Below are 265,305 nucleotides of genomic sequence, written 5' to 3'. Positions count from 1 at the left end.
ACACGGGCACTCTCCAGCTTGTGCACTTCATCCAGTACAATCAACGGCCCTGGTGCTACCGGCCATGTGCCACAAGGGGGAGCTCTGAGAAAAAGTATGAATGTGTTCTTCACAGCCAAGTGGGATCCTTATCAGTACAACCTGAAGACTGGAGTCCCTGTGGACTATCACAGTGACTACAGCTCCCAGTCACAGCTCTTGCTGCTACTGTTATGTAGCAGACACACTGGGACACTCGACTCTCATTTTTCCCCCAAGTTGTAGGACTTAAATTTTAAAAGAACATTATGGTGGCAGCTATATATTTATGACTCAAAAGAGTGATTGGCCTTAACTAACCCGATGGTATAAAAACTCAATTAAAATATCTTTCAAGTGAATTAAAATTCTTTTTATTTTGGTAGATTTGATGAAGCTGTGGTTGATTAGCCTCCCAATAAACGTAGAATCACACATAACAATTTGACAAATGTCATTGCAACTGTGGTTTTGCTGAAAGAGCCGAGATGTCTTGTCAGGGCTCTGTTTTGAGATCCAGTATTGAGCCTTACCTGCAGCCCGTCCCCATGAACAGATTGTGCACTTGTTCCCATTGCTGAAATTTCAGAAATAAATATTTTTCATACAGTATATCTTTATCATATTCTTTCTCCTCCCAGGTCTCCCCCTTCAACAACAATACAACTAAAATAAACTAACAAAATAATAAGACAAAAAACTAAACACATAAAAAAACCCTTGGCATCCATTTTGTGTTGGCCAGCAGGTTGAAATACCCAGTATCACTCCATTGGAGAAAAATGACTTCCCTTCTCCCAAGAAGTATCAACTGCAAATAGCTTCTTGGTTAGGATTGGAATGCACATCTATTTTTAATCAGAATTTAATGTATTTATTTATTTACTGTGCATTGGTGTTTTGCCTGCATGTATGTCTCTGATAAAGGTGCCAGATCCCCTGGAACTGGAGTTAGAGGCAGCTGTGAGCTGTCATGTGGGTGCTGGGACTTGAACCCAGGTCCTCTTGAAAAGCCCCCCAAAAACTTAACTTCAGAGCTACAGCATAAAAATTCTTAAAGGTAGTAGGATTAAAAATTCATTCATGATTAATATTCACCCCTTTAAAATATATTATTTTGCTGAAGGGTCTTTGACCCTGAGGTGATCGAAAATTTACTGGACTTTGAGACCGCTAAAAATTAAAATATGTATATATGTAAGTTTTTTTTTCCCTGTGACTGACCTGAGTATCTTTAGAAACTCCCCAGGTTTGGAAAGTCTTGAATTCTTCTATTCTAACAGCTTTCATTCAGGTTAAATCTGCGATTGTTATCCTTGAAAGCTCCACACCTGAATGGTCTCTTTAGATGAATGTTTAGTCTTGAATCTTCCTTCACCTCTTTAAAATGGCCAAATTAATATATGGTTAATGTCTGAATATCCATATATTCACACAACCAAAGGGATGACATATATAATTACCTTTATATTGTGGCTAAATCCATTTAAAGTGATTTTTATAGTGATTAACAGTTGATACTAGAGTGGATCCGAAGAGGCAAAGTGAATCTGGATGGCTAGTCATGTCTAGCATTCAAATATTAACTCACATGAACAATTTCAGTTTAACACCTGTATCATGCTGTGCGGTGTATGACCAACATAATTAACATGTACTATGGCATTCATAATTTGAGGCATAAAAATAAGAGCACACCTGACAAATACAGAGATGGTGCTCGCAGCCAACCATTGGACTGAGCGCAGAGTCCCGATGGAGGAGCTGGGGAAGGGACTGAAGGAGCTGAGGGGGTTTGCAGCCCCATGGAGGGAGCAACAGTGTTAACCGGCCAGACCCCCAGAGCTCCCAGGGACTGGACCACCAACCAAAGAGTACACATAGCTCTGGCCACATATGTGGCAGAGGATGGCCTTATTGGACATCAGTGGGAGGAGAGGCCCTTGGGCCTGAGGGTGTTTGATGCCCCACTGTAGGGGAATGCCGGGGTGGGAAAACAGGAGTGGGTGGGTGGGTGGGTGGGGAAGCACCCTCATAGAGGCAGGGAAAGGGGATGGGATGGGAGTTTCTGAAGGGGAAACCTGGAAAGGGGAAATTATTTGAAATGTAAATATAGAAAACATCCAATAAAAAAATAACAGTACATATTCTAAGAAACTAAGAGTAACTGAAAATTAGAACCTTTAAAAGTTCTATGTAGGGCTGGAGAAATGGCTCAGCGGTTAAGAGCACTGACTGCTCTTTCAAAGGTCCTGAGTTCAAATCCCAGGAACCACGTGGTAGCTCGCAACCATCTGGAATGGGATCCAATGGCCTCTTCTGGTGTGTCTGAAGACAGCTACAGTGTACTTATATATAATAATAAATAAATCTTTAGGCTGGAGCGAGCAGGGCAGACTGGAGAGAACAGGACTGACTAGAGTGAGCAGAGCAACCACATGATGCTCACAAGCATCAGAACAGCCTTGGTGTGCTTATACACATAAAATAAATAAATAAATAAATAAATAAATAATAAATAAATAAATAAATATTTTTTTAAAGTTCTCTGTTTTTAGAACTATGGACTTCGCTGCTGACAGCTCTCTTAACCCCAGTGGAATTCCGAGAACCCTGGAGGGTGATTTATGAGACTGTCTAGCATTTACAATTTCATGTCTGGCCTTACAGTTTAACATAAGACAACTAAAATTCAGTCTCGTCAATTCTCTATGTTGTGAAGCACTGCCAAGCCATTGGTATGTGGTTTTACAGATTCAGCTCAAAAGATTCAGGCTCAAAGAAAATGCCAATATAGTAGGCACAGTTGTAATATATTTATGCAGACTGTGTGTTTCATTTCATAGGTCCATCTCGTTATTGTTATTATGTCTTCAGTGGTTTTGGGGTGTTTTGTTTTGTTTTGTTTTGTTGAGACAGGGTTTCTCTGTGTAGCCCTGGCTGTCCTGGGACTCACTCTGTAAACTATGATGACCTTGAACTCAGAAATCTGCCTCTGCCCCTCTGCCCCTCTGCCCCTCTGCCCCTCTGCCCCTCTGCCCCTCTGCCCCTCTGCCCCTCTGCCCCTGCCTCTGCCTCCCAAGTGCTGGGATTAAAGGCGTGCACCACCACTGCTGTCTTCAGAGGTTTTAAAAGAAGAGCCAACCAAACGTGAAGTGCTGGGTAAAGAAGTGAAATTCTACACGTCTCCAATTCCTGATAAGGATTCTAATTGCAGAAGAGAATATCTCACTAAAGCCAGAAACTGAGCCCCATGTACGCCAGTGACCTTCTCTACTCAAAGTTAATTAACACGAGCGCTTGCTTCTTGTGGGGCACTTTGCTGTAATTTAGAGCAAATTAAGGGAAAAATCACTCAAGTGCTGTTTTTCTTCCCACCACGAAGTGAGCGTGATGGACCAGATTTAATGCATCTAAAATAATATCATCCGTTTCCTGAATTGATGAAAAGCAATGAATACCAATATGGCTTTTTAAAAAGAATCCCAATCTATGTTACTTCTGTTTCCTATTAATGAACGCTGAGTTTCAAAATAAATGTCTTTTCCACTGCTCCCATTAAGTCTCTTATTTACATTTGATTCATGGTATGTGTTCCCGGATATTTTCAAATAGATGAATCTTGAATTTAATATGACAAGCAGTTAAAGAATCACGTTTCCTCTTGCCTCTTCCCCACCCCTGAAATTGCACCTTTATTACGGTTTCCACAGGGTGGTTTGCCCCGTGCTTGGGACGCCTCTCTTTGAATCCAACCTCATGAGGTCATGTCCCCGGTGGCTGTCTGAACTTTAACTTCTTAGTGGGTAGGGCTTCCTGGGAGCTGAAAATCTACATCATAGGTATGATTAGCTCTCTTAATTAATCAATTAGTTAATGCTTAATTAATGATTAGCCCTCCTTCCCAGTAGACACCGGAACCTGCTAGGGGATATGTGGAACAGAAGAAAAAACAAGGGAAGGCTCACAGAAATGGAGTCTGCAGGAAGTGAGCTTTGGAAGTGGATGCCGTACTTCCCCTGAGGCTGAGGAGAAACTGGTTGGCCGGAGGAGCAAGCCTTGATTGGTAGTGTTTACTCTAGCCACGCCCACAGGGAGTGCTTCAGCAAGATACCTCTGATCTGGCTCTCACTGCATTCTGGATGACACCTAAAAGGAACAACAAAATTCCTAGTCTTCCTCACACTGACCAGGAGTTTATGGGATGGAGAAGCTACTGCCTCCGACCTTAGGGAGGGATCTAAGAGCTTTGCGGAAACGGGACCAACAGTAGAAGCTGCCTGGCACTGATAATGGATCTTATACTAAACTTCCCAAAAGCAGGACCAGGGCACATAGAGAAAGAAGATAGACGGCAGCAGCGTGCCAATGGCAAATGAACATCACAGACTAGTTAGAGCTTGTTTCTGCTCCCACGTGTGGGCAGCCACTGAACTTTTCACACGTGTTATTACTCACGTGGCATATGATGCCGTGATATCTGACTCAGTTGGGACCTCAAAGAACTTTCTTTTAAATCAGTTGTAAGAAGGAGGGTCGTGAACATTGGTAGATACACTCTTAGCTTAGACATGTATTTTCTATTAGAACACACCCAGATGCGTTCACTCCTCTTTTGGTAAGGACATCAGTCATTATATTATTCTTTGTAGTTGGTCTAATCAGGTTTGGTTCATAATCATCTGCTTCCCTGTTGCTAGCAGGTAAAAATGTACTGGTGCCCCTGGACCTGTTTGAGCACACCCTATAAACTTCTGCAGTTTTCTCCCATATCTGAGAGTCTCTTGCTCAATAACAGAATGTTTAGGTATTCATATTTTTAAAGCTTCACAAAGTTCTTGGTTTAGTTTCTATAAAAGAATCCATTTTACATTTCAGAATAAGTCATATGTAATTTGAAGAACCTGGGACATCTGGCATAGGTGGTTGGTGAAGAAACAAAGCAACCGGTGTTCAAGAATCAGTGGGCGCAGCAGCTGGGCCACACCTCATTGCACCGAAGCCTTGGCTGGGAGAATGGGGTAGTTAAGTCCTCAGCTTCTGGGCTTCCATAGTGCCTGAGGTTTTCCTCTAGATACAGGGATGAGATTTGGCCTCAGAGCTTAACTCCGAAATCCTCACCAGTGGGCTCTGAATATAAACAAGCCAGAAGAAGGAGATAGCTCCAAGCTACCTGTTCAGATGATAACTTGATGAACCATCTCTAGGGACAGAGAATATGCTGACGAGGCAGCAGGCCCAGACAGGGCAGCCACGGCAGCCTGGGGCGTGGGACCAGTGCTTCTGAAGGCCAGGCTCTCTGTGACATTTCGAATTCCAATTTTATAAGGCTATCTTCTGGTGAGATGGATGATTTATTAGGCTCTTCTTCTGCCACAACCATAACGACTCCATTTGTTCTTTTCTTTTTGCTCGCTAGGCTCACTAGTTAGAACTCCATCCTGAGGATGGGTTTGCCTACTGCGGAGAAAACATGTGATCTCCCAGACTTTCATTCTTAGCATCCTAGAAAATTGATTATCTTTGTTGTCGCAAGCCAGCAACAAAAGCCCGCAAAGGATTATGGTTGCAATTAAGTTTTGACTGGCTTACATGGAGGTATTGATTATGTAAATATTCTAGTCTTAAATGTCTTTGTGTATGTATACGTGCATGTATGTGGGAGGGGAGGTGCGTGTGCACACGTGCTTGTGGAAGCCAGGGCTCAAGTTTTCTTTTCTCTTCCAACAGGGTTTCTCAGTGGTCTAGGCGGCCAGGCCAGAAAGCATCAGAGATCTGCCTGTATGCATCTCCCCAGCTCTGGGATTATAAGGGTATACCATCACACGGTCCTCCTGTTTGATTCTCATCTTTGCACAGGGTCTGGGAATTGAACTCAAGTCTTCATGTTTGTAAGACTTTACCAACTGAGCCATCTGCCCAGCCCTCATCTTAGAGACCTAGTTATCCGTCGGTTCAGTTGACATCACAGCGTCTTCCGCGGTCTTGAGTATAGCCGGCTCTGTTGGGGCCGTGGGAGTGCTGCTACAGTGCTTTAGAGGAGAAGTACAGGTATACTCCCTTGTCCCAGAAAACCGTCTGTTTCTGTGACAATCAGGAAGCAATCCCTGAGACCAATGGCAATCTTCAGGGTCAAGCCCACCCCTATCCTGTCTTCTTTCCTGAAAAGCCATCGAGGCTTCCTAATGCATGACCTGTTCTCATCCTAACCACTTCATGATAGTGTTGAAAATCTCACAAACCTGCTGCAAACATCATCTTATAGATAAAAAAGACAGAAACATTCTGTGTCGTAGGTGATACGCAGCTGACACATAGCAGGGTTAAAATCCAATACGACTCACGATTCCCATCCTGAGTGCTCCTCAGTAGCACATGTCTGCAGCATGACTGACATCCAGGGCACAGGGCCGAAGGGTGAGGTTAGAAGGAGTCACGTGAGACCCAGGGACCGACAAAAAGAACTTGTTGTTTGACCAGGAAATCAGAGAAGGGCAAACAGTCTCCTTACCTACCCCAAACACGCAGGGAGGTAAGACTGTTGCAATTAAGCTTTGGAATCCCAGCTGGCATTGTGAACAGGAGGGCGTGCCCAGGGAAGCTCTGAAATCAGGGTGCTTGCTAAACAGGAGGAGCCGGGAGGTGGGATGTGAAACCCAGAGGAGCCCCCCAGCACAACCACAAACAAGAAGCTAAGTTACCCAGTCATTTTTCCCTAGTGAATCTTGTACATGATAAAACGTTCTCTGAGTTTAGCTCGCCCAGTTGTGAGATATGCCCATTTCTGTTTCCGTCTGCGCTCCTAGAAACTGATACATTCCAAGAAAGGCAGGTGAGGCTGCATTCCAGCTTAACTACAGTGCAAGACAATCAGCTCTGAAAGGTTAAGCAACCTCAGGTAACAGAGAACTTTAAAGGAGTCCTTTTTACTTGTAGTGAGAGGAAAGTGGTATATAGCAGCTAGAAATTAAGTTTGATCCTAATTGGACACATTTATAACAAATATGAATGAGGGTTTGTTTTTAAGCATCAGGGTTGTTAAATTTGTCCTTCCTAGCCATGTGTGAGTTTGCCTTTTTCCTCCCAGTCTACACACCACGCTTCCACACGGTGCTTTTGTTTTGGGGTACCTAACTAGAAAGACTCCATTCCACCTGAATTAGCCAAATGGAGTCTTCATGAACAGGTAGTGGGACTGTCCCCGAGCAGATTAGCAGGAAGCAGCCTTGACCTCCAGTTGCTTTGAGTTTTTAAGGTCAAAATGCAATAGCGACACATACAGAAAGGCAGCTCTGGATATCTACAACAAGCAGGCATTGTTGACAGAGAGATCGAGATAAAAGTTACATGGTTTTGCAGTTAACCTTTAGCTCAGGGTCACATTGTATAGGAAGGAGGGGGCAGGTCCAGAGACCAGTTTACCTTAGGAACTGATGGCTGATCTAAATGACCAGAGACCAAGACACCCAGGAGAGTTTTAGCACTTAAAGTATTCTTAGGAGTACTTTCCTGAGAGGGCATAACACTACTTCAGAGGCCTATACTACTACACTATGAGCCACAGTCACATCCCTTAGATGTCCTTGTCCTGTGGCTTCAGTTAAGGTCCCGCCCAATGGCGGCTAGGAAGTAAGAATCAATGATGGAGTCAGGGAAGCAGTGTTGGGGCTGTGGATTCCGGACTCCCTTCTCACCTTCTGCAGCCCTGCAGAGGCCACATTTTGTGTCTAGGCCTTTTGCCTGTCACTTGTTTGCGCCAGGCAGGAGTCCCAGGTCCAAGTTCACACTGACTCCACAAGCTCCTCCAGGCCTGGGATGGGGAAAGTTCCCCAGAGCCTGGAGACGGAGCTGAACTTTGACCTCACATCTTTACTAAGCTGTTTCAAACACTCCTCTCAGTGAGCAAGTTCTGGGGAGCCTCGAGGACAAGCATGGGCCCCACTTTGCATGTTGGAATGGTTACTGTTTAGGAGACTGGACTCTCTGGGAGGGTGTATCTTTCTTTTTTTTCCCATATGAAGCTTTTCCAACACAACATAAAATTCCAATTAAACACATGTTCAGCCCTACTGGACTCTAAATGCAAGCACGGCAAATCATCCCCCAGTAAACCATATTTGAACTGAAATAAGAGTGGACACCGTCAAGGGAGGAAAAGGTTATTATCAACTCAAACTGCTAAATTATACTTTCATGACCAAACACAACTGTAATCCATATTATTATTTTAGATTACACTATAAAACACAGTCATTTATCGCCTTTCCAAAACTGAGTGGTAATATATTACCAAATCATCAAGGGTCCCTTAATAAAGCTCTTGAATTTGATTTATACTGCATGATGTAGCTTATCCTTGAAAATGAGCCACTAAAAGGTATCCTTAGTCTTAAACCTAGTGACATAAAATCACCCTCTAATCAGCTGCCAAAAACCTTCCGCTTCGGTGCTTTGTTGACACTGGTGTCAGCAGGACATTAAAGCCTCAAGCTTTTTATGTTTGATCAAATACCAACATTACACTGAAGCAGAAGAATGAATTCAGAGCGAGGCATCCAAAAAACCCCTATAGGCCTCCCTCTTCCTTCCTCCCTCCTCTGCCTCCCCCCCCCACCTCCCCCCAAAAAGGTCACTTGAATCAGAGTTTGGTGACAAAAGATTCCGTGAGTGTTGGAGATAAACAGAGACTCTAGAGAACCAAAGGAGAGACAAGCACTGAGCTGGAATATTCTAAAAATGTCAGCCATGTCTAAGACGGTGGATGAAACCGTGCTGGGGAAGGGAGGGCAACCTGGCATTTACTTCAGAAGGGGGACACTAGACAGGCCAAGAGTTTACCCCAAGCTTTCAGCTAGTGCTTGGGGCTGCTGGAATTGCTGTCAATCACACACTGTAGGCCTTTCCTCAAGGAAATCCCTCAACAACAAAAAATAAGAAGCATCCAATGTTAGACGGAGAAAAATTTATTTTCTCACCTAACTTTAGTGTTTTTCCTCCACTGCGCTCTAAAGCTCTCTGAGGCTTCTAAAAGAAACTTTTTATTATGCTGCCAGATTCACAAAAGCACTCAAAGGAACAGATTGACTTTTCAGGGTCTCAGAAATCAACAGAAAAATGTCAACAATAAAAACAATGCTCTCGGGAGATTATTTACACACAAGAACTCAAACTACTTAGACTGCCGTCTATGCTATGGGCATAAATGCAGGCTTTGATCATCTTTTTTACCTGGTTCTCTCTCATCCTCAAATACACACAAGTCCAGCTAAATGCAGCCTTACTTCCCCACAGTAAGGACACTGCTCAACCTTGGAGATGCTTACCGCCGCCACTGCGTCACTGATGAGAGCTGTCAGCTAACAATCACTTGAGGGGTATTTTTCTGACAAAATGATCAAAAAACAAATATCACCTGATACTCAAGGTGAGCAAAGCTGGGGGGAAATCGCTAACATGCGGAAGCCCAGAGTGACTGGGGAAGGGCAGGCATAGGAGGGGCCTGCTCTGGTTTGTTTGAAGGATTACATACTAGAGCACTGAAGAAATAGGGTTTCTTGATGATGTTTTAAGCCACCAACTTTGTGGCGTTTTTTTTTTTTTTTCACACTGATAATTAACACCAACCCAAAGAAGTCAGCCCAGCACAGAGCCCAGTCTGCAAAGGCGGAGGAGGAGGGCACACAGACTTTCACAGGACTACAGTGTTCCTTCTAGTCGTGGTGAGTTAGTTCCCTGATATATGTTTACAAATTCCTTCTCTGTTGGAACTAGAAAGGGCTCTTTTTGTGCAACTCGGAGCTCTGGCCATACAATTCTGTTAGCGTTGTCTCAGACACGTTGGGTCATCCGCACAGGCAGCAGATCCCAGGTTCAGTATTCTTTCTCCTGTAAATTCATGCATGGAACATGTGGTTGAGCTGGGATGTATGAGTCACCATGGAACAGAGTTTAAAGGGGGATATTAGAAGCATATTCACTTAAATTAAAATAAATTCATATTCACTCTTTTTATTCATCAGAGTCAATCCCTGTTGGTGAAGAGACAAAATGAGTATTTTAAAAATTATAGCATATTATATGTGGATAACATAAAGATCCTGGCAATGGTGGTTCACATCTACATTACCAGCACTCAGGAAACAGAGGCAGGAAGATTGCTGCAAATTTGAGGTCCTGTGCATATAGCAAGTTCTAGGCCAGCTGGGGCTCCATGGGCAATGCTGTTGCATTTGGGGGGGGGGTAGGGATAAAGGGCTCTTTTTCCCTGTGCTTTAGAGTAAGATTGTGTTTCTTTTTAGGGCAGTGGTTCTCAACCTTCCTAATGCTATGGCTTTAATACAGTTCCTCATATTGCTATTTCATAACTAATTTTGCTACTTTTATGAATCATAATCTAAGTATCTGACATGCAGGATATCATATATGTGACCCCTGTGGAAGGCTCATCGAACCACCAAAGGGATCGAGACCCTCAGGGTGAGAACCACTGCTCTTAATCCAAGTGTGCTCCAGGAAACCTGCCCTGTCATTGGAGACCTTGTGAGGAAGACTCTCAGACCATCCCTGGGAATGACTGAGCCACATCTGCATGTCATCAGGGTGGCCATGTGGTCCTTGTGTACACTGAAGGCTGAGCAGCCCTTTCCAAGGGGATAAGGAGGGCCTTCCAGAGGAAATGGCACCAAGTTGTTACCTGGGTTTAACTAGCGAGAAAGACACCTCAGATAATGAAAATATCCGGAGCAGAGGTATGAAGATGGGGAAACACGGGACACCACAAGAGATCACGCAGTGGTTTTTGGCTCTACACATAGGATAAGGGAGAACATTAGGACTGGACTGCAAGTGGTCACAAGGGAGAGTTCCCACATTAACCCAGGGCTACTGGAGCTACAGGAAAGGGCAGGTGAGATGTCATGTGCTCTAATCAAGTTCACTCAGCAAACAGCTAGGGACAGGAGACATATGGCCGCTCTTCAGACAAGAACAAAGTGCTAACAGTATGAGGAAAAGGAAGTGTTAAGAGTTACAGGACAGGAAAAATAAACAGAACATAGAACTATTTATTTGGCCAGGGATGTAAGGGATAGAGGAGGTTGAAATTTTACATGAAGAGTGTTCCGGCAGGAAGAGAGAAAGAATGGTTATCAGGATGACCGTTAAGTATCTGGGTTGATATGGCTAATTTTGATATCAGGATCTCATCCTGGGGATGTAAACTTGATAATGGTAAAGCAGCCCAGAGGAGAAAAGGAGAACGGTAGAAAAAGGCCAGAGAAATGGTCACAAGGGGATGGATGACTCATACCGGGGAAATAAGTAAATTTTCCAAAGGTGAGAGTAGAGGTGGAGGCAGGCAGGCAAGAGAAGGATGTCCAGAAAACCTCACTCAGGAGCGAGAAAGAAGAGAAAGTGTGCTGGGCACAGATCTTAGGAGCAAACCACAGTCCCCACCCCGGCTCCCTCACCCTAGGCAGATTTGACAGGATAGGAGTGAACCGTAGAGAACAGAGATTAGAAAATGAGAGGGGGGAGGATGATGATGATTACGATGATGATGATGATGAAGGCAGCTGTGATCTCGGACAAACTCGAGGAGGCCACGTGAATGGTTGGCTGAGACCATCATGTCTGTGATGGCTGTAGGGGGCGGGGCACATCAGGGCTGACATTACACTGCCTGCCTGAGTTCTTATTTCATCTTCCTCCAGAAACTATTTCGGATTGTCCCAGGCAACAGTCCTGGTGGGTGGGACACCAGTGGAGTCTGGTACTTTAGCAAGAAGAGGAGGGGAGAAGAAGAAAATAGAGGAGAGGGGAGGAGAGGGGAGGGAACAGGAGAGGGCAGAGAGACGGGGAGACGGAAGAGAGAGGAGGAGAGAGACGTCACAGCGTCCATCCATAACCCGTGGATCCTGCCAACCTTCTCACCACTTCCTCAGAGACAGGTCAGGAAGTTGACAAATATCCACTAAGGCAAGGAGGAAGAAAGGCAGCGAAGAAATTGGTTCTGCAGTCTCGCAGGAGAGGAGAAAGGTGTGGTCACATGATTACTATATCGAACACTTTTGATGCCCAGGAGGACGTAGCAAGGGGCGGTTCGCTATTAGCAGTTGACATCATGGGCTACCCATCAGTCCAAGGGCGAGAAAGTACAAGCCGGAGTTTAAGAAAACAGTAGAGAGGCTGAGTGAGGCGATGTCATAGTCTGTACTTCAACTACCCCTTTTTAAATGTTGCTTGGGGTGGTTGTTCAGGAAATCTCCTGAAGGTCCCCAAGAGATACGAGCTACTGCCAGTGTTCTTGTTTTCCCGCTAGCATTGGAGGGTAAGACCTTACTGCTGAAGACACCTCACATTGTGGTCACTGAAAAAAGACAAGTGAAGCTGTAACTGAGCTTCGAGCTTCCTCCCTTCAGGGTGACCCTCGTAGTGCTGGAAGCTGCAATACAGGCTGCAGGGGATGCTTTGATTAACGGTCATGCTCAGCTGTGGACTTTGTGTACCATAACATTGACTAACCAAGCAACAGGGGCACACTGGTGCTGTAGCAGCATGACTGCTCTAGGAGTGCAGTCACTTTTTGACTGGATTGAGGCCCACTCCACAGGAAGGAACTCATTTCTGCCCCTGTAAACCTAGTCCAAAGCCAATGGCTAGGGGGAGTCATACAACCTAGTATGGAATCCACTGCTATTCTACTAACTGGGAGTTATGTGCTTCTCAATTTTGCCTTCTAAATATTGTTTTGTGCATTAGATTAGTACTGCTGTCTTCTGTGGTGAGAGAGGCTTGTTTTCTAAGTGGGCAGCAGTCATCGGGTGACTCGTGGTCATCAGGTGGCTAAGAATTAAGATGACTGTTAATAGAACCCTAAATGGGGCATCTACATCAATGCCCAAAAGACTCAGGGAACATCCTAGAAGAGGGGGCATGAAGGCTACAGGAACTGGATGAGGCCGTGGAGCATTGCAGATAGGATCTTCCTGGCACGACATGGTTGTGTGCTCTTGAACCCCCAGCATCTGTGAGTGTACAGGACACGCATGCGATTGAGCCTGTGGATACTCGGTCAGGGAAGGAACGTGGACCATGAGGCTAGGCCTCCCAGAGGATGAAAATGGAATTAGTGTTGCTGAGAGGAAAATAAATTTCCCACTTTGCCTGTGTCAAAACTACTGCCTGTTGGGGTTCCTTCTCAGCCTGATTCTCTGGCCTTCCGGCAGGTCTACAAGCCTATGTATGCCCAGAGGCCTTCCTCCTAGATAACAAGCTGACAATACTACCTTCACAAAGAACTGATTGGAAAGGGGGAGGTGCAGTGGGAATGGGGGCAGGGAAGAGACAATGGTTATGGGGAAGACGAAGGATGACAACAGGTTTACCTGAAATGTCATATTGAAACCCATTATTATGTTCAATTGAACAGAAATACACATCGCTTTAGAGCGTGGAGATAGATACAAGGAAAGACTCACATGTGAGGTTGCTTATGACAAATGGACATTTGGCTGTATCTCGGACCAGTGTGTGGGAGTCTACAAAGGCAACTGAAAGTTGTAGGTGAAAGAGTGAAATCTGATCCTAGCCAATCCACGAGTGTCTAATTTAAAAAGAGGGAGGGGTAGAGGGAGGCAGGAGGGGAGAAGGGCATGGGGACAAGAAAATCCTGGAGGGGTTCCTTGATTCAGTTTAGCTGATGTGAGATATTATCACAGGCAGATATTCTGCTGGAAGCTGTGGCGTGCACAGACAGGAATAGGAAAGGTCTCATGATTCCTTCGAGTTGATGAGCCAGGATCCATTAGATTAGATGTCGGCTGATGTTCATTCAGCCTTAAGTGTGTTAGCGCTTTAATATTTTAAGCTGCAAATATCGATACAAACAAGTGAGAATTTAATAAGGCCAAACAAGATGCGCATTGTTATGGGAGTTTGGGGCGGGGAACAAATGTCTGCAGCTTCAGGGCTTCAAGGACAAGGGTGAGTCCTGAAGGACAAGGAGACAAGAAGACAATGAAACCTCTCTCTCTCTCTCTCTCTCTCACACACACACACACACACACACACACACTGGTGTTGTGGATTGCTCTGGTGCTGTTTGCATTTTGATGCTAATTCTGCTTCCCCAAGAGGGGCTCCCTGGCTCAAGAAGTAAATCACTTACTCAAGTGACTTCATGTGAACCTTCTCCCCATTTTAACTTGTAAAATAAAGGCTGGAGCCAGTGATTGGGCAGTGGAAGAGAGGTGGAGCTAAAATGTTTTGGGGAGAGAAGGAGGGGGGAGAACAAGGAGAGGAAGGAGAGGAAGACTGAAGCAGAAGCACACGGCCTGGAGAAACCGCAAGTTATGCAGAACCTCATGGCTGGCGATCTCATGGCTGTGGACTATAGGAGTGTCATGGCAGATCTGCCCAATCTAGGCACACAGCTTGTATTCACATTAATTGAGGTTCCTTGCACGGGCTTAAGAGATTTACTGCAACACACTGGGTGTTAGAACAGACATTTAAATGACTTGGAGATGTAGCTCTTTGGTAGACAACATGTGTAGCATTCGCAACACCCTGTGTTTAAACACCTGTGTTTAAAGGGTGTTTAAATCCTTGACATCAGAAACAGAAAGAAATGAAATGGGTGTTTTGATTCATCCCCTTTTTTTGAGTTTTCCCCATCTATAAGACACAACTGTCACTCTGCGATCTGAGTCTCAGAGTAGAGTTCTATATTTATACTCCCTGCCACTTCAAGTATAGACACAGGGATGTGGATTAGGGTTGTCAGCTAAGCCCACTTCCCGGGGTTCAGCAGGGCTGACACTACACCAGTTCTGTGGTGTGATTTTGGCCTGTATCATATCTACTACCTGCAGAGGTGCATTCTCAGAGCCTGAATGTCTACCCTTCCAGCAATCCTGCAAGCCCTCTGAACCTCTTTAGGTAAATTGCTTTGCATTTTAAGTAAGTTAGCTTTTCTTATGCTTGCATGCAAACACCCTGACTCATAATAGTGTGGCCACAGGAAGCCCACATCCCAGCTTCCAGGAAGAACCAGGCAAGTATTAGCCATGGTCATGTGAGTAAAACAGAACACGCCCCCTGCCCCCCCAAAACATGCTAGGAAAAAGGGGTTCAGTAGAGGAGGTATAGGTGGTGTACCCATTTGAACCATCCCTGGAAAGCACAGAGGGACAAAGGTCAGGGGAGCCCCTGACAGAATTTAAGGAACGAAACATGTGTGGACACCATTAGAAACTTGTCATCGCTTTGGATCCAGGAGGAAATCCTAAGTGGGCTCTGCCAAGCTCGTTCTTACAATGTTGTAGCTCCGCCACTGGCAGCGTGGGAGTGTCTGAGTCAGATCAGCTCTCTCCCCACCTCCTCATCTCACTCTTCCTAGGCCATGGCCTGACTCCTACTCCACAGAGAAAATAAGTAACAGAAATGCAGAGGTTTCCTGTCTTCCCTCCTCCTGGGTCAGAACCACACATTCATCTGCAGCTGCCTTTTGACTTCGTGCTTTTCTCTCTGCGGTGGAGAGGGCCGTCTCTTCCTGCTTGTGGCTTAACTGCCAGGTATGTTCCCAATCCTGTGATTTCCTTAAAGCTCTTGTATCACCTCTCTTGCCTAATTACTTCAAAGCATTTCCCTTTCTGCCCTCTCCATTCTCTGAGCGAGAATATTCAATTCTTACACATTACAGAAATATTTTTTAACGGTGATAACGGCAGCACTGGTAGGGAGGGTTCTTCGTTCACCCTATCACGCCCTCTCTGATCTTTCTTAGTGAAGGATTACACATATCTGTGGATATAAGGGCAAATATTTAGAATGTAGTTAGGGATTATGCTAGTTTAGCAGAGCGGTGGTTGTAGGTTCTCTTTCAAGATCCATGACTTCACTAGTCCTGGACAGCTGGCTAGGTTCCAATACCAGACATGTTTTCTCTCTTGTTGAGCAGGTCTTAAGTCCAGCTAGAGAGCTCTTGGTTACCACATGGTATGTGTGCCACTGTTGCATGCTTAGAGTTATTGTGCCATTCTGGTGTTGTTATGGTTCATAGATATCATACCTGGGTAGGACTTTTAATGATTTTCCTCCCTTGAAAGCTTGTATAGTGTTTTCTGATAGTATGAAAGCTAGTTCTGAAGGGGAAAGAATTTAGGTCAGTTCCAGCTCAGAAACCTCTGGACTAAAACACATGGTATCTTCAGTAATAGGGGCAACCTCTTTTGCAGGATTTTCCATGTCTTATATTAGGGCAGTGGAAGGCCTGTGATTGGACAGGAAAGGGGAGGTAGAGCTAGGAGTTGGGGAAGGACAGAGGTCACAGGAGGAAAGGGAACTGAGATGGATTCAGACATGGACCTGTGTGACATCTACTAGCCAAAATAGCTAAGTTTTTATAAGGTTAGAAATATTGGGATAAAGCTTTTATCGTTATCAATTAGCTCTTAAAGTATTGCATTGGCATCTTGTAAATTGTGACATTACTGATACATAAATCTGATCAATTAATTAAACTTTAAGAGTTTTGATTTACATGGTTACTGAAGTAGGGGTCCACCAAAGGCAGAGAGGGAACACAGCTGAGATGCTATGGGAGCTAGCTGGGAGAGAATAGCTCAGTGAGGCTGGCACTGAGTGGGAGACCGTTGGGACATTGTGCTGACCTGGCAGGGCAGGAGAGATAGCGGGTTCACTTTTTAAATATTTCCCGAAACACAACCTCCAGGAGGCAACCAAGTGATATTTTTTATCTATATGATGGGTACCTTAAATTCATCTGTTCTGAAAAAGAACTGATCTGCCTTTGCATTTCGCTCCCCCTCCTGAATGCTTTGTCACAGTGAATGGCTACAGCATTTGCCAGTTTGTCACTTAGAAGCCTGGAATCATCTTTCAGCTCCACGTGCTATGATACTTTTCCTACAGCTCTAGAATATCACCTACTCTCTCTCCCTTTTCACGGTTACCATTCTAACTTGGGCTGCCTGAAACAGACCATATGTAATGTTAAAATCCAACCGCTGAATCTACAACGTAAAATCTAAATGAAAAAATAATTTGCATCATTAGTTTATCATGCTAGAGTTACCAAGATAATCAAAATGGCCCCAAACAAAGACATCTGCTGCTAGGAAGAGTGTGCCAGAACTCAACACAATATTGTTCTAAGCCTATAATTACCTGGGATGCTGGATTGATTTTTTTTTTTAATCTTATAATTTGGTGTCTAGTGACTTAAGTATCTGACTGTTAGAGAAAATCCCATTACTGTTTGGCAAACGATTCCAGACTGGATTGATTAGCCATGAAATGAATGCAAGTACTCCGTGCAGTTTAAAGATGCACTTAATAGTTTAAGTATGAGATGACAAAGATGGCTTCGCAAATAGTGCTGAAATTCTAACGAGCAATTCACCGGCATCTGTCAAGTGCAAGCCTTACATGGCAACATTTCACAGCCATTCTCCCATTCCGTTTGTACCTTAGCTGTATTTTAATTCTTCATTGTGACACCTCTTGGGGACAATAGACTATCACAAATATTAGTTAAAACTACAATGACTATCAAAGGATCACTGACTACTCTCCTCTTCCAGTGCTTGCCATTTGAATGGAGACAATTCCTTTAGTCAGAGGCAAGAGCAAACTGGGGCAACAGATATGACAAGTGGAGGAACCAAAAGTGTTGTCTGTATCCTGTGTGGAAACAACAACGTGTCATTTGCAACCTCGAAATGGTATTTTAAATAGGAAAGATATACACATTGGAAACAGACCCATGAGCTTAGCTTCAATAGAGAAAATACAGATATGCATACCAATAATGCATGTGTGCTTGCATACCCTGCCCTAAAACATATAAAGCCTCCAGAAATTCACCCATCTTGCTGAAAGCAATAGGAAATTGAACCACACCTTAACAAGACCCCCACAGTTTCCATTAACTCACAGGGGAGGTCTGACCCCCCCAAGGAGCAGGAACCTATTAGAGCTGTTTTACAAGGTGACAAAGAGACACCTTTATTTATTGTTGTATTCTGTTTTAATTTTTTGAATTGTTAAGTACATACCTTTCATTCTGCAAATTGCACAAAGTAACCTGTTAAGTGATTTATAGGTTTTTTTTTCCGTAAGAATAACAAAACACTTCAAATGTAATAGCTACATAACTCATAGAGAGGTATCACAACACCAGCACTATAAAACAGCCAAACAACAAACGAAATCACAAAACTTACAGGTATCTTAGAAAAAATCAAGGTCAGAAATGCTGTCCTGGGTTTCTCTCTGTTGCTGTGATAAATGTCATGACCAAAAGCAGCTTGGGGAAGAAAGTGTTTTATTTCAGCTCTCAGGACACAGTCATAACCCAGGGAAGTCAGGGCAGGAACCTGGAGGTTGGAACTGAACTGGAAACCATGGAAGAATTCTGCTTACTGACTGACTCACTCCCCTTCTTATATAGTCCAGGGACACATGCCCATGGATAGATATCACTACTCACAGTGGGTGGGGCCTTCATGTATCACCCATCAATCAAGACAATACCCTACAGACATTCCCAAAGACTGATGGAACACAATTCTTCAGAGAAGGACCTGTCAAATTAACAACAAAACTAGCAAAGACAGATACCCATAAAAACTCTATGTCCCATGTGGTGATGTCATAGAGTACAGTGGTCCAAGCTAACACCCAGAAGGAATAGGTGAAGGCTTTTATTTTTACTCTTAGTCTCCATCGTTAACGGACTGTGCACCTTCCCTACACAAAGAGTATCCGTGAGTTGGTACAATGATTCGATGACTCGGCTGGTGAAGGTGCTTGAAACAAGACTCAAGTTCAATCCCTGGGTCCTACAGAGTGAAAGGAGAGAAGTGACTCCCTCCAGATGTCCTCTGACCTCTACACACCTGGCTTCCACATACCCTCCTACCACACACAAAATAAGTAAATATGATGGGAAATTGGTGATTATGCCAGACAGTAGAGTATAAAAATGTAAGTCTTTGTGACATCTACCACAGGAATTCATGTACAAAAGAAACCCTATAAGGCAGCTAGAATTCTAGCTGATGGGATAAAGGTTGGATTCATTTGCACTTAAAAGTAAAATCAGATGTCCCAAAGGCAAGGCCAGGAATGAGATGTTCTTATTCCAGTGAGAACCATTTTTTACTGAGCACAGGACAAGGCAAATCCTCCAAACCTTAGCATCTTTCCTCCTTCACCCAACTGTCTTACAAGAGAAGCAGAAACCTTGATGGTGTCTTTTTCTTACAAAAGAGAGTAATTAATTTCTGGAATGTCTCTCCAAGCTATCATATCTTCATTAGCACCGCTACCACTAATGTTCAGACTTCCACTATTTCCCTAGACCTTTATAAGATTCCTGATTGATCTCTCCATCATCCTCCAATCAAATTGATACCACTCTCAAACTAATATTATCTCTATAAGGCTCTCATTAAGCTACTCTCTCCACTCAAAAATCTCTAATGAGACTCAAGCAATTACCAAATCAGGCACATATCCCCCAGCTAAGCATTCAGACCAATGAAAAAGGTGGCCAGAGTTTTGTTTTGTTTTTTTCTTAAAGGCAATACCATGTTCACAAATTCATGAAGGGAAGATCAGTCTGCCCCAAATGCAATTTCCCTCCAAATTAGTCCTTAAATTAAACACAGTTTCAATGAAGGCAAACTGGTTTTTGATTAGACTTTGACACACAAATTCCAAGTTCATAAACAGGACCAAGAGGACAAGAATATTGAAGATAATTATGGAAGGGCAAAATAAATCAGGTGTAGTAGCAGCTCATCTTACCAGAAATTGAGATGATTTATTCTAAAGAAGAGAGAGAGAGAGAGAGAGGGAGGGAGAGAGAGAGAGAGAGAGAGAGAGGAAGGAAGGAAGGAAGGAAGGAAGGAAGGAAGGAAGGAAGGAAGGAAGGAAGGAAGGAAGGAAGGAAGGAAGAATGAATGAATGAATGTGGGCCTGGGTAGATGCCCCTGTACGCACAAGGGTGTTTGCTTAGACGCACATCACACACACAATAAAGCCAGGCACGGCTGCTCAGTGCTAACTCCAGCACTAGGGAGGGGCAGAGACAGATCTCTGGAGTTTGCTGACTGCCTCAGTTTGAAGTTCAGTGAAAGACCCTGACTCAAAATAATAAGACAGATAGTGATGAAGAAAGATGCTGAGCATCCTTCCCTGGTCTCTGTGTGTAGACAAGTATGAGTGAATGCCTGCACATGCATACACAGCACACACACACACACACACACACACACAAAGCTTTAAAAGAAGTTGAAAGTCATGCTTATACAGTGAGCTCAAAGGCATCCTGGGACCCCATGAGACCCTTTGTAAAAAGAAAATCAATTTGAAAAATAAAGATATAATGTACAAAAATGTTTTGTTACCATTGGTACAAAGATGGTAAATTTTTAAATGAACCTATATATATAGAGAGAGTCCATCTACTGTCCCATAAATTTATGGGTGAGCTAATACAGTCTGGGCAGTACTACAAGACAATATGGAAAGAATTAATTTGGTATACTTAACTAAAATAAAAATATTATTTCTATTTCTCATATATTATACTATTTCACATAGTCAAATATTCAGTAGGCCCTGCAGTCTAGGCAAATGAAAATCTAAATGTATAAAGGGACGAGCAGAATAATGACTCCCAGCTCGCAAAGGTGGAAATGTAGGCAGTCAACAGGGATGGCCAACCAATTGCTGGCCTCCCCAGTGATGACAGAAACTGGGAGCTTGGCATGATCTTGGGAATGAGTGGCAGCTCTCCATGTTTGTCATGAAAATACCCAAGCATCTAGTTATTTCTCACCTACTTGTATATCACAGAAAAAACAAAATTTATACGTGCTCCCAAAGAGCCACATGGCCACCAGTGTCCTCATAGATTATTCAAATAACCACTTCCCTCCACTGTCTTACATGATGTGGGCTTCCTCTCCTCCTCATCCTTTTGGAGTGAAGACAATGAGGTGTCAACTTGACTATATCTGTAATGAACTCTGACCTGGATCTTGACTTGGAGATCTTGAGGCATAGTGGCTATGAATCACAAAAGATTAAGACAGGGAGATCTCTGAGTGCAAGATCTTCTGGGACAAAGCAAGTCCCAGATTCAGGCGTGGTGGCACACACCTTTAATCTGGGCCACACCTTCTGCTGGAGACCTACACAAGGACATTGGAAGAAGGAAGATTCACTCTCTCTGCCTGCTTGCCTTGTGGGACTAGATCCTTGGACTTCCATTCACAGATGCTGCTGACCATTGTTGGGAGTTGGACTACAGACTGCATCAACAAATTCCTTTACTATGTAGAGACTACTCATGAGTTCTGTGACTCTAGAGAACCCTGACTAATACACCGAATTAAATATCCTGCCTACCAGTGTATCAAGCAAGTTGTAGAGTGGGCTCAAATTCACATTCATCTAACTTCAAAACCTATAATAGAAATAAGAAACAACTCAGTAAGGATGAATACTCCCAATGCCTCCTTGTGGTCTCTAAGTAACATATTCTGCTAAACAGAGAAATGGCTGATCTCAAGTCTGGGATAGGAAATGCACAAACAGTGGCTGAAATGCTGTCATCCAGGTCACAAAGAAGCCATCAGAGACTCCCACGGCAATGTCTCCCCTGAGTAAGCATGGGACAGGGGCAGCAAGAGTGAGGGAACTGAAGCACATCAAGTGTGTTCAAGTAATGAATAAAGTATTAAAATTCCATTATTCATCTTTCGGGGATGCTGTGAGACCACATCCTTACTTTCAAATAAAGGGAAATAACTAAATAATTTGATCTGTAACCTTGTAGATAAAAGTTTCCCAAAGAGAGAAAGTTTCTCCTTAAAGAAGCATCCAGGTGATGCTTCTTTACTCTTTCAGTAATGGAATATCTATACTTTCCCATTAGGTCATTTATCAGGGCTGATAATATCACCAAATAAATGAGGAGGAATGATGTTTACCTCCTGATAGGATGGCACAAAACGTATGAAATGATATTGCTAAAAATAAATTGAATTTAAACCTCATAAGCCCAACACTAATTTATAAGAAATAGGAATGTTACTGCAACACGCTAAACACTACAACAGCAGGTGACTGAGATTCAAACTGCGAAAGCTTTCAAGAGCTGGCTTCTTTTCCACACTGAGAAGGACAATAATGAAATTGTATAATGTTTAAAAACAAGGTCCTTAAAGATTAAAAGATACTCAGATGTAGCAACTAGTTTTAACTTGTAGAAATTTTATTTAAATTCCGGTTCAAACAAATTGTGAAAACTAAACAAGGCCTTTCTAAGATAATTGGAGATGTGCAGACATTGAACAGATATTTAACAGAATCAATGTTTTATTTATGAAGGATGAGTACGTGACAATGTGTGTGAGTGTGTGTATGTGTGTAAGTGTATGAGTATGCATGTGAATGCATGTGTGTATGTGTGCGAGTGTGTGTGTGTGCGTGAATGTGTGAGTGTGTATATGTGTGTGGAGAGTATGTGTGTGAATGTGTGTGAGAGTTTCTGTGTGTGTATAACTGTGTTATGAGTGTGTATGAGTATGCTTGTATGTGTGTGTGTATGTGTGTGTAAGTATGTATGTACATGTGTGAGTGTGTATGTGTGTGTAAGTATGTGTGTATGTGTGTGAGTGTGTGGTGTGCTGGAGACAGAACTTGTGACTTGCTTTGTAAGTACTCTACCTCTGAACTGCACTCAGGGCCAGGACCCTTATCTTCTGTCAATGCATTCTGACATATTTACAGACAAAACACTTTGCCTCTAAGATTGGCTTCAAGCTGATCTGTCAGGAACAGTGCATCAGATAGTAGAGATGAAACAAAGCCAGCCTACATTGATAACTGTTGAAGGAAGGTTCTGGGAGCAGTGAATTCATAACACCATTCTTTTCTTGCTTAACCATAGTTCTTAAAATTATACAGTCAAAGGCTAAAAATAAAAAGAATTTTAAAACTTGCTTGACCTGTGGCTAGAGAGGTCATGTCCCTAGAGCAGAATTACTGATGTTCTGCTAAGTGACATGCTGTCAAACTGTCTTCTACATATTTGTTTATGCTCATAGATTTGTGCTGCCCTTAGCCCTAGCCAGAAGATGCTTTTTGCAGTGGGTGGTGGTGAAGGCAGAAACTCATGTCAGGTCAAAGTGCTGAGAAGTAACTGTTGGATGCTGGTCCCAAGTGGGAACCAAGGCTTAGTGAATATCTCAGAAGAAGGATGGAGAGAAAGTAGGATCCAGAGGACACTGAGGAGTGCCATGAAATGCTGTCTCTGAAAGTCACATAGCCATTGTCCCTGGGAACTCACACAGCAGTGGTGTCCTGCACAAGATTGGGGCTTCTCCACAACCCATCAGGATGGGCTCATGAGGTCCCATCAGTACCTAGGAAGCTAAAGGCAATTAACTGCTGCTATGGGTAGGAGCCGTGTATGTGTGTGTGTGTGTGTGTGTGTGTGTGTGTGTGTGTGTGATACTCATGAGGGTAGTAACAAGTAGACAAGAACCAACGGTGACCATGATAAGTACAGTGATGTCATAATATATTTCTCGGTGCTCAAATTTCTAAGTAGAATCCTTACATAAAAATGTCTCAAAAACAAAAATCAAGAACTCAGCACTATGAACACTATGAAACTTCTTCTGACCTAAGAGGTTAAATGGTCTTAACCTTGTCTCTGGGTCTCTCCCCTCCCCTCCCCTTCTCCCCCCTTCTTCCTCCTCCTCCTCCTCCTCCTTCTTTTCTCTCTCTCTCTCTCTCTCTCTCTCTCTCTCTCTCTCTCTTGTGATAAGGTTGGAAAAATATTTTTAAGCATGATAATTTTCCCTAAAGAATCCAGACTCCTGGGATTTGATTATTTATCCTCTTAACTGTTGTTTTCTTGAGACAGATTTTGACGATGAGTTTAGTCAGTTAGGAGGAAAGTGCTTCCAATTACATACGTAAAAATCAAACCCACTTTCTAGCTCCATGCCAAAACAGAGAACATGTGTCTGTCAAAATCAAAATTCAATGCTTTGCCACTTTCCTCCTATCTAGGAAATTATCTGTACCTCTGAAATTGTATTTTATTATTATCATCCAGGTGTGCAAAACTTGGTTCTTAGAGAATGCTCACCACTTGTGAAATATTGTTCTATCTAGAACACATTACTAATACTTGAAACTCAGCCTCATGAGCACCAGTGCCCTCTTGATCTGTCTACACCCTGTTGCTCTGTTAGGTGTTTGGCTTGAAGGCTCTCTAGCCAGCATTTTTGGGATCTCCCTAACTCCAGGAGCACGGATCTAACCTCTGAAGCTGCTTGTATTCACACGGGTTACTGAATTCTCTAGGCCTCTGTTTCTTTGTCTAGAAAGTAAAAGGGCAACAGACCCAAGGTCTATTTATCTCTGTAATTGTACAATCTTTAGTGTCTCTGCATGTTAAGCTAAGGAAGGTGTGGGTCTGTGTTCTTAACAAAGAGATTCTTTGTTGGAGAATCCTGCAGTTTAAAGCTTAATGACAGAAGTGCTATTTATTATTTTTGCAGGCGTGTATGTTTGAATTACACCCTTATACGGGACCTTTCTGTTCTGCCTCCATCTTGATTATAATCCTCAAGAGTTTAGTTATGACCCAGGATAAAGGCAGATCTTCATTATGGTGGTGCCCTGGGGATTGTTCAAAATGTATTTTTAAACCAAGCTCTTATCCAAATCCCCTGGGTCCTGCTTACCGCACCTGAGACCCTCTGTGGGCAGTTCACATGCCATCCACACTGGCTCTTTTATTACACAAGGACTTGTGCAGTTGAATGTGCTCCGTGTATAGTTCTCCTAATCTTTCTATTCTTCTTCCTCTTCCTCCTCCCCTCTTCCTCCTCCCCTTCCTCCCCATCCTCTTCCTCCTCTTCCTCCTCCTCTTCCGTCTTCCTCCTCACATCTCCATTTTAGATGTTGTCTCAAGGAACTACTCTTTCCTGCACTGAATCAGTATAACGAAGGTCCAATAGAGCTTTTAAAAATCCATACTAAGAGCTTGAGCAGAAGAAATGTAACACAAGGAAGCAACTTGTTAGAGATGTTTTCAAAACATGTTAAATAAGCCCCCTAAGACGCATCAATTAGCAGAAGCAACTGTGATCTATGGGGAAAGAGGGCTAGGACTCATGACTGCCCTGTGGGAGCTAGAGCTTTGGATCTAGGGCCAAGCAAAAGGAGCTGGACATCTCTGGCAGTCGCTTGATGAATCACAGAGTGCAGATCCCAGGTTGAGCTGGAGCCACAAAGGAATTCCAGCCCCTGTGAGATAGATGTCTTCCCACAGAGAAAGGGAATAGAAAAATACCTTGCTTCTTCTGCTCAGCCCTCACTTCTTCTGAGGAATCCCCATTGGCTGAACATGACCAGTAGGCAATGGGTAAGAAAGTCTGAAAACTTCAGGACAGTCCCTTGGGATCCAAACGCAGAAGGGCAGGGAATGGCTCAGGGAAGACAGGTAAGCAACCTGCACAAAAATAGAGGGGGTAAAATCCAAGTAACTTCTAAGCATAAGAAATTATGTTCAATCTTATCGGTAATTAAGGAAACACAATATTGACACAGGAAAGTTTAAGTGTTGATGACTGTGCTTAGCAATGGGAATGCTTATTCACAATAGTAAGAGAACAAGTTGAAGAATACACTGGCAACGTCTGTTGGCGGTGATGTTGAGCGCGTCCTCGACTCTAGAAATACACTCCCAGGAAACTGCAGCAGCATACACCAAGAGCCAGCTATGTTAGTCCCGTGGACAGAAAACCCAGATGGGAACTGCTCGGCTGTCTACCAACAGGAGAGTGGATCGCATGGATTTTATTCTTATAACAGAACACCAGGATGAATGGACTACAGAGAGACACCATGAAGGTCACAGGCATAATTCTGAGCAAGAGAGAGAGAGAGAGAGAGAGAGAGAGAGAGAGAGAGAGAGAGAGAGGTGCATTAAAAGAACCTACCTCAAAATGATATTTACAGAATTTTTTAAATTTGCAAAATTATATGTACTTTTTACAGACTGAGTTATACATCCATGGCGAGAATAATAAGGAAAAAAAAACACTGGAGAAGGTAAGATGGCTCAGGGGATAGAGATACTTGCTGTTAAGCCTGATAATCTGAATTTAATTCCTGAAAACCACAGGGTAGAGAAGAGAACTGACTCCATGATTGCTACACTTAACATACACATACCCGTACGAACATACACACATGTGCATACACACATGCATACACACGCACTCACACACTCACACACACTCAGGCATACACACGCATGCACACACACACACACTTGCACACACATGCTCACACACAAACACACACACGCTCACACGCACATACATATGCGCTTACAAATTCAAATAAAAGTTATGAAAGAAAAACCAACTATCAGGAAAGGAATAACCAACCAACTGGGGTCTAAGGTTGGTGGTTGAACATATTCTGAGCATATATCAGGCCTTGAGTTCAATTCCCAACACTGAGAAGAGATTGACAAAAGATGGATAGAAAATTCAGAGGCGTGGTTACCTCTGTGCAGGAGGAAAGGTAGACATGATCAGAAGAAACCCACGGCACACAGTCTTTTCGTTTCTAGGTACAGAATATTTTATCATGAAAAGCAAGACTTTAGAAGGCCCAAGGGTTCATTTCCCCTCCTCCCTAATTGCTACTGGAAACTTGTTTTATTGTACTTAATTAAATGTTATCTCTCACACTCACGCAAGGTTTTTACTGAGATTGCCACTGGTATCTTCGCTCGAGGTGATTAACCTTGGCCCAGTTATCAATCCTTCCTGTTACATTCCTTTCCACATCTACAAAGAGGGCAGCAGGACCGCCTACTTCATAGGGCGATTACCAAATTGGACTGACTATGAGAAGTGCTTAGCCGGCTGTGCGGGTAGCCAGGGGTCTGCAGATGCCACACCAGCCATTCTCTCTGTCCCTCTCACCATTGCCTTCGCCTGAAGTGTCCTTTCTCCCCACCGCCTTTACCACTTGCCACAGCCACCTGAGGACATCCGGTCCCGTGTCTGAAGACCCTTCATCTTGCCCAAACTCATTTCTCCTTCTACCAAATATATAAACTCCTGTTGCCTGTGCCGTTTTATGAGACATCTACTATCATTCATTCATTCATTCATTCATCCAGGAAACCATGCCAGGTATTCCTAACTTAGAAGTCAGTGATGGTCCCAGTTCCCCACAGCGCTTGGGTTCTAGAGGGCAGAGGAGGAGGAGGGAGAGAGAAGTGGAGTGGAAAGGAAAAGAGTGAGAAAGGGAGAGGGAGGGAGGATGGAAGGGAGGGAGAGGAGAAGGGAAGGGAGGGGAGGAAAGGAGGGGGAGGGAGGGTGGGAGGGAAGAGAGGGGGGAGGGAGGGAGGGAAGTAGGGAGACAGACCATAGTCCAGGTGTGCCAGGGTCTGTCAGGAAAGGGTATGAGATGTTTAGGAACCCTGCTGTAATGGAAGGTCATCTAGCCCAATCAGTCCAGAAAAAGAGAATTTCTTAGTGAAAATGACAGTGACAGAGTGGCCTTAAAGACATAATTCCTTCTAATGTCACCACTGACACTGTTTGCTGATGTTTTGTGACCTCAGCAATGTCCCTTGCACATGGACCCAACGGGATAAATAGCATCAGGGGGGCACCGAGTGTTAACTGCTGAGGGAACTGAATGTATGCTATTATGTAAAATTTTGAAGGGCGTAATACAAGGGTCTTTAATAGGTAGGTTTAAATACAATGTGAATTCTGATCAGAGTTAAGAATGGAAATAAGGCATGGAGTGTGGGGTATCCCAGCCCTGCTGTGGAGCCACACGCTTACTCTAGCACTCAGGCGTCTAAGGGAGAAGGTTTGAGAGTTCAAGGCCAGGCTGAACTACATAGCATGGTTTTGTATTTTTGAAAAGAAAGAAGAACTGGGCAGTGGTGGTGCACACCTTTAATCCCAGCACTTGGGAGGCAAAAGCAGGCTGATTTCTGAGTTCGGAGCCAGCCTGGTCTACAGAGTGAGTTCCAGGACAGCCAGGGCTACACAGAGAAACCCTGTCTCAAAAAACAAAAAAACAAAAACAAACAAAAAAAGGAAAAAAGAAAAGAAAGAAGCACTTTCTTTTTCTTTTACTATAAAAAAATTCATATGATGTATTCTGATCCTATTTTTCTCTTGCCCAGTTCCTCTCAGCTCCTCCTCACACCCCTAATCCCCCATTTTATGTCTTTTCTTTCTCTCTCTCCCTCTTACAAACAAAACAAAACAAGAAACAAAAGAACAACAATAAAAAACAGAAACAAAAAAGCATGAAGCAAACAAAAAACTAAAAATCAAAATCAGCAAAAGCGCAATAAAAAAATGCACGCACGCATGCACACGAGTGAACACACACACACACACACACACACACACACACACAGCCAAAACAAAGCAAAATGAAACAAAAAGTCCACAGAAGTGCCACTGAGTTCATGCTGTGCTGACCAAGTACTCCTGGGCGTGGCGCCTGCCCTAGAGCCTAGGGTACTAACAATAAAGCTTGTGACACTCAGGTGGAAAAGGCTAGTTTCTGCTTTGCAGCAAGCAGTGCTTTGAATGTGATTTTTGGAGAGACTGGACAAGACAAGACCAGTTCAGACAGGCTGATGAAAATAGGAGAAAGGCAGGACTGGCGTTAAAGAGCAAGGGTCACAGTGCAGAGGGGTTTGCTTTATCTTAGATGGAGCTTTCTTTGGGGGTCATTGCCTCCTTTGAAACTCTCCTGAAAGCCTCAAACCCATCTCCTAAAGTTAAAAAGTATCTTTGTAAAGATAGCCACAGCCTTCAAGGAGCTTCGGGTCAGGTGGGCTCCAAAGGAAGGGCTTGCAGCTGCAGAAGCAGCAAGTGCTGGTACTAAGGCTTTCTGCAGTCTGAATCTCAAGATCACAAAACTGTTCTGCCCTGTCTCTATCTCTCCTTCTGTCTCTCTGTCTCTCTGTCTCTGTCCCTTGCCGTCTCTCTTTCCTACTATCAGTTACCCTGGACTTCCAAGCTCATTTTGCATTCTTTGTCTCTATTTCTGTCACGTTTTCCTCCCCTGGCCAGAACCCCATCTCTCTTTTAAGTCCCAGTTGACCAGTTACCTTTCTGGATGCTCTGTCTGATCCTTCCGTGCACTTTGCCCAAAGTTACTGTGGAGGTTTCATCTCTTCCATAAAGGCCAGCAGGCAAAGATGCTGCTCTAGCATCGTAGCCCGAGGTCTGCCTCTGCCTCCTTACTGTGCTAAGTGCTCTCTGCGGCCACTAAATGCAAAGGCCAAAGCATGGGAGGAGAATGGAACCAGCATAGGTTTGGAGTCACCTGGGCAGTTGGAACTTGGAAAGTAGATCTAGACACATCCGAGGGTAATAGCGACTTTCGAGGTACAGGGATGAGAGCAATCTCAAGTATATATCCTATACTCAAATATTTTAAAACATGAGACGTTCACCTCTAGGCAAGTTAATTCGTTTGGAACTTGTCCTATTTGTGGTAGCGTTGTCCAAGCAACAGAATAAATGGGCTTGAATTTCAGATTCTAGGCACAGACTTCCACATTTCAGATGGATTATTATTACTGCTAGATTATTAAAGAAAAATAAAAACTCTGCAACGGTCCAATAGTTAAAACTCCTTAAAAGTAGTACAATTGCTAGAATAACTGTCACTTTTAATATGGTTTGACAATTTCAGGTTAACATCCAACGTTCCTTTGTTCCACCTTTGTTCATACTTCCAAAATGACTGTTGTTAAGCACAACTGAGGTCACCACAGATCCAAGTGTGCACTTTCCCTCGTCCCTAGTGACCATGGTTGTGTGCGCATTTCCAACCAGCCAAGGTCCGACGCCCTAGCTCACTGCCCTGTCTCTCTCTACAAGGAAGGACAAGTGCTATAGACTGACAGAGCGGCACTTCCCCAAATTTGCTTAAGAAGAGGGGAGCGGACCCCCATCCGCTGTGGCTTTCCTGCGAACTCCTCCCGCCTTCTGGAGGTCCCGAGCCTTCGCAGATGTCTGCTGTGGGTGGGGGGACTCCTGCACACTCCCCCTGGGCCCGGGACCCGAAGCGGAGCTCTGATTGGCCGAGAGCGGCGGGGGCGGGGTCTGCGCGCCCCAGAAGTTGCCCCAGAGGCATCGTGAAGCCTGCGGGGCTCACCCCAGGAGCCGGTGAGGGCAGCAGAGGCTTGGGACCGGAGATGCAGACGCGCTGGGTGACCGTGGACCGGGCGGCCAGGCTGCTCGTGCTGTTGCTGCGGTCCTTCGGGCTTGTGGAGCCTTCCGAGCGCTCAGGTAACCGGGCGGCCTCGACGCTGCTGCTCTGAGCTTTTGCCTCCTTCTGGTCCGGTCGCGATCGCCTTGCTCTCTGCGTCTCTCTGGAGCAGACAAGCGGGGAGGTCTGGCCTAGGAGGGCAGCGGGCAGGGCCAGGTGGTGCGAAGGGACCCTCTGCCTAGAAGAGGTCCATAGCCCTTTCCCAGAGACTTTGATGCCCCTTATTCCTCCGCTGTCCCCCTTTAAATCAAGCTTTCCTGGGGTTCCCCACTTTCCCTTACATCCCTGTCACCCTTTGGTCATCTTGGAACCTCGGGACAACGATGAGGCTTCACCCACACCGCAAGGACTCGCAGCCATCACAGACTTCACTGTGCCCACTGAACTCAAGGGGAAGGAAATCAGGTTCAAATCAATCAGCCAAGAAGGAGTATTAGCATGCCCGTCCCTGTCACCTAGAACAGAGGCTCTTCTAATCTGGTTATTATTTCCAAATTGCTCCCCAACTCAGGCAGTTGACCCCAAACAGAAGTGCAGGTCACTTCCTGTCAGTGGGGAAAGGATGCCGTCTATAAGGCTCACTGGCGGTGCCAGTTAGATTTTTGCTTTTACTTTCTCTTTTTGCTTCAGCAAAAGGTGTGCCAAGGACCTGGTCACCTAGTTGGACTATATAAATGGCAACCTATAGGCTGTGAACCCTCACCGCCTTCTTCTGCGATCTCACCCGTGAGAAGAGGGAAAAGGTGGTAAAGATGTGCTTTAGGAAGTTCTGGGTGTGCCTCTTGCTTTCTTTGGAGTTAAGCTTAGTTACTCTCTGAGGTAGACTGTGTCCAGATTTATGGGAAGAGTATCCTGAAAGAGTGGGTATCATCAGAAGAGTTCTGTCTTGACCTTCTGCACTGGAACCACCAACGGAAATAGTAATAGTAAAATCTTTTATTGATATGAGAGCTCAATTCTGTCTGTTGCATAATCCAAGGAGAAGAATCTACCTGCAGCAATTTGCAGCAGCAAACATGCTAACTTGCAATCTCTTCTCTCTTGGCTTTCACCTCTACCTGGGAGTCCTGTTTGGCTTCCCTCACAAATTTTAAAATTTCCTTAATTTCCAAATGTCCCAGTTGATTTTTTTTTTGTTTGTCACCCATCTGACACAAGCTACTGTCATCTGATACGAAGAACCTTGAGTGAGAAAATGCGTCCAGCAGACTGTGGGTGAGGCCTCCCCAGGACAGGTGGTCCTGGATGGTATAAGAAAGCAGGCTGGACAAACCGTGGGAAGCAAGCCAGTAAGCAGCAATATTCTGTGGCCTCTGATTCAGCTCCTGCCTTGAGTTCCTGCCCTAACTTCTTTTGATGACAGAGGATGCTGTGGAAATGTAAACTGAAACAAACCCTCTCCTCCTCAAGCTGCTTTTGGTTGTAGAGTTTCTCACAGCAATGGGAACTCTTACTAGAACACCACAGGCTCCACAGTCCCCATCCTGTCTCAGGGGCCCAAAGCAGGGAATGTTAGGCTTAAGTTTGTTCCCATACAAAGTCCATGGACATTTGTGTTCCTTCTGCATTTCTTTTTTTTTTTAAATTTTATTTATTATTATTATATCTAAGTACACTGTAGCTGTCTTTAGACACACCAGAAGAGGGTGTCAGACCCCATTACAGATGGTTGTGAGCCACCATGTGGTTGCTGGGATTTGAACTCAGAACCCTTGGGAGAGCAGTCAGTGCTCTTACCCGCTGAGCCATCTCACCAGCCCTCCTTCTGCATTTCTAATGGCTGTCCTAGGTGGCTTTCTCTCATCCTTGGGCAGGGCTTGTAGCCTCATATTAGGGTGAAAACATAGAGAGGTTTGAGGGTTTTATTCTCTCTCTCTCCCTCCCTCCCTCCCTCCCTCTCTCCCTCCCTCCCTCCCTCTCTCCCTCCCTCCCTCCCTCCCTCTGTCCGCGTGTGTGTGTGTGTGTGTGTGTGTGTGTGTGTGTGTGTGTGTGTAAGCCATACTCTTCAGACAGGGTCTGTCATTGAATCCCAAATTCACTATTTTGTCTAGGCTGACTGTTCTGGAGCTCCTGGGATCTATCTACCTGTCTCGGCCTCACACGTGTGGGGTTGCAGGAATTCAGAGTCATGCCCCCACCACACCCCTCTCTCTTTTTTTAATTTAACGTAGGTGCTGGGTTTCAAACTCAAGTCTTCATGCTTGACTGACAAGCACTGAGTCATCTCTCTAGCCCAGAACTGGAATTTGAGCTTCTGTCTGTTCTATTAGCGTGTGTAGCTATGGGTCAGATCCAGGGTGCTAGATTCACAGCATGCACTGTGTCACGTGTGTGCAGGGAGCTTGGACAAGCTGGTCCTAGCCGCCCAAATGCTGAAAAGGTGTCTCTCTGTTCTTGGGGAGAGGCCAAGCTTACTTTTTTTGCTTCCTTGGAGAGGTAACAGCGTGGAGTAATATGATCCTTAAGGCTAGCATTTTTCAACTTGGGACTTGGGGGGGGGGTCAAACGACCCTTTCACAGGCCATTGGAAAACACAGATATTTATATTATGATTATAAAAATAGCAAAATTACATTTATGAAGTAGCAACAAAAATAACTTTAAAGTTGGGGTCATTGCACCATGAGGAACTGTATTAAAGGGTGCAGCAATAGGAAGGTTGAAAACCACTACTTTAGGGATTTCTGAGCATCTCACCCATACGGCCCAATCTGGAATTATTTGCTCTCTGGTACCCAGTTTACCACCATGAACTCGATGATTGTCTCTTTAAGACTTGTTTTGAACAGCAAACCCACAGTGCTGTGTCTTTCCTACATCTGTATGCTCTTTACCCTGGACAGAGACTACACGACACTTAACAAAGTAAGCTGTGGCGATTCCCTGGGAGTGATTGGGGCCAGCATCCGTGTCCTCTCCACTTCCCCACGCCTTTTCCCTTCCTGTGGGTCTGCGGTTATAACTGATAGATGCTCGTATCCAGTTTCTCTCCCAAGATAGGCAGAGTTCTTTGTGCAGTCCTAAAATTTGGTCCTAGAGATTAGACAACAAGAAAATGTTAAAAGAGATGATTTTCTTTGATATAAATAAGAATGATTTAAAAAAATAATTTCCAAGCCAGGAAGTAGTAGCACATGCCTTTAGTCCCAGCACTTGGGAGGCAGATGTAGACGAATCTCTGTGAGTTTGAGGCCTGGTCTACAGAGGCAGGTTCCAGGACAGCCAAGATTACACAGAGAAACTCTGTCTCAACAAACAAATAAAATGTAATTATGACAGTGCTCTTTGGCTATTCCCCTAAACCTCACTAAAGTCTTTATATAACATGAAGCATATAAAAGGGACTCCAAGTTATGTTTGGCTTCTTATCATCAACCTCTGCCCTTTAGATTTGTCCTAAACAGAAATTTGGAGGTGAATGTGAAAACTCCATTGAAGATCAGTGCAAAGATGGAAAGTGGACAAGATGTGATATAAAGCCAGGAACAGAATCCGGTTTAGGTCTTGGAAAAATCTCAGTGCAAGAACACTTGCCTAGCATGCCCAAGGTTGGATTTGCTGCACAGCACCACAGAAATAGTCACTAACATTTGTAGTTGCTTTTCCAAAATGCAATACATTTCTCAGATGGTTTTATAGACCCTTATAAAATAATTTTTCTAAATAAGAAGTTATTTGTAGTCTATCAGTTTTCCTTCCCATACTTCAATCTACAGTCCCATAATGCTACAAAACAGGTAGACTGAATAGCTATTGCTTGGGGCTAAGAATGATATAGAAAACTGTTATGAAATGATAAAACTCTCCTGCAGCAAATATATTATTTATTAATGCTTACACATCCATTATATATGAAAGCTAATGACAAGTTCCTTAGATTGTTAATTATGAATGGCTGTCCTAAGAAATCTCAAAGTACCAACACTGTACACATTTCACTGTAGTCTGGTTCCTACCAAGATGCTAAGTCTACAAGCGTCGTGGAAAAATCGTAAGCATAGAAATGAAAAGCAAAACTTTCTTCTGATGAATGTTGATAAATGTTGACTTCTTGACTAACTTGACATGCTTGTTATAAATGAAATTAGAATGACTTCAGATGCCACTGGCAGTACAGTGGTATGAGCTAACAGTGTGGGTGTCTGCGAGAACATGTGATGGGGAGCTAGGACACTGTTACCGGGTGAAATCGTGGGATGTTAGCTCTGGAATGTGATCTGATATCAGGGATTTGAGGGGCACACATCATCACTATGGAGGTCAGCGGACGACTCTGGGTGCTGGTCCCAATTTCCACCTCATTTGAGATAGGGTTTCTTGGTGGGAGAGGAAGTAGCTTCTCTGAGTCTTCCATCAAACTTGTAATGCACATAGGGCTTCAGTCTAGGAATGCCAATACTTTGCTTCCATACTGTTCTTCTCACCACATGAGGACTTGGATCTAACCTACTGAGTTTTATTGAGAATCCTGAAACATGTAGAACTTCAAAAGAAAGCAAAGCTTCTTCGTGCCCAGGTAACCAGTTCAGGGTCAAGGGTCATGGAGCAGAGTGTCCAGGAATGACCACTGAGACTACAGGGTCAGTGAGAGGAAATTTTCAAGAAAGCCAAGAACCACATGCAGCAGACTCCCCTTATCTTGTGATACTTGGGAGATGTGGAAGATAGTAGTGAGGGGGAAGAGGAGATGAGGTATTTGAGGGACACGTGAATATGCTGGAGGAGCACGATAGGGAAGTGTTCCTTTTGGCTCATTGTCCTTGCAACCTGTGACCATCAAAGAAAGAGTGGCAAAGGGTCTCAAAGAGAAAAGAGGGACAGCTGCTACTCTACCAGCCCGCCCAGCAGCAGCTCCATGCAATGTTTTTCTTTGCATGTATGTGGACATATATGCACACTGCACACTACACACTAACACACACCATCACTATGGAGGTCAGAGAACAACTTCGGGTGTCAGTCCCAACTTTCCATCTCATTTGAGGCAGGCTTTCTTTGTTGTTTTCTTTGAGTGTGGGGTTTGTTGTTTGTTTGGTTTTTACCATTTATGCCAGGCTAGCTGACCCACGGGCTTCCGCGGCCTCCTGTCTCTGCCTCCATTTCCTGTGGGAATGTTAGGATTATGTGTGCTCGGGCCTCACATCCACCTTTTAGTGGGTTCTGGAGAGTCGAAATGAGTTCCTCACGCATGCACAGCAAGTGCCTTCCACCAACAACCCAACGCTCAGTAATCCTTTTAAATTGAAATTTGAAAACAGAAATAAAGAACTACCACATTAAGGTTTTCTTTGTAGTTCCCTATTGTTTTGTCTTGCTGCTGCTACTTGAAACAAAAACAAAAACAAACAAACAAAAAAAAACAAGGGGGGGGGAAACCAAGTCGGGCAGTGGTGGTGCAAGCCTTTAATCCCAGCACTTGGGAGGCAGAGGCAGGCGGATTTCTGAGTTCGAGGCCAGCCTGGTCTACAGAGTGAGTTCCAGGACAGCCAGGGCTACACAGAGAAACCCTGTCTCGAAAAACCAAAAAAAAAAAAAAAAAAAAAAACCAAACAAATTTCCATCCAAAGTTCACATGATCAGATAGAACTTTGTAGCTATGACTTACACAGTGAAACTTTCGTCTAGCCAACAGTGCCTGGCATGACAGTCTTTAACTCTTTAACCCATGACTTGAGAAAATTTCCCCTGTTTGTAAACCCAGTGACTATGAAGCTGAACTCAAAACGAAAACACCTTTTGGGAACCAAAATCTTGCATGCTGTTCTGCTGAACTCTGGTTCATCAACAGTGACTGTTTAGGCTTGTCTAAAATAGTCCAGCTTTCTGTCATCAGCATGACCATTTAGGCCATTTTTTTTCCTTTGTAAAAGAGTTGCCCAAAGTGTTTCATTGTGATTTGCTGTGATATATGTAAATCCTGGTCCTCAGACTCAGGTGTACAAGAAACATCGAAACGCTTTGGTTTCAGAAACTCAATTAAATTTGATTCCGACTTCCCATCCCATTAAGGTGACAGTGCTTTTATATCTCCACCTCTGTCCAGGTCTTCCCCAGCTCCTGCAGAGTGCTGTGAGATCAGTTGAAGAGACCTCGTCTCTAGTCTTTAGCTTCCATGGGTTAATTCTCATTTTCTCTTGGTCACACATGCAAGGCATTAGACCTGGTGGTTAGTACAGGTTATTACTGGAACCCAGGGTTTGGCCTCCTTTGGGTGATTTCCTTGGTGAATTCCCAGCCTCCGTCTTTCCTGGAGGTGCTACAGTGGGGCTGGCCACAGGTTCCCTGACCTTAGAACCCAGATCCTCTATTTTCTCCCATTACATATCCCAGTTTCTCTATCCCTCCCTGCCTCCTCGGAAGTTTTTTTTGGCATTTATGTACAGCTTCCACGGAAGGTTCAGGAGAAGTGGTTTGTATGTAGATCCCCCTCTGCATGGCCACAGTAACCTGTGCTAAGCCAAGGAACACAGAGCCCCGCCCTCACAACTGGTGAGGGCAGAAGGAGCTGACGTGAGAGCAGGTTCTGATGGCCTGACCACTGTGCTGTGGAAACCAAAATGGCAAGACAGAGGTGGTGTGTGTGTGTGACTCAGGATACTTTTCTCACTGGCCACAGACCATTTGTGGAACAAAAAGACCGGCAAAATCACATACACACTCTACTCTCCACTGATGGGGGTCTGTGCGTGTCAACATCCTCACATCCACAGTGTGAAGTATGTCCAGGGCACAAGTTAAATAATTTGCACTGATCTCATAGGTAGCACAGCAGAGGCAAAGTCCTAACCCAAGCAGACTGGCTTTAGAGCACACTGCGACCCTCAATCCTTGTGGGATTTGTGAGTTTACCCAGCCCAAGGGGAAGTGCAGTCCGGTGTTAATCAGACTGTCCTCAGCAAACAAGCAGGAGCAAGGTGAGTTTGTCATGTGACTCAGAGTCCTAAAATGTCTTCCCTTACTATCTCGGACCCAGGTAACTATCCGTTCACCATCGTCAATGAAAACACTGACAAGTGCATCCAGCCACTGTCTGACTGGATAGTGGCCCAGGACTGTAGTGAAACTAACAACAACATGTTATGGAAATGGGTGTCCCAGCACCGCCTCTTTCACCTGGAATCCCAAAAGTGCCTTGGCCTGGATATTACCAAAGCCACAGATAACCTGCGAATGTTCAGCTGCGACTCCAACGCCATGCTGTGGTGGAAGTGTGAGCACCATTCTCTCTACACCGCTGCCCAGTACAGGCTGGCTATGAAAAACGGATTTGCCACAGCCAGTACCAATACATCTGATGTCTGGAAGAAGGGAGGCTCCGAGGCAAATCTTTGTGATCAGCCTTACCTCGGTGAGTTACCAGAGAGGAACTCTGATCCTTTTGATGTAATGTTTGTTTCATTTAAATATACTCAGCACAGCTTTGTCCTGGAAACCTAAGTGGGGTGAAGGGAGCTGTGTGCAGTCTGATGGAGTGGCACCAAGTACTGCAGTGTCCCAGAACCTCAGTGCATTTATCTGGTATAGTGCAGGGGGAGCGGTTAGCTAGTCCTGGTGGCAGGCCTCTGTGGGCTAGCAATGTCAGGCTGTAAACATCCAGGAGAAGGCAGCTGCCGCTTTCGCACACACTGGTCACTGGTTGGTAATCACTTCTGAGCCTGATCCATATGGGGAAGACTTTGCCAGCTTCCTGTGGTTCTGAGGCATTGATCCTAGACATGGCTGTGCCCATGTCAACAATAGACATTCATTCACTCGGCGCTACTTCCTCAGCTCCCCACAACTGAACATGCACAACTCAGTTTAAATAAACTCACAAAGAGCAGTCACTGCGAGCTACAGCCTTACTCACCTAAGGCTACCCCACCCTTTCCCTTTGTAGATTGGGCTAGGAAAGCTTAGGTCTGTTATCTGAGGTTGGACGGGTAAACATAGGACTTGAATTCCTATGCCTTGTTTATTTACCTCCTGTGATGCCTTTAGGAAATGCTAGGCTGACAGGAAATATTTCATATAGGCCAAAGGCACATAATCTAATAATATTGACTGAACCCTAAATAAAAAAAAATAAGAAAGGAAAAGAGGTGGTTTATGTTTCATGGCTGGGAATTTTAATACAATAGAAATATTTTGAACCTCTCACGAGTTTTTGAAATACTTTCATCTTTGGCAAAGGCATCCCATGTCGCTCTTTGTTTTTCTGATTTGACATTCTACCTGTCAAGCTTTCTTTGGCCATTTCCAAAAACAAGTATATGAATGTTGTCATGATCTTTTCTCTAGATTGTTTTTTTTTTAAACAAAACAAAACAAAATACTTTGAGAATTTAGCACAATATATTTTGATCATGTTTACTCCCAACTCCTTCTCCTAATTCCTGCCAGGCCCACTCACCCCATCTTCTGAGCTTCCAATTTTATTTTATTTTGTTTATTTATTCTAATAACTCACCGACTCTACTTTGTGTTGCTCGTGTAGACCTCACTGTGGGACCTTCCCTGGAATGTGGTCAACCTATGAACACAACCTTAAAGAAAACCAGCTCTGTCCTCCATTGATGTCATAGCTCCTCAGTTAGGGATGGATGGGGGCTCCAGGACCCCTTCCCGGTCCAAGCTAGAATGTTGGCTGGCTTGATCTTGCACACATCTTATGCAGACTCCCACAGCTGCTGGGAGATCATGAGGGGTGGTCCTGCCATGCCCAAAAAAACATAGTTCACTCCCTCCTCCCAGACCTCTGGCTCTTTTACAACCTTTCCATTCCCTCTCCAGAGATGATGCCTAGGTCTTAGGAAGGGAGTGTGCTCTGCGTGTGCTCTGGGTGTGTTGTGGGTATGCTGTGGGTGTGCTATGTGTGTGTGCTGTGGATGTGTTGTGGCTGTACTCTGGTTGTGCTGTGGGTGTGCTATGGGTGTGTTGTGGGTTGCTATGGGTGTGCTCTGGGTGTGCTGTGTGTGTGTGTGTGTGTGTGTGTGTGTGCTGTGTATGTGTTGTGGGTGTGCTATGGGTGTACTATGGGTGTGCTCTGGGTGTGTTGTTGGTGTGCTGTGGGTGTGCTATGGGTATGTTGTGGGTGTGCTGGTGTGCTCTGGGTGTGCTGTGGGTGTGCTATGGGTGTGTTGTGGATATGCTGTGGATGTGCTCTGGGTGTGCTCTGGGTGTGCTGTAGGTGTGCTATGGGTGTGCTCTGGGTGTGCTATGGGTGTTCTTCTGTTTGCGGCTGGACACTCTATTTGTTCTCTGTACTTGGCCAGTTGTGATTTTTTTATCATGACCATTTTGCAGATAATAGCAGTGGGTTCACCCTAGAGCCTGTGAGATGCAAACATAGGATCTTGACCATATTGACACACCAGGCATGTGTTTCCTCCTGTGGAGTGGGCCTTCAATGCAGTTTGGAATCAGCTGGTCACCCCCATCACATTCGTGCCACCGTCCCACCCTTGGGCATTTCTTGCCACACTGCTCATCACCGTTGCTCACAGCATTCAGAGCTGGGTCCCGCTGCCGCCGACTCCTCCCAGTCCCAGCACACTGCATAGCATCTTCCACGCTCCGGAAGCTACCCAGCATGGAGAAAACCTTCTGGTCAATACCACTTGAGTTCTCCATGTCCTGTGACCAGTACATGTAGTATCTTCAGTAATAGGCTCTCACCATCAAGTTCTGGTGGGTAACCAAGATACCCTGATTGTTTGGGGATCTTTGGGACACCTCTGACTAACTAGTTGAGGGGAAGTATACCACATTCTAGCTTGGTGAAGGTTACTTTTATTTGGCAACCTGTGACTCCTGAGGAGGGTAACTGGCTCCCTGTGTAGGGTAACTCTAAGTAAGTTCTTGAATATAAAATTATATATTCATTTGCATGAAACATTTAAAAAGTAGGTTTTCATATATTTTTTTAAATTTCCTGTTAGTCTTCTCCTAACTCTCTCCTCTGCCATCCCCTCTCACTCCTCCCCCACTTAAACCTCTTCCCCACCACTCCTCCATACCGCCCGTGTTCTGCTAGCCTCCCTCCCTTAAGATCTTTCTGTCCTCTTCCTGAGTCTATGGCCATATTCAACTTACAGAGTTTGAAAGGAAGATAAAGGACTTCCTCCTAAATCTGGCTGTAGACTCAGAAAGACAACCTGAGTCCCATTCTAATGATTATCTGTTCCGTTTTTGTTGTTGTTGTTTTCTGCTTAAAGAATCTCATTTTATTTCCTATGAAGATCAAAAAAATAAAATAAAATCCAGGAGTGTCTGGTTCTGCTCTTAACGAAGAAATATTGGAAACTTGGAGATGGGGTTTTCCTTTCCTTCAGTAGTTGACCATCAAATCATTAAAGTGTGTCTATTGGCCAGCTTGTTTTGAACTTCGGAATTGTCACCTGAGGGTCATGGAGCTGGCTTCTCGGGGAGATTGCTTGCTGTGCATGAGGACTCTAGTTTGAATCCTTAGCACCCAGGGGTGGGTGTGGCAGCCTGTCTATATGCCCTGAAGATAGAGACAAGATGCCTGGCCTGCTAGACTAGTCCAATCAGCAAACTAAGGATTCAAGTGTGTGTTGGAGAGCAATCCAGGAAGAAAACCAGTGTCAACACCTGGACTCATACACATGTACACAAGAGTACATACACATACAGATATACATACACCACAGAAAAAGAAGGGGTGGCAGAGGAAGAGAGAGGAAAAAGAGACAGACAGGAACAGACAGAGACAGACAGAGAGCACAGAGGAAAGACAGCTGTCGCTGGAACCTAAAGTGATTGCCATCTGGAGTCCCCTTGCAGACAACCTTAAATACTGGGTAACATGAGTCTCTAACGTGGCAACTAAAAGAAAAATCTGAACCCAAAAGAGTGGCTTCAGATTGCATTTGTGTGTGTGTGTGTGTGTGTGTGTGTGTGTGTGTAATCAGGGATCTGGGGCGATCCTTTGCTGAGTTTTGCTTTTCTGCCCTCGTTCTTTCTGAGGGAATAGTTGTAATCTTTAACTCCCTCAGTCCTTAAAGTGTCATTATTTCAGCAAAACTTGTCTTCTTTCGTATTTTATGTGTTTTATTTATACGTCAATCATGTAATAAATGTGTTATTATGTAAGGCATCAGCAGTACAAAAATGGCAAGAGAGACTAGGAACCTTGCACGGCAGTGCCCAGGAGAACAACTGAGCCCAGAGCCCAGCCAACAAGGCTGAATTTAGTACTCAAAATGCTAAAACCTTTTCAGACACATAGAGTTCTGCCTAATTAAGATTTACATCGGAGGTCGAGGTCGGGGACCCCTATGGAAGAGTTAAGGGAAGGACTGAAAGAGCTGAAGGGGATGGTACCCCCATAGGAAGAACAACAATATCAACTAACCTGGATCCCTGGGAGCTCCCAGAGACTAAGCCACCAACCAAAGAGCACACGCAGACTGGTGCGAGGCCCCCGGCACAGGGGACTGTCTTGTCTGGCCTCAGTTGGAGAGGATGTGCCTAATCCTGTATAGACTTAGTGCCCCAGGGAAGGGGTATGCCTCGGGATGGGGGAGCACCCTCTCAGGGGCAAAGGGGAGGGAGAATGGGATGAAGACCTGTAGGAACTGGGAAGGGTGGCAACATCTGGAGTGTAAATAAATAAAATAATTAATTTTTTTTAAAAAGAGAGAAAAACTTTACATCCGGTTTTAATTTGCACAGAGGCCAAAAGCAGCCATTGCTGCCGTCTTTCTCTGCGGTTCTCTGGGTAACTGACACCACTCGCTCTCAGCCAATCGGAGAGCTACAGGTCCCCCTTGAATTGTCCTCCTTTCTCATCCCACCATTCAGCTTTAACCAAATATTGATCCTATCAAATTCGCAGTGCCCCTCCCTATTCTAAAGCAAGGAACCTTCTCCAGGCCTTCTCTCTAGCTCCTGATACTGGTCCGTGCCCAACCCCGCAGTCTATCTTTACAAAGATAAAGAAAGCAGGTTAGTCAAGCCCTGACCAAGTAAAGTCAAAAGTTATTGGAAAAAAGCTAGGGATCAAAATGAAGATCCATTCCCCACCCCCATGACAGTATCTATTTCTCCCTTAGCTTTTGCTGCCTAATTATTTTCTTTTTTACTATAACAATATTAGCATTTATTTACCATTATATTTTGGGGTCCCTCAAACTTCATCATAAGAATCATCTTTATACAGAAATGCTTTAACTGTCAAAAAGTTATGAATAAATTGATTTTAACTAGCTCTTGCATATACAGTTATATCCTGAGATATCTTGGCTCAGCTGACATCCTGAAATCACGGCTGTGTATTGGCTTGTGTAGAGAATGGACAGAATCTATGTGTGCTTGGTGACTCTTTAGAGCCTGCCAAATCCTGATTACTAATTCGATTCATTTTCCATGTAAGCACCTGATCTCACAAGCTTGTGACAATGACACCTTCAGTTGTTGGTCTGAAGCCTAAATCCACACAGTGAGAGAGGATGCTTGTCAGGAGAGCCTGTGGTAATAAGGACAGCCGTGGGGTCCAGGTAGTCCGACAACAGCAAAGGACAGTTGAGAACAAAACGCTTCTATCAACAGAGAGCATAGCTATCTGCCTTCATCCAGCATAGCTGTGCTTCGCTTGTTGGCTCACAGTGCAGAACTGTGACAGCCATCTTTGAGCCCTGCGTACCTTGAAACCCGCAGAAGCAGTTACCAGAGTGTAAGGTTTTAGTGTGTGTCAGTGACTACTCAAAGAGGCTGTCCTTAATCCCTGTACTTCACGGTGAGCCACCTGATGTATCCTTAACTACTTCTCAAAAGTGGGGATTCCACAGACAGCTCTGATCTCACATGCTTGTGGTGAGGAACAAGAACAGAAATGTGTCTGAAAGCACTTTGCACGCAGAAATAAAAGGTTTGAGAAAACCCTGAAGGTCCCAGCAGCAGCAGCGGCAGTAGCAGCATTGCATCATGCTCCGGGATTGTCCTCTCGGTACTGCCATAAGGAAGGGAAATGGGTCATGTGCCTTGGGGACTTTTGTGATATGGTCAGATTTGAAACACGTGAGGTAAGCAGGCTCCTTATAAAACGAAAGGTCACCACACTCTTCAGCAGAATCTTTCCACTGAATGCCGTTTGTGTGACATAAGGAAACAAGACCAGTGGCCCACAAAGATTTTTAATTCTGCAGGGAAGCATCCAGATGGTTCTTACTTCTTTTGTACTGCTGTGTAATACCTTCCAAACTGAAGTCTCTCACTTGGGCATAGGAACACTGGAGGATGATAAAGGACACAGAATCGTATACTATCTCAAGCACACTTTGGGGCAGACCCTCCAGTCTTTCTGAGGGACTCTAAAAACCCAGCGAAGGTTTTTAGATCCGATGACTATGCACTCACTAATGGCTATTCCTTCATTGGATAATAACCAGTTTTGAAGAAATAAAAGCGATAGAAAAACGGTGACAGAAATAGATACATGGTTAGCTGCTCTATAAAACATGTTTTCAAGATGACGGCTATTGACACAGTATTGAGCACTTCCTCTGGGGTTCCCAGACATGGCATATCTGCTTCGTGACATTTTGCCAGTGCCTCTCTAGGGACCAGAGAATATTACTAAAATAAACACTACCCCACTGGTAACCAGCTTCTCCCAGGACTGCCCTGTTAAGGCCAGTTCTTTTTTCCTAACCTGGCCCATGTCCTGACTGTCTCCATGCATCTATTCAGGATGTAGCAGCTCTCTTCCTTCACTTCCTCAGAGCCACAGCCTCAGTTCTGTCAGGCAACAACAGCCTTTGTCCATCTTTCTAATTGCATAAGTGGTTCCAAAGCTGACACAGAGGTCAGCGATGCCAGCCTCACGCTCGCTAAAGAAATGGAGGTGATTCTAGCTGGCCTGCCTTGTCTGGCCTCTGGAAGAGGATGTGCCTAGCCTCACGGAGACTTGATGTGCCAGAGTGGAGGGATACCCAGGGGGATTCCCACCTGCTCAGAGGAGAAGGGGTTAGGAAAGGGAGGAAGGATTGTGGGTGACAGGAAGGGAGCAATGAGCAGAGTGTGAAGTCAATAGAAATGAAAGAAAGAAATGGAGGTGAATTGAATCTCTGTTAAGATTACCCATTTTGAGGAAGTACCTGTGTCCCCCATGCCCCCATGCTGGAGTCAGTCTCTTCTTACTTGATCAAGCAATATTCTTTCATTGCTTCCTTACATCACAGAAAAGAAACCTTACATTCTTACTAAATATACATTGGTCAACCCTGGAGTTAAGCACTGATAGTCCCAGTTCGAAATGCAGAAACTACGCACGCAGGAGACTCCAGCATTCAAAGCACAGACCAGAGCAAGTTCATCTCTGTGCTCTTTCCACAGTATAGAGCCCGCGCAGATATTGTAGGCTCATAAGTGAAACCAACACTCTTTAAACGTCTTAGAAATTAGCTACCCTGAGATGGTTGTTCAGCTCTGAACTCTCCTCTTCTTCCTCCCCATCCCACAGAGATATACACCAGAGATGGGAATTCCTATGGGAGGCCTTGTGAGTTCCCATTCTTGATTGGTAAGACATGGTACCATGACTGCATTCGTGATGAAGACCATAGCGGGCCATGGTGTGCCACTACCCTAAGTTATGAATATGATCAAAAGTGGGGCATCTGCCTGCAACCAGGTATGTATGGGCTTTAATATCAGGAAGAGGGTAGCACAGGGGGAAAGGGGGAGTTTAAGATGACTTGATATGTCTGCAGCAGATATCATCCTCGGTAAGGAATGTGTGTTGGCAGGAAGGAGAAGAAGTTGGGGACAGCTTTGAAATTTGCCTTCAGAAGCTGGTCGAGAAGAGAGGCGGGGCCATTCGTAGGAGATGGGATTGGGGGAGGGCACTGGGGAAGCTCAGATACATCAGGGAGAAGTGGAAAGGGCACGGCGGGTGGGAAGATGCTGCTTCTGGAGAAAGCGGGCATGAGACAGTGGAGCTTGACTAGAAGGAAATCACCTCTGTGTGTTTCCTGAAGCAAACAAGAACACCACGCGCAGAGAGGCTGAGAAGCCATATTTAGGATTGTGACTACTTAAAGTACATCTGTGCCCTGAAGCCAAGGCTGGAAGAGAAAGAGACGCATATCTTTGGCCCTCTCCAAATTAGTGAAAGTGTTTGCCACGCCCACGTGTTGATCAGAGTATACTTTCGAGTTGCTTCTCATTAGAAGAAAACTCTCCGGGATACTAAAGCATCCATTCCTCTTTATAGAAATGGGCAGATTACTGTCTGGTGTATAACAGAGACAGTTTCTTAGCAAATGGGCGAGAGTTACAGTAAATCACAGTAACTGGTGTGTGGTCCATGCTTAAGAAATACTAAATGCCAAGTGTGAGGGCTAACTCTCGGAACCTCAGCACTCACGAGACTGACAACCCTGGAGAACAGTGAGTTTCAGGTCAGCCTGAGCTGCATAGGTGTGAGAACACTGTCACAAAGAGAATTAACCACAATAGTTTGAAAGAGTCTATAAAAAAGGAGAAAAAAACCTTCAGATGTAAATAATAATAATGAATAATTAAATGACCTCTTGCCTTAGTTTGGGTTTCTATTGCTGTGACAAAACACCATGACCGAAAAGCAAGTTAAGGAAGAAAGGGTTCATTTGGCTTACGTTTCTGTATCACTGTTCATCGTTGAAGAAAACCAGGAAAGGAAATCAAACAGGGCAGGAACCTGGAGCAGGAGCTGATGCAGAGGTCATAGAGTGGTCTACTTACTGACTTACTCCCTATGTCCTGCTCAGTCTGCTTTCTTATAGAACCCAGAACCACCAGCCAAACATAGCACCTCCCACATACACTGGGCCCTCCCCCATCAACCACTAAGTAAGAAAATGCCTTACAGTTCCATCCTATGGCAGATCTTACAGCAACATTTCTGTTGAGGTTCCCTCCCTTCAGATAAATCTATCTTGTGTCAAGTTGACATAAGACTATCAGTACCCCTTCCCAGTGTCAGGCACTGCTCTAAGCCTTCAACATCTTTTGTAGCCATTTAGTCCCCATAGCAACTACAGAAAACCACAGTGAGGCACAGGTCGACCACGTAGTTGCATATGGTCTTGAAGGTCCAAGAAACTGGCTGTGAAGCCTTTGCCCCAAATGGCCCTGTTCTCCTGCCCAGAGAAAAGGCAGCCTGGCAGTATTGTATGCTGATCTGTCCTTAAGAGAACCTAAGCTTCTGACTAACTTGGAGAAGTTAGACAGGGCCAGCAATTCCATACATCAGGGATGCACCGATATCATTTGGAGTGTTTGTTAGAGCAGAGAGCCACCTGCAAAGGTTCTGATTCAGTGGATTTGAGGCGGAGGCTGAGCATCTAGTTTCATAAGTTCCCAGGTCATTCTGATGATGCTTCTTATAGGTCTGAGTTGGCTTCTTATAATTTAGAACAAGCAGACTGTGGCTAAGTGTTTCACTTAACTCCCACTCTAGCTTGGGTCACAAACTTCAGGTGACAATTTTCTCAGGCGAGAGCAAGTGGGCCCAGTTGACAGAAGGACCTCCTAGGGTCAGACCACATTTATGTGAAGCCTGGTGGATTGGCCAGTGTTCCTGATGCTCATTCTCCAGCATACTTACCTGCTCTGCCTTGTGGCCTTGACTGACATATGCCCATGTGCCTAGGTGCCTTCTTAGGCAGGGAGGAGTTAATACATTCGTGTACCTACCAGAGTTGCTTTTTATGAAAGAAAGCTGAGTTCTCAAACCTGAGGTTTGCTAAGCCATGGAGGTAGTGTGGAATAGCAAACATACTGCCACCCCACTAGAAGCTTCTAGCTTTACAAAGAAGAAGCCCCCTATGGTAATATGATCGTGCCTACAATCTACCCTATTTTTCCTCTACCAAGTGGCAAGATCTCTAGCTGTGTGTGCCACAGAAGACTGGGTAAGATGCAAACGTGCCATCCAGAAGCCACAGAAGTGGCAGGAATTCTGGTTATACCATGGCCACAGACAGCTGTGGGCCTTTGCTGTGCTCTGAGCATTTGGCCGTGGATCTCGGAGAGCCTCTCCAGTGGGTAGAACCACGAGTGTACTATTTGGTGTGCAACTGGTAGTGGAAAGTCCCTTTGAAACGCCCTGGATGGAGCGTTAAGTCATGTGATCCAGCCTGAATTGATTTTCTCTCTCTCTGGGATCACATAGGAAACTGAGTATATTTTGAACCAATTATCTTGAGATCTATATAATCAATGGTACAACTTGAAGATTCTTTATTTAAAACACACATTTCTGTATCTGTAAATATATATACTGCATAGCTTGAGGGGGAGGGTATTTAAGTGGAAAAGAGTGCTTCTATGCAAACAGGAGAACTTGAATTCAAATCCCTGGCACCCAAACTTAAAAAGAGAAAGTTAATAGTTAAGGACACCGGTCAGTAACCCTAGTGCTATGGAGGTTGAAGAAAAGAGGACTTCTGGGGTTTGCTGACTGACTGCCAACCTAGCATCAGGATAACCGATAGATCCTGTCTCAGGGGATCTCAGGGGACAAATACAGCAAAATACCTGGTGTCTCCCTCCTGTCTCTGCTTGCGCACACACACACACACACACACATTAGGCACCTGCCAGTTCAAACATTGGTATACATACCACACACCCACGGAGAACATACTATGGGCTTTCTGTATTGTACACTCATGTTTCTATGCCTAAATGTGCATATGTAATGTGAGTTCTACATCGTTAATTCTATTCATGTAGTCAGTCATCTATTCAAATATTAAGGAGAGATTTGGGCTGAATTTCCAAAATAAAGAAGTCACTATGCTCTGTATCTTAGCCATTTTAACAGCATCTCTATGCATACGGTGCTTTATGCATATAAATCTTTTGCAGGCTGGAGACAACCCATCTTTGCCAAGTTCAAGTGAGCTTGTTTTCCATTGGCCCAGTGCTCCACACCTGCATATATTGGTACTACCTTCTTCAGGCCAAGGGCATGAAGGAACACTGGTACACACATGGCGTTGTAGTTGACAGGGCATAGAGGGAAAGTGGAAGAGCTAGCCCACTTAGTCATCAGTATGCTCTGACTTCCATTTCAGTGAATAATCAAAGGACCACAGTATGTTCCACACAGTGATGGCCTCCGTTTTGGCACGTCCTAAGCGAATGTAAATTGAATTGCAATCTTGTAAGCACTCCAAGTAACAGAAGACATTATCTCCTTATTTCATGATCACTAATTTATCTCTTTATCAACAGAAAATGGCTGTGGGGGTAACTGGGAAAAGAATGAGCAGACTGGAAGTTGCTACCAATTTAATAATCAGGAAGTTCTATCTTGGAAAGAAGCTTATGTTTCCTGTCAGAACCAAGGAGCTGACTTACTGAGTATCCACAGTGCTGCAGAATTAGCCTATATTACAGGTAGGTTTAACTTGCATGTAGGAGAGCAGACAGCTGGAACTGTAAAGATGCTTTCTTCTACACTGTATACCCAGGCATGCTCTTTGGATAATATCCTTTCTGGCCTCTCTTAAAATCTAAACCTTAGCATTGAAGCCTACAAGGAGAAAAAGGGGTAAGGGTATTGAACATAAGCATATCCCATGTGTTGAAATGCATCTCATAATGGAAACTAGAGGGGAAACTGCTATTTAGAAAGCAAGTTGGAGTACAAGATGCCGTTAGTGCCCTAATCCTAAATGGATGGAATGGAGAGGAGAGAGTGAACTCTAAACCCCTGGACACCACAAAACAGAGAATTCAAGGAAGACAGAGCTGGTGGTGAATCATGCTAGCTGAGCTCAGTGAAAAGTCTTCATACGAGAGTGGGAGGCAAGGAGAGCTTTAGGAGTTTCTGTTAATGTTTTTAAAATATTGTGTGCATGCACACATGTGCATGCCTGTGTATATGTGTGTGTTCATGTGTGTGATTGCCAGTACATTTGGAAGCCGAAAAAGGGCATCAGATTGTTTGGAGCTAGAGTTACAGACTGCTGTGAGTGCTAGAAACTGAATGCAGGTCATCTGCAAGAGTAACGTGCACCGTTAACCGCAGAGCGGAGCCTCCGCCCCCAGAAGGAGTGTTATAGGCATGCTTTAAATGGACAGGGGAAAGCACACACAGCCTCAACTCTACACGAAGAATTAGAAGCAACTGAAGAATCTTGGAAGTAGGAGGAGCAGTCCTCCCCTAGGAAGAGCACACTGATTGGTTTTTCAGTACCAAATGGTCCCTCCTGAGAGCATCCATACGCATAACACTATACAGACAGAGCAGGGTGTGGTTTTGTATTTAGGTGGATATACATAGATGCCTGTAGCGACAATCAATGAAAAAGAGGCTGTGGTTTTACAAGGGAGCAGGGAGAGATGTATGGGGCAGTGGAGAGAGAGGACAGGGATGGGGGAAATGATATTGTACTATTATAATCTCAAAAACTAAAAGAAGTTATTTTTAAAAAAAAAAAAAAGTCCTAAAGTAAATGAATAGCAAGGATATGCAGAGTGGATTTTGTTTGGTCTTGTTTTGTCATCAGGGTAGTGGAAATTTAAAATTGTATATACATACATATATTTATGTATGATATATTATGTATTTTGTTATATACAGTATATATTATATATAATGAAAATATCATTCCCAAAAGCTTTTGATTTTAACAATGATTGATTGACACTAGAAATCTATTTCTAGAAACAGTTGAAGACATGACCCATTTGTGAGTCCCTTGAAATCCTAAAGGGTTTTCTTTTTTCTTTCTGCCTGTCTTGCATCTACTTAGTTATTTCTTTTGAGTTTTATTGTTGTTGTCAATACATAGATGGGTGATAGATTTGGATTGTTTGGACTCATCATATTTCCTATTTAACTGGCCTTCTCAGGACTTACAACCAACCAGGTCTGCCTAAAACTCCTAAGAGGACCCCGCACGCCCTGGGGCAGGAACACTTCCTAATTTGCCTTCACCCTGAGAATGTTTCTACCTTGAACTACTTGTCCTCAAGGTTAGGTCAGTTCCAGGTTAGGGTGATTTCAGCCTCACAGGGAAAGATGTGCAAATTATGTGTCTGACGTGAAGTTATTATTCAGAATTTGTAAGGAACTCAAATAACTCAATAGCAAAATTTAACCAAACAATAGCTATAGGCCTAAATAGACAGCTGTAAAAATCCACAAAATAAGTCAATAGATAGGATAGAGTTGTAAATGCTCAAAATATCTAACCACTAGATAAATACAAACCAATGCCCCAGTAAGATATCACCTCTTTACTAGTATAGTGCCTAAGAAGAAGAATAAATGCAGTGGATTTCTGAGTTTGAGGCCAGCCTCGTCTACAGAGTGAGTTCCAGGAAAGCCGGGGCTATACAGAGAAACCCTGTCTCGAAAAAACCAAAATAAATAAATAAATAAATAAATAAATACAAATGAGGGCAAGGAGACCACACAGTCAGGAAAGGTGTAAAGTAGTTCAACCATTGTGGAAGACAGTGTAAGGGTCCTCAGAATATTAAAAATAGGTCTCTCCAGCAGCTCCTGTACTAGGTTCACAGCCAAAGGGAAGGAAAGAGCATGCCAAGGAGATTCCCAATCTTCCACGCTGATGACAACTCTACTCACAGTAACCAACATATATATAAAACCTGACAGCAATCGACAAGGATTTCTACCACCCAATGAGATAAGGAAAAAATGGCCAGCCACAAAAGAAAGAAATCCTGGCATTTGTGACAGTTCAGACAAGATGTTAGGTAACATAAGGGGAGGCACAGAAAGAGGAACACCACACCTGTCAGTCATAAATGGGATCTAAAAATCCTAATCTTTTAAGAGCTAAGAGGAGTGGGGAGGGAAGACTGAGGAGAACAGCAGGAAGGGAAGCGACAAGGATGGGGAGAGGTTGTTCAGTAGGTACAAAGTAACATTTACAACTGAATGGCCGTGTTCCTTTGCACAATGAGGTGATTGTAGTTGATAGTCATACACTGTATATTTCAAAATAACTGGAGAAAATTTGCACTGCTCTTATCATAAAGATAAGTATTTAAAGTGATAAGTGTGCCCATTTCCCTGATTCAGTCATTATACCTTGCGTCAAAGTTTCACAGTGAGACCCACAGATACATATGGTTACTATGTGCCAATTAAAAACAGACAAAAGAATAAAGGACTTGCCTGTTCCTTTAGTCCGAGGCTCCCTACTGTAGATCATCTGGAAGACAGTCAAAGTCTTAACTGGGCTGTAAGTAAAGAAAAAGCCAGGCTCTTGATGGTTCACATAAACTGTCTCTGCCCTTCATGTCTACTCGACAAGTAGAATGTATCCATTTCTCATTTCCATCCACTGGCTTGCCAGCATGGTAGAAAACTTAAATTCTATCATTCCAGTGATATCAGCACAAATTACAAAGACAGTAAGGAGAGGAATCAGGAACTTTAGTTTAAAAGATCCCATTATGTAAGTCTGTCCTTGCTGCCTGCAGGCAAGCACCAGGGTTATACAGCAGCAAATACTTCCTGTGCAGGGCTGTCTTCCTTCCTAGGAAGGATGTGGCTGAACCTGTAGTGGATGGGAAGGTCCTCCTAGTATCTGCTTGAACCATTGCAGGAAGGTGGGAATGAAGACAAACTTTCGAAATATCAGGGGACATGGTCAAGTCTGGAGCACCAGAAATACTTCTTAGTTGCCAGGACTTCCTTTGGAATGCTGGAAAGCCAACTGCTTCTGCTAACAAGGGGATCCGTGCATTAGATTACATCCTCAAGTGTGCTTTGTAGCAGTGCTGGCAGCTGTAACAGGAGCTTGTGGAGTAAAAGAGAAGGAAGAATCCAAAGTTCTTGCCCAACCTCTTCAAAGCTTCTACACAAACACCTGCCCTCCCTTTACTCACTAAAGCATCTCTGTCGTCTACTTCCTTGAGAAAGGTGGGAAAACTTTCTCCCCCCACCCCATACTTCTTTTTTTAACCCCCATACTTCTATCTGTATCTAGACTGTGGTCCTCTAGCTCCTCCAAAAGCTCTTCCTTTTCCCCAAGACCTTTGTATCTTACCAGCTGTTCTCCCGATCCATCCCGATCACTACACTGACTCTTTCTCATTTGCCAACACCCTGCGTAAACATCCACCATCGAATAGATGCTTATTTCTGGGTCCTGGGAGCCTGCCTCCTTCCCTCTTAATGAAGCTCCTTTGCAAGTCCCCCAAAGGCCTGCTTTACATGTTTGGCTTCCAGAGTCTCAGGGAGGCAAAGATTATGTGTCGTCAAAGTTGCTCTTGAAAAGTCTACAAAGTCTGAATATGGTTTTTCTCTGTATAATCCCTATAGACTATAACTCATAACATACACACCTTATAGGGAGATAGCTAGGGACATGCTGTAATAATATACATATTCCCCTGTGAGTAATTAGGAAACTGGTAAGTACTTTTCGGCTGAAAATACCCAACACATTTATAGAGATCCCGTCTTAATGTTTGTCAGCCACCCCTGTCATTCACAGACCGTTTCATCAGTTGTTCTGTCTCTTCTACCTAGCCTTTAATTAATTTTTCAAATTCTTCCTTCACAGTCTTGATAAAGTCTTTCTTTCCAGGTTCATGACGTAAATGACGATGGTAAATGTCTTAGTTAGGGTTTGATTGCTGTGAAGAGACATCATGACCAAGGCAACTCTTATAAAGGACAACATTTAATTGGGACTGCCTTATGTTCAACAGGTTTAGTCCACTATCATCATGGTGGGAAGCATGGCAGCATGCAGCAGACATGGTGCAGGAGAGAGTTCTACATCTTAATCTGGAGGCAGCCAAGAGGAGGCTCTCTTCCACACTGAGAAGAGTTTAAGCACAGGAAACCCCCGAAGCTCACCCCCACAGTGACACACCTCCTACAACCACACCATACCTACTCCAACAAGGCCACACCTCCTAATGGTGCCACTCCCTGTGGGCCAAGCATTCAAATACTTGAGTCTGTGAGGGACAAACCTATTCAAACCACCACAGTAAAAATCCTTACAATCATCCTTATATTCTTTATGTTTGTTCTCCGTTATGTACAGATGTATAAAAGCATGGGCACATCCATATTTTGTATCCACATCAGGTAGCATGTGGGCAACCAGTCTCACTATTGAAATTATTTATACTTCCCTGGCCCCTTCTTCTCCTGATGGTTTGATTATGAAATAATAAGATTGCATAATGTGTATCCCTGGCAACTGGCAACTGGTGTGTGTGTGTGTGTGTGTGTGTGTGTGTGTGTGTGTATAAAACTCTCATATCTAGTTTCAATACACTAAACAGTAGAGTCATGAACAGTTACCTTACATATTTTAACCCAGAAATGCTTTTCTTTTTGAGGGGTCTCCAGCTAGTCCCTTCTACTAAACTGACCTTTTATGAGAGCAATACTTTATGGTTTTGATTTTTATATTCATAGGCCTGACAAATAAAAATATAGGTTTTATGGCTTTGACCTGTCAGTTTGGGATACAATCAGATCTCAAAATCTAGGCACAGGATGAAAAACTGCTTTTCAGTAAGCCTAAGTAAGGATTGAAAATACATAGTGAAACTGCCACTCAGGAAATTCTTTTACTGCAGAGGAGAGAGAACTGGACATTTGGGAAGCAGAATTGAACAAATTTATTAGACTGTGACCTTCTCAAAAAATTAAAGTTTGGTTTTCTATTAACATAACCTGTCCCTGTTGCCTAGATAGGAGTCCCATACTGAGATTTCTGCTTCAGTTAAGGCCTTCTGTTTTTTTACTATCAATAAAAACCTAGTTTGATTTATATATTTTGTCATTGTTAAAAATTAAATAATTCCATATGTCTCTCTCTCTCTCCCCTCCCCCCCGTGTGTGTGTTTGTGTGTGTTTGTGTGTGTGTGTGCGCGCGCCTTGTGCTTTTTCTTTGTCTCTTTTTCTTGTGTTTGTCCTTGTCTTATTCTGGTTTCTTCATCTTGATTTTATTATCATCATTATTATTTTATATGCTTGTTTTGGTGAACTTGGGTGGGTATGGAAGTGAGGAGGATCTGGGAGAAGTTAGAGGAGGAAAAACCATAACTGAAATATATTTTATAAAAGATTTATATTACCAATTATGTAATTCCTACAGGAAAAGAAGACATTGCTAGAATTGTTTGGCTTGGACTGAATCAGCTCTATTCTGCTAGAGGTTGGGAATGGTCGGACTTCAAGCCACTCAAATTTCTTAACTGGGATCCAGGTAAATGCTCTTCCCCAGTAATGTATACAGAATCAAAGCTTCAAACGCTAGGAAGGTTTTACTCATCTAGAGCTTATGAAAGTTTCACATACAGTTAGATCTCACACTTCCTCAGAACTTTTTTCAGACATTCTTAACTGTGGTGTTGTTTTGGCTAAGTTAGCCATGCCTTGGGGCACTGGGGCATTTGCTCCTGGGCTTTAGAGCATCCCTGTATTTTTTAAGTAAAAACCGAATGAACCCTGCAGCATGGCCAGAAATCGTTCTACATCCCAGAGGGTCTTGACTCAGTGTTGTACTCAGCCTTTAGCTTGCCGTCAATGGAGAAAAATCCCTTACTTCCGCACGATAGCACCAAAACACTAGGAACACAACATATGTAGTTTATGACACATATAAGTACAGCAACAAAAATAATATCCGGTTTAGCCAGAAGCTTTCTGCAAAGAAAAGATGAGGAACATTTTGAAACCTAAAAAGGCAAAACCTGAATAGTGACGCGAATAACAGTGTTCTACCTACATAGAAGAGAAATGGATTGAGTATTATAACGCAACCATGATGATGTCGTTAACTAAGTATTTTTATTAGTAAATAAAGTGATACTCTATATTTTTGAGTCAAAAAATAGACTATGCTTAGGCAAGCGCTCTACCACTGAGCTACAGTCCCAGTCCTTAAATTGATATTTAAGGTCTTCAAGGCAGAACCACACATTAATATTTCTGTCTGGTTGTAAATATTTGCCTTAGGATAAATTTAATATGCACTGAGGCTCTGGCCCAGGTGTGTGCGGTGTAAGTAGCTTCAGAGCAGAGACGGGCTGGTTTCTCTGTTGTGAGTTCGCTCTCCTGGATCCGAATGGTCCCCTCCATCCAGTGTTTCAGAAGAGGGACAAACAACTGTGTCATTGCTCGCTGCGGCCTGTAACTTTTCAGTTTAGTTGAAAGTTTTAGCCATACCATGAGCCTCCATAGAGACAGAAAATTATGAACTTGGATAGCTTTAAGTCCACTCTGACACCTAACCTCCTCCACCTCCTTGAAAATCTGTCTTTTTTTTGTTTTTTTGTTTTTTGGGTTTTTTGTTTGGTTGGTTGGTTGGTTGGTTGGTTTATTTTTTTGTTTGGTTGGTTTTTTGGTTTTTTTTGGATTTGGTTTTTCGAGACAGGGTTTCTCTGTGTAGCCCTAGCTGTCCTGGAACTCACTCTGTAGACCAGGCTGGCCTCGAACTCAGAAATCCACCTGCCTCTGCCTCCCAGAGTGCTGGGATTACAAGCGTGCGCCACCACCGCCCGGCTGAAAATCTGTCTTTTTAAGGCACGCCTGTTACATCTTTGATCGGTGGGTCAAGCTGTGCAAGAATGGACACAGAGTCTGGGCTGTGGCAAAGCGTTTCCTGCGAATCTCAGCAGCCTTACATCTGCAAGAAGCCACTGAACAACACAGCGGAGCTCCCAGGTGCGCCCCTCTCTTCCTCATGTGTACAAATAAGGCCAGAGTTTGGTGAACTCAAGCAAATGCATGCCAGACACCTGCTTTCCTTTCCTTCACTGGATACTGCCAGTGGTTGTTTGTCTGTCAGTTTTTTATCTCCTGAACCCATGCTAAAATGCCATGGTTGTGAATTTTGGTAATCCCAGTGCTGGAGGTGGGGTGGGCAGAGAGCAGGAGAATCCCTGGGGTTGGCTATCCAGATAGTCTACCTTAATTGATAAGCTTTGGGCTAATGAAAGACTTATCTTACTTCCTCAAAAGAGGTTGCTACTTTACCTAGGATGACACCTTAGGTTGTCCTTTGGACACACACACACACACACACACACAGGTTCTACATTTCTTGATCTTGAATGCTAGGATTCATACATATCTACATATCCATGCCCAGATTTTTACAAAGATGCTGGGGATTGGAACTCAGATTCTCAGGTTCCTGGGCTTGCAGAGCATGGGCTCTTACCCATTGAGCCATCTCCTCAGCACTGAATTCTTATCCAAAAAGGAATATAGAACAATTTAAAAAAAATAGTTACATAAAGTAATGTAGGGAAATGTCTTATGATAATAGGAAGAAATGGACATCTCTCTTCCAAGTTACCAAATATAAATCATACAACAGAAAGTATAATAGAGATCCTACACAAGGGAGAATGTACAAAGACTTGATGATTGAATAAATAAATAAATATCTTGAAGTCACCATTATTAAATAAATTGTGGTGTTTCCATAATATGTGCCTATTATACCTGTGCCAGCAGGAAAATTCAAAGAGCAGAACAAAACGATGTGCCTACCTATCATTGGAACTTTGTGAAAATATGCTTTTGTGGAGGTAAAGGCTAGAATGTGTGGGTGATTGTTTGAGTTCATTTACATGTGGTTTTTCTCTCTGTTCCTTTCCATAATTGAAATATCCCTTTGTAATAATGAATGTCATTTAGAGCTTAAGTTAATTGAGTTATTATCTTGCAAAAAAAAAACCCACATTTTTAAAATGACTGTGTTTGCTTGTGAAAAATAAATGTTCCAAGAAGATCTGGATAACTAGAATAACAAAACTGCTAGCAAGAGTCAGAGCCCTTTTGTCTCTGAAAGGTTCGGCTTCCCTCATGCTCTTCATCGTGGTCTGAGACTCTCTGGTCTCTCAGAGCTGTTGAAGGTGTCTAAAGAAGCCATTTTATCCTTCCCCTCGAGGGTGTACTAAACAAATGCCACATCCCGCTCCTTAAATCTCTACCTGTCCTTTATCCAACAGTAAGTGTTTATATGCATCCACTTACTAAACTGGTCACACGAGCAAAGAAGGCTTGTGTCTTCCTAATCTCAGAGACGTGGGTGGGCGTGACCTCCAAATCTCAGACTTGGAAAAGGTTGTCAGTATCTGGCCTACTCCACTTATGACGACTAAAGATGTTCCCTTCCCTGACCATGTCTGTGCCCCTTAAATAGTCTTGTCCAGCCACATACCATATGTGTCTCAGAATAAGGACATGTCATACCTGAATCTCCTCAGGAGTTCTTATAATGCCTGATATATAAAACTCATAAAATTCATGCCACTCTCATAGCTGACATCATGTCTCCCAGTTTTCCAGAAGCTTGTGATTCAAGGAAGAGACATTTGCAAGGCTGTTGATTCGAAATGGATCTGTCTTTACTGGAATATAAATTGCTGCTTTCTCTCCCCCCGCCCCACTCCACCCCAGATGTTTGGACGTTCTCAGACACCCACTGTGATGTGGGCTGGCTGCCAAATAATGGGTTTTGCTATCTGCTGGCGAATGAAAGTGCTTCCTGGGACGCTTCACGTTTGAAATGCAAAACCTTTGGTGCGGACCTCATCAGCATTCACTCCTTAGCAGACGTGGAGGTGGTCATCTCGAAACTCCATAGTGGGGGTGAGTTTTTTGTTTTTTAAGCATCTTTTTTTTTATTTTCTTTTTCTTTAATTTTTTTTATTTATTGATTTTTTTTTATTTACATTTCAAATGATTTCCCCTTTTCTGGGTCCCCACTCCCTGCAAGTCCCATAAGCCCTCTTCCCTCCCCCTGTTCCTCCATCTACCCCTTCCACTCCTTCCCGTTTCCCTATTCTGGAATTCCCCTATACTCTTGCATTGAGTCTTTCCAGAACCAGGGGCCACTCCTCCATTCTTTTTGGACATCATTTAATATGTGGATTATGTCTTGGGTATTCAAAGTTTCTAGGCTAATATCCACTTATCAGTGAGTGCATACCATGATTGATCTTTTGAGACTGGGTTACCTCACTTAGTATGATGTTCTCCAGCTCCATCCATTTGTCTAAGAATTTCATGAATTCATTGTTTCTAGTGGTTAAGCATCTTGCTTTAGACGTTTAAAGCATTTCAAGTGTCCCTATTTTCAGTGGAAGTGAGAGGTCTCCGGCCTTCCCAGTAACAGGAGCACATCCAGGGGCTTTTCCGTGGGATTGGACTTGTCCCAGGCCCCGCCTTGTCCAGTGCTGTAGCTATCGTGTGGCTTTTGAGCTCCTGAGCAGTAGTTAGGAAAACTGAGGAACTGAAGTATCACTTCTGTTTCATCTTCATTTCTTTGCATTACAGTTTAAATAGCTGCCTCTGCCCAGAGGCCTTTATTTAATCAGACACACACACTCTTTCTCTCTGCCCATAATTATGCCAATTCCTCTTCTAAAAACTTCCTTGATGATGCTTTCACTTTTGTGATTATCAGGAACTAGACTGAGAAACAAAGACATCCTAGACTCCACCCCCTTCCTGGAAGCAGGCAGTGGAGGTTCCTGCTCTGTGTTAGCATGGTGCCCCTTGCTGTCTGTGTGAAGACAGCTGTCATTTCAGACAACAGCGGACAAGGAACATTTCTGATTACAGTATCTATGGTTGTATTTATAGAGTTTCACTAATACCCATAAAGCAGAGTTTATGTACAGCAGATGTGAGGGAACACGGAGCGGACAGGTCCTAGGGCAGCTCTTCTCCCTGTTTGTATTGTGTGCAGTATGAGAGACATTACAGGCCTGGAGACCCGCCCTGGCTGCTCATCAACATCCTTAGTAATCGACTAAAGAATACCGCAAGCCCCGAAACTACCTATCAACACTATCAAAAAGTCAGTGACATACATATTATAACATACAACAGAGCAAAACCAAACAAAAAAAAAAAAACACTTTTCTTTTAGATGTCAAAGAAGAAATCTGGACAGGCCTTAAGAACACAAACAGCCCCGCCTTGTTCCAGTGGTCGGACGGAACGGAAGTTACGCTAACGTACTGGAATGAGAACGAACCCAGTGTCCCCTACAATAAGACTCCCAACTGTGTTTCCTATTTGGGAAAGGTAGGACGCCTCCTGTAGGTTATTTATAGTCTTTTTTGTTAGCGCCAACAATAATATTAACATTGTGCTAGGAGTGGGATTTGTGTGCAGGCTGAGAAGAAAAAGGTAAAATCCTGTAGACAGTCATCCTGGTAGCTGATCATTGAATACGCAGTCTGCTTGATGTCCAGACTCCCACTGCAGTCTGGAAAAGGCACACAGACTCTTTAGACCTCTTGTGTCAAATGACCTGCTTTCTTCAAGGCTCCGAGGCTCCATCCGCTAGCTCATTATGGCTGACGGTTGGCAAGTGACCATGGCTCAGCCTGAAAGAGTCCATCTTTTTATGCTGATTAAGTTTTGAATTAGTCATGATTTGAGGCTAACTGGGAAACGCTTTTTAATAGTTCAATTTTTAATAAAAATTTTTAAGTGGTTTTTAATATTTATATAAAAAGTTGGGTTAGCTTTGTTCAGAAAAGTATCTTTCTCTGGGATGTAGCTTGCTAAAACCACTCACTGAGCATGCTCTGGTTAGGAGCCTAAAATAGGCTAGATCATTGCACAGAAGGCCTTAAACACACCTCTTTTAGTTTTGTTTGCATCTCTTTCCTACAGGCAGCTGTCTTTCCTGGTAATCAGGGTGACTGTCACCCAGACATCTAGAGAGACTTTAAATGGAAGCGTCAAACTGTGTGCGGATTTAGAAGTGTCCGCTCGCAAAGACGTGTTTTAGAAGTGTCACACTCGGTGCCCTACTTTAAAAGCCAAGATGGCTCGGCACATCATCCAAAGTGAAAGTAAAGAGAGATGGGAAGGCCTAGCTTACCCAGCCTGCCCGGACTCAAAAGTGACCCTGCCTGCAGTCAGGCCACTAACACTTAGTTTCGAGAAGCAATGCGACTTAAGCAATTAAGCAAAATCAAGTTTATGTAGCACATTTGAAAGAGAGAGACAGTTTTGATGTCTAGACTGGAGTAGAGTTATAAGAAACCTTTGACCCTTGAACAGTTGGTGTCCCAGAGATTTTAATCTCTGAACAAACTTCAGACAGGTCACAGGGAAGCGACTAGAATCACTAGAATCTAGGGCAGCTTCGGGAGGAGTTCTTCCCTCTTGTCTATATGTCCTTTGGCTGTTTTATTGTTAAGCTTATCAGAAAAGGATCTTTGTGCACAGTGTGTCGTGGAGATAGCAGGCTCGGCCACTACCTTTCCCTGCTCCCCACAGTTACCACGACTTCATTCTAAATGTTTGGCAAATAATTTGTTTGGTAAGGATTTAATTTTTTTTTCATCTTTAAAAGTTAGGTCAGTGGAAAGTCCAGTCCTGTGAAAAGAAACTCAGACACGTATGCAAGAAAAGGGGAGAGATAACTAAGGGTGCACGGTCTGATAAGCTGTGTCCGCCAGATGAGGTAGGTGAAACGCATCTGTGAGTTCCCGAAGCGCAATTATCCCTCTGTGGTTAAAAATGATATCTGAAGCTTAAACAATTCGAACTTGCAAAGCGAAAGCATTGGTTTCTGTTCATACATTTAAGCAAAATTGCGAAGGAGGAGAATCATAACACGCTGGTGTTCTTACGGAAAGAAAAAGCTTACCTATAAATACGTAAATCTGACTACTGTCCTCAACGTCAATCTTTAGATTTCCTCCGAGACAGTATTCTTACTGAAAACTAATCCAACCAACAGCTGCCATAGGGGGAGTGAGGGAAAAGAGCAAAGAACACTATGCCACACCTCAGTCATGTAGAAGCGACCTATAAAACCAAGACCCATCCTTACCAAATGAGGACAGTCATGTCCTCTACTTCCTCAGGTTAGACGATTTCTGTCAGAGTCTCGGGAAGGGGGCTCTCATTAAGTCTCCAACCGTGTGATGGTGTTCCTCTTCTGATTTAGGGCTGGAAGAGACATGGAGAAACCTGTTACAAGATTTATGAGAAAGAGGTTCCTTTCGGAACGAACTGCAATCTGACCATCACTAGCAGGTGTGACTGTCAGCACACACGTAGTAGAAAACATTTAACTGACTGTGCCTAAACAGTCTCCTAAGACAAAAGCCGGGGTGAAGGGCTTTTTATTTTAAAACCTGAGAACTGGTTCGTCCTTTGTAGGTTTGAGCAGGAATTCTTGAATGATCTGATGAAGAACTATGATAAGTCCCTTCGGAAGTACTTCTGGACTGGCCTGAGGGACGCCAACTCCCGAGGAGAGTACAGTTGGGCCGTTGCTGGGGGCGTAAAGCAGGCTGTGACCTTTTCCAACTGGAATTTTCTTGAGCCGGGTGAGTACTTTATGGACAGAGCTGACAAGGAGGACATTGGGGTGGTGCTGAGCCCACACTTTCATGGAGCACCAGATCTGCAGTTACCTAGTCTGGAAAGTTTGCGTCTGTCTGCCCGTTCAGGGTTTCCCCAGCAGACATAGGCAGTTAGAAGGCCCAGTAGCACTAGGGGCAGAGACAGGCAGCTGCAGTGAGAGGGATTCACATGGGACCATAACTTACCATAACGCTGTGCCAAGTCTACCTGTGGTTCTGATTTTATGATTTTTTCCAAAAGGTTGTTCACACTGAGGTGAAAGGTAGAGTGGGAGGCTTGGGGAAGCAGAAGCTATTCTCTTGCTTCGGATTGAATAACTATTGTAAATGCTAATTCATTGAAGATTAATATGCTCATGCCAACTGGTTGCAGTGATGAAGTGGGGCGGGTGACTAGAGAAGGATAGAAAAGAGAGAGATTAAAAAGGCACAGGCTCAGCTGGGCATGGTGGCATACACCTTTAATCCCAGTTCTCAGAATGAAGAAGCAGGTAGAACTCTGTGAGTTCGAGACCAACCTGGTCTACATAGCCAGAGCTGCGTAGCCTATAGAGGAAAACAAAAGGGCACAGTCTCAGTAAAGCACAGAAGCCCTTGCTAACCAGATGTTCCACACCAAGACAAACAAGCAAACAAAAACCCAAAAACAAATAAATAAAACAACAACAAAACAGAAAACCCACAAACACAAACAAACAAAAATCACATGTGAAATCCATGGTTAAAACAAGAGTGGCTTTAGTGAGCTCTGCTTGAAGCCCTATGGACACCCACTTCCTGACAAGGCCCAAGAGAAGAAGGGGTGCCATCCCTGCTATTTTAGCTTTGAGATTCTTAAAGGAGGTGGCATGGAAGAATGCCACCAAAGGAGTACCAACTGCGCTATGAGAAAGCTCTCATTCGTATTATAAAGATACTGCCTAATTTTTAAGACACAACGCGGTAGACCACAAAGTGGTGAAATACCACATCCCTCCCAAGCATGCCGTTCCCCTGTGCTTGGGTATAGGGGCATCAGTGATGTTCAGAACTGGAGTCTGTGAAACCACAACAGAGGCAATGCTTTGGTCGTCCCCATTAAGTCCATATGATAATCCATTTCCCAAGCCAATGCCCAACTACCCAGAGCCAACGCCAGCACCATGAATGTGAGGATTCGGTTTGTTTTTGTTGGGTTGGGTGTTTTTTTGGGGGGGTGCGGTTTCCTCCTCTTTTAATGTAAATCTCAAATAAAATTTAAACATTTCCTATGAAGTATTTTACATTTTTATATCTCTGTCTCCTGACTTCATCCTGCAGAACTAAACATGTATTTGTATTAATCTCTGTGAGAATAAATTAGGAAGTAGTGTAAGTTAGCATTTATTTATTTATTTATTTATTTTTGTTTTTTGTTTTTTTTTGTTTGTTTGTTTTTGTTTTTCGAGTCAGGGTTTCTCTGTGTAGTCCTGGCTGTCCTGGAACTCACTCTGTAGACCAGGCTGGCCTCGAACTAAGAAATCTGCCTGCCTCTGCCTCCCAAGTGCTGGGATTAAAGGTGTGTGCCACCACTGCCCGGCAGCATTTATTTCTAAAGTTAGTTCATCTTTCTTCAAACAGCCCCAAGCATTGATCGTAATTTACCATGGAAACCAGAAGAACTAATGTAGAAGCTACACCTGACTATAGAGCCGGGGAAAATACAGGCTTCGGTGATTTGTTTAACAAAATATACCTGGTTATTGATCAATAGAATCCTTATCTCCTGACTTCCAGGCTAGATTGACTTATTCAAATAAGATAGGGAGTCCAAGCCATTCTGCTTTCCTCTTTTCAGATGTCTGATACTGTCTTGTGTTGCTATAATGTGGTCATTAAGATATTTCTCTATAGCATGGGAACTGGACTGTGTGATCTTACAATAGAACACGATATTTGAAAACAGTCATCACAAGCGTGGTGTCTCATAATCATGACTATCAGTATGAGTAACATTAGTAATTACAGAATTATCTTTTACATAGAGAAGGTAGAATATAGCTGCTAATCCTGGTTAAGTATCACTTAAATTAGAAATATTCTAATAGATAAGACACAGAGTTCTTAAAATATAATCCCTGCACTTAGAAGGCAGAGGCAGGAGGATCTCTATGAGTGAGGCCAGCCGACAGAACCAGGGCTACACAAAGAAACACCTGTCTTAAAAAAAACAAAACAGCAACAACAACAAAATCCCAGCAACAACATAAAAGCTGGCTGGTCTTGACGGTGCTCATCTTTAGTTCCCAGCACTTGGGAAGCAGAAGCAGGCGATCCTGAATTCTCGGGCAAACTAGTCTTCAAAGCAAGTTTTAGGCTAGCCAGGGCTACGCAGTGAGACCCTGTCTTGGGGGTGAGGGGGAGGTAGAACTGTGGATATAGTGCAGTGTTAGAGGGCTTATCTTGCATGCATGAGGCCATGGGTCTAGTCCCCTATGCCCCTCCTAAATTTAATGCACACGTGCATTAAATATCTCATTCTTTGTGGGCAAGTTGGAGAGGTTATGAAACCTTGCTCCTAGTTGCCCTCGGTTTTGTAGTCAGAGCACATGCTGTTGTGATCTTTATGCCCCTAGCGTTAGCCAGCCAGATCAGTCGTGAGCAAGCTGTGTAAAGCAAGCAGAACAGGAAATAAACAGCAGCACACGCATGCGGGGGCGTGGCGTGTGTCCTCCATTCCTTGTACCCCTCGCTGTCATATAGGTGGACGAGTCATGAGTGTCACAAATAAAACTTAGATGGCCGTAAGCCGAGTTGTGAACAAATGTGTATTTCCACAAGCTCCTTCTGCATGCAGTGCCCCAGCCCTTCCCGTAGCTCTGACTCTGGGACGGTTTAATTTTGAAGTTTACTCAATAGCTTTAAAAATCCCCAAGTTGTTAAGCTGCAATGAGCCGCTATCCTGAGCCGCTGTCCTCAAGCATGGTGACTTCCCACACTGCCCTGGAAACAGACTGCCTGAGTTCAAATCGAGGGTCAACTCTTGTGAAGTGTAACCTTGAAGAAGTCACTTAATCTGCCAGTCTGCATGCTGGGCGCTATATGCTGGGATCTGAGCTGCCAACGAGCTTTAGCTCTCTGAGTGGAAACTGGAGCCAGGTGGGCTGTAAGCGGTGGGCGGCTAGGGGCCAGTGTTGGGGCCACCAAGCAGGAAGTTTGCTGTTGGGGGCCAGGTCGAGGTCCAATGACCTTCGGGAGAGAATACTCTTCCCTGGAGTGTTACAGGTTGATAAGACAGGTCTGTCAGATGATCTTTGGTGAAATAACTCCTGTACTTTATTCCTTGTAGATAGGACCTTATAAACATTTGGGGATGAGTTGGGATCTAGAGGCAGATGCCTTCTATTGGCTTGGTCTGAGATGTTAGGGATGCCTCATCTGCATATGAAAAGACTTCAGGTGTTGTCCCTACACAGCTGATTGTCACAGGCCTCTCCATGGGGTGTCGTGGTCACCTGTTCCAGGACAGGAACCTGGTCTGGAGTCGATTCAACCCCCTACTGTTCTTGATTATGAGAATTGCCAGGGTTTCTGACTCCACTCGACCTGACCAGGTTTTCTGTCTGGTGGCCAGGTCCTCTGCCCCACATTCGTCCTCACGGTATTTCTGTTCCGACAGTAGGACCCATCTGGTAGGGGTCACTAACAGGCCCTGTAGACTGATGCCCCATGGCAAACACTTTTGTGTGATGCTCTCACCGTCCTCTCTGATATTCTCAGCACCCCATTTCTTCCTCCCTCTCTCTCTCTCTCTCTCTCTCTCTCTATCTCTCTCTCTCTCTCTTCCACTGTCTCTCCTCTCTCACTCTTCCATCCTGGCTCAAACAGAGTAGGTGTTTAAACTTTGAAAGTTTTCACTTTTGTCTATGGCCTTGTACCGCCCTGATGGAGCCTGATCTCCTCTTAAGGTTTTAACTTTCAATTAACCTTTCTGATCCAACCCCAGCGTCTCCAGGCGGGTGCGTGGCTATGTCTACTGGAAAGACTCTTGGCAAATGGGAAGTGAAGAACTGCAGAAGTTTCCGAGCACTCTCAATATGCAAGAAAATGAGGGGACCCCAGGAGCCGGAGGAGGCAGCCCCCAAGCCCGATGACCCGTGTCCTGAAGGCTGGCACACACTCCCCTCCAGCCTTTCTTGTTATAAGGTAAAGTAGCCCTCTCATTCTGTCTTTCCATGAGGTCATTCCTCTGCTATCCTTAATCATGTCATTGCACCAATTATGTCTCTCCTTGTAAGCACACAGTGCCTCACACCAATGTTCAGGAGCACGCCCGCCATCTTTAGCAAAGCATCATGGGTCTCTGGTATCAGACCACTCAACTCCACCCATGCCTTGCTCTCAAAAGCAAGACCAAAGCCAGAGTGGCCTTTCTCCCATGGTTTTTTCCCTTTGAGAAGCTGGGTGACCTGTAGCATACTCACATCGTATGTAGGATTCTCCTCAGCTCCTCTTCTTATTGGATTAAAATTCCTTCTTGTATAATGAAGACTAGTTCCTGTTGTGTTAAAAAAGAATCAATTTGCAGCCGGGCGGTGGTGGCACACGCCTGTAATCCCAGCACTCTGGGAGGCAGAGGCAGGCGGATTTCTGAGTTCGAGGCCAGCCTGGTCTATAGAGTGAGTTCCCAGGACAGCCTGGACTACACAGAGACCTGTCTCGAAAAAACAAAAAACAAAAAACAAAAAAGAATCAATTTGAGGTCTGTATCATTCACGTAGTTCCATAAACAAACCTTTCGATACCACTCTCAAACCTTAAGGCGATCATATGTATAGCTCTCTGGTTCACTTAGGGTTTGACAACAGGCTGTGTCTTCTTCCAGATTTTGGTCATCTGGCTGGGCTGTGATCTGGTGTCTGTTACCCTTCACTCTAGGGCTCAGGCTAAAGGGTGGCAGCTGTCGGATTGTTCTTATAGTAAATTACTAGAACCCAAGAAGCGGAGCCCAGCCAAGCCTGTGCCGGTCAGGCCTCTGCACACGCCATTGCCTGTCATTAGCTTCAGCATATTACATGGCCAGTCCCCGTGTGAAGGCGGGGAGAAGCATTTTCCTCCCACCAGGAGTCATGGCTAGAGTGTATGTGAATACATGACAGGGAACTGAAGAGTCAGGACCAGTAATCAAGACAATGGTGTTTTGTCTTTTCTGCCTGCCCACCTCCCCCACTCCATTCTTTTCTTTTAAATAGCCAGGCTCTTTTGTTGGAGAGTTAATCGTCACAAACCAAAGAAACAGTCAAAAGTGCCCGGTTTGGATTTGGCACCATCTGCCGGTGTTCACACACCCATAGAGATAGCTCTTTGATAGTTCCTGATCAGAAGGCGAGTCCTGTTCTTCTGCAGGCTTCATGTTTGATACTCAGAATTACACAGTTGGCACAGTTCTTTGCAGGAGACTACTTCCAGAATGTTCCTGGGTACTCTTTCAGCCTTGACCCTTGGTACACTTTCTCTTCGAGGTCCTAGGTATGCAGATGCTTGTTGGGGAAGTTCTCAGGCCCGGCTAGAGAAGGCCACTCACCTGGTAATCACTGTGTGGGCCTCTGGTTTCGTTGGAGACCCACACATTTGACTGCAATTGATAAATCTATGAATATTTTATGATTATCCCAGAAGAGCAATATTCTGTTTTTTGTTAAGGTGTTCCATAGGGAAAGAATCGTGAGAAAGAGGAACTGGGAAGAAGCCGAAAGATTCTGCCAAGCCCTTGGAGCGCACCTACCCAGCTTCAGTCATAAGAGTGAAATTAAGGACTTTGTTAATTTGTTAAAGGACCAGTTCAGGTAATATTTCTAGAATAAGTGTTTTTGCCCTAAGCCCGGTGTCATCTTGGTATTCAAGGTGTTGTCACTTAGCATCTAAAGAGCCATCCCATGTTTCACAGTCAAGCAGCGTCAAGTACCTTACTGCCCGATACCGTAGAGATTCAAAGTCAACTGGGGCATAGTCCTGGCCCTCTGTGTAGCACATACCAACAACGGAGTTAAGAAAAGTATGGCAGAAGCATAGGGCAAAGACAAGGAGAGCCTGGGAAGCAGCCAGAAGGGGTGGGAGCGTTTCTGGTGTAATCAGGGCAAATGCCGTCAAGGAGGCAGATTCTTAGAAGGTGCACGGTGTTTTGAAAGGTAAGAGAGGAAAAAGGAGCCGGAGAACACAAAACAGAAACAGAGGAGCTTGCTAATCAGGGAAGACGTTTGATCCTAAGGGAGGAGAATCAAACAAAGTGAGGCTCCAAATAATTTCAGTTGCGAAAAGTCTAGTTGTTATAAACCACCTGTGCTCCTGTAAGCACACACATGTATAGTTGCACAGACAGGACCAGGGTGTGGATCAGTGCTGCCAGGCTCCCCTGCCGTCTGTGAGGCTCGAGGTTCTAGCCCCAGGAATGCAAAGATAACACGGAGTGGGTCTGTGTTGGGGCAACTAGTTAGAAGACTACCGCAATGGCCCCTGTGGAAGTCACATGGGGTAAGGACAGTAAGAAAGGAAACGATTGAAGGGGCAACAGTCATTGTGGTTGTACCGTCAGTGTGGAAGGCCTTTCTGACCTGAATTCCCAGATGTCTCGCAGGATACCATAGAGAAATATAGGTCAGTGGACGCTTTCCAGACAGTCATGGCGATTAGGGGCTTCAACACCACAAAATTACTTTTTCTTCACTTTTCTGAACACTGAAAGGTGTTCGTTTAATCAAGGTGTACTAGGAAAAATGACTTTTTTAAAATAAACACATGAACATATTCTAGTGGATATTTTCTATATGATTGTGAATCTAACAAAAGCCCTCCCCCCCCAAAATAAAAGTTTACTAGAGAAATGAGAAAAATCTAACCAGCCTTGTTCTTTTGCACATCATTAACTATAAAAGATGTGTGAAGATCAATATCTAAAGCATATTAAGGTACAAGACGCTTGCGTGTTTAGTTCCCAGTTAACTTCATTTTTGAGGACTGATCTAAACAGTGTATATTGCATCCTTTGAAAAGAAAACATGTGAAAGACATACACAAGCTCCGATGTGAGTTTAGAAAAATCAGGGACACACAAAAATAAGTAACTTATTATAAAAGAATTCAAAGCAAGAATATAGTACAACAAGTCTTGATAGCTAATGTATGCCATTATAAGAACAGAACAAAACTATCCTAAGAGAAAGATATAATAAAGGAAGGTTTTAGGGGCTGTAGAGATGGCTCAGCGGGCAAAAGCAATTGCCACGCACGCCTGATGATCTGAGTTTGACCCTAGAAGCCATTTATAAAAGCCAGATGTGGCTCACATCTGCAGCTCTCCTGTGGTGAGATGGGAGGTGGAGACTGAAGAAATAGCTGGGTCCTCCTGCACCAGAATGTGCAGTGTGCCAGGAGAAGAGAGCCTGCCTCAGGAGGGTCAAAGGAGAGACCTGAGCCTTGAAAGTTGTCCTCTGACACACACACACACACACACATACACACACACACATGTACACACATACACACACACACACACACATGTACACACACACACACACCATGGCACAGATACGCTCTCATAGACATTTTTTTTATTTTAAGAGGAATACTTTAACAAATAACAGGTTATTAACACTCTTTCTAAATGAAAACTGGAATGTAGAAACATAAAATAGTTCTGGAAATATGAAAGTATAAGTTATGCATTTTTATCTAGAAACCATATTTTAGAAACATTTCACATGCAGTAGCGTTGAAAAGTGCCTGCCCATAGATCAGATGCAAGAGGGGAGGGAAGCTGTGTGAGGTCTGTGTAGAGAATTATAAGAAATGAAATAACAAAGGATTAATCTAGCATAAAATAAGTTGGCAAAGGCCCAATTTGTACATTATCAGTTTTGATTAAGACCAAGGCTACAAATTTGTTCAGTAATGAAATCCGATTCTGTTTTGCTAGAAAAAGCATAAAACAAATCTGGCCATTAGTGCTTGTCCAGCCCCAAGATTATGGTGTTGCCATCCTGGGTGGACGGAATCTCAGTATGTTTTAAAGCGGTGCATTTCAGTAGAGTCCTTCTCTTTAAGAGTAAGGGGAGTGGTGGTCTGTGTTGAGAGTGTAAGGGGCTCACAGCCAGGGGTGCCACTCAGTTGCCATACCCGTGGCTTACTGCATTTTGATACATTTTGCTTGACTGTGCTGTCTGTAGGATTGTCCTATGTTAACTCAAACAGCAAAGGAATTAATAGCCACACGCTAAATATTGTGTGATCAGATTATAATAGACACTGAACCTGCATCTAGAAAAACACCTTATCCATTTCTGGCTTACTATATAAATATATCACATATTTGAAATGTTTAATTGATACATCAATTTGTATTGCATTAGAAATATAACATTTAAGTCAGTATCTGTCATAATTAATGATAGAGCACTTTAAAATGCATTCTCGTAAAAGACAGAAACGGGTATCTATTATTACTGTCACTGTTGTTGAGCTATTTTGTAATTTAATATAAATTAAGATAGAAAATGTTATTATGTGTAAACATATTGTCTTCAGTGGAGGAAAGGGAAGATTATAAAATCTATAAAAATATGCTGTTCACATTGGAAACTAGTCGGCAAAATACATAGAAATAATCAATGGGTCTTACATCTAGCAAGCAAGATCTAAAATATTTCATTAGAAATTTGGGGTTTATTTCCCAGGTTTGCTTTATCATAGCCTATATATATGATGTGTGTGTTTGTGTGTGTGTGTGTGTATGTATGTATGTATGTATGTATGTATATGTATATATTATATATGTATATATGTATATATGTATATATGTATATATGTATATATGTATATATTATATATTATATATTATATTATATATTATATATTATATATGTATTATAATATACATATAATGTATGTATAATATATATATTACAAGGGTGGGCATGGCGGCATACTCCTGCAGTCGGTTCTAACATAATGAGTGGGGTAGCAAGAGGATCAGGAACTCAGTGTTGTCCTTCACTGCATAGGGAGTTTAAGGATTGAACCCTGGCTTTCATGAACACCGACTGGGCAACCATTCCACCATTGAGCTATATACCCCGGCCCGCCTCATTTTTCTTTTGAGACAAAAGTCTCATGTAGCTCAGGCTGGCCTCATTGGCTATCTAAAACCCATTTCTGAGATCATACTGATTATCAAACTTCTAAATCTTACTGATCAACCTGTTTATGACCCTGAGCTTTTGGTATCCCATAGGATCGGAGAGGTCTTTGTGGTAGCTGCCTCCGGAATATGGCCGCTTAAATACACTGCCGATCTCACTGGAAGTTTGAATTTTGAACAAGGCAACCTAATAAGATCACAAACTTCAAACACACACGAGCTCGTGTACACATGTGTGTGTGTACACACACACATGCTCACACACAAACAGACACAAACACACTATCACACCATCACACTATCTGGGTGAAGCATTCTTAGAAAATATTTACAGAACAAACTCTCAATTCTATGTGAGGGGTTACTATCTCCAGTTGGAACAGGAAGCCATGGGCAAATGCTGAGATCTATCTGCCGATATTCAAGAGGATCAATTAATAGAAAAATCTCATAGTCTTATATGGTAGAAATAGCCATTCAGAACATCTATGGGCAGAGTGGATCATTCAGGGAGGCAAAGTTGTGTCAAAGAGGCTACTTTTATTGATTTGTTTCCTCTTTAGCACTATTGAACACCCTCCTTAAAAGCCGATATGAGTTCATATGTAAAACTTAGAAAGAATATAAAGTAATGAAGAAAATGAAAACCGTTTCAAATATAGCTTATAGACAACATTTTGTGGAAATCCTCTCCATTTTCTTCCATTCCTATACACATTTTCAAAAAATAGTCTAAAAAATACACCAACTATAATGTTTTTCCATCTACAAATGTAATGCATATTGAAGCTGAAGAGGATGAACGTGTAGAGCAAAACAAACAAGCAACGTAATACCATTGCCCGTAGGACCATAGTTTATTCGTACACTCGTGCAGCAAGCTAGTGAAGGCCATATTAAACAGGCTGTGTTATCTGCTTAATAAGAGCTCCATTATACGGCAATGGTTTGCTTGGGCCTTGTTTTGAAAACGCACATGCTTTAAAAGCAAGACGGACACAATAGTGTAAAGGAAAGGAAGGAAGCGGGGTCATTTACACTAGAAAATGATTATGAAGTCTGCTTCTTGAATGTGTTAACTTTTATTATTGGAATTGACCTTCCCAGCAAGAAGCCTGCTGCCCACCCCAAATCTGTGTCACTTGCTTGAGACGGATGGCTGCTTTATTTCTCAGTCTAGGTTCTCTATCTCTATTTGGATTTCAGTTAAAAAAAAAAAAGATCCATGAGACCCCAACTCATTAAGGCTCTTAGACCATTGCGACATCCCAATGGGCAACCATTGTGGAGGCAAAATAGCCCTGGGCTTAGGGAAGAGCGCTTGTTTGCAGCCACTGCTGTTGTGTGCATTCCCTCCTGTGCAGAGGCACAAATGGCTTTAGATATAAATCTAGGCTTTGCAGACTAAGAACCCTCATCAAAGAGAATTTATCGGGGGTTGAGGCTCGGATACTGTTTTCCTTAGCAACCAAATGCTGCCGGAAATTGGACTGAGAGTCGGAACTTTAACACACTTACACTTACTAACCCCTTACACAGCGTCTCCAGATAGCTTTGGAACTAGTGTGTGGAGTAGAAACAGTTTAGAAAGAAAATGGAAATGTTTCATTTTGATCTGACTCCCCAGTTTTTCTCTCTGGCTTTCTTGAAATCTGCATTAGCAGGATGCAGTGAATAATGTAGTGTCCGGCTTACTTTTAACTTTATCTGGCAACAGCTAAGCAAGCTGCAATTCAGAAATTACTTTCTCCTCTAACCCCTCCCCCTGCCCCACACATACACACACACACACACACACACACACACACACACACACCTCCAGTACCTACTGTTCTCTGTACTTATGATGCTCTAGGGAAGCCCTTCAAATGCAGCTGAAAACTAAATTCAGGATTGAAATGGGGTTCATTCTCTGAAAGTAGCAATGGTTAAAGATATTTTGGACAACTGAGCAAACTCTTTCTATAAGAAACCACCCTCTGATCTTCAGCAAAGGACCCAGAAATAGACTTTAAAGTAGAGAAGTTTGTCAGTTGGAGGATGGAGATCCACTGGCTAAGAGGAGACTGGTGAGAGGCCCATGGTGCCGCGGAAGGATGAGGCCAACGGATGGGGGTGTTGGGGAGCTGTTTGAATCTAGGCAATAGGTGAGCTTTGGTCTTTCTTCCTAAATGAATAACAAACTTTTACTACACAAGATAAACACGCTAAAGCCCATGTCAGGGGTTTCCCAGGCCAAAGTACATACTAAACAAAGACTTGGAAGAAATCGTTATATTGTCATATGAGGCTGAGGAAGAGGACTTAGCCCCACTGCCTTAGCCACCTGCTGAAGGGCGACCTGTGTCTGGTGACTGTCTAGTCCCTGTGGTTTAGGGACCTGTGATACAGCAGGAAGCTTTCTATGAGAAAGCTTAGGGACAGCTGAAAATTGCAAATTCCTTATAGCTGCCGAATTTAAATTGGACTTGATCATCTCCAATAGATTTTATCTGGTCTGTGAACTGGTGATTATTTTCCAAAACTATAACAGCATAGAAAATGCTGTTATATAATTCTCATATTCACTAAGTTGAATGAGTTGAAAACATGAAAAAATCCTGACGGATATTAAACTATTGGGGAACGTTGAGAAGAGGAAAGAAAGCATGTGGGGTTTTGTTGTTGGTTTTTGCTGTTTTGTTTGTTTTGTTTTGTTTTGTTTTGTTTTATCTCATCTTGTCTTGTTTAGCTGTCTAGCTCATGCTGGGCTGGAACAGGCTACCTAATCCATGTTGGCTTCACACCAGCCTTCCTTCCCTTCTGCATGTAAGTGCTAAGGCTACAGATATGTGTGACCATGGCCAGCTGCAGTTATTTAATTAAAAGTAAGAAGGCGGTATAAAGTTAGGTTTGTACTTTAGGTCACTAAAAACAATTTCATAAAAATATTCAGGCTTATACTTCTCAGTAACTTTACAGCTGTGCCTTCTATATATTTTGTAAATCCTACGAAGCTAAACACTTCTGATTACTTTTGCATTTGGGTCCTACCTCCTCTGAAATATATATTTCATATTTATTTATGTATATATTGTGTATGCATGTCTATGCTTATATATGCATATAGGTGTATATACATAGATGTATAGTATATTTATGTTATGTATACACGCATATGTGTATTGTGCTTATACCACTGATTCCATGTCCCAACACAAAGTTAAAGGAATAGAATTTGGCTACTTATTTAAGCCTGTAAAGTCTAGACTTTAAGGAATGTTTTTGGTTGAAATTGGAGGCAAGGGAAGGTTTTGCAATTGGATCATATGTCGTATACGTGTTCTCGATAGAGGGAAAGGTGCCACTTACATGTGTGTTCCTGCCTTCATGTTTGTATGTATTCACCTATAAGGCATCTAGCTGCATTCCACTGGAACATGGTGAGCGCTTGGATTTCTTGCTCCAAAGAAATACTAGCCATCTTTTGAAGACTTTTTCCTCCAACCTCGGGAAGCGTTTGCACACTGCAGTCCTTTGTGACCGCTCTCTGTGCAGTAGCTTGGTCATGTTTAGACTTTATACACTTCGTTTGGAAACTCCCACGGGCTCGTATGTATCACGCTTCCCTGGCTGGGATATCTTCTGTTTCACAGGAGGCATCTGATCTCACACTTCTCTGCGCCATCACTATATCCAGCCCAGCGCTGTTACATAGAAATAGCAAGCTAACAGTGTTAAATATAATCATGAAAGTGTTTTCTACTTTTTAAAAAATGGCTCTGCTCACTTTAAAATTACTGGACAGTGGGAATTAAAATATTTAAAATTTTTTCTTTAATAAAATTTTAACCAGATAGCTTATTTGGCATCATAAAGAAAAGACATTTGATAGTGCTATAAAGACGGTTGTGTGTGTGTGGAGGGGTGGGGGATGTGATGAAACCTAGGACCTTGAACATTACAGGCCAGTGCTCCACCTTCCAGCTACATCCATAACCCCTAGACACTGTTTTTTAAAATGCCATCGTTGGCCCGGGGATGTTGGTCACCTCATCAAGGATCCACACAAAGCCCAGAATCCAAGTGCCAGCACCACATGAGACATGGTGTCTCGTGCCTCTAATCCCAACACTTACAAGAGGTGACAAGAAGATGAGAAATTCAGGGTCACTCTTGACAGCAACCCAGGGAGCTCAAGGGGGAGGGGGGCCATCGTCAGTCACATGACCCCTACCCACACCCCTTCTCAAAAACAAAACAAGCAGCTGGAGCAGTGTGACTCATGGTTTAGCGCACTTGTCGCTCTTGCAGAAGCAGAAGCTTCGATCTCCAACACCCACATCACGGCTCACAACGGCCATAGTTCCAAGTCTAGAAAAAGAAGACGGGGCAGACGAACATTATTGCCACTGACTCTCTCTGAAAATATTGCCTGATAGGAAACGTTACAGGAAGAACTCATAATAATCATAGTTTCTGCTTAAAAATCCAAAGCAGAATAGATTTTTTTTTTTTTTTTGCCTTTCTTAGTTTTAAACATGTGGTATCTGGTAGGAGGGGTTTCTAAGTGTGGGGCTGGTGGGAGAGGAGGAAGAGGGTGTCACAATCAGGATGCAAAGTGAATACATGAATGAATTAAAGAAGTGAACTCACATGGTCCCTTACCTATGGCTGCTCTGGGCTAAGGGCTTGATTGTGTTTCATTGTGTAGCTTAAGGTTATCTTTTCTGTCAGTTTCAAACTCCTGAATACACACACGTGACTCAGTCACTTTAAAATGTGAGAATGCTAAATATGTTTACCAGGTATTGTCCTAAACTTCTAATGCTGCCTCCTTTTTTGTTTGTTTGTTTGTTTTTACATAGTGGACAGCGTTGGTTTTGGATAGGTCTGAATAAAAGAAGCCCTGATTTACAAGGGTCCTGGCAATGGAGTGATCAGACACCAGTAAGTTGTAACTGTCATGTTGGAAAAAAACATGGGAGGGATGTTTCTTTCAAAAGCAAGTAAATTCATGTTTAAATAAAACATTCACATCCAAAATTGTTGTGGAACTACAGAAGACCCTGGTTAGCCAAAGAAGTCTCCACCACAAGGACAGCTCTGGGGTGTAATCCCACCAAAGCATCTCATTCTTTCTGAGAAAGCTACAGCATATTGATACTCAAATGCTGGAACATGGTACTGGGGCAGGATGAGGAGGGGGAGAGGTTTGTCACAAGATACAAAATTTTATTTAGATAATTAATAAGTTCAAGGGATCTATCATTGTGCCATATGGGACCAGAGTTAACAACCCCAAGATGCTCTCGCATCTCCTGGTGACTGTCCGAGGAAATGCATATGCTGCCTAACTAGATTCAGTGGCTCCAAGATCGTATGGACATAAGCAGCTTCAGCTCAATTAAAAAGACAAAAATTCACCTACAAACCATAACAGCCTGAAGAATTATTTATACACGTTTTGAAACAGATTTACTTACAGGATGTGGGGAGGAAGACACAATGTATTCATCTTATCTTTACTTATTTATTTTTAATTTTTTACTGTACATGTATGCCTGGGGATGGGGCAGTGGAGGCCAGTGGACAACCTTCAGGAGTCAGTTCTTTCCTTCCACCATGTTGATTTTGGGACTTGAACTCAGCTCATCAGCTTTGGCCGCAAGCACCTTCACCTACTGAGCCAGCTCACTTACTCCACTGACTGTTACTTTTTAAAAAACATGTATACTTACTTTCTCTACATAGAGTTAAAAAATGGAGATATACTGACATCGTGGCAATCTTTGGAGAGTACAAATTATTTTCCAAAGCTTTCATTTGCACTGCTTTGTGTTTATTTCTATTATCAACTAATAGTAAAAATATATTTATTTTTATTATCTAAAAGCATTAATTATATAGTGAAGAAAGTGTCTGTATTAAGCTTAAGTCAAACCTAAAAAGATCCTTGAATAATGCTTGTGTTTACCTTATCTAAAGAGGGGTTTTACATGATACTTCTTGTGTGTGCACATGAGTGTGTGTGTGTGTGTGTGTGTCATTAACTTATTGGACTTTTACATATTACCAAGCTGGCATTACAGAATATCCCTTGGTATCAAAACTCTCAGAGGAAAAATTAGGGACAAAATTCAGTATCCTAGGGATAATAATTTCCTAGCTATTCTTATTTTCTTTTTCTTTTTTTATTGAGTTATTTACTTTACATCTTGATCACAGCTTCCCTCCCACCTCTCCCCCTAGTCCTTCTCCCTCCCTCCCCCCATCCACCCCTCCTTCCTTTGTCCCCTTTCATGAGGGGCCTCCCATGAATATAGACCAGCCTAGGCAGTTTCTCCTGTTGAGGCTAGACAAGGCAGCAGAGTCAGGGGCAGCCCTGTGGCCAGTGAGCATGCTTGGACTACTAAAGCTGCCCACACTGCATGGAAGTTGCAAACATTGTATCAGCCTACGTTCTCAGCGCTGACCTGTCTTCTCAGGTGTCTGCTGTGATCATGGAGCCGGAGTTCCAACAGGATTATGACATCAGAGACTGTGTTGCTGTCAAGGTTGGTACCAACTGGGAAATCAGTATTACAAATAAAATCCAAGGACTGACACCAGGGCCCAGTGACGGAGTTCATGCTTAACCTATGTGAAGCCTTGAGCTTACCCCTCACACCACACCCAAATCTGGCATCATGTAAGGTCAGGCCAAACATCCCCAGGTGGGATGGAGCGTGGTGCCAGGTGCGGTGGAAAGCACACCCAAGCAGTCTGACTTACACTTAATTTAAGAAAGTAAAATTTATATTTAAAAACCACAGCTTTCTCATCGTTCTACAGGAAGACACCACGAGAACGGGTGAAGGAAAAGCCGAAAGGGGGGGGGGGGGTGATCGCTAAGGTCTGTCCAGAAAGAGTTGGGATTTGGCTTTGGTCTCTAAGGATAGAGTTTGCACAGGGGAAATAGGACACGGCTTTCTAATGGGCAGCAGTGCAAGAATACAAATGGAAGTCTGATCAACAGTGAGAAGAACAGGATGTATTCAGTTGTACTTGGAATTACACTAAAGACAGTCCTTGGAGGATGGGGAGATGGAGTGCTTTAGAGTGTTGGGTTTCTTCCTGATAGCTCAGCCCTCCAGTACAGGAGCTCCGTTGTCCTCTTCTGACCCCCGTGGGTACCAAGCACTCCAGTGGTGCAAAAACATATATACAAGTAGGACCCTCATATACATATAATCAAATTAATTAAAAAAAAAACTGTTGAAAAATCAGGTGGCTGTCAAGTTAAGGTGCGTGGACTTCCGTGGGAGTTTTTGTTCGGTTTGGTTTGGTTTGGTTTATTTTCCATAGACCACAGGATGTTTTTAAGACTAAGAAGGGATAAGATAAGCCAAGATAGTGAATGAGCCAAGATTGTGAGGGAGATTTATCTTGAGAGACATTTCCAAGATGCAGCAGCTAGGACTGGAAGAAGATAGCACAAGCACATGAGGCATCTTGGACAGAATCCATTTGTTTATCCATTTTATATGTGATGTGTCTGGGAGGATCATTGAAACCGTAGAAGGTATCGGTGATAGGGTTCTTCACAAGACTCCAGCATTGCAAGAGACAGACAGTTCAATAATCTCTGATACCATTGGCCCGGGGCTCCAGTAGGTAAAAGAGAAGGAATAGGCAATGAGGGGTTATTGTAAGACTGAAAATGTAATGGTCGTACAATGGTAGTATGGATTAGTTACAGAGCCTTTATGAGCCAGGCACTGGGGTAGGCACTTAAATGTGCACAATCTTGTGAAGTAGGTGCAGTTACCAAAATCATCAAGAACAAAATTCCAGCTTAGATGTGTCAGAAGTAACATTTAAACCCACACACGTCCAGATTCATGATATTTTACCACTGTGCTATTTGCCACATCCTAGAACATCTCCAGGGCTGGCTCTGGCCAGGGTGGTGAAGGAATCAAGAAAAGATGGACACACAGACACGCAGACACACATACAGGCTGGGAACAGGAGGACTGGAGTCTGTACTGGAGAAAGCACAGGACCTCTGAAGTTCGCACCATTTATTACATAGACTTGACCTGAGAGGCCGGGTTTTTGCACACAGCTGAACAAGGAGACAGGCTCAGCTAATCCAGGAGCAGTGTCTAGGCAAGCAATACTAAGACTGTACATTTCCAAGGGAAAAAGTTACGGGAGACATTTTCTGCACAATCAACATCTAAAGTCATACCCCCGGGGAAGGCTTTGGGACCCTTGACTGCAGTGTCAACAGCACACATTCCCTCCGGACTTCACTCCTCGGGGCTTTCTCTGCCCCCCTAGTCTGCTGGCAAGTTATTCATAGAAACAGGCAGAAAGAAAGACGGGTGCCATAGTGCTCACCTTTAATCCCAGCACTCAGGCAGAGGCAGGCAGATCTCTGTGAGTTCGAGGCCAGCCTAGTCTACAAAGTGAGTTCCAGGAAAGCCAGGACAGTAACCCAGAGAAACCCTGTTTCAGAAAAAGAAAGGAGGGAAAGGAGGTAGGGAAGAAAGGAGGAAAGGAGGGAGGGAGGGGGAAGGAGAAAGGAAGGAAGGAAGGAGGGAAGGAGGGAAGGGAGGAAGCGAGGGAGGGGGGAAGGAAGAGCAGAAGCAATGCTTTTCAGAGGGAATGATTTATTGTAGTTAACTAGTTCAAATGCAGCATAGCTATAAGACATACACTACAGTAAGTTGAAATCTGGAGAACGGGGTTGGTAGGGGGAAACTGAATGCTTAAAAAGGCCAAAGGCCACGAACTAGTTTTGAGGAAACCACAGAGCGTAAAAGAAAGCAAGGGATGAAGAGATCTGTGTGTGGCACCTTCACGCCACAACCCAAGAAAGGGTCAGAAAGACACACTGTTGCTGCACTGGTTCATTTTATAGGATTTACAACTCAGCACAGGTACAAGCCTCAGAGACGTTACTATGCTGTTCAGAATTGTCCAGAACATGGATGCAATGAACTGTACTTGAAAGGTACATAGACCTCCATGTATGGAGAGATTTTGGCCCTACCAAAAATAAAACAAATGAATAGAAGAGGTGCCAACCGGGGCCTGTCTCCTGTCCAGAGACTCATGCCTCTCCCACCATAATACTCACAAATTTGGTCTTAAGAGAAAAAGAATCATAAAAGTGATGGCAGCTCCTCCCGACTGTCCCTTCAACATTCCTTTCCAGTCCTGATGGTCCTGATCGCACATCCTACAAGTGGAACAGCAACACGGAAGCCAGAGGCTGTGCTGCGGGCCCAGGAGTCTCGGTCACTTCCTGATCTGCCGTGTTATAGTCTGGCTTGGATACTACTTTAGTCTCTCCCAAAAAAGTGCAAGACGCTCAGCCTATAGTGTATACTAACATAAAACTGTCCTTCTACAGCACAGGGTACAATGGATGCATACAAGGAAAAGATTTCATTGTAATTCTTCAAAGAAATGGGGAAAATGTAAAATATAAAGTTTCATGTCAGCAAAAAAAAAGGACAATAATTAGTATTTTGGACATACATTCAACCTTTGTTTCCTTTGTCACTTGGAAAAACCCTTGCCTATGCTGTTAAGTTACTTTTTTTTTCTTTTTCTTTTTTTTTATTCGATATACTTTTTATTTACATTTCAAATGATTTCCCCTTTTCTAACCCCCTACTCCCCGAAAGTCCTGCAAACCCCCTTCTCTCCCCCTGTCCTCCCACCCACCCCTTCCCACTTCCCCGTTCTGGTTTTGCCCTATACTTCTTCACTGAGTCTTTCCAGAACAGGGGGCCACTCTTCCTTTCTTCTTGTACCTCATTTGATGTGTGGATTATGTTTTGGGTATTCCAGTTTTCTAGGTTAATATCCACTTATGTTAAGTTACTTTTTAATGTTCCATTCCTTCATCTGTTTATTTTGCAAGTATAGTAGGTGTTGGAACTAAAGGAGAGGTGGAGGCCATGGCCTCCAGTGTTTGGAAAGAAATGCAACCATTTCAGAATATTCCACCATCTTTTTCACCCCCTTAGGTACTTGACACCCATTGGCAGAGAATCTGGCATCTCTATGATGAGAGGAATTTTGCTTATTGGAAGCCTTTTGCTTGTGATGCAAAACTTGAATGGGTGTGCCAGATTCCCAAAGGCAAGTCACTGCTTTCCCCACCCTTGAACACTGCAAATGCTGGGCTAGAAGGTATTCTGGGAAGAATGAAGCAACCGTGAAGAGGTCAAAATTGGGTCCTTGTGAAATTTAGAAGCGATTTTTGGTGGACTCCAAGATGCTAGTAATTGATGTAAATTTAAATTCAAGAAACCAGTTAAAAATGGCAGTAGAGCTTACAATGACAAGAGAAAAAGGAGGGAGGGAAGAACAGGGACAGAGGGAGGGAGGGCAAGGGACAGAGGGAGAGAAGGAAAGGAAGGAAGCTAGGCATTGTGGTACACAGCTGTAGACTGTAGCACTTAGGAGCTAAGACAAGATTGCCCAACTTGGATGTCAGCCTGGGCTCCAAGGAGTTGCCTTGTCTTTGACAAGATTATAAACAATAAACCATGTATAGTTTTAACTGTCTTCCAGCGCTATTGGTAAGAACTATCCAAAATGAAGAGAGCTTTCTCAGAGAAAAACTAAACACAGTTGATATGTAGGCAGTGCTCTAAGGAAAACCCAATGCTTTGGGTCCCAAGACCACATGAGATTAGGGCCAACAAATTTACCCTATAAATTCTAAGATTAAGCAAAGTATGTATTATTTGAAATCAGAGTGGCTGCAGCTGATATGAAATAGGGTGCGGAGAGTTCTGTGAGGACCATCGCCCAGGTGCCTCTTTGGCACGATCAATCGTGTGATCTTCACAGCCTTTGTGAATAGAGACTCTCTTCCAGAGTGGGAGCTGGAGGCTCTGGGATCCGGGATCTGATCCAAAGTATGTGTGGGCATCCCAAAGCCCAGAATTCTGAGGAGCACACTGCATTGCCTGTTTCCATTCAGAACTCCCGAGTGACTTTCTTGTTTTCTTCCCGGCTTTCTTCAGCCTTCTTTAAGAAGTCACTACTACAGCATTGTACATGTTTCCCAGTCCCATCTTGGGAACTGGTGAAAATCCATCCTTCGTTTACAGACTAGATACTCAGGTTCCGTTAGATGCAGTGAGGCTCCTTGCTGCATTTCCCTTGGTACATGTGTGTGATGTCTTCAGAGTCTCAGTCACTGTTTTTGCTTTCTATCTGATGGCCATAGTTTTGTGTGTGTGACTTCTTTAACCCAAAGTGAAAAAAAAAGAGGCTAAAAAGCCTTTCAGTTCTCATTATGGGGATTAAACCCGTGGTCTTGCATATTAAAGGCAAGTGCTTTATCATTGAACTACGTACCCCAAATTCCAGACTACTAGTAATAATTAATATTTAATAGGCCCGCCTTTTAAAAAGCCGGCACTAAAGCAAGCATTAGTAAAAACCCTGAGCTATATCCCACTCAGGTGTTTCTAACTGGACATGAACCAGTTTGATCAAAAAGCCTCCTCGATGTTTTCTGTCGTCTGCATGTCTCCATTTACAGGACACGTGCTTTGTGACCCAGGACTAACCATAGCTATTGCTCTTCTCACACAGGTAGCACTCCCCAGGTGCCAGACTGGTATAATCCAGGTAAGCTGAGCATCAAAGTTTAGCCAACTTGACTTGGATCTTTTAGGATAACATCCGTAGTTTGCCGTTAACTGCTACTTTCCTCTCAGACTCTTGAGTGAAAAGCCGGCAGACAGCAGAGGTGTGTGTGGGTGGGACTGGATGAGAGAGTAGAGACGCAGCTTCCTTCTCTGAGCACAGGAAAGTCTAGCCACAGGTCCAGTAGTCCTTAGATTGTCGTGGACAGCATTTCTGCTGGCCAGACACCCAGAGTTCATAGTGGGCTTCTGCGTTAAATAACTGAAACAATCACATTTTAAAAGAAAAGACTTTTTGTCCAGCAACCTTGAAGTTTCCCCTAGTAGCCTGCAGTGTTTTGGTCTGTAGGGATACAATGTATCCTTGGCAGGGAGCCGATGGTGTAAGAAGCTGCTCGCCTCAAGGGGGCTGGACAGTGAAAGAGAAAAAGGAGGCACCAGGGTCACAGTCCAGTAAAACCAGACTTCCAGTATAACCAATATAACTAGGCCCTCCCTGTTTAATGGCTCTTCCGCCAGGCAATGGAATCTTGAGCAGGGAAGTCCCAGGCCTTTGGGGAACCATTTACCTATATGGCAGTAGTTACAATATATGATTCATTTTGAACACCCCATGTTTAGCCGTTTGTGTTTGATTATCAGAGCTGTGACTCTGTTTTCTTCTTCAGAGCGCACTGGAATTCATGGGCCCCCAGTTATAATTGAAGGAAGTGAATACTGGTTTGTTGCTGATCCTCACTTAAACTACGAAGAAGCCGTCTTATACTGTGCCAGCAATCACAGCTTTCTTGCCACGATAACATCTTTCACAGCACTAAAAGCCATCAAAAACAAACTAGCAAATGTAATATAAACAAATGCATTCCGAAAATTTTTTCATTTAATTTTATTTTATGTATTTGAATATTTACCTAAAATGTGTTCCACTGTGTTTAGGCAGTTCCTGTAGAGGCCAGAAGAGGGCACGCCCTAGAACTGTCCCCTAGAGCTGTAGTCACATCTGGTTGTGAGCTCCAGTGTGTGGATGCTGGGAATTGAACCCAAAGCTTCTGGAAGAGCTGCCAGTAATCTTAACCACTGAACCACTTCTCCAGCCGAAGAAATGTATTTTAATTCTTTATATTTATTTCATTTACTATTTCACATATTATTTATACAATATTTCACTATAATATTTCTAAAGACTATAAGACCTAAATCTTGGCCATATATAGTATGTGTCTATAATCTCAGCTCTGGAAGGCTGGGAAAGCAAAATTGTGAGTTTGAGGCCACATCAGCCTGAACTATAGAGCAAGTCAGAGAAAGGGTTGGGGAGAGAGGGTAAGGGAGGAGGGAAGGATACAGGGGGAGAGGGAGAGAGATTAAATCCTCATACAAAATACAACTGGCTTCATAGCATCCAAAATCATGCTAGAAAAGCTAAAGAGAATTGCTTAATGTACTAGAATATACATGACTGATATTAAATATCAACATGATAGATATGTATCAGTAGAGAATATAAATAATCCTTATTTGTTATCATGTCTTTTTAAACTTTTTAATGTAATATTTCTAGTAGAAAATAAAATTAAATTGCAAAATAGCCTTTGGGTGGGAAATTAGTATTGTTTAAAGTTTATAATTAACCATAATAAGACACTATATGCCCAAATAATACATTGATCTAGTTATATATATGTTTTATATATAAAAATATATATTTATATTTGTGCTATATATACAAACGTGTATGTGTATATATATACATATACACATATACATATATACATATATGATTATAGCCGTCATTTTCTGTATCCAAAATAGGACCTATGGATATATGTATAAAGATATGTCCAATTATTTTTGATAAAAGGTCCCAGTGTATACAATTTTTTTTAAATCAAGTAATGGAGTATTTGGAGATTTTTGTGCTTTGTAGTTACAATAAAACAGGATATTTTAAATGAAAAGTGTCCTAGAATATTCAGCACTTGTAAGAATAGGTGTGCGATTTCTTTTCAGATATCTAGCGATGAACAGAAGTGGTGGGTGAAAACGAGTGAGGATCCAATTGATCGTTACTTTCTAGGGTACGTAACACCTTACATACCAACTCGATGGGTCAATTTATCACAAAAAAAAAAAAGCAGTCCTGATTCCCCTGTGCGAGGAGATTACTACTCCTAAACAGTTTTAAACATTAGTCCATACGTTTGAGAAACCAAGTGTCTCTGCATGTTTGGTATCAAGAGAGTGGCTTTAAAATTATTACGTTAACATTACGTTAATATTTAAGATGATTTGGGGTAAGGAAGATGAAGAGGATGTGTAATTGCGATGCAAGTTCTCACGCACACACCCCACACTTCCTTTCAGTTCCCGACGACACATGTGGCACCGGCCCCATTTTTCCATGATGTTTGGAGATGAATGTCTGCACATGTCCGCCAAGACGTGGCTTCTTGGTAAACCTCATTCTGACTCTTCCGTGTCTACCGTGTAATCTGAACTTCATATTCAGTTACTGCCTAAATCTGTCTTCCTTCTGAGCGAACGTTACCATAGATGGTAATGTTCATTTACCATAGATGACAGCAGCTCAAAATGCCAAGAGAAGCTCTTTCCAATGTGGATATTTGTGGCTCTTTTATCCTCAAGCCATTACTTTTAGACTAAACTTAGTGCTTTCATAATTGATAAGCACACAGATACATTTGCAAGGCTGAGCAGGGGGTAGCTCTGTATCCCCTCCTTAGACGTCCCTGCTTACTCCCTTTCTGTTTCTTCCCACCTTTCTCTGGCTTAACATATGGTTGTTTTATCAAACGTGTAGTTTTTACAAGCAATATCACTATCCTATAAACCTCTTCACATGAATAATAGTAGAGGCAGAAATGACCAGTAAAGACCAGGAATCTATTTTAGCTGTCGGGAGTGACTGCTTTAAAGAGATTCTCTCCAGACAGAGGGTAGAATTCAGACCATCCCTAGCACCAAAAGCTGTATGGTAAAGAAGGAGCCTGTCTTTATTTTAAAATGCATTCCATGAAGACTCCTCATTACAATCCCGGCTCTCCCTTTTCAGACTTAAGCAAACGAGCGGACTGTAATGCCAAGTTGCCCTTCATCTGTGAAAAATACAATGTATCTTCATTAGAGAAATATAGCCCAGATCCTGCAGCTAAAGTACAGTGCACTGGGAGATGGATTCCTTTTCGGAATAAGGTAAGCCAACTATGGTCGCTTGCGTGCTGCTTGGATGGCCTGTGGTAGAAGGGCAGCCTCTCAGAAACCTCTCCAAGAGAGCCTCCCACATGGCCTCTGCTTCCAGAAACACAAGGTCATCAAACTCATTTCTCAAGCTGTGACACCTCCAGGCCTTTCTATCCTACTGTTCTCAACACCAACGCTGCTGCCGCTGCTCTGCCGACAGCTTTCGATCCACTGGCTGGTCACTAACCCCACAGCCTGAGGAAACTGACTCCATTTTAAGGGTACTGCTTTCTTTCCCCCTTAAAGGAGAATAATCTAAGTAGCTTCTGTCCATCAGCTTAGGTCAGGAACCGCACACATGCTACAAAGTACTTAACCTTGACGTTGCCCACACAGGAGATGGATGATGTCACAGGTCTGGTGAATGGTGAGTTCTGTGTTTGCCTCTTGGACATATGAGCCTGACTGCTGTATGTGTGTATTACAGATTCACTGGGATGCTAGGAAGAAGCTGTCACCTAACGTTAGCACATTCGTTCTCTCACTTAGTGTAGAGGGATGCAGTCTAGGCTGGTTTGAAGACCCCACAAAGCCTTCAAGAGCCGCAGCTCCTTGTTTCTGCCCTGCCACATTCAACACTGGGCGTCTCTGTTGGGGTTCAGGGTGGTCCTTCTGGGGCTGTTCCTGGAAATCACCCGTTGACTTTGCTTGTGGCTCAACTTCCTTTAACCATCCAGCCTATAAGAAGGCTGAACACAGTGGTAGAATGGTTTAGGGAACATGGATTAGACAAGCTATGCCACCCTAACCTGTGTTCCTAATCACAGAGAAAGGAAGAGATGGATTTGCCAGCAGGAGGTCCTGGCAGTGAAACAGGGGCCATTTTGACCTTTGCATTGAATGAGGAGCAACAATGTAGCTCTATCACAAAACTACCATTCTCAGCCATGTTTTGACTTGGGAAAAAAAAGATTTTTTTTTTTAATTCCTCCAAGGTGCTGGAACTATGCTGAGTTGCATAGTGGCATAAACTTGAATTAAAATGTCCTACTCAGAAGAAAAGATATGCATCAGAGATCAGGAGCAAAGACTAAGAGGCCAGGCTTTGCTCTCCGATAGAACAGACCCGAGATAGCCACTTCACCACTCCACAGTTGCCTTGTGCCTGGGTCAAGTTGCTTGGCTTGTCTCAGCTCTCGCTGAGCTCTGAGAGTTAAATGAGATAAGGAGAGGACTGACCGAGCACAAAAACTGCAGAGCAAGTAAGAGACACTCGACAAATGAGACTTTCCTAAGATGCCCGTAATAAATAACATGAAAACGGCCCATCACACGTTTACATTGAAAGAGTATAAATGCGAAGTCACGTTCATTTGCACATCTCACAGGTTGGCGACAGCCTAAAGATGAGGTGTTCCTGTGTCTATGGTTTTCTTATATCTGAGTCTAAGGCTTCCTCTGTGCCTCTCTTTACAGTGCTTCCTAAAGGTCAACTCTGAGCCCGTTACGTTTTCTCAAGCAAGCACCATTTGTCATTCCTACGGCGGCACCCTTCCTTCTGTGCTGGGCCAGAGTGAACAAGGTACAGGAATCTCTGGGAAAGTGTGACGTACATTTGTTGTTTGTTTGTTTGTAATGGGGATAAAACAAGGCCTTGGCATATCTTGGGAAGTGCTGTATGCTGGAAATCTGGCTTTGCTCTGATTTGGGGACCAAGTTAGTTTTGAAAGGCTCTGAGGAATTAAAATCATACAGTTAAACTGCTTTTCATTAGAGAAGGCGGAAGGCTATCTTGATAGATAATCCAAATGCTTTTTTACTTTGTGTGTGTGTGTGTGTGTGTGTGTGTGTGTGTGTGTGTGTGTTTGCAGGCACATATGTGAAGATCAGAGAACAACATGTCTTTCCTTTCCATCATGTGGGTTCTGAAAATCCAGCTCAGGTCCTCAGGTTTCTGGCCCTAACTGCTTTGCTAAAAATTTCTTTTTAACAGATTTCATTACATCCATGCTTCCCGAAATGGAAGCCGGTCTGTGGATTGGGCTGCGCTGGAGTGCCTACGAAAGGATAAGCAAATGGACAGATGGCAGAAAGCTGACCTACAGCCACTTTCACCCCCTGCTGGTCGGTCGGAGGCTGAGCATACCAACGAATGTGAGTCTATGCTAGTCATCTACTCAGGGCTGGGAAATGCTTGGCTCTCCAAAACTTACTGGATACGGACCTGGGAACCGGGCATGTACCTTATAGGAAATAATTAAAAAGATCCCGCCAGCCATCTCCCCTGCCCCACCAGGTGGCAACAACATGTCCCCGAGGGGGGGGGGGTCCTGCTCGACCTGTTCTCACCCCGAGCTATTCTCTCCCAGCTAGCTCCCACAACATCCCAGCTGTGTTTTCTCTCCAACATAAACCCCTTGAGTTGGCAGACCCACATTACAGTAACCAAGTAAATCGAAACTCTTAAAGCTTAATTAACTAATCAGATTTATAGAGATAATATTACAATTTACAAGATGCCAATACAGTAATTTAAGAACCAACTGATTATGATAAAAGCTTTATCTCAATATTTCTAACCTTACAGAAACTTAGCTATTTGTGGCTAGTAAATGCCACACAGGTCCACTTCCGAAGCCATCTCGGTTCCTCTCCCTTCTCCCCCTGAGGCCTCTGTCCCACCCAACTCCTAGCTCCGCCTCGATTTTCCTGTCCAGTCACAGGCCTTCCACTGCCTTAACATGATTGGACATGAAAATCCTGCAACAGCACCACACGTAAACCAGGCAGCATTGGCACACGCCTATAATCCTACCCTTGGGAGACAGAGCCAGGATGGTCAGCTGCTCAGTCACCCTTGTCATTATAGTGTGTTTGAGGACAGTCTGGGATGTATGAGTCCCTGTTGTTTAATAATAAAGGAATAGTCTAAGGCACAGTTCCGTTTATAAGACATGCAAACAGGCAGATTAAGAAAGCTGGAGTTAAGAGTGGTTTCCGAGGGCTGACAGTCTGGAAGAGAGGCTGCTGCTGTGGGGTGTGAGTCTTCCTTTTAGAAAAGTGAAACTCAGTGAGCATTGACTAATGCGAGAGCTGTCCCTTCCGCACATACACTCAAACTCCAAACTACACGTGCTAAGTAGGTGAGTTGCCAATCAATAAAGCTCTGAGAACCACAGCCTCTGGGTGGGTAGGCCTGGCTTTCAGGGCAGCAGAGTCCCTGGCACTTCCTTCACAACCTTGTAACTGTCCAGAAACAGAAATAACTGTTTTACCTGACGCAGGAGGGGAGATGTGAGCGATCCACCTCACTCTCTCAAGACAAAAGGACAGAACAGTGATGGGTGGTTTCTCTTTAAGAGCTACAGGTGATGGAGATGCATATCTTTAATCCTAGTACTAGGGAGGCAGAGGCAGGTGGATTTCTGAGTTCAAGGACATCTGGGTCTACAAAGTGAGTTCCAGGAAAGCCAGGACTACAGAAAGAAACCCTGTCCAAAACAAAACAAGACATCTTACATGTAAAATGGCATAGATTTTATTTCTGGGTGATATTCTCATTAATAGGGACTAAGGCACTAGGGAGGGCGAAGGACACTGTGTTGAAAGCACACCTTGAGATTGCCACAATTAAATTCCTGATGAGAATCTGTCCAGATATTAGGGGAAATACGACCCCTTCTGCCTGTCACTTAATTTGGAAAAGTGGCATTCAGCAGCTCCTCATTCAGGCCTCTGCCCTTAGGTCACTATGGCATTTTACATAATTCTTGCTTCCCCCAACTGTCTTACTGACACCTCGGAAGCTGCTGCCTGGGGATTTTTGTATGATTTTCCTTTCCCCGGTAGGCATTTGTATTGGTTACTTTTGGGTCAAGGTACCTGCAGGGTTTGAACTCTTCAGGGAGGAAAGTGTGTTGTGAGCTGCGGTTTCAGGAGGTTTCTGTGCACGATGATGGGGACGCTGTGCAGCAGGGTGATTCACATTGTGCTTTCGAGCTTTCTCCCCCACCCCTGTGATGTTATCCCTCAACACCCTCTTTTATGAGGTGTGAGTCCTCAGGTGTGAGACGGTACCACCCACTTTCAGGATGGGTCTCTCTCCTTAAGGTATTTCTCTTTGAAGGCAGCCAGAGAGGCACCACACCAGTCCTTTTGTTCCTGTTTTCTGGTTGTATTTTGTTTTGTTTTTTGTTTGGTTTGGCTTTGGAAACAAAGTTTCTCTGTGTAGCCCTGGCTGTCTTGGAACTTGCTCTGTAGACCAGGCTGGCATCAAATTTATGGATCCACCTGCCCCTGCCTCTGAGCGCTGGGACTAAAGGCACCACTGCACAGAGGCTCTAGCAGCTTTATAGGAGATTCTAAATCCACCAGTTCACAGTGAAGATTGACCCACACAGCATCCATGTTGGAAAATTTCTTACCGCTTCTCAAGATTGTCTAAGGAGGTCTTCTGGGAATTCCTTGGTCATCTCAAATCTGCATAAACTGGTGACCCTGTAGCCACTATAGCCTCTCCTCTCTTCATCTCACACTTTCCCCACGCCTGCCAGGACATCCAGAATGGGGGGGTGGGGGCGCACAAAGGGAGTGGTCACCACCACCCTAGATTTGATGTTAGTTCTGGAGGTTAACAGTCTGCCCTGCAAGCTTTTGTGGATAACCTTCTGATGACTGTGAGATGTAGTGTTCTGTTACAGGAGAATTTCCTATTTTCAATCAGAAAGAAGCATTAGATTTTCTAAGCCTTGTTCCCGCCATCTCCGAAATATCACCAAGTTTTTCCCATCAGACTGCCTGGCAGATGGTAAAGCCCACAAAGAGATTACGACTCAGGCACCAAATCTACTTGTTCTGAGTAGAGTATTATGTGTTGTACCAACATAGACTTGTTAGCATTTCATTTGGAAATGCTGGCTTCTCCGCTCATCTGTCTGATTTTTTTAAAGCTTTGTTACGACGCTTTCTTCCCAGTCACGCTGCCATCACAGAATGAAGCGCGCAGCTTTCTGTCTGGTCCGTGCTCTGGAATTAGGACCCCCATCAATGCTAATGAGGGAACTGCGTAAATAATGCTAGACTCCTCGTGGATGCTAAGGAGTAGAGGATCCGACCTCAAGGCCTCTGCCCAGCCTCAGGATGCCTTTGGAAGTTTATTTAGATCTTTCTGAGATCAACTTCCCACTCTAAGTCCCATCACTACTTTAGGGTCAATATAATAATTGGATAAAAATCATTCATTTCGAGTTTTAGTCAGGTGCACGTGAGTGGTTTTTTTTTTTCAATATCCACCAATGTCAATATCCAATTTTCTCCAGGAGTAACTGGCACATTTAGAGGGTTTAATGTTGAATAAGGGAAGTTGTCTGTACCACTGAGATTCTGAAGTGTGTTAAAATAAACATGTATACGGTTTTGCTTTTTAATCCCCATCACTTAGTGATTATGAAAAACAAAATCAGTCTTCGGTTCTGTGCACTGTCTCCAACCTCCGGTTACCTTTATGTATAGTGATCAATATTACCTCCATATTTTCCTATTCTGTTTTCCTTAGAATCATCCAGTCTCTCACGGTGAATTCTTCATTCATTTCTCCCCCTTTTTAAATATATTTAATAATGCTTATTTTCTCTATATAAATTTTGATCCCATCCCCCTTTGGATATCTCTCATTATTTTCTATAATTACTTCATTTCTATTTTCATTTAACACGTATTTAGTTATGTGTTTGTGAGCACATGCTTGTGAACACACACCCAAACATGTACACACACACAAAGTGTCCACAGCTATTAATAATTGTATTTTACTCACATGGATTATCAAGACTGACTTCAGAGAGTTTAGAATTCCTGTAGTTGTTTTTGTCCTATTTCTAAGAGGTTTTCTTTATGTGTTTAAAACTATGTCTAACTTTGTGAACACTTTTTAATTTCTAAAGTTAACTTCCTTTTTCTGGGCCTCAAATGTTAGTCATATTTTTGTTGTTGTTCTTTAGAAATTCCATGGTAAGTTCTTCCATGAGTTGTTTTGGGTCTTTCATTATTGTTGCTTTGGTTTTGGGTTTTTGTTTTGTGTGGGTTTTTTGGGTTTTGTTTTGTCTTATTTTTTTGTTGGATGGTTGGTTGGTTGGTTTGTATGGGGAAGAAGAAACACCAATTTAAAATTCAAATTTTTCTTTCAAGGATCTTCAGAATATTAGTTCCATAACCGCACTAATTTTTGCCTTTCTTTTTAGCTCTTTGATGATGAGTCTCACTTCCACTGTGCCTTGATTCTTAATCTCAAAAAGTCACCGCTTACTGGGACCTGGAATTTTACTTCCTGTTCAGAACGCCACTCTCTGTCTCTCTGTCAGAAATACTCAGGTATTATTAATCTCACCAGGCAAAAAAAGATCACTACCACCATTTTTGAGCCAAATTTGAAGCAAGCTTTATTAAATACTGGCCAGGAAGATGGACACTGGCCAGGTCCATACATAGGATTTCCAGATAACAGCCCTAAAATAAGAATATGTACTTCCTGCCTTTGTCCACTAGGGGGCAAGCACACATCCTGGTGCACTTCCTGCCTATGTATCCCCGACCTACATGTGATCAAGCAGATCCTGTGCGGTGGGAGCAACCAACCTTGTTTATAAAAGTGAAAACATATGGCTTGCTATATTACATGAACAGCCCCCAGCATTCCAGGAAGTTATTTTGTGCAAGTGGGGCTTATAGGTTATTACAGGTTAGAGGCATATATATTATAGATCTCTTAAGCACAGTAATACTTAAAACATAACTTTAGCCCTCACAGTATCAACTGTCACCTAGATATTTACCATAAGTTATGCTGTTAGATACATAGGGTTCCTTTTGCCAAAAGTCTTACAAATGAATTCATATAATTTATATTTACATAGCTTACATTTTTAGCAGGCAAGTTCATATTGACACAGTAAGGCAAATTATCTCATAAAGACTGTGGGTTTTTTTCCAAGTATTATTGCCACTGTTAAATATAAAAATTAACTCTATGGTGAAAGACATTAATAGCTGTCTAATGAAAATCGTAGTTCAGTCCTCTAATAAACCAGGGGTTCGATGCTGTTTCCAGTCAGACACTTTAGTTTTTATACAAACACTGTTAAATTTAGTGGACAGAAATGATAGGAAACACTATGTATGAATCAGTCTGTACCTTTCAGAAATACTCAGGGATTATTAATCTCACCTTTCCGTAGTCAAAATAAGGTAAACGACGCAGAAACCACTCACACTGTGTGGCACACTTCTTTAATCCCAGCACTTGAGAGGAAGAGGAAGATTAACCTGTAAGTTCAAGGCCAGCCTGATATACATAGTGAATTCCAGGACAGACAGGGCTACATAGTAAGAGAGGGGAAATGAAATAAAAAATAGTTTTATTTATAATATTTTGCATTATTTTTAAATGAGCACGATAATGTTTTAATGAGCGTTTAAATAAAAGGTTTTGTTACGTAATGAGAGCCTTAAGCACATATTTCATGTACTTTAGCAAAGCTTTTCTTGCTAAGTTAATCTTTGCCCTTTTATCCCATGTTCTCTAATGACTTCCTTATAGATAAGAACCCTAAAGCAGTTTTTATCTCCCATGTGGCTTTCTCCTCCCGAATGAAAGCTACTAACCAAAAATATCCTGGTTTCAGAAATGGGAAGTTCAAGTCAGATATTTTACCTAAGCTATTCAGCAAGATATGTCTAAGTCACTCAACAAAAAAGCTAAAATAGGCAAGTGATGTAAACCAGGAAAGGGTGAAATCTGCCAGCCAGCCATGCCTTGGCACAGTGTGTGTGGGAGGAGCTGTTGTTCTTGTTTTCTCTTACAAATAGAAACTGAAGACGGACAGCCCTGGAAGAACACTTCGGAAACTGTGAAGTATCTAAATAACCTGTACAAAATCGTCTCGAAGCCCCTGACTTGGCATGGTGCTCTGAAGGAGTGTCTGAGAGAGAGCATGCGGCTGGTGGCCATCACAGACCCTTACCAGCAGGCCTTCCTCGCAGTGCAGGCCGCCCTGCGCAACACCTCCTTCTGGATCGGACTCTCCAGTCAAGACGTACGTTCTCCATTCCTCCATCAGCCCCTCTAGGAGACTAAAGAAAGCAGCATCTTAAAATCACACGCTGTTGACTCTATGACTGTCTATGTCTATGTGTTTGAATATAGTGAGAGATTTGGGTTTTTTTAAACATTCAAGTGGGCTTGACTCAGTGGCCACTTCTGTTCATCTTTCATTGTTGACTGAGCTAGAATCAGAAGTTGTCATGTCTCCAACAATAGGGTGTGGTGCGGTAAACTGTGGAGACTTTTCCATCACTTTCAGAGTTAGCAGAAAGAACTTAAAAGGCAGAGACAAACAAGAGACCCTGTCTCAGACAAGATCAAAGGTAAAGACTGGTACCTAACATTGCTCTTAGACGTCCACACCTGAGCCATGGCACATGTGTGCCAGTGCATGAACACATGCACACACAGATGCATGGACATCACACACACAGAGATGTGCACATCTCACATACATACACACATGTACACATCACACAAAGACACACGCACATCACACACACCTACACACACATGTGCACATCACAAAAGCACATTTACACACACATGTGCATATCACAAAAAACACACATGGACATCACACACATACACCTACACACACATGTGCACATCTCACATACATACACACACATGCACATCACATACACATGTGTACATCACAAAAACACACATGCACATCATACACACACATCTACACATTCATGTGCACATCACAAAAACACACATGGACATCACACATACATGCATGCATACATCACATGCACACTGACATGAGCACGTCATACCCACATATATGAGTTAAAAATTGTAAAATATAATAAATTAAAAGAAGAAAAATTAAAATCACTTGTATTATGGTTACTGTTATCAAGGTGTGGTGCCTTCATACTTGTAATCCCAACACTTGGGAGCTTGAAACAGGAGGATTGTCATAAGTTTAGTGCCAGCCTGGGCTATAGAGCAAGTTCCAGGTGAGCCCAAGCTATAGAGTAAAATTTTCACTGTTTAATGGAAAGCCGCTGTTATCAAAGTATCAAAGTAACAGAAGTTTATGCATGGCTTAGTATTTTACTGTGTATTCTTGAGTTACTGTATTATGGATTTATTTTTAAAACAGTCATGTCTTGTAATTTCCCACGTTTCCCACTTAATGATTGTAATATTTTCTTTAGTCTATTTTCTGTTAGTAGTAGTAGAGGTGGTGGTGGTGGTGGTGGTGGTGGTGGTAAGGATGTGTGTGTCTGTGTGTGTGAGAGAGAGAGGGGGGTGCGGGGCATACATGTGGAGATCAGAGGACAACTTTGTGGAGTCTGTCTCTCCTTCTACCTTTGTGTGAGGTAATGGGTGGGACTCAGGTCATCATCAAGCATGCGTGCAAGTGTCCATCCCCCTGAGCCATCTTGCTAGCCTCTCTTGTGTCTTCAGTGTGCCAGGTGGTTCTCCTTCCCTTCTCCCTTTTGTTACATAGTCTGGGTGGCTTGTCTTCTGTCTTCATTAGCTGCCTTAAGTCTTGGCAACATAAAGAGATTGTAACATTGTATATTGAAAACAATCGAAGATTTTTAAACAGAATAGAAATACTGTAACTTTCCTTTATTTGAGTAACAGGTCACTAGGGAAGTATAGAAAGATCTGGAGCCTAGAGTTGTAAGGACAGTCGTTTTTATACACACTCATAAAGAAAATAACATGCTCACAGTGTCTCCTCCCACTTTCCAACCCAGAGTATAGTGACTCTTGGTTGCATGAAATCCAGAGCAGGGTCACAGCATAGGTCATGGAAGTATCTAAGACGTCTCAAAGTCAATGATTGGGACGGAGATGAAGCATGACTGGGACACTGTAGTGTCTATCAAGAGGGAGCACGGGGAGCAAGTCCTCCCGTGAGAGACATGTCAGAGAGAGGGGCAAGGATCCTCGCAGTTTGCTTGTACGCGTAAGGACATCAAGGGACATCAAAGGAGGTAACATCCACTGTCCCTCCTTTCAGCCCTTTGGTTCTAAGAACCGAAAAATTAACAGGGTTCCCTTATGCAGCTAAAAGCCTAGTGTTGACGTGGAAAAGCCAGCTTCAAATCAAGATCAATGAAAGAGTATATGTCAAAAGCTTAGGCATTTATAGTCTTGATCAGGGGATTTCACATTCAATATGGAGAGGTGGGGCAGGAGGATTTATCTGCGGTGGAAGGAAGCTCCAAAGGCCATTGCCAGAGGCTGGTGGCAAATGCGACACAGAGGAAGAGTGTAGGACAGTGTCAGCAAAGTACAGGTAAAACTTTGCTTCTTAGGGGGCAAGTTTAAAGCTCCACCATGGCTCAGGAAGTCACAGGAAGGGCATTTGCCTAGCATCCATGAGGCCCTGGATTCAACCACTAACATTACCAAAATAATGAAGCATCTGGTAGTGCTGGGTTTGGCCATTTCCTGGTTTGAACCTTCCCTTGGGCTTCTCAGGAAAGCTTAACCCTTTAATGCAATTGGGCCAGCACTGGTTATCACAGCCAAGTGCCCTGGTGGTACCAGGGGAAAACTTCATGAGTATCCTGAAACTCCTGTGTCAACTGCATAAAGCCATTCTCAGGAAATGTCTTGGCAAGCCCTAAAGACAAGTGTTTAGAGGCTTCTAGACTGATCTGTAATACTGAAAAGGAATCTGCCTTGTCCTAGAGACCAGTGTGAAAACAGTAATATAAGGTGCCCGGTCTTGAAGAGTTGAGACCAAGGCAATGAGCGATTCTGTAGCTCTGGGTGCCAGCCTGCTCCTGCATTTGACACTAGTCATGTGTCAGACACAGGGCTGGAAAGTGGGAGGAACAGTCGCACAAATCAGAAACTCATAAGCGATTGGACCATAGTTGACAGCCACACAGGTTCCTTCCTTTCTGTTCTTTCTAGTGTGCCATGTTGTCTCCAGAGAATTCCGTACACAGAGTGGTCCTCACTCCATTTTAGCTCTCTGGCTTCCGGCAAACAGTTCTGATGTCTGTGAGCAGCGTTACAGTTAGGACCACAGAGTCTACGGTCTAACAGCCTCAACGGGAGTCCAGCTGCACTCACTCTCAGTGTCCTATGAAAGGGTGATGATACCAGGGCCCTCTCAGATGGTTGTCACAAGGATTCAAACATTTAAGACAGTGCTTAACATAATGCAGTACAAAATGCAAGTAAAAATCATTTGATCTCTTGGGTTAAAATTATATAAAAAAGATAATGTCTTTTTTGTTTTTTCAAGACAGGGTTTCTCTGTGTAGTACTGGCTATCCTGGAACTCACTCTGTAGACCAGGCAGACCTCGAACCCAGAGATCCACCCGCCTCAGCCTCCCAAGTGCTGGGTTTAAAGGCATGTGCCACCACTGCCCGGCAAAGAGATAATGTCAATATTGTCTCTGAAACGAATTTCTGCACCTATAGGATGAACTCAACTTTGGTTGGTCAGATGGGAAACGTCTTCATTTTAGTAACTGGGCTGGAAGCAATGAGCAACTGGATGACTGTGTGATATTAGACACGGATGGATTCTGGAAAACAGCTGACTGTGATGATATCCAGCCGGGAGCCATTTGCTACTATCCAGGAAGTATGTGAACTGCCACTGTTTTCATTCCCCTACCATCCCGAGGAGTAGAATTTTGTCTGTTTGGTTTTGCAAAAACTTATTTTGTATCAGGGGGATTATAAGAAAATCATTATCATGTCCTTTTATAAATGTGTTTTTAGTATGTGTGTGGGTGTTTGGGTGGTAGGTGTGTGCACCGTGTGTGTGCTTAGTGTCCATCAAGACAGGAGGGCATCAGATCCCTGGAACTGGAGTCACAGATGTCGTGAGCCACCATATAGGTGCTGGGAATCAAACCCGCTCCTTGGGGAGAGCAGACATCTCTTAACCACAGAGCTATCCCCAGTTCCCACCATAGTCATTTTTTCCCCAACAGTGCAAGGATTTGTACTCAGAATTATTGATTAAAGATTATTTTGTCCTTAGTTCTTATTTTGGAGTTTGTCTTCTGTATATGTCTGCTGACTATGTTGATTGACATTGATGGAGATATACACTCCCATCTTCACTCTGCCTTGTGACACATATGTTTTTATTTATATATACTTATAAAGGTAACTTATGAGAACTCTTTCTTGATTAATTCTTAACATCAATGATTAACATCTTAAGCCACTGTTAAAATTCCAGGCATGGCGGCTCAGGACTCAGAGGTGGACCAGAAGACCAGCAAAACCTAGCTGAGCCCCTGAGCTGCCAGGCAAGCCCCTGTCTCAGAAATGAACAAAGGCTCAGTTGATTATGTGGAGCTGCACATGCTTGAGGCAGCTTCAGTCAAAAGGGAATTTAAAGCACCACCCTGCAAACAAGGATAGAACTCCACCACCTGGAGATGAGCTTCAGACACTCAGCACTAGAGAGCCTCAGGCAGGGCACGCTCTATGAACGTGAGGCCAGCCTGGTCTACATAGGAAATTCCAGGGCAGCCACAGCTACGTAGCAAGATGCTGTCTCAAAACACAAAAATAAAACAAACAAAAATCTCTGACATGTGCCATGTGCCTGTCCTTTCTGTCTCTCTCTGTGGCGCACTCTGTCCACTGTGAACTCTCTGCCGGGTAGCGGAGCGTGGCTGCCGGGTAGCGGAGCGTGGCTGCCGGGTAGCGGAGCGTGGCTGCTGGCAACTCGCTCGTCTGCCTGTCACTGGGGTGAGTGAATGATGTCTGAACCCCACTTTTCAAACTCTAAGGATCCAATGTGCTCAGCCTGAGTCGAGTATGCATTCTGCAGCCCAGTCAGGGGCCTACGTTTGTGTGTTTGTGGTAGAAAGAAGACACTATTTCTGAGACAAAAGGGTTTGTTGCAAAGTGGGAGGAAAATGCCCGATAGTCTCTAAGACATAATAAATCTGTCTGAATTATTTTGAGTTTAGCATATCTATGTTTGCATCCTCTTGAATGTATTACTCTTTCACAGAATAAAATAATGAGATATTCTAAAGGCCATTTTCTAAATGGTATTTCTGTTTAATTTTGTTGAAAGGAGAACTATTTCATTAAAATTAGAGATATCAGTAAGCAGAAATGCGAGCGTGAATCTCACGGATGCAGTTAGATGCCTTTTGTTAATTAATACGTTTATAGAGTCCCTCTGAGGAGGCTCCTGGCTCTTGACATTTAATAAAACAGGAAGACAGAAACTCGTGTAACCTAAAAACACCTCGTTTTTTCCACAGTCCTCCACTCCACAGCAGGAGTAAGAAAATTATGTCAAATAATTTCCTCGCCACAGAAAGCCAGCATGCTCCATGCTATATCCGAGTGTAAACAGAGCGAGGCTGTTACTTCCTCACTTCCTGCGTGTTTCCCACAAATCAAGTCTAATGACTGTGAACAGGATCTAACATTTACATCTGAAATTAGAGTTCTTACCGCTAACTTTCTTTCCCCAGATGAGACTGAGGAGGTCAGATCACTGGACAGTGCTAAATGCCCATCTCCTGTGCAGAGCAGCCCATGGATACCATTCCAGAACTCCTGCTACAATTTCATGATCACCAAGAACAGGCATAAGACAGTCACACCGGAGGAAGTGCAGTCCATGTGTGAGAAGCTGCGTACGTATGCCCTAGTGCCATTGTGAACTGGGACACACTCTCTCTTCACATCATCACCTGGTATGAAGATCCATCCCCGGTAGCACTGGTGACCACCTCTCCTAATTCTCACAGTAGAGAACAGAGAAGTGGTCCCGAAGCAGGTTAGACTGATCGAAGACTAACAGGTCACCCTGTGTGGTAGGAAACTCTGGTTACACCACTAATTAGAGCCAAGGTCAAAGAGGTTGCCCTTGGTCTCCTACCTGGAGCAATTCCAGGGAAACCCTGAGGGTCCGTAGCTTTCGAATAATGAAGCAGAAGGAACTGCGAGCTGTGTGCAGAGGTCCTGTTATGTCATTATCCCCTCAAGTGTGCTGTGTCTTAAAAGCACTTGTTACTAAAATAAAAGATAGGATAGGATAAGGTTTGAGAATCACTAGACTGTATACCCTCTCTATCAAAGGACATCAAGAGATACTTTGAGAAATGCTAGCATAACATATGAACTCACAGAGACTGAGGCAGCAGGCGCAGGGCCTGATGGGAACCTAGAGCTAAAAGGGAAAACAGACACATGTTCCCATCCCTAACCCAGGAGCCATCTAATTGATAGCCACTTGCAAATGAAATTTTAGTTTTCTCCAAGGGAGTCTCACTGGGGAAAACAGCTACTCTCCAAGGTAGACGCATGCCCGGCAGTAGATGGCCAGCAGGCAAGGAACTCAGCAGCAGCTCCGGATGGTCCTTGTCTCTTAATGTCACACAGGGCTTTTCCTTTTAACTTTTCTTTAAATTATTGTTTATTGTGTCTTTTTATTTTTATTTACCCTGGCGGGTCTTTTGTGTATAGATTATGGCTTCTGATTTTGGTTTATATGGGGTTCCTAAGCCTGTGAATGAATGACTCTCTGCATCTGTACCTCTTTTCCTGTGTGTTTTCTTGGATTTTTTCCTTCTGTTGTTTTTTTTTTTTCTGTCTTATTATGTTTTATTTTATTACTATCTCTTAGATGCTTGTTTGTTTTCTAATGAGAGACAGAAGGGAATTGTATCCAGATGGGAGGGAAGGGGAAGAGAAACTGGTGCGAGAAGAAGGAGGGGAAACCACAATCAGGATATATTGCATAAAGAAAAAACCTCTATTTTCAATTAAAAAAATAAGATAGAAACAACAATAAAAAAGAAACACTGGTATAAATTAACTAGCTTAACTTTGTGTCTAGTGCTTCCAAATTTTTTATCCATTCATACTTTTTCTGGGAAACCCCTTTGATTTTTTTTCTGACCAACTCATTTTGGAAATAATAACTTTCTTTAACTCTAATGTAGCTGTAATGTCTAAGGAAGAGATAGGCCTGACTTACTATAGCCCATTAAGAGGTTTAGAAGAAAATGATATAATCATATTTGAATTTAAAAGTATAATAAAGTTTTGTTTATTACAGAATAGTCCTTAACAGCATCCCATTAATAGCATGTATATTTGTGCCATTGGAAAGTAAACTTTAAATGAAGGAAAAATAAAATGGATGCCTTCAGTTTTCTGCTCAGCTTCCAAACTCCCCACATCCCATGGGGCCAGATATACAGCAGAATGTTTGGACACGGCCTAGCCTGTCTTTGTAAGCACATATGATTTCTCGTCTCTGTGTGTGTGTGTGTGTGTGTGTGTGTGTGTGTGTGTGTGTGTGTGTGTTTCTAGTAATACTAGAAACCAATACTAAGTTTTAAAGGAATAAAGCTGGGGGGGTAAAGCTTCCTACTCTTTCAAGCACAACAGAGTATTCTATACAAGACAATTATTAAAATTGGCCTTTTTTATTTTGACAGATTCCAAAGCACATAGTCTGAGTATTCGGAATGAGGAGGAGAATGCCTTTGTTGTGGAACAGCTTCTGCACTTCAATTACATTGCCTCCTGGGTCGTGTTAGGAGTAACCTATGAAAGTAAGTGATAGCTGCAGGTTGCTCGGTGACATCATAACCTATTTAACAAAGTATAAAACACAGTCCTGTAGAGAGCATGTTTAATGATGCACCAACATGTGTTAAATATTTAACATGCAATGATACCAGTAAGGTTTTGTGCTTCTGCTCTGCCACCAATACAGTCTTACCCCCAGTCTTAGATTTGTATAGTGGAGAGTAATTCGGCATCTCCACTCTTCTTTCTGGCAACTCAAGACTAATTAAAAATTGCCACATCCCTATATAAATCCCCAATTTGTGTGAGAAGAACAAACACAGGGTTACATTTCTATTGATGCTGCCTGCCCCTTTGGGTTTATAGAATTATCTTGCTATGTGTACGGCAAGCAACGGAAGAATAAGATCCGTAGTCTAATGGCAGGGTAGGATATTTGAACTTTGGATTAAATACCATGTTTCCAAAATATCACTGATAATGGACAAACCTTAGAATCCTGTATTTAATAGGGAGTAAAGGAGACCAATTTAGAAGAGAACTCAGAGGTATCCTGAAGTTCACGGAGGTGTTGATATTAGGGAGGGAAGTCAGTCTGTAGGCGAGTCCTGGAGGGTCTCGCATCTCTTCCCTTCTCTTACCCTAGCAGTAGTCATGGCTCTTGAGCTCCAGAAAGAGAAAAATCCAAATGGACGCAGTAGTAGACCAAGCTGCGAGCTGCGCTAGAGCAAAGAAGGAATCAATACATCCTGAGAGGAAGAGCAGATCCGGGCCTGGTCCCAACAGGCCCTGTGCTCCTGGCTCTCACTTCCCTGTCTCAGGCTTCCCCTAGGTGGGTCCTTTCAGAGCTGTGCTTTCCCCGGGAAGCCCTTTCCACCAGAGTTCAGTCAGTGTAAGCAGATGTGTAAGATGTAGGACTATGCTTAAATGTTCAAATTTTCTTAAAATTGACAGGTTTTCTAGGGCACAGTCCTCAGAGCTTGTTCCGCTGGAAAGGACCGTACACAGAGCGGAAGAGGTCAGCCTTGGGCAGCATATATACTTGAATGCCACCCTCTGGGAATGGAGTGCATATGACGTAAAAACAGAAAGGGACTGTCTGTCAAATAGGGAGAGCAACAGGAGTGGCCCAGGGGACAGAATGCGTGAAGATGAGCATCAGAAAGCAACTGCCTTCAATGCTAACTTAGACACTTGGTGAAATAAGTTATAGCCTCTCGTGTACTGAGAATGTTGCTTTCATCTATAAAAGCATCTTCAGATCTGAAGATTCCGATTACATTGCCCTAACTTCTTTTATGAAATGTATAACTAATAAATTCTTTTATTAAAGTATATGGACATCTGAGGGATGTATAGGAAGTTCTTTTAAGCAAGTAGAATTTAAATGTAATTCTTACTGATCTAAGTTATACCTAGACATCACTATTTTTAGTTATTTCAAAATATGTATAGAATATATGAAGAGTTTGGAGTCTTAAAACCATTTTTTTGACACAGTGTTTCTCTGTGTAACTCTGGCTGCTCTGGGCTCATTTATGTTCAGGCTGGCCTTGAACTCACAGAGATCTGCCTGTTTCTGCCTCCCGAATGCTGGTATTAAAGACGTGTGTCACCATGTCCGGCTAGGCCATCTGATTCTTCAGTAGTAAAGCCATGAATAGAAGTTACTAAGACAACAGGTAACAGATACTTCAAAGCTGGTGAGAAACAAACCTGTCTTCCAGCTGGTAGGTTATACACCACTGTGTGGTATATTGATCAGGAAGCTGATAAGTGTGAGTGAAAGACACTGTTTCGGGAAACACTTGCCACACAGAAAACAAGAACAAAATATGCATGGATTGTCCTTGTGTCCTTGGTGCAGCTAGGTGTTGAGATGTGTTGAGAGCTAAGAAATGGTGATGAAGAAAACAGAGGACAGTGGGGGTGTGTGGGTAATGGTGACATCATTTCCTTATTTCAATTTGTGGTTTTAATAATGACAGTTTTTCAGACTTACGTGTTCTCTAGTTTTTTCTCTTACATCTACGTCTATGCTCTATTTTGAGTGAATATTTTTTTTATTATGGCAACAGCAGGGAGCTCACATTCATAATTTTGTATGTGAATAGCCAGCTATTTAGCACTGTTTGCTGAGAAGCCTGTTCTCTGCAATGAAATGAAATGTGTTAAAAATCTTTTACATGTGAGTATGCACAATTGTGTCCAGAGGAAATAATTTATTAATTTTATAAGATATGGAGAATCTAAAAAAAAATTGTTATGGTCATTTATGTTACAGTTAAAAAGTATATGTGAGAAGGAAGAATGGATATTTGGTGAAGAGTAACTCTTTAATAAAAAGAGTGGAGTCATAGCTACATTTTCATATTTATAATTTATATTTTCGCGTTTAAAAAAAACCTGAACATGATTTGCTGTTATATTGAAAGATATTTCTAAAAGGTATAGTTAATCAGACAGCCTTTTAAAGGATATGGAAAGGAGAACATAAATCAGTGATTTGAAATACTAAAATCAAAACTGAAATTTTGATTTAATTTCTTAAGTATAGAAAAATGTGTTTCTTTCCTAGACAATTCTTTGATGTGGTTTGATAAAACTGCACTGTCCTACACACATTGGAGAGCGGGAAGACCAACTGTGAAAAATGGCAAATTTTTGGCTGGTCTAAGAACTGATGGCTTCTGGGATATTCAGCCCTTCAATGTTATCGAAGAAACACTTCGTTTTTACCAGCACAGCATTTTTGCATGTAAAATTGAAATGGGTAAGAGTCCCAGTCACTTTTTTGTTGTTGTGATAAAATACCCGGTATTGTGGGACTTTCGTGGATCACGATTGCAGTTTTAATTAACACACGGGGACTTCTCTATAGTTTGTATGCCTTTCGCTGGAGCAGTCTCTCAGCTAGCACATCTAAACTTATTCTAACTTCTCCACCATCCCATCTCCACACGAGGTTCAAGCTGCCTGCTTAGAGCTCCGTTTTGTCTCTGTTCTGCCCCTTCCTACATTGTCTCCCATCATCCCCGGGTCTCTTGCAGGTCTCTCTGACCGGAAGTCCCGCCCCTGTACTTCCTGCCTCAGCTCTGGGCCATCATCTCATTATTACACAAAAAGCCCACATTCCAGTTTCAACCAATCAGCAGCATGACAACACTTGATCCATCTCTTAGGTTGCCTTAAGTGATGGAGGGCTACTTAACCTTCGTCTTTTGTGCAGGTGAAAAAGGTCAAGCACTTACAAATAGAAAACCATAGATGGACTATAGAAATTACAATTTTAACATCCTGCCAGGACTTAGCTCTAGGCCAGTACATCGATGAACAATTGAACATGCGGGGACACGCCTTCATACAACATAAGGGAAGGTCATTCCAACAACACTGACAAAAACAGCTTAAGGAAGAAAGGATTTATTTGGATTATAGTTCTAGGGGATATGTCTCTTCATAACATACGGTGGGGAACACAAGGCAGCAGGCAGGAGTGGGGCCTGATGGTGGAGCAGGAGGCTGTCGCACTGCCACACACTCATGAAACAGAGTAAACAGGAAGTACAGCAGGACTATATAGCCGCATATCCACCCCAGTGACCCACTTTTTCCAATGAAGCTCTGAAGGTCCCACAACTTCCCCAGTGTCATCCGCCCAGCAGGGACATTTCATATTCAAACTATAGCAGTAAATATGAGACTTTGTGCTCTCATTCCAGAGAAGAAGGTGTAAGACCATTAGTTCCGCTAATGACATACATGTAATAGCATGTATGTCTACATGTATGTTAATTTCTCAATTGTAAAGTTACCTTTGTCTTCTCTCCATGCTGTACTCTCTGTAAAGATGTCACTATGCAAAGTCCACAGTCACAGAAGGAGAGCGCTCTCCTCCATCTTTGGGGTGGGGTAGGGAATCTATGTGATTAGTTGGAATCCTATATAAGATATTTGTCCTCATTTTAAAATTTATTCAGATTTTTATTTATACCCTCATTATTGTAGCTTTGTTGTTCAGTTACTGGTTTTATTTTTAGAAATGTGTGTGTGTGTGTGTGTGTGTGTGTGTGTGTGTACGTGCGCGAGAGTACACACACATACACACATGCATACATATCTAGGAAAGGTCAACTTTGTTGAGTTCATTCTCTCCTTCCATGTTTATGTGGGATTGAACTCCAGTTATCAGGCTGGCACAGCAAATGCTTTTATGCATCGAGCCATCTCTCTAACCGGAGTCTTCCTTTTTATTCTTTACTTACTCATCTGTAACTATTGTGGACTCTTAATTATGAGTTTTATACATCAAAACCAGTGGTATCTGTCTCTAATCCCAGCACTTGAGGACAGACCGGAATTTCAAGAGTTCAAGGCTACCCTCAGCTACATAGTGACTTTGTAGCCTGCCTGAGGCACCTGAGAACTTGTTGTGAAAACAGACACAAACAGATGCTTTAGATTTTTATCCCACACATCACACAAATCACTGACCTGTGCAGATTCAGTTCATTCCAGTTTAACCACACGAAGCTCTTCCCTTGGATTCCAGTGTCCCTGTGGGAACGCCATCACCTCTGTTTCGGTATTGATTTGCTTATTTTCAACATGTCCTTACTCTCTGGATAGCTTCTTTCTCCTTAGTCTTAATTTCCCCTATACTGAAGACCTGATTTTTTTGTCAAGCAATGTTTCTGCTTCCCTCCCCCATGCAGTAACTGTCTCTTTGCAGTCAGTCTCACATATCCAAGTGGTTAATAACATTGCTGTCATGTCAAGCATTTTTTAAGTCAACAAGACTACTATAGTATTTAAGAGCTTTTTGCATGTGCTGTGAAGAGAGGAAAACAACGTTTGCGTTTGACCTCTTGTGCGATTGTGTTTGTGTATTTGAAACTCTTGGCACTTACCAGCCTTTTTATTTTCGATGTTATAGTTGACTACGAGGACAAATACAATAGCTCCCTGCCGCAGGTCATTCCGTACGAGGACAGCATCTATAATGTTATTCAGAAGAGGGTGACGTGGTATGAAGCCTTGAATGAGTGCTCTCGGAGTGGGGGACACTTGGCAAGTGTTCACAACCCAGGTGCGAAGCTCTTCCTGGAAGACGTCGTGAACCGTGACGGATTCCCTCTTTGGGTTGGGCTCTCGAGTCATGATGTAAGTTGCATTTTGCTTCCAGAAATTTCCCAAAGCTGTAGCTTTCAAAATTGGAGAGTTTGGGCATAAGGTACTAACTCAAAATATAATAGTGGGCTAATTCCTACTGGCTTCTTGCCTTTTATAGCATGGAATAAATAAAATCATAAAGTGTAAGTGGCCTGACCACCCTCAGGATTCAGTGGGCTAATAACTCAACAGTATGTCTCGTAGGCTCTTTGATTTGGGGTTATTTTGTTCGTGGATTTAGTGACCAATATCCTGTGCTCCACCTGGTCCCTGAAGCTTGTTTGGGAAGGACCAGTTGCAAAGCTTCTATAAAGTAAATAGCATAGAACCAGAGAATCCTAAATTTCAGTATTAATGGCTCATCTGTCATTTATGAAATAACTGATAGTTAATAAGTTCTTTAAACTTTTTTTTTCCGAGACAGGGTTTCTCTGTGTAGCCCTGGCTGTCCTGGAACTCACTCCATAGACCAGGCTAGCCTCGAACTCAGAAATCCTCCTGCCTCTACCTCCCAAGTGCTGGGATTAAAGGCGTGCGCCACCACCGTCCGGCCTGAGTCACTTAAACTTTACAATCCTATTTCCCCATCAGTAAAATCAGCTAATAGTGTTTTCTTTCATATTTTAACACAACAATACATATAGCGGGCAACAAACATTCTTAACACGGTCAGGACCTATAGGATGGGAAGGTCTGGGGTTTGGGAGGGGAGGACGCAGGAGGAGTTGGAGAGGGGATGGGCAGGGCCGGAAATGATATAAACACAGCACCCAGTTTTGAAATTCTTTTAAAAAACTGTTAATATGTTGATAACGCATTTTTGGTACCATTATTTGAATTCTGTGTCTATTTATGTACTTACAATGTCTGGCATGCCAAAATAGCTGTCCATTGAGTGCTGTGGGCCTTGTTAAGCAATCTTTAGAAAAGAATGGAGAAAAATAAAAGGAATAAAGGGAGGATAGAGGGAGGGAGGGAAGGAAGGAAGGAAGGAAGGAAGGAAGGAAGGAAGGAAGGAAGGAAAGGAAAAAGGAAGGAAGGAGGGAGGGAAGGAAGGAAGGAGGGAAGGAAAGGAAGGAAGAAAAGGAAGGAAGGAAGGAAGGAAGGAAGGAAGGAAGGAAGGAAGGAAGGAAGGATGCTATAAGTTCATGGATTCAAGCAAAAATTGAAAGTGGTCTCTTCACGTCTTGCTCCTTGGGGAGAGTCGCCCTTTCTAGCCTCTGCTGTGTGGTAGCCTCTGTGACATACCCAGACACAAACCACAAAACTATGAAGCTCTGGAAACAGTCTTCAAGGCCAGGCTACATCTCAGTGACGACAGTCCTTGCCTAACAGGGAAGCCCTAGGTTCAGTTCCCAGCACCACAAATAATAAAAAGAACAGTGTTTGACAGGCTATGGTAATGTTTCCGAACAATGTTTAAGAACAGTGTGAAAATTTTCAGAACAACAAGGTTTTGGAGTTCTAAATCTTTACTTATGTAAAAGGGGTAAATGGAAGCCCTTTTCATGTGTTTCATAAATCCAGCCTTTAAGTAAATCCAGAGACAGAATATAGTGACTCTGCCTCTTAATGTAAAATCCTGTTTACATTACATTGGGAGGCAACTCTCCCCATGGAGCAAGACACGAGGAGACTACTTTCAATTTTTGCTTGAATCTATAAACTTACAGTGCCCTTCCTTCCTTCCTTCCTTCCTTCTTTCTTTCCTTCCTTCCTTCCCTCCTCCCCCTTCCTCCCTCCCTTCCAGAGCTCACAGATACTATATCAGAAGCAAACATCTGACACCACAGAGAGGCCTACACTGATACTTATGAGCAAGTCAGCAGCACGCACTTCCTGCCATGTGTGCATTCTTCTTAAGTTCTTTTTCAAGCCGCACATCTGAGCTCTAGGTATCCACTCTGTTCCCAAACAGGGCAGCGAATCGAGTTTCGAATGGTCCGACGGCAGTGCGTTTGACTACATCCCATGGAAGGACCCACAGTCTCCTGGAGACTGTGTTGTCTTATATCCGAAAGGAGTCTGGAGGCGTGAAAAATGTCAGTCTGTTAAGGATGGTGCTATCTGTTACAAGCCTGCAAAATGTAAGACTTGATTTCGAAGAACTGCCTATCGACTGAAATTTGATATAATGTATGCATGTCATTATTTAATGGGCAGGTTTATAGATTTAAATAAGGCTTGTCCACAAATTCTATAAAAAACACTTCCTGATTTTTCCTGACTTTTTGTGATGGCTGTACAGTTGGTATCTTGTCAGGGAATTTGTTCTCAAGGACAGTTATATCACAAGGCACATTTTACATTAGAATTTGATTTTTTTTTTTTTTTTTTTTTTTTTGCTTTGCCTTTTCAAGGCAGGGTCAGGGTTTCTCTGTGTAGTCTTGGTTGTCCTGGAACTCTCTCTGTAGACCAGGCTGGCCTGGAACTCACAGAGATCTACCTGCCTCTGCCTCCTGAGGCTGGGCTAGAAGGTGTGTGCCATTACAGCCTGGCAAATTTGAAGATTCTTGCTTTACATAGAAATGAATCCCAAAGGCTGTGGTGCTCCCTAAATGGCATCATCAAGAACTAGCTCCTTGGCTGTTAGGCACAGAAGGCAAGGAAAGGTTAAGGAAAACAGTTGGAACACATGGCATACGATAAAACACACAGAAATGTATCTGCGTCCAAGAAAACAGGCGTCACAGAACGGGTCATGACAGTTCAAAATATGCAAGCAGAGTGCTACCGTATGACCCAAGTCTACTTCTAGGGTTTAGCCTGAACTGATATTTGTACAACCAAGCTCATACTAGCACAATTCATAACAGCTAAAGGCAGAAAGAACAGAGGTATCTTCCAATAAATGTATGGATAAGTAGATTGTAGTGTGTGTCTGTGTGTGTGTGTGTGTGTGTGTGTGTGTGTGAAAAATATACACAGGAGTACTTCTTAACCTTAAAAAGGAAGGAAATGATAACATGTGCCACAATATGGCTAAGTCTCAAAACAAAACACTAACCAAAATTCTGCATAATTTTCCTTATATGTGGTACCTAGAACTCGCAATTTCACAGAAACTGCATGTCTAATGCTAGTCCATCCGGGTCTAGAGAAGGGGCAGTTAGACAGTTGCTGCTGACAGATGCAGGGCTTCAGTTTTGCAATATGGAAAAAAAAAACCCTATAGATGGGCAGCAGTGTTTTCTGTGGTGTGTGTGTGTGCTTGGTGCCACTGAGGTACCCACTAACACATGGTCAAGATGGTGCTGTGAGTGCTAGCACACACTGGTAACCCCAGCACCCAGAGAGTGAATTCAGAGCCAGTCAGGACTGCATAGTGTTTTCCAGAGTGACCTTAAGCTACAGAAACAAAACCCTGTTTCTAAAACAGAAAAAAAAAAAAAAAAAAACCAAACAAACAGAAAAGGTTAAGGTGATAAAGTGTATATTATATATTTTTTTTCTAGTAGGAAAAAACTGGTTGAGGCACTGTAGCTAAAGTCATAGATAGTTAGCATATAGAACGCCTGAGTTCTAACCAAGCAGCTCTTGATCGACATGTGGTGGAACGTGCTTGTATTTCTAGCACTTGTGAGTTGGACTCGGGAGGATGAGAAGTTCAAGGTCATCTGGTACCAGCCTGAGCTACATGAGATAATGTTTCAAAATATTCCAGGGCTGGAATGTAGATCAGTGTTAAAGTGTTCATGTAACACTTGGGAGATCATGTATTGAATTCCCATCACCAAGCAACAACAAAAAGACTAACAAACAAACTTATCACAATGCAAGCCCTTAAAAATAATAATAAAAGTTAAAAAAAAAAAATCCAAGAGTTGGAAACACAACTTCATAAGGGTCAGAAAGGGAAGGAACATCTGCAACCCAAGGAGGCGCGACTGCAGACAGTTCTAGAAATCCACAAGGTTCCCAGGGCGGGACGGCTGTGTGTTCCCTGGAGTGCTGTGGTGACTACAGGTTGAACCCACTTTCATGCCTACTGAAGCAACACAGCTAAGCAGAGAATCAGAGGGCAGTATCCCTTTGGCTCATCACCTACTTTCACAAATAAAGGCAAGAACTTGTGGGTACCAGCTCCCCCCTCCAGAATCACCATGAGGAATTTAATGGATGCATTTGGCCAGCAGCGATTGGGAAACTCACCCACTCTTCCACCTGTTGAACTGACAGGGCCCGGGGGAGGGGGAGCTCAAATGGGTAGCATTGGCAAGGCTAATTCTAACAACTGAAATTTGAAAGAATTGATCCCGACTGACTTCTGACTTCTGACAGAAGCAGGAGCTAGTCAACCCAAGGTTCTTGATGGAGGCCATTTTTTTTCTGGAATACCAGCAGAAAATAAGAAAAACCCCACCTACCTGTGGCATGCAGAAACCACAGGGAGGGGTTTAAGGTAGTACAGAATGCACAACAGAGCTGAAGTCTGGGTGAGCTCCCACCTGGGACAAGGCCAGAAATTCTCAGATAATCTGAACTTAGCTGCTCTACAGTTTTATGCTCTTGGAAGAAATTAATCATAAGCCCTAAGGGACCCAACCTTTACTTCCTAGGCTTCTAGTCTTACTCAGCTAAAACACAAATCAGGTAGAATTTTTTGTTTTGTTTTGTTTTGTTTTGTTTGTTTTTTGAGACAGGGTTTCTCTGTGTAGCCCTGGCTGTCCTGGAACTCACTCTGTAGACCAGGCTGGCCTCGAACTCAGAAATCCACCTGCCTCTGCCTCCCAAGTGCTGGAATTAAAGGCTTGTGCCACCACTGCTGGCAACAGGTAGAATTTTTAAGAGCTTGAAAAAGATACCATCTTTCGATTTGAGAGAGTTACAAATTGCCAACATTTTACTTGTGGTTGTGACTTTAAAATCAGTCTTTATGTATCTAGATAAATGCCAGCTTACATCTTCACAATGAAAGGGAAGCCAAGGGGAGGGATTTTAATTATTGGTTCAGAATACTCAGAGGCCTACCAAAGGCTGCATTTGCTTCTTTCCCTGTCTGTCTATGTGTTCTAAGCTGGTTGAATTCCAGCCTCAAGGGGAAGCGCTTACACATCTACCGTCGAGGTTTCCCAATGGTGATGCAAACATAGCGAGAAGGTGTATCTGTGGGGCTCAGACTGGGGCTTTCCACGGTGTGTGCACTGAGCTACAGGCTGCTTCTCCACAAGCACGGGTTTCATGTGGGGGCATTTAATGAGATTTGAGGGAAGTATTTGCTTTTCTGTGTGCCTTATTACAGCTGTGTCTAACATTTTTCGCAGCTAAAGAGCTGTCCTCTCAAGCACAATCATCCAAGTGTCCAATGGCCAAGAAGGATGGTTCCCAGTGGATCCAGTACGGGGGTCACTGTTACACATCTGACCAGGCACTGCACAGCTTCTCAGAGGCCAAGCAATTGTGTCAAGAACTTGGTGAGTTAAAATTCATTTGTTTTCTCTTGATGAGATAATTTAACGCTTCACGATTTTTTTCCTTAAGGAAATAATGGGGGAACTTACTGTATCTTGGAAAGTGCAGTATTATTACTATCTTATTGTCTAGTAATAGGTAAATAGTTAAGTATTTTATGCATAAGATCTCAATAGAATTTTGCTATAATCATCTAAAATGATTGGTGTAGGCTGATGAAATTGCTCAGCTGGTAGAGCTATGCTTGCCTAACTCCTGGGTCTGATCCCGGGGCCACAATACTGAGCTGGTGGTACATCTCTATAGTCCCAATACTTAGGAGGTCTCAAAGGCAGGAGACTCTGAACCTAAAGGTCATCCTCAGCAATAATTCCAGGCTAGCCTGAGCTACATGAGACCAGGTGGTTCCCATACATATAGGTAAAGGCTTAAAAAAATAAAAATGAGAGTAAATACTAAAATGAGAGTAAATATAGTGAAAGTAAAAATGGAAAGAAGTAAAAATGCTAAGTGATCTATTAATATTAAGTAGAAACAATAACAAATGAAAAAATTTAGATATGCTTTGAGATGTTTAGAAAACGGAGTCAAGAGGCAAACTATAATTGACTCTGTGATCCTCTACTGAATTTTTAATATTAAGCTAGAACTGAAGAGGGTAATTAAATCAACTGATCGTGAGTTGTCCATCCATTCTGGATAAGATTGCCCCATATCCTAAGAACCTAAATAAGGAATAAGACTTTAGACTTCAGATGTAGCCATTTCAGAAAAAAAAGCCTCAGTGACTGACTATGTCCCGTGAGGGGCCCAGTCATTTCCTTCAGTCAGAATGTAAAATAACTTCTAAGAAAGCTATTTAGTTTCTTCCACCAGTACTATTTCAAAAATCAAAGCTATTTAGTTTCTTCCCTGGGTAGCTATGCCGCCCAGCAGATGGCACTTAGCTCGTTTATTTTGCTAAATATTGTATAGCAGTTGGCTGCTTAGAACAAATTTTAGTTAAACTGCTTAAGTGCATGACAGGATCTGTGCATGGGAACCTTGGTTTGCTGTCCATGTTTACACATGATGGGAACTATTATAAAACATACCTCTGTGTTTACATATGTGGTCTGCCTCTTCGTCCTGAGGGAGAAGCTATGAACGGCTGTTGTAGATGTAGCGTGTGAGCGGGTCAGGTAAGACATTTGAGCTGTTGAGGCAGACAGCCTTGGGTCATGCTCTCACACGCTCTCCCGAAGTGATGCTGCAGAAGGCACAGAATTGTTTCTCTTCTCAGAGAGAACACTAAGAGTGTAAACAGTGCCAGGGAGTCAGGGCAGTTGGAGGCCTCGTAGGAATGAATGAGTGGCATAAAGTTTGCACTTGTAGCACAGCGCCCTGAAGATGGTGAACTTAAAACCACTCTGCCTTCAAAGGTTTCCATTGCCTTAAGAGCTGGCTGGTTCTGTAGGCCCGAAGAAATCACTGCATCTTCTTGACTCTTGGTTCCCCTGTCTGTAAGAGGTGATAATGCCTCTGGCATTATCTCCTAGTTTGCATAATGTTAAACATATTCTATACAAGGCAAAGCTTTTCTTTCCTTTTAGGATAGATTTTCTAGCTTACATATTATTTATTTCTATTCTATCTGATGTTACTTATAACACTATTTTCTGTATGAGTTTAGGAAATATATTAAGCTTGGATAATATTAACTCATCCTCTTCATTTTGGGGAACTCAGGCTGGTTAGGAGCAACCACATTTTTGTGTGAGGTACTATGGAAGGAGGGCAGGCGCTCCCTCGGGTCACAAGCCAGGCTTCTCTCGATTCTATTTTGAACAGAAGCAAATTTAAATCTAAGTTATACAGAAATGCTGTTTTTGAGGGCAAGTCCCAGAAATACACAGGTGGCATTTTATTCGAACCATCCCAAACCCCAGTTGTCACAGTCAGCCACTCAAACACAAAGACCTTTCTGATTTGACACTTAGACAACAACAACAACAAAAATATTGCCAGATACAGGTTTCTAAATTATAAAACTTCTTTCTGCAAATTTTCAATTTAAAAATATTTCTAGCTCCTTTGGAACTTTATTTGTGGAAACACTTTTAATTTTTAACATAAATACCAAAAGTTTAAAGATCGTCTTTCAATGAACCTTGAATTTCCCAATGGTCTTGTTCACAACAGATACTGTTTTTTGTTTGTTTATTTGTTTGTTTTGTTTTTGTTTTTTCCAATGGGTCCAATTCAGAATCAATCACTCAGGAGTTACGTGCTTAACATCGAGATAATTAGGTAAACTTTGTTTTCCTCCAACAGATCATTCGGCAACTGTTGTCACCATAGCAGATGAAAATGAGAATAAGTTTGTGAGCAGACTAATGAGGGAGAACTATAATATTACTATGAGAGTTTGGCTTGGCCTGGCTCAGCATTCACTTGGTAAGTGACACATCTCCGTGCTCAGTGTGCCGAGTTCTGAGGTTGGGCGTGGTAGCCCACACCTGTACACTAACAGTCTGACCGGTTTCACCATAGTTCGAAATTAAGTCTGATGTGAAGGTTTTTCAGACAAGCTCAGTTAACTCTAAAGAGAATTTGTGTAAGAAATTTTCAGTAAAGAACAGATACAGGGTTTGAAAGATTGAGGCTGGAACTGATAAAGAATGAGTTACGTGCATAAGATTTGGTAATTCGTTTCACACTTTATGTAGAATCAAATATTAAATAGTTAAAATAAATGTCAACTCTAAAATATCAAGTAATTTTCAAAAAAAATGAGCGGAATCAACATTGACTGACTAAATGGCCTTTGTGCGCTTATCATAACTGCTGCGGAAAAACAGAAACGGGTGGGGGTGGTCCTGAGGCCTCTTGATCCCTTCCCCCCCAATAGCATAGTTTTCTTAAGGAACGGAGGGTAAAGATCCCTGCAGATGTAGTTAACACACAATAAATGCACAAGCAATCATGCTGTATCATTATCAAAACACATGCATCACTGTCTGATAGAACGCTCTGTGAAGATGAAAGGGGGAGGGGGATGGGGGAGAGAAATGGCTGAGTGGCTGAGGTTACGTGCTGCTCTTACAGAAGACCCTAGGGTTTTGGTTTTGTTTTCTCCTGAACCGCACATCAGGTGGCTCACAATTGTCTACACCTCAGCTCCCAGAGGTCTGCCTCCACAGACACCTGCACTGACACGTACAGAAACATACGCCTACATATAATTTGAAGTAGTAGAAGTACATCTTTAAAAATGAACTATCATTTCTCATACAGCAGTTACTAGCCACATTGAGTGCTTCACCTGCGGGGAGGGCAGCTAAAGGCTTAAAAGCTCTTGATTATTCTTAGTACATTTCACCGGATGTGTCCATGTCCATTTGTATGTGCGTATATGAGCACATGTGTGTGAAGGTTAGAGGTCAAAGTTGGGTAGCTGCTTGAACTTCCTCCCCACCTTATTTATGTGTGCACATGTTCATGCATGTGTGTGTACATGTATGTGTGTGTACATGTATGTGGGTGTACATGTATGTGTATGTAGGTCAGAGGTCGATAGCAGATCTCTTTCTCAGTCTCTCCCCACTTTATTATTTAAGATAGAATTGTTCATTGAGCCTAGAGTTCACTGATACAGCCAGAGTAGCTGTCTAACAGGGATCCGCCTCTGTGTACCTTACTAGTACTGGGTTCACAGGCATGGCCCATGGTGCCCAGTTACTTTACACGGGTTTACAGGGGATCAGATTCATACCTTTGTGCAAGCACTTTCCTGAATGAGCCATCTCTACAGCCTGTGAGGTTTGGGTGTTTTTTGTTTTTTTTTTTAAATAATAGCATCATATAAAGCAGTGATTCGCAACCTTCCTAATGCTGCAACCCTTTAATATAGTTCCTCATATTGTGGTGATTCCCCAACCATAAAATTATTTCGTTGCTACATCATAACTCTAATTTTACTACTGTTATGAATCATAATGTAAATATCTGATAGACAGGATAGCTGATATTCAACTCCCAAAGCAGTTGCGATTCTCGTTTGAGAACACAATAATATAGAACAACAACATTGGAAGAAAATGGGTTATCTGAGCCTCGTGGGTTTTTTGGTTTGGTTTTTTTTGTTTGTTTTTTTTTTTAGTAATTTGTGGTTTTCTGTAATTAGTAACAATAAATATAATTACACTTATCATCTGACTTCAGATCAATCTTGGAGTTGGCTTGATGGATTAGATGTGACATTCGTCAAGTGGGAAAACAAAAGTAAGGATGGTGACGGGAAATGTAGCATTTTAATAGCTTCCAATGAAACCTGGAGAAAAGTCGAATGTTCACGTGGCTATGCAAGAGCCCTCTGCAAAATTCCTCTGAGTAAGTAGGCACCTGTCCTTTTGGTAGCTCTGAACAGAACGGGTCGAGAAGTAAACGTAGGCATGATATTCTTGTAGCTCAGTGGGCGAGCCCTTGCTTAGAGAACACGGGGCCCTAGGTTCAACCTGTACTTCCGGTAAATAAATAGCACATCTGTGTACTTGGTTTTTACCCACATGATCTTAAGTATTTATTAAACATATCTCAAATCTTCATTAAATCCGAGATTTTTTTTTAATGGTAAGTATATAATACGGCTAAAATTCCAAAATGAAACTGTTAAACAGCCAAATTCTGTATGAAGCTCCTCTAACTAAAAATCGGAGCTGCAGAGAATTGGGGAAGAAGTTGCTTTGAGAATGCGCCCCCCCCCCCCCCCCGCGCTCCCGGTGTGTTTTATCTTACACAGGTTTCCCTGTGTGGAAGTGTGAAGGTCTATTTCCCGTTGTTGCTTAGAGAGCAGCTTGCGGACAAAAGGCTGTCCTTTGACTTGAGCACAGGGACAGAGCCCCCGATGCTGGGGAAGGGATGGATGGCAACAACAGGCAGGCAAAGTAGTGGGAGCAGAAAGATGCGTGGTCACATTTCCATCCACACACAGAAAGCCCAGGGCAGGATGGAAGCGGAGTGAGGCCACGCCCTCAAGCCTTCCTTGCCCCGCCCCCAGCTCCTCCAGCAAGGCCCCGCCTACTTAATTACCTAACTTTCCCAAAGGGGCACAGACTGAGACAGGGGGTCCCAATACATGAGTCTTTGGGGGAAATGTCTCATTCAAACCAGCACAACTAGTTTGATGCCTTTCTCTCAGGTCCTATAAAACTTTCATAATGAATTTTGATTTGTTTTTGTGTTTGGTTTTCTTTTTTTAGGCAGGGTCTCACTATGTTGCCCTGTCTGTCCTAGAACCACCACTATGTAGACCAGGCTGGCCCTGAACTCAGAGATTCGCTGGCCTCTACCTCCTGAGGACTGGGATTAAATAGCACGTGTCCACTACACCTGCCTATAAAGAATTTTAAGACCGCTGGGCAGTGGTGGCGCACGCCTGTAATCCCAGCACTCTGGGAGGCAGAGGCAGGCAGATTTCTGAGTTCAAGGCCAACCTGGTCTACAGAGTGAGTTCCAGGACAGCTAGGGCTATACGGAGAAACCCTGTCTCGAAAAACCCAAATCCAAAAAAAAAACAAAAAACAAAAAGGAAAGAATTTTAAGACCACCTAAAACTATTTAAAATGTTCATGGTGTCTGCATGAAATTGCAGTGTGAACTTTAGTTTTGTCATGAACCAATATATAAAACAACTGTAAAAATAGGGTTGAGCATCAAAAGGAGAAAGGCCCTTTTGCATTACCATTTTAAAACAACATAGGCTTTCCATTTTGGTATATACATTATTAAAGATAAAGGTCCAATTGCAGTAAATGGTTTACATACTATACACACATTGCTTTGCTCCATCCTCTTTTGCATGTTTTCCATACTGAAATGCCCCCGAACCAGGCAGATCAGCTACATGTTATCAGATTTTCCAATTCAGGGAGGAAGATGGATTAGTAACAAACACGTCAAGTTTTTTCTTGAAGAGAGGGAAATAGCAAGTAGTTAGAAACCCTGCATGGTAAAAGCCAGATGGTGGTTATTACACATGCTCTAGGAGGGGGTCCACTAGTGGAGACGCTGAGGCAAAGGTCACAAAGGTCAGCGCAGCAAGCTTGGAGACGGGTGTAGCAGAGAGGAGCCAGGTAGCGAGAGAGTGACGGAGGAGCCAATGACATTTGGAGGACAGCAAACAGCACTGGTGTGGTAAAAATCACAGGAAAATTACCGTTCTGGTCTTGGCCATTTTGAGTTAGAAATAATAGAAATCCATTATTGGAAAGCACAGTCTGCAGATGAATATGTGAGAAAGATGGATACACAGCAGAAGGGCAGCATTCGACATCCTGAGCGAGCGGTAAGATGTAGCTTGGTGGGTGCTTGCCTAACCTGTGCAAAGTCTTGAGGTCCAACCCCATTAGGTGTGGGGTGGAAAGTACAATAATATATGTTAAGCTGATCTCCTAAGGAAGGTGGTAGAAGGGAAATTCTGTCCTGGCTATGGAACAATCTGTAATTTGTACAGGGCTTTGTATCTGATACTTAGTTTACTGACTAGAATCAGAAACAAGGGTAACTGTTGCGTTTACTGACTAGAATCAGAAACAAGGGTAACTGTTGCATTTCTCTTCCGATGTCGCAATGTCCGGATTCCAGGCCCGGATTACAGAGGCATAGCCATCCTGTTCGCCGTGCTGAGCGCCTTAGCGCTCATCAGCGGACTGATTTGGTTCCTCTTGCAAAGATCCCACTTCCGCTGGGCAGGCTTCTCCTCGGTCCGGTATGAACACGGAGCCAATGAAGACGAGGTGATGCTCCCTTCCTTCCACGACTAACTTCTTCTAAGAGTTTGATCATTGGCAGCGGATGTTCCAGAAGCGAAATGAGCCACTCAGCATTGCCCCCCAATCAGTGTTTACTTTGTTTCTGTCTTAGCGATGCATTCAGCCGATGAGCTGCTCAGCGGATGCCCTGACGGCCATGCTAATGGGTCAGTTACCAGAGCAGAGAGGACTTAAAGCCAAAATGGATGTTCAGATTGTTTACAGGGGGATACATTTAGCTAATGTGAATTTTCTCTGTAAAAATGCGGTTGCTAAGTAGATATGTATATATTTAATAGCACTGTAACAGTCTCATAGAAAATTAAAACTGTCAGTACAAGTAGGCTCCACATCCACCTTTTATGAGCATCTGACCAAATGCAAAGTTAGTACCTCAGGCAAATCTCAACTATAAATAAGATCAATTGATCAATAAGATCAGTGCTTCAAAATAGCCTTTTAAGGCACTGGGGAAAAATACCGAATAAGGCATATTTTTTACACCGAAAACAGAGCCTCTTTTGGAAGATGTTTCTTATATTATTTCAAAGGTATTTATACTGGTATTAATTAATTGTTACATTTCTGTTTTTAATTATGTATATTAAGTGGTTTGGTTTTTTTTTTTTTTAACTTAGAGTTAATGTTTCCTACAGTTGGGAATGTTACTGTTAAGTTGACTAGGCATGCTGTATCAGCAAGTCTACATTTGATGATTTTCTTTTTTACAAGGCCCCAATTACAGATGAGACTTAAACTTTCACAGATTATGTATTTCACATAGGAGATCAACTTTTTGTTGGTGGTGGCTGGAGTGTTTTGGTTTGGTTTGGTTTAGTTTGGTTTGGTTTGGTTTTTGGAACATGGTTTCTTTGTGCAACAAAGTCCTGACTATCCTGGACTGGTAGACCAGACTGGCCTCCAATTCAGAGATTCCCTGCCTCCTGCCTCCTGAGTGCTCTGTGCAGGATCACAGGCTGTGCCACCACCCCCAGCAGGCAGAGTATCACCTTTTGATGACTGTATTATTTTCTTGCCTTTTTACCTGAGCAAAACATAAAAGTGATCTTTGAATAATGTTGTTTGCTACTTCTATATAAACAATGACAGCTTCTAAGACCATGAAACTCAGAACTCTGATTGGTCGAAATATTTAAAACTTAAATGATTAGTGACACATTATTTTGTGGATGTAATTTCCATTTGAACATCTGGAATATATTTTTACTAGTAGTGTCCAATAAATATGGTAACCGTTGTATTCAGTGTTGCATATTTATACTCTAGAGTATTTTTGTACAAGATCCAGATTTATTTTGCTTGAGGTGTTTATGCTATCATAAAGTTGTAAATAATTTTCTAAGACTGTTTTAATGTAATCTACAATTTTCCTAAAATATTTTTCTTGAGGCCTCTTCTAAATAATCACTAGGAGTTTCTTCAAAGAACTAAATCAATGCCATGTGACCACAGCTGTGATGCAGCTGCTGCCATGGTAACGTGGGCTTGCCTTTAAGACTGTCGGAGTTGATCCTTAAATGTGAAAGTGTCTCTAAATTAGATTTGATTGTATCCCATGTCTAGTATGATGAGAAAGTATCCGGCTATTGCAAGTTAAGGTATTTAAAGACTTTGTGAGCACTTTTTAAAGAATAAATCTTTGTATCCTTAAATGGTTTTAATCTCTTTGGCTTAGTGTTTCTCTTTTGTGGTATGTGTGTGTGTGTGTGTGTGTGTGTGTGTGTGTAGCAGTTGAGTGTGAACGTGCCCTAAGGAGGACATCAAGTGTTTTCCTCTATTGCTATCTGTCTGCTTTTCTTGTAAACTGGAAGCTTGCCATTTTATCTAAGCCAGTCAACCAGCAAGCTCCAAGGATACACTTGTTTCTGCCCAGAAATGTTGGGCTCTCAGACATGCAAAGTCATGTATGTCTCTTCACATGGGCGCTAGGGATTTGAACTCTGGTCCTCATGCTTGCACACCAAGCACTCTTACAGAGCCACCCCTCAAGCTAATGTGTCTCTTAGCATCTCTCATCAAGGATCCTATCTGTGTTATATTCATTTTGCGTTCTTTGTGCTCCTCTTAAAGGATTCCGCACACCCGTTCAAAAGCACAGTTCCAGAAAAGCACAGTTCCAGAGATCCAGTAGGTGATCTACTTGAAAGCCCTTCTCAACAAGACCAGAACCGCCCCCTAGTGGTTTCTTTCCCCATTTACCAGTCCCAGCTACCTCAAAAACTACCTCAAAAACTATACTACCTATTCCAGCCTTCCGTGACTAACTCAGTTATTGCATAAGGTCTGGACAAATTGCCTCCTAAAGCCAGACTCCTACAAATGCAAGTCAGTGGAGCCAATGAAAACTCACAGAGAACAAATGCAGAAGTGATCCTAACATCCCCCATTCTTCCTCCCTTTCCCCAGCAATTCCCTCCCCCTTCCTCAGTCTCTGGAAAGTCTCCCTACTAAATGGTTGCTGGGTTGGTTTTTGTTTGGTTTTTGGTTTTTGATTTGGTTTTGGTTTTGGTTTGTCTTGGTTTGGGTTTTTCTTTTGTTTGTTCTAAGACATGATTTCTTAGTGTAGCCCTGGCTGTCCTGAATTCTATAGACCAGGCTAGCCTCGAGCTCAGAGATCCACCTACCTCTGTCTCCTGAGTGCTGAGTGATGCATGCACCACCATGCCCAGGTAAAGAAAACAAAAAATAAAAACAAAAACAAAAACAATTTTTTTTGGCTATTATACTTTTAAACCCCATGCCCAACTCTTGTGCTGAGATTCCCTAGAGACTGCTGGGAGATCCCTAATCCCTCGTCTTAGGCTGCATTTAACACTAAGACCTTCTTGCCAAAGCAGAGACCTCATTGCTATTAGTTAATGCAGTAACCATATCCTGCTTAGGAAGAGAAATTTGAATTTTCTCTCAAATGAAAGACTTTATAAACTGAGTCTTTATGAAAGCACTAAGTCACAAACAGAGACAAACATATTCATGTCGATGCATAATGTCAAACTATATTAAATACTAAATCACGAGGCACAGCAGTTTCAATGGCAACAGTTTGCCAGAAATTTTCTGCTTCCTTCATAATTCTGTTTGAGGGCACCATGTTCACAGTTTGCGATCTCAATTTTTTTAAAGATTTATTTTTATTATGTGTATGTGTTGGTGTGTGCACATGAATGCAGGTGGCTGCAGATGCTTGGATTCCCTGGTTTTGGCATTACAGGCACTGAGTGCTTCCCAGGGGATGCTGGGAACCAACCTCAGGTCCGCTAAGAGGGTAGCACACAACCTCTCAGCCCTTCTCTCCAGCCCCTGAGGTCAGGTTTTTTAACACTCTTAGATCATCTATCACTCATCACACAGCACCATATATGTATGTATGTATGTATGTATGTATGTATGTATGTATGTAATGTATCTTAGGGTTTCATGGCTATAAAGAGACAACAGAAACTCTTGTAAAGGAAAACATTTAATTAGGGCTGGCTTACTGTTTTAGAGGTTTGGTCATGGCGGGAACCATGACAGCTTGCAGGCAGACATGTGCTAGAGGAGCCAAGAGTTCCACATCCTGATCTGAAGACAGGAAGGACAGACCGTGTGTCACACTGACCAGACTTAAATATATATGAGACCTCAAATTCTGCCTCCAAAGTGACACTCTTCCTCCAACAAGGCCATATCCCCTAGTAGTGCCACTCTCTATAAGCCAAGCACTCAAACACATGAGACTATAGGGACCATACCTAGTCAACCTGCCCCATTCTACTCCCTGACCCCAGTAGGCTTATAGCTATGATGTAATGCAGAAATGCATTCAGTCCAGTGTCAAAAGTCTCCATAGTCTATAACAGACTCAAATTTGTTTAAAGGTCCAAAGTTCAAGGTCTCTTCTGAGAATCATGCCATCTCCTAAATATAACCCCCTTGTAAAATAAAAATAAAAAGCAGATCACATACTTCCAACATACAAAGGCACAGGATATACATTACCCCTCCATTAGGGAGGAGAGGGAGCACGGTGAGGAAATCCTGGCCCAAAGCTAGACTGAAACTCATCTGGGCAAACTGCAAACTCTGCATCTCCGTGTCTGATGTCAAAATGTTCTTCAGATCTCAGACTCCTTTCAGCGTCGTTGACTGCAACACCCTTCCCTGTTAGCGGCTTTCCTCTGCAGGTGTTTTACAGCTCTGGCATGTCTAACCATGTCTCCAAGGCAACCCAGGGTTCAACTCCACAGCTTCGAACAACGGCCTCTCTGGACTTGCATGCAAGAACACCCGTCACGTGCCTGGCCTCAGTGACTTTCCTCAGTTGTATAGCCCCTTTCTTCTACCCTTGACTCTAAAGCCAGAATCACATGGCCAGAGCTGCTGCCAAGTTCTGCTGCTGCCTGGGGCTGGAACACGGCCCTCTTGTTCAACTACATCTTCACCAGCTTTCTGTTTTACACAGTGTAGAGTGACTCAGAGGGGGGAATCTCAGCCTGATCACAACATAAAACTGATGATGTGTACATTTGACTACAATTCCCTGAGTATCTGATTAAAACATTCTTACTATATCTACACCCCCACAAACTGAGTGTTCATACATTTTGTTTCCCCTGAACTAAGCAACTCACGTAGAATTTGAGAAGTTACTCCATTTTCCCAACCAGTTACATTGACGTTAGTTAATATGAAGTAGGTATCATTTTTGGCTCCTAACTAGAAACCCAGAAATCACCCTCCAATCCTCATCGTCCTCCCAGTCCAACAATGTTCCCAATTTTACCTGGACTCCCGACAAGAAGGGCCATTGCCAGTCACTGACTGTCTTATTTCAGATCTTGGTCATTTCCTCCCTGAACCTAATGCAGATTGATAATCAGTCCTAGGTCAGGTTGATTGCCCTGGCCAGGGAGCCTTTTACTAGAACATAGCCTCAAGTTGGTGTTTATAAAACAACTGAGAGCTCAGACAGGAGAGTGTGGTGATTGGGAAACCAGGGGTGAGCCCAGCCAGTAGTAATCCAGCAGCAGAATGGAGTCAGAGTCCCCAGGGAGTGAGCCAAAAAGAAAGAACTTAGAGATGGGAAATGGGAAATTTTGAGAGATACAGTGGAAGTATGGAAGTATTCGGAGAAGTATATTCTGAGAAAGTTGTGTCTAGTGGAGATAGGCCATAGAGAGAAGTCTGGTCCATGGCAGGTTTCAGGGCTTCCTCCTTCCCTCCCTCCTTTCCTCCCTCCCTCCCTCCTTTCTGCCCTCCCTCCCTCCCTTTCTGCCCTCCCTCCCTCTCTCTGTCCCTTTCTCCTTCCTCCCTCCCTCCCTTCCTCCCTTTCTCCCTCCCTCCCTTCCTCCCTCCCTTCCTCCTTTCCTCCCTCCCTTCCTCCCTCCTTCCTTCCCTTCCTCCCTCCCTCCTTCTTCCCTCCCTCCTTCTTTTCTTCCTCCTTCCTCCCTTCCCTCCCTTCCTCCCTCTCTCCCTCTCTCCCTCCCTCCATCCCCTCCTTCCTTCCTCCTTCCTTCCTCCCTCCATCCCTCCCTTCCTTCTTTCCTCCTTCCTTCCAAAAGAGATGGAAAGTAAAGGTTTGTTTCTCAGGCGATGAGGACAGAATCCAGGGACTTTCTTGAACGTGCTACACAGGTTCAGTTACCACTGAACTACTGCCCCCCTCCTACCCTTGGTTTATTTGGACAGCTTATTACTACTGTAGCCAAGCCCTTATCCTCCTGTTTCCTAAGTGACTGAATTACAAACGTGCAGGACCAGGGCAAGTTCACGGGTTCAGAAGAAAGGAGGAGCCGGGTGATGGTGGCACACTCCTTTAGTCCAGGTGGATCTCCGAGTTCAAGGTTAGCCTGGTCTACAGAGAAAGTTCCAGGACAGCCAGGGCTGTCCAAGAGAAACCCTGTCTTGAAAGCCAAAACAAAGCAAAGCAAAACAACAACAAAAAAGAAAACAGGAGGAGGAAAAACCAGTCTCATAGAATAATTGATGCAGAGGAGATGGGACGTGTCAATGGAAGACAATTTTTGGAGAAGATGAGAGTTGGTTTTCGGTTTACAAAAAGAGGAACTGGGCTTGCCTGAGATGAGGAAGTGTATTTTCCTCTCTGAGGTACAGAGGAAGAGCTGCAGATGAGCATTTGATAAGTGTTTGTCTCTAGCTGGTAGTCAGTGAGTTTTCTTGCTCAGCAGGATGCAAGAGGTTCTTATGAGAAAGCAGACAAAGTCTTAACTCAATGACAGTAAGAATGTGTTTGGAAATACGATGAGAGGGGTGGGAGGGGAAAATGACTAAGATAAGAAGAGGGTTGCAGAAGAGGCACATGGGAGGTGTTGGTGGTGCACACCTTTGATCCCAGCACTTGGGAGGCAGAGGCAGGCAGATTTCTGAGTTCGAGGCCAGCCTGGTTTACAGAGTGAGTTCCAGAACAGCCAGGGCTCCACAGAGAAACCCTGTCTCAAAAACCTCCCCCACCCCAAAAAAGAAGAGGCACATGGAGCCCCAGATGCACGGGTAATGACAACTGTTGGGAGAATGGACTTTCTCTTGAGGTCCTTAGTTGCCCCACTATGGGGGTGTAGAGGGGTAGAGACTGAAGACAAAGAAACGCAGGCTGAGAGCTGAGAGCAGCAGCAGAAAGAGACTGAGGCCGACAGAAATAAAAGAGAAATGGAGGAAATGTGGAAAATGATGGTGAGGGGTGGAGCGAGACCAGAGGGGAGAGAAGGTGGAGAAAGAATTAAGTTGGGACGGATAATTAGAGAGGAAGATGCAGAATGATGAGTTTCAGTAGATGATGCGGTCTCCCACAGAGGCAGTAAGTAATGACGTGTCATGTCTTAGCATAAAAAAAAAGAGGCAGAGTGTACCAGGGCTGCCTAAGGAGAGAACGTGCCTTTCTCTAGTCCAAATGATAAAGCAGAAACCCCAGCTGAAGTAGGTCACAGCTTAAATTAGATCAACTCATTAGGTGGTCGATTCTATCCTATGCCTAAGATGTCTTTGAAAATTAGTTGAACATAAACCAATCCACATTTGTTGCAGTTGACAATCTCTACTCAAACCGACCCGGCATGAATTCCTTGATGCCACACCCCAGTGTTCTGGGTTCCTGAACGAAACACACACACACACACACACACACACACACACACACACACACACACACACACAGCCTTATGTTTTAATATGCTTTAAACTTATTGGCTGAACCACTTCCAAACCTCCATGTGGCTAACACCTCCCCTCTGATATTTCTGAGTTATTACTTATTAGCATCTAGACCCAGTTGGGGTGGGGCACCCTGGGGCCGCTCTTTCTAGGCTCTTACAGGATCGATATGCCCTCTCTTCTGCAGCTCTCAGGCCTGGCAGCTACTCCTTTCCTGGCAAGGCTGCTGCGTTCCACAACCACCACCACCACCACCACCACCACCACCTGTCCTTGCCCAGGAAATCCTAAAAAAAATCTCACCTCTGTCTCCCTGCTGCAGGGACCCTCAGTGTCTGACATGTAGATTCTGCCATTTTGGAGGCCCAATTAACATAGGACAACCTTTAGACCAAATCCACAACACACATTAATAAATATGCAAAGGTGGCAGTGAAGAGAAGTTTGTCAATTGCATGATTCCACAGAACTGCTGTGTAGTTAGTGGGCAAAAGAGCCCAGAATCAAAGTATTTCCATAGCTAAAAAGACCGCTTTTGGAAAAATTCGGTGTTTGTTTAGTGTGTGAACACATTATTGACAGCTTGTGGAGACTGAAAATAAACAATGAGCAAAGTCGTGACACTTGGACAAAGGGGCTGGGCCTGGAGTGCACTGAAAGAAGACTGGCCCACGCTGTCACTAGTGGCCCTAAAGGTCCCTTTGGTCCAGTGCGTTCTCTATGCCTTCCCACCAGCACTGGGCTGCTGCTCCACATCTTTCCAAGCACGTGGCTTCGTTCTTTGGGATTGGAGTCCTTCTTGCTTTCATTGGCAATCCTCTACTGACATGAGGATTAATCCCACAGGGAGCATCTCTTCCTAAGCTCCTTTGCTATCTGCTTATCTTCTTGAGTAAGAGGTATCTTCCAACTCTGCCTGTTCCTTGTTTTTCTTTGTATTGAATTTGACTTAATTTTTTTCCCAAATAAATCACAGATTGTTGGGATTTTTTTTTATTTGTTCATCTTGTGTATGATAGTGTACACTATCACTGTCTTCAGACACACCAGGAGAGGGCATCAAACCCCATTGCAGATGGTTGTAAGCCACCATGTGGTTGCTGGGAATTGAACTCAGGACCTCTGGAAGAGCAGTCAGTGCTCTAAACCGCTGAGCCATCTCTCCAGCCTCTTGATTTGATCTTATACACCAATGACATGAGGCTTACCCAAGGGGCTTTGCTTGCTCTAGTTCCTGTTGCCAGTTCCAGGACCCCCCCCCCCTCCCAGGGGTAAGTTATAGTTGCATCATTTATAAAAGCACAGTTAAAGGCCTGGCCTGTAGCCCAGCACTTGGGAGGTACAGGCAAGCACCATGAGTCCAGAATGGCAGGCACAGTCCTCATCACAGACAAACAAAATGGACTTTAGAAAGCATGTCATCAGTTCTTGGAGAATTCCAACACATTCAGGTTATTGTCTAAGTTAGGGTTTTTATTGCTGTGAGCAGACACCATAACCAAGGCAGCTCTTATAAAGGACAACATTTAACTGGAACTGGCTTACAGGTTCTGAAGTTCAGTCCGTTCTCATCATGGTGGGAAGCACAACAGTGTCCAGACAGGCATGGTGCTGGAGGAGCTGAGAGTTCTACATCTTGTTCTGAAAGAAAACAGGAGAAGAACTGACTTCCAGGCAGCAGAAGGAAGGTCTCAAAGCCCACCCTCACAGTGACACACTTCCTCCAACAGGGCCACGCCTCTTCCCACAGGGCCACGCCTCCTCCAACAGGGCCATGCCTCCTCCAACAGGGCCACGCCTCCTCCAACAGGGCCACGCCCCTCACAGTGCCACTCCCTGGGCCAAGCATATTCAAACCACCACAGTTATATTCACTCCCCTGTCATACTCCCTCTCACAGCCAACCACTCCACCTTCCTCCCTTTCCACCCAACTTGCAGCTTTCTTTTTCTCATCCTCTCCATCAAAGCCAGACTGGAGTTGCCCTACTACTCTTAGGAGTGAAGCCTGACATAGATCATGGTCAACCAACTAGGGGGTCGCATCTTTAAAGGAAACTAACTTCCCCTTTCTCCTCACTATTAAATGCCAGTAGCTCCGCATCCACTGGTGAGATTCTGTGCCCTCCATGGTGGGATACTGTCTGGGTTGAGTTTTCATACAACTTACGCATGCCGTCACAATCTCTGAGGATTTACACGTGCATCTACCCGGTTGTGTACCGAAGATGGTTTCCTTGATGCTATCCACCCGCTCTGAATCTTACTCTCTTCCTCAAAGATACCTGAACCTTGAGGGGAGGGGTGTGATATGCAAATCCCGCTTAGGTCCAAGTCCCCCCACCCCCCTGCCCCGGTTTCTTAGTTTCTGCCCATCGGCCAGTGGAAGGTCTCTATTAATTGGCATCTACTGTCAGGAGAGGTTTCTCTGATGAGGGCTGAGAGATTCACTCATCTCTGTGCAAAGCAGTAAGCCTCTGGGAATTACTGGAATATGATGTTCATTTAGTAGAATAATAGCATTGGGTTCCCCCTTAGGGGCTGTGATCTAGCAGGATAATAGCATTGGGGTCTGCTATTGGGATAATAGTCCCTTGGGGACTGTGATCTATTTAACCATGGGTTCTTGGCACAGTGCCAGATATGGTCTGGCACAGACCTTAGATCCAATCATAAATTGGTTGGTTATTTTTGTAACAGTCATGCCACCACCACAGCAATAAGCATATCTTATTGGGCCCGCCATTGTTGTAGCTTGCAAGGTTCAGATCTGGATGGATGGAGGTGTTTGTAGTATACACGAATAGAGGAGAAAGAAGGATTTCCTCTTGTGTGCATGTGTACAGCAAGCACTTCCCAGCACTGTGAAAGCTAACTGGTAGAGACAAAGCTTCCAAGTTAGTGCCACCTTGATTTCTCCAAGTTATCTGACTTAGCTATGTGGTGTCTTCAGCAACAGGGGCTTACCAGCAAGTTCTGAAGATAGCCAAGTCTATTGGCAATAACCTGTGATTCTTGGGGCTTTATGAGACTCCACTGGCAACAATTCAAGAAGTACCCAGGTGTTCTTGGTACTGGGGTTTTATTTGCTAGGTGGTGTCTATCCTCTTTCCCTCTTATAAAGTAACTCCATTAAATTTTTCCTCTCTCTCTATCTCCCTCAACTTCCCCCTCCCTCTCTCCCTTTTTCTTTCCCTTCCTCTCCCTCTTTTCTTCTCTCCTTCCCTCCCCTTTCCCTACCTCTGCCTTCCCCTCCTTTTCTTCCTCTCTTCTTCCTTCCCCCACTCCCTCCCATAGCATTATTTATTTTATGTATATAAGTACACTGTCTTCAGACCGACCAGAAGAGGGCATCAGATCCACTACAGATATTTGTGAGCCACCATGTGGTTGCTGGGAACTGAACTCAGGACCTCTGGAAGAGCAGTTAGTGCTCTCTCTCTCTCTTTTTTTTTTTAAATTGAATATATTCTTCATTTGCATTTCAAATGTTATGCCCTTTCCTTGTTTCCCCCCTCCCAGAAAGCCCCCCAACCCACCCAACCCATCCTCCCACCCCCTGCCTCCAAGATGCCTCTCTACCCACCCCACTCCCACTTACTCCCACCCCTCGATTTCCCCATGCTGGGGTATCTATGGAGCCTTCATAGGACCAAGGACCTCTCCTCCCACTGATGCCCAACAAGGCATTCCTGTGCCACACTTTTGTTCTTGGGGCTGCAATCCCCTTCAGCTCCTCCAGTCCTCCTTCCGACTCCTCCATTGGGGACCCCGTGCTCAGTCCAGTGGTTGGCTGCTAGCATCTGCCTCCGTATCTGTAAAGCTCTGGCAGGGCCCCTCCAGAGACAACCATAACAGTCTCCTTTTGGCATGCACTTCTTGTCATCCATAATAGTGTCGGGTTTGGTGACTATTTATAGGATGAATCTGAGAGGCCTTTCCTTCAGTTTCTGCTCCACACTTTGTCTCCATAATTGCTCCTGTGAGTATTGTGTTCCCATTCTCAGAAAAACCAAAGCATTCACACTTCGGTCTTCCTTCTTGAGCTTCATGTGGTCTGTGAATTGTAACTTGTTCATTCTGAGTTTTTGGGCTAACATCTACTTATCACTGAGTGCATACCATGTGTGTTCTTTTGTGATCGAGTTACCTTACTCAGGATGATACTTTCTAGTTCCATTCATTCGCCTAAGAATTTCATGAATTCATTATTTTTAATAGCTGAATAGTACTCCATTGTGTAGATATACCATATTTTCTGTATCCATTCCTCTGTTGACAGACATCTGGGTTCGTTCCAGCTTCTGGCTATTATACATAAGGCTGCTATGAACATAGTGGAACATGTGTCCTTATTACATGTTGGAGCATCTTCTGGGTATATGCCCAGGAGTGATATAGCTGGGTCCTATTTCTAATTTTCTGAGGAACTACCAAACTGATTTTCAGAGTGGTTTTATCAACTTCCAATCCAAGTGGATCAAGGACCTTCACATAAAATCAGATACACTGAAGCTTATAGAGGAGAAAGTGGGGAAGAGCCTTGAACACATGGGCACAGGGGAAATTTCCTGAATAGAACACCAATGGCTTATGCTCTAAGAACAAGAATCAAATGGGATCTCATAAAACTGCAAAGCTTCTGTAAGGCAAAGGATACTGTCAATAGGACAAAACGGCAACCAACAGATTGGGAAAAGATCTTTACCAATCCTACATCTGATAGAGGGCTAATATCCAATGTATACAAAGAACTCAAGAAGTTAGACTCCAGAGAGTCAAATCACCCTATTTAAAATGGGGTACAGAGCTAAACAGGGAATTCTCAACTGAGGAAACTCGAATGGGTGTGAAGCACCTAAAGAAATGTTCAGCATCCTTAGTTATCGGGGAAATGCAAATCAAAACAACCCTGAGATTCCACCTCACACCAGTCAGAATGGCTAAGATGAAAAACTCAGGGGACAGCAGATGCTGGTGAGGATATGGTAAAAGAACACTTCTCCATTGCTGGTGAGAGTGCAAACCAGCCAGTGCTCTTAACCACTGAGCCACCTCTCCTGACCCCTTACAGTGTTTCCAGTCCCAGTCAAACCTTCCTGTTCCGTTATTCTCTGCCACACTATTTAGTGGCAGAGAAATGTTTTCCAAGAGACATAGTCCACTGGGAGGGGATCGTGAAAAGGGAGATTATGGGTGCTGACATCACCTTCACTAAATAACCAAAGTCCATCAATCTTTGTCCCTTCTGTAGGATTCTTGCCAAAAGGACAAGCAATTCTACCGAGAAGAAACATCAAACGAACCCAAATGCGCTTGTTCCTGGATTGGGTCCTAGAACAGAGAAGATTGTCTCTGTGCTGTGGATTAGTCAACAGTGCTCCACCAATGCTCGTTCCTGGTTCTGATCCTTGCACTGGAGTTATGTAAGATGCTAACATTTAGAGAAGCTGCCCCATGGATTACGGGAAATTCTATTTTTGCAACATTTTAGAAAGTCTGAGATTATTTCAGTTCAAATGGGAAGTTTATCTTTAACGGAGAGAAGTTGGAATCTGCCGCGTGCCAGCCGGCTGGGAATCTGAGTGTCCCAGCAGTCCCAGCAGTGCGACCCCGGGCTCCACTCCCCCGCCTCGAGTGGGAGGCGTCCCGGCTGAGCTCCGCGCCCCCGACAAGCACCGCCCCCGGCCCGCTCTCGGCACCGCGCAGTCATGCCCCACGCAGCGCTGTCCTCGCTTGTGCTGCTGAGTCTCGCCACGGCTGTCGTTGCCGGTAAGCCACCCCTGCCGAGTCCCGGAGAGCGCAGAGTCCCCGCTCCCACCGCAGCCTTGCCCTCAGACCATCCCGCACCCATCTCTCTGACTAGGTGGCTTCCCGGGCTGGCCAAAGCTGAGGACCCCACTTCCACCGTGTCTGCATTCTCAATTCAGAACCCCCAAGACGGTCAGCTAGTTAGGGGGCAGAGGAACTTAGAGACTGGCAATGGGTGGCAGCAGGGAAGGGGTGAGGCTTGGGGGTGGAGGGAGGAAACAGGCCCTTGTCCCACAGCTAGTGGGCAAGTTGTTAAAACAGGAAGAGTTCAGCCAAATAACCCCTGCCATCAAGAGGGAGGAGAAGCCAGGCTTGGATCCCACTACAAACACTGCGATTTAGGGGAAAACCTTTGGTCGGCTGATATTTAGTGACATCTGAAAAATTAGACATAATTAGTCACTTGCAAAATGACGCCCCGAGGAACACAGACAATTCCACCGAGCATGTGTTTTTCTTTAAACAAGCTTTCTGTGGAGGCATGTCAAAAATATGTTAATGGGGAAACCCTGGGGGAGATTTCCTTCCAAAACAACACTACCAATTGAACCTTTCCGAGAATGAAAGCAAAAAAAGTAAACAAGAACTAAGTGGATGCTTGTGTGGGCTTCAGTCACAGGGTTACGCAAGAGATGTTTGCCGCCACCGGATTTCACTGCATTTTAAATAAATTTCTGTATAAAGCCTTTTGACAGCGGGGGGGGGGGGATATTTTAAAGGCCCTGGGTTGGGTGTTAAGGACCTTGCACAGTGAGCTGCTCAGAGCTTGCCTTGCGAAGCTCTTTTCCTGGGTTCCAGTAGAGCAGCACCGACGACCAGTTAGGCTCTGGCTGCCTCTCAGGGGAGCAGAAGCAAGGTGTGAGCTTTCACACCATTTGGATTTGTACTTTAATTTTGTTTAAGGCTGCTAGCACACAGCAGCCTGTGAGGTCAGGACTAACTCTGAGTCCCCCCCCACCCCCAGCCTCCCCCTCGTTATCTGGGACACCTGAACTCCCTCTTAGCGTTCTCTCTTTCTCTCTCTCTCTCTCTCTCTCTCTCTCCCATGCCAGACTAGTTTTAAAAAATACTTTTATTGTTGTTGTTGTTGTACCAGTGAGATGGTACAGTGGGTAAATATGCTTGTTTTGCAAGCCAGGTGACCTTCGTTCATTCAGTCCCTGTAACAACGTAAATCTAGGAAAGAAAAGATACCATAAAATTATCCTCTGACCTCCACAGGTACACTGCACCCACCCACACACACACACACACACACACAGTTATAGTCAGTTAAAAAGGAAGAAAAAAATACATTCCTAGCCAATTTGGAAAGAGAATGAGTTTCTAGGTTTTGGTGTCACCCGTGAAGTTGTGTTGAACATTGAGAGAGGACAATCTTCACAAGATTTATTTATTCTTTTGTAAGTCTGGTCTGGATTCAGTCTGACTGCTTCTCTTGGTCAGGAGCCTTTAAAGATTACAGTAAAAATGATCGAGCTCTTCCCACACTAGGTAGCCACCTTCTCTGCCCTCCAGTGATGTGGAGCTGGCTCTTCATAGGGCTGCTGTGAGTATCAAGGGAGAACTCCGACTCTCATACCTATTACAGGCCTGGGAAATCCTGCTCTCCTTCCCTCTGCTCTCATTGTAAGACCTGAAAGGTAATCACATCAACAGAAAACATCCTGAGCCTATCACTCAACCGACCCGACAGGCTGTAGTTACTCAGCACATTGACATTCATGATGGAGAGAGCTTATCAAGAATTAGAATTAGCTGAATGGCAAGATCTCAACACAAAAAGAACCTCCGTAACCTAGCATCAAGTACACGTGTAATGCAGTAATGCCGAAGTGGAAATCCCTCTTTTTTTTCTATTGCATTGGAGTATGTTAGTGAAAGAGCGCATGCTGGTTTTGGTTCTTAGCTCAAAATTCACAGTGGCTCTAATAGCATCATTTAACTTCCAAAGTTTCCATGGCAGACCTATGTGGAGCTTCTCGGGTTTGGATTGGTTTGTTGTGGGTGCCATTTGGGGATCTAGGCACAGATCCTCATGCTGGTACCCACTGGGCCACCTCTCCAGATCCAGAGCCTCTCTGTAACAGTGCTGTGGCTCACCAGCATACGCCTGGGACGACTGGGTCGGTGATTTCATATGGGGGGTATGGGAGTGAATGTGTCCTCCTTCTGTACTCATCATGTGGGGTGGCATCTAGGCCTTGAATTTTGAGTGGCTGTTACCTACAAGTGATGGTTTTGGGGCCCCTGCCTTCTCTCTGATATTAACTCATTACCCTCCCTGCTGTTAACTGAGTTTCCCCACCCTGGCCTTGTGGGAACCCCAGCCTTCTGTTTCTTCTACGGGCTGCTTATCCCCTAGCTGTTGGTGTGGCTATCCTTCCCCTACTGTTTAGATATTCGATATCGTGTCATATCCTAAGGCCTTCCCCAAACACCTATCCTCTTGGTTACAGCCCCATTGCTTTATCCTCAGTGTCTATATTCTGACCCATCACTCATCTCCCCAGGAAGAGGCTCTTTAACAGCAGGAACCTTGCTGTCTTGAAGAGCTTTGCTTTATTTTGATGTGTCTTTAAACTTTATTTTATGATAAAATGATGAAAAATGGGATGATTTTAAAAGTAGAGGGCTCAGCTGCATTGTGATTTTTTCCCAATTGTATCTTGGAACTTTTAGCTAAATTCAAAACATTTGCGACCTCTAAATCCATCAAGGTCACTCTTTCTTGCCATTGTTGATGGAACTCTATTTCAGGGAACAGTATCTCAGATTGGATGTAAGAATGTTTTTTACACAAACAGGCGAATTTGCAAATAGATATTATTTTAGGATTTTCTTTCATTGTCGAGAAGCTTTTAAGAACTTGCTGCTGTGTTAAAAAAGAAAAATCAATGCCGCCACTCAAAAGCATGCATGCCACTCCACATGGCTGTGTAAGGTTATAGACCAAACCCACGTGTCTAATAAATATACATGGCTGAAAACTGTGGACGGTTTGCAGCATGCTACCGCACAAGTCATCCGGACAATAGGAGTCGCATTAAAACAAGGTCAAGAAGATCATTGTCTTCTTGCATCTGTCTGTGTTAGGTATGTGATTGTTTTCATGAATTATTTTAGATTTTGAGGAGAAACCAGGAGATTTAATCCATAAGAGAAAAAAATAATGGACTAGTGGTGCCCTGTGAGAAAGATGACACAGAGCTCACCAGTGGATGACTATCATGGAGGATGGGCATGAGGGAAAAGCTAGAAGGGGACATCCTGACAGGGAGGCAAGGAAGAGTGATGTAGAAAAGGGACCAGGTGTCGGGGCAGCTTACGTTCCTTGGGATTCAGCAGATCTTGAAGTCTGTGTGCAGCCACAGAACCTATGGTTGGCTATGGTGAACATTTGGGCCAGCTTCTCCCTCCCGGGTTCATTACACATGTAATAAACAGCCTCGTCGCCCTCTTGCCTTGCAGAAGAAGTTGGCCTTGCTGAGTGCTAGCTAGAGAGCAGAGAGTGTTACCAAACCTGGGCTGGTAATAGAAGATGACCAGAGAAAATAGGCACGTGGGGCTGGAGAGATGGCTCAGCGGTTAAGAACACTGACTGCTCTTCCAGAGGTCCTGAGTTCAATTCCCAGCAATCACATGGTGACTCACAACCTTCTGTAATGGGATCTCATGCCTCCTTCTGGTGTGTCTGAAGATAGTGACAGTGTACTCATAAAAATTAAATAAATAATTCTTAAAAGAAAAATAAAGAAAAAAGAAACTAGGCATGTAATTGTTTTCACGCAGGGATGCTTTTCATCCATCTTACCATCACAGCACACAATCTGTATGGAAGCTTTTGGTTACACACTGACCTGTAGCATCAAGAAGAGGTTTCCTTTTTAAACCAGAGGTGCAGCTAATGCTGAAAGGAGCGCAGGAGCAGGCAGCTGGAAGCTCTGGGTGTGTCAGCACTGTATTTTCTGCCCTTATCACTCGTAGTCTCTATCTTTTCTTTTCTTTGTTTTGATCTTGGCTTCCATTGAAGGAGCCTTAGATTTCCTATTTGCTCTCTCTGACCTCAATATCAGGTCTTTAGCACTTCGAAGTATCTGTGATTGGCAGCCTCGAAGCCGTTCCTGGAGCTTCTTATCACCTGGTAGTCACTTGCTTGCCGCTCACCCCGCACTACATAGGGAAGGTCACTCCCACACTACATAGGGAAGGTCACTCCCACACTACATAGGGAAGGTCACTCCCACACTACATAGGGAAGGTCACTCCCACACTACATAGGGAAGGTCACTCCCACACTACATAGGGAAGGTCACTCCCACACTACATAGGGAGGTCACTCCCGCACTACATAGGGAGGTCACTCCCGCACTACATAGGGAAGGTTTATTTAATTGTGGTGGTTGGTTTTGTGTAACAAATTGAGCGCGCATGGCAAACGGATGCCCAAACAGCTGCTAAAACACTATTTCTGGATTGCATTAGCATTTGAGAATTTCTCCACTGAACCACTAAATGCTGAGATTAGCATTTGTGTCGGGAAGGCTTAGTGAAGGACATCTCCCCTTTTCAGCCTGGGCTGGCAGGGGACATCTCCCCTTTTCAGCCCGGGTTGGCATCATCTAGTCCCTTGAGATAGAACAGGAGACTGGGAAAAGTTGAATCCTTTCCTGCCTGGGCGGAGGCATCCGTTATCTTCTTCTGCCTTGAACTTGCTTTAGGTACACATGGTTGTCAGACTCTTGGGTTCAGGTAAGGATTTATACCATGGCCCTGACTCCATGACCCCATCCTCAGACTTTCAGACTAGGATTGAATAACACCATCACGTGTTCTTCAGCCTGCCAATGATAGATCATGAGTTGTGTTTGTTTGTTTGTTTGTTTGTTTGTTTGTTGCTTCCATAGCTGTGTGAGCTAGATAGATAGGTGGGTAGGTAGCGCAATGGATAGACTGATGATAGATGATGGATGATGGAGGATGTATGGATAGATAGATAGGTAGGTAGATAGATAGATAGATAGATAGATAGATAGATAGATAGATAGATAGATAGATAGATAGCAGGCAGCTATTTCTTATATTAGTGCTGTTTCTCTGGAAAATTCCAATACAGTAGCCAAGAGGATGTTTCAGAAATGATTGACAACTAAGACTGGGTTCTGCAAGGCTGGTTTTTCTCTCTAGCCTTGAACCATGAATCCCTAACAAGACCTAATAACCTAACAAGAGTCGGTCAGTGAAGGATGCATTGTGGCTTACAGTTTTAGAGCCATTATGTGGCAGGAATCTGTGGCTATGGTGACAGGGGTTTGAGGTTGCTGCCTCTCATATCTCGGCAGATCAGAAAATGAGAAGAGACAGAAAGTGAGACCTGGTTATGACCCCCAGGCCACTTGGACACAACTCTCCAAAACGGAGCCACAGCTGGGAGACTGAGTCTTGAAACGCATGTGCTCAAGGCAGAGCATTGACACTTGGTTTCCACTGGCTCAGCCGTCTCATAATACCAAGTGCACTCTCATAATACCAGCTTCTAGCATCTTTATAGAATCAACATTCCCAAGGCAGTTAGTTATAAAGATAAACTCCTGGCTGCAAGTCCCTGTAATATAGGAAAAGAGAATTTCATGTTTTCGGTGTACAGTGGTACAATGTAATTCTCATTCCTAAAAGGGAAGTAGCAAGGAAATACTGGACCAAAGCAAGACTGGAACTCAACAAGGCCCATACCTAACCTGCAGCTCCACGTCTAGCATTCCAACACCACAGCATCATCCCGGCTCCAACAGGCTTGGACAGCGCTGTCCCTCCGGCCCACAGCACAGATGACCAGTCCCTCGGACCAGCTGCACTCTGTCTGCAGCTTTTGTTGGTAGATGTTCTGTGTTTCTGGCATCTCTCGAATGCTAAGATCTCTAGTCATCCTAGGCCCCACCTTCATAACTGAATATGCCAAGCGCCAAGTAAGGAGTCTGAGCCTGTCACACATGGCCTGGCTCCGGCAGCCTCCTGGAACCGTGGCTGAATCCCCCGTAATGTTTGCCCTCATGCTTACATCTTGTGTGTCTACAGAAATAGCACCACAAAGGCAATGGGGAGTTCTGCCAGATGAGAATAACCTGGGCCTCTTGCACCACAATCTATAGTAACCTTCCTCTGTCTCTAGGGCTGAACATAACAAAACACTTTCAGCTGCCCAGATTGTTGTTGTTGTTGTTGTTGTTGTTGTTGTTGTTGTTGTTGTTCAGGAGTGCTTTTTCTAGTGAAAGTTCTTAAACCGGGTTCGCATAGTTATTCCCTGGTGCTCTCCAGGGGGCAGAGTCTTGTTCCTACAGCATCTTTCCTATTGTCTTTGTGAAGTGTGTGTGGGAGGCAGAGCCTTTGGATCACACCAATCTCATGACCCATTAAGGACACAACATCCACACCTGCCTCAGTCCCAACTCCCAGCCTCCCACCGTCTTTCATTACCAAAGGGCACCTTTTTCATAGTTGGGGCTTCTCTTCCTGCTCACACTCACTGGAAAGCTGACCAGGAGCAATCAGCAGGACAGCCATGCCACAGAGCTAACCAGCCAGTTTGGGTTAAAATCCCCCTGATTCAGGTTTTCAGGACAAAGGCAAACTGAAGTCAGGTTCTTTGCCAGACTTCTTTGCAAGACTGGTCCCTGAAACCTCATGATCACAGCCCTCCTGGCTATATTTCTTCCTCACTTCCACTGAACTCACCCCTTAAGCTCAGCATACAGCCTTCTAGGACTTCTCTAGCCAAATTCTTCCTTCTAAAAAAAACCTACGGAATATGGTCAGGTTTCTCCCAGCAGTGACCCTAATTCTCTTGATCAATTTGGTGAGTTACTTTTCTCACTGCAGTGACCAAATACCTGATCACAACAGCCTAGGGAGGACATTTGGTTCAGTTTGAGAGTATAGGCCAGCGTGGACGGAAAGACATGCTGGTAAGTACGGATGGCTCGTGACTCTGATAGCGGGAGCTTACAGATGCTTGCCCATTTCTGTGGGCCAGAAAGCATAGAGACAACAGGAAAGGATCTACGCAAAACAATGCCACTCGCTTGAGAATAAAATGGCCAAACCCACGAGTCCCTAAAGGACACTTCACATTCAAATCAAGACATATAGGGACTCCCTATATATCTGTGGTAAGAAATGAAGGTCTTCAGCCACACCAACTCACCCTTAGGAATACCTTCCAATAATCCAACTGTAGTGGAGTGTTCAGGCGACTGCTGCCCTGGCCAGCACGTTGACTGCATGTGTATGGCCGAACCCCAGGCAAACAACCCAAGAAAACTGCTGCTACCAGTTATTAACCAGGGACAGTAGAAGAGATGATGTGTCTTGCTTTAAGCTGCTTATTTGTTACACAGCAGTAGATTGCTAATGCACCATCTTAGATGGGTTTGCCTCGGTTTGACAGAATCTAGAATTACCTGGGACACAGGCCTTTGGGGGTAACCTTGACTGCATTGATTGAGGCGGGAGGGCTTAATACCTACTGGGGGTTCCGTTGGTTCCCTTCCTGGGATCCTGGGATGTGTAAGTAGAGAAAGTTCTGAGAAGTAGCAAGCATGCAGGCTCTCTGCCTTCTAACAGGGATGCAGTGTGACCAGCCGCTTCCAGCTCCTGCCGCTTTGAGTTGATTTCGTCAGAGTGAATGTTTTATCGAAGCAACAGAAAAGGAAACTAAGACACCATTAATCTGTTCTTTTACTTCCGCTGATTTTGTGTGTGTGGCCCCCACTAAATTATACGCTGTAAGAAGACAGGGTTCTTCCTACCTTTTTGTTCACTGTGGACTTGCCAAGCACCTAGGTTGGTACTGTTTGCATCCCTATTCTACAAATAAGCTAAACTGGAGCAGAGATAGGCTTAAGTAGTAGACCTGAGGTCCTGTTGGAGTCAGATTTTCCCTTCCAGGCAGTGGGGTGACTCTGGTTAAAGTCATTAGCCCAGAGCCATGCGCCACCTCACTCCTAATGCATGCTTCTTCAGCTTGGGTTCCAGACAGCGGTGTTACTGATGTCATCATTAGATTAAGACCTGCTCTCTGCTGAGTTGCCATTAATAATCAAACTGGAAAAATAGGTAACTATAATATAAAACCATATTTAATGTGTCTAAGACTTCAAATAGTAAAGATCGTCTCTTTTGAGTGAGAATGGTCAGCTGTGGGTCTTTGTTGATTGAGACAGAGTCTTTTTAAGTAGCTCTGGCAGGCCTGGGCTCTTGTATCTTATATGGTCTTAACTCTTAATACTGTTGAAACAGTAATAAAATTTCAGCTAATTTCAGCATGAATTGTTGGGGGAGACATTAGAACCCTGGCCTTCTCCAATTCCACTCTTTCTAGTGTGAACCATTCAGGGAAGGCTCAGTGAGACATTTCTTGTTATTGCTATTAGGCTGGAAACTAAAGGATATCCACATACTTGCCAATGAAGCGATGAATAGAGGCATATATAGCAATGCATTTATGAAGTGATGGATAAATGCACACATTATATAGCAATGAGAAATAATAACTCACAGACACAAATGACAAAACAAGTGAATCTCATAAAAGTAATATTTATCAAAAGAAGCCAGGCACAAGAGTACATTGATTTCATTACTGTAAAATCCTAAACAAGAAAAGCTAATGTATGGTATTCTAAGCTAGAGAGATGATTTCATTGTGGGAAGGGATGATGACCAAAAAAGATTAACGTTTTGTTTGTTCATTTTGCTGATGATTTGTGGGGGTGTAATTCTTCATTTTTGAAAATTTACCAAGCTCTATAGTTATGACTTGTGCTTTTTTGTATATGCTGTGTTCCATGAGAAGTTAATGTTTTAAAAAGTGGACTAGTGAGGTGTTTGCCCTGGCAGTAAGGCCAGTTCAGTTAAACTTGGAAATACGAGAAACTATTGAGTCTCAGAAAGGAACGATGAACTCAGAGCTTTTGAAGATAGTGGAAATAAATTGGCACATGAAAGTGAAGAAGAGAATTTATTCACTTAGCCAAGTATTTGAAATCCATTGTGTAGGTCCCTGTCCAGGAGAGGAAGGCGTGAAGAGCAGGTGTGCTTGATAATAGCCACATATTCTGGGAATCTTGCTTCATATTAGAAATTGTGTTGTGTGTTGACATGCCTTATCTATCTAATGTTAACAGCAATGATCCAACTGTCTTAGTTAAGATTTATATTGCTGTGAAGAGACACTGTGGCTACACCCACTCTTATAAATGACAGCATTTAATTGGGGCTGGCCTGCAGTTCAGGGGTTACTCCACTGTCACCATGGTGGGAAGCATGAGAGCACGCAGACATGGTACTGAGGATTCTGCATTTGGATCAGCAGAAAGGAGAAAGGAGAAAGGAGAGAGGGGGAGAAAGAAAAAGAGAGAGGGGGGGAGAGGGAGAGGGAGAGGGAAGGAGAGACTGGGTCTTGCCTAAGCATCTGAAACCTCAAAGCCCATCCCCAGTGATACACTTCCTCCAACAAGGCCACACCTACTCCAACATGGCCACACCCCATGCCACTCACTATGAGCCTAGGGAGTGCATTTTCATCCAAACCACACACACCAAATAGACATTCATCCCTTTTCTCTCCAGGAAAACACAGGAAGCAAGATAAGCTGTCCACGATGAAATCCTTTCTGTTCTAACATCTAATGCTTGCTCTTCCTGCTCATTTACATTGTCAGTAGATGGTGGCTTACAAGAGAAAGGTCTGTGTGGCACTACTGCAGGTGAAAGGCGGAGAAGGCTCCAGTGCTGATATAACAAAGAATCGATACAGAAAAGGGGTCTGGTCCTTCAGGATGAAAAGATAGAGAAAATATTCATGGCCTAGAAGTAGATTTAAAAACATAAAAGTCTTTATTTTTACTTTAACTTTTTAAACTTTTTATTTCCTGGTCTTTCAAGACAGGGTTTCTCAGTATAACCAGCCAGCCCTTGCTGAACTGGACTCATTTTGTAGACCAGGCTGGCTTCAAACTCAGAGATTTGCCTGTCTCTGCCTCCCGAGTGCTGGGATTAAAGGCGTGTGCCCCTACCACCCCACAAAAGTTTTATTTTTAAAGGCCAAGCATTCATAGGAGGAGTAGAGATGGAGGCTAAAGTGGAGATGGCTAGGTGTAACTTCTTGGGAAGAGAAGGCTCCTGGCTGCTCTGGTACAAGCCTTCCACCAACTGCCTGGTTTTCAAGCCCTCTCAGCTTTCTTCCTGTACATATCCGTCCTCTCCAGCCCCTCAGTCTTTCTGGATGTTACTGCTTTGTAAATCCCAACAGGATCATGCCACCAGGTTGTCACAATGTGTAATTCAAGTGTTTATAGAAGAGTAGAAAGGGGGCTGGCAGGACAGGATCAGTGCGTAAAGGTACCTGCCACTGGGCCTGAAGACCCAACTTGAAACCATGGACCCACATGGTAGAGGGACAAACTGAATTCTGCAAGTTGTCCTCTGATCTCCACTTGTACGTATGTGTTGGCATCCATGCACTTACAGGCACACACACACACACACACACACACACACACACACACACACGCACACACACGTAAGCATGGTAGCATATGCCTTTAATTCCAGCATGGGGGAGCTGAGTCAGGTAGATCTCTATGAGTTTGAGGCCATCCTGGTTTACATGGCCAGTTCCAGGCTAGTTAGGACTACCTGGTTAAATCCTTTCTCAAAACAAACAAGCAAAATAGACAATAGGAAGGAAAGCTACTTTTATATAAAATTAATTTTATCTTAGAATATTTCCTCATCCTATCATACTTTGGATGATTTCACTATTAAAATTGGCAACATGCAACTCATACTTGGGATGATTTTAAGTGAAATGGTCATTAGTTTGTCCTAGTTGATATGAGTGACCTCAATAGATTGATGAGACTTTTAGCCTAGTGTGAGTGTGATATGACAGTTCCCTTTATGATCTACCGATCTCATTGCTCTGTCATCCTTTGGTCACATGGTAGCTAATATAATAGAGCCAGCAGGAAAAAGGAAAACATGGTATCTTTGTTATGGTTTCCATTGCTGTGAATAGACACCGTGACCAAGGCATTCTTTATAAAGGACATTTTTTAAAGATTTATTTATTTATTATATGTAAATACACTGTAGCAGAAGGACAACATTTAATTGCAGCTGGCTTACAGTTTCAGAGGTTCAGTCCATTGACATCATGGCAAAAAGCATGACAGCATGCAGGCAGACATGGTGATGGAGGAGCTCAGAGTTCTATATCTTGATCCAAAGGCAGCAGCAGGAGACTCTATTCCACACTGGGCAGGGCTTAAGCCCTGTGTGTGTACTGGCTGGTTTTGTGTCAACTTGACACAAGCTGGAGTTATCACAAGAAAGGAGCTTCAGGTGAGGAAATGTCTCCATGAAAACCAACTGTAAGGCATTTTCTCAAGTAGTGATCAAGAGGGAGGACCCTTGTGGGTGGTACCATCCCTGGGTAGTCTTGAGTTCTATAAGAGAGCAGGCTGAGCAAACCAGAAGAAGCAAGCCAGTAAGTAACATCCCTCCATGGCTTCTACATCAGCTCCTACTTCCTGACCTGCTTGAATTCCAGTCCTGACATCTTTTGGTGATCAACCAACAGCAATGTGGAAAGTGTAAGCTGAATAAACCCTTTCCTCCCCAACTTGCTTCTTGGTTATTATACTTGTGCAGGAATAGAAACCCTGATTAAGATAATATGAGGCCTAAAAGCCCCGCCTACACAGTGACACACTTCCTCTAACAAGGCCACACCTCCTAATAGTGCCACTTCCCATGGGCCAAGCATATTCAAACCACCACACATGATATGAGAAACACTCTCCTTTCTTGACTGACTTCTGCTCACCCTTCATCTTCCAGAGAACTGGGAAATAATCTATTTTGGTGGCGGTGTTCTCTCTGCTGTCGGAGGTCAAGGTTAAGTCCTAGTGATAATTTATGTCATAGTCTGAGCTTGGTAAATCAAGAATGCTGAATTAATTGAGATTAATGTGGCTGGTTACTCAGCTCTGATCTTTATAGGAGTGCTTGCTTCTATTCCTTTATAGTAAACTATACCACATACAGAACTTAAAAGTAAAACAATATAGGTAAGATCATGCTGATTTATGTCCACTGAAATTAATAAATCCCCTTTTGTTCTTCCAACTCGATTCAGTGAAATCAAGTTCTTACAGACTTCTTTTTGCATAGAATGCTAAGTGATGATATTTTGGGTCCTAGGCTTAAAAGTTTTATATCTTCACAATGAACAGAGAAACAAAGGCAGAGACAGAGATGTTCTTCCTAAATAGCAGGAGCAGAAAAGGTAAGGCTCAGCTTCACAGAGCTTTAGAATCTCTATTAATAAGATGTTAAATTAAGGTCACACAGAGCTTGAAAAATATAGCTTAGTGGGAGAGCAGGTAGCCAAGAATACATAATACCTAACAGACACACACACACACACACACACACTCACACACACACACACACACACACACACACAAAATCACACGAAGAAAATGAAAGAAGACATGAACTTCAGTCTTGTTTATCTGTGTAATAGTACAATTTGCCTGAATATTCACATTCTAGATCTGAGTCCTTGCAAGGAGAATGTGAACAAAAAGATTTTGCAAAATTCCTAAGGCTTTTAAAATTATTATTATATATTACAAAGATAGCCTTCAGAGGTTTATTATATAATTTAGATAATATTTTATTATGTTTATGTATAGATTATTATAATTTCTTGATGGCACAAGCTTTTAACTCTGACTAGTTGATTTCCTTGCTAGCTGGTTGGTTTGGTGATGATGCTTAACTTGTGTGTCAGGAGACAGACTTGTAACCACACTATGAAGTCAGAAGTGAATCACTGGCACATTTTTTTCCTACATGTAAAATAGAGAAAAAATGGATTCCTTTTTCACTGGTCGATTTGTCGTTTTAACAAAGAAAATGACTTGTGTGCGTGTGTGGACTTTTAATGTTCAGTATCCTTATCGTCCGGAACTCATATTAATAGTGTGTTTTTCCCCAAATAGACTGTCCTTCATCCATCTGGGTTCAGTTCCAAGGCAGCTGTTACACTTTTCTTCAAGTAACCATCAATGTGGAAAGCATAGAGGATGTCAGAAACCAGTGCATTGACCATGGTAAGGAGCTTGAAAAATGGTAGTGTTCCTAACATCTTTTAACTGAGAATTGATGTGGAGACAGTGGAAATGGACCTATTCTTTCTCTCTGCTTGGAAGACAGTTGTTGAACAGCACTCCCCAAATTGGAGTGACAAAACCATCAAGCACATCACTACCTAGTGACTGTGTGTTCTGTGACTGTGTATGCTGAGAGACACTGACTGAGAGTCCCATAACCTAGAGCGGCGCTCCTCAACCTTCCCAATACTGCGGCCCTTTAATACAGTTCCTCATGTTGTGTTGACCCCAACCATAAAATCATTTTTATTACTACTTCATAACTGTAATTTTGCTACTGTTATGAATCATAATGTGAATAAATATCTGTGTTTTCTGATGGTCTTAGGCGGTCTGTATGAAAAGGTCATACAGTCTGTATGAAGACGCCAGAAGGGGTCTCTACTCACAGGCTGAGAATCGCTAACCCAGAGTGTGCCTGGTCTCACCTGTTCACTTGTCTCCAACAGAGGACAGTCTTCAGGATTCTCGCACAGAATGTCAAGCGTGGAATGGGAAGGGATCAGGAACTTTTTCCTAAAGAATCTTTTACCCAAGTTGTACAAATTGTTTTTTTAAATTCTACTGGCCCAGAGTAACATGCAGAACCTTAAACAGAAGTTATCAATCTGCATCCACCTGTTGCTCACAGCATGTAGCATGCGGGATGAATTGTGTTCAACTCCTGTAGCTTTTTTCAATCAATAATATTAGAATTAATTTTGTAATCTCTCTGTCTCTGTCACTCTGTCTCTCTGTCTCTCTGTCTCTCTCTCTCTCTCTCTCTCTCTCTCTCTCTCTCTCTCTCTCTCCTAGTCAGGAGACATAGGGAAGAATGTTTAAAATCAGAGGTATCCATTCAACGTAGCTCATAAAACCTTGAGAACTTGGAGAGTCCAAGGCATAACAAGATTGATTACACTTTCTCACTTTCTTAAAATATTTATTTTATGTGGTGCTTTTTGTTTGTTTGGTTGGTTGTTTGGTTGGTTTTGGGGGCAGAGTTTCTCTGTATCCCTGGCTGTCCTAGAATTCACTCTGTAGACCAGGCTGCCCTCAATCTGCCTGCCTCTGCCTCTTGGGTGCTGGGATAATGTGTACGCCACCACTGTCTGATTCTCTTTCATGTGTATTAATGTTTTGTTTGTGTGTGCACGTGCAGCACATGTGTGCCTGATGTGTGAGGAGGTCAGCATCAGATGTCAGGTCTCCAGGGACCGGAGTTATCTGTGAGCCACCATGTAGGTTCTGGGAATCAGGCCCCAGTGCTCAGCAAGCAAGAGCAGCAAGCGCTCTAGCGCTTGAACCTTCTGCACTGTGTTCTTAAATGGAAGTTAAAGTTAAGCAAGCTGAGTACTCACTATGTAAACGGCCTGAGTACATGAATGCAAATGACCTCATAGCACAGAATTAACTTGGTTACAAGGCTAGGTAAAAGTTCAGTTAGTGGGAGTGGACTCCAAGCTTTTCCTGGAAAGTTCATTCCCGCCATGTACCAAGTCTGGCATCCATCCTTTACATCCTTTATCTATCCTAACACACCTATTGATATCATAATCACAGCAGATGGTATCTTTGTCTCCGTTATCAAAATTAAATTCAGGTATTTGTTCAGATCAGGAAGATTAATAATGACAGGAGCCAAGATTTGGACCCAGGTCTGTGCTTGCATTTGTGCTTGTGTGCTGGCTTGCCTTTGAACTGTCTCTCTCTGGCTCCTTCCCCCCTCCCCTTCCCCCCCTCCCCTCCCCTCTTCCCTTCCTCCCCTCCCCCCCTTCCTTCTCCCCTCCTCTCACCTCTCCTCTCCTCCCCTCCCCCTTCCCCTTCCATCCCCTGTCCTCCCCTCCCCTCCCCCTCTCCTCACCTCCCTTCCCCCTCCTCCCCCCTCCCCCTCCCCCCTCCTTCAGGAAGGTCCCTCTCACAGCCTTCAAAGATGACTCCCAACAAGCTTCCTGACCACTCACTCACACTTACAATAATCTATTTGCCCTGCCCATGATCCTAGACTGGCCTAGTGCCTTGCTTGCTCAATTCCATGCAATATTTGGAGGACATCTAAGGTCTAGGTCTTAAGACTAGTAAATTTTCTGGAAGCCAAGAGAAGAAATTGGTTCAAGGAAGAGGGCATAATTCGCTGTGTCGAATGCTGCTACCAGCTGAGTGGGGTGGGGTCAGGAACTCATCCTTGGATGCCCTAATGCGCATGCCATTTATGATTTACACAGAACTCTCTCCATAGCTCAGCGCAAATTCCTAACTGAAACACATTAAAAAAAAAAAAAGATGCAGGAAGAAAGGTTGGGGAAATGAGTATAGATAACTCATCTCTTGCTGAAAAATCCAAAGGTGTCAGGGCAGCAATCACAGAGGAACAATTGTGGACAGCAGGAATGAGTTCTAAGGGGCAGAAATGGCATCAGCTTGTCTTAATCCTTAACAGGGATCCTTAACAGTACAATTTACTGACAATATCACCTTACTGTAAAACAAATAAACAACAACAACCCCCCTCCACAGGAGTCCTAAAAGCAACATCAATGTTTGTTTCATATCTTGGCAAATTATTCTATTTGTATTTCAAGTTCATAATGTGTAACAAGTTTATATGATTTTATAGAATAACAGACAAAAAGCCCCACAACCCCCTCCCCCCAGCCAGCTCTGTCCTCCATGTCTGTGAGGACAGCCTGCAGTGGGTTGGCTTGCCTTCCATCTTGCTCCGCAGGGTCTTTGTTATTCACCTCTTCAAATGCCTGGCTAGCTGGCTGTGGGCTTCTGTCCCTACCGCCAGTCTAGCCCCGGAAACATTGTGCTTTTATACATGGGCTGTGGCAACAGTGTGAGTGAGTTCTGGGCATCTGAACTCAGTCCTGATGTTTGTGAGGCAAGCAGTTTACCCACCAGACCATCTCCTCAGCTCTATAGTTCAAATTTAACAAGTAATATTTGAGACAGACTCTCTCACTGTTTACGTAGACAGGTAAGTGTCAGCCTTCCAGTAGCTGGGACTACAGACATATCTCACACTCTCAGCAAAAATGTCTTTTTTTTTTAAAGCTGATTTTCATTATGCACAATGTCCAGGCTAGCCTTAATCGCCTTTCTGAATAGATAGGATTATAAGCATCTCAATAAAATTTCTGTCTCATTGAGTATGCCCCGCCCCAGCTTGTCCCTGCTGCCCTGGGTGTCCTGGAACTCACTCTGTGGGCCCAAGTCCCCACACATGCAGAGTGCATGTGCTCCACCAGTGAACTGCTTACCGTCCTTTGTTAATGGTGTGCCTGGAGTAGAGACAGCGTAAGTATCTGGCTCTGTCCCAAAAGACAAGCTTCTGTTATCCTCTTGTTTTGACATTCCTTTAGCTAAATCTAAAACCACCAGACCTCAGGGTGAAACATGAGCCGGTGGGACTGGCCTTTATTTCCTTTAAAGGAGCTTTTACCTCTGTGGTAGAACTAAGAATCCACTTGATCATCTCATCACACTCTTTTCAAACTCCCAACCCAATTACTTAGAAATGCCCTCCCTGCCTTTTAATCCCTGCACTTGGGAGGTGAAGGCAGGCAGACCTCTGTGAACTCCAGGCTAGCCTGGTGTGGTAATTATAGCCCAGCTATAATCCCAGCACTTAGGAAGCAGAAGCAAGGTGAACAGGGATTCAAACCAGTTTGGCCATCAGGGTGAAACCTTGTCTCAACAACAACAACAACAACAACAACAAATATATATATATATATAAAGTGCTAGAGGCATACTTCAGCAGTGAACTCAAGAGTTCAGTGCCACCATGATCAAGTAGGCTTCATCCCAGGGATACAGGGATGGTTCAATATACAGAAATCCATCAATGTAATCCACTACATAAACAAACTCAAAGAAAAAAAACATGATCATTTCATTAGATGCTGAGAAAGCATTTGACAAAATCCAACATCTCTTCATGATAAAAGTCTTGAAAAGATCAGGAATTCAAGGCCCATACCTAAACAAAGTAAAACATACCTAAACATAGTAAAAACAAAGTATACAGCAAACCAGTAGCCAACATCAAACTAAATGGAGAGAAACTTGAAGCAATCCCACTGAAATCAGGGACTAAACAAGACTGTCTACATTTTGCCTGCCTGTTCAATATAGTACTTGAAGTCCTAGCCAGAGCAATTAGACAACAAAAGGATGTCAAAGGGATTCAAATTGGAAAGGAAGAAGTCAAAGTATCACTATTTGCAGATGATATGATAGTATACTTAAGTGACCCCAAAAATTCCACCAGAGAATTCCTAAACTTATAAACAACTTCAACGAAGTGGCTGTATATAAAATTAACTCAAACAAACCAGTAGCCTACCTATACTCAAAGGATAAAGAGGCTGAGAAAGAAATTAGGGAAATGACACCCTTCACAATAGCCACAAATAATATAAAATATCTTGGTGTGATTCTAACCAAGCAAGTGAAAGATCTGTATGACAAGAACTTCAAGAATCTGAAGAAAGAAATTGAAGAAGATCTCAGAAAACAGAAAGATCTCCCATGCTCATGGATTGGCAGGGCTAATATAGTAAAAATGGCCATCTTGCCTAAAGCAATCTGCAGATTCAATGCATTCCCCATCAAAATTCCAACTCAATTCTTCATAGAGTTAGAAAGAGCAATTTCCAAATTTATCAAGAATAACAACAAAAAAAACAGGATAGTTAAAACTATTCTCAACAATAAAACAACTTCTGGCAGAATCACCATCCCTGACCTCAAGCTCTACTACAGAGCAATAGTGATAAAAAAAAACAAACAAAAAACAAAAAACAAACAAAAAAAACCCTGCATGGTATTTGTACAGGGACAGGCAGGTAGATCAATGGAATATAATTGAATACCCAGAAATGAACCCTCACACCTATGGTCACTTGATATTTGACAAAGGAGCTAAAACCATCAAGTGGGAAAAAAAAAAGACAGCATTTCAACAAATGGTGCTGGGTCAACTGGTAGTCAATATGTAGAAGGATGCAAATTGACCCATTCTTTTCTCCCTGTACAAAGCTCAAGTTCAAGTAGATCAAGGACCGCCACATAAAACCAGAAACACTGAATCTAAGAGAAGAGAAATTGGGGACAAACCTGGAGCACATGAGCACGGGGGAAAATGTCCTGAATAGAACACCAATATCTTATGCTCTAAGATCAAGAACTGACAAATGGGACCTCATAAAATTGCAAAGCTTCTGTAAGGCAAAGGACACTGACAACAGGACAAAACAGCAACCAACAGATTGGGAAAGGATCTTTACCAATCCTACATCTGATAGAGGGCTAATATCCAATATATACAAAGAACTCAAGAAGTTAGACTCCAGAGAACCAAATAACCCTATTGAAAATGGGGTACAGAGTTAAACAAAGAATTCTCAACTGAGAAATACCAGATGACTGAGAAACACCTAAAAAAAAAATGTTCAACATCTTTAATCATCAGGGAAATGCAAATCAAAACAACCCTGAAATTCCACCTCACACCAGTCAGAATAGCCAAGATCAAAAACTCAGAGGACAGCAAATGCTGGAGAGGATGTAGAGAAAGAGGAACACTCCTCCATTGCTGGTGGGATTGCAAGCTGCTAAAATCACTCTGGAAATCAGTTTGGTGGTTTCAGAAAATTAACATAGCACTACCTGAGGACCCAGCTATACTACTCCTGGGCATATACCCAGAAGATGCTCCAACATGTAATAAGGACACATGCTCCACTATGTTCATAGCAGCCTTATTTATAATAGCCAGGAGCTGGAAAGAACCCAGATGTCCATCAACAGAGGAATGGATACAGAAAATGTGGTACATTTACACAATGGAGTACTACTCAACTATTAAAAACAATGAATTCATGAAATTCTAAGGCAAATGGATGGAACTGGAGAATATCATCCTGAGTGAGGTAACCCAATCACAAAAGAACACATACAGTATGCAATCACTGATAAGTGGATATTAACCCAAAAGCTTGGAATACCCAAGATACAACTCACAGACCACATGAAGCTCAAGATGAAGGAAGGCCAAAGTGTGGATACTTTGATTTTCATTAGCAAGTAGATCAAAACACCCATGGTTCACAACCCACCAATGAAAATAGGATCCCCAGTGGAGCAGCTAGAGAGAAGACCCAAGGAGCTGAAGAGGTTTGCAGCTCCGCAGGAGGAACAATGATATGTACCAACCAGTACTCCAAGAGCTCCCCAGGACTAAACCACCAACCAAAGAGTACACATGGAGGGACTCACAGCTCCAGCTACATATGTAGCAGAGGATGAACATTTCAGATATCAATGAGAGGAGAGGTCATTGGTCCTGTGAAGGCTTGAGTTTCCAGAATAGGGGAATGCAAGTCAGGAAATTGGAGGGGGGGTTACTAGGGGGAGGGAGGAAGGGATGGGAGTTTTCATTGGGGTAACATGGAAAGGGGTTAACATTTGAGATGTAAATAAAGCAAATATCTAATTAAAAAAAGTTCAGTCCCCAGTGTTCACTGGGGGAATAGTGAAAACAGAAACGAAAGCCCACCATGACGACTGATTTCAGTCATCAATTTGACTGGACTGAGGGATGCCTGAGATATTTTCTGAAAAATCACGAGTAAAACATTTTGAAACATTATCACATTTTCTACCTCTATTTAATTAAAATAATATTCATTATAGAAGGAATACAAGGAAGTATAGTTTTCTTGATTGTGTTGATCAAGCACATAGATTGGTGTGGTTCTGACAGGCTCTGGTATACATAGGCTGGTCCTCCTGCTTCATCCTCTTGAGACCTGGGATTAAAAGTGTATATATACCAAAGGCTGGAGAGATGGCTCAGTGGCTAAGAGTACTGACTGCTCGCTCTTCCAGAGGACCCAGGTTCAATTCCCAGCATGCGCATGGCAGCTCACAACTGTGTTCCAGTTCCAGTCCCAGAGGATCCAACGCCCTCACACAGACATACATGCAGTCAAAACATCGATGCACATAAAATAAAAAGTGGTACACGCCTTTAATCCTAGCTTGGGAGGCAGAGGCAGGAGGATTTCTGAGTATGAGGCCAGCCTGGTCTACAGAGTGAGTTCCATGGCTACACAGAGAAACCCTGTCTTGAAAAAACAAAATTAATTAATTAATTAATTAATTTAAAAGTGTGTACCAAGACTGCCTGGCTGCATTGTACAAAAACATATTTATTTCTGCTGGAAGAGTTGGTAGCTGTTAAATGGCATTGGCATGTTAGCTTTTAGCACAGGTTTATTCCAAGTTTATTTCAAGGAAAGTGAGCAGAATAGCAATTGTGCTAGTCTTAAGAGATTTGTTAAAAGAGCTGTCCTCAAAAACCATTTGCAGTCTCTACATCTGTTTCAAAACAAGGTCACACCACATAGTCTGGAAAGCCCAGTGTGGCCTGTAGCTCCGCTCTAACTCATGACCCTCCTGCCTGCACCTCCCAAGTGCTGGGATTATAGGGGTGTCCACAGTGCCTGATATCTTCCTCTTTCTCAGCAATTGACAGTAGTTATATTAGACATCAACACAGATCCCAGTAACATAAACAATATTGGATGTTGCAAACCATAAAAAGACATGAGCTCATTGTAAAATGAGCTTTTTCGCCCTTTTATTAAAACTACAACCTATATATTTATCAGGTAAGCAGCTGTTTATTGTACACAAGCAAAAATGGCACCTGACTGGCTTCCTGTATGACTCAAATGTATTTTAGCAAATTAGGTAAAATTGATTTTAAGACTGAGCAGTTTTGCAGCCTGATTCTTGTCATTTGTTTAGAAGTCTGTGGACTCCCATTGGGTTTCTTGTTGAAGCAAGGATCCTATTTGTGAATTTTTAAATTGATCTTGTGTTTAAGTGATGTCTTTTTCTGAGTGAAAAGTGCACTCACTTGAGGGCTGGGGATATAGCTCAGTGGTAGAGCGCCGGCCTCCTATGAGCAATGGCTTAGGTTTAATCCCCAGAACCCACCCCACCGCCAAAACCTAAATTCTTACTGATTTGAATGTTTTAAAAGCGCCTCATACATTTTTAATAATCCTGCCATTTCTTTAATAATCTCACTGACTTTCCCCCTACAAATTCTCATTTAATAGGTGAATTAGAAAGTTAGCAATATTAGTATTCTCACTTTGGTCCACGTAGTGTTTTGTTTAGACTTGCAGGTCACTGTGGTTTCTGTTTTCTCTGCTGTGTGTGAACAGAAGTTATAAAGAGAACTAGAATATTTAATTTGGAAAAAAAATACAATCACACAAAAGTCCTATCTTAAACCTGTCTTTGGGGTAGGTTGCACAGAGCTATATTTACCATCTTCCCTAGGCTTTGTGCTAACTGACTATTTTTGCTGGTATTATCCATTTAGTAAAATAACTGAACAGAAACAGTAAGGGCTGAGGAGACTGTCAACAGGAAAAGTACTTGTTTGCCCTGCAGGCCTGACAACCAGAGGTCCATCCGCAGAACTCATGGTGCTCCTAGTGGAAGGAGAGAAACAGTCCCTGAGTTGTCCCCTACCTCCACGTGTGTGCTTTAACACCTGCACACGTGCCCTCTCCCCCTCCCCCCCTCCTTCCCCCTCCCTCTCTCTTTTTCCCTCCCCTCCCCCTCCTTCTTCCCCTCCCCTTCCCCTCCCTCCCTCTTCCTCTCCTTTTCCCTCCCTCTCCCCCCTCCTTCTTCCTCTCCCCCTCCTCCTCCCTCCATCCCTCTCCCTCTCTCCTTTTCCCTCCCTCTCCCTCTCCTTTTCCCTCCCTCTCCCCCTCCCCCTCCCTTTCTCCTTTCCCTTCTTCTCCCCCTCCCTCTCCTTCTTCCTCTCCCCCTCCCCCTCCCTCTCTCCCTCTCCCTCTCCCCCTCCCCTCCTCTCTCTCTCCCCTCTCTCCCCCCTCTCTCTCACACACACACATACACACACAAATAAAATTTAAAAAAATAAAAATAAAGTTAAACACTGAAACTAAACTGAAGTCTGTTCCATATACAATGTATTGTTACATTCACCTTCAATTGACATTTTTGTGAGGGAAAAAAAAAGCTAAGACATTAGTCATAATGAGAACCAAATTGTCTCATTAGGTGGTATTACTAATAATGTGTTGTTAAGAAAAATATATTTTGCCTGAGCACATATATTCCTTGGGGATTTAACTGTCATTTTAAGAAAAGTGTGTCTTATTTGCCACATACAATCATTTAAGTCGCTATAGAATTTAATTAGATTACAGTGCTTAAAATATTAAAGTTCCATTGGCTGCAAAAAAAAAAAAGATCAAAGAAAAGGAAGAGGAAAAACTCATTTCTGGGTACTGAAGAACACGCTGCCTCCATTTTAGGCTTAAAAGCCATCATGTAGTAGAGACAAATTAGATCCACTCATCTTTAAGATTAGCCCTCTGTTTCTCAAGGATTAGGCGATGCCCCACCTGTAACCTTAACTGGACTGTCAGTTCCGGGAATGGAAATCATCTCTGTCTCAATAAAGTTGCTTGTAACTATCTTGCAATTCTCCCTTTGTTTCCAAAACTTCTATGATGACTACTTGGTTTTGCCCACCATGTCTCTGTGGCAGGAGCGACTAGCTTGCTAAGATGTCCTGTTCCTGGAGCCCCACCTATGATGCCCACCAACCCCCCATTTGGAAAACCCCTACCTCTGAGCTATTAAAAACTTAGTCTTTCTCATAGCCAATGCTAAGCTCTCAAACCCCACCTCAGGGGGAGGCAGCCCATGTACACGAATTAAAAAGCTTGCTTTAGTTAATTTGCTCCCTATAATTAATTTGGCCATGATAAATTTGAGTTGCCCTTTCTTCTCCCACCTCTGGGATTAACAATACCTCTTGTACTGACTAGTTTTTTGGTGTTTTGTTTTGTTTTTGTTTTTTTGCCAATTTGACACAATCTAGAGTCACGAGAGAGGAGGAAGCCTCAAATGAGAAAATGTCTCCATAAGATCCAGCTGTAAGGCATTGTCTTAATTAGTGATCAGTGTAGGAGGGCCCAGCCCATTGTGGGTGGGCCATCCTGGGCTGGTGGTCCAGGGTCTATAAGAAAGCAGCCTGAGCAAGCCACGAGGAACAAGTCAGTAAGCAGCATCCTTCCATGGCCTCAGCATCAGCTCCTGCCTCCGGGTTCCTGCCCCGACTTCTTCCTTCAGTGATAAACAGTATCACTGAATCATATCATGGAAGTATGAGCTGAAAAAGCCCTTTCCTCCCCAGCTTGCTTTTTGGTCATGTTTCATTGCAGTAATAGAGAGACCCTAACTAAGACACCTCTCTATGTTAAATATTTCTCTCGAGACTTTTTCTAGAGTAGCAATTTGGTTACACTTTACCAGTAAGTACTAGAGTTAAAAGTATACATGGCAGCCGGGCGTGGTGGCGCACGCCTGTAATCCCAGCACTTGGGAGGCAGAGGCAGGCGGATTTCTGAGTTCGAGGCCAGCCTGGTCTACAGAGTGAGTTCCAGGACAGCCAGGACTACACAGAGAAACCCTGTCTCAAAAAACCAAAAAAAAAAAAAAAAAAAAAAAAGTATACATGGCATTTACTATATAGGAAGTGGTATCAGCTGGCCCTGGTTAAAAACAAAGCAAAATAGGAGAGACGACTTAGTGGCTAAACGCACTGGCTACTCTTCTAGCGGACCTGGGTTCAATTCCCAGCCCCAGCATGGCAGCTCACAACTATCTGTAACTCCTGTTCCAGGGGATCTGACACCCTCATTCAAACAAACATGCAGGCAAAACACTGACGTACAAAAAATAAAAATAAATGTAAAAACCATAATTTTTGTAGGTTGCTGTTATAACATTTATTTAAAATATTGCTATGGGTTAATAGAAATAGCAAAGAACCAAAGAATTAAAATGCAAGCTATGTATGTAAAATCCCAATTAAAATCCACAGTCAGTAGCTAAGAGCTAAAGAAAGACACCAACCATACTCCAAAAAAAATACTACAAAACAGTTGGTAATTTTCAGTTATCAAAACTGTGGATTTCATATTTTATATCCCTTTAATCAATAAAGAAAAAACTTTTTGAATATTATACATTTGAAATAAGAAATAAATATACATTAAAAACTTGTAACGATAGCTGAAATGTAATACATGTTTCTCAATAGGCAATAGGTGGGATATTGTGGTGTTTTAATAAAAATGCTGCCCATAGGTTCATATATTTGAATGTCTGCCTCTCAGCTAGCATTAGGTGTGGCCTTGTCACTGGGGATGGACTTTGAGGTTTCAAAAGCCCATGCCATGCCCAGTCAGTTTTCTGTCTCTTGCTTGTGGATCAAGAGGAAAGCTTTTAACTACTTCTGCAGCACCATATCTGCCTGCTGCCCCTTCCCCCCATTGATGGGCATAGACTCTAACCCTCCGGAATCGTGAGCTTCTATGCTGTCTTTATAAGTTGCCTTGGTCATGGTGTTTTGTCAACACAATAGAAAAATAACAAAGTTATTAGTTGGCACCAGAGAGTGGGCTATCATTGGGACAGGCCTGATCATGTGGGTTATTTTGGAAGAATATAGACTTTGGAACTTTGAACTAAGAAAGCAGGTGGATGCTAAGAGGGACTTAAGAGGTCATCCTAGAAGACTCCTGGGAGACAGTCATACTAAGATCAATGTGGACCCTGGAGGTCCGCCTCAAGAGATTTCAGAGATGAGCTATATTAGCAACTGAGCTAGATGTTTTGTGATATTTTGGCAAAGAATGTGGCTTCTTTTTCTCTTGTCCAAATAATATGCCAGAGGCTAAATTGGAAAGTTTTAGACCAGTTTCATGAGCAGAGGAGATTTCAAGGCAATCTAATACTGACTTAGTCACAGGGTTATTAGTAATCACTCTTATGCAACTCTACAATGAAAAGGAACAGGCATGCCGGGCGGTGGTGGCGCACGCCTGTAGTCCCAGCACTTGGGAGGCAGAGGCAGGCAGATTTCTGAGGTCGAGGCCAGCCTGGTCTAGAGAGTGAGTTCCAGGACAGCCAGGGCTATGCAGAGAAAGAAAGAAAGAAAGAAAGAAAGAAAGAAAGAAAGAAAGAAAGAAAGAAAGAAAGAAAGAAAGAAAGAGAGAGAGAGAGAGAGAGAGAGAGAGAGAGAGAGAAAGAAAGAAAGAAAGAAAGGAAGGAAGGAAGGAAGATAGGAAGAAAGAAAGGAAGGAAGGAAAAGAAGGAAGGAAGATAGGAAGAAAGAAAGAAAGAAAGAAAGAAAGAAAGAAAGAAAGAAAGAAAGAAAGAAAGAAAGAAAAGGAACAAGCAGGGAAAAAAGGAATATAAAATCAAGATGTGAGCTCTCAGCTACTACTCCAGCTCCACGCCTGTCTGCCTGCTGCCACGCCTGCCTCCCTGCTGCCACGCCTGCCTGCCTGCTGCCACTCTTCCTCCTGCTGATGAACATAGACCCTAACCCTCTGGAATCATGAGCTCCAAATTAAATGTTTTATTTTATTTTATAAGTTGCCTTGATACAGTTTGAAGAGAAAAACACCACCAGGAAATTCAATATTGGAGACAAAGATTGTGCTGAAAGAAATACCGAGAGGCCTGATGTGAACCAGAATAAAGAGTGTGGTTCCCTCAGGGTGATAGCAGACCCCATTAACCCTCAACTTGGAAAGCAAAGGCTGAGGTATTTTCATATCCTAAAGAGCGACAATCAAAGCTTACGCAAATGTAGTTCAAGGAGAGAACCAGGCCCCCATCCCAAGCAAGTAGCCAACTTGGCAGCATTTGCTGTGTGGTTCTGGCTTGATTCAGGAAAGATACAGTTTGTGATTTTCGTCCACTCCATGGCTAAGGAGAGCTGTTGAGGCCAAATGAGTTGCAGGGGAGTCCCTGCATGGAGGCCCTTAGAGGTCATTGCGTGAAGCTGTAAAATGAACCCTGGATTGCATCAGAGACTCTGCAATATAGGAGGGGCCAGCGCTGTGGAAAGTCTGCCAGGGAGAGCTGCACACAGTAGAGACAGCCAGAGAGAGAGAGAGAGAGAGAGAGAGAGAGAGAGAGAGAGGCGTTGCAGTCAGCAAGGCTGGAAGGGCTGAGCCTCTCAGCCCTTTGAAGTCAGACACAGAACTATAGGATCTGGAGTTTGCCTGTTTGGTTTTGGTCTTACTTTGGTCCACTGTTTCCTCACTGTGCCCCATTCCTTCCTTTTGGAATGATATATATTCTGTGCCATTGTATGCTGGAAGTATGAAATTTGCCTTTTGATTTTACAGAGCATGCAATTAAGAGATTTCTTTGAGCTTCAGGGCAGACTTTAGACTTTGAGACCATACTGAGACTGTGAAAGACTTTGGACACTTTTGAAGTTGGACCAAGTGTATTTTGCTTTATGATATGACAAGCCTATGGCAAGCGGGAGTGGTACCTTCTTAGTGGCTTCTTGATTTCTGTGACAAAGCACCCTGGACAAGTTAACTTATAAAAGAAAGCATTTCTGTTGGGGACCATGGTTCCAGGGGGTTAGTCTGAGACCATTATGGGGAAACATGGCAGCAGACACAGCACTGGAGCACTGGAGGAGTAACTGAGAGCTGACATCTTTAAAAAAAAAAAAACTTATTAAAAAAGAAAGTAAAAACATTTTATGATAAAATTGAAGATTTACATGGAAAATATTTCTGACAAAATTAAAGAAATATATAGAAAAACACATTAAAACTATTTTCATGGAAAATTAAAGAGTAAAATGGTAGACATAAAAACATTGCTAAATTAATTTAAAAAGGAAGTAGAAATATTTTATAATAAAATTGAAGATTTATGTGGAAAATATTTCTGATAAACTTCATGAAATATATAGAAAAACATGTTAAAATTGAATATTTCATGGAAAATTATACAGATAAAATGTTAGGCATAAAAATATTTCTAAGTTGATTGAAAGTGGAATCATAAACATTTTCTGATAAAATTGAAGATTTACATGGAAAATATTTCTGATAGAATTGAAGAAATATATAGAAAAACATGTTAAAATTGAAGATTATCATGGAAAATTATACAGATAAAATGGTAGGCATAAAAACATTACTAAATTAATTGAAAGAGGAATTATAAACATTTTTTGATAAAATTGAAGATTTACATGGAAAATATTTTTGATAGAATTGAAGAAATATATAGAAAACATATTAAAATTAAAGATTATCATGGAAAATTATACAGATAAAATGGTAGGCATAAAAACATTACTAAATTAATTGAAAGAGGAATTACAAGCGTTTTCTGATAAAACTGAAGATTTACAGGATAAATATTTCTGTTAGTCTATGCCTTTTTATTGATGTTAAGAGATATTAAGGAATAGTGATTGTTGCTTCCTGTCATTTTTGATGTTGTTTTTATGTTTGTGTGTTTATTTTCTTTGGATTTGTTGAAAGAAGATTACTTTCTTGCTTTTTCCAGGGTGTCGTTTCCCTCCTTGTGTTGGCATTTTCCATCTATTATCATTTGTAGGTCTGGATTTGTGGACAGATATTGTGTAAATTTGGTTTTATCACAGAATATCTTGGTTTCTCCATCTATGGTGATTGAGAGTTTTACTGGGTATAGTAGCCTGAGCTGGCATTTGTGTTCTCTTAGAGTCTGTATGAGGTCTGCCCAGGATCTTCTAGCTTTCATTGTCTCAGGTGAGAAGTCTGGTGTAATTCTGATAGGCCTTCCTTTATAAGTTACTTGCCCCTTTTCCCTTACTGCTTTTAATATTCTTTCTTTGTTTAGTGCATTTGGTATTTTTATTATTATGTTCTGGGAGGACTTTTTGTTGTTGTTGTTTTGGTTTTTTAGATTTGGTTTTTTTATCGAGGCAGGGTTTCTCTCTATAGCCCTGGCTGTCCTGGAACTCACTCTGTAGACCAGGCTGGCCTCGAACTCAGAAATCTTCCTGCCTCTGCCTCCCAGAGTGCTGGGATTACAGGTGTGTGCCACCACCGCCCGGCTTGGGAGGGCTTTTTGTTGTGGTCCAGTCTGTTTGGAGTTCTGTAGGCTTCTTGTATGTTCATGGGCATCTCTTTCTTTAGGTTAGGGAAGTTTTCTTCTATAATTTTGTTGGTATTTACTGGCCCTTTAAGTTGTAAATCTTGCTCTCTGCTATACCTATAATCCTTAGGTTTGGTCTTCTCATTGTGTCCTGGACTTCCTGGATGTTTGGGGTTACAAGCTTTTTGCATTTTGCATTTTCTTTGACTGTTGAGTCAGTGCTTTCTATGGTATCTTCAGCACCGGAGATTATTTCTTCTATCTCTTGTATTCTGTTGTTGATACTTGCATCTATGACTACTGATTTCGTTCCAAAGTTTTCTATCTCCAGAGTTGTATCCCTTTGTGATTTCTTCAATGTTTCTACTTCCATTTTTACATCCTGGATGGTTTTGTTCAGTTCCTTTGTTTATTTGTGTTTTCCTGTAATTCTTTAAGGGATTTTTGTGTTTCCTCTTTAAGGGCTTCTACCTGTTGACCCATGTTCTCCTGTATTTCTTCAAGGGATTTTTGTGTTTCCTCTTTAAGGGCTTTTTACCTGTTGACCCATGTTCACCTGTATTTCTTTAAGGGAGTTATTTATGTCCTTCTTGAAGTCCTCTATCAGTATCATGAGATGTGATTTTAAATCCAACTCTTACTTTTCCAGTGTATTGGGGACTTGCTGTGGGGGGAGAACTGGGTTCTGATGTTACCAAGTAGCTTTGGTTTCTGTTGGTAGGGTTCTTGCCCTTGCCTTCCGCTATCTGGTTATCTCTGGTGTTAGTTGGTCTTGCTGTCTCTGGCTGGAGTTTGACCCTCCTGTGGGCCTGTAAGCCTGTGTACTCATGGGAGACCAATTCTCTTCTGCCAGGGCCTGTGCACAGAAGACTGTAGAGATGCCTGGCTCCCTGGTGTAAATGGCGCCTGGAAGGCTCCTGTCCCCATTGCTCCACTGATTGTATGCCCTCTATTATTTTCTTCTTTGAGATCTTACATCTTAATCGAAAGGCAACAGGCAGAGAGCTAACGGGATGGCATGGGTTTTTGAAACCTAAAACTCATCAAGTGACACATCTCTTCTAACAAGGCCACGCCTACTAATCCTTCTCAAACAGTTCCACCAGTTTGGGGAACAAGAATTCAAATATATGAGCCTATTGCGGGGGGCTTCTCAGTCTAATCACCATAGCTATGAACTTACAAAGCCTGAAACGCCTAAGAGATTAAGAAGGTGGACTTAGAAAGCCTTGCTACATTCTGACTTTAAAGGTGCGACTTCATTTTTAAAATTCCTTTCATAATTACATAATAATTGTTATCATATATTTAGAAAAACATATGAAAATAGTTTTTTTAAAAAAGCAAAACCTAAATTGGACCATCCTGAGATAATTGTTAAAATTTTGGTAACTGTGATCCCAATCTTTCAATGTGCTCAATGGGCTGTAGTGATTTTTGCCTGAGAGAAGCAATGCGTGTCCAGTTGTGCTCATTTGGAGTGGCAGCCAATGACTTAACACAGAATATGCTATGAAGGATTGCTCAGAGAATATGTGCTTTATAAGGTCTTATATTTATCACCAAAATTTTTCTCCAAAAAACTGTCCTAATTTTACTGATTGCCCATATTATCAATTCCTAGTTTTCTGTATCAAATGCTAAATTGGATAGTCTGCACATCTAAAAGTTTAATTTTCATCTTTCATGGAACTGTTACCTTTGTGTGGATGTACGTTTGTGGGAGCAAATGTACCATGTGCACACCTGTGTTCAGAAGACAGCCTTTGGGGGTCAGTTCTTGTCTTCCACCTCCCTGAGGCAGGGGCTCTCTTATTTCTGTGGCTGTACTGCGCACTACAGGCTAGTGGGTTCCCAAACTGTCAAGAAGTCCTCCTGTGTGCACCTCCCATTTCTGCGTAGGCATGCAGGGATTACAGATGTTACCACATCTGACTTTTGATGAAGGTTGAAGGGATTGAACTCAAGTCTCCAGGCTCACAGGGCTAACTAGCACTGGCTGAGCCACCTCCCAACTCCTAAATTTTCATCTTACTTTATCCAGTGAGAAATGTTCACACATTTCTTGTGTTATATTTTTTGTAATAAATTGACTTTTTAAACACTATTTCTCTCTCTCTCTCTCTCTCTCTCTCTCTCTCTCTCTCTCTCTCCCTCTCCCTCTCCCTCTCCCTCTCCCTCTCCCTCTCCCTCTCTCTCTCCTTCTCCCTCTCCCCCCCTTATCTATCTCTATCTCTCCATCTCTCTCCATTTTTTCAAAACAGGATTTCTCTCTGTAGCCCTAGCTGTCCTATAACTTTCTCTGTAGACCAGGCTGGCCTCAAACTCAGAAGTCTGTTTGATTCTGCCTCCCAAGTACTAGGTTAAAGAATGCACCACCACTATTTAATACTCTATTTCTTTTAAAGTGTTTGCTTCTGTCTTATAAGAATCTGCTTAGTTTCTGGTTTTCCTCTTTGATAATATTGTTTTAGCCAATGTTTTTTTTTCCTGTGAAAGAATACGATGACCACAGGAACTCTTACAAAGGAAAAATTAGGGCTGGTGTACAGGTCAGAGGTTTAGTCCATTATCATCATGGTGGTGAGCCTGGTAGCACACAGGTAGACATGGTGCTAGAGAGCTTGCTGAGAATTCTAATCTAGATCTGCAGGCCACATGAAGAGAAGAGCCACTGGGCCTAGCTCAGGCTTTTGACAGACTTCCTCCAGCAAGGCCACACCTCCTAATCCTTCTCAAGTAGTGCCACTCCCTGGTGACTAAGCAGTCAAACATGCGAGCCTGTGGGGGCCATTCTTAGTCAAACCACCACAAGTATGTCTAAAGAAATCATTCCTGTCTATGCATGACACATGAGTGCAGGTCTGCATGAGCCACATGTGTGTAGGTCAGAGGACAACTTGTAAGAGTTAGTTTTCTCCTTCTGTCCTGTGGGTCCAGGCGACAGGACTCACTGGAGCTTGGCAGCGGTGCCTTCACCCTGCTGAACCGTCTAAGCCGGTCCACGGTGTGCTTTGACTTTTGGACCACAGACTTTTTTTCCTTCTGTAGTTAACCACCCAACTTCCTGGCTATTTAAAAACATGTAAAGGCAAAACAATTCATAGTTTTTACACACCTCATGATTTCAACCAATTCTTGAAGTTGCTTTTCTTTTAAAATTCTTTCAGGAGCAGACATGGTAAGTATACACAATGAAGAAGAGAACGCGTTTATACTGGACACTTTACAAAAGCGATGGAAAGGCCCAGAAGATCTCCTGCTGGGCATGTTTTATGACACTGATGGTAAGTGGCATTTGCCCTGTGAGGCATGATTGATTTTTATAAAGTCAGTAAGACATAAGATGTTTGGTTCTTTAATTCCCTAGACCAGTGGTTCTCAACCTCCCTTATGCTATGGCCTTAATACAGCTCATGTTGCGGTGATAACCAGCCATACATTTTTTTACTTCACAACTGTAATTTAGCTACTGTTAGCCTGGCCTCAAACTCAGAGGTCTGCCTGCCTCTGCCTCCCAAGCTCTGAGATTAAAGGCATGCACTACCACCACCTGGCTATAAGTTTTGTTACTATACAAAGCTACAAAGTATATGTATTTTATAATGTTTATATAATTTACATATAGTAATATAATAGTTAATATACAAAGTGTGTATGTACATACAGACATAGATATTAATCACACTTTTAAATGTCATGAAATGACTAAGGTTACTAATATTTAACTCTTTTAAGTTATTTCACCAAAATGTTTTTCTTCACAAAAAAATGGTACCTTTTCCAGAATTCTCTTAAAATCAGTACCCTTTGATGATTATGTATAATACTATATATTCTACAACCTTTAATCCTACAACCAAAAGTTAGATCATTAAATATGTTATTAAATTTCTACCATTAATAACAATACCTTCCTTTTGGGTATTAACACCTTTGAAAACTGTCCTCATGTTCCTTAATTACAGATGCAAGTTTCAAGTGGTTTGATCGTTCAAATATGACATTCGACAAGTGGGCAGATCAAGACGGTGAGGACCTAGTTGACACCTGTGGTTTTCTGTACACCAAGACAGGCGAATGGAGAAAAGGAAATTGTGAACTTTCTTCTGTGGCAGGAACACTTTGCAAATCAGCAAGTAAGTCTGACTGTCTTTTCTCCAATCTAGGAGGAGTGGGGAACACAGGGTTAGTTTTGAATACATTTCATTGGCACACTATGTCTCACGGGTAGAGGGATTAAGACCTCAGAACATACATGGTTATGTGCTAGTCTCTTGAAAGTCAAGTAATTCTCTTAAATTTCAAAAGTGGCACCACATCATGCGAAGCAGACATAATTTAAAGCTATGTGCCCAGTCTCAGGAGTTCCCAAGAGCCCATACATTTCTTCTGTTTTCCAAAAGAATTCCCATGTTCTCGTTGCCTGTGATCTGACTGAGAAGTGGTAAAGAATAATAATGCATAATCTTAAAATACTTATATTACTTTACTTTTGGGAATTAGATTCTCTACAAAGCTAGTATGTTTAGGTAAACAAAATAGCATTAACATTACATCATACTTCATGAAGCATTCTATATCAAAATATATTTATCTAATTTATTAAAGTTTATGTTAACAAAATTAACAAGTTCTGCAATTTTCACGTTATTTGTTAAACATTTAATATAATTTGTTCTAAAATTCTGAGTAACTTTTTTTTTTTCAGTAAGCAAATGTAAATACTTAAAACATAATTCAACTGGTTCCCAACTCAGAGTAGTTTTATGGAAGTAGCTTCCCAACTTTAAACGTTTTTGTTTTATTTTATTCTATTTATGTGTATGGGTGTTGTGAGCTGGGGCTACAGAGATGGCTCAGGGCTTAAGATCACGGCTGCTCCTCCAGAGGACCCACATCGCAGCTCACAACTGTCTCTAACTCCAATCCTAGGGAATCTAAGGCTCTCTTCTGGCCTCCAAGGGCACCCTCGCAGAGACGTGCGTACAGGCACAACACCCATATATAAAAGTGAAAATCTAAAACACATTGTCTTCTGACCTCTACACAGTGATAGGCAAACGCCCCCACAATCACATGCAAATTGGCTTTTTCATTTACTGCGTTTGAGAGCACCACTATATAAGACAAATAATAATTCAAAAATACTAGACACAGAAGCTGGAGAGATGGCTCAGAGATTTTAAGAACACTTGCTGCTCCTGCAGAGGACCTCAGCATATACACAGCTGGCATTCTAAATACATCTTCTAACCTCCACGGGCCCTGGGTATGCAATGCACTGTGCATGCACACACACAGAAAATGAACTCTCAAACTATTAAAAACAAAACAAATCACTGAGCAATTCCACAGCTATTTAATTTTACATGTTTTCTACAGACTCCACAACCAGAGTTTTTTCTCTCTATTAATATATTTTGTGTCCTTCCTTTATTCTTTTCCTAGCAACAAAGCCAATTCATTTGTCAAGTCTAGATATCTGAGTTTTAAAAAGTAAATTTGAAACAGGTAAGATAGAGACTTGATGACACAGTAAAGATGGGGATATGAACCTCATAGAGTATCCATTTTAAAGAACTGTATATACAGTAAATATTATAAGGCATCCTTAATATTTTTAATTTTGATTTTTCTTTTGCATTTTAGTCCCATATGACAAGAAGTATTTATCAGGTAAGTAACATTCAAATCTTAAAAATTTCATACATTAAAATATACATTTAAGGGCTGGAGAGATGACTTAGAGATTAAGAGCAATGACTGCTCTTCTAGAGATCCTGAGTTCAATTCCCAGAAACCACATGGTGGCTTGCAAACATCTGTAATGGGATGTGATGCCCTCTTCTGGTGTGTCTGACGAGAGTGACAGTGCACTTAACATAAAACAAATACATCTTTTAAAAAGTTAGTTTAAAAAAATCCTGTAACACTAAACACCCATACACACATATGTAAAATTCCTGACATGTTACATAAGATACTTAGGTAGACCCACTTAAAAATATTATATAACATTAAGAACTTTCATCAGAATATAGAAAAGTCTCTTAAAGTAAGATATCACAGTAGGGGCCTGTAAGATATATTAGAGAAATGGTTCAGAGGTAAAGAGTACTGGCTGCTCTTCCAGAGGACCCAGGTTCAATTACCAGCACCCACATGGTGGCTCAGAACCTCCTGTGACTCCATTTCCAGGGGATTTGATGAGGTCTTCTGGCCTCTGTAGACATCAGACATGTGCACAGTTCACAAACATGTATGCAGTCAAAACACTCATATACATAAAATAAGAAATTAAAAGACATGACATTTAAAGTAAATTATGCATGTAATGACTGCTTTTAAATAATGTCTTTTTCTGTCGAATTCTAAATGTTTTGTGGGAAAGGACTATATACTGTTTAAAGGTTTCTCCTCATAGTTATAAGTACAGTTCATAAAGAATATGTTAGACTTTAAATGCATTTTTAAGAATCAAACTTGTGTATGGGTTTTTATTTGTTTTCTTTTTTATTAGATATCTTCTTTATTTACATTTCAAATGTTATCCCCTTTCCTGGTTCCCCTCCCCTCAACACATCCTATGCCCCCCAAACTCCCTATCCCATCCCCCCTCCAGACCTGCTCACAAACCTACCCACTCCCACTTCCCTGTCCTGACATACTTGGGCATTGATCCTTCTCAGGACCAAGGGCCTCTCCTCCTTTTGATGTCCAACAAGGCCATCCTCTGCTGCATATGCAGCTGGAGCCATGTGTACTCTCTGGTTGGTGGTTTAGTCCCTGGGAGCTCTGGGGGTACTGGCTGTTCCTCCTAATGGGGCTGCAATCTCCAGAAGTTATGGACCAAATGGATTTTGTTTGTTTTCAAGACAAGAGTTTCTCTGTGTAGTCTTGGCTGTCCTGGAACTAACTCTGAAGACCAGACTGACCTAGAACTCAGAGATCCATCTGCCTCTGCCTCCTACACGCAGGAACTAAAGGCATGACCCACCACTGCCTGCTTTAAATGCAGTTTTAAAGAGGAGCATGATTTGAATTTCAAACTATATGTGGCAAACATGGCCCCCATCTGCCTATCTGTATTCTACCCTGATTAGGCACCATTCTGTGCAATTTCTTTTTTAACTTCTTTTTCAAGCTGGAGAAGGATTCGAGGGATGTGGGAGCAAGGCAGGAAATTGAATCATGGACTTACTTTGCCTCTCTTATTCATGAATAGCTTAGTGATTTTTTTCAACTCAGTATCTATATATAAATTGGTTGGTCTGCATTCCTTGCCAGTACATAGATATATATTAACTGGTATGATGCTTCCACTGGAGCCCGGCAGTGGAGGCGCACACCTTTAATCCCAGCACTTGAGAAGCAGAGGCAGGTGGATTTCTGAGTTTGAGGCCAGCCTGGTCTACAGAGTGAGTTCCAGGACAGCCGGAGCTACACAGAGAAACCCTGACTCAGGGTGAGGGGGCGGGGGAGGGAAGAAGCTTCCACTTGGTTGTTTCTATATATTTACTGTTATAAACAATGCTTCAATACATGAATCACCATGCACAAATATGTTTATCTAGAGGTTGCGATGTTGGAAATAGAATCTGTAAAATTGATATATTGGTCTTGGTATAGAGTTGTACTATTTTGCATTCCTAGTAGCATCGAGGATCTGTTGTGAACGTTTCCGAATTCCATCAGCTAGTAATTTTTAACCTCTGTATCATTAGGTATAATTAACAAGGCAACATGCACTCTTGAATGCCATTTGATGTTTTATGTATCCACCAGAGGAACAATCAAGATAATTAACATTCCCACCACCATGTTCTCATCCTTCCCTCTAAATGTCTGTCTCACCATCCATACACTGGATTCTATCTTGTTAACATATCAGTTGTATAATTTTGTTGCAATGTTGTTTCTATACATGTGTATTGCTCATTGATCACAAGTACTTGGCCTTCATCCCGTCCTCCAGGCACTCCTGATTAGTCACTGTTTTATGACCCCCAGGAATACAGTTATTAGCTGTCAAATTTCACTGAACACTTCCTCCCCACCCCAGTGCCCGACACCAGAGTTCTTGAACTTCACTGTAGTTTATATTCTGTGGATTTTGTTTGCTGGTTGTCTGTGTAGCCCTGCACTTTTATGTGCAGATCAAGCTGGCCAGGAACTAACACTGGCCCACCTGCCTTTGCCTCTCCGTTACATCATGTGTTTGTCTGGTTTCACTCTGGGACTTTGTTGGTCTGTATACATATACCCCTTCCCCCAACTGCTTAGCTATATTTTTATAGACATTTGCCCTTGCTTTTTAATGTTTAATTCTACTTTAGAATGAACATGAATAGAATGATCTATAAACATTCTCGTCTTGACCACCATTCTTTAAGCAAGTTTTTTTTTTAGTTAGAAGCCATGAACATTTTCGGTGGCAACACTGTCACACAGCCATCAGTGAGATGGTGAGTTCTATGTGCTTTATACTCACAGAATGCTGGAGTCCATTTCCCTGCCTTCCATCATTCACGTAGGTGCATTTTTTATTTTTCTGATGTCAAGTACTTCTATATTTTCGTCTGTGAAATGTTTGGTCAAATCTTTTGACTACAATTCTACTAGGTTGTTCCTACTGATGACGGCAATTTTTATATAAGAGCCCCTTTATATATAAAACTTTTTTCATGCTTAGTTTCTACTAGTTTGCTATAATACAATTATGTGAATTATCAAAAATGTGAGGCACACCCTCAGCTTCCTACAGGAAAACAAAGGGTGGCATTATTTAAAAAAAAAAACACCACACATCACTCTTATTATCTGGCTATTAACAGAGAAAGGAATATTAACAGACAATAGCTATGGTTAGCAGTGAGGTGCAGATATTACGTTTGTGTGCTAACTTGGAATATAAAGTTGGCACAGCCATAGTTAAGGCAAGCAAGCATCTAATTCTGGATATATATACCCAAGAAAAGCTGAGACTCCACGCGCCTGTCTTCATAACTGCAAAAAGATGGAAGTAACTCATGCGCATCTACAGATGAGTAAAACCTAATACCAATTATTCAACTCTGAAAGGGAAATTCTGACACATGCTAGACACACATCTAGAGGACGGACACAAGATGACTGCAAGTCATTCACAAAAAGACAAATGTGCCCTTAGATACGGTACTCAGAATAGTTAACCCCACAGACAAATCTGGGATGATTATATGTGCTTTTATGATGTCAGGGGCTAGGGAGAGGAGAGTTAATGAGTTTCAGCCTCTGAGCACGTCTGTAGATGGACGGCAGTGACAGTCGACTGTACTTAATGAAAAAACAAAAGCAGCTTAAGCATGACATTTGGAAACAGGAAGACAACTAGCAGTTGGTTTTGAGTAATGGATATTAAGGGATGGAGTTGTGATGCAAAAGCAGTAGTTTTTTCTCAAGACTTTGTATTAGTCAGGGTTTATGAGAGTGGCTTCTGGGCTGTGGCCTAGCTGGCCCAGTTATGGCTGTCTACCAACAAAAAGTCCAGGAATCCAGTAGTTCAGTCCACAAAGATGGATGTCTCTGCTGGTCCTTGGTATGCCCTGGGATAGAGGTAGGCTGTTGCCACTGAAGGGACAAACTTGCCAGGAGTACAAGAGCACAAGCTTCCTTCTTCCACATCCTTCATATGGGTGTGGCCACAGGAAAGGTGGCTCTTCCTCTCTCAAAAGATCAAGTGGTTCTGTCCCCACTTCCAATCATTTAAGAAATAAATCCTTCACAGGTGTACCCAGACACTTTGGTTGTTTTCACAGATTTCTTACAACTGTGTAGCTGTTTTTATCTGTGCCGACATATATTTTCAAAAAAGTAAAAGGACTATGTTGTTGAAACTTTTGGAGAAAAAGAGCAGACAGGTCTATTGTGGATCTCAAAACCATGCAAAGAACAATGGGGAAGGAAGTCTGCACATTTGGTTTTGTGTAAGTAGGTGGCCAGGGATAAAGCTGTGTCAAAGCAGATTTGAAGGCAAAACTGTCTGATGCATTGACAACTTGAGTTGAAAAGGAAAACAGAATTGGAACAGCAGTTTTAGTGAACAGAGTTCTCTGTGCAAACAAAAGATAGCAGGCCTTCCCAAGGATGCTGAGTGTGAGACCATAGGAGGTGCACTTGCTGTGGTAAGCACACAGAAGGCAGCCTACCCTGTGATCCACGGGTTACTATAGATGAACCTGGACAGCTAGATGGGATTAAGTGTATTGCACGGGAGAGAAAGGCTATTCCTGTGAGTGCAGCATCAGACAAAGGGCTAGAGTTTTTGTTGTTGCTTATTAAATGAATTTGGGCAACTTGCTTAAATCGTGCCCAGAATCAAACTGCGCAGAGTAGACAATAACTTAAAACTGAACACTTAAATAATGGGTTGTAGTTTACAACTTCGGTAAGAAGATATGTTTTTAAAGTACTAGCCTGTAACTCACTCACAGGCCACTTGCAGAATGTGAAAATATAGATGTACTTACTAAATGCTGTTTTATACTTATACTAAAGGGTCCTTTAATTTTGGTAAAACGTGACAATCCTGCAATTACCTTGCTGCTCTTTCAGCCTAAAATGTACTGTTTCTCTAACTGCTGTGATGTCACAGTGTCACCAAAGTATTCCCAACTGATTGTTACTGCACATCAACAACAGACTGTTTCCCCACGGGGAGTCAAATGGTCAACACTTTAAGGCAGTGTGAAATTAATGTAACTATGAAAACTAGTTTGAAAATTATTTGAACTAACATTTCAGAAGTCTTGTCTTCTTTGAGACACACACGTTCTGTAACTGGAGATGTCCTTCATGTTTCTATATTACTGTTTTTCCCTCCTTTACAGGGCATGTGGCCAGATTTATCCCATTCGTCCCTAACCATCTTAGGCGCCACTTTAAGAGGCACCAATTGATATATTTAGTATTTATGTAAATAAGACCCATCTGCAATGAAGTTGTAATTTGAATCCTTCATAACATAGTACATCTAGCATCCCGCTTACTAATTTTTAAACTGCATTTCTATAGAAAGATCTGAGAGTTTTGAGAAGGCAAGAACTAAAAGACTGCACACATTTGTAAACTTTGGGAATCCACAAACACAGTGCTACTTTAAGAGAAGCAATGCGAGGTACTGCACCTCTTAGTGCCATTTCTGTGAAGCAAATTACTAATATCAAAGTCAGACAGACCATCAGACCCCACTCGATGGTCTTGTTTAAGACCATGTGTTCAAGAGAACAGTAGGTGTAAATTTAAAATCTTGGCTCAGTCAAGAAGGAAATAAGGTATAACAAGACCACAGAAAACGAGACTCAGTCGAACGCAGAACTGAAATATTTTAATTGAAAGTTTCAGGTATGGCTATCTTTCACATGGAGGTCAGAGGACGACTTGCAAGGGGTCAGTTCTCTCCCCTCCAGCGTGTAGACCTGGATTATCAACCTTGGCAACTTTTACCCACAGAACCATTGTGCCTACCCAGAAGGACCAATCTCACTAATAAAGAATTGGGTACCTTTTTTTGGGAAATTCTACATAAAAACAAACACATGATGAAACGACAATGCCTCGAATGCAGAATTTCCAACCTGTATACTGATTTCCTGAATTTCGTCTTTTTTTTTTTCAGATAACCACATTTTAATATCGACTCTGGTGATCGCTAGCACGGTAACTCTAGCAGGTTTGGGAGCGATCATTTGGTTCCTCTATAGAAGAAGCGCGCGTGCTGGCTTCGCCTCTTTTTCTCCTGCACCACAATCACCTTACAGCGACGGCTGTGCTCTGGTAGTTGCAGACGATGATGAATATGCTGTTCAGCTGGACTAAGAGTTTGGTGATATCAGACCAGCATATTGAATACCTTGACAATAATTTCCGGTGCAAGATTTTCATATAAAAGTTGCCACAGAAAACCGAAGCTTTTATGGTTATCCTTATAACAATATTTTATGTATTAAATATGACAAAACATTAACCTTCTGATTAAAAGAAAAAAATGTAGGTTTCAGAAAAGGAACCACCACAGATCTAACTTACAAGTTTTCTTCTGTAGTTTTGAATAAATAAAAGCTCTGAGGACAATAAAGCTGGTAAAACGCTGCTCACTGTCTCTGGGTCTTCCTTGTTACATTGTATCCTACAGCAGTCTACTCCTTACTGAGACCACCAAGCTGGACAATGGTGCTTTTAAGGAGCAAGCTGTCTTACTCTAAGGTGATACTGCTTGGTATTCAGAGTGCTAACCAAGTATTAGCTGGCAATCCCTCCCTACTTTTGGTGTTTCCCTGTACATACTCTATACTCCATACTTGTTCATAGTTTTATCACTTGTATAGACCATTTGGAACAAGTAGTATTCGGTTATAATCATATTATGTTATAGATTCTTTAACGGAAAGGCTACAGCTTTAAGAAGTCATGGAGATGATGGCCAGTCAGGTTAACTTGTGTGTCCCTTTGAGCAAAGGTTTCCTAGACCATCCTTGTACCTTTTCCTATATGAGGAAATTGCATCTTTTGATGGCACAAAACCATGCGTGCCAAAACTGAGGGGGACCAAGTACAACTCTAGAAATAATGTTTGTTTTTCTGGTACCCTAATACTTTTCAAGAGTAAAAAATCATTGACAGCATAAAAATGGAAGCTCAACTCACTCGTTTCCGAGTTTTAGATTTCAAAAATAGCCCTGGAAAATACTTATGCTACATTTTCACTGACCACATCAGAAATACCCCTAATTACAATTAGTGACACTAGTTATTTCAATACATCTTCATTTTTGAGACAAGTCTATGTAGCACAGGGTAGCTTCAAATTAGATGCCACCTGCTGAGATTACAGGCATGATGGATTATGGCATCTAATGGCACTAACCACCAACTGGTGATAACCTGCCAAGATATAGGACACTAAAACAACATACTAGTTTACCCTAGCTGTAAGCTGTGAGCTCTACCTTACTGATTGCTATTCAGAGTGCTAACAGGGAGTATCAGCTGCCCCCTCTTCCATTTACTTCCCAAAAACTGATTTATGTTATTTAAAATTAAATGCAGTCTAAATTCATCCACTCAATTAGCTGCATTTTAAGTGCTCAAATCAGTGTTATTACCATACAAAGCAGCATATACTACAAACCATTCCATCATAAACTATCACCAAACAGCGCCATCTACAGAATTGCCCTTCCAAACAGCGCCATCTACAGAATTGCCCTTTCAACTTAAACAACTGCTACTGAATGGTATTCTAAAACTTCACTTTAATCAATGTGTGATTTCTGTTTTCAACTGGTCTAGAGGCACCTGGCACTAACTCTTACATTTTCTGTATGTTCATGTATGCTGGCACAGCATGTGTGCAAGGAGGGGGGGGACAACCTTGGTATCATTCCTCAGGTTGGTGGGTTTTGGTTTTTGAGCTAGCTGGATCTGTGGCCAAGTGAATTTTGATAGAGGCTTGCCTTTCTCTGACTCCCACAGCACTGAAATCAAAAGCACACACATACCACGTGCCACCAAGACCACAAAGCTGATGGTCGTGCTGTACCGACAGCAATCTCCCTGAGCCTCTTCAGACAGAGCCACTTACCATGCACAGGTTCTTCCCCAGCTGGTGCGGACAGACAGCCCTGCGGCCATCCTCTAATCTTTAACCATGATCAGCCTTGTCCAGTGCGTTCTGAATGAAGAAACTGCTATTCTCTCCACCCTGACCCTAACCATCAATGGCAGTAAGCTGTGGGGAAGAAGTTGGGAAGCCAGGCCCTGGTGCATGAACACCACGATTGAGCTACAAGTCCTGACAATGTATTTCTTATTTTGGGTAGATATATGTATACAGAGTAACATTTTATGTTGTTTTCATTGTTTGGTCTCTTAATTTATAACAATAACTTTTTTCTTTATCCCCTATTTTTCTTTGGAATGTGTGTATTAACATCTGTGTCCATGTACAGAGGTCAGAGCAGCACAAATATGGGCGACACTTTCTCACTGAACCACAGCCCCAGTATTCTTCCAACTTTACCTCCTCACAGCACTGGGGTTTTATAGGCACACAAAACTTTTACATGGGAGCCAGAGACTGAACTCACAGCAAGCACACTCTCTACTGAGCCACTGCATCTAAAGAGCTGTAGCCTCACTACAGACTTTAGATGGTCACATCTTAGCACCTATCAATAGTGGCTATTAGCAAATTATGTATGAATCAATTATAGAACATTTCTTACCGAGTCAGCATTTTGTGGATTAAGATCATTTTCATAATGATTTTATAAAAGTATTTCATATTTCAAACTCAGTTCCTAAGGACAGAAAATATTTAAATTATCATTCTCAAATTTTGTGCTTCTGCTTAAGACAATGCAGATAGCAAATGTTGAAGGCATGTTCTGCAGCTGAAGAGATGGCTCAGGGTTAAGAGCATTATCTGCTGCTCCTGCAGAGGATCTGGGTTCCATTACAAACACTTTTAACATGTCAGCTCCCAACCACCTCTAACTAGAGTTTCCAGAGCTCGAAAGCCTTCTCTAGCCTCTGAAGATGTGGCATTGGGCATGGCTCGGAGTCATATATGTGGGCAAACACTCAAACACACAGTAAACTTGAGATGATACTTTAGAACCATTGTATGAAATAAAAGTTGAACTTTTAATTAAATTCTTTCCTAATGGTTTAGAATTTCTCATTGAGGACCAGTGTAAAAGGAAAAAAGTTCAAACTCAAATCAATCAGTATCACTTTATTTCAAGCCAAGGTTTTACATTAACATCAACAAACTAAATGTAGGCAAACTGTCCGTTCACATTTTGACAAAGTACATGGTTTCTATTTAGGTTTTGAAAGTTGTTTGTTGCCACAACATTGGACTAATCTGAAACCACCTGCAAGTGTAAATGTGTATCTCCTAAGGGTGTTGACAGTGGAAATCATTATGCAAGTTTACACATCTCAAGACCACAGTGCAAACTCATTAATGTTGAATAAGTAATTTATCTGTTTTGCAAAGGTAGTGAAAAATATTAACAATCATCAAATAAATGCTCAAAATTATCAAGGAACACCTAAAAATGACCAGGATCCAAATAGGTTATTTATATTTCTCTATAAAGAAGTGACAACACTAAAAACACATTGAAAACCAGTGTTTTAAACTTTGAATGTGGGCTTTAAAAAAATATTCTGTTAACTTGAGATTTTTCAGTAATTTTTAACTAAGTATCACTTGACTGGCAATTCGGATATAATTTACAGCTGTAATATTCCTGAAAGGAATACCTACATACCATCGCCTATCAAATATAATCTGCATTTTTGCAAATCAATACAAAAGTTATCCATCATTACTACATCTTTTACATACTTTTTTCTTAAAAATTAGGTTTTATTGCTAAGTGGATTTAGAATTCAAATTAAATTTGGAAACCTAATAATGCTCTTCAAACTTCCCATCTTTTAAAAAAATTTTAAACACTGGATGTAAATGATTATCAAAATGTGACTGTAACTTAAGGCATTTAAAGAGGAAAACTAATTAGGTGCCAGTGGCATTTTATTTCAAAAGTACATTTTATCTGACTTTTCTTCACTAGCAAGAGACTAATACACAAACATTTTTTCCATAAATATGACTACAGTAATTGTAACACAGAAAAAAAGTTGATGAGCATTGCTTAGATATTTAAAACAAGGGTAATGCTTTCCCACTCACCAGAAGAAAAATGTTTTTGATTACATATTATAAACATGAGATTCGCTGGCCAGTGTTAAAAGGTCCAGCTCAAGAATTTCAGTTCAGCAATACTTGAGAATGAATATATATTTACATTTATACATGTATATATATTCATTTTATGTATAGTCAATTAATCTACTAGGCATTACCCCATGAAATTATTCATACTTAATTGCCAGTTTTAATAAACATGTTCACAGATCATCCATTTTTTTCCTTAAATGAAGTTAGGCAATAGCAAGTGTTCTGTTCTGCTATGGTCTCCATCTTCTTCAGAATTCATCCTCTGAAGCTGTTGAGAGAAAAACAGGATGATCAAGAATGATTTTTAAAGGGAATGATAATGACTTATAAACATGAAGCCAGAACAGCAATGACTCGTAAAACAAAAATCCCAATTTAGTATACTGTTCGGTCAGAATGGGAAGTTATCATGATAGTGTTAGGGTGGTCTGACTGTGGGTGATGCCCATCGACAATGTCCCCACCCCCACATCTTTCTGGATGTTATATAGTTTCCATATAATGAAAATGTTTAAAAATGTGGTTTAAGAGCATCTTTTTAAAAATGTTTTCTGAGACCAGCTTGTGTTCATATAGCTAATGATATGTATATAAACATACACCAGAGGAAAAGTGAATTTAAGGCAAGTGCTCTCACACACCTGAGTAGAATCTGGCTTATTACCGCTGCATGTTTGATGCATCCGATGAGAATGAAAAAAAATGTACATAGAATAACAGGTTATGGATGTTCTTGCAAGTTACATCAAAGCTATGTCTATACAATGCCATGAAAAAAAGCTCTATTGAGTTAAGTAAAGCTTTATATAGACACAGCCTAACTTAAAATAATCGGAGTCAGAAAAAACAATGCAAAACCAACAACAAAAAAACCTGCTGTTGAGATCATCCCCATGTCTCCAAACTCTTAGAAACATCATTTTATAACATTTCTGACCTCAATTTATTCAATGGCCATTAGTGACACAAGATTTAACATCCTGGAATGTTTTTGAGATAGCCAAGGTAATAAGAACCTATTCATTATATAATCTGCTTTACTTGTTAGGGAAAATCTAAGTTCTTTCAAATAAACATCTAATATTTTCACTATTATTAAGGACAGATAAGCTTAATATAAACCTTATGAATGTTATAAAGTTTAAAAAAGAAAAGCAAAAACAAAAAACACAGTGAAAAGTAATTCCAATTCCTAAAGTAATTTCTTTACTCTAGGATACAGGATCTACCCAGATAAAGAGCAGGAAAAAAATGTTAACATTATAACTGATTCCATAGGACAATACCGTTCAGCTAGTTTTCAGAATGTAACATACTCTACTAGGTGGAGATGCATGAGACAGTGCTACCATACATTGTTAGCTGAATTTGTATAATTTTACCTCCATATTTCTCTTCTCTTACATACAGGGAAAAGACCATGCTATGTTTAAGAAATTATATATTAAATGAGAATATTTTTAAGTGAGAAATCTTAGGGAAAAGATGAAACAAATGACCACCACCACCACAATATCTACCAAAACAGAAATTATAAGTTTTAGAAACAAAAGATAAAATTTTATATTAGCCAATGAGGTGTTTTGGGTTTTGTCTGTTTGGTTTTTTTTCCCCCCCCAGACAGGGCTTTTCTGTATAGCCCTGGCTGTCCTGGAACTCACTTTGTAGACCAGGCTGCCCTCCCAAGTACTGGCATTAAAAGTATGTGCCACTATGCCCAGCTTCAACAAAGTATTTTTGTGAAGGTTATAAAGTTTTAAAAAAAAAAAAAAATCAAAACCGAAAAAACACAGTGAACAGTAATTCCAACTGGCTTTTTTCACTGATGATCAAAAAAAAAAAAAAAAAAAAAAAAAAAAAGGGAAACCCTGAAAAAATGTGCTATTTGAATTTATTTCAAATTCTGCTAAAACCTAAATTAGTACAAGTGTAACAATATTTCTAAAAGGTCATGTCTTTAAATATCTAAGGAAGTAAAAGGTTTTAATGAGGATTGAACCCTTCTCATACTATCTTCAAAGGATGTCAGCCTTCTTCTAAAGGTAGTAATCTTACACATCTTCTAGACAACAGGTAATCTGTAGACGTTAAGTGCATAATCAACATGAAAATACGCATTTAAAACACTCAAGACTACACTGGAATGAAAACTTGCTGCTCTGATGAAGAGTACACAAGTACGGTCTGTCCCTGCCTGTACGGAGCACATGGATGGCGGTAGTACATTATAAGACAAATTACAGGAAAGCCTGTGACTTGGGCTACGTGTCTTCACTTAAGGAGCTTGACAATGTGCTCTTGGAAACTCCAGCTGCCTATGTGTTAAAGACTACAAAGAACCATCTGTAAGTAAATGAAAAACAAACAAAATCCTTTTCTTATGGGCTGGTGGTCTCTCTTCCTTATTTTCCTGGCACCAAACACAAGACTAAAGAAAAATCTCTCATGATCTGAAACTGAATAAAATGTAAAATTTTTTCATATATTAAAAATACAAACCCTTAACAGATATGATTTAGTAATTAAGCTTGTTTTCCTTTAAATCACAAAGAATAAAAATCAGTGATTTAAAATATTAAGTTAAAATTACCTCCTCCTAACACTTACACATAAAAAAATTTTATTAAAACTTAATTTTATTGTCCAACCCTTATCATGCAAGTCAATAATTCTAGTAGTACTAAGCCTAAAGACAAAGCTCAATTTGGTAGAAAAGAGTACACTTAAAAAGTTTTCCCCCCCCTGTGGGCTTAATTTGTAAAAGTACATTCAACAAGTCTGGGGAGGGAAAAGTCCACCTACTTTCGAGATCTTCCATATGTGCCTGAAGAGTTCTTGCAAGGTTAATAAACTAGAAACAATGCAGAAAGAAATACAGTAGTTTAAATGTTGCAAATGGATCTAAAGAGAATCAGTATAGGAGATTTATTTCTACTTAAGAAGTCAAACACCATTTTTATCCTTTAAATAAGGGTCTTCCCCAACAACTAAATTTAAAACATTAAGTGTATATTATACTCTATACAATCATCATTAATCATGGGGAAAACAGTATCACAAAACTGGGAAAAAGCATAATCAAATAATTGTAACCAATAATGCTGTCTTCCTAATACTTTCAAAAAAATATATGCGGGAGAAACAAAATTTTGTTTTCTGGGCCTAAATGAACTGGTAGTTGCCTGCCTAAACTTGATAGCTGTAGAGATGTGTAGCTCAATGCTTGTATAATAAAATACTAAGAATAACTTCTACTGTAGTTTTAGAATTAGGTTTTTTTTTAAAAGGTAAATTCAATAGACTTGAATCATATACTTTATATGGTCTCTTTATAACACACCATTTTAGACATCATTTTATGGTATTAACTACAGGTAGTAGTATGACTTCTAAAGTACTTAAAAATTAACAGAAAATTTAAGAGCATAATTACAGCACATAAGTTGTTTTTTTTTTAAATTCTTAATATAAGTAGTTTCAGTTGGGTCACTTAAATATCCATATAATAATGAAGTACAAGAAAAAAGTAACTTGTATTTTGAATTTACTTTCTTATATGGTAATTAAAAAACTGAAAATGTGTTGTCTGAATTTATTTCAAATCCTGTTAAATCCTAAAACTAGTTCAGGTGTAACAATACTTCTAATTTCTATTAACATTATTTAGACTAGCAACATGTACTGTGCCTATACTTTTTATCATATTAATATGAAAACACTCCATATTAACATGAACTCTAAGCTTTATATAACTAAGAATTATAAAAATAGTTAAATCTCACATATTTTACCACATTATAAACACATTTCAAGCTATGAAGTGTTCATAATGTTGCGGTTAAGACAGCAATAGACAAAATGGTCAAGAGTATAAAAGTTTCCTTTGACTCACTGAGCACTGATTACAAATACCTAAGAGAAAGCTAACTTAAAAGTGCTATTAATATTAAACATTATTTACAGCAACTAGTTCCTTTTTTTCTTAGTTGGTAAAATTATTAGTTTAGGGGTTACCCTTTACAGAATAACAACGAACATTTAATCTTCCATATTCTTTTGGCCTCTGGAACACAATTTCATGTTTCTAAGATGTAATGCTAAGGGTTTTCTATAAATTAAAAGTAACAAAATTTTCTTGGTATTTCTAATTCTGACCCTGTTTCTCCTTGAAATATTTCACTTTTCAAGAGCTGAAAAATCACTTCTTTCTCTAAATAGCCTATGATAAAATGAGGGTATTTGCTTTAGAAGACAGCACTTTCCCTTACATATAGACTACACTGCTAAACATTAGAAAGTAAGGCCTCTCCTAAAGGAATAGGGAGGACTACAATAAGCACACACAGCAACTGTACTGTCCCCTCCCACATCTCCCAATGCCAACGCTACTTACTCGGACACGCGTGCTTGGTTCAACCGTATTTCCCATCATATCAGAAAAGCTTTGTTCACACAAATGCAGTAAGACAACTAGGTAGAGACCAGAGCTGATAAACTCATACTCAGCCTTAAATGGGGAAGAGAAGAAACAGAAGGAAATTAGGATTGTGACTGATAGTCAATGTTTACTGATAAATTTAAAAAAAGAAAAAAGTATTCAGACACAGCTCCTAGAAAGGTATACATACAGTCATCTATTAAAATGTCAGGCTGCCTTAAACAGGTTGTAGTTTTCAGTTTATCTTCCTTTAAAAATTTATGTTTACCTTTTTAAGTCATTTGGTGTGATATCATTTTAGTTTTCTTATATAAAGCTCCTAACAGATTTTCTTTTACAAATGATTAAAAAATTGTTTCAGCTTAATTTTAAAAATTACTGTTTCATTTTAACCTAATTCTGTAATGTGCACTCAAATTTAGATATACTGTTTTTTTATAATCCAATTAGTTTAAAGGTAACAACACATGCAAACACACACTGATATTAGCATATTTTTTTTGGGGGGGGGAGTCATGTTGGGAATAGAAGACTCAGAAATTCTAAATAGTTTCTAAACTGTTGAGCACCCTCCTCATATTTTTGTTTTCTTGCCTTTATTGGTGGTTCTGGGGAATGAACTTATGATCCTAGGAATACTAGGCTAGTACTTTACCAATATAAACACAGCTCTGAAATAAATTAGGATAGAGATTGTTCCTTTAATTTTTACATGAAGAGGTCAATTGTACCTGCTTTGGATAATAAACACTTCTGAAATTTAGAATTATATGCTAATATTAATTCTAGAAACTGTTCATCAAAAATCCTATCTATCATTAAGAATTTGAAATGAAATCTTTAAATGCTTAATCATTTTGACATTATTTTAACTTAAAAGGAAATCATATATCTGGGAGATTTATTTTAGTTTTTTTTTTTCTTAATTTACATGGTTATACCAGACAGTGGCACAGACCTTTAATCCCAGCACTTGGGGAGGAGGAGTGAGGGTAGTGGGAGAGACAGAAGGATCTGAGGTTAAGACTAGCCTGGTTTACATAGCAAGTTCCACATCAGCCAGAGTTATGCTATGACCCTGCCTCAAAACAATCCAACAACAAAAATTTGATGGTTATCATCTTGCAAAAGATAAAATTTAAAAAAGGGATAAAATTATGTTAGTCACTTAAAATTAGGATTAACTCTAGCCACTAGAATCCATGATTCATATAAAATAAAGCCAAGACTATAATTTACAATGACTGTACCTAGTTGTCTAATACTTCTCCATTATGTAAGAATGCAGGTCATTAAAATGATTAAATAAAAATAAATACCTTAAATAAAAAAATGTGTGACAAGAGATGGCTTTTCCACAGAAGAGCTTTCTGACTTCTCATCTCACAGTCCAGTTCTGTCTCATTCCACCTTTCTCACTCTTCCCTAGTCTTTAAAATGCCAACATTCACCTGCCTACACAGACACTTTAATAATTTAAGGCATCACTGTACCGAGTTTCTTTTGTACAACTAGCTCATTAGGGAATGAAACATTACAAATGGCAATATGTAATACTTAACTCAAGCTTCATTCTTCTGAACAGTGGTTCTTTAAACTGGACCTAAGCAATTACTTTCAGGTATTAGTTATACTAAACTACATATAGAATTTATATTTGAATGCAATAAATCCAAGGATTTTATCAGACTTTAAAATATCTGTTTATCTCACATTATGGTTTTAGAAGATTTTATGTGTATCTATGTAAGTTTGTAAATGAATATATGTGTGTGTGTGTGTGTGTGTGTGTGTGTGTGTGTGTGTATGCACACATGAGTGTAAGTGTTCTCAGAAACCAGATCCCTAGGAATAGAACTCAGGTCTTCAAAAGGCTGTTCACAAAAATACCTTATATGATTTCATCAACATGAATTATCCCAAGCTGGCAAATCTATAAAATACAACAGACAAACAGTAATGGTACGGGCCTTTGATCCAGTGCTTGGGAGGTAGAGACAGGAGGATCTCTTCAGTTTAAGGCCAGCCTGGTCTACAGAGTGAGTTCTAGGACAGCCAGGGCTACACAGAGAAACCCTGTTTTTAAAGCTCACCTAACCAATGAACCACCCACCCTCCAGCCGAACTGGGATGCCTGCCACTGAGAGAAGCAAGCAAGGAATGGTTGAGCGGTGGTTTTAGTGGTTTTATTTTGTTGGGATGAAATCATCTTCGTACTCCCCTTGAACATATATGCTTCTCTCATAATTCCTTCAACAAGGAAAAAACCAGGTTGTTTCTTACAACTAGATCATTTAATCAATACTGGAGAGAGAAGGTTTGCAGTGCCTACTTTGAACCCAATTTCCTAAACTTTTAGGTCTATTTATGAAGCTTGACAGTTTATCTTAATTTAATCTTTTATTTAAAGGAAATTTTCTAATGAAATTATAAACTTGTCATCTTTCAAATTATAGTAAGAATATTATTAATTTAGGTTTTCTGACCATGACTTAATCTTTTCTTCAAGAAGCTGTCCTTTAAGCACACAACAGACACTTACCAAATTAGGCAAAATATACTAACTTGTTCATTTGCATGAGCTCTATGTAGTTCATGAATATCAAAATCCTCCAGGTTAAGTTGCAACTTCTCTTTACAGAGTTCACAGGTAGTTACAGCCTCTAATGAAGATCCTAACAAAAAACAAATTGCAAAATAGTCAAGTTTTTCTGTCCTAAGCAAGGTTTGTAATACTGAGGTTAGAAAAGCATGAAAGATGAGATTACAATATTGCAATAAACAAATAATTATGCAAAATTAACAATGTCCAATGACAAATATGTTCTATATGACGTTTATGCTTCCAGCCATCATTTAGATACGTTTTTAAAAATCCTACATAGTCATGTATCCTGTAATTATGGGAAGCTGATACTGAGGTAAAGGATGTCACCTATACCTTCTCACTTCCTCCTGAAGTATGATGACATGTAATGACCTAGCATTTCAAACACTAGTTACATACGCAAGACTAGTATTTTTGGTATCAGAGCACACATATATAGGTCATGTTTGTCATCTAAGCAAAGTGCCTGCCCTGCTGACTAAAAGAGGAAAAGGAATCCACCTTTGTCCAGATAAAAGTAGCTTATTCCAACAATTAGTAAATTAAGTCCTCATACAATTACAACATGGCTAAACCCAAGATATGCTAGTAAAGATATAAAAGAACAAATATTTTACTATTTCATTTATATGTATGTAGCTACCAGGATATGCAAATGAAAAAGGGCCATTAGCAGGTACTCATTTATAATTATGTATATTATATGTATTCATTTTACTATTTCATTTATATGTAGCTGCCAGGGTATGCAAATGGAAAGGGGCCATTAGCAGGTACTCACGTAGACTTTAGGTATTTATATGTAACCTAGATGTTAGTGGGTCCTCCTGGTTAGACTTTCCCACTATTTGGGGATTTTTAGATACAGCACCCAACTAAAATCTGTCCTAAAGTAAGTTTTATGAGTAGCAGTGAAGAGAGGTGCAAGTTCAACTACGCCCCATCTTTAAATGAGCGTGCACAAAGCTACAACCAGACTTTGGAGATTGAGAAAAAGAGTAAGAGCATCATCAAACCCTTTTCTTAAAAAGTAGCCTGAAGAAAAGTGTATGAAAGGGGCAGAAAAAAGTGAAAAGCTGCCAACATGACCACTCCATTGTTGGCAGGAAGTGTTCATCTGGAGGAATCCAAAGCAGAGAAAGAACTATCTTACAGAGCTATCTGCAGGAATGGAGAGTAGCAGGAGAATCGACCAGGAACTCTGGGGAGGTGAGAAACCAGCGTGCTAGGGTAGAGGATCACAGAACAGGTCCTTGTGATACTGAAGGAGTGTGGAGAGCAGCAAAAGCTTTGCTAGGCAACCATAGGTATGTGTCATCCGAGAGCTACGTGTTCCTTCTGCCAGAGTTAAAGGAAATGACCCCTCCTGGCGGACAGGAACTGGTTCTACACGTTCCTGAGGAATGCTGGCTTCTATCTAATAGCCAGCAATACTCATAGTCCAGGTTGAGCTGCCTGTGGGAGTTTAGGAATTGGGAGTTTCCTTTATACCTCACAGAAAGAAAAAGAACCAAGCTGAGAAACTATGCTGGTTCATTTGCCTGAGCTGTATGTGAAATCATTCTATTTTCATCAAATTGTTACAGACTATTTAGTATTATTAGACCATAATGCTCCCTCCCATTAACAACACAATGGAACTGAAAGCTTCCTACTCTCCAGAATATTTTACCACCATACGATGACATTACATTGATATCCTTACTCCCTTCCTGATTAACTCCCACAATCAAAATTATCTTGCACTTAACTTTAATTCTATTCATTAACAAAGGAGCCAAGTACAATGTATCCCAATCTATGTCTGTGTCAAAGATCAGTAAACCATTCTTAAGAATGCATGTGTTTCATTTCAATAATTTTTGCAGGGCTGAGTATTAAAACAAATGAGAGGCAGGTACTCTGCAGTTTCCCCCCTCTATAAAATTATAGGGACACTAATGTTACCTAAAAATATTAATATCCATCCCAGAATGTTATTTTCCTAGCATCTAAAGACCTGCTAACCTATCCCTCAATTAAAGATCTCCTTCTCTTAAGAAAATAGAAACATTTATACAGCAGGTCATATAATTTTTTACCAAAGCAACAAACTGATCAACTCGTGAATCTACACTAGCTTCCTGGACAGGAAACAGTTCTATTCACCTTGTGTTCCAGATGCCTTCTTTGATCCTTTTCGTGGATTTCCCCACCTCCAACCCAACACCCTTTCAAAAACACACTCAAATATTTTCCTACATCAAAATCAATGTTTTACCCTGACCCCATATCATATCCTAATTTGCAGCCATGTATCTCAACTTGTTGGGAAAAGAGCCTATGTATGAGGTAGCATCTCCCTTTAACATACATATATCAATCTTACCTTTTCACTTAAAAAAATTTGTATATGTGTGTGTGTGTGTGTGTGTATGTATGTATGTGTATGTATATATATATATATATATATATAAAAATAAACATGTATCATGTGTGTGCACATGGAAACCAGAGGCTACAACTGGGTGTCCTCCTCTTCTACTATCCACCTTAAGTTTTGAGACTGTGCTGTGTCTGTTACTGAATCAGAAACTCTCCAGTTGAGTTCGACTAGCTGGACTTCCAGTGCTATGGCTGGGGCCATACTAGGCTTTTACATCTGTGCTGAGGATCTGAACTCAGGTCCTTCATTCTGCTAAATCACATCCTTAGCTCATACGTGGTTTATCATCTCAGGACTTACCAATGCTGAGATGATCATACCCACTTTTACACAATCATTTTGGCTTATTCAAAATAACATTTTCTCACCTTCTTACCACCGATTTGACTGGAGGCTGTTCCTCAAATCATCTTGGGTGCCCCAGGGATTTGTCTTAGCCCACTTCTTTTTTTTTTTTTTTTTTTTTTTCAAGACAAGGTTTCTCTATATAGCCCTGGCTGTCCTGTCACTCACTCTGTAGATCAGGCTGTCCTCGAACTCAGAAATTCGCCTGCCTCTGTCTCCCAGAGTGCTGGGATTATAGGCGTGCGTCACCACCTCCCGGCCAGCCCACTTCTTTGATACCTTGCCTTTCTCTAGAACTTTATTTAAGCTCAAAGCTTCCAGCATTACTTATAGTAATGTGGTACTAGAAACTAATTTTGAGTGCTCCTTCTGAAATGATGAGGTTTGTCTAGCTAACAGCCTATTTCATGTTTCTGTGTAGTTAACCTAAAATAAAAGGTCTATTCGCACAAGGTAACAACAGATGTCCCCTAGTCTTCCTCCCTCTTCCTATCACATCTAGTTTCCTAGCAAATTCCAATAAACCGACCTCTAAAACATACCTATACCATCCCATTTCTATGAAAACTACCGGCAATACCACATGCTAATACTAATCACCAACTCCAGCAAGTATTTTGAGAATTGATTTTGCTTGGTTTCTAGGCTACAGGTCTGGTCTTACTCTGAAAGCTATTCTCCAGAGCAGACAATCAAATAAGATCATTTCAGCTAGGTGGTGGTGGTAGACAGCTTTAGTCCCAGGCACCTGGGATACAGAGGCAGTCTGATCTCTGAACTTGAAATCAGCCTGGTCTACAGAGAGTTTCAGGATAGCCAGGGATACACAGAATAACTCTATCTTGGAAAAACAAAAAACAAAAAGATTATCTCAATTTTGCCTCCTTCAGTGCCTTCCTATTATACCTAAAAACTTAAGCTCTAATCCAAATTTGTAAAAGTCTTCCATGAATGAGCTAGTCCCTGCTGCTGTTCTTATCACAACTGTATCAACCAAACCAATATCCAACTAGCAATTAGATGCCAGCCATAACATGACCAATCAGTTCCTTAAATATACCTAAGTCTTTCTTAGTAGCTCTTTTCCTTCTGAAAGCCAGATGCCTATTATCCAGGTCTAAAATTAAAAGGTATGCCCTAATGAAGGTGCTCCCTTAACAACCAATACCATGAGAACAGGTACAACAAAGGAATTCCCTGACAACCTAATAAATAACACAGGCAATAAATCTTGCTCAAAATACATAGCTGCTAAATGATGAGTGTGCCTGACTCATCATTTAGTATGGTGTAAGACAGTATATGTCATAACCACTGGTTTAATTATAATTACACATAGTATACAAGTATGAATAAATTTAATAATAAATTATGGAAGATTAGTTAGTTGAAATACCTACAATACATACTCTCTTGGAAAAAAAAATTAAAACAAATTATCCAAAAGGGTGACTCTTACCAGAATTAATTTTGGCCTGTAACCACTTTTTCATACACTCTTGGTGGACATACTGCAGGCTCCCTGTGCATTTGCATGGTTCTATCAATAAATTAGATGATGACGCTGCTGCCATCTGACAGATTCTACATAAGTCCCCTTCTTCTTCTTCATCAGAGTCCTCTAAAAGGAGGCTGAAAGAGAAGGCACATAATTCAGAACTATTTTAATTCCTCCTAGACATCCATTTATTTCATCACTTCATCACACAGACTTCCAATCTTTCATTTCCACTTATACTGCGGGTGGCATACAAGAATGGCGGTGGCCTAGAGCTCCAGCCACTGAGAGAGCAGCTTGGGTGGAGTAAGACCAGCCGCACTGCTGCTTCTCTTCAGTTCACCCTTTTCAAAATCACTAAGATTTTAATCGTTGAAGTGTTCTGGGTTACTGGAAATCCAATAGTAAAAGGATAACACACATACATCATTTGGTCAACTGCGATAGAATTTTAAGGTTACTTCACAACACTCTTACTAAATCTTTCTGGTATCTATAAAATATTTTAAAACACACATTTCTCTATTTAACAGGCTAACATGTACCATTTATGTGTGAATTCACTTTTAACAAGCAAAGTTTTCTGTTAAAATTCATATTGAAAGAGGTACACAGTAAACTGACAGAACTGAATGGATTCGGCCTGGACAGTGAGAGTCCAGCAAGACATTTATAGAAAGGGACACATAAGACTTTCTGCCTTAGTTTCATCAAAAGCATGACATTAAGCACATATTCTGAAAAGCTGAACATTTGTTTTGCATTTAACATGCTTCCCTTCATGTTTCAATTACATTTCCCTAAGTAGATCCACTTTTTCTATGTGTTTATTGATCAAATCTTAAAAATCCTTATATATGAGGCAAAATACAATAAACACACAAAAACACATACTGTAAACTCTATCAAGATAAATGCTCTTTTAAAACTATATTGTCTAGGATATGCTGTGGTAGTATATGTCTTTAATACATGTGGGAGACAGAAGCAGGTAGATCTCTATTGGTCCCTGAACAACCAGGGCTACATAATAAGACCCTATCTCAAAAACAAAAGAAAGCAAAAACCAACCAAATAAAACCAAAACCAACCTAACTAGGCAGAATGGTACAGCACTGTAAACAGTCAAGATCAATAAGGCCATCTTTGAAGGTAAGAAATCTAAGCTACACTCTTAAGATAACTTTAAATCAGAGGAAATTTCTATAATGAACAAGTATTAAAGCTAATATTACTAGGAAAGAATAAATGCTTGTTTAAAATAAAAATGTAGAAAGTTTAAAATCAGGAAAATAGCCCATATTAAAATATATCTTTAAAAGGGAAAATTGAGAAATAAAAAAATAAGTGGTAAGCCAATTAATTTATTAAAGGCTAATACAGATCGGTAATTTGCTACCATTTGCTTCTTCCTATTTAAATTCCATGTAGCAGTACTCTATCCATGGAAAAAGAAACTGATTCACATTTGTATGTATCAAGATAAATTAAGACATGTTACAACATTTCTTGATAAAATCCATGCCCATAAGAATTTATCTTATGGTTACATCAACATTTGTCTGTAAGAAACTTGAGATAACAAGAGCTATTTTAAGTCTTTAATCTGATCTAGCTTACAATGTAGGTTGAATATTCAAATTTACCTTTCTTTGATTTTCTGCAGTTTTTCTGGGTCTCTTGAAGGTGCACTTTTAGCTTTATCATTTTTCCCATCAGCTGAATTCCAACCTGAAGGAATAATATCTACAGTGATCATGACATTGTCTGTCAGATTACTGCCAAGTGCTGGCGGGACTGCAAACCGGAATAGGGAGCCAGGAAGAATCCCTGTTAGTCCTGGATTTCTTCCACCCTGAGGCAAATCGGGTGTGGAGCCACCTGCAGCAGCACTGCCTGATGCTCCAGAGGCTTGTGGTCTGTTGGCAGCAGCCCCAAGGGAGTCACCCTGTGCTTCAAGGTGAACTACTTCATTTGATTCTCTTCTGAAAAGATGAGATCTAGAAGGTACATCTGACGTAGATATTCTTGAAGACTCATCTCTTCCCTCTCGCCTCCTTCTAGAGAACAAAGGTGTGCATCTATTTCTAAGTGAGGAAGACAACCACGGCCCTGTATTTCTACCTTCTGATTCTTGGTTAAAATTTTCTGCATCTGGTTCAGAGCTATGATTCTGGCTAAGAGACGACAAACCCCATCTTCGCCTAAGAAATCTAAATCCCTGAGATGCTTCAGATGCCCTGCCATCAGTAACTTCAGAAGATGATGTCCCATTATTCCGAGACTGTGAAGTCAGGGTTCTTGGAGATATATAATTTTCAGAACTCAACGATCTTGTATTCAAGGAATCTTGACTAGATCTTCGTGAAAAAAAAGTAGATGACATGCTAGAAGCGATCCGTGACAGCAATCTCCTAGTTGTACGCCTACCTTCATTGTCAGAAGATTCTTGAAATGGTCTCTGAGATGAACCAACCCTTTCCGAATTGCTTATAGTTGGAGTTTCATTTCTACTTGAAAGATATGAAAATGCAGGATGTGAACTGTTTCGAAAAGATTCTGATTGTCTTGGAGAAAAATGTGATCTGAAAGAACTTCTACTGGAATCCCTAGAACTTGGTACTGTCTGATGGTCAGAAGGCAATTGGTGATTGGTGGATGATGAATTCAACTGTAAAGTGCTTACTGCATTCTCTTTTGGTCGTGCTCCCTGTGAATATGAAGAAGGAACTCTTTCTTGAACATCTATTTTTGAAAGAAGGGAAGGTAACCAATTATGAAATAATAAATTATTGAATGCACATTTATTGACTCCTGCCAAATTGAAAGACTAGGGTTTGAAATAAAATTTATCTTGTAACTAAGGGTTTAACTATTATAGGAAAATATTTACTTCTGAAGTATTCCCAAGTACAGTACAAACTCAAAGTAGAGTACTACAAATTCAAAAACGGAGCTGATGAGGCAAATTAAATTAATTAATGGGAAACGGATACTGACACACAACTTTAGGCCAAGTAATATAATGATTTAAAAAAATGCATTCCAGGAAAACAGTTCTCAAGATTCTTATATAAATAAGAATAAATAAATAAGAGGCAATAAATATAAAGATTTCTTTACATAAATGTTATTGCCCATATAATTTCATCATTTGCCTTGCTAACAGGTAAAACTGTTTAGCCCTTTAACACTGGCTTGGAGCTGTGCTCAATACAGGCCTCTGCCAATCTGCATTTTCAAAAGCGGAGCAGGGAGGAGGAATACGGTCCGAACTTGGGTGTCAGGGGAGGAGGATCACGGAGTCCCAGGCTCCTATGTTACAGGGTGGCCTTGCCTCAAGGTCAACAAGATAAAAGCAGACTCCTTTAACTGGCTGTTTCTATCTGAGTGGAGATAAACACTATTATTCTTTTATGAAAAACACTTTCTATATACCCTGTGTAAGTGGTACATTTATTACTATACTAATCTATGGGAACCAACAGAAGAATAAACTATCAACAGGCTGAGTCTATACCTGCTCCGGATTGGGAGTGAAATCAGCACAACCCCACTCCTACATTGTTAACTCTGAGCAGCATTCTTCTCTGCTAGTTACTTAAATGTGATCACTTCTGAAAAGCTTAAGTTTACATACAGAGAGGAAAAATTGTACATTTCAAAATGTAACTAAAATCAAGACAATCATACAGTTCCACATAATCCTTAAAATGATGAGTTCAGGGCCTAGAAAGAGGCTTAGTTAAGTAAGAGCACTAGCTTTTCTGGAGGACAGGGGTTCTATTCCCTGCACCCATATGGTGGCTCACAGACTTCTGCAACTCAAACCTAGAGATCTGTCACAGTACTGTCCTCCCTGGGCACTAGGCACACAAGTAGTGCACAGCCACACATGTAGGCAAATATTCTCATACACATAAAATAGTTAAAAGCAGTGAAATCAACATATAGTTATTTCACAATTCAGCTAGAAGAACACATTAAAACTGTTAATAGACAAGTCACGTTGTCATATAGAATTAGCCAGTAATACGTTATTAAAATGTATAAAAAATTTTAAAGCAGACAGAATTCAAATAGTCAAGAACATGTTTTAGACTTTTTATATTTTTTAGAGTAAACGAAGATACTAAAAAACATTAAATAGTTCTGATATTTCCATACAAAATTAAAATTAATTTCATTTCCTCCATTGTAGTCTTATTAATGACACAGGGAACATTTGTAATAACACATAAGCTATACTTAACAATATAGTTTCTACATACATGATGAAGTTGCGAAATCACCACTTCGGTGATTATAATCCATAAGATTGCTAATGGAGGAATCTCTTCTCCTCTCCAAATCTCTCCTTTCTCTCATCAAGTCTGTTCCAAATGAACCAAGTACCATTGATGAGGATCTGGGAACTTGACTTTGCCTCCAAGAAGAATCTTAAAATAATGGAAGAAGTTTTATATGAGAGGTTTTCAAGGTTTTGGAGACTCATACATCTTTAGCAATACAATGATGATAGGTATTATCATTATAGCTATCCCTAGTTATATAGCTACAATCACAAGCCAAGCTTAGCATAACAAAATCATTTACTAATAAACTATTTACCTCCAAACTACCTTCCTGTTCAAACCTTCTTCCTTTTGGTACTGAGGACCTAACCCAGGATCTCAGATACGATAAATCTGTGTATGTTAAACAATCACTCACCAACACTGCAAGCCTATCCTATACATACGCTGAATGTCTCCACCACTCCATTCCATCTACCCATGTACAATGTAATATATGTTAAATAATTAGAGATTAAAAATTCAAACTTGCCAAGGTATAGAACACTTAATATACAGTTGCAGAGATGCCATAAACCACCAAAACCAAAACCCTTGTCAGGCATGACAACCTTAATCCCAGCACAGGAGTGCAATGGCACTTTCTGTGAGTTCTAGGCTATATACAAGGAAGTCTAAGTCAGCCAGGGCTACATAAGACTGTGCCTCAAAATAGATACAAATTAAAACAAAGCCAAAGCTATTTTGATACAGTAATTGAATTACAAGACAAACAAATTTTATCACAAAAAAAGGGTTTTCTTCATGCTAAAAATTACATTTAAGTGCCTGCAAATTTTAAGTATATGTTATAACAGCTTCAGAAATATTTTCACTATCACATTTCACACTCATTCTTTATTCTAAGAATTAATCTACTTTTGCAACGATACTCTGAATTTTATTAGATATGATTTTACTTAGAAGTAAACTAAAATTAATTCTCAAATATACTATTTATCTTGAAATTTTGTTCCTTCCTTTTCTAGCTTTAGAATCTTTCTTTCCCTGCAGTTTTTCAAGACAGGGTTTCTATGTATAACACAGCCCTGACTGTTCTGGAACTTGCTTTGATACACTAGTCTGGTCTCAAATTCAGAAAGATCCACCCCGGTGCTGGGATTAAAGTCATACTCCACCTCACTTGGCTTTCTTTTTTCCTAGCTTTAATCATTCTTCTACATTGAGGAAAATCACTCAGTAAGTTTAATGTTACACCTTCACAAAGTGTAAAAGAATGAAAATCTCTCTGTAAAAATGTGCCTACAAAGTTGAGGTCAGCCTGCTCTTACCCATCTCACTGCTTTTAGCAATCCTCAGAGGTCTAATGTCTCCCCTTCAAAGGTCCTTTCTTTTAAAATGGAGAGTAATTACTCATACTAATTCAGATGGTAATGTGTAAGGATTTTAACCTGGTCTACAGAGTGAGTTCTAGAAGAGTCAAGACTACACAGAGAAATCCTGTCTTCAGACACACCACACACACACCCCAAAAAAGGCAGGCTGGCAGGAAGAACGGAAAAAGTGTTTATCACAAGTTCTGACTCCTTTTACAACTTCAGGAATTATCTAACATTTTACTGGAGGCGTTCAGTAAGGAAGACTCTCTTGCCCATCTAACAAAAGACCCCGTTTGAGTTCACACACATATATAAGTTCAAACACACATATAAGGATATAATGTAAGGAAGCAGTTTTGCTGTTCCTGTACACTCAGTATGTGAGAACCATGATTTTTTCACTCCTTGTCTAGAGCTCTTAGCTTCCAACTTTTTAATTAAGAGTTTCCAAATTTTATGAAAAGTATCATATACTGTTTATTAGTTCAAAAATACATGATAAGGACATGCTGAGGAAATGCTCAATGTTTATCAGATGTGGCTTTCATAGGAACACTTTAAAAAAAACTTCTTCAAAATACCCAACAGAATGCTCATGACTTTCACCAATCTGATCACTACATACTAATGTCAGAGCTGAGAACAGTGAGTGACACAGCCTTTAATCCACACACTAGGTTCTGGACTAGACAGGGCTACATAGTGAGACCATCTCCAAGAAAACCACACCAAAACAAAACAGCTATTCTACCTAATTAAAATCTACTAACATTCTGTGTATAAAGCAAAAAGGCCAAATGAAGAGTTGATTTCATTTTTACCACCAATTTAAGGTAAAATTTTGGAAACTACTGAATTTCCAAATCCACTATTACATAGCAACTATTTAATTCAAAAACTTAATCTTAGAGGAGGGGAAAAGCTTTGGTCCAAAACATTCATAAAGTGACAATTCTTACCTGATACTGTATTTAAACCACTTCCAATATTTCTCCCAGCTGAGGTAGACGCACAGTTTGTACAAGAAAGTTTAGGTCTTTTGGAATCATGATCTCGTTGCTGGTTTTGTGATCGTGCTCGTGCTCCCTGAGTTATCTCAGATTCACTGTACCAAGTAGCCTGATAGGGTGACGCAGATGCTGATGCAGATGCAGACTATATAAGAAATTAAAAGGAGTAACCACTCTGATGTCTTAGATATGTCATAGAAAATAGTAATATTCAAACAATCAAGCACAGGCTGTTGGTGACGTAGCTTCCTAGAAGAAAGGTGAGACGGCTGTGCTGGGGATGAACCCTCAGTCGCCCAGGCATGCACTACTACTGAGAGAAATCTTCAGACAGACTGATTAATCACCTAAATTAAAAGCAGTATATTACCAGCTATGTTCTTATTTTACCCACTGCTGTGTGCATACATGAAGTCAAATTAGTATGTATTCTGATTGGAAGATACCTACCACTTCGGTTTACTTTAATATTTCTTTGCAAATGTAGTTTTTGAATTTTATAAAGTATTTTATACAAGACTATAATCTCTTATCCACAACTGTGAAGTCTCCAAATTCTGAAAATTGTTAGCTATTTATTTTGTTTCTATTTTAATAATTTAAGATTGTAGGATGCCTCAGGTATGGCTACTTAAAAAAAAAAAATCTAATAATGTACCCAGTTTTTTTTAATTTGGCCACACATATATTCAAGTTAAAATACTACCTGATATTCAGAATCCAGTCTAAAGGAAGATTCTCTAGAATGATAGGAATCATTTAAACTGGCTCCTCTGTTTCCAGACACCATCCTAGTGCTTAAAGAGCCAGAGGGTTGAACAGAAATTCTTCTTGGAATCCTAGAAGGTTTAGACTCCATTCTTAAGGTGTCCTGTGAAATGCAAATTTGTATTAATTTTATTTGTGAAGATATGCAAGTACCTCCCTCCCCCCCCCATATATACCAACAATTTATTCTGAAAAGGTTCATTTCTTTTGAAACACAAATTAGGTCTCATTAATGAAAAAACTGCCATTCAAGAACTGTCCTGGAAAGTCCATGAGATCCTTCCAGAACACACACCTGTCTGTAGAGAGGGAGCACACTATCAGAACTCCTACAGTGGATTCGGGAGGCAGAGATAAGAATCACAATTCCCTGAGAAGTGCTCCTATCAGCCAGCCTAGAGTACACAACTCATCTGGGAAACATGAATACTTGTCTCAACAAGGAGGGAGGAAAGAACTGACTCCAGAAAACTGTCTTCTGTGCATGCACGTACAGAATCAAATTTAAAATTAAAAGAATCAAATAGTCAACTTTTTGCTACACTACTAAACTGTGAAATTCTTACCCCTTTCTCCTTAAAGGCAGACTTAATAGCATCTAACCTGACTATTGCTCATTTATCAACATGAAAAGATATTCACAGATCTGTCTTCCATCGCCTAAACTTTTTTCTCCTGACATCCTTCTTAACCTGGGAAGTCTATACATTCCTTATCTAACTTTTGACAATCAGATTAAATCATCTTCTGTGAAATGCCACTTTTCACAATGTTTTATTATGTAAAATATCATACTTTAGACTCTTATGTTTACCAGTTTATTTCCCTTCCTCAAGAATGAATTTCTTTAAGTCAGGATCATTTAAACACCTCTAAGTCACTGCCTAAAATATATAAATGTACTGAAAGAAATATAGACCCTTGTGATCCTCCTTCTGGCTCTCAGAGATCCCAGCACCCACATCAGATGGCTCTAACTCCAGCTCCAGGGTATCTATCCATTCCCCCTTCTTCTGGCCTCCAAGGGCAACTGCACACACAGGCTCTGACCCCAACAATGTTGGAAATAGGTACTTAAAACATTTAACAAAATAAATATGAATCTGAGTGTGACATACCCCATGCCTGTATCCTAGCATTCCAGAGCCTGGGACAGGAGGCACGCCTCAACTATACAGGGAAAGCAAGTACCATAACAGTGCTTTCCTCTCATTTACCGCTTATGCGATCTCTTCATTATATCACATATAAACACAATAGCTGGTATTTACCAGATATTATATGGGAGTAAGGAATTATTGATTACTCATTACTCATCTCCAAAAAAATACTGTGAGATATTTATTCTATGAGCTCAACTTTGTAAGAAAACTTGCTTAAAATTACTGGAAAGTAATATTTTAAGTGAAATGATCTGTAAAATCCATAAACCAGAGATAGAACTGGTTACATGATGACTTACTTAACCAAGTGGCTCAATTGGGAAGGTACTTGCTGTGCAAACATGAAAACCTAAGCTCCGTCTCTAGCACTCACAGAAAACAAAGGGCTTGGGGACACACCTATAATCCAAGCCTTAGGAAGGCAGACAACACAAAGAAACCTTAGAATCTGCTGGTGGAACTCTGTAAGCTCCAGGTCCAACAAATAAGATAAAGTCAACTCTGGAAGACACCTGATATTGACCTCTGGTCTCCATACATACACATGCCCTTACAATAAACACGTACAAATCAACCAACCCCCCCCACACACACACCCCTAATTAAATCCAGTTCATATAAAATGTGGAACTGAGTACTTTCCACTTTTATAGATTTGTAATTAAGTTTCTAAATTTTCTTTAGAGTATATAACATAGAATAGTCATCATTAACTACCAGATCTTTACCTCTAAAAATATCACATAACACAAATTAATTCTGACTGGCCCTAGGAACACCCAAGACAGCAACCACCACTGAGACAACAATCTTCAATTTCTTTTTCTCTCCTGTTTGCTCTTAACCTTAGATTAACTGTAACTATACATCATACCTCCTCCAAGAAATTCTCATCCCAAACTATGGGAGAAAGTCATACCTGAAAGGTAGTTTTTCCAGAAACACTGAATAAACCAAATACTAAATGTAAGTTACTTTGGTCAGCATAGAAACCTTTATCATTTTATTTTACCTTTATTGACCTGCAATGTGTGCAGATCTATATAAAAATTTAGAAGTACATAGCCCACATTCTAGAAGCATCCATTTTTCAAACCAATGCTCAACTGAGGCATTTTAAAAAAAATTCATGTAAAAGACTCCTTTAGAACAAAGGGTAAGATGGTCACTTTACACAGGTGCCAACTACCTTCTAATAATGTTGGTTTGTTGCTAATAAAGTTTTCTTAGTCGCTCTACCTCTTGAGTCACTGTCTCCATCAGAAGATAGCAGAATAAATTCTTGTGTGATTCCAGATTCATTTGCTTAACATTTGTGAGATTCTCTCATGCTAATGTCTCATACTGCATACCACTGCATAGGTGTACATATTAATTTTCCCATTCTGCCACTGAATATTAGATTGCCTCTTATTACCAACACCATTTATATAAGGATATTGCCTTTATAAATCGAAAAATTTTGTGGGCTGGCAAGATGTCTGAGAGGGTAAAGCTCCTACTACCAAGCCTGAGACCAAGTTCAACCCCCAGGACCTATATACAGTGAAAGGAGACAACTAACTTACACAAGTTGTCCTCTGGTCTCCATATGTACCTGGACACACATAACTACACAAAGTTAAGAGCTGGAGATATAGCTCAAAGGTTAAGAACATGTACGGAAGAGGCTATGGATTTAGTTCCCTAACCCCCACATTAAGGCACTTCATTAACTTCCTGAGCCCCAGCTCCAGGGGTATACCTCTGGCCCTCCCAGATACCTGCACATACCACCCGCCCGCTTGCCCCCAACACACACAATTGAAAATACTAAAATTTCTTAAAATTAAATTTTTTTATAAAGTTAAAAGATTTAAAAAGTTTTGTTCCTAGGGTAGGAATCTGTCTTCTGGAGACAGCCACATTCATTAAGACTACAAAAGGGAAGCAAGAGATATCAAAAATCACCTAACTTTGCATTACTAGCTATTTTAAAGATCAAAACCTGTTTTATCTCATCCTGCAAATTAGAATTCAAGTCAATAAGCAGTCATTTCACTACATGTCTGATGTGCAGCTTAGATAAGAATAAGACTGCTTTACTAAAACATTCAAACTTGTCAATTTCACTTTGAGCAGTCTTGATAACTAACTTTTGAATTAACTAAATCTTTCTACTTAAATTTACAACAGGATTTATTTCATTAATCTTTGTCTTTAAAAGATATCAGATAGTGATATTAAAAAGATGATCAGAAAGCAGGGCAGGCTGTACCTAAGTTACTCTATTTTACAAACTGTAGTTTTCCTTTTGCTAGGCTGTTTTCAGTATAGGTGTTAAGACAAAATGAACAGGTAACCTGTCTGGGCAGCTGGACAGTCATATTGGAATGGGAAGAACATATACAGAATGGGAAGAACAACTCCTATGTGACATACTGCATCACCATAGAGCAAAACCTAATAACTTTTTGTTAATAAAAGTTGCTATTTGTGAACTTACCAAAATAAATCAGGGATACATGGATATATCAAATCATAGCAGAAACACCAGACATTTAGGTTTATCAAAAACAACATTCCAATAAATGAGGCAGCCCTGACCTGAAACATATAAAAGAAAGAGCACCTAAGACCATGTTGGTGGCAACACCAACTTGCTGTCATGACCGCTCGTGGTACTTATCATTCTGAAGATGAGCAGGAGTCTTCCATGCCCTGTTGTTATGTCTGCCCATTTCAGAGCTAAGCTAAGCTGAGCTAGGCTAAGCCTAGCCATGGGATCCTTGCCTAGACTCCACATTAACCCCTTTAATTAGCTGTGGTGACTGCCTTTAGTATAGCCCCTAGTCTTCACTGTCATTACTGACCACTTTAGCCCTTTCTTGGTGTTTCTGTATTTGCTGAGTAAACCATGGAATGTATATTCGGTGTTAACAGATATTACTAAGATGAGAGTGTATGAGAAGAGTAATTAATAGCAATACCAGATGTGGCTACTGCAACCCTATCTGGAACTACTGTGAACAGGTTATCTTTTGCTCAAAGCAAGAATAAGTGAATTGAACACTAAAACAGTTTAAAAAAATTACTGAGGAACACTGAAGTCAAGAAACATCAAAGTTTGGGGAATCTGACTTAGGAGAAATCCAGTAACTCATCTGAGGATGGTGCACCTGGAAAGAACCAAGAACCAGAAACAAAGCATTTAACCTAATCAAAACCCAAACTACCACCAACAAAGACATCTCAGCATAACACAATTTTTATGGAAACAGTATAACAATTCCTCAAGAATAAAAAGAGAATTTTCATAGAACCCAGCAATTCCACTTCTGGGCCTATACCAAACCAAATCAAACCAATTTAACCAACTGAAAATAAAGTCTTAAAGTATTTGCACATCACGATCATAGCAGTATTGCTCACAACAGGGACCAAATGATATCAATAAATGAAAAAACAAAATTTGTTTTGCATATAAACAACTAAGATCTCTCATCAGGTAAAGGTAGCTGAATGACTTGAGTTTACTCTCTGGAATCTACATGGCAGAAAACTGATTGCTACAAACCGTTCTCTGGCCTCCATGCATATGCTGTGGCTCACACATGCCCATGGGCATACTCATCCCCCACACACCAAAATTAACTGAATGTAGTAGTGCACACCTATAATTCCAACACTTGTGAGGAAGAGGCAGACAAATCTTTTCAAGGTCAAGGCCAGCCTGGTGAGTTCCAGGACAGCCAGATACACAGAAAATATGTACAGAGATACACTGAAAGACCCTATTCTCAAAAATCCAAAAATAAATGTAAAATTTCAAAAAGTTTTAAAGGGGGCATTCCCATCTGTGAAAGAATATTGAGCAGCTTTGAAGAAATTACACTTGGAGAATTAAGTCACACAACTATTGTTATGATTGTACTTTAAATATTTAAAGTACATAGTCAAAATCATAAAGATTAAAAAAAATAACAAAACCAGAAGGGCAGTGACCAAGAGGTGACAAGACTTACTCCTTTAAAGTGTGTACAGATGAAAGAACTACAGCAATAGGAAGTGACAATGGTTATACACTGCCAGAACATTTAATAAAATCAACTGTACTCTTAAACACAACTAGGATGGAAAGTTTTATGTGATGTCATTTCACGACCAAACAAAACAAAACAAAACAAAACAAAAAACAAAAAACTGTGAGAGGAAAAAAAACATATATGAGGCTAAAAATTCCATTTAATTAAAAGGCAGATTTTGGAGAGACAGAGCAGCTGGCAGTGCCAGCCAGCCAGCCACATGAGGACCTACATTCAATCCTTATTACCTATACAAAACACTGGTGTGCTGGTATGCTGTGTGCTTTTAATCCCAGCCCTGAGAAGATGGACAAACTCTGGCCAGCTAGCTGAACTTGCATGCCAGTTGATAGACTTCTTTCCCCCTCCCTCCCCCCCCCCCCACCTACCTACCCGCCCGCCCGCCTGCCTGCCCGCCTGCCTGCCTGCCTGCCTGCCTGCCTGCCTGCCTACCAACCAGTAAAAATAACTCCCTGAGGAGTTATAACCAGAGTTTGGCCTCTGGCCTCCAAGTGTGTCTTTAGAGAAACAGAACCTCATATTCTTTCCAGCTCCATTCCCTCAAAGACAAAATATTTACTTACTCACTGGATGCGAATTCAGGACTGCCCACAGGTACTACTTTTGACCACCACCACCACCACCATTTTTCATGTATTTTCACTAATAGATCAGTTAATCTATTTAACTGATTTTAATACTTTTAATATTAAAGTTAATATTTTTAATAATCTAAATAATAGTGGAGAGATGGGTCAGTGGTTAAGAGCACTGACTGCTCTTCCAGAGGTCCTGAGTTCAATTCCCAGCAACCACATGATGGGTCACAACAATCCACAATGGGATCTGATACCCTCTGCTGAGTGTCTACAGACAGCTACAGTGTACATTTATACATAAAATAAATAAATGAATCTTTAAAAAAGTAATCTACAGTCTTGATATTAAAATCTAGAGTCTCTTTTCTGGTCCTGTGTCTCCAAATATTGTCTGGAGATTTACAATTTCCTATTCTTAAATCACTAAAAATATAACGGCTCAGCAGTTATGAAGGAGGCTTGCTGTTCTTGCAGAGGATCTGGAATCCATTCCCAGCACCCACATGATAATTCACAACCATCTGCAGGCATGTGTGGCACACAGATATACATGCAGGCAAATACTCATGCACATAGAACAGACCTAAAAATTTTAAAATAGGAACAAATCGGAAGGATTTCTAAATAATAAAACATTTGGAACACTCATAAAAACCTAACTTTCTAGGGCACTACATGTAGCTCAACGTAAGATTGCTTTGCCTGGCATGTAAGAGGCTCTGGAGGAGGAGCCCTAGCACAGGGAAGAAAGAAGAAAGGGAAGGAGGGCAGGCAGACCAAATCAGCCAAGCTCACCTCAACTATCTGTCCCCCAAGTCCATTAGTTATCAAAACATCAAGCCTGTTTTTTCTTAGTAACAGGAAAGCATCAAGCATAACTACTCAAAGATTTGATATTATACAAAAGACAAAAATAAAACAATAGTGATCATAAAAAGAACTTACAGATGATATGAGAAGGAAATTGTGGAGAAAAGGTCTGATTATCATCCTCTAAGGGCTCAAAAATAAGATGTGTAAGAATATGCAACAAGGAGCTGGGTGTGGTGGCACACGCCTGTAATCCCAGCACTCTTGGAGGCAGAGGCAGAGGCAGGCGGATTTCTGAGTTCGAAGCCAGCCTGGTCTACAGAGTGAGTTCCAGGACAGCCAGGGCTATACAGAGAAACTCTATCTCGAAAAAACAGAATCAAAAAAACCAAAAAACAAAAACAAAAACAAAACAAAAACCAGAGAAACACTGAAAGGGACCAAGCATAAAAACTGAAACCAAACCAAAAAAACATTACTTTTCTCACTGCTGTGAGAAAATAAAACAGAAACCACTGACAAGAAACAACTGCAGAGGAGGGAGAGTCTACCATAGTGGAAAAGGTATGGCAGCAGCAGATAAGGCAGGGTCACAAACCATTAGTGAAGTTAACCTATCAAAGCACTAGGCTCACTCCAAGGGACTCACTGCCTCTAGCAAGGCTCCATTTCCCAGAGGTCCCACAACCTTTCAACAGCTCCAGATGGGAACTAAATATTCTAATATGATTATGACAAATTATATAACATTGTATATCTATATTGATATCGTATATCGAGGCACTAATTCCAAGTCCTAGTTACTAAACCCAAAATAAAATAAGACCCAGATTAAAAGTGGTTTACTGTCACTTAACTCATAAACCTTGCCACCTCCTGTTTTTTGTCATTTAAAAGCAAATTTGCTAAGTTCCCACAAAACTGTTCATTACAAAGTAAAATTTTGCATTGGAAATTTAAAGACATATAGCCAGAGAAAAAATATTCATGATCACTGACATTTGTTTTATCAATGAGTCTTCAGCACTAAGAAGTAAAAGCCTTGCTATATTAACAAGCAGATGTGTTACTTTTTCAAGGTAGCTACAAAAACATGGAGGACTGTTAACTGTGATAAGGATTTTGAACTGGAAGACAATATTTATTAAAAGATATGAGTCTATAGCTTCTTTATGAAAAGCACAATGCTTAATTATGCCTCCCATAATTTACTCTGACTGTATTCATAACTAGTTCTTGTAGAAAGTAACTTAGTAGGATATCTGTTCAAAACAAACCTCTTGAGAGAAGGCAGAGGAAGTAGGGTCCTTTGAGAGATATAATTTGATACTGTATGAAGCTATTTTTGGAAATGCTGCTACATAAACTGATTGAATTTTGACAATGTAGGTATTATGTGAAAACTTATATAATTTGGTTGCATAAGATATAGGTCAAAAGCACAAAAAAAATACTAAAAAAATAAAATAAAATGTGGTCCTTGAAAAATGTCTACCCAACAAAGATCTAGAAAGCGGTTTTTAAAAACCCATTTACTTAATAGATTTTTATGCAATGTTTACTATGTGATTAGCATATACATTTTTAAAAAAGAGAATGGTAAGTTGAGCGGCACATTAAGGAGCTATAGTCTGGTGAAGAACAAACTATGTAAGAATTAAAACTCTGTAAGAGAGGGCTGGAGAGGTGGCTCAGGGTTAAGAGCACTGACTGTTCTTCCAGAGGTCCTGAGTTCAATTCCCAGCAACCACATGGTGGCTCACAGCCATCTGTAACAGGATCTGATGCCCTCTTCTGATGTGTCTGCAGACAGTGATAGTGTACCCACATACAAAACAAAACAAACAAACAAACAAAAACTCTGTGAGAGAAAAGAAAAGGCATAAGCTAAGAACATCAGAACGCAGTGCACTCAATCTGTATATATAGTACCTGTGACTCTAATGCAAGTCTTAGCACACTGAACTGGTGGGACTTTGAGGCTCACAAGAAGTGCCAGTCATGGAAAGTCAATGAGAAGTCTGTGCTCATGTCTCTCAAAAACAAGCAAGTACTGACAGGTAGAAGGGACCACACTTCCTGATCTCTACAAACTGCTCTGAATGCAGAAAGAGCACAACAAGCTGCAAAGCCCTTACAGTCTTAGTAAGTGTCTGAGGTTGTCACTTTATCCAACTCAATTCCCAAGTCTGGGTAAAGACTCTCTGTAGGTACTATTTGATTACTATTTATAGAATCATCTATTTCTTTATTGTATCCTCACCTTAAAGCATCTTTTCTTTCAGCTTTTTTTAGGCCAGGTGTGGTGGTACATACCTTTAATTCTAGCATTTGAGAAGCAGAGACAGGAGGATCTCTGTGAGTTTGAGGCAGCCTGGTCTACACAGTAAGTTTCCAGACAGCCAGAGCTACATGAGACCCTATCTCAAAAACTAAAATTAACTAGGTAAATAAAATTTTATTTATCCAGAGATATAAAGCCATTTTAATAGTGATTGATAAATGCACCAAGAGTTATGTGTACAATTCCCATGTTGGTATATTCTGACTAATCAGTAGCTATCAGTAGCTTGTACCAGCTACTAAAAAATATTAACTTCCACTTGCTATAGATAAACTCTGAGACTCTCAGGAAGCCCTTCAGAGTCCTCTACAATTAGTTCATGCTTTTAGTGGTCTGTTATATACTACCCAAAGGGTCTTTACACACTTACATACACACATTCATCAACAAGACTAAATATATTCACATCTATTCCATGGAAATAATCTTGAAGTCTTCTCTTAGTCCATGTAAAGGCCTAAAAAGACCTGCCATCACCAAATATGAATATTGCAAATTAAATCTCCATCTGATAGTTATCTACCAAGTTGCCTGTTAAATGTCTTGTTGACATCACAGCATAGGCCTAAAGTTTGTGAGATGATTTTTAACTAGCATTAATCACACAGAGCCTACCTACATTTAAGAGCCTATCAACTATTCAAGAACCCTACCCAACTTCCACACCCTGAAAAAGTATATGTTGGAAATAAGCTGTTGTTAAGGGAAGGCTAAAAAAAAACAAACAAAAAAAACAAACAAAACAAAACAAAACAAAACAAAAAACCGGAGTTTCTGCAAAAATAATGTATGGATAAAAGGCAGAAAGGTTTGTAGGCAGTGGAGAGGGGACTAGACCCACATGCTAAGACCTTCTACCGATATAAGGCAAAGCTCAGTTGGAACAAGAGACAGAGGCTTACACAAAATCTGGTTGCACTTTAGACCCCAGAATAGAGAGAAGGCAGGAAGGAAGGCAGAAGTAACACTAAGAAATCCTCACCTCTCAAAGACAATCAGGCAAAGAGAGTACGCCGAGATCTTTCCAGGAAGATGGAAAACACTTCCCTAAATTATGATTTTGCTCCAATTAGTAAAATGCAAAAGCAGTCTACTGCTGAAAGAGCCCTTGAGACCCCCTCTCCCATGGTATAGGACCTTAAAAACGACAACTACCACCGAGGTTGGGGCCAGCAGAAGGCACATGCCTCCAAGCCTACAATCTGAATTTGAGCCGCAGGATGTACATAGTCCAAGGAAGAGAAGCCATTCCCACAAGCTATTCTGACCTTCACATGCAGTCTGTGACTCACCTGTACCACACACACAAAATAAAATGTAAAAAACACCCCCCACACCCCCCCACCTCCCCCCACACCCCGTCAGCACACTACTCCTGAGAAGGAAGCACACAGCCCTCTAGCCTCACACCAAAGACAAAGCAGTGACATGCTACTGCTGGAGGAGCTGCTAGGCAAATCCAAGCTAGAGCAACACTGTCCATTACATTTATACCCTGGTAGAAATAGAGCACACAGATACAAACTAGGATAATTAATATCACACCTACTTAGAAGGCTGAAAATGATGATTATAAAACCCTCCAAATGTGGGCCAATGAGAGACTGTTCAATCCTCAGAATCCACATGGCGGAAGGAAAGAACTGGCTCCCCCAGGTATACAAAATTTTGTTTTGTTTTGAAACAAAAAAGTTTCAAAAAGAAAACTAACCTCAAAATGCTATAGAAACACTGGTTTCCAAAAAGTGACAACTTCACAGAAATATTAGAAATGACCTTTTGATGACTTAAAGTAGAAAAAATACACAGATATTAAAGCATGTTTAAGAATAAAAGCCAGAAAATGTTATGTTATGAAGAGTGCAATTCAAAGCACAGAGAGGAACCAGACAGTTCTCATAGTAGCTGCAAAGAGTAGCTCGGCAGATTATAAAAGCAGTGTTGTTACTCTGCTAGGCATGTGCACTTAAGAGTCTCTCCTTCCAATCTGTTCTAGAACTTTCAGAGATAAAATAACTGGTATTCCAACAAAACTTTTATAGCACTAATAAATTTGTGATACTAAAAGGTACTTAAAAGTGAGTTTCACGGCTTTGTGGAAGTTCAACACGCAGTTTACAGGAAGTCAATGCTACAATGTTTAGAAGCTACTCAAGATTTTCAAACAAAGCCAGGCATGGTGGCCTGGCATGCGCCTTTAATCCCGGCACTTGGGAGGCAGAGGCAGGTGGATTCTGAATCCTGAGTTAGAGGCCAGCCTGGTCTACAGAGTGAGTTCCAGGACAGTCAGGGCTACACAGAGAAACCCTGTCTGGGGGGTGGGGTGGGGGTACAAGATTTTCAAACAAGCTCAACAAACAGAAGTTTCCCCCAAACCCCCAGCTAGCTAGGCAATCAATCAAGATATGGGAAGAGAATTGGGCTCCAAGACAGTATTGGAGGAACCAAATATAAGAAATGAAATGGATAGAAGGCAGATTTGATACCTAACTTTCAAAGAAGAAAACAAATGGCCTAAAAACTAGAGGGAGAGTAGTGCGAGTTACTCAGTAATGCTAATAATAAGTTAATGAATCTTAATGATTCCCTTTTATTCCAGGAAATTGAGAAAGTACAAAGTAAGATGGTTTTAAAGAATGGGGACAGGTGCTCAGCAGTTAAAGAGTGCTTCCCGGGGGCTGGAGAGATGGTTCAGCAGTTAAGAGCACTAACTGCTCTTCCAGAGGTCCTGAGTTCAATTCCCAGCAACCACATGGTGACTCACAACCATCTGTAATGGGATCTGATGTCCTCTTCTGATGTGTCTGAAGACAGCTACAATGTACTCATATACAATAAATAAATAAATCTTAAAAAAAAAAAAAAAAAAGAGTGCTTCCCAGCATCAATATTGGGTGGCTCACAATCATAGTCCAGGGCCTAGCGCCCCTTTCTGGCCTTCATGGGCAATCAACCTTATGTGTACAAATATACAGACATACCCAGTATGTATCACAGGCGGTGGAAGATGTGTGGCAGCACCTATGAAAGGGCTTATTGGGTAAAAGTACCTTCTGCCAAGACTCATGACAGTTTGTTCCATAGAAACCACCTGAAGAGAACTGAAGCACTGAATGGTAATGCATGCCTACCATACCAGCACTCAGGCTTATTAATGCAGGAAGATAATGAGTGCATGAGCAACAGGGCAAGACCTTCCTTCTATTGAAACCCCCTTCCCCCACCCCCACCCCCACCCCCCAAAAAAAACAGGAGATGGCTCAGCAGTTAAGAGGACTTGCTGCTTGAAGACTGGAGTTCAGAAACTCACACCAATGGAAGGTGGCTCACAAATGCCCTAACTCCAGTTCCAAGAAACCTGACACTCTCTTCTGGTCTCTAAACATAGACACACACACACACACACACACACACACACACTCTCTCTCTTAAAAGAAAAAAAGAAAAAAAAGGTAATAGAAAACACACGAAGAAAAGAAGTTCTGTTACCTGCTTATGGGGACCATTTTGTTTGAACACTACCATAAGTTGTCTGTCAGTGTAAACTTGGATTTTCCCTTACCCAAATTTGGAAAGCTCTGAATTTACAAAGCAAAGAAGTACCGGTTCAACTCAGAAGTAGTTGGTTTTCTTCTTTTTTGCAGTATTAGAGACTGAAACTTGGATCCTCACAATGTGAGGCACAAGCACTGTACCACTGAGATACAGCCTTAAACTATAATTTTATTTTAACAATTTATTTGAGTCAAGCATAGGTGGCATGTGCCTTTAATCCCAGCACTCAGGGTTCAAGGTTAAAGTGGCCAATGAAGTTAGCTCAATGCCAGCCAGAGCTGTACAGTAAGACCCTATCTCAAAGACATAGAAACAAAGAAACCCAAACTATTGTTTTGGACAGGCCTCCAGGTGGCCCAGAATGGCTTTGCAGTTGTGCTCCTTTCTACCTCAGCCCCAAGTTGGAGTAAGAAGCTGACCCCAGGTTTTGATTCTGCTTCCTCTATCACTGCAGATCCCCGTGTCCTAATAATGTCATAACAGCTTCATCCAGGTGCATCAAGTCATACAGTAACATAGTAGACACAAACCATAATCCTAGACCAACAAAAGATCCAACCCATCCACATCAGCTGATGCTGTCTCCTACACCTAAGAATTTTCCTGTATTTTAACGCACTTAATACAAATTTAACACGGTTATTAGTAAAATTCATTTACCACTTTCTTTCCAAACCAATATACTTAAGTTTTGTAGGAAATAAACTGACCACTACCTAATTTTTAGCACATACCAAATTAGAATAATTTGTAGAAAAATGGTACAATGTAAGAAGCTTTGAAATCTCTGATATGGTTCTGTATTTAATCTCTAATGCTTACATTTTTCACCTACAAAACGGTGATATTGCTTTCAAAAGTACTTTGTGAAATTAGCTGACACAGCACATATTGAGCACATACAAGTTTTTATGAAATACTAACAGAGTTAGGAATTTCACATAAATAGTTCAAAAAGTATATTGGCTTTCTCCCCCCCACCCCCCCACCCCCCCGCTCCACACACAGGGTTTCTCTGTGTAGCTCCGGTGTCCTGGAACTCACTTTGTAGACCAGGCTGGCCTCGAAATCAGAAATCCTCCTGCCTCTGCCTCCCAAGTGCTGGGATTAAAGGTGTGCGCCACCACCGCCTGGCCTTATTTTTTTTAATTTTTGTGTATGTGAGTCCACTGTTGCTGTCTTCAGACGCACCAGAAGGCATCAGATCCCCTTACAGTGGCTGCGAGCCACCATGTGGGAATTGCTGGGAATTGAACTCAGGATCTCTGGAAAAGCAGCCAGTGTTCTTAATGGCTGCGCCATCTCTCCAGCCCAGCATTCTTATTATTTTAAATCTGCCTTTATCATATACTAAAAGGCTAAAAATCACTCAGGGCTATACACAATCCATATTCTCTGCAAAGAAACTTCTACAAATTTAGTTACTGTAATAATATCTCCAGTTAGAGCACTTACTGCTCTTGGCAGAGGACTGAGTTTGGTTCACAGCACCTACACGGCAGCAGGTCTCCAGGCCCAGGGGATGTGATGCACCCTTTTGACCTTGTTGGACTCCAACACACACGGTGCACATGTATACAGCCGTGCACATAAAATAAATAATTAAATCTTAAAAGGGGATGCGGTTAGGGCTAGGGCTACAGCTCAGTTGGCAGAATTCTGATCTAGCGGGTGGAAATGAGTGATTGAAAGCTCCTGCAATCCTAGCTTATAATCTCATTACGTAGTAGAGACGTGTATTTAAAAGTCAAGATCATTCTCACATACCTAAGGCCAGCTTGGGCTAGAGACCCTGTGTGAAAAAACTGGGGGGGGGGGGGGGGATTGCCCAATGTGTAAAACATTTTCTGCTCAAGAAAGAAGACCTGAGTTTGGATCTGTAGCACCCACATAAAGAAGCAAGAAGCAAGTTATGATAATGCACATCTGAGCTGTGAAACTAAGAAAGGAAGATGCCCAGGGCTAGCTCACCAATCTGTCCCATGACCAGTGAGTTCCAGGTTCATTTAGAAACTGTAAAGATTTTATCTCAAAAAACAAGATGGAAGGTGGAAGAGACACTCAGATATAAGTGGCTTCTACACACAGACAGATGGGCTATAGAACCCACATACATATGCATATACAAAATATAAATAGCTGTCTATAACCTTAACATCTACAAAATAAATACCAAAACATGCTGTGCTTATAAAGACAAAAATGAGGTCACAGTTCCAAAATAGATCTTAGATCACCTTATCTGTAGGACTTAAATTTCCCATTACATTCTTATACATAAAAAGAGAAAAATTAACTTCCACATAGCAATCAACAATGTTAACAAATTATCACTCCTCAATCAGATTCATCTACTTACCCTTTCTTATATTATTTTAAAGCAACTGCAATCATGGCATCTTAAAGAATGTACATTCTTAGAATGATCTAAATCTGTGGCACATCCTGAGACCCAGCTACGACCGTCTCCTTAGTCTGACTGTAGCTCTGCAACCACAGTGGTGGTCTAGACAGGACACAGCCAACTTTTACTTTTCTACCCCTTAAATGTACGTGTGCACTGCAAATGATACCGTATGATCTGGAAACATCCTAAGACGTCACGTAGCTTCCATTTTCATTCCTGAAATGCTACTATGAAACATCATACCATAAAAGATCACACGGAATATCAAGATCCAAATATCAACCAAGACCGCTATGAGGCAGGAAAGCTAAATGTGGCCAAATGAGAGAAGTCCTTTGAGACACAAAACTTCTGGGGCCTTTTAGAAATATCTGATACTTAGCTATCACATACTTACAGTATTCCTAATATTTTAAGGTATTTTAAAACTATTTTTGAAAGGTGAAAACTTAGCATCTTCATTGGAAAATATAAATGACCTTGTCTATCAGTTCTACAGCACTTAAAGATAATCTATTCCTTTTGATATGAATTTACTATTTAGGTGACACAATTCAATCTTCATTCAGCAACTGCAAATCAATTTTAGAGTTCATGCAAACTCAGAAATACATGATTACTAGCTTTTACAAGCTTAGCCTCTGTACAGTTGTTGGCAAAAAATGGGTGTAGGGGAGTAGGTGATTTTAAAACCTGCTGTTCAAACTTATCTAGTCTAACCAGTAGTCAGAGAAAATATACTTGAGAACTGGTAAAACCAGCTTTGGCCACATTGAGTTCATGTTAGTGTAGAAAAGTAAAAATTACAAACAACAAATCTCTGTCAAAGTATAAAACAATTTTACCATTTCTGTTCAGTTCTTTTGGATTTACTCCCAGCAACTTTACTAATGATATAATTTTTACAAAAACATAAAAAAAAAAATGGCTTAACTCAAACAGAATTCTCCTTTAGTGACCTAACAACTTTACTAGGAGCTCATTCATTTTTAAGTTGTGCTCTAATTTGGCCCATTGTTAATCTATAGTTTACTAGCTCATGACTTAATTTGTTGCTTAAAGGTGTGGCTTGATACAAGCTTATTCTTTCTACTTAAGTATTCTCATGTTTTTTATGGACACACACACACACACACACACACACACGTACGTGTCAACAAAGAAAATCAAGAGAGTTTTACTTGAGTAAACTGCTCTTTCTCCATCCCGCAGCACAGGGCACTAAACTTTCTAGTGTATTACTCAAAGTCTTCCCTGCTGCGCTCTATCCTTCCTTCATTCCCTTTCCACCATGGGAAGCTCTGTCACCTCCTAAAACAGCACATCACTGCATGTCCTAGCCAAGCCTCAGTTTAGCTCGGGCACTGCTTTACAGTTTTCCTAGCCTAAGCCCACTTTACAGCGCATAGTCCGTCCGTACAGTATTTTCGGTGAGGCAGACACTGCGCTTGTTTACTCGTTGGCCTGATGACTAAACTGTGAGTTGTAGGAAGATGTTGCGTCAAGCTCATACCTGCAAAGGGAAGCGCTAACCTGGTAGCTAAACAATGCTTTATTACTTGATAAATTTTCCACTCCACGATTACTTTCCTAAAATATATTAAAATGTGGACCTAACAGATGACAGGTGTGTGAGATGCATATGAATCTAACATCTGTGTGCATAAATACTACAGATGACTTATATCCAAGTTGATTATCCAAAACCTTCATGTAGCACAGAAAAATCTGCAAAGTTATGTGGGAAAACAATCCTCCTTATTCAAGACACCTGACCTGGGGTGAGGTATCTTGAATATAGCTCAGAGAGCAAATGCTTAGCATGCCAAGACCCTACACTGCACAAGACCCATCTCGTAACTGAAAATAAGGTAATGGGGAAGAGGGGCACTAAATTCCATTATATACACATATGAAACTGTCAAAGAATGAAAAAAAGTCTTTGGGCATGGGGGAAGGGGAGGGCAGGTGGGTGTGTATCAAACATTTTGGGCAAAACTAGAGCTGTGTGGTGGCGGTGGATGTGGTGGCACACTCCAGCAAACCCAGAGTTCAGAAGGCTTAAGCAAGAGTATCTTAAGTTAGAGGTCTGGCTGGCTAACATCACGAGTTCAGTGCCAGCATGAAATACAAGGTAAGAGCCCTCTAACCAACCCATATACACATGAAGCTATGGGGACACAACTCAAAGTCCAAGTTTTTTTTTTTTTTTTCCTGACCAGAATGCTTGGTTATAAACTGGTGGTAAATTCCTTTTGTTTGTAGTCATTAAAAAAATCCACAGTACTAGTATGATGCCATGTAGTGAAAACAAAAACAAAACAAAACCCGCATCCCAGGAGTTGGGAACTGATCGTCAACTAGGAAATCCGAAGAGGTAAGATAACTATGGCCATAGCCATGCCAGAGTTTCTGACTCCACTGCTCCTGCCTCAGCACTCAGGCCCGACTGCTGTTGCTTCACACACACTGGAGCGCCTCAAAGGCAGCAACACTGACCCCATTTCAGCTTCTCCTGTGAGAATACATAGAATCTACCTTTTTTTAGTGACAGTACTATTGTTTAATCTGCCAATGAGTCAGGACGCTATCTCGGCACTCACCCCCTTCGTACTGGATACAGAAGGGGTCGAAGGGAGTTAAGAAGGACATTTCAAACAATAAAAAACAAAAACAACAACAACAAAAAAAAAAAACACAAAAAACCTACAGAATGGCGTGGGATCCGAGGCCGGCTCTTTAAATTGTTTTCACACTGGTCGTGACGTCGTGTTTATGACCCACACAGATTTCCACCTCCAGATCCTAACATCTACTTTTGTGGGGAGGAAGGAGGGGTGTTCATTGTAGTGGTTTCGGGGTGTGTGTGTGTGTGTGTGTGTGTGTGCTCTCCACTACGCAGTTTCTTCAAGGTGAGGAAGCATTTTACTACTCACACCTTGCGCGTCTAGAGTCGGTCCCTTACACCCTTCAAGAGCCATCTTTTTTGCCTCCCACGAAAGTGTCACGCCACTCACGGCGCGGGGCCACGGAAAGGCCTACCTCCACCTACTCCGAGGGGCTGGGAAAACGACCGAAATCCCGGGTGGGCCGAGGCCGCGCTACGGCCGCCCGGCGCCACAGGCCGCCGCGGGTCCCCGAGGGACACGCACCGTCCGCCCTCCCTGCCCCCCGGGTCCCGGGGTGGGGGGTGGGGGTGGGGGGGAAGCCCGCACTCCCCTCCCCCACCGCCGCCGCCGCTCTTTACCCTCTTCCACCGGGCACTCCGCAGGGAGTGTCGCGCTCGCCGCAGCCACACCGCCGCCTCCTTCCTCGCTGAGCTCGGTCCTCGGGCTCCGAGCCGAGAAGAAGTCGGCGACGAAGCACAATGGCGGCCGCCCCTCCGGATGCGGCGCAGAAGTGGCCGCCGCCGTTGGCAGCCCCGCCCTTCCTCCTCCCCCGCCCCTGCGCGCTCTCGCCGGGCTTCTCGCGAGAGCGGCGGCGCTGCGGGGGAGCCGGGAGCCGCGGGCGGGCTAGACGTGCCCCGCCGCGGGGTGGTGCTCTGACTGCGGCAGCCGTTGAGGGCCGCCTCGGGGGAAGCTGCGAGGCGCCACGGTAAGCGGCCGCAGCTGGTCGGCGACGTGCGGGCGTGCGGGCGCCGGGAGCGGCGCGGGGGGCCGGGCGGGCTGGTCGCGCCGCCCGGAGTGCGAGGGGCTCGGCGCCCGCCTCGCTCCCGCGTCCGCCGCGGGCCCCTGCAAGGCCCGCCGCTCCGGGTCCCGCCCGGCTGGTTGCGTGGGTGGATTTTGTTTTCTCTGCGCTCGGCAAGTGGCGCAGTGACTGTTTACGGAATGGAGTCCAACGCTGCCTTCCCCCACCTCCCCTCGAGCCTCCCTGGCGCGTCCTCCCTGCCCAACCTTGTAGGATTTGACAGCTCTCCCTCCACCTACAGCCTTCCGATTGATCTGCTGGCAGTTTCCTTGGAGTAAATAAGTTGTAGTGCTGAGGTCTTTTGACGATCACTTCTGAATCTTAAAATCGGGCTTTTAAGCTCTTAAGAGCGCAGCTAGCTACAGGTTTTGCAGCAGATATTCACTTCTTTAGAAAGAGTGAGGCAATCTGTTACGTGGTCTGGTGGATACGAGAAGAAACTTTCAAAACCACGGTGGATGTGGTGAACTAAGATGTAAATGAGTACTAAGAAATGCAAAAGAGTATGGGAAAGCCACTAATGCTGTGGCGTTTCAAAGATGGACCAAACACAAGTTGTTTAACGGTAAGTAATTACTGAAAATTGGAGGCACAGGGAAGGCATGTTTGGGTTTTTAAGTGATCCATTTGCTTTAGGGGTGTTCATTTTAAAGAATAACTTGGATCCATATAATTCCACTGAGTGAAATGCTCTATGTCATTTCAACTGATCAAAGTGGAATAACAGTAATCAGTCTCATTTTTTCGTCACTCATCACTATAATAAATTTTAGTGCAAACTAGAGGGTTTTTTTTTTTTTAATTTTGTTAAAGTTGACACCCAGGTGTCATTCTTTTAGGGAATGTAGTAGAAAAAGTGTCTGGTAAAGGATAAATTTAAGTACACATTACTTCTGAGGAGATTTAGTTTATCCCTTTAAGAGAAATAATTGTTCAATTCTGTTAGGCCGTGTAACACCCCTAGGAATCAGAATTCATGGGCTCAAATCGCAGCACTTCGTCTGATTACCTTTGTCTTCATCAATTCTTTAATGCGGCTAAGAATTCAGGTGCTGCCTGAACTTCATGGTGGCATTGGAAGGATTAAATGAGGTGATCTGTTAGTTCTTAGAACAGAGCAGGCATTCCACAATTGTTAACAGTTATGTTATGTGTCTAAGCCACCGCTTTGCCTTTCTGGAACTCAACATTGTGTAGATCCCTTGAACATCTTTCCAAGTTAATTTTGTGTTAAGAGGAACGACTGCACCATTTTCCTGAGCTATAGTAGACAAGTGTGGTAGTGGGAACTTCTCTACAGAACCCCTAAATCTGACAAGGACAGTGCAGTGCGGGGGTTTGGCAGATTATGGTTTTGTCTCTCTCAGTACTGAGGATACTATGAGAGGAGAGTGTGGTGCCAGGTTCCTAATGCACAGAACTTCCGGGTGTTAACTGTTTAAAAACTGTTAGTTATATTGGTTTATCTGGTGTGTGTGTGTGTGTGTGGAGGTGTAGGTGGAGGGATGATTGCCGTTAGAGCAGTGTAAAGGTCGGAGGGCAGCTTGTGGGGATGGAGTCTCTCCTGCCATGTGAATCCTGGGGCACAAACTCTGGCCATCACGCTTTGCAGCAAACTCCTTTACGTGCTGAGCCATCTCACAGGCTCCAGATTCTAACTTTTAGTTAATGCTAGGTAATGGCTACAAAGCACGGACATATATTTTTCCTTTGAGAACGGTGAGTGGGGTGTGTGTGAGAGAGAGCTAGTGAGACAGACAGAGAGATTGAGATTGATTTACTCTCTGCAGTGAACTTTTAAGTAATTTATCATTGTCAACAAATAATTACTGAAATTTTGTTGTGTTAAAGACATTTTATGCTTTATTCGGAATTATGGATAGAAGTCGGTAAAATAGTGACTATATTTTCCAAAACAATAATCAGAGCGAAGGATTTGATGGCAAGCACCGGAAGTCAGACCCAGTCCCTTTGGTTTGCAGCGGTCTCTCAGCCCTGTGATGATCTGTGGCTCCTTTCTGAATTCAGATGTCTCTGTTGCCCTCTTGCCAATACTGTTTCATTAGCTTCCATTTCTTTACTTCTCCTAAGGCGGTGTCTTAGGGCCTGTGTTCACTTCTCCTCTGCCTTATGAATGTGTCTGCCATGGTCCTGCAGCCCAGATTCTTGGGCTTGGGCATCATTGTTGCTGTTTAATCTGCTAGACCACTTAGAATTCTCTTTCAGATAGTACATTTCAAGTTACCTGCTTTGCTCTTTTTGTTTTACCATATAACCTTCTTAGGAGCTCCTCTATGCATTCTTTACTCTTGAGAAGATGGGGTGAGGTTAGCAAATTGATCATTTTCAATTATAAGTTATCCTAATCTTCTGACAAGCAGATTTCTCCATGATGAGACAAGTATTTATAGAACCTTTTTGGGATACCAATTTCTTCTAAGATGAGAATCTTATTAACCCCTAGGCTAGAGAAGGTAATCTGGGGTCATCAACTAACTTGACAATCTACTATTTAAATTTATAGGTAGTGCCTGGCATGGTGACGCACACCTGTAATCCCAGCACTCGAACTCAGGAGGCGGAGGCAGGAGGATCACAAGTTCAAGGCCAGCCTGGGCTACAGAGTTCCAAGCCAGCCTGGGCTATGAGACTCTGGCTCAAATAAACAAAAACTAATAAAAATAAACATATAGGTAGGTCCCATTTTCTAAATTAAAGGTCCCTATTTGTAATAAATGTTACATGAAAGTCCTGTGCTGTACATTTTTGATAAAAAGAATTCCTTTTGTGCCAAAAATTGTAACCCTTGTATCTAATGATCTCATAAATTTTTAATTTTCTCAACAAATTTTATTGAAAAAGTACAAAACTTAATAAATGAATATCTAAAAACATTCCTTTAATTGACTTCTGCTTTTTTTGGCAGCAAAAAATTTGCTCTCCAAAGGTAATATTGAAAAGTATAAGAACATGTGAAAATGATGCCAACCTGCAACCCTGAGAAAGCGGCTTCAGCATAGGTCTCAGGCTTAGAGACTGCAGTCACTCACGTTTGTTCCAGACTCTGTCCTAGCCAAGATGGCTTCCAATTCGTGGGGCACAATTTCCTTTTACACTGCTTAAAACCTAGAGTGTGGGGCTGGAGAGATGGCTCAGAGGGTAAGAGCACTTGGAGTTCCCAGCATCCACATCCAATGTCTCACAAGTGCTGTAACTCCAGCTGCAAGGCAGCTGCTGCCCTCATCAAGCCTTGGAGGGCAGGGCACTGTATTCATTTGCACGAGCCCTCGTACTGACACACACATGCATCTAATTAAACATTTAAATCTTAAAAAATTAAAATGTGTTTAATGAAAGCATCCATCTCTTATTAATGATACAACTAGGGTTTGGAGAACTTGGGCTAAATCTCATCCACCAGCTGTTACTGTAAATACTTTTAATGGAACAGTCATGCCCATTAGTTTATGTATTGTCTATGTATTAGTCAAGGTTCTCCAGAGAAGCATGGGCAGTTGTATACCACACATTATCTGTCACTTACCAGGAGATTTACTTTAAGGGTTGGTTAATACGATTGTGGTGGGTGGCTGACAAGTTTGAAATTTATAAGGCAGGCTGGCATGTAGATTCAGTAGTCTTTGACAGTCTTGAGGGAGAATTTCCTCTTTCCTGGGAAACCTCAGTCCTTTTGAGGTTGATTGGATGAGGCTCATCTACACCGCTGAGAGTAATCGCCTTCACTTACGGTTAGCAGGCTGTCGATGTGATCCACAAACACAGACCTCCTGCCCAGCATCTACCAGATAAATGTGATTGCAAAACTGGGTCCTGAAGTCTTAAATCAACACCGCCAATTTAGCATCACGTGTGTATGATTATTTTCTTCCTACAGAATCAGAACTGAGTACCTGAGACTACTCACTATCTGGTCCTGTGTTCATAACTTTTCTTGTGGGGACAAAACACCTGACAGAAGTAACTTCTGGAAAGAAGGGTCTGTGCAGGCTGACTAGTTTTATGTCAATTTGGCAGAAGCTGGGGTCATTTTAGAAGAGGGAACTTTAATTGATAAAGTGCCCCCCTGTCAGATAGGCCTATAGTCAAACCTGTGGTACGTTTTCTTGATCAATGACATAAGAAGGCCCAGCCCAGTGTAAGTGGTGTCATCCCTGGACTGGCATCCTGGGTAAGAAGGCAGGAGGAGCAGGGGTAAGCAGTGGTCCTCAGTGACCTCCACATCAGTCTCAGCTTCCGACCATGACTTCTCAGTGATGGACTGTAATGCGGAACCGTAAGCAAAAATTCTCTTTGGTCATGGTGTTTTGCCGTAGCAGTAGAAGCCCTAAGACTGTAATTTGTGTCACAGTTCGCAGTGATACTTTGTCATGGCAGGGAAGACATGTCAGGTCAGTGAGGATAGGTCCCAGTGCATCTGCAGTCAGGAAGCAGAAACAGTGGTGCTCTATTCCGTCCATTTTCATGTAGATCCCCAGCCTATACCACGAGGATGGCTGCATTCGGGATGGGTCCGCAGCCTCAGTAAACCTCTCTGGAAATGCCGACTGGCTGCCTCCTAGGTAATTCAGAAGACCAGCAAGCTAACAAGATTAACCATCACAGGTTCTTTACAGAAAATCTGCAAACTCCTGGAGGGAACCACAAAACCAGACTAAATAATCACTGTTCCTATAATATAGTCTAGATAAGCACATACATGCACACACATCACACACACATACACACACGCGTGCGCGCGCGTGTGCACGCGCACTTAATCATGATGTTAAAAACCACATTCAGCCTCCATTGCCTGTTTATATTTCAAGAGGCTGGAGGCAGAAGCAACTACTGATGGAGATTCTGTGGCACTCCCCTGAGAGGTTTGGCTGCATCCACCTTCTTAAGCTTCTACTTGAGTTCTAAATAAACGTGTATGTACAGTGATTAGCTCTCTTTTAAAAAAAATACTACAGGGTTTTATTTAAGATTAATTTATTGTATGTATATGAGTATACGATAGCTGTCTTCAGATACCAGAAGAGGCCATGAGATCCCATTACAGATGGTTGTGAGCCACTATGTGGCTGCTGGGAATTGAACTCAGGACCTCTGGAAGAGCAGACAGTGCTCTTAACCTCTGAGCCATCTCTCCAGTCTGATGATCAGCTTTAACGATCAACTTGATACAGGTTAGAATCACCTGGGAATGACATGGCAGGGGTTGTGTAGATTCGGCTGACCTGTGAAGAACTTTATCAACTGAGTTCATTGGCATGGGAGATCCGTCCCTAAACTCTGGCAACAGCATTTCATGGGCCGAGCCCTGGGCTGAGTGAGAGGAGAGTTAGATGAGCAGGAGCAAGTGTCTGTTGACCTTTGCTGTGGCTCTGGATGGGGGATGTCATGGGGCTCTTCTGTCCGGCTCCTGCCGCCGAGATGGACTGTGAGCCAGAGGAGCCCTTCCTCCACTGAGTTGTGTTTGTTACAGTATTTCGTCACGGTACTAGGAAAATAAACTGAGGCATGCAAGCACACTTATATATAGTTAGGTTTTAAGGTATACAGTAATTATGTTTCACAGCCTAGCGATCTTACTATAGGTTTGGGGGGGGGGGCGTCTCCCTCCTTCCCATCCTCTCTACCTTCTGCTTTGTGATCTGCCTCTCCTGCCTCTGCTGCTGCACCAGCATGCTGTACACTCACACTGAGATACTGCTGTGTGTGTGGCCTTCCACTGTTCCCTGTGCTCTGCCATGTAGTCATAAAGGAGGAGATAAAAGTAGGGTTTAACAGGATAAAGTTTAACCATGGATCCTAAGGAACTGGGCCATTGTTTACCGGGAGAATATTGCCCTGAGGTCAACTGAATTACCCTAAATTAATAAATACATAGTACAACTAGTAGATCATGTTTAACTGCTAAAACCAAATAGCATGTAAAAATTTAATATAAATTTTACTTAGACATCTTTAAAAATAATCTGTAATATTCTTTTATGCGAGATTGAGAAGATGTTCATCCTGTCCATTGGTATAAAAAATCCTGTAGTAGAAATTTCTCTCTCTTTTTTAAAATTTTCTGTGTATACATTTAGTACATCAGACTGTTACTTTTTTTCTTCAACAATTCAGCATGGTTTATTTATTTTTATACATATTTTTAAAGATTTATTTATTATTATATGTAAGTACACTGTAGCTATCTTCAGACACACCAGAAGAGTGCATCAGATTTCATTATGGATGGTTGTGAACCACCATGTGGTTGTTGGGATTTGAACTCAGGACCTTCAGAAGAGCAGTTGGTGCTCTTAACCACTGAGCCATCTCCCCAGCCCCAATTTATTTATTTATTTTATGTGCACTGGTGTTTTTGCCTGCATGTGTGTCTGAGTGAGGGTGTTGGATCTGCTAGAACAGAAGTCACAGACTGTTGTATGTGGCCAGACTTTGGGTACTTTGTGGGTTTTTCCATGCTCTCAACCCCCAAACACTAGAGTGAAGAGAGAAAAAAATAGAGGGGAAAGGGGATGTTACCATTAGACTACTTCCTGCTCATGAGGGGCAAGTTTGAGCTTCTCCATCAGGATCTCTAATATTTTCTTGTTTCTTCTTTGCACACAACAACTAACCACCAGCCCACCCCTAGGTACATACTCTTTGAAAAGTCCCCAAAATGCCAACCATCGGACAACCACAGAAATTATCTGCAGCTGGAAAAATCACACCTCTGCCAGGACAAGAGGCAGCTACTATGAACAATCTGAAGCAGCCCCAGACCCCCATACCTAAGATTAAAATGAAGACATATAACAGTCCTGTGTGTTTTCAAAGAAACCGGAACTCCACAATTGTCTCTATAGTTGTGAGCTGCCATGTGGGTGCTGAGACTTGAACCTGGGTCCTCTAGAGGAACAGCCCATGTTTTTAACAGTTGAGCCATCTATACAGCCCTAAAACTTCTCTTTTACTATTGTTTATAAATTGCTACTGTGTGACTGTGGGTGTACACGAGGTCAGAAGACAACTTGCAAAAGTGGGGTCCCTCATGTAGTTACTGAGGATTGAACTTAGAGGGTCAGGCTTGGTGGCACTCACCATTGCCTGCCTGGGCATCTTACCAGCCTATATGTGTTGAACTGTAATGACCAATAAAATCATATTACAAACTGGAGACTTTGGAGAGTAATTAAATCATAAGAGCAAAGCTCCCATGGCCAGGGTCAGAAGCCCGGATAAAACACTTGAGGGCTGGGCATACAGTTGGATGGATGGTCCTTGTGGTCCCAGAACAGAGAGCTGACACAAAATAAAGTAAAATAAAATAAATGTCCAGTGGAGACAAGCCTGAATTGTAGGACAAAGAAGATTTAGCATTCCTCCCTATTGGAGGACACAGAGCTCCTTTTGGAAACAGGATAGCCTCTGAGTTACCAAACCTCTAAACACCTACATCTTAAACTCCCTAGCCTCCAATAAATTTCTACTATCATAAATTTCTCAGTCTATATTATTTTGTAAACACCTAGATCTTAAACTTCCCAGCCTCTAGAACTGTGAGGAATAAATTTCTACAATGCATAAATTGTTTAGTCTAGATTATTTTGTTAATAGTACAAATCAAGTAAGAGGTAGCAGGTTGTAGCTGAATGGCCAACTTTGATTTAAATAGTGAATTGCTACTATCTGTAAATGCTAGGGCTTAATAACAAACTAACAAAGTGATTGAACTATTTTTATGCTGCATTTTTTAATAGCAAGCCATCGAAGTATGACCTTTTCCAGTAATTTAAAAGGAAGGAAATAATACTTAAGGAGTTTGGGATTTAGGTCTTGTGCGGGAGGGGTTGCCTAGCACCCTTGAAACATGCATGGTTCGATTCCCAGGACAGTACAGAGCTGAGCCCATGGTACCCAGGCCTGCAACCATAGCTGTTTGCCTGTACTTAGAGGGAGAAGTGGAAGAGTCAGAAGTACAGCATTGGTCTAGGCTACACGGTGAGTTCAAGAGACACATGAACATGACCTTACCTTTCGAGGAAGGAAGGAAGGAAGGAAGGAAGGAAGGAAGGAAGGAAGGAAGGAAGGAAGGAAGGAAGGAAGGACAGATAATACTTAAAACTTTTAAAAAGACTTTTAAGTTATATATGTACATGGTATGTGCATGTGAGTATAGATGCACACAGAGGTCAGAATTCTCAATATTTTAGTAATTGCTCATTTTTTCAGATATACTACTACCCTTTTTTCCCACAAGAATCATATTTTTACAATCTTATACATAAAAGACAGAATATAACTTTTTACACTAAGTGTGTGAAACTTCCTCTGCAATATTTGTATTATCATATCCACCTAGGCTATATTATAGAAATAGAATATTAATACCAAATCTCACGGTTTTAAGCTTTTTTTCCTCATGGTGCTGCGGATTGAGTCCAGGTTACTGTGCATTCCAGGCCAGCAGTGCACTCCTGAGCTGACCCCATGCTCACAGCTTCTGAAAAGGGTGATTACCTAAAACAACCGTGCTTGTGCTTTACCTAAGATAAATGTATAGATAATTTTTAAATTATTTTTATTCTGTGTGTATATATATATAGAAGTCAGAGGAGCAACTTTGAGGAGTTGCTTCTCTTTTTTCCACCATGTGAGTCCAGGGGTTTAGGCTCATGTTGTCAGGATTGGTGTGAGACACCTTTACTCACTGAGGAACCTGACTAGTCTTAAATGTCTTGTTTTTAATTAAGCGTGTACCAACATGCCTGTGTGGGATGTCCCCTGAGCTGGTGCCATGGAGCCCGGTAGAGGGCGGTGCATACACCGGCGCTGGGGTCATTGGCTATGACAGCTGCCTGATGCAGGCGCTTGGAACCTAACTCAGATCCTCTAGGACAATCTGTACACTTAACCACTGAACCGTCCCTCTACTCCCTTTAAATACATTTTAAGCTTTTAGATTAATGCAGTTGGTAAGACATGGAATTTTAGAACTTTGTTTATCATTTGCTATGTCATTTGCCTCCATAACTGTGATGCACACCTTCTGTGTGCTTTTCATTGACAGGCTGAACACTTTTAGAATCAATTAAGTAGTTTCCACTTAGTGACAGTATTTACAAGATTATCTATTTTACACTCAAAAGAACAATTAGAAGTCTATCACACACACACACACACACAAAAGAAGTCTATCACAGTCTTAGTACTTGACACCTTCAATATTTTAGCAACTTTTAATGTTCTTTACATTTGGTTGTTTGCATTGCGATGTCATATAAGTAAATGTCTCAGCAGCGTTGGTGTCTGCAGCGCACTGAGGAGCTATGATCAGGTCAGCGTGGTTTCACAGACGGATAAGTTCCGAAAAGTACATTAGGAGACAGTTTGGTTGTTGTACAAACATTTGTTGAACTTGTAGGCAATATAATCTTATGAGACCACTGTGACATATGGAGCCTGTTGGGAAACATCATTATGTAATAATATATGACCATAAATATGAAGAGAACGCCTTTAAAACAGCATATTATAGGCCTGGGATGCAGTTCAGTAAAGTGTCTGTCTGGTGTACAGGAGGCTGTGGGCTTGGTCCCCAGCACCAAGTCAACTCAGCGCTCGGCCCAGGTCTAATGCAGCGCTCAGGCCGTACAGGCAAGAGGCTCGGATGCTCAGGGTCATTCTGCATCATAGACCGATCAAGTCTGAGCGGCACGAGGCCCTGCCTCAATAAAGAAAAAGCATAGCGTAATGGAAAGGGTGTAGATAAATAAGGTTTTAGGAGTTCTGAGTTAATAAAATTTATTGAAATTTTGAATCAAATTATGGGTATGGTACTAAGGTTTGGGCGAGAAGAAGGGCTAGGCCTCGGAGATGAAGAAAGCAAGAAGCAGCACTCAGGGTCACGTTCACCTCAGTGCTAAAGCAAAGCATCAGCAGGCATGCTGAAATTTACTGTGTGCCCTATAAAGAGAGGCTTTGGCAGTTCACGATCTGTTTCCAATCCTACTTTTAATAATAGCTGTGATGTGGTTGAGCCACCATCAGTACTGACTTGCTCTATAATCCAAGAACATCTGATAGGAAGGGCGTGGCGGTCTTACAGAAGCTGTAGTTATGTGTCGTTACCCTCTTTGAGGAGACTGCACATGTCTGATTCCAACCTGCATGGTTGTTCTGTCAGCTCACGCTGCTTCTGATGTCTGGGATTACCAAAGAGCAGTCCTGGCCGGCTCTGGCACTGGGTGTGTGTGTGTGTGTGTGTTGATGGCCCCGTCACACTCGTCGTGTTGACATTTGTATTTTGGTTGCTCATGGAAACTTAAATGGTAATTACCTCATAGCATTGCCTATGCACTAGTATGTATATGATGATGTCTCAGTCAGGGTTTCTATTCCTGCACAAACATCATGACCAAGGAGCAAGTTGGGGAGGAAAGGGTTTATTGAGCTTACACTTCCATGTTGCAGTTCATCACTAAAGGAAATCAGGACTGGAACTCAAGCAGGTCAGGAAGCAGGAGCTGATGCAGAGCCATGGAGGGATGTTTCTTACTGGCTTGCTTCCCCTGGCTTGCTCAGCCTGCTCTCTTATAGAACCCAAGAGCACCAGTCCAAAGGTGGAACCACCCACAAGGGGCCCTCACCACTTGATCACTAATTGAGAAAATGCCCCACAGCTGGATCTCATGGAGGCACTTCCCCAACTGAAGCTCCTGCTCCTTTCTCTGTAATAACTCCAGCCTGTGTCAAGTTGACACACAGAACTAGCCAGTACAATTGACCCCTTGTCAACTTGACACATAAACACATCACTATTAAGCCTCAACCCTTACTTTCTTATTCATCCCCAAGATCTAAATTACTTTAAAAGTCCCACAGTCTTTACATATTAAAAGTTCAATCACCTCAAAATGTCCAATATCTTTAAAATTCAAAGTCTTTTAAAAGTTCAAAGTCTTTTAACTGTGGGCTCCACTAAATACTTTCTTCCTTCAAGAGGGAAACATATCAGGGCACAGTCACAACCAAAAGCAAAACTCAAACTCTAAATGTCCAATGTCTGGGATCCAACTCACAATCTTCTGGGCTCCTCCAAGGGCTTGGGTCACTTCTTCAGTCCTGCCCTTTGTAGCACACAGCTTGTCTTCTAGGCTCCAGCTGCCTGTACTCCACTGCTGCTGCTGTTCTTGGTGGTCATCGTATGGTACTGGCATCTCCAAAAACACAGTTGACTTCCACTGTAATTAGGCTTCACCAATAGCCTCTCATAGGCTCTCATCAGGGTGACAAGCCTCTGCTCCTATGCATAACCCCTTCAAGTCCTGGGCCATCAATTGCAACTGAGGCTGCACCTTCACCAATGGCCTTCCGAGGCCTCTCACTGTGCCAAGAGCCTCAGCTGCTCTTCATGACCCCTTCATGCCTTCAAAACTAGTACCATCTGGGTGACTCTTACACAGTACCAAGTCCAGCCACAGCACAAAATACAACTGTGGCTATCTCTGGAACACACTCTCTGTGCTCTCAGAAAACACTTCCAAGAAGATTTCATCTCAGTGATGCTGGTCTCTTCTTAATCACCGCTAATTTCTTAGCTCCAGCTAACCAGCATCAATAGTCCCAGTAACACAAAGGTTTGCTTTAGTGGTTCTGGTATCTTGTTACTTACAGCTGATTCTTCAGCCCCAGCTAACCAAAACCACAGAATCTTCACAATCAAAACATGGCCACTTTAAGAGTCTTTAATCTTCCCTCTGAAATTTCACAAGCCAGGCCTCCATCTTCTGCACTGTTCGTAACATTGTCTTCCAAGCACCTACAGAACTTTCCACAGCTTTTCTAGCTCAAAGTTCCAAAGTCCTTCCACAATCCTCCCCAAAACATGGCCAGGTTGTCACAGGAATACTCCACTCCTGGTACCAGTTTGTCTCAGTCAGGGTTTCTATTCCTGCACAAACATCATGACCAAGGAGCAAGTTGGGGAGGAAAGGGTTTATTGAGCTTACACTTCCACGTTGCAGTTCATCACTAAAGGCAGTCAGGACTGGAACTCAAGCAGGTCAGGAAACAGGAGCTGATGCAGAGGCCACAGAGGGATGTTTCGTACTGGCTTGCTTCCCCTGGCTTGCTCAGCCTGCTCTCTTATAGAACCCAAGGGCACTAGCCCAAAGGTGGAACTACCCACAAGGGGCCCTCACCACTTGATCACTAATTGAGAAAATGCCCCACAGCTGGATCTCATGGAGGCACTTCCCCAACTGAAGCTCCTTTCTCTGTAATAACTCCAGCCTGTGTCAAGTTGACACACAAAACTAGTCAGTACAGATGATGACAAAACATTTATCGCTAAAATAGCTTCAGTTCAGGATACTATTTCATTATTTAAAATTTTTCAATAGCAATTAAAAAAATTAAGTTATTAGTGCTTTGGAAAGGGTTTTTTAAAAATATGTAGGCTTTATTCCTTAAAAACTGTTAAATGGGAAACAAAACTGATTCAGAGGATTATTAAAATCACTTATAATATATATTATAAGAAAAGTTGAACATTCTGAATATAAGAAGTAACAATACTTTATAATAAAATGTTTTACATTAGAGAGAAAACAGACTATTTTTTAGTACTATATAATAGTATTTGTTAGACTGGTCTAAATACTTGTAGAGTATGTGAAGAAGTAGTTCTTAGTAAAATAAAATGCTTTTAAATTCTAGGGATTGGATCCAAGACTGCATATTGAGCAGGTAATCTACCACTGAGCTATGACTATAGTCCTCTTTACTAAAAATAAATAAATAAATAAATAAGATTTATTTATTTATTTTATGTATATGAGTCCACTGCAGCTGTCTTCAGACACACCAGAAGGGAGCATCGGATCCCATTACAGATGGTTGTGAGCCATCATGTGGTTGCTGGGAGTTGAACTCAAGGACCTTTGGAAGAACAGTCATTGCTCTTAACCATTGAGCCATCTCTCCAGCCCCTACTAAATATTTTTTATGTTGAGGAGAAAGAATAGATTTTTGAAGACTAGGGTTTTTGTTTGCTTGTTTGTGTTTTTTTTTTTAAATTTTTTATTTATATGAGTACACTGCAGCTGTCTTCAGACATACACTAGAAGAGGGCATCAGATCACAGTTCAGGTGGTTGCAAGTCACCATGTGGTTGCTGGGAATTGAACTCGGAACCTCTGGAGAGCAGTCAGTGCTCTTAACTGCTAAGCCATCTCTCCAGCCCCAAAACATGGTTTTTAACAGTACCATAGCATATAGCCTGAGGCAGGAGAATTGCCACAGGAAGCCCAGCTTGTGCTGCACAGTGAGATCAGTACTGTGGCTTCAAAGCAAGACTTTGTTGCAAAGAAAAAACAAAGAAGTGATATAAGCCAGGCCCAGGCCCCTTCCAGTAAGCCTATAATCCTGGCTGCTGAGGAGCTCCTGCAGCATCAAGTGAGTTCAAGGACAGTTTGGGCAGCTTGCCACTAATGAGGGTGGGGCATGTAGCTCAGTGGGGGGAGGGAGGAAGAGAGGGGGGAGGGGCTGACAGGGGAGGGGAGGAAGGAAAAAGGAGGAAGGAGTCAAGGAAGACTCCACCCTGAGTGTTCTGGCACAGCATGTGTTCGCATTTATAATATGTATTGACAAAATTACTGCTACTTTTCATGAAGTCTTTTTATTCTGACAATTGAGAGTACTTTAAAAATACTAATTAAACTTTTCAAAACTCTCATCATAGATACATACAGTTTAAATAATTAGATATTTCATATAAAAAACAAACAAACCTGAGTCAAAGTTATTTATCTGTGATCACATAGTATTTAACTGATGGAAAAAAATAATTCCAAATTTCTGTGAATCAAATATAACTCATGTAAAACAAAACCAATTAATACCTAAATTGCAGCTTCATAATTTATGTTTTTAATATTTATTTTTAATTAATTGTGTGTATGTGTGCAAATGTATGTCAATATATATACATGGACCAGGTGTTGGATCCCCTGAATCTGTAGTTACAGACAGGTGTGCAAAGCCCAATAGAGGTGCTGGGAACCAAATACTAAGCCCCTAAAACATAGCAATTTAATTACATATCTTTTGTTAAGCTTAAACATATTTATATGGATATTCATATTAAGTTTTAACAACATGGTTTTTAAGTTGATTTCTTGGGTGCTTTTGTTGTTGTTTTGTTTTGTTTGTTTGTTTTGAGACAGGGTCTCTCTACATAGCCCTGGCTGTCCTGAAACTCACTCTGTCCACCAGTCTAGCCTCAAACTTGCCTTTGCCTTCCAAGTGTTAGGATTAAAGGCCTGTCTGGGCGCGCTCTCTCTCTCTCTCTCTCTTTTTGAAGACTTATTTATTTATTATATGTAAGTACATTGTAGCTGTCTTCAGATACAGAAGAGGGTGTTAGATCTCGGTACAGATGGTTGTGAGCCACCATGTGGGTGCTGGGATTTGAACTCAGGACCTTTGGAAGAGCAGTCAGTGCTCTCAACCACTGAGCCATCTCTCTAGCCCCAGGGCTCTCTTCTTTTAAACACAGGTCATAAAAGACAAAATTGTTTACATCTGTGAAATACTTTCTTAAATAGACCTGACAATAAACTCTTTATTAAACTTGTCTATTTAAATAAAAACAATTTTCCTAATGGAGAATCTTAAAAATAAGTAACTTCTCTTGATTGGAGGAATTTTGGAGCTGGAGAGATCGCTCAGAGCACCTGAGTTCAATTCCTAGACCCATATAACAAAAGCCCGCTTAGCACACGCCTTTAATGCCAGCCCTCTGGAGGTAGAGGCAGGAGAGTTTTAAGTTCAATACTAGGCTGGGCAAGGGAGGCCCTGTCTTCAGAAGGCGGAGGATTGGCCTAGGGCGTGTGCATCAAGGACAGTTCCAGGAAACAGAAGAATGTTTTAATGTTCTCTCACTGCCTCTTCTGTTCCAACTAAAGAATCAGTTTTATAAAAGTAGTGGCCATTCTAGTTTTACTTGCTTTCAAACACATAAACACTTTTATTTATGGTTTACTGATTTCTTTTCAAGAATGCCAAGACAGTAAGGAAAGAAAATATTTTAAACAATACAGAGTAGAAAGAAACTGACATGTAAAAAATGAATTTGAGCCCCACGACTTACACTGTAAACATGATTTCCAGTGAATAAAAGATCTACAGAGTCAGAGGTATGGTAGGACCAACATTTAACCTTGTGTCTGGGGAGATTGAAGCAGGAAGGTTACTAGGTAATGGCAGGCTGAACTACACAAGACTGAAAAGAAAAAAACAAAACCAGGATATCAGTCAAAAACCTTGAACAGCCCAACAATGGAAAGAGAAATAACTGAACTTTAAATTAAAGATTTAGGTAGGCCAAGCGGTGGTGGCGCACACCTGTAATCCCAGCACTTGGGAGGCAGAGGCAGGTGGATTTCTGAGTTTGAGGCCAGCCTGGTCTACAAGAGTGAGTTCCAGGACAGCCAGGACTCCACAGAGAAACCCTGTCTCGGAAAAAAAAAAAAAAAAAAAACCAAACCAAAAAAAGATTTAGGTAGACAACCACATAAAAGATACTTGACATCATTCATTTGGGGAATGCAGGTTAGAACTACAATGAGATATCTTTCATATAGTAAGACAATAAAAAAGGTAAATGTTAATGGTGACATGGAAAACTGGAACTACAGTACATCTTTATCGGGAATATTAAATGGTGTAGATACTTAGGAAAACAGTTTGTCAGTTCCTCAAAGGGTTAAATATAATTACTGAAAGGCTTATTAGTTTGATTCCTATAGATACCTATGGACTCAAGAGAATGGACTATGTGTCACAAAGGATTCAAAATAAAAATATCTATAGTGTTATCCATTATCCATAGTAGCTTCAGATGTGGAAACAACCTGTGTTCATTGACCAACAAATAGATAAACGAAATATAACATATCTGTGTACAGTGGTTAATCATCATTTTCAGCTTGACTAGATTTAGAATCAGCCAAGACACGCAGTCCTCGGCGTGTCTTACAGGGCGTTTGCAGAGAGTTTAGCTGAAAAGAGAAGAGTTACCCGGACCGTGGGAGTGACGTCTCTGGGCTGATGGGGTCCTGAGATGGGAAAGGGAAAGGGGAAAAGCCAGCTGAGTACTCTGTTTTCTGAACCGCTCAGGGACAAGCACTGAAACTGCAAGCCACTCCTGCCATGTCTTCTCTGTCATGGTGAGCTCTACCCTAACTGGGAGTCCAAACAAATCCTCCTTTAAGTTGCCTGTTGGGATTTTGGTCACAGTGATGAGCAGAGTAACTACAGTAGTCTGACTCAGTCAGAAAAATGGAAGTTCCTAACATGTCCTAACATGGAGAAATCTTGAAAATGTCATTGTAAGTGAGAAAAGTCAAATATAAAAGGTCGCCATCCAGATTATACCATGCGTGGAGATGGGAACAGACCAGTGGTTGTTGGAGACTAAGAAAAGCCTGAATTGTAGTACAAAGAATGACGACTATGTCAGTATGGGTTTGCTTTCCAGGTGGTGACGACTCTCCACCTAGATGGCAGTGGTGGTCTTATGCATTTGGAGATGTGCTAATTGCACTAAAGCCCACAAATCACGCTATGTGTTTATTTGGATAGGAATGCGTTTACAAAGACTAAGCGAGAAGCCCAAGATCAGCATGTCATAAGAGTTGATTTCATTCTGAGACAGTTTCCTTGTTTCCATCTTACTGTGTGCGTGTGTGGTTGCCCTTCCCTCTGCCTTGCCTGCGTCTTCACAGACTCTTGGGAGAGCACTCATAATAGATAAGACCCACCCGTATATAACGACCTTCTGTCTTACCCACTTCACTTCCTGTAAAGCCTTACCTCTGATTCAGCCGTGTTCTAAGGTCCTGATATTAGGGCTTCCACAAATGAATATGGAGCTGAGAGATGGTGAAGCGTTCTACTCCACAGCATGACCTGGTTAATGTCACATGAATTATACCTCAGGTTTTATTATATGTCACGCTGAGACTAGGCCAGTGCTAGAGTGTCTGCCTAAGCATGTACTGTGAGTCCTTGGTTAACTCAGCTTTGAGAAATAAAACAAAAGCCTTAAGTACCTTCACTGTAACTCTTGTGTCAGAAACAATGGAAATCAAGTGCAAAAGATAATTTCTAAGCTAAACTAGGAAAACTTCAATTAGCAACAAGGAAAATAAAATACTAAATAAGAACCATATTGAGGAGTGTACAGAAATTATTGTAAAACCTTTAAAACTTATAAAATATATAAAAGTAGATTTGAGCTAATAAAAAGATAGTTCTAATTTATAATTGTAATATGACCTATATAGAAATACACCACGATGTAGATTTCTGAATGTGTGAGTGTGCATGAGTCTTTTGGCTGTATGTATCTCTACACATGTTGTGCATGCCTGGTTCCCATAGGAACCAGAAGAGGGCATCAGATCTCCTGATCTAGTCAGAGTTACAAGTGGTTCGTTGTAAATAGCAATGTGGGTGCTGGGAACCAAATACACATCTCTCCCCCCCTCCCCACCCACTACCCCATGACATTCTTATGACACTAAACAAGTTGATGCAGAAATCTCGTTTTTAAAAATATGTAAGAACACCAGGAATTGTCCCATGCATTCTTGAATAGTTTACTATGTTAATGCATGAAAAGTTGACAAAAATATTTTTAGACTCAGAATTTCCCCTCTTATCTTAGATGCTAACTAAAAGGATACTAACTAATCACAAAATGGAAAAGTGGGGGGACTTCAGAATGGACAGACATCCTTACCAAGTAGCCATTGCCTCAGCAATGCAACAAACATGTATCCTAGCAGCATTACTAAAAGAGCTCTCCCCCAGAGGTAATCCTGAAAGATATGTGGCATAAAGGTAAACATCAAAAGCATGAGTCACATACAAATTGAGTGATATTTCATATTAGAAAAACCACATGTTGAAATTAACCAGACAGAGGTCTGTGCATCAGTGGGCGTCCGCTTAGTCAGCCTCGCCAGCTCCACAGTGGGTTCCGTGCTTCCACTACTGAATATATTGTAAGTACTTATTTAACAGCAAAACCCAAAGTGCATCACAGACCTAGAGCTAGAATAACAACGCTAACTTCATGTCCTCTTTTACTGATTGATTTTTATTGGAAAACATTTTCCTTCATACAATAGATTCGAATCATGTTTCCCTCTCTCACAGCTTCTCCCAAATCCTCCCCACCTCTTCCAGCCACCCAACTCCTTTCTTTCTCTTTAAAAAGCAAACAAAAACCACAAGCAAAACTCAAGAAAGTCAAACAAACACATGCAACATTCAACAATAGATCCCACAAAAACACAACCTGAAATCAAAATATGCAAGCAATAAACCAATAAGACAAATTTGAAAGGTCTAACTTTTTTCTTTGCAAGCAGGTGCCAATGTCAGAGAGCTTCCTGTTGCGTTGGGAGGCAGGAGCCACGGCCTCATCTCAGTGCTGGGACCCTGCCCTGTACAGGCCCTGTGCATGCTGCCACAGTCAATGAGCTCAGATGTACTTCAGTTCTACTGTGTCTAGGAGACAGGTCCAAGGTAGAGAAGAAAGCTGTTTTCTCTACTTCTAACACTTCTGTCACCAACTGATGTACTGACAGTTTAACTTTATTGTATCTAGCTAGACTTAGCACCAAACCACACAGAGCAGTGGCTTGGTCCCATAAGATTCATTCACCCCATTCAGCCACTGTTACAGGTCTCAGGGCTCCTATACCAAATTGTGGTTCACATGACTCTGTTTATATATCCCAGTAGTCCCTTACGGAACTAAGGGAGGACCATCTGTATTCTTAGCACAGGAAGGTCAGTCTCTGTGGAATTTACGGCACATCTTCCCTCTTCCAATATGCAAATACTCATCCTGAAGTTTTTTTCTAAACCCTTTCATTTAGGGATTTAATGAAGGAGGTATTATACAGGCATGAGTATTTAAATATTGACCACTGGTGAATGGTTTAACCTTCAGCCCTTCTTCCCTCCTCCTAGGTCTAGAGGTAGGACCAAAAGTCTCTACTATCTAATCACATGCTTAAATTCTCTCTTAACCAGCTTCCATTATTAGGCTATTCACATTATTAGCATAAACTCTGGGTTTGTTTATGAACAACAAGACAATGCCCCTTCACCTAATTTTATTCTAAGAAGTCCAGGAAATTCCAAGAATCCTGACAGCACTGTAATAGACACTAGGGACAAAAGTTAATTATTGTATTTATTAGAGTTGGAAAATGAGAATATTTGAAGACCAAGGATATAGGTCAGTTGAAGAATATTTGCCTGCTATGTTTAAGGCCCAGGATTTAATCACAAGAGAAACAGACAGACAGAAGAGGGGTTGCGGAGGAGAACAAAAGGGAAAGAGAATAGCATATTTTTAAATTCTGGTACAGGAATGGAAAACCATTAAAGTGTGTGTCTTTGGATAAAGGAGATGGGTTTGAGCAGGAGAGGCTGTGAGATCTTACAACTAACTTCTTCATTTTTTTTTTTGAATAATCAGTCCAGAGAGCATCATTAACAAGGTCTGCGAAGCCCTGGTAATCCAGCATCCCCCCCACTGAAGTACAGTGCTCTAGTCCAGCATCCCAGCACTGAAGTACAGTGCTCTAGTCCAGCATCCCCCCACTGAAGTACAGTGCTCTAGTCCAGCATCCCTCCACTGAAGTACAGTGCTCTAGTCCAGCATCCCCCCACTGAAGTACAGTGCTCTAGTCCAGCATCCCTCCACTGAAGTACAGTGCTCTAGTCCAGCATCCCCCCACTGAAGTACAGTGCTCTAGTCCAGCATCCCTCCACTGAAGTACAGTGCTCTAGTCCAGCATCCCAGCACTGAAGTACAGTGCTCTAGTCCAGCATCCCAGCACTGAAGTACAGTGCTCTAGTCCAGCATCCCCCCACTGAAGTACAGTGCTCTAGTCCAGCATCCCAGCACTGAAGTACAGTGCTCTAGTCTAGCATCCCAGCACTGAAGTACAGTGCTCTAGTCCAGCATCCCCCCACTGAAGTACAGTGCTCTAGTCCAGCATCCCTCCACTGAAGTACAGTGCTCTAGTCCAGCATCCCCCCACTGAAGTACAGTGCTCTAGTCCAGCATCCCCCCACTGAAGTACAGTGCTCTAGTCCAGCATCCCCCCACTGAAGTACAGTGCTCTAGTCCAGCATCCCAGCACTGAAGTACAGTGCTCTAGTCCAGCATCCCCCCACTGAAGTACAGTGCTCTAGTCCAGCATCCCTCCACTGAAGTACAGTGCTCTAGTCCAGCATCCCCCCACTGAAGTACAGTTCTCTAGTCCAGCATCCCCCCACTGAAGTACAGTGCTCTAGTCCAGCATCCCCCCACTGAAGTACAGTGCTCTAGTCCAGCATCCCCCCACTGAAGTACAGTGCTCTAGTCCAGCATCCCCCCACTGAAGTACAGTGCTCTAGTCCAGCATCCCAGCACTGAAGTACAGTGCTCTAGTCCAGCATCCCCCCACTGAAATACAGTGCTCTAGTCCAGCATCCCCCCACTGAAGTACAGTGCTCTAGTCCAGCATCCCAGCACTGAAGTACAGTGCTCTAGTCCAGCATCCCAGCACTGAAGTACAGTGCTCTAGTCCAGCATCCCCCCACTGAAATACAGTGCTCTAGTCCAGCATCCCCCCACTGAAGTACAGTGCTCTAGTCCAGCATCCCCCCACTGAAGTACAGTGCTCTAGTCCAGCATCCCCCCACTGAAGTACAGTGCTCTAGTCCAGCATCCCCCCACTGAAGTACAGTGCTCTAGTCCAGCATCCCCCCACTGAAGTACAGTGCTCTAGTCCAGCATCCCCCCACTGAAGTACAGTGCTCTAGTCCAGCATCCCTCCACTGAAGTACAGTGCTCTAGTCCAGCATCCCAGCACTGAAGTACAGTGCTCTAGTCCAGCATCCCCCCACTGAAGTACAGTGCTCTAGTCCAGCATCCCCCCACTGAAGTACAGTGCTCTAGTCCAGCATCCCAGCACTGAAGTACAGTGCTCTAGTCCAGCATCCCCCCACTGAAATACAGTGCTCTAGTCCAGCATCCCCCCACTGAAGTACAGTGCTCTAGTCCAGCATCCCAGCACTGATAATGCTCTTGCGCCCTTTCTCACCTACTTTCCTGAAACTGTAGAGCTTCGGGACCTGCCTTCAGCTCCCCTCCTCTCGCCTCACTCTGGTAGCTTTACTCTGGGAGCAGGGCAGATGTGCTGCTGTGCCTTAGTATGTGAGCCACACTAATGGCCAGCATCCTGCCTCTTCTCCAAGTTACAAATTCTAGAGCACATCTGCCTACAGTCTTTCTAATAAAGAAAATTATAGATCTTTAATTCTGTTATTATATGGCTTTTCTTGCTGCAGGTGAAATATCGCCTGTTGATTTTCTGTTCTTTTTGCTTTTAAGATCTCTTTCTTCATTCATATCAGTCACATGTTGTAAACTATTTGAATACAACTGCCCTGTCTGATATACATAGTGTGTTATTTTAGTCATTAATTGCATGGAAAATTTGGATTGTCACATGTTAACTACTGCTCCTCTACTATTCTAAATGTAATAAAAGAATTTCTAGAATTATCCTGTCTCTGTATATTGTTACCTTTGCCTTTTTCTTTTTCTTCTTTTTTAAAGACAGAGTCCAATCTAGTCCTGGCTGTCCTGAGACTGTAGCTGAGGATGGTCTTGGATTTCTGGTCCTCATGTTTCTACTTCCCAGTGCTGGGAACGAGAAGCATTTACCACCTGGTTCCACGGTGCTGGAGATTGGCCACTGAGCTTCATGCGCTCTGGGCATGCGCTCTACCAGCGGAGCTCCACTCTGTATCCCACTCTTCCTGTACTCGCCACAGACAGTATTGCCCAATTAAAAGAGGTTTTCTTTTTTCCCTCTTAATTACATTTTTTCTTTGTTTGTATAATGAGCAACCATGTGCTCTAAAAAAAAAAAATAAGATAAAATAGCAGGAGACAATCTATTAGCCTCTTGGAAAGCTAAGCACGCACTTCCCATTCAGCCCAAAAATTCCAGTCTAGATACTAATTCCAAGAGAAATGATAGTTTTACATTCATGTGAAAAATTATACATTGATATTCTTATCAGTCTCCTTAATATTTGTCCAATAATTGAAATGTCTCCAAATCCTTCCATTGTGAAGGGTCACAGTGCGGTACAAATGTTTGGAGACCCTCAGTGTGATGAAATAAGCTACAGTTAGCTTTCATGCTTGACTTCTGCACCCTCAGATGTCAACTGTAGATAAAATGCATTTAGATACAATTAATTTTATAAGTACTGTACATCAACAGACTTATCCTTTTTCTCCCAACAATACAGTATAACAACTGTCTGCACACAGTTGACACTGTATTAGGAATTTTAAGTAACATAATAATGTTTATAGTACACAGTAAGATTTGTGTAGGCTTTATGCAAACATGAACACTTGTGGATTGGTTTTAGTACCGGTGAGGGCTTTTGTCCGTGAAACCTCCGCAAGGACCAAGGAGCTGCTCTGAAAAGTGCAACGATATGCGTACATTGGACATCATGAAACGCAAAAGAAGCCAGAGTAAAAAAGGTCTGGCCCACTATAAAAGGGGCTGCGTGCCCCTGCTCTCTCTCTTATTCTCTTACTCTCTTCTCTCTCTCTCTCTCTCTCTCTCTCTCTCTCTCTCTCTGTCTCTTGCCCTCTTGAGCTCTCCTCTCTTCCCATTCCCTTCCCCCTCTCTCCACACTGTCTTGGCCGGACTCTACTTCTCTCTCCTCTCTGCCTTTCTCTGCCTCTACTACCCTCTTAACTCCCCTCCCCATGCCCTAAATAAACTCTTCTATACTAAAAAAAAGACCCTATATACTATAATGATTACATTTATATATGACATTCTAATAAAGGCAAAAGTATATTGATTGATAAGTGGTTGCAAGCATTTAGGTGGCAGAAGAGTTGCTTCCTGTGAAAGACTGAACAATGGCTTCTAGAAAGGTCCACATCTTAATTTCTAGAATGTGAGATTGTTATCTTACATGGCATAGAAACTTTGTCAGTGTGATTAAAGATGTGGTTGTTATCTTAGATTAGCTGGGTGAGCCCTGAATATAATCACAAAGGCTCTTAGGAAAGGCAAACAGATTAACAGGGGAGAAAATGTTCAGGCAAAGCATGGTAATGTTAACCAGTGTGGCAACCACTAGAAAATGGGGGAAGCCAGGAACACATTCTTTTTTTGTTTGTTTGTTTTTTGTTTTTGTTTTTGTTTTTGTTTTTTGTTTTTTTTTTTTTTTGGTTTTTGGATTTGGTTTTTTCGAGATAGGGTTTCTCTGTGTAGCCCTGGCTGTCCTGGAACTCACTCTGTAGACCAGGCTGGCCTCGAACTCAGAGATCCGCCTGCCTCTGCCTCCCAGAGTGCTAGGATTACAGGCGTGCGCCACCACCGCCAGGCTAGGAACACATTCTTACCTGAAGCTTCCAGAAGGAACCAGCACTCGTCACACCTTGACTTTTTTTTTGGGGGGGGGGTTGGTTTTTTTTTGAGACAGGGTTTCTCTGTGTAGCCCTGGCTGTCCTGGAGCTCACTCTGTAGACCAGGCTGGCCTCAAACTCAGAAATCCGCCTGCCTCTGCCTCCCAGAGTGCTGGGATTACAGGCGTACGCCACCACTGCCTGGCAACAATAAGTCTTTAGGAGTTGGTTTAATGGTCTGTCCATTTAGCAGAATGATTCCCAATAGGCTCTCTGCTAGGGCCTGTATCTTACCTAGGCGTGGGTGCTTAGCCCAGTTGACAGTATCAAACAGTATCAGAGTTCTGTCTTGTGGAACAAGCCTTAAAGCCAATCAGAAAGTGATTGATTATTACCATAACTTCCATGTACTCTTGCATCATGGGCATATCTTAACATGCCAATCATTGTTAGCATACAGTGCTCACAGATGTAAGTGTCCATAGTCATCGTCTTATAAAGAAAACAGTTCAAGTACTAACTTATATACCAGCATCTAATTCCAGTAGCACAAAGACTAGGACAAAACTGGAAGAATGATTTACTACAATCGATTTCTTCTCCAGTCTTGCCCCTCCACCTCACCCTGCCAGCTCTTGTTGGTTTCTTCTAATTGTTCACACTTTGTTCACAATGTTCATAATGTGTTCTCAGCACATTGTAACTGTCTCATCCTCTTTCTTCTTCCTTCCTGGGTTCTGTGGATGAGTGACTATTCAGACTCTCCCATCCATGTTTCTTGCTCAGTCTTGAGAGAAAAATCACAAAACAATAGACCCAAGGTTTAAGGATATTATTGAGCATTGTGATTATTTTTCCATCTCTAAAGCTACAGTAGTTTTATTGGAATGATTGTTGCAAATATATTTCTTTAAACCAGAGATGAAAATGTGCTCAAACAGGAGTCTCAGCCCTTGTTAGGTAGTTGACTTGTGCCAAGAGCACTCAGGCATTAAATAGCTAGAGGTGTGTCCTGGAGAGGAAGTGGGGGAGGTACACTGTCATTTCCCTTGTAAGGTTCTAAGGAAATTAGGACATATGACTGTGTTTAAAGGAAGGAGGATTATTTAATCATTTTATTTTTTCCATACAAATAGTAATAATTGTCTTCTTAATGCTAATTTCTGAATAATCACGAAGTAATTTGGGCATTTAAATATTAGGACTGCAGGTATAGGTTAGTGGTAGAATACTTGCCTCATAGGCACCAGGCCCTGCATTTAATTAAACCCTCAATACCACCAAAAAAAATATTTATATTTAAATCATTGTTCTTCTGAAAGTCTCATTTTCTAAGAACATTATGTATAAACATCAGAACCAGGACACGTATATAATAGTAAACTACCTATATTTAAAAATTAGAAAAGAACCTAGGGAAAAAAAAACAAGCTGGGCGGTGGTGGCAGGCAGATTTCAGCCTCGTCTACAGAGTAAGTTCCAGGACAGCCAGGGCTATACAGAGAAACCCTGTCTCGAAAAAACCAAATCCAAAAAACAAAATAAAATAAAATAAAATAAAATAAAAAGAAAAGAACAGAACCTAGGCATAAATGTTTATGGTCACTCTGTTCATAATCACCATGAACTTTAAACATACAAATGTTCTTCAGGGGCTGAGCACTTTACGCTTCACACTGTGTTACATACTGTGTCATGTAATATATAATGTACTATAGAAGAATATATAATCACCATGAACTTTAAACATACAAATGTTCTTCAGGAGCTGTGACTTTACGCTTCACACTGTGTTACATACTGTGTCATGTAATATATAATGTACTATAGAATAATACCAGCAACACGGAATGAAGTACTAATACAGTACAGGCATAAGAAACAGAAACTATTCTCTGAAAAGTATAATCCAATTACATTTATAAGCTGTTCTTGACAAGACAAATGTTAGCAAATCAATGGTTGTTACCTGTTAAGATTGTATGATTCTAAAACCGTAGTCAAAAGAATTTGGCTGAGAGACGACTTCTATATTTCATCTGGTATCAATTAGAAACTTGTACATATTGTTTATATGTTTTGTTTTCTGTTTCTGTTGTTTGTATTTCAGGTTATCAAACCCTGGGCCTTGCGCATACAAAGCAAGCATTCCACCACTTATGGTAGACTGAAGTGCATCTTAACAACTTAAAACTATCTACTTACTCCAAGTCAATTTGGTTTTAGAATTTTAAACATATTTTTAAAATAACATAAAGCAGTACTTTTAGTTTCAGTACCCATGTGAGTATGCTGTGCAAAAGAATGAAAGGAAAATTGTGAGAATTGGGGAAAACAGCTGAGAAATTATATGCAAAAAGAAAACAAACTGAAATGTAGGGTTAGCAATTCCCGACTTGTAATTTAGATGTGTATTTTGTATTAGGAGAGCAGTAAAATGGTCTGTATCTTTGACTCTATCACTGTCTGGCTAGGGGAACTTAGGGAAATTAACTGTCCATCTCATCAGATTGTTTCTCTGATTGAGAATACTGGACCTTATTGTTTTGTTTGCTTGTTTGTTTTTTGTTGTTGTTGTTATTTGTTTTTTGGATTTGGTTTTTTTTTTTTGAGACAGGGTTTCTCTGTATAGTCCTGGCTGTCCTGGAACTCACTCTGTAGACCAGGCTGGCGTCGAACTCAGAAATCCTCCTGCCTCTGCCTCCCAAGTGCTGGGATTACAGCCGTGCGCCACCCCCCCCACCCCCCCATCTCCCCCCCCCCCACCCTCCTGGACCTTAGCTTCTCAAAGCAAATGCTCCCAATAAACATGCTACTCAAATGAGGTTTGGTTTAGCACTGAAATGTTTTAATTACTTAGCATTAAGGAACAGCAAAGCCCTAGGAAGAGATTCATGATTCTGCTGGTGACATCACATGGCCCTGGACAGACATCCTCTAGCTGTAGTTGGAAAGAAGGCGATACTGGCACCCACTCATCTTGTCTGTGAAAGTCTGACAGTCGGATTTTATTGATAGAGAAGTTCTTGAGTTTGGGGGATTTTGAGGGGAAGGGGGGGTGTTTTGAGTCAGTCTTTCTACATCTGTCTGTCTGTCCTGGGACCCACTACATACATCAGGCTAGCCTTGAACTCAGAGAGATCTGCCTGCCTCTAAAGTGCTGCGACTAAAGGTATATATATTTCTTTTTGAGACAATAATAACATCATTTCCTCCTTCCCTTTCCATCCTCCAAACCCACCCATAAACTCTCTTTGCTTTCTTTCAAATTCATTAATTTCTTTAATTGTTGTTACATATATATAATATATGTCATATATTAGTGTGCTCTAGAGTAACAGTTATGCAGCCTTCACTATAGTTCCCAGAGGAGCGGCCAAGGCTAAGGCACATCTGTACAGCACTTGGTTTCTGTTTTTAAATGCCATGACAGGGTCAGAATTTGTGAGGTATTTTATATTGTGGGCTTTTCTTGATGCATGTTTAATTATATTAAATCGGAAAGGTTTTTTGTGTTAAAATGATAAAGTATGGGGTTATAGAGATGACCCAGTGGGTTAAAGTACTTCCTACTCTTACAGAAGACCTGAGTTCTGTTTCCAGAACATCTATCAGGTAGATCACAACAGACTGTAACTCCAGTTCCAGGGCATTCAGTGTCTGTTTCTGGCTCCCAAGAGTATCTGTACATATGTAGCAAGCGTGCACACACACGCACACACGCATGCACGCATGTGTACATACACACACACACACACAGAGAGGGAGGGGAGAGAAAGAGAAAGAGAGAGAGAGAGAGTTTTCTTAAGATAAGTTGTAATTTTTCCCATTTAAAACAGTGTAAATGTATTTTCTCTGTAGGGGTGTTTGCCAACATGTATGTGCACCATGTATGTGCTGGTGCCTGCAGAGACCAGAAGGGGGCATTACAGTTTGTGAGCTGCCAGTGGGCACTGAAAACTGAGTCCTCTGGAAGAGCAGCCAATGCTCGTAACTGCGGATGCCATCTCTCCAGCTCCCCGCCCCCAGCATACACACTTTTGGTAAGGGCCTGGAGAGACAGTTCACCAGTTAGACACTCTGGCTATCTTCCAGAGGTCTAGGGTTCAATTGTCAGCACCCACAGGATGGGTCATACTTGTCTGTAACTGTAGTCCTATGCAATCTGATATCTATTCTCATCTGCAGACATAACATGCAGACAAAAAACCCATATGCATAAAATAAATAAACCTATAAAAGTAGATTACATTTAAACATAATTTTAATTCTAATTGCATTTAAACATAATTTAGTGATACTATTGTATAAGTCTGTAATATGTTTTATGATTGGCCCAGTACCTGCTCTTTGTCCTCACGTTCCCTGATCCCCTTCTCTTCCAACCCGGTCCTCTCCCACCTCCAGGCTTCATTTTCATTTGATGACCGCTGAGTCCAGTTAGGGTCGCTTACGCGGACATGGACAGACAGGGCATGATTTACTGGGCAACTGAAGACAATTAAAAAAAAAAAAAACAAACTTTGTTTAAAACAGAGAGCACAAGATTTGCTATTAAAGCTGTTGTGGAATGTTCACCAGAGACGTTGACTTGAACATAGGTTTAAGCCAATAGAAAAGCATTGTTATTTGGTTGGCAACTACACTGGGTATTGGGATCCCAGCGGAACATCTTAGGGTAAGCTTTTGAGCATAGAAACCATACCCTGGGTTGACATACTTGAGTTAGCAAGAAGAGGCAACCATAGCAGAAACAGAGAAGCTGAGAGGCAAGGCGAGCACATTTAGGGACTTACTCGGATTCTGTCTTGGTTTTCCGTTTTTGTCAGGCACTGTTGTGTTTTATGGCCACAATGGTACTTCCTTCATGGTGTCATTTGTGCTAAGGTCTGGGGACCTGTTACATTATTAGCCTTTTCTACATCTGTAACGTCTACATCATAAAATTTGCCCCTTTGCCCTTTGAAACTAGCATGAATTACATTCACACACATTGTCCAACAATCTGCTGTTTATAAGACTTTCAGTATCATAAACTGAAACCTAGTGATAACTAAATGATACTTTCCTATTGTTTCCTGGCATCTGGTATACTTTCTGTTTCTATAAATTTGCATTTATTGTATATTTATTAGACATTATGTTTTTACTTAGATATAAAGATCAAATAAGATAAAATTATAACCATATCACTTAGAAATATAGTATCACATGATATGCAAAAAATTATGAAGCATTAAAAAAAAGCCAGCTGGGTGTGGGCATGAACCTTAAGTCCCAGAACTTGGGAGGCCGACCCAGGCAGATCTCTTGAGTTTGAGTTCAAGGCCCACCTGATCTACATAGGGAATTCTAGAGCCACAGAGTGAAATCCTATCTCAGAAACTAAGCAAACAAAACATCATAGGTTATGTTAGTTTACTGTGTGTGTTCTTCACTCTTGTAGTTACTCAGGTTATTTTCATAGTAGGAAGAGAACTAACAGTTCTTTAGAACTGGGAAGTGCTTTATCTTAGAACAAAGGTCAAACTACCTGTACACATATACATAAATATATCCAATAAATAGAAAATATGTATGGGTTGGTAAGGCTTATAAAGCATCTTTCATTTTAAAGTATTTTCCATTTGTTTAGATGTTGCAGGTCAAATATAAAATTTTGGGGGGTTTTTTGGTTTTGTTTTTTGTTTTGTTTTTTGTTTTGTTTTTTTTTGTTTTTTGGGGTTTTTTTTGTTTTTGTTGTTGTTTTGTGTGGTTTGGCTTGGTTCGTTTGGTTGTTTGAGACAAGGTTCTTTGTGTAGTCTTGGCTGTCTGGGACTTGCTCTGTAGACCAGGGTGGCCTTAAACTCAGAGATCTGCTTGTCTCTGCCTCAATGTGTGCTATCACTTAATATTTTAAAATAGATTTTTGGATAAAAGAAACATGTAATCAAAATGTGTTATATGATTTTTTTCAATTAAAAATAAAAATTAACTGTACCAAGTTTATTTTATATACCAAATAAAATATCAGTACCAAGTCTACTTTCTCACTGACTCAGTAACCAGTCTAAGTGGTTTGTTATTGTTTCACAGAAGTTTATGTTTCGTTAACCATGTGTACTTAACACTTGCTCTTTCAAAGAAGACAGTGACTAATTACAAAGGCTTTTCAAAAAGATTTAATTTTATTTATATTTACGTGTCTATGCAAATATTTGCCATGAGTATGCTAGTAACGTTCAAAGGCAGAAGAGACCATGGGCCCCTCTGGAGCTGGAGTTACAGCTTGTGATATTGGTACTGGGAACCAAGCTCTAGTCCTGTGGAAGAGCAGGAGAGCACGCCTAAGGCTGAGGCGTCTCCAGTCCCGCTTACAGGCAGTTTTTATGCTTTTGATTAGCTTGGATTTTACCTACTGTGTCTGGGAAATGACTTGCCAGTTCATAGAAATCTTCACCATTAGTTTTACAGCTACATGATTTATTGTGCTCAAGTGTGTAGATATTCTGTTTTAACTTACCAGTATATGAGGCATTATGCTTTTCTAGTTCTGGAATTACAAGGAATGTAATTCATGACCTTGCCCATGTGTATTTTATAGGTGTAAAAGTATTTCTTCACAGTGTATTTAGAAAGGGGATTGTTAGGTAGAGATAAGCACATATATCCTTCACTTGACATTCCTAAATTATTCTCTGTAGACATTGTGAGACTTTATATTCCTAGATGCAGGAAGTAAATTCTTCTTTTCCTGAAGTCCCATAGTTTAATGTCAACCTTTGGGTTTTTATTGGTCTATGAGGTGAGAAATAGTACCTTTTTAAAGAGACTGCATCATGCTAGTTTACGTTTCTTTTAATGCAGTGAAGCCTAATATGTCCTCGTGTCTAACAAAGAGATACTTTATATTGTTTTCTGAATCATTTGTAAATGTCTTTTGAGGTTACTTTAGGCCTTGATTTAAAGGATGGATACATTAGGAACATTTCCCCCTTTGGCTTCTTACCTGTGGCTTGTGCTGCAGTTACTTTCTCTCTGATTTGTCTGTGGCTTAAGACATTCTTTATTGTGGTTCCCTTTGGTTTGCTTTGAGACAGGGTCTTTTGCAATGCTAGGCTAGATCTGAACTTGTGACCTTTCTGAGTACTGATTATAAGTGTGTGCCACAATGCCTAATTTATTCTGTGCTTGCTGTGCAAAATTTTCATTTTAATAGATCATGTTTATCTTTTATTGCATCTGAATTTTGAGTTCTACTTATGACATTGTCCTTTTACCTAAATTGAAAAAAGCGTTGGCAAGGCCAGGGCCTCAGTTCAGCTGTAGAACTCTCACAGTCCTTCTGTGGCGCTGAGAGGAGAGAGGACGGAGGGAACAAGCGGAGGACATGGAATTAAAAAGAAGAGATGGCTCCACAGCTAAGAGCACTGGCTGCTCTTGAGAGGACCCAGGCTCAGCCTTGCGGCAGCTTCCACCTCCCCAGGGCTTCCGACATCCTCACACAGACACACACAGGGGAAAGGAAGGAGAGGAGAGAGGACGGCAGGATGTCCGCATGAGCTTCCTCCCCTGTTCTGCCTCACTTCATAGGTTACATTCATTCCTCTTACGCTTGAGGGGTTTGCTTTTGGCTATGAAATTTTCCCAGTATTCTTTATTAGAAGTCTATATTTTTCTCCCGTTCTTCATGGATAATACTTTTAAGGCACACTAAATTTCCAAGTGTATGCTTAATACATTTCTGGACATAATCTCCCTTATATTATAGTCTCCTATCTGTTCATATGTCAATGCCACAATATTTTAACTATAATAGCTTTCTAAAATGTTTTCATGCCTGAATATCAAGTTTTCTGATGGTTGATTTTACTTTATCTGTGTGGTTGGTTTACTTGCATGTTTGTGTGTGCACTGAGTGTGCACCTATTAACATAGAGGTTGAACCGGGGTTGGCTCATCTGGAGTGGGAGCCAGAGGCAGCTGTAAGCTGGAGCTGGGAACTGCACCCATGCCCTCTGCGAGAACATGTTCCTAACCACTGAACCACCTCCCCGTCCTGAGTTTGCTTTCTACTGCTTCGTTTTCAGGGTAATCAGCTACCTATGCATACTTACTTATTCATTCTAACATTAATATCAACTTGTTCAGTCTCTGACCAGACTGGCTATAAATTAACTTACTGGAATTTATGTTTTACTAATGCTGAATCATTCTATTGATGAATATAGTATATTTTACATTCTTTCAAAAGTTATATTTTGTAATGTTTTTAGGTATATTTTATTTTATCTACGTAATTTGTCTTTTGTTGTGTTTTAAGGCCTAGAATCCAAAGATTCATACATACTAGCCAGACTCCAGCCCTGAGATGTGTTCCTAGCCTTTCCTTACCTTTCTCACTACTGTTTAAGTTGATTTCTTCTTCTCTCCTCTCCTCTCCTCTCCTCCCCTCCCCTCCCCTCCCCTCCCTTCCCCTCCCCTCCCCTCCCTTCCCCTCCCCTCTCCCTCTCTTCCTCTCCCCTCCCCTCCCCTCCCCTCCTCTCCTCTCCTTCTCCCTCCTCATCTCCTCATGCAGAGTAAGTGTAATAGACAACTATTTAACTGATAACTGATCCTATAAGGTTCCCATGCTTTGATGTGTTCAGAATTGCAGAAAAGATCTTTAAACATGGAACAATATGAGTGAAGACCCAGAGGTAAGAACGAACTTCAGATTTCAAAGAACAGCTTCAGGGCCTGGCAGGGTGGCTCAGCTCAGCGGGTAAGAGCACAGACCGCTCTTACAGAGAACCTCATTTCGGTTCCCAGTGTGTGGCTCCAAATGCTCACAACTGATGCTTCCAGATCCAGCTCTAGGGGATCCGCTTCTTCTGAACTTCATGGACAGGGCACTTACATGCATAAACACACACACACACACACACACATACACAGAGGAAGGGAGGGAGGAGGGAGGGAGGGAGGGGGCAGGACCACCCACGCCGACTGGTGCACACTTCAGAGAGGCTACCATGGCCCATCTGTGTGTACTTCCCTTTTCTGCAGTCTCTGTCCTGCAAGAAGTGGGGTCAGGGTCAAAGTTTTGAGTCAACAGGCCCCAGGATTTCGGTGCTGCTCTGTTAGCACACAGAGTTCTGTGACTAGGCTAGCAGCTTGAGATTCTTGTATAAATTACTAAATATGGATTAACCTTATTTCCTAGCCTCTTACTAATATTGCTCCCATCATTGGTAACAGATGAAAATCATAAACAGAAAAGTTAACCCAGGAAAAGTGAGGTGCAAAGCAAAGCTCTAAGCTGTGACTCCCTGTGGGGAAGCAGAAGTCAGGGAATAAATGAAGCAGCCCTGGGGGTGAGGGTGGGGGAGGGACCAGGCTGGCAGCCCCTACCCACAGGGCAAACCTACAGCTTTCCACAAGCATTCAAGCCCTTGGAGGATTTGAGTTTGAATCTGGTGTAATATGACCTCTTCTGAAGGATAGAGAATAAAGTGCTCTTGGGGACATTTCTGAAATCAAGAACAGCAGTGTCTGTGCTGTGAGTGGGAGATGTCTACAGGAAGTAGCTGTGGAGGAGGGGCCAGTTGATTTACAGAGGTTGGGCTCAGTTGGGTTGGAGACAGTTTTCCTTATGTAGCCATGGCTAGCCCGTGAGCCTGGAACTCACAGATCCCTGGGCTTTGTCTCTGCCTCTTAAATGCTAGAATAAAAAGCTTGTGTCACCATGCTTGTTCCCAGGTTCTTGGCCTTTTGTCCAAAGAACTAAAAATAAAGGCTCACAGAAATTTGCAGAAGTGGTAAGATAATTTCAAAATGAAGTGGTAGGTAGTACAGATTAGAAAAAGATATCTGTCGTGAGTGACCGTGGGCCCTGTGACAGATGGTACTAGAGTGACCGTGGGACCTGTGACAGATGGTACTAGAGTGACCGTGGGTCCTGTGACAGATGGTACTAGAGTGACCATGGGACCTGTGACAGAGGGTCCTAGAGTGACCGTGGGTCCTGTGACAGAGGGTTCTAGAGTGACCGTGGGTCCTGTGACAGAGAGTCCTAGAGTGACCGTGGGTCCTGTGACAGAGGGTACTCAAGGGCCCTGAGGATTGTATGGGGCTTCCTTTTATGGGATTAAATGATTTCTAAGGTTCTCTATTTTGGTAGCTAGATTGGACCATGTACTCATTTTTCTACTGTGTGTGTCCCCATAAGGCGTTAGATTTTAATCTTAAGTATACTCAGTCCTGTGTAGGCATAAGACGGTACATAGGCTTCCTCCCTAAAAGTTCATGTGAGGACACAGTTTTGCATTAAAATATAAGCACCCAAAACCAGTTCAGGCTGGATTGCCTTTTCATTCACAGTACATTTGAAAAGAAACAGTCTACGGGTAGTTATTGTTAGGGGAAGAGCATCAGGTCATAGTCCAGATAATAGGTAGCTTGATATAGGCGAGGGTTTCACTTGGTTGCTGAGAAGATTGTTTGGAGTTGGTATATTGGAGAGGGGTTTGTCTAGTAGGATATTTATCACACTGTGACCCCAAGATTGTGTTGTTTACTGGAAAACCCTGCTTCTATTGTGGTGTGGCTCAGCCCTTAGTAACACACCCTTAATCCTAAACAGTGAAGGCAAAGTGTTAGTTTGTAGAAGGAAGAACCCATGTTTAAAAGTGATGTCTACTTGAGTGGCAGACAAAGTAATGAACCAGAGAAAGATTTGACAGAATAGGATCTGCCCAACTCTCATGAAAAAAGAGAGAGAAGGGAAGGATGCAGTTTTATCGGGACAGTTGTACAGAAAGAACAAGCTAGACACAGGTGAAGACAGAAAGAGCCAGAGAATGAGAAGGAGCCAGGAGATCAGAACATATTCCTGTTGGTTTTCTTTTTGGACTCTGCCCCCCACAGTTACCTGGCAACAGCCAGGTATGCTCCTCCCAACAGTTACCTGGCAATAGCCAGGTTGGCCTGGACCACCATAAAAGGGACTGCTTGGGGATGGAGCGATGGCTCAGCAGGTAAGAGCACTGACTGCTCTTCCAGAGGTCCTGAGTCCAATTCCCAGCAGCCACAAGGAGGCTCACAACCATCTGTAATGGGATGCGATGCCCTCTTCTGGTGTGTCCAAAAACAGCTACAGTGCACTCACATAAATAAATAAATAAATAAATAAATAAATAAATAAATAAATAAATAAATCTTTAAATGGGGGGCCTGCTTGCCCCCTTCTCTCTCTCTTTTTCTTTTACTCCTGTTTCCCACTTCCATGTGGTCATGGCTGGCCTCTACTTCTCTACTATCTCCTTCTCTCTGCCTTTCTCTGCCTCTCCTACCCTCTTAACTCCTCTCCCCATGCCTTGAATAAACTCTATTCTATACTAGACCATCTGTGACTGGTCCCTCGGGGGGGAAGGGATATGTCAGCATGGGCCCACTAAAGCACCCCTTCCCCCCACACCTCACCACACCCCCACAGAACATATCTTAATAGCTCTTTATCATTTTATAATCACAACAATTGCCAAAGTTAGTATGGGGTCAAGCAGAGCAATTCAGGAGAAGCCAATAGAAACCAGATTGAATCAATCAGTGTGGAGAGGAGTTTGAGCCAGAACAACTGAGTTGAGTAGGTAGACAGAGCCCAGAAAGAACTAAGGAAGGGTGAGCTTACTCAGCAGCAAGTCTCAGAGGCAGAACAGTTCTAGGCCTAGATTAGATTGTACGGAGGCTAGAAGCTTCCAGGACTAGGCCTGGGTTAGCAGATGGAGGCGGTAAGCCTTGGAGAGGACAATTACTTCAGGTGAATAAAAGATACACTTCAGTTGTGTGCACAGTGCACAGGCAACAGAACTAGTCTGCCAAGACCGTAATTAGGAAAAAAGGGGTGTGCACACCTCAGTCCACGAGGCGTCTCCGGTCTCCAACTGTGTGTGCTTGCCTGCCTCAGTTGGATGCATACACACTGAGAAGGTGAGGCCACAGGGCTCAGGCCGCTCTGCTGGCTGCTCCACTGCCTTAGGGGCCCCATTACCTTCTAGTGGCCTCGACTAGGGCCAGAGTCAGGTTTGTGGTTTTGATGTAGAAAAGAATTTCAGGACTAGCCATATGAAGCAAAGATTTTTATTGAAGTTTTTCTTTGTTTGTTTGTTTGGTTGGTTGGTTGGTTGGTTTGGTTTTGCTTATTCCAGACAGAGTGTCTCTGTGGAGCCCTGGCTGTCTTGGAACTTGCTCTGTAGACCAGGTTGGCCTCAAACTCAGAGATCTGCCTGCCTCTGCCTCCTGAGTGCTGGCTTTAAAGGCTTTTGGCATGTGCCTCTACTGCCCTGCTTCATTAAAGATATTTTAATATAGACTTTAAACATGTCAGCATTAGCTGGGCGGTGGTGGCGCACGCCTGTAATCCCAGCACTCTGGGAGGCAGAGGCCAGCCTGGTCTACAGAGTGAGTTCCAGGACAGCCAGGGCTACGCAGAGAAACCCTGTCTCAAAAACAAACAAACAAACAAGCAAAAAGCAAAATAAAAAAACAAAAACATCAGCAGAAAAAAAACTAAGGAGACACGGTAGAGAGCATGACTGTGGACTTCGGAGAGCCTCCAGGTTTGCATGTGGGCTCAAGGGGGCACAGGACTGGTCTCAGCAGTGGCCATATATGCTCTCTGGTGGGACGCAAAGTGCATCTTCAAGTTTGCAAAAAGACCTTGTTTTGTTTTGCTGTTTTTCTTTTTTCTCTCTTTAGATAAGTGATCTTATAAGGTGATTTGGGCATAACTTGAATGGAATTTCAATCTCATAAGGTAAATTCTGAAGCTACTAGGGCTATACAACAAGCTTAGGACTTATCCTTTCCCTACAAATGGCTTTCAGGTGAGATTGCTAGAAAATTGCAGGTTTATAGCTATGAAGGAAGAAAGGCTCTAAGCCGTGGTTAATTGTGCTGCAGTTCTTGTATCTCTGAAGGAAGGAGGCTTCAGCATGATTTTCTGAGTAAGGAGCTCTGCTCTGAGTGTTTCTGTCTTGCCTCAGTTCAGTAGTCATTTCCGCCTCGTTCCTGACTCCTGGTGATTTACTGCTGGGTGGGACCGGAAAGTTGTATGCAACATTGGCAGACAGACAGAAGTTTGAGTTCCCTGAGTTCTCCCTCCTCCTACAGAACTCTGCTGGACGCTTCTCTGACACACTTCAGACGACAGCTATTGGCGGGGGCCCTTGATCAGCTCAGGCTGCATAAAGTCAGTGGTGTCTAGGGGAAGTGAGAGCCTACTGAACCCACAGACCACAAAGCTAAGTGTGACCAGCCTCATGTCCTGGTGTGCAGTGAAGGGAGGCGTTATAGTGAGTGCAGTGTAATGAGAGGTGATTCTTGACAGGCTCATTACCACAGTTGTTAGGGTCAGAGCCTGCCCCACCGTGGCGCAGGGCGCCCTACCCTCCAGAGGGCCGGTTAAAAACACTCACACACAGCATAGTTAAAAGCAGAAGGAAATCTATTATATGTCGCCCACAGCTGTATGGGAGGAGGAGCAAAGGTATATGAAACCATCCCTCAAAGCCTTCTTCAGCTTCCTGACTGGAGTTTTTGTATAGTGTGTGTGTGTGTGTGTGTGTGGTGTGTGTGTGTGTGTGTGTGTGTGTGTAGGTATGGGTGTGCACTTTTCCATGTGCACTTGGAATCCTGAAGACACTTGGTTGGTGTGGAGTGTCTTTCTCCATCACCTCCACCTTATTCTTTGAGGTGGGGTCTTTCCCTGAAACCTGAGGTCCCTAAGTCGGCTAGCCAGGCCTCAGGAATCTGTCTGTCTCCACTTAACACCTGAAGTCTGGGATCTCGACACACACCTAGGCTTTTGTTTGGTTTTGTTTTGTTTTGTGTGGGTTCTGAGGAACTGAACTTAGGTTCCCACGGTTGCCAGGCAGCCACTTCACCGACTGAACCGGCTTGCCCGCTAAGGCTTACACTTACATGGAAGACAAGGGTGTGCGTGACTAAGCACACTGGCCAGGGTGCGGCCAAGTTCAGTACTGCTTGGCTCCAGGGAAGGGAAGCGGCTTTGATTAGTTGTCTGAACTATGAGAAAGAAATACCTTTCTGAGAGACAAGCTCCTCCTGGGGTTGGCACTGTGCCCAGATTTTTTTTCTTCTCACAGGATCAAATTCCCTGGAAAATTCCAAATTTCTTAGAACTACTGTTTTCAGTAGTATGATGGGAAGGCACCCGAGTGTCTTTAAATTGTTTTCAGACCTGCTAAGATAGCTTGAGCCTAGGCAGAGAAACAGACAGAATGGCAAAAGACTCTAGCTCCAACACTGTCTTCCTACACACAGCCTACTCTAGCTCCAACACTCACTTCCTACACACAGCCTACCCTAGTGCCAACACCTGTCTTCCTACACACAGCCTACCCCTAGTGCCAACACTGTCTTCCTACACACAGCCTACCCTAGTGCCAACACTGTCTTCCTACACAGCCGTGGTACGCTGAGTCAGTTGGCGATCTAGGAAGAAGACATTCCAATTCTAACTTCTGAACAAATGATTTTATTATATTTAAAGTATTTCTAAACTTTTTGTTTGTTTTGAGTTTTGTTTTTTGTTTTTTTGGTCTTTTTGAGGACAAGGTTTCTCTGAATAGCCCTGGCTGGCTTGGAACCCTTTCTGTAGACCAGGTTGGCCTTGAACTCAGAGATCTGCCTGCTTTTGCCTCTGAGTGTTGGAATTAAAGGTGTCTGCCGCCACCGCCACCACCACCATAACTACTACAACCGTAGTATATTCTTAAGAATTTTGTCTGGGGCTAGAGAGATAGCTCAGTGATTAAGAGCACTGCCTGCTCTTCCGGAGGTCCTGAGTTCAAATCTCAGCAACCACATGGTGGCTTACAACCATCTGTAATGGGATCTGATGCCCTCTTCTGGGGTGTCTGAAGACAGCTACAGTGTACTTACATACAATAAATAAATAAATCTTTAAAAGAAAAAAAGAACTCTGTCTGTTAAGAGACAAAAACCTAAGAAGCCAAGGGTGTGAGTGAGCCAAGGGTGTGAGTGGCAGCCCTAATAAACACAGTGAAAGCATTGGACGCGTGAGCAACTGAATCATAGCAGAAAAATCCCGGATTTTAGGAAAAGAAGTGGACACCAGCTAGCAGAGAGTTCCAAGTAAAAATGGGCAGCCTGTGTGTAAAGCATGTAATGATCCATTTTAAGTGCAAACAATAAATAACTGACAACTAATGCTGCCATGTCTCCCACTTATCTCTCAGAATCAGTCAAGAAATGACGTTCCAGGAGAAACACCAATTAAATTAATTCTCAAAGAATACATGAACATTGCAAACCTATACTTGAAGATATGTTACACACAGTAGCTAAAAACGCCCTAAGCTCTGGAATCCACAGCACTATATAAGTCTGGGAAAGGTAGTACATGTGTGTGATCTCAGCACTTAAGAGGTGGAGGCAGGAGGATCAGAAATTCAAGGTCATTTTCATCTAGAGATCAAGTTCCAGGCCAACCAAGGATATATGAGGCTCTGTAAGAAAAAAAGATAGGAAAGAAGGAAGAAAGAAAGGAAGGAAGGAAGGAATAATAAAAGAAAAAGAAGCCAGGCAGTGGTGGGGCACGCCTTTAATCCCAGCACTTGGGAGGCAGAGGCAGGTGGATTTCTGAGTTTGAGGCCAGCCTGGTCTACAGAGCGAGTTCCAGGACAGCCAGGGCTACACAGAGAAACCCTGTCTCCAAAAAACCAAAACCAAACCAAACCAAAACAAAAAGCCAGCCTGGTCTACACAGTCAGATCCAGGACAGGTTACATAAAGAGACCCTTTCAAAACAAACAAACAAACAAACAAACAAACAAGCAAAACATTTGGGGGGTCGATATTGTTGAATGGTTAGGCAAAGCAAAGCAATCAGGGAAGACAAGGACATAAAACTGACACCTGTGAAAAGCCAGATTCTGTGCTTAAAAATGGTAGGATCCTGTATTTTAGCACTCTGCAATCTCTAGCAGAGGCTTACAGATATAGTGTCCTTGCTGGAATTCTTACCTAGCCTGCCCTAGGCTCTGGGGCTGATCCCTAGCACCCAGTGGGCGGAATGGTGGCACAGGGCTCTATTCCAGCACAGGGGCTGTAGTGACAAAGATCAGTAGCTCAAGGTGATCTTTGCATCCATAGTATGAGGCCAGCCTGAGTTACATGATATTGAGTCTCAAAAAAGCAAAACCTTTCACTAGTAAGTTATTAGATCCAATAAACTTTCAGCAAAGTAACAGGTTACAATATCAATGTACAAAAAAAGTCATTAGTTTTCTATGTACCAATAACAAACATGCTGAGAAAAGGCAGAATTGACAGAAAACAACTGTTTACAGTAGCTCTAGAACAAGAACAAACCCAGGTATAACCTAAGCAAGAAAACAAAAGACTTCTACAATTAAAACTCTGAAGCAAGAAATTGAAGGGGACACTCAAATTGGGAGTTCACACAACAGAATTAACACTATGAAAGTGACTATGTTATCGAGAGCATTCTATATGTTCAATGTGATACCATCAAATGTAAATGTAACAACAGTCCTAACGTTCATTGGAAATCGCCAAAGGCCCCCCAAACCCAAAGCAGACCTGAGCGTAAGAGTAATGTTGGGCTGGGTGTAGTGGCGTGTGCTTTGAAGGTAGGCAGATCTTCCTGACTTTGAGGCTAGTCTGGTCTACAAAGTGAGTTCCAGGACAGCCAGAGCTACATAGTGAGACCCTGTCTTCCAAAAACAAAACAAAACAAAACAAAACAAAACAAAACAGTAAGGCAAAATGGACTGGAGACATGACTTAGCAGTTAAAAGGGCATACTATTCTTCCAGAAGACCTGAGTTCAACTCCCAGCACCCTTATCAGGCAGCTAGTAACTGCTTGTTAATGGAGTTCTAGATGGATTCAGTATCTTTGGCTACTGGGTCTTTGCTCAAGCGCAAGCACACACGCACACGCACATGCACAGACGGGGTGGGGTGGGGGGGACAGAGACAGAGAGGCAGACAGACAGAGACAGAGAGAGAGACCCTATTGATCTATTGAGTCCATTTTGTGATGTGCATATGTACATGTGTTAAAGAAGGACCACTTGGGACTGGATAAACTGTCGAGTTTGTCCTTGCAGAAAACAGATTCTCCCTCTCTCGGCAACCACTGGTTGATTAGAGCTCTTCTTCCAGGGGTGGAGCCTTGTGAACTCTCTCATCCACACTGGTCTATCAACCGGTGTTACCATCGTAAAGGTCTTGCTTAGGCAATTACAGTGTTGAGATTTAATGGGAGCAGCTTCTCTTTCAGGTCAAGAAGGCACTAACTCGTAACTGTGGTGGTTCTTGGCTCTTACAGTAGTTTCATCCCCTCACGAGTGATTTTTCCCTGAGCCTTAGGTGTAGGGTTGCAAGGTGGATGCACCAGTTCAGCTTGAGGAGCCCACAGTCAATGACCTGAAAGACCCCTCCCTGAGGACGACTGCAACTCACAGAATCAGAAGGTGCTATGCACGCTGACAAGGACAAGCAGTCAGTAGGCCACCGCTGTAAAACCTGTGAGTCACAACAATGCCTGGTCCGGCAAGACAGCCTCAGATGGTGCCCTAGTGACACCTTTACCTGTGGAAAGCCAACAGGTAACTGAACCTAAGACCTGCTCAGTAGCATGGAAGTCATGCCCAGTGCTATAAATCTAGACACAGTCCCGTAGCTAAAGAGGCCATAGACCCCAGAGGAGAACCTACTACTGTCAATGTGATTTCTTGTCTTTCTTTCTTTTCTTTTCTTTTCTTTTTTTTTTTTTTAATGTTTATTTGCTTAGTGGCAGGCAGGGTACCGCAGTGTGCATGTAGAGAGGGCAGCTTGAAGGACTTTGTTCTCTTCTTCCAACATGTGGGTCTCGGGGATCCAACTCAGGTCCTCAGGCTTGGCAGTATATACCTGTCTTAGTTAGGGTTTCACTGTGGTGAACAGACAGACACCATGACCAATGCAAGTTTTATAAAAGACAACATTTAATTGGGGCTGGCTTACAGGCTCAGAGGTTCAATCCATTGTCATCAATGCAGAAACTTGGCAGCATCCAGGCAGATATGGTGCAGGAGGAGCTGAGAGTTCTACATCTTCATCTGAAGGCTGCTAGTAGACTGACTTCCAGGCAACTAGGATGAGATTCTTAAGCCCACACCTACTCCAACAAGGCCACACCCCCTAATGGGCTCACTCCCTGGGCCAATCATATACGAACCATCACTCTTACCACTGAGTCACTTCCCTGTAGTCCTCCCAATGTGATGTCTTCCCCCCCTTCGCCCCCCAGACAGGGTTTCTCTGTGTAGCCCTGGCTGTCCTAGAAGTAGACCAGGCTAGCCTCGAACTCAGAAATTCACCTGTCTCTGCCTCCCAGAGTGCTGAGATTACAGGCGTGTGCCTCCACCGCCCGGCCCCAATGTGATTTCTAATGTAGTCTAAATGCATTTCCTTATGCCCACAGATGAGTGTACCTCTCATCCCTAATTAAGCTTCTTTTTGAAAAGATAAAGACCATTAAGAAAGCAACCGTTCACTTTTCAAGAGTATAAAAAAAATTAGAGTCTGGAGAGACATCTCACTGGTTAAAAATACTTGCTGTTCTTGTAGAGACTCTGAGTTTGATTCCGTTACATTGGTTCCAAACTACCTGTAACTCCAGGTCCAGAGGGATCCAATGCTTCTATCTTATGAAGAAAATACAAATAATTTGAAAATATTTATGATCACTTATGCACAAGGACATTTAGGATGCTGTTGTTAGTAGCAATGGAGAGGAGACAGACCACATATCTATCAGAAGGAAATGTCTCACTAAACTCTGTCACTACATCTCTGAAACACCAGGCTGTGAAAATTAAGGAGAAATACCGCTATAAATTACTGATCTGGTTTCTAGATTCAGGGGGACAACAGGTAAAGGTACTGCCACCAAATCTGAAGCTTCCAGCAAGTCATCCTCTGGTCTCCAAGCCATCACTGTGGCATACCCAGCCATCCATAAAAAGATGAAATACAAACTTTTAAAGTAAGAGTCAGGAAGCTATGCAGGTCTCCATTTTGTTTGGGAGTAGCTGGAAGAGTAGACCTGTGACGGCAGGAGGAAGCAGGAAGAGCGTCATGCTTACCACGAATGTGTACCAATGCCTAGGTGGTGTCTGTGTGTTGGGAAACTAAGCTACACGTGTAAGCACTGTGGAAAGTATAGAGCGTTTTAAAGTGAATAAAACCAAATACAGACATAAGTATATACGTGTACGTAAAAACTTGTGAAGCTCAGGGTGTCAGCACATGGTGTCATAGTCAAGGCCCTGGGTTTACCTCTTAGCATCAAAATAAACAAATTTCTGGAACCTACCCTAAGATGTGAGAAACTCTGCAAGATGCATTCATGGAAAATAGAAGATAGAAATCATAAAGGTAAAAGAATTAGTGCGAGGTGTGAGGGTGTGCAGTATGCACACTAGCCTGAGATACACAATTTCAGGCCAGCCAAGGCTGCATAGTGAGTCAGTGAGTCTCTCTCTCTCTCTCTCTCTCTCTCTGTCTGTCTCTCTGTCTCTCTCTCTCTCTCTCACACACACACACATACACACACCAGTATTTAGTGAGGAAATATTTTACCAGGATATACTTAAAAAATGAAATTACATGGTCATTTATGAGGGGAGAAAAGGCTCAAATCACCACTGTACAAAGTGAAGGAGAGACACCATTACAAATCTCAAATACATCAAAATATACAACATTATTGCAACATATTGGAAATTTAGCGGAAATGTAAGGGTTCCTGGATAAATTCAGCCTACAGATGGACGGTTAGTTTATCTTTTTGTTGCTAACAATGATTGAACAGTCTTGTCAGATTCTGATGATGTCACTACTCCTTAGGAAGAAGGGACAGGATCTTTGAAACTGTTTTTAGAAAATACAATGCACCCGGGCAGTGGTGGCGCATCCCTTTAATCCGAGCACTTGGGAGGAGGAGGCAGGTGGATTTCTGAGTTCGAGGCCAGCCTGGTGTACAGAGTGAGTTCCAGGACAGCCAGGGCTACACAAGAAACCCTGTCTCAGAAATAAAAAAAAGGAGAAGAAGAAAATACAATGTAAGTAAAGCCCGCGGGGTGAGAGTAGGTGCTGCTGGCGTTGAAAACTGGGCAGTTGCGCTTCAGAACTGAAGAGAAGCCCCGTGTAGTGACGGAGGCCTGTCACCTCAGCACATGGGAGATGCAGGCAGAAACTTTTTTAGTAAAATATTCACTGTATAATTTGACATCTCAAAGTAATTTTCAATAGCATTAATGTTGGGAGCATTTGAAGGACTTTGCACCCACAGGACTGGTGGACACAAAAAAATTAAATAAAATTAACCTTCTTCTAAAAGGCTTTAAAAATGTATGAGATGAATCGCTAGATTTGGCTTGTCATCTTGGAATAAGAACACCCAGCAGTTAAGACAGTGATACAAGAAAGAAGAGTTGACTGAGGTTTGTTTGTTAATGTGATGAGTCCCCGCAGGTGTCATGGCAGGCAGGGAAAATGAACACATTTCCCTGTGTGGAAGAAGTGAAGAACAGAAATAAATGAAGAAGTGTAAATGAAACCTTGGTTCAGCCCAACCGGGTCAGCAGGCTGGATTGAACTTCCAGAGTCTGATGCAGGGAGGTTGGTTCATTGCAGCACATTTAAATACAGTATAATTTGGAAAAACATTTCCAGGAGTAACACAATCCCCGGTTCACAAGGAAGCAGAATTATCTTGAAACAGCAACTCGGACTGCGTATCATTCCTGCCAAGAAGATGGGTTCTGGAGATAGGCTGTCTGTACTAGCTTAAGGGCCTAAGGAGGTCTCTGGCATAGTCTGTGTCATACAGCTAGTGTAAGAGTCATTTGGGATCCGAGTCCCTCCAGTCCTGGTGGTAGAAGCTTGGGGAAGTCTCTGGATAAACAGATAACAGAAGGGTCATTTAGACTATTCCCCCAGTCGTAGCTGTGGAAGCTTGACATGGCCTGACCCAGCAGAAAACACAGAACACCAGGCTGTCAATCACTTCCAATTCCCAGCCTTCTGAATGAAAAAACAGGAATTTCCTCCTTTGAGGAGACACACCTGTGTGATTATAACATTCCTGGTTTTCCTAGTGATCTGTGGGTGCAAGGACCTTCAAATGCTCCCAACATTAATGATATTGAAAATTATGTTGAGATGTCAAGTTTTACAGTGATTATTATACTAAAAAAACTTTTGCTGGGTGATGGTGGTGGTACACACCTTTAATCCCAGCACTTGGGAGGCAGAAGCAGGTAGATCTGGAGTTCGAGGCCAGCCTGGTCTACAGAGTGAGTTCCAGGACATCCACAGCTACAGAGAAACCTTTAGATAAACAAGCAAACAAAAGTTTTGTGGTGGTAGAAACTTAGAGCAGTTCATGGAAAGGTTGCTCTGTATGTGTGAATCCTGGGCATGATTCCTAGCAGCACACACAGGAAGTGAAATCCTTCTGGTATGTGTGATTTATTTCAGATAATCTTGTGAGGCAAGTAACAGACAGATAAACAGAACAAGAACAAGTATATTTTCCTAGTATCTGAAATTGTTTTAAAAGGTCAAGTAGTGGTTTGATACTACCTTTCCTATTATTCATAGTCCTTCAAAATGTATCTAGTAATTCTTATAGGTTTAAAAATGAACCAAATTTTTTCTAGTTAAACCAGAGAAATTTTTGTCTCTTGCAACCAGTACTAAGAGTGGGGGACACAGGAGTAGTATGTATCCGTAGGAGCTGGGACGATGCCCCAGCGTTGAGAGTACCTGCAGAGGACCCGAGTTCCTTCTCAGCACCATCGCCGCAGCTCACAAACAACACCTCAGCTCCAGGGGCATCTGATGGCTGCACTGACCCACACATCCACATATACACACAGTTAAGTAAACCTTACACATAAATAAAATAAATCTTACAAAAACAACACAAAGCCAGGAGTAATTACCTCAATAGCAAGCGTTTGGAGGCCTGTTACTGGGATTTGCTCAGTGGTTAGGAGCACAGGCTGTCCTTCTAGAGAACCCGGGCGCATCGCCCAGCACCCACATGATGGCTCACATCTGCAAGTCCAGTCCCAGAGGATCCATTATTGCCTTCTTCCAGTCTCCAAGGATATTACCCTACACTCATGTGGTACACATACATGCACGCAGGCAAAACACCCTTACACACAAAATAAAAGACCTTAAAAAATTTTTTTAAAAGAAGCAAGGAGTAGCCGGGCAGTGGTGGCCACACCTGTAATCCCAGCACTCTGGGAGGCAGAGACAGGTGGATTTCTGAGTTCAAGGCCAGCTTGGTCTACAGAGTGAGTTCCAGGACAGCCAGGGCTACACAGAGAAACCCTGTCTCAAAAAAAAAAAAAAAAAATCCAAAAGAAGCAAGGAGTAAGTGTTTTTGGTAGAAACTCCTCCAATGACCTGAGATGTTCAGAGGTTAAGAGCATTCACCACCAAGCCCAATGGCGCCTTGATCCCCTGAGCACGGAGAGGCCTCTGACTGCCACAAGTCCCCAAGTGAGGGTGATAAAAATAACCATTTGTGTGGGAATCACAGTGGAACAGTTGTGGAATATAAGTTTCCAATAGACACACTAGTTATTATGTTCCTCTTACAAAATGTATAGCCCACCCCAGATGAGAGTCTAGGAAGGCTAGCAAGTACTATTATTACGTTGCTAAGGAACCAAGTAAATTATAAAAAATTAGCTTGTCAATCAGCTCTTACCATTAACACAGATAGCTTGTAAGTGAAGAAAGATAGCAGTGGGGACCAGAGGGAGAGGATCTACCTGGTAGACAAGACGCAGGGCAGAAAGGTGAGGCAAGCTAGGTACAGATTAGAACTGGAAGGGCTTTTCCTGGGTCACAGACTAGAAGCATTACTGTCTGACACTAAACACAAGGAAATCTAGAAGCCAGACAAAGAAATGCTTTTCATACAAAAGACTAATACTTCAAGTGCCAACAGTTTGTTTTTCTCAGAAGACAATAGAATGTCATCTTAAAAGCTGCCATGGTAGATAATTTAGACCTGGACTTCATGTCCAATGGAAGTATCCTTCAGGAATGACAGAATTAAGACAACTTTATGAATGGGAAACTAAGGGACGTTTGTCTTCAGCAGACCTGTGCTACCAGAAGTGACAATGGAAGTTCCTCCTGTGAAGAGGAAAGGGCACTGATACTGCGTGGGACACCGCGTAGGACACCGCGTGGATCCTCGGGAGCAGACGAAGGCAGCAGACATGGTAAATATCTGCTTACAATAAAATACTGCTGTTATCCTTCAGAGTTCTATTAAAAGGTGTATGGATAGTCAAAGCATAATAGTCCCCTAGAGTTTTCAGTATAGTTCTTGCCAACATATATAATAACACTAATACATAAAACTGCTAGAAAAAGCTGGGCGCAGTGGTGCATGCCTTTAATTCCAGCACCAAGGAGATGGAGGCAGGAGGATCTCTGTGAGTTCAAGGTCACTGTGTTCTACATTATCGAGTTTCATTACAGCCAAGACTGCAGGAAAGACCCTGTATCAAAAAACAAAAAAAAACAACCAACCAAACAAACAAACAAACAAAAATCCAAAAGACCAAAAAAGAAAACACACAAAAACAAAACCGAATGAACAAAACAAAACAAACAACAAAGACTTTGTATCACATAACAAGAAAATATATGACATGGGAGGAACATGATCTCTATTGACATTTTACATACAAAAAAAACCCAAAATGTTCTCGTTGAACTCTGAAAGACTGAGTCACAGTGGCCAGAGAGATGGCTTGGTAGTTATAGAGCACTGGCTGTTCTTCCAGAGGACCCAGGTTCAGTTCCCCGTACCCACAGAATGGTGCCAGCCATCTGCAATTCCAGGTCCAGGTGATCTGATACCCTCCACAGACACCAGTCATACATGTGGTGCGTGCGTGTGTGTGTGTGTGTGTGTGTGTGTGTGTGTGTGTGTGTATACTTCAAATTTTTAAATGAGTTGTAAATCATAATCGTAGAGTATGAAATAATAAAAAGTAACATAGTTAACGAAGCAATAAAAACTTTTAAATGAAATGCTAAAAATATTTGCATTATCTTTTAAAATTATGCAAGAGAAGAAATAAGAGCAATTACAACAGAGTTAAAAATAGAACCAGATGATAAAATTGAATAAATCTAATAAGATAAATAATCACCTTAAATATTAAGTGCTAAGTACTTCAGTTTTAAAGAAATCGCCAATGCAGGCATGAAGAACACCAAACAACTATGTATGAGAGTGCACAAGCTGGCCTGTGGTGGCTGGTGACACAGCTTCAATCCCAGCAATTGGGAGGCAGGGGCTGGTAAGTCTCTGCGAGATCCAGGCCAGCCTGGTTTACAGAGAAACACTGATTTGAAGAAACAAAAATGAAAAAAAATGAAAAAAACAAAAACAGTATAAGTATAAAAAGTTCACATTCATTAAAAATGAAGACTCTCCGGACTGTGGTGGTGCACGCCTGTAATCCCAGCACTCTGGGAGGCAGAGGCAGGTGGATTTCAGAGTTCAAGGCCAGCTTGGTCTACAGAGTAAGTTCCAGGACAGCCAGGACTATACAGAGAAACCCTGTCTCGAAAAAACCAAAACCAAAACCAAAAAAAAAAAAAAAGAAGAAGAAGAAGACTAGCATGCTAGCTGTGGTGGTGTGTGCCTGTAATCCCACCATTTGGGAAGCAGAGACAGGAAGACCAGAAAAGAATTCAGGTGAACCTTAGCTATATAGCACCGTCCAGGATAGCCTGGGATATGTCAGATCTCCAGACAACTAAAAATAAAATACAAGGAAAATAAATGAATGGACAAAGTTATACAAGGCAAATACTAAATAAATATCATATGCAAAGAATATTGTTTTTAGGAGTGTTCAGTGGGTTTAAAAGCTGACATGACAGTAAGATCAGAGATAAATAATGGTAATCTGACATTAAAGGTGCATGCTTTATTGTGAAGGTATAAGCGTGTCTGTGTATATTGACTATCATTTTTTGTTTGTTTAAATGTTTATTTATTTATTTATTATATGTAAGTACACTGTAGCTGTCTCCAGACAGTTCAGAAGAGGGTGTCATATCTCATTATGGATGGTTGTCAGCCACCATATGGTTGCTGGGATTTGAACTCAGGACCTCTGGAAGAGCAGTCAGTGGTCTTAACTGCGGAGCCATCTCTCCAGCCTGTCACCTTAAAAATACTAAAACAAAACAGGAAGACATGGCAAATAATCTTATGAACTGTCTTGGTCTGAGTGATATTTAGGGAATACCACACCCTACAAGTTCTAAATAGAAATTTTTTTCATGTACATGTAGTATGTTCTTAAAGAAAACATCTGATGGGTGACTAAAAAGGAGTATATTCTCTTACCACAACAAAATTAAAATAGTATCTAACAATAGTGTTAAGTAAAATAGCAAATATTTTAAAATGTAACAACAGACTACTAAAGAAATTAGAGAAAAAAATCAAAAGGAAGATTAAAAACCACTTCTATCCAGTTATAAGAAAGTACAGTGTACTGAATTTCTCTGAAGCAAATCAGCGTTTGCAGGTCACAAAGCTCTCACTGCTTACGTCAGAAAAGAGGAGGACTGATTGCGTAGGGAGTGTTGAGTGACTCAGCATTGCCTAGACCCCATGTTCATTCACAGCTCAGATGCTATTATAAAGCCAGTATGATGGCACAGGCCTTTAGTCCCAGAACTCAGGAAGCAGAGGCAGGAGGATCTCTGAGTTTGAGGTCAGCCTGGTCTACCGAGGAAGTTCCAGGACATCCAGGGCCACACAAAGAAATTCTGTCTTGAAAACAAAACAAAACAAAACAAAACAAAACGAAGAAACAGAAAGAAGAAGCTATAATGAGAAAATACAAAGTTAATCAGTGAAGACAGACAGGCAAGAACAGACATCCGCAGTCCAGAACCAGAAAGTAGAATACCAAATCTAACTCTGAAAAGATAACACTGGTTGCTGAACACCAGGCAGTGGTATTGCAAATCTCAGCACCTGGGAAGCAGAGATGGGTGGATCTCTGTGAGTTTGAGGGCAGCCTGGTCTACAGACTGAGTTCCAGGACAGCCAGGGCTGTTACTCAGAGAAAATCTGTCTCAAACAAACAAACAAACAAATAAATAAATAAACAAACTAACTAACTAACTAACTAACACTTTAAGGAATATAAAAATAAATCCTATAACAAATGAAAGACTATGTGTGGGGCAGTGTATACAATGGATACAGCATTAAGATTTAAAAGTAAGCCGGGCAGTGGTGGCGCACACCCTTAATCCCAGCACTTGGGAGGCAGAGGCAGGCAGATTTCTGAGTTCAAGGCCAACCTGGTCTACAGAGTGAGTTCCAGGACAGCCAAGGCTATACAGAGAAACCCTGTCTCGAAAAAACAAAAAACAAAACAAACAACAACAAAAAGATTGAAAAGTAATTTCTAATTTTTATATACTGGTGGCAGACTGTTTATTTGCATGTCTGTTTGATTATTGCAGGGAGGAGGCCCTGGGGATTGAGCCCAAACTGGTGTGCACGCTAAGAATGTGCTATAGTCCTAACCCCTAGATTTGGGTTTTTAAAATTGTACTAGATAAATAATAGTACTTAGGAATAAGATTTTTAAAGAAAAAAAGGGGGGGTGGTATACAAGCTCTCTATCTGGAAAATTTTAAACTTTGCTCACAGCCTTTTATTATATGTACTTCTGAAGAGAGAATAAGAGAATTTTTTAAAATAACCCAAAATAGCAGATACACCATGTTTATGGTTTGTAATATTCAAGATTATTGAGATGCCACCTCTAACAAAATTGATCACTATAAAAGACACAGTCTCAAAATTCCAGTGGGGAATTTGAGAGAACATGGTAACCTAATTCTAAAATGAATCTGAAAACTAAAGACCAGGAGTAAGCCATGCACTTTTAATGATATGTGCCGTGGGTATTGGGTTTCGCCCACGGTGCCTGGGTAGTTCAGTGCACAGAATACAAAGAATAGATCTTTCCTCACAAAACAAACAAAAAGTAACACAAAGCAAACACAGACTTTAAGTCTAAACTACACATATCCAAGTTTAAAAAAAATCTTTGCAACCCTCAGGTGGGAAAAATGATTCTTTATTAAAATAAAAGATAAACCATAAAGAAAAATGTTTATTAACTTCTTAAAAATAAAAAAATTCTGGTCTTTGAAAAATTCTGAAGAAAATTATGTCAGTATATGCATTAGAGGAAATCTTTGTAAGTGGACACCTCGAGGGTTTTGTTTATGGAATGTAGAAAGAACCTTGCCTCACAGTCCACCAACCAGAACAAAATGGGTCACATAACAAAATGGTCAGAAATTTTGCCTAGGCATACCACAAAAAGAGGCCATATATACAGGTAAACATAAAATAGACTTAGCACTGTTAGTCCACGTAGGAAGTTCAGAATGAGACCGCGTTCATATTCATGAAAGTTGTTACAACTAAAAAGGTGTCAACACTGAATGTGGTTAGAATGTGCACTAGCTAGGATGGTCGTACACACTGGGGACCGTGTAAGATGGAACAGCTTTGGGAGCTGGCTTGAAAGCTGATTAAAATGTAGCATTTGCCCGGCTCTACAGCTCTGGTGTACTGCGTGCCAACATTTGAGGCTTTGAGTTTTATTCCATATATGTGCATAGATACAACCTAAGAAAAATAGACACACTGGGCTTTCAGTGAGAGGACATAGAAAGGGATGAGAGACTTATCAGTGCTACACACAAAGGAGCCCTGATGCCATCATAAAAGGCTGGATTTGTTGGTTCCACATAAATGAGATATTCAGAATATGTACAAAATAGTTTGGTGATTTCTCATTCTTAGGAGAAGAAGAAATAACTTGTGTTTCATGGGTATGAGATTTAACTGTGTCATAATAAAAATGTTTTGTGATTAGGATTGCAATTTTGTAACATTATAAATGTTACTAGATGCCACTAACTTGCCCCCTTTAGTGGTCTGCTGTTAATCCCAGCACTTGGGAGGCAGAGACAGACGGATTTCTGTGTTTGAGGCCAGCCTTGTCTACAGAGTGAATTCCAGGACAGCCAGAGCTACACAGAGAAACCCTGTCTCCGAAAAAAAAAAAACCAAAAAAACCAAAAAAAGTGGTCTGCTGAATTTTTGCCTGTGTGTGTACATTTGTGCTTCTGTGTAGCCTTGCATGTCCAAACACAGAGGCTCGTGCATGCTGAACTGTGTGTTCTACTATGAAGCTGTACCTACAAGCCTAACATGGAGTTGGGCATGGTGGCACAAGCCTGTAATCCCAGCACTTGGGAGGCACAGGCAGGCGGATTTCTGAGTTCGAGGCCAGCCTGGTCTACAGAGTGAGTTCCAGGACAGCCAGGGCTACACAGAGAAACCCTGTCTAGAAAAACAAACAAACAAACAACAACATCAACAACAAAAACCAAGCCTAACATGGATAATTTTG

At 42.0% G+C, this 265,305-nt stretch overlaps 2 protein-coding genes across 10 annotated transcripts; one reads left to right on the top strand and one right to left on the bottom strand.

The window, feature by feature from the left end:
* The first annotated feature begins 30,248 nt into the window (after positions 1–30,248).
* Positions 30,249–172,126, top strand: Ly75 (lymphocyte antigen 75). 4 transcript variants are annotated; one of them, XM_052182546.1, is made up of 39 exons: positions 30,266–30,434; positions 37,388–37,762; positions 44,879–45,049; positions 48,640–48,804; positions 54,513–54,623; positions 55,943–56,083; positions 57,830–58,021; positions 59,307–59,464; positions 60,750–60,860; positions 61,350–61,438; positions 61,565–61,734; positions 65,735–65,934; positions 67,432–67,574; positions 75,769–75,850; positions 77,389–77,457; positions 80,929–81,043; positions 82,514–82,549; positions 83,235–83,410; positions 84,577–84,644; positions 84,931–85,019; positions 85,640–85,779; positions 87,244–87,349; positions 87,761–87,921; positions 92,007–92,136; positions 93,631–93,857; positions 97,279–97,444; positions 99,315–99,479; positions 101,292–101,408; positions 103,964–104,158; positions 106,322–106,548; positions 108,476–108,644; positions 111,822–111,971; positions 114,283–114,405; positions 116,173–116,340; positions 144,811–144,921; positions 163,164–163,280; positions 163,962–164,132; positions 165,646–165,672; positions 171,653–172,126. In XM_052182546.1, the coding sequence occupies exons 1-39, from the start codon at positions 30,341–30,343 to the stop codon at positions 171,850–171,852; spliced, it is 5,625 nt and encodes a 1,874-aa protein (XP_052038506.1). In that variant the 5' UTR covers positions 30,266–30,340; the 3' UTR covers positions 171,853–172,126. The 4 variants fall into 4 exon arrangements, with proteins under 4 accessions (XP_052038503.1, XP_052038506.1, XP_052038504.1 ...); XM_052182543.1 differs by lacking the exons at positions 144,811–144,921; positions 163,164–163,280; positions 163,962–164,132; positions 165,646–165,672; positions 171,653–172,126 and adding an exon at positions 118,594–120,422 and having other exon boundaries at positions 30,249–30,434; XM_052182544.1 differs by lacking the exons at positions 30,266–30,434; positions 37,388–37,762; positions 44,879–45,049; ... (29 more) ...; positions 114,283–114,405; positions 116,173–116,340 and adding an exon at positions 131,439–131,701.
* Positions 172,127–174,752: 2,626 nt separating this feature from the next.
* On the bottom strand, positions 174,753–212,927 carry Marchf7 (membrane associated ring-CH-type finger 7). Of its 6 annotated transcripts, XM_052182548.1 has the most exons (12): positions 212,745–212,926; positions 198,204–198,304; positions 194,494–194,658; positions 193,737–193,932; positions 191,375–191,542; positions 188,750–189,848; positions 187,065–187,237; positions 182,793–182,902; positions 180,183–180,296; positions 178,592–178,640; positions 176,431–176,455; positions 174,753–176,057 (listed from the first exon to the last, which is right to left on the bottom strand). In XM_052182548.1, the coding sequence occupies exons 3-12, from the start codon at positions 194,644–194,646 to the stop codon at positions 176,045–176,047; spliced, it is 2,100 nt and encodes a 699-aa protein (XP_052038508.1). In that variant the 5' UTR covers positions 194,647–194,658; positions 198,204–198,304; positions 212,745–212,926; the 3' UTR covers positions 174,753–176,044. The 6 variants fall into 6 exon arrangements, 4 of the variants coding, with proteins under 4 accessions (XP_052038508.1, XP_052038507.1, XP_052038510.1 ...); XM_052182547.1 differs by lacking the exon at positions 198,204–198,304; XM_052182550.1 differs by lacking the exons at positions 176,431–176,455; positions 198,204–198,304 and having other exon boundaries at positions 212,745–212,925.
* Between the last annotated feature and the right edge of the window lie 52,378 nt (positions 212,928–265,305).

Source organism: Apodemus sylvaticus, chromosome 5 (genome assembly GCF_947179515.1).
Source record: "Apodemus sylvaticus chromosome 5, mApoSyl1.1, whole genome shotgun sequence".
Lineage (NCBI taxonomy): Eukaryota > Metazoa > Chordata > Mammalia > Rodentia > Muridae > Apodemus > Apodemus sylvaticus.
This window is presented reverse-complemented; position numbering and strand designations above follow the sequence as displayed.

Excerpts from the sequence above, each read along its gene's own strand:
- Ly75 (XM_052182546.1), top strand. The coding sequence starts at position 30,341 with ATGCAGACGCGCTGGGTGACCGTGGACCGGGCGGCCAGGCTGCTCGTG. Across the intron at positions 30,435-37,387 it reads GGAGCCTTCCGAGCGCTCAG|GTAACTATCCGTTCACCATC; the intron begins GTAACCGGGCGG and ends TCTCGGACCCAG. Across the intron at positions 92,137-93,630 it reads TCTCTGTCAGAAATACTCAG|AAACTGAAGACGGACAGCCC; the intron begins GTATTATTAATC and ends TCTTACAAATAG.
- Marchf7 (XM_052182548.1), bottom strand. The coding sequence starts at position 194,646 with ATGGAGTCTAAACCTTCTAGGATTCCAAGAAGAATTTCTGTTCAACCC. Across the intron at positions 191,543-193,736 it reads TGGTTTAAATACAGTATCAG|ATTCTTCTTGGAGGCAAAGT; the intron begins GTAAGAATTGTC and ends CATTATTTTAAG. Across the intron at positions 176,456-178,591 it reads ACATATGGAAGATCTCGAAA|CGGTAATAAGCCAGATTCTA; the intron begins GTAGGTGGACTT and ends TCAAACATGCAG.